The 288,358-nt window shown below is 35.9% G+C and overlaps 2 protein-coding genes across 2 annotated transcripts; both read left to right on the forward strand.

Moving 5' to 3' along the window:
* The first annotated feature begins 11,037 nt into the window (after positions 1-11,037).
* On the forward strand, positions 11,038-13,654 carry LOC138705934 (uncharacterized). Its single transcript, XM_069834729.1, has 2 exons — positions 11,038-11,221; positions 11,547-13,654. The coding sequence occupies exons 1-2, from the start codon at positions 11,174-11,176 to the stop codon at positions 12,552-12,554; spliced, it is 1,056 nt and encodes a 351-aa protein (XP_069690830.1). The 5' UTR covers positions 11,038-11,173; the 3' UTR covers positions 12,555-13,654.
* Positions 13,655-56,620: 42,966 nt separating this feature from the next.
* Positions 56,621-238,278, forward strand: LOC138705576 (uncharacterized). The gene is made up of 6 exons (XM_069834178.1): positions 56,621-57,265; positions 136,056-136,193; positions 165,136-165,234; positions 216,129-216,166; positions 232,341-232,443; positions 238,178-238,278. The coding sequence occupies exons 1-6, from the start codon at positions 57,238-57,240 to the stop codon at positions 238,276-238,278; spliced, it is 507 nt and encodes a 168-aa protein (XP_069690279.1). The 5' UTR covers positions 56,621-57,237.
* The last annotated feature ends 50,080 nt before the right edge of the window (positions 238,279-288,358 follow it).

The following is a 288,358-nucleotide window of genomic DNA, read 5'->3' on the forward strand; positions in this document are numbered from 1 at the left end:
TTACACTCTACTAATGAACAAGTCATACGCCTCAGCCAAGAAATAAAAGACAGTTTTAACAAGAAAGAAGATACCTTGGCAATATTTATTGACTCTCAATCAGCATATGACTCTGTTTGGAGTCCACACCTGTGAATTAATGGTCAGCGCATCTGGCCGCGAAACCAGGTGGCCCGGGTTCGAACCCTGGTCGGGGCAAGTTATCTGGTTGAGGTTTTTCCGGGGTTTTCCCTCAACCCAATACGAGCAAATGCTGGGTAACTTTCGGTGTTGGACCCCGGACTCATTTCACCGGCATTATCACCTTCATAATATCATTCAGACGCTAAATAACCTAGATGTTGATACAGCGTCTTAAAATAACCCAATAAAATAAAATAAAATAAAATAAATAAAAACTCTGTTTGGAGAAATAAATTATTACTAAAACTCCAGAAATTAGGTATCTCCAGCAATATGTTCAGATGGATATCAGAATTCCTTAGTCAAAGATTCATTGCTACTAAATTCGGCGCTGTCCACAGCACAACTTTATTCAATATTTATATAAATGACTTACCTCCCTATTAGAGGAATCAAACATGAAAACAGCACTATTTGCAGATGATATAGTTTTGTGGACTTCCGGATCTCACAGACATAGAGACAAAATTCAAAATTCTGCTCTTAAAGCTCTAAATCAACTACATGAATGGAATACATCAAATTTGATGACACTCAGTTTAAGCAAAAGTAACTACCAAATATTTTCACTTGGTAAAAAAGAAAGAGAATTCAATATCCAATACAATGGCCAACACCTTCCTAGGACTTATGAATCCAAATATCTTGAAGTTCTTTTCGATAGTAAGTTAACATGGAGCAACCTTTTGAAATATATTTCTGAAAAACCTCGTAAAAGATTCTCCCTTCTGAAAAGACTAGCAGGAAAGAAATGGGGATGCTCTAGAAATACTTTGAACACTACATACAAAATGTTTATACAGCCAGTGCTGACATACTGCGGAGAAATTTTCATTACGTCACCTTTCATAAACGAAATAGAACGTGTTCAAAACCAAGCTCACAGGCTCATTACTTGTGAAATCAAAACAACTCTAATAGATCCTATGAGATTTCTCACTAATATTAACAGCATCAAAATGACAATAGAAGAAAAAGCAGTGATCCAATATGAAAAACTTCTCAGATTACCAGGAAAAAATTGGCATTCATACAGTCCTCTCTGTAGATTAAAAGCTCAAAAAAGTTTCATAGCCATGGTTCAAGAATTAAAACAGAAAATCAACATCTCGAATTTAAAAGAAAACTTACAAATTAAACCAAACCCTTTAACTCTATTAAATATAGAGTATAATTTAAATTTAACATAAATACTGAAATCAGAAGTAAACATTGAAATAATGAAACAATTTTCTATAGAGACAATTAAAATTGAAATTCTTACAGGATCCAGTTGAGGAGAAGAGAGATAATTATTTCAATGAAAGACGGGAAGCAAGTCGTACACTTAGGAATAAAAAGAGAGATTACTTGAAGGAAAAACTGAATGAGGTAGAAACAAATAGTAAGAATAAAAACATTAGAGATTTATATAAGGGTATAAAGGAATTTAAGAACGGATATCAGCTTAGGGTAAATGTGATCAAGGATGAGAATGGTGACTTGCTTGCAGACTCTCCATCAATCCTAAACAGATGGAAAAACTATTTTGCGCAATTATTAAATGTATATAGGCCAAATAGAAATGATCGGGACGAAATTGAAATACAGACTGCTGAGCCATTTACACCTGCACCCACGCTTTCAGAAGTCGAAATTGCGATAGAAAATCTGAAAAAGTACAAGTCTCCAGGTATCGTTCAAATTCCAGCAGAATTATTACAAAGAGTGGAAGTGCATTATATAACGAAATTTATAAACTTGTACTTGCTATTTGGGAAAAGGAAATTGTACAGAACAATGGAAGGAGTCCATAATTGTACCTATTTTTAAGAAGGGGGACAAAACCAACTGTGGTAACTTTCGAGGAATATCACTTTTGTTGACGTCGTACAAAATTTTGTCCAATATTTTTTTGAGAAGATTAACTCCGTACGTAGATGAAATTATTGGGGATCATCAGTGTGGTTTTAGGCATAATAGATCGACTATTGATCAAATTTTTTGTATTCGACAGATAATGGAGAAAAAATGGGAGTATAAGGGTACAGTACATCAGTTATTCATAGATTTCAAAAAGGCTTATGACTCGGTTAAGAGGGAAGTATTATATGATATTCTTATTGAATTTGGTATTCCCAAGAAACTAGTTCGATTAATTAAAATATGTCTCAGTGAAACATACAGCAGAGTCCGTATAGGTCAGTTTCTATCTGATGCTTTTCCAATTCACTGCGGGCTAAAGCAGGGAGATGCACTATCACCTTTACTTTTTAACTTCGCTTTAGAATATGCCATTAGGAAAGTTCAGGATAACAGGCAGGGTTTGGAATTGCACGGGTTACATCAGCTTCTTGTCTATGCGGATGACGTGAATATGTTAGGAGAAAATCCAACGGAAATTTTACTTGAAGCAAGTAAAGTGATCGGTTTGGAAGTAAATCCCGAAAAGACGAAGTATATGATTATGTCTCGTGACCAGAATATTGTACGAAATGGAAATATAAAAATTGGAGATTTATCCTTCGAAGGGGTGGAAAAATTCAAATATCTTGGAGCAACAGTAACAAATATAAAGGACACTCGGGAGGAAATTAAACACAGAATAAATATGGGAAATGCGTGTTATTATTCGCTTGAGAAGCTTTTATCATCTAGTTTGCTGTCAAAAAATCTGAAAGTTAGAATTTATAAAACAGTTATATTACTGGTTGTTCTGTATGGTTGTGAAACTTGGACTCTCACTCTGAGAGAGGAACATAGGTTAAGTGTGTTTGAGAATAAGGCGCTTAGGAAAATATTTGGGGCTAAGAGGGATGAAGTTACAGGAGAATGGAGAAAGTTACACAATGCAGAACTGCACACATTGTATTCTTCACCTGACATAATTAGGAACATTAAATCCAGACGTTTGCGATGGCCAGGGCATGTAGCACGTATGGGTGAATCCAGGAATGCATATAGATTGTTAGTCGGGAGACCGGAGGGAAAAAGACCTTTGGGGAGGCCGAGACGTAGATGGGAGGATAATATTAAAATGGATTTGAGGGAGGTGGGATATGATGATAGGGACTGGATTAATCTTGCACAGGATAGGGACTGATGGCAGGCTTCTGTGAGGGCGGCAATGAATCTTCGGGTTCCTTAAAAGCCATTTGTAAGTAAGTAAGTAAGACAATTAAAATTAGGTACCCTGCAAAAAAACTGGCTTCATTTATACACCAACTGATCCTTGATCTCCAGGGAACAAGGTGCAGGTGCAGGTGTTATGTGCTGTCTCTTCTTACTTTATAGATCTCTTGGACATGGAACAACAAGTTTTGATGGTGAAATCATTGCAATAAGTGAAAGTCTCGGGAATCTTCTATGCCACATCAATAAATTTAAAAATGCAGTTATATTGTCAAACTCCAAAGCAGCTATTCTATCAATAGTCTCTATACACACACCTTCATCTCAAACAGGAGAAATAACTAAAATGCTCTCTCAATTAATAATACTCAATAAAAGAATTGTATTCCAATGGTTACCATCCTATTGTAGAACCCTAAGAAACGAAAATGTGGGTGCTTTAGCAAAGAAGGGCAGCACTGCTACTTACAGACCTGTTACTAAATCTACGTATTACTCTGTGAAAAGATTTATTAAATGTACATACTTAGACTTCAACAAATAAATTTTGATAACACAATCTCAAGGGAAGAAATGGAACTCTCTGCATCATAATCCACAGTTGATTCTCGATTTACCATGCAAATCGTCTGTAGCTGCATTTAGATTGGCAACAAGCCATGACTGTTTGGCCAAGCACCTGCATAGAATTGGAATATATCAGTCCCCTAACTATCCATTTTGCAATTCAACTCAAGAAATGGATTCGAAACACCTCAAAATCTGTGCATCAGTGGCTGACCATGACAATATCTTTGAAAAATATTGGAGTGCAAGGAATCAAATGACTTTATTGCCAAACACCTGGCATTAGAAAACAATATGATTTATGTTAATATAAATCTAAATTATTTGAATATATATTACTTATATAACAATATAGGCTATATATGTTAAATCTATTTATCAATAATTGATTATTTAAAATAGGACCATATATATATATATATATATATATACTAATATAAGAAAAATAATTAATGGTATGTAATTATTATTTGTAGTATTAAATCCTCATATTTAAATAATAGTAACAGTATAACTACAGATCTCATTTAATAAATTTAAAAAAAATGAGATCTGTAGTTATCATGTTACTATTACAGAGAAGAGATAATTTTATTGTACACTGGGGGTGAATGTTTCAGTTTTATTTATTTATTTATTTATTTATTTTTTTTTTGTTCTGTGATTTTTAATATTTATTTTAAGAGTTGAGTTGATAGTTGATGAAGAGTTGTGAGGTAAAGTTTGAGTTAAGTTGGTTAAAATGTATGGAGTAACTAGGTTTTTACTTTTTAGTTTTTTATTTAGATCCAATTTTAATTTTTAATTTATTTAATGAGTTTTATTCTTGCTTACTTATTTGCTCTTAAATTATTTTATATGTGCTCGTTGTTGTTGCAGCATGAAAAAGCTGCGTGAGGAGACAGCAGAGGCAGATGCTGGAAGCAGCTGGAAGAGGGCCCGCAGGCGGCGTTTGGCTACGGTGGCAAGTTCGGTGTGCAGACTGACAGGTGGGTGAGGGTCGATGGAAGGGTGGGCTCCTTGTGGCACACGTGTGCAACTGTGTTCTCTGTGCATGTAAGTTTTTACGTGATTTGTGATTATGTTTGTCTTAATGATTATTTAATTTGTTGTTCATTTGCAGTAATAAGTTTTGTAAATTTATGGAAGTTTGATTTGGTAATTTTGATTTATTATTGGTAAAATTTGTGCCAGCATCCGCGGTTATACAATGAATATAAGTGAATTTTTTGGTTAAAGTAGTTAAAAGTTTTATTGAGGTTATTTTACCGTTTTTGGGTGGAATCTTAATATTTATTATAACTTTATTATATTTGAGGCTGTAAGGTCTTTTGTTTTAAACTAGGATTAGATACCCTATTATTATAGATATAAATTATTTTTAACCTAGGTAGTATTAGTTAAGGTCTTGAAACTTAAAGAATTTGGCGGCATTTTAGTCTTTTTTTAGAGGAATCTGTCCCTCAATCGATAGTCCACATTGAACCTTACCAAGATTTATTGTATGTATACCACCGTTATAATGAAGATCCTTTTAGGGTTTAAACATTTTCTTAATTTAATTTTGATAAATTATTTCAGGTCAAGGTGCAGTTTATGTTCTGGTGGAGATGGATTACATTTATATTTATTATTGGATTATTAGTTGAAATTTTATTATGAAATTGGATTTAATTGTAATTTTTTGTAGATTATAATGATGATTTTGGCTCTAAAATATATACACATCACCCGTCGCTCTCATTATATTTATTACTTGAGATAAGTCGTAACATAGTGGCTGTACCGGAAGGTGTGGCTGGGAGGAAGCTATATAATACAGATTAAATCTTTATAGTTAAGAGTTTCATGTACACTGAAGAATTTTACCGTGCAATTCGGTATGATCTGAAATATTATATAAATTATTTTTGTTTATTTATTTTTTATTTATGTTAAAATTAATTTATTGTTTTTATATATGTTGTTGATTAAATTTTTAAAAATTATTGTTTATTTTTACTGTATGGGATATATTTATTACATTATAAAAGTAGATTTTTGTTGTAATTTATGTATCAGGGTTTATTAAATTATATTATATATTTTTTGTTTCCCGATTTTAAAGGATCTAGATAGTTATTTTAGTTACTGTTTTATAATTATTAATAATAGTTATTTAGTAGTGATATGTTATTCGGCTGTAATGGTTTCTGGTTTTTCAAGAAATGAATTTAATTAATATATTATTATTTATTTTTCTATCTTTTTAGTTTTTATTTTATTAATGTAAATGTTATGGGGGATAAGCTCTTTAATATATTTTTATAATTTTTATTAATTTTTGATTAGTGTTGGTTTTATAATTATCATTTTAAGTTTGTTAAAATTTTATTTTGTTAACTTTTGATTTATTAATATTTAATTATTTTATTGGAATTTTTTATTAAATTATTTTTTATTTTAATTATGATGAAATTAATAATTTATATATTTGAAAAGGTGCCTCTTAAAATGTTGCAACTGACAAAATTTCTGAAAAACGTTCCTTATGATCTACTGAATCATGTGCTACCCTCTGATGACATTATTTCGCACTTTTTCGTATCGTTTCGAATCTCCAAAGTAGACAATGCTCGATAAACGAAGTGTAGAAATTGCTTTCTATTAGAGAATATTTAATAATTAATGATATAAAGTGTTTTGCGTTTGAGTTTTTTGTGTTGAAAACGTTAAATAATAACTGTTTATTTAATTGAGTGTTTTATTTTTGTCTTATTTCGCTTTATTTGTTCATAAACTACGTAAATATGAACGATAGTGGGGCGTGCAATACCCCATTAGACTCTGTGTTACAATCAGAGAAAATAAATATTAGACAATATCCAAGTGCCAGAGGACGTGTGAAGGAAATGAATGAGGTATCTCAAATAATTACTGTTGTGAATAATGAGGCAACTTCCATGGAGTTTATAGACGATTTTTCTCATGAAGACAACATGACTTTAGAACGAACGATACATGAATCCCTTAGTCAACGCAGGAAAAGACAGGAAGAGGAATTTCAGAAAGCAAATAAGAAACACACAGCAAAAATTTCTCGAGCACCCTTCCCTCAGACACCATTAATAAGCATTACAAACAGATGTAAACCATTCACAGAAACTGAAACAATGAGTGTACAACATAGTACAACCACAATAGCAGACAATCAGGGTTCTACAAGCACGTTGCAAGTTGCACCTTCAGCTCCTATTATGACACCTGGCACTGTCCCAAGTAAGCAGAAGAAACCCAAACCCATTATTCTGATTACAAAAATCCAATATTTTCGATTACGTGAAGTATTTAAGCAATTAGTGTCAGAAATGCCTGTGTGTCAGTACTGTCCTAAAGGACTCAAAATCCAAGCAAGTACTGATGATGATGTACAGAAATTAATAATGTGTTACTTAAAAGATCAGCACATGGAGTTTTACACCTTTGTATCAGGACAACAAAAAACTATTAAGGTGGTAATGAGGGGTCTGCCAGTAGATACACCTACAGATGATATCGAGAGACAACTGCTAGAAATGAAGTACCCTATTGAAAGTGTCCGACAATTAAGACGAAAAGTGGAAAATGATGACACCGGTGCAAAGGAATGGAAGATGATACTGCTTTGGGTGATAACAGTGTATGATATTCATAATGCACCTGAAATAAGAAAACTCACAGGTTTGTACAACCTAAAAGTTTCTTTCTCAGAATATGTAAGTCAGGGAGGGCCTCAGCAGTGTTACCATTGTCAGGGCTTTGGCCATAAAGCAGCAGGCTGCTTTGTCTCAGCAAAATGTGTCAAGTGTGGGCAAAATCACAGTTCTAAGGAATGTCAAAAGAAACCCACTGAACCACCAACTTACGCTAATTGTAAACAATCTCATCCAGCCAATTATAGAAAATGTGAAAAATTTCTGGCTTACGCTAATGGCAGAAACAGATATTCTCATACTGAGAGCCGACAATATAGTGAAAATGTCAATGATAGAGATTTTCCCCCCTTGCCTAAAAGCACTTATTCAAATCAAGTTAGACAACCTTGGCATTCCAGTTCTCAAACAAATGATGAATCCTGTTCAATATTTAGTGAACTGAAGGAAATGATACAATTTATTAAACATATGTTTCTTAATTTAAGAACTATTTTCAATGCTATCAAGAAAGAGGCAGACCCAATTACTAGACTAATTATGTTAGGAGATGGTCTATGCAATGCTTTCCAATATGACTAACCAGTTCCAACATATTAATCACATTCACAGAAATTTCCACGTTGCATTTTGGAATGCAAATGGAATTCGATATGATAAGTATTTGGTTGGACATTTTTTTAGAAGAAAATGATATAGATATTTTACTTGTTAATGAAACTCACCTAAATCCACAGTGCAAATTAACTCTTCGTGGGTATGAAGTTTATAGAAGAGATGAAAGATCTTACGGAGGAATTGCTGTAATTATTAAATCTGGTATTTATCACAGGCTTATTGATTCACCATTATTTCACTATATTGAAGGGACTTTTGTTGAAGTTTCTTTTCCGACAGAATCCATAGTGTTTGGCGCAATCTACTGCTCACCCAGTAAACCATTAATGAAGGAGGACCTTGATTTACTGTCAACTGTTGGCGAACATTTTCTTCTAGGAGGAGATTATATCGCGAAAAATATTGCTTGGAATTCCAGAGTAACAACACTACGTGGAAGAAGATTAGAACTACATTCCCAGGAAAATAATTACCATATTTTAGCTTCTTCAACACCCACCTATTTTTCGTACAACCCACTAGTCCAACCGAATATTCTAGATATAGCATTGTATAAGGGGAATGCTCTACCAGCACAAATAATAACAACAGACGATTTTTCTTCTGATCACAAACCTGTCATCATCAATGCCAATGCAAGACCTGAAATAGTAAGTTCACACTACATAACGAACTGGGCACTTTTCAGAGACTACATTAACGAATCCTTACCAGGTAACTTTACAGTATCATCTACTGAAGAGTTAGATACTGAAACTGAAATTTTTATGAACACACTAACTACAGCCATGCAACTTTCGACAGCAAAAATTCCAGACACTAAGAAAGCTCTGCTTCCCTTTAATACCCGAGAAATGATCAAAGAAAAGAAGAGGGCTAGAAAAATGTGACATTTAACAAGAAATAGGGACCATAAAAAAGAATGCAACAGACTGAAAAATCAAGTGCATAAAGCTGTGTTCAATAACATGCTGGATAAATTAGATAAGGACATTGAAGACGCCAACAGTTCCTCCAACATCTGGAAAATTACACGTAGACTTACAAAGCCACGCAAAAATTGCAGAACACAGCCAGTCCATGGAATAAATGGTCCCCAATATACTGATAGTGGCAAAGCAAGAGTTCTAGCTGATGCTGTAGAATCTCACCTCCATCCGGCAGAAGAAAACAATGATCTAAGCGAGCATTTCAATAGTATTCGGCAAGAAGTTGGGACGTTCTTCAAAACACCTACTAAAAATTCCATTCGATTTACCACACTATCTGAAGTTAAGAAAATAGTTAAAAAGCTATCTGGCCGCAGAGCACCTGGCAAGGATGGGATTACAAATACTGCAATAAGAAACATACCTAAAAGGGCAGTAACTTTCATGATAAAATTATTCAATACCAATATGAAATTACAACATTTTCCTACACTATGGAAACTTGCAGTGATAGTGACAATACCCAAAGCAAACAAAAATCCCCAGTATCCTGAAAATAGGAGACCTATAAGTTTAATATCAACTATAGGCAAACTTTTGGAAAAAATTATCCTGAATAGGATTAAGGAGCTCAATTTAAAATGCATACCTGACCATCAAATGGCTTTCCAACCAGGATGTTCTACTACTCATCAGATTCTCCGTCTCATCGAATTGGCAACCAAGGGATACAACATGAAAGCTTATACACCTGCGATATTCCTTGATATTTCAAAAGCACACGACACAGAGTGGCATACAGGTCTTATATATAAATTAATGAAGAGTGACCTACCCGATGTCTTCGTTAAGTTCATTGCATCCTTTCTAAGCAGACGGAAGTTTCAAATAAAAGAAGGAGCAGCTCTATCTTCTGTCCATGAAGTAAAGGCTGGTCTCCCTCAAGGATCGGTCCTTGGGTCTCCACTTTACAACATTTATACAGCTGATATTCCTACCCACCCAGAAACTAACATCGCGCAATTTGCCGACGATATTGCTGTCTTCATAACTCATCAGAATCCCTTGTAGGCAGCCAGAACCCTGCAAGTTCACATATTTCTCTTGGAAAACTGGTTTCAAAAATGTCGCCTGACCTTAAATGCTGATAAAACACAGGCTGTTTCACGAAGTGCACGATGAAAAGAATCCCTAAACTTACCATATGCGATAAAGAGCTGGAGTATCAACCGACTGTCAAATATCTTGGAGTAACTCTCGACCAGAGGCTGTCCTGGCATCAGCATCTCCATCTGCTTAAAGGAAAAGCCATTGGACGCATAGTGCACATATTTCCGCTATTAAAATCAGGTGCCATAAGCATTAAATGGAAATTGCATCTCTATAAGGCTTTGGTACTGCCAATTATAACATATGCTGCACCTTCCTGGGGCTATATGAACAGCAATGCTTATAAATCATTACAGGTTGCACAAAACAAGGCTCTTAGACTGATTCATGGGTCTGACTGGTTTACTAGAACATCTCAGATACATGAAGATCTCAATATGCCATATATACAGGAAGTTCTTGTCAAAATTATAAGGAATTTCTACAGTCGACTTCAAAGAAGCCCAAATTACTTCATTAAAAGAATTGGAGACTATAATGTAGACGACTTCAGACTGTATAGAACGCCGAAAATGGCTATTTTCGATATTTGGTAAAAATCTAACTGGTGGTATTGTGATAGAGTGTAAGAAAGCACAAACAAATGTCCAAACCTTTTCAAGGACATCAACGTCTTCGAATTTGTTCGAAGAAGAGATTCTAAAGTAATAACACAAGGAATAAGAACATAAAAGTGCAGTCAGGGACCCAAGAAGTCCGATACTGCATCAAAATCAAAGAAGAATTAAAAAAAAAAAAAATCTTCTAAGTTCGCGGTTATTGTAGAAACGTTCCAACTGCAACGAAAATGGCGGACCCTTCAGTCAAGTCGCCTGCATCTCTGATTGTAAACAAGCTAAATAGAGGTAAAAAAAACGTAAAGTTAAGTACGAAGAATGGAAACAGGTGAAGAATAAGAGACTCAAGGATAGTGGATTAGCTTATATGGGCTCGAAAGGTGTCGCCAAATCAGCAAATAAGCCTGCAAATGCGGTGAGTGTAAAAACGTTACTTCTGTAGGCCTACTATGTAGTTTTGAGGTTAACAGAAGCGCGCTTGATACATTTGAATCGTCAAGTTTGTAATGTTTTTACTATTCTGCAACAAATTCTCTGTTATATGTCTTGATTAAACAACTTTTAACACTGTATCTCTAGTCAAATAGGTATTTACAAGCTTAGTTTAGATTTAACACGTGAAAGTGATTATCATAAATACATTCCTACATTCCCTATTACTGACATTGAATTACTTAACTTATGTAAACTGAAAATCTGCGAAGACATGGTAATATTTCTTATTGGACATTTTGTTATAGGATGATTTGTGTTCAGCGACTTGCACGTACGATGGCTGTTCACTGCTTAACGAAAATAATGCACAGAAGTTGTTCCTCTTCAACATATTTTACGGTTATTCCTACAACGAGCAGCAGCAATTCCTAAGTGAATGCTTCGATATTCGTGATCTCCAGCGTAGATCTCTCCCCGCGAATGTATCAACACGTCAGTGCACAGTGAAGTATACATTACCCACTTCCAGTAGATCTTCGAAATTGCAGGTATGTCAGAATCAAATTATAAACACTTTGGGTGTTACAAAAAGCCGATTACAGATACTAATTGAGAAAATTAAGTCTGGGAAAAGCATTTTAGATGGGAGAGGAAAACACAAAAACAGACCTCGTAACATACTGGACGCAGACAAAGAATTAGTTGAACACATTAAATCTTTTCCGTGTCAAGAGAGCCACTACTCTCGCCAATCCACCAAAACCACTTATCTGAGTCCCGATTTGAACGTTGTTGCAATGTTCAAACTCTTCAAGTCCAGATACCCAGAATCAAAAGTATTACTACACACGTACAGGTCTGTGTTTCGAGAAAAATTTAATCTGAAGTTTGGGTTACCACGTTCTGACACGTGCAAGACCTGTGATCTGTATTTTATTCAGATGGCAGCAGCACAGACTGAAGAGGATCTGACGAAACTTGAAGTAGATTCAGAAGTTCATCATCGGAAAGCTGAAAAAGGCTACAATACACTATCTAGTGATACACAGGTTTCCAAAGAAAATGCTAATATGATTGTCCTCTGTGTAGACCTCCAGCAGGTGATTTATACCCCTAATTTGAAACATTCTGACGTATATTATCAGAGACAGTTTTCAAACTACAATTTTTGTATCCATAATATGGGGAAAAATGAGGCCATGATGTGTATTTGGAATGAAAGTAATGGGAAAAGAGGCGCATCGGAAATTGTGTCATGCATATTACACTATGTTGTCACCAATTTCCAAAAACTTCTACCTCATGAGATCTGATCACTGGTTATATGGTCCGATCGTTACGCCGGACAAAATAACAACTGGAAAATGGTAGCACTATGTCATTACTTAGTTGCTCTGGAATATTTCACAGAAGTAAACCAGAAGTTCTTAGTAACGGGGCATAGTTTCCTCCTGTGTGATAGGGACTTCACTCTCATTGAGAGGAAAAAAAAAGACAGCAACCATACAGGTTCCAGATGACGTAACAAAGTTGATACAATCTACAAAAGATACAAATCCCTTCTTCATTCAGGTGATGGAAGGACAGTTTCTTGATTTTGCACCTATTGAAAGTCAAATTTTCAGACATCCTGACTTGAAAATCAATGAATGCAGGTTGATCCAATTTTCAAAAGACAGTCCGACAGAAATTCGCACCCGAAAATGCCACAACACTCTCGATGCCTGGAGGTGTATGAAATAATGAAGAAGAAGAGAGGGAAGACAACCGATATGAATACATTGTGCCGAAAAATTCATCCATCAGAGCTACAGAACCTTTACCCTAGGGGAAGCCTTCCTTTCAACTCTGCTAAGAAGACTGAACTCATCAAGATGCGTGAGTTCTTACCTCCAGAACACAGAGAATTTTACCTTTTGTTGTCGTGTGCAGTTTGAAAAATGAAACTAAGCTTCATAGGTACTGTATCTAATATTGAAATGATTATTATGTTGCCAACTGTTGTTAATATTATCATGGTGGTATCTATTTAAGTTTCTTCATTACAGTACTAGTGTAAACCTGAATTCTAAGTCATTCATAGCTTACTGAATTGTATAATTCGTAGGATATTAAAAGTCTGACAAGTGCAAAGACATTTTGTAAAAACATGTGCCTAATGTTAAGTAAGTAATGTTACCATGGTGTTAATGTTTTTATATTTTACTGTTTATTATTGAACAAGTTGTGTATTTTTATTTTTTTCCGTTTTTCAGATACATGAAGTAGACTAATACATGGTGGTGGTTAAGGAAAGTTAATTTTCTTGGAAATTAATGGACAGACCTAATGGTTCTAATTCAAAGACAAAATTCTTTTTTATTTTCTGGAGACTCATTTTCACTGTGTATTTCTCTTTCTGACGAATAAAAATTATTTGTATTACATAGCTGAACTCTTCACATAAGTTCCCCCATTTTCCTTTTGTTGTGATCTACATAGTTTCCTGTCCACCTGGAGCAGTGGTATGAGGAGAAGGAGGGTGAAAAGGTGCTAAGGAAAATATTTGGGTCTGAGAGAGATGAAGTTACAGGAGAAGAGGAAAAGAAAACCTACCCTAATATAACCTAATCCAAGTTACACAACGCAGAACTTCATGTATTGTATTCTTCACGTAACATAATTAGGAACATTGAATCCAGACGTTTGAAATGTGCATGGCATGTAGCACATATGGGCGAATCCAGAAATGCATATAGTGTTAGCTGGGAGACCTGAGGGAAAAGATTTTTGGAGAGGCCGAGATTTAGATGGAAGGATAATATTAAAATGGATTTGAGGGAGGTGGGATATGATGGTAGGGACTGGATTAATCTTGCTCAGCATAGACAACAATGACGGGCTTATGTGAGGGCGGCAATGAACTTCCGGATTCTCAAAAACCTATTTGTAAGTAAATATTACTGTCACATATCATTAAATTTATTTGCCTAATATACTTCTCTCCAACTTGCCTAAAACTGTTCTCCAACCAATGAAACAATAATATAAAAACGGTGCAAATGCACATTTGAATAACGGGAGGTTTCAGAATAAAAACGTTACATTTGTGCAAATGAAACGTTTTTACACTGAAACAAATTAAAAACTGACATTATTCAGGTCAATAAATTCAAATTTGAAGCAAAATCATCACCAACCATACACGAAGGGCTGAATAAAGGATTCTGACTATAAATGGCGAAAGAAAAAAGATTTAGGTTACGAACAAAACGTTTTTTCTTCTTCCTGAAAAGTTTCTAAAATGTGGTTTGGAACGTTTTTAGAGGCACCTCTTCATTTATATTTATGAAGTTTTTGTTGAAATTTTAAAAGGAACTAGGCAAGAGATAATTCTCGCATGTTTATCAAAAACATCCTTTCTTGTATTTAATACGAAATATGACCTGCCCACTGATTAATTTTAATGGGCCACGGTATTTTGACCGTGCAAAGGTAGCATAATCATTAGTCCTTTAATTGTGGACTGGAATGAACGGTTGGACGAGGAATAGACTGTTTCTTATTATTCTTGATGAATTTAATTTTTAAGTTAAAAAGCTTAAATTTATTTATGGGGCGAGAAGACCCTATAGAGTTTGTATATATTATTTTGTTTAGTATCTAATATATTTTGTTGGGGTTATGGAAAGAATTAATTAACTCCTTTTACGTATATACATTTATTTATGAATAGTTGATCCATTTTTGTTGATTATAAGATTAAATTACCTTAGAAATAACAGCGTAATCTTTTTTGAGAGTTATTGATAAATGGGTTTGCGACCTCGATGTTGGATTAAGATTTAATTTGGGTGTAGAATTTCAATTTGTTTATGTCTGTTCGACCTTTAAAATCTTATATGATCTGAGTTCAGACCGGCAAGAGCCAGGTTGATTTCTGTCTATAATTAATTTTATATCTTATTACGAGAGGCCCAGGTATTTGAATAATTTTTGTTTTATGATTATTATTAATTTACTGTTTTGGCAGAGAAGTGCGATGGATTTAGAATCTTTAAATATAGATTTTTCTATAGATAGTATTTATGCTTAAGGAGACTTTTGGTTTGTTTATTATTTTTATTTTGTTAGTTATTTTTGTTATAGTTAGGGTTGCTTTTTTAACTTTATTAGAACGTAAAGTTCTTGGATATGTTCACGTTCTTAAGGGTCCTAATAAGGTTGGTTTTATTGGTATTTTGCAGCCTTTTAGAACTTTATACTAGGGAGCAGACATTTCCTTTTTATCTAATTATTTATGTTATTATTTTGCACCTGTTTTTAGATTATTCTTGTCTTTATTGGTTTGGTTTATAATTCCTTATTTTACTGGTTTTATTTCTTTTGATTTGGGTTTATTGTTTTTCCTTTGTTGTACTAGCTTGGGTGCATATACTGTTATAATTGCTGGTTGGTCATCTAATTCTAATTATGTGTTGTTGGGTGGATTACGTGCTGTTTAAACAATTTCTTATGAAGTTAGAGTGGCTTTGATTTTATTGTCTTTTGTATTTTTAGTAGGTAATTATAATTTAATAAAGTTTTATGATTTTCAGGTTTATATATGAATAATTTTTTTTACATTTCCTTTATCAATAATTTGATTTACTTCTTGTTTAGCTGAGACTAATCATACTGCTTTTGATTTTGCTAAAGGTGAGTCAGAATTGGTTTCTGGTTTTAATGTTGAATATAGAAGTGGTAGTTTTGCATTAATTTTTTTGTCTGAGTATGCTAGTATTTTATTTATAAGAATATTATTTTGTATTTTTTTTTTTGGGTAGTGATATCAATTCTCTCTCTCTCTCTCTCTCTCTCTCTATATATATATATATATATATATATTTATTTATTTATTTTAGGCTTTCTTTTATTTCTTTTATATTTGTTTGAGGTCGTGGTACTATACCACGGTTTCGTTATGACAAGTTGATATATTTGGCTTGAAAAGGGTTTTTGCCCTTGTCATTAAATTATTTATTATATTTTTAGGCATTAAGATTTATATATATTTTTATTGTTGATTTAGGTGTATTAATTTAAGTAAAGTTAATAGAAGATTTTAACTTCTTTCTTATGCTTTCAAAACATACGCTTCCCTTGAAGCTTTTTAACTTTAATTATTTAAATTATCTCAAAATTTTATTGTTATTGGGTGGAAAGTATAATATTGTTAGGATTTGTCCAGTAATAATATATGGATCCTCTACTGGTCGTGCACCAATTCATGTTAATAAAATTACAATATTTGTTATTAATCAAAATATGATTTGATTAATAGGATAGAATCTTTTTTAGTAGGTTATTTTACGACGCTTTATCAACATCTTACATACTTAGACCTACAATACTATAAGAAACTTCGATGATCGAATCAGTGAATTACATGTAGATTTCTGGAATTGTTTCGAAAGTTCTGAAAGGTGTGTAAAGCTGCCAAAAATTTTCGGAACACTTGGAATTTAATTTAACACAGCTAGTGATAACCGGTGTAGCTGGAGTAGGGAAAGGGAGTTGTGTGCTGGGGATGTGAGTTTGATTACACTTCGTCTGATTGATTATAGCCCATGTGCGTATATTTTTTCTTTCCATGCTCTCGGAGGCAGTGCCGAAAATGCAGTACACAAAGCAACTTTCCACATTCGAATGTGGAAAGATAAAATGTATGCACGTTCATTTTCTTTCTGGTATCTTGTAAGTCTTATTCAACAAGGTCACTCAGCATCGACAGAATGGAATGGTGGTGGTATTAAGGCAAAATGAATCGATGATGAGCTACGAGACTATGTGATCCAAACAAGTGATCAGACCTAGTGGGCTACAAGCTGTTATGAGAGTCAATACATTTCAATTTCTATCAACGTTGAGACTACTTCGATAATAGGAGCACCAGTGGAGAAAGAGTTCATGTAAATTTAGCTGTTATTCGAGGGACCTGTGATCAGTTCGTGGCCACCTGTAAGATGGTTTCCGAACGTATTTCCGAATCCTGTTCTCTGAACAGTCTTATTTCCGAAATCAGACTATTCTGAATGGTCTTCATTCCGAATGCGTTGGTTCTGATACAGCAATATATATCCGAAACCAAATATTCTGGATTCCGAAATGGAAATCCCTACAATCGTATAAAGAATGTTTACTGAATCCATTGTTTTTCGGTACTTAGTAAAAAAATTCTTTAAAAATCGACAATAATTCTTTAAAATTTTTAATTACTTCAACAATTATAATGGAAGCGGGATCAAAAATAATTCCAGGAACCAAAGGAGGAAAGATGCTGTTGTTGAAAGGATATGTACATTATAAAAGCAAATGCAGATGTGCGGGGATGGAGTATTGGGAATGTAAGAGGATCCCGGTAAAAGAGTGCGCTTTTCGAATAGTCACTACTGCCGCTGGTGGAAATATTGATGTCACAAAAGGCCCTTCCGAGCACACGCACCCTCCCGATAGAGAAGAGTCGGAAGGTGAAATTGTGAAAGAAAGACTGAAGCAGAAAGCAGCAAAACATCCGTTCAGCTAAGTACTACGCACTGAACTGCTGCATGTTCCATCGGGAGTGCTGGCATTACTGCCAGAAAGAAGTAATTTAAAAAAGGTGATGAGAAGAGAAAGACAACGCCACCTCCCACCTAACCCTACTACATTGAACAACCGTGCAGAGATCCCAGAACCCTACACAAAGACATTGAATGGGGAACAGTCCCTGATGTATGATACATAAGTTGAGTTTGGGAATCAAAAGGATCGAATCTTAATATTCTGCTCAATAGAGAACCTCAAACTGCTGATGCAAAGTACTCACTCAAAGTGAGTCCATCCTTACTCACGCAAATCTTCACCATCGTGAGTATAGTAAGGAGGCCATCTCTCAGACAAGCAGAGCCGAAGCAACTTGCTTTGCCTCTTGTATATGCGCTCCTGACTAGTAAGGAAGACAGGCAGAATACGAAGGTTCTTGAAACAATCTTACAGTCGTTACAGAAGGCAGAAGCGTTAGGAATTCCAATAACATTATCAAATCATGTGGTGACTGACTTTGAACAAGCTATCATAAATAGTGTAACAACTGTTCTCCCCGATACCCCCATATCCGCGTGTTTCTTTCACTTGGGGCAGTCGTCTATCATCAAGTACAGGCAGATGGGCTGCAAAGGGCCTACAATAATGTTAATGACCGCCACGTGAAAATAGAGACACACATGCTATTGGCACCATCTTTTGTGCTCCCACAAGATGTTGTTCAGTGCTTCAGGGAATTTCGGGATGATGTTTCCGACATAATGATGCTAGTAGTGGACTACTTTGATGTAAATTACGTTTCCAGCAGAAGAGCACAAGGCAGGAAGCGTGCATTGACCCCAATTGAGACAGGGAGATCAAAAACCCACTAACTCCAATGTTTTTTAAAATTGATTTATGGGCTGGATGGTGCTTCTTAGTTTGTGCAATATGCGTGGAAGACAAGAATACACTAATTTCGACATTCATCTGCATTCTGGGGGCTGTTTTATAACTCGTGCACGTCAGAACTCTACTTACTCCTTGGAGTAACAGAGTTTTTGCATTCCAAGCTTAATTTCCCGGTAGGTGGCAACACTATTGCTCAGTCAGCTGAGTAAGTGATACGGTATTCAGAATCTCACAAAAATCTATAAAATCCATGTAAGTAAAACTATGAAAGGCACAATATGGAGTCGATTTAATTTCCAGAAACCCAATACAGATCCATGATTCCCCAGTCAACCAAAGTACAATTCAGCATTGCCATTGAAAGAAGAAAGCAAAAGGACTTGCAAAATTTAATGGTTTGTTTTCGAGGAAGTAGGATGTATTATCAAGCACAGGAAGAACATGAGAGTGAGAGAAAAAACAGAATTTGTAATATGAATCAGACTGTGTTAACATCTTTAATATTGTTTGTGGTTTTATTTGTGTATTTTGATGTGCTTTATGGTAATTTGTGATCTTCATCTTACAATGTTTGGTGACATACACGTCCGTTGATGTGACATATTAATGAATTTAAATACTATTATAGTCACAATCATGCCATGGTACGAAAGAAAAATTTCACAACCTCGAGCGGGAATCGAACCTGCGACTTCCTGTTCTCCTGTTCTTCGTCGTAAGATGAAGATTACATTTGTAGTTTCTTTCAACCCACAAGCAGTGCTGACTAGATCAGACGCTATGGACAGTACTCTATAACAGAGTCGCCAGTATGAAAGGATAATTCCAAGGCTTTGGTGTGAGACGAACTCGATAGCTCAGTGGTAGAGCGCCTGACCGGAGAACAGAAAGTCGCAGGTTCGATTCCCGTTCGAGGTTGTGAAATTTTTCTTTCATACCATGGCATGATTGTGACTATAATAGTATTTAAATTCAGTAATTTGTGATCTTCTGTCCCGTATATTTGAAATTAAAAAAAAAAAATGTAGCAATGTTAATCTTAATAATAAACTTCCATTTTCTCGTATATTCCAATGTTTCATAAGAGAATTATGATATGATTATCTTTTTTCTTCATATGGCTCATATTTATTCACTTTTCTTAATTCATACACTGTGGAAGTCAAAAAAAACTCCTAACTCCAGCAGTATTTATTTCAAATTGTAGCGTAATATAATGCAAAAATTTATGTTTTGAAGTATTTAATTGATGAAGAATGTAATTTTACACAATATTAATAGGTATGGTAGACTGGGTGAAAGTGGATCATGGGGGAAACCGTATCATTTTAACATTATCATGTCATCTGTTGGTGGTTCTTAAAATGTGCATGCTCACTTATGAGGTGCTGCAATCTTAGGTCTATAATTTGCACTAAATTGCAGTGTTCTGGAATGTTTTGTTTCTCCGGAAATACCGTCTAAATAATTCACTCTAATTCACTGTATGGCTGGCTGCCATATTGAAAGCATCTCTCTTATTTTTGTGTCTTAATATTAAACTTTTTTACATTAATTAGTGCCGTAGTGTGTTAATGTATTTTTATTATAATCTTTAGTAATTTTCTAGTGAGCTTACTGTTTGAAAGAACATTTCTATCTGTGTTGTGAAATATAAACTTATTTAATACTGCAGCTGTTTCTGGGTCAAATCGGATCACCTTTTCAAAGGTTTCCAACTATTGTTTAATCCTGCTTATAATAGCATACTAGTTTACTTTGTTCATTTCAGTTCTTTTAATTGAATCTCTGCCAACTAATATCAAATAAGCAGTTGTATATGATGATGTGTTCTTATTGTTTCGGTTACTGATTCATATCCCCGTGCTGTTATTTTATAAATTAATTTTGAAAGTAGTTTTCATCTCTTACAGTAGAAATATTATATTTAAATGTTTATGATGTCAATTAAATTGTCTCGAAATCTGTAATATTACAGTCGCATATTAAGAAATAATTATTGTACACTAATTTAAACATCAAATATTACTCTTTCATGATTTTCGTTTTGAGGCATATTTTCCTTACTTGGAAATTACTCTTTTTGTAGATGCCACGGACATATAAACGGAAAACTTCAAATAAATCTTGGTCTGAGACTGAAATGACAGAAGCTGTAACAGAGGGCAAAAGCGGAAGAATGAGCATAAGAAGTGCTGCCAACACATTTGGTGTACCTTACACCACTCTTCAGAGGAAAGTATCGGCTCCAGAAGGCACTGTGTTTGAGGGATTAGGAAGGAAACCAGTCCTTTCTAGAGACATAGAAGATGCACTTGCATCTAGATTAATAGATTTGTGTTAAAGGAGTTTCCGCATGACCCCAAAAAGCATTAGAAAATATTTTTACCAATATGCAGAGGAAAGGGATTTGCAGCATAATTTTAATAAAGAGAAGGAAATGGCTGGCGAATATTGGTTTAATTTATTTATGAAACGTCACCCTGAACTTTCAATCAGAAAACCAGAGGGATTATATAGAGCTCGAGCAACAGAGATGAACAAAGAAAAGGTGCAGTAATTTTATTTCTAACTAGAGAAACTAGTTAAAAAATGCAACCTTGAAGGAATGCCAGAGTGTATTTACAACCAAGATGAAACTGGCCTTCTGCTAAACAACTGTCCTCCTAATGTTATTGCTAAGAAAGGAGCATGGGATGTTCTTTCAAGGACATTAGTGGAGAGAGGCGAGAATGTCACCGTGTGTAAATACCACCCTTCGTTATTTTCAAGGGCATGAGGAAGAGGGACGACTTTCTGATAAATTTGTCTGCTGGGTCAGAGGTCTGTATGACTGAATTGGGTTGGATGAATGAGGAAGCATTTATGACCTAGTTGGGCCATTTCAATAGAAACAGAGTAGCAGGAAAAGTTATTTTGAATCTTGATGGTCACCATTCCCATACCAGCCTCAATGTTGCCGAAATGTGTAGCAAGAGTGGCATAGAATTGTTGTTACTGCCTCCACACACCACCCATGCCCTGCAACCACTAGACATGTCTGTCTTCAAGCCATTGAAAACGTTTTACCGCCAATATGCAACATCGTGGCAACATAATAATCCAGACAAGAACATCTCAAAAGTGGTTTTTGGAATATTTTTTAAAAAAGCTTGGAATGATGCAGCGACAGTGGGCAATGCAGTGACTAGATTCGAATCAACTGGAATCTACCCATTGAACCCAGAGGTTGTTCCTGAGATTAAATTTTTGTTATTCAAGACTGCGAGTAGCCAGCCAAACGAAACAGAAATTCCAACTGCAGACCAAGAACCTAGTGCTTCCACAGAAATAAGGACATTACTTCCCTCGCCTAAGAAGTCACAAATTCCTAAACGGCAAAGATCTCAGACGAATTGTCATGTTACATCACCGGAAAATTTAAACTTATTGAGGTAGAAACAGAAGTCCAAAAATCTTCCTGAAGGCAAATCTGCTGGAAATGCTAGGAAGCATACACGCTTGGCTACCTTCTCAACCGACACCACCACTGGCACTGCCTCCCCCAGCTCTACCACCACTGGCACCACCTCTACCAGCTCTACCACCTCCAGCACCGCCGTCTCTAGAGCCACAGCAACCTCCATCTCGACCACCACAGTCAACATCAGGACCACAACTGTGTTAGTGAGGCAGAAAGATGAAGACCTCTGTAATTTTTGTGGACTTCGATATTCGGATCCGAAAATTACCAAAATGGGAAGCTGGATACAGTGCCAAAAGCGTAATAAATGTACCACGAATGCTGTATGAACACCTATGGCAAAAAACACTTCATTTTTAGCTTGTGCCTTTGTAAGTGAACAAAAAGTATGCATGAGTCACATTACCCCGGTTATGATCTACATTACCCCGACCACTAAAAATAAGTCCAAAAGAACCAACAATATGTTAATATTTATTTAATTAGATTTATATATGATTAAGTGCTATGAATGCCTGTGATTAGATAGATAAAAGTGCCCACTTTCATTCTGAAAATAAAATGTTACATTTTAATTATTTTTTTAGTCCTTATGTGAAAGAATTTAAAAGTGATTCATTTTTCCCTGTCTACATAAATATATAATATTTAAAGTTAGTAAGACAGATGGTAAGTTTTTTCTCTCTCCTGTAAAATTTGGTTTATTGGAATTAGGGAGTTTTGATTTCCCTGTCTCAATTATTGTGGAACCAGCATGATGCCACAATAACCAACATCGAACCAACAACCTTAATGAGGGTTTCTGTAACCAATTTCAAGTGGTTGTTGGGAAAGAACACCTGACTTCCTATTAAGCCATACATCAACTCCAGAAGGAGTAAGGATACATGGAAACCATGGTTAGGGAGTTCCAAATGGGGCGGACTGTGCTGATACAACCAAAGAAGAAGTGGTTTCGCCTACATAAATCCAGTCGGAACATCGTCCTACAATATTCCACTTACAAGGAAGAAGGTCGCCTCTTGGAATATCAGCGAGCTTTAGGGCATCAGTGTATATATATATATATATATATATATATATATATATATATAATGTATTATTATAACAATTTCGTAAAAAATAAGTACGTATTTGTTTTCAGAAATACTGCTATATTGGAAGCAATGCTTTCGGAATCATTCGGATTACCGGTACTCTGATTTCGCAAATAACACTGTTTGGAAAACAGGATTCGGAAATACGTCTGGGAACACTGTAAGACCTAAGATATTGTGAGTTCGTAGTGTGGGTGTACTTGAGTGTTCTAGTGGGTGGGATGAATATGTTTCTTTTTAAAAGTTACAAATGTTTTGTATAATTAATTATTTGGTTTTATGATGGAAAGCTGTAGCTCATTTCTGCTTCTGCATTTGATCTATTTCAGTCATTTGTTTTCAGGGATAAATACGCAGAGAATCCAAATATGAAACTAATAAATATTACATTTCTTATTAGGTTTTAATAGTATTGATGATATTATGAATAATAAAATATAATAATTATTAATATTTATTTTGTAAAATTACACTTATATTATAGCACTTATTATTGGTGATGTTTAATGCTTTTATTGATTTTTATTTTCGTGACTTTGTATACATTTTGCAGTACGGTACTTATCCTTCAAATTTAAAATACAATTTACAATTCACAGAATTCGAAACTTTCAGAAGTGCTGCACTATACGATTTATTAATTTTTTGTATTCATTGATAAGGAAGGATGGTCATAAAACAATGTAATATATTAAAACCATAAAACCTTTTTGTCTTCAGTAATTTTTAAATTGCGTCGCTCGTTCAGTACTGTTTTTAAATGGTGCCTGTCCAGTCGAAGTTTACTTATTAGCTTCCAATATACTACACATTTATTCCTAGAATCGCCATAGATAAATTTTTTTACAAAAAAAAAGCCGCCCTAAATAAGAGTTTGAATAGATCGGCCTACTAATCAATTCATAAAGAATAATCATTAAAACCAATTGTGTGACAATTTGAAAGGAAAAAGAAAACATTAAGATAAATGATATGAAAACATAGGAAATCATTTGCAATAATTATAGCTAAGGATGATTTTAACACATGAGATGCTATGGCATCAATCGTTGCATCAGAAATTTTAAATTGTTTAAGTTGATTTAAAGTTTCTCGTAGGATCGTGCCACGGGCACCGAACATGGGTCCAGAAACTGTCCAATGTGTGATGTGGTATTGTGCTCCAAGATGCTGACAACAAGGCTCATATATGACTTGTTTTTCACGACACACCTCTTGTGGCTGTTGCTCATGCATCTCGAAACAGATTGTGGGATCAAGAATGACACCCTTATCCTTCTGCCGATCAATTATGATGATATCAGCACGTCTAATGGAGCCATCAGAAGAGACGCAACCAACCTCCTCATAAACCTCATAGGAAGTATTCTGACGGATTGAAGATGCGATGAGAGAACGAACCATATTATGTCTGTTGATTTTTGAATGAATCATCAGATGACTGAAAGCAAGTAATGGTCTCTTAAACCAAATTATAGTAATTTAGCAATTACTTCTGATGGGAAAATTTAGTTAAATAATAACATTATCTTGTCAAGATAAGAGCAATTCTCCATGATGGCAGAAACCCAAGACGTGAGGAAGCGTTTCTTGCTCGTCGCATCTTCTGCAACGGGTTGAGTCAAGAGTTCTACCAGGGAGAGTACGTACAGGTATTGTATTACAGTTCATCTTAATGGCTTGCGTCCACTGACTGCTCGAAAGCTGGTTGAAATCCACGAATTACCTTTCTTCCAGTGAGAATAGAAAACAATTCCCAAACCTTTACTTTTCAATTTGCTCCATTGATGAAAAGAATCTTCACGCAATGCTTTTCTTAGTTTTTGAGAAGAAATACGTTCAGAGCAATCCAAGGTAATTGGTAATTGTTTGATGCCATGTTCAATTTCGTTTGGAAGATTCCGAGTGGCTGCTACACGAGGGTTGTCAACATGTAAAAGTCTTTGACAAAAATTAAAAAAAAAAGCATCTTGAGTTTTGGAGGTATAGGCATAGCATTGAGGGTTTGTTCAATGTGTTGATGAGAGACGCCTTAGAAATGTCCAGAAAGACTACACAACAATCCTTTTTATTAACTTTTGAATCCTTATTAACTTTTGAATTCAATAGAGGAATGTAGGAAAACACCTGGACCAGACATAAAACCTCGTTGGTTAAGATTTAAATCAAGATAAGATCGTAACTTGATATCTAATACACGCTCAATAATTCTGCGCAGAACAGAATAGATCGTAATTGGATGCCAGTTCTTAATATCTGGATCACCATCCTTATAAATCAGGATTGTGCGTGGATGTCGAAGGCAGGGCGGAACATGTCCCCAATGGAGCATATATGTGGCACTCAATGAAAGAGGTTTATATAAATGAAGCTCTTTAATGACCTTCATTCTGACTCCATCTTCACCTGGTGCAGTGTCAACCCTGATACCCTTATATGCAAATGCAATTTCTTCAGGGGTGATGATAATATTGTCAGGATCTGAATAATCGGATACCGAAGATGACTGGTAGTTATCAAGTGTGCAATTGTTGGCGACACCATATAAATTGTTGTAATATTTGTATACCGAAGAAATGGGTAACTTACATTAGATAGGACCTTTAGAGGATAATACATGCTGCACTATTTTCCGATGTTGGAAGTAATAATTAAATTGTGCTAAATCATAAGCGTATTTGTTCTTCCTTCTCTCAGAATTCTTCTTACTTCTACTTTTAGGATTGTTTGACTGTTTATAAGTAATACCATCTGGATTATTTTTCCTAGCTTGCCGTTTTTTGTAATAAGTTATTGCAGGATGTTGGGGCCCTTTACATTGGGATACTGATTGTTTAAGGTAGTGACAATATTTTTCAACACATTTATCAAAGACGGCATTGTCTGAGACATCTAAACAAGCTAAGGTGTTGAATTGTGTATCCCAATACTTAAGATCAAAATTATCATGTAGGGAATCAGACGTAGGAGATGTAGAAGAAATGGGCTGAGACGAAGAATTTGTGAATTCATTGTTGAGTACAGGATCATTATATGTGTGATTGATGATATTTCTATGTACTTCATGATGGGCACGTACAACATGATTGTTAACGCTTTTAAAAAGACGGCCACATATTTCACATTTACGTAAATTCTTAGGTGATACATTTTTATCTGAATTTTGAGTACTGGTATTAAGAGTAGTTTCCTCATTAGAAACAGCTTGGGATAAAGAGTCGTTATTATGACATCGATTGATGTGAATATGAATTCCTCTGGTTGTGAACTGTTTATGACAGATTTTACAATTTACGAAGGATCTTGTATTGCACACACACAAATTCCACAATTTGGGACATCTACCATTAGGATCCAGAATACAAAGCAGAGGTTAAATTAAAAATACGATATGATTGCTGAGAGAATACTGAACAATGATAAATTTAAAAATAAAGTACAATTTGATTTCGGAGAAACATGAGATGAAAATACATTGAAGAGTAATGAAATGAAGTAAAAAAAAAATTACATAGTATTATACAAGTGATTGTGTAAAATGGATAATGTATCTCTCAATATCATTAGACAATACAGGGTACTATTTGAAGTTGTGGGAGTATCATCCATAATCACGCAAAACTATCACAAATTTCAGCCAAAGACATAAAATATTAAAATGAGGTCGATCAATAAGTCTTCAAAAATATATACACAATAATTTGTTTACCTAAATTAGAAACACGTATAGTCACAAGTTCAAACTTAATTAGAAAAAAAAAACTTAAATATTCACTAGAAATTGATAATATCTTCAAAAGTCATAAGAAATATAGCAGGAATTAAACTCTTGCATAACACAGTTGTCTACAAGACCACAATATTTCATTAGTTATATCCATAATACATTGTATGATTCTTGTCCATAGAAACCATGTCAACAAATAGGACCAAAAATAAATTTAAGATTTATCCATAATATAAAGAGTTAATTATGCTACTAACATTATCACTTGAAACACGTTTAAAAATAATAGTATCAGTTTATAATTCTGCGTTAGAAACTCTCAAATAAAATAATAAATTCCAATATAACAGTTCTTATAAGCAGATCATGGCTTTACCTCACTACAAAAAGTAAATGTTTTTACTCCCTACTTACTGTTGCAGTTTTGAACAGGAATCATGATATAACTTAGAAAGCTTACCTCAGTGGTTGTCCCGTGAGAATCGAACCGAGCTCCTCAATACACGTACTCTTCATAAAGCTCTATCTTTGCTTGCTTTAATTGAAAACAAAAATTATAATGGCGATCCAATATGTCATTTGCATTGTTGAAGAGGCATTGTTACACATTGAGCGATGAAAGCGAATTCCATAGAGAATGAAAATATGGATCTAGCGTCAGTGAGTAGAAACTAGTAGAAGCTGTAGATAAGAAAATTAATAGTACTGGTACTTGGTTTGAGAACTTTCGACATGATTTTAAATGTACTAAATTGAAATATTGTCGTTTTAATACTTCATATTTAAAATGTATTTTTAAGTTTTCTGAAGAAATTGGTATAAAGTACAATTCCCCAAAAAAGGAATGAGATAATTGAATATTTTTAAGTCTCAGATGTAAGACATTGTGCATGATCGGAAGCCAGAGCACTGATACATAAGATAACGAATATTTGAGTTACTTAAATTCAGGCAATTTGGTTTGTTGCTAGCATCATTCCGAAATTCACTTCAAACTGCAAAAAATATGGTAATATGACGTAAATAATAGATAAATATATACATAAATCGTGCAGTTAAATCGACATTTGAATCTTCATGACTAGGTCGACACTCCGCGCAGAAACAAAAGCTTTTGTGTCGTCTCAATAGCTCAGCCGCTAAGTCTCCTCCATATTGTGCAGGAGAGAGCGGATTCGATTCTTGGTCTGTATCAACTATTTTTTGTCTGAATAACGTTGAAATAGAGTTTAACAGAGTCCTGAGATTATGTTAATGATACAGACAATACAAAACTACAAAATATATTATAAACGTTAATCTAATGAATGTATTTACACCATATACATGGGTAGGCAACTCGTGCTCCCAAACTGTGAACAAACTCAGTCAGGTAGAACGAACTCTGTGCTAGCTGCAGTGTACGTGGGCCTTGCAAGACGAGTGGTTGTCGGTTCGCTTGCGTCTACAGGAGTGGCGGCTCGTCATGAGTGAATCACAGTGTAATCCTTTTAAATATTTTCCCTTTAGTGACGAATGGGAAAACAAGTACTTTTTTGTTAAGAAGGAAGGTAAAGCTATGTGTCTTATATGTTCGTCTACACTTTCTTATGCGTCACAAATTTCTTAAGAACATTGACAGTAATTATCATAATCTCATTCATTACACGGAAGTAAGATAGCTTAGCAGGGGTGCCATGTTATACAGGTTTTTCATGCTCAAGGAAGAAATAGATATTTTTGCGATAAGCGAAGGTATAGAAATTCCACAACAAACAGACCCACATGGATTTCTGATCTTGTTTTTTTTTTTTTTTTTTTGACGGACATTTGTACACATCTTAATGATCTGAACGTGCATGTACAAGGAAAAGATAACTTGATCATAAATATGATCGACCATCTGAGAGCATTTGTAGGTAAATTAAGGATGGCAGTATCAAGTAGAAAATAAACAACATTCATCACTTTCCTTCACTAGAAACTGTTTTCAAGAGTGATGAAGAAAGTCAGCTTATCAAATATAAAACCTTTCTTCAAGACCTCTCAACAGAATTCACTGGTAGATTTGGAGAGATAGCGACAATGGACAAGGAATGGAGATTATTCTGCAATCCCTTTGGGTTTCAGCAGATAAAAGCTCCTGAAAATTAGGAACTAGAATTGAAAATCTGCAGAACAGCACGTCGCTCAGAGTTTCGGTGAAATCAGGAATCGAACTATTCGTAATGCTGCCTAAGTCATAATTTTCAAATCTATGCTTGTTTGCCTCCCGCCTAGCAGCCATGTTTGGTTCCACATATGTGTGCGAGTAGTTTTTCACTATGATGACCAACAACAAAACTGTTTGGCGATCCAAACAATTTAGTGGCTGTTTTACGCTTATGTGTTTTCAAACTTGAGCCAGATTTTAAGACCCCGGTTTGAGGACGACATTATCTACCGTGTGAAATAATAGTCACTTGCCAAAGAAGGGGGAAAACATTAAATGTCTCAGTGAAATATACAGCAGAGTCCGTATAGGTCAATTTCTGTCAGATGCGTTTCCAATTCACTGTGAGCTAAAGCAAGGAGATGCACTATCACCTTTACTTTTTAACTTTGCTCTAGAGTATGTCATTAGAAAAGTCCAGGATAACAGAGAGGGTTTGGAATTGAATGGGTTACATCAGCTGCTTGTCTATGCGGATGACGTGAATATATAAGGAGAAAATCCACAAACGATTAGGGAAAGTACGGGAATTTTACTTGAAGCAAGTAAAGAGATAGGTTTGGAAGTAAATTCCGAAAAGACAAAGTATATGATTATGACTCGTGACGAGAATTTTGTACGAAATGGAAATATAAAAATTGGAAATTTATCTTTTGAAGAGGTGGAAAAGTTCAAATACCTGGGAACAACAGTAACAAATATAAATGATACTCGGGAGGAAATTAAACACAGAATAAATATGGGAAATGCCTGTTATTATTCGGTTGAGAAGCTTTTATCATCCAGTCTGCTGTAAAAAAATCTGAAAGTTAGAATTTATAAAACAGTTATATTACCTGTTGTTCTTTATGGTTGTGAAACTTGGACTCTCACTTTGAGAGAGGAACATGGGTTAAGGGTGTTTGAGAATAAGGTGCTTAGGAAAATATTTGGGGCTAAGAGGGATGAAGTTAGAGGAGAATGGAGAAAGTTACACATTGCAGAACTGTACGCATTGTATTCTTCACCTGACATAATTAGGAACATTAAGTCCAGACGTTTGAGATGGGCAAGGCATGTAGCACGTATGGGCGAATCCAGAAATGCATATAGAGTGTTAGTTGGGAGATCGGAGGGAAAAAGACCTTTGGGAAGGCCGAGACGTAAATAGGAAGATAATATTAAAATGGATTTGAAGGAGGTGGGATATGATGATAGAGACTGGATTAATCTTGCTCGGATAGGGACCAATGGCGGGCTTATGTGAGGGTGGCAATGAACCTCCGGGTTCCTTAAAAGCCAGTAAATAAGATCTTCAGATTTTATTGATGTTTATAATATATTTTTTTAGGAGGTAAAGACCATCTCATTTGGTCAAGATTTTCCATCTGCTGTTAAGTGAATCTGAATATGTGTAAAATCTTTTCTTGTAACACTGAACAACAAATGTTTACTTTTTGTCTTGCTCCGAAATAAAAATAGGTGAATATTACTAATATGTGCGCTCTAAATCTGATTTAAAATCCAAATTGCCCCATCACATACCATTTTCCAGGGAAAATAAGTCAATTTTTTATGCAAAAACTTCCATTATTTTAATTTTTCACTCCTACTGGTAAAATTACAACACATTAGGGATTCAAAATGCCTCATAATTCTTGAAAAATGTGTATTCAATGCAAAAATTATGTTACATAGTTTAAAAGACAACAACAATAAAAATATTTCATGCGTATAATAAGAAAAATCTTGGAATTTAAACTTACATTTAAAAGAATTTTCTGGATGACTTCTGTTTATAACTAAACCCGGGACTGTCTTTTACAAGGAACCAATAATAGTCTGCAAGCATACTGGATGATGATCTTCCTTTATATCGCCTTTCCATTTCAGATATTTCTTGATGAAATCTTTCCCCATGCTCGTTGCTTACTGCTTCAATGAGAATGTAAAAAGTGTATTTTGAGAGACATATTACACCCCATTTTCTCATATACAGTTACCATGGTTTCCACAACAAGTTCTATGTAGTTGTCTGTTCTAGAATTTCCAAGGAAATTAGAGCAAACATCTTTGAAAGCGCATCATGTCATTTTTCTTGTAACGGAAAGTTTTTCCTCAAACAAAGAGTCAGTTATAACTTTCTGAATTTATGGACCAATGAAAATGCCCTCTTTTAATTTGCCTCGACTCAAACTGGTAAGCTTTTCTTTCAAATATTTAAAACCACACCCTTGTTTGCTCATTGCATAGACCTAACTTTGAACTGTTAAGAAATTTACTCAATACAAATGACCAATATCTGTTTACTTATTAGAAGTACAAAAGAACATGCCAATAACCATATGAAACCGGAAATAAGTCATAAACTCATAAAATGCATTACCGTAGCTTTTGTTTTGGTGTACAAATTCTGACCTGCGCCAGATGTTTCATGGGAGAGCACTTATCCAAAAGTGAAGTCACAGTATATCTTAAAACCTTTACGTGATACGAAAAAAAGAGATGCATTTTCGGATTCAGTGCACACCAAACCATAAGGGACACAGTGTTTTAAGTCGGAGCAAAATTCTTGTTGTTCAGTGGAATCACTGATTGGAAAAGGGAAGTATGTCCATTCACCTATGTTTAGGAAAAACTATAAAAAACTTATTAACACTTACAATATTATTGTAATGTGTTACAAACTTGTAGAACCAAGTTACCTGTACAATATGGCGAGTCGTTTCAACACATTCGATAAATATTTTTTAATCTGTCCTCTTTTAAGTTAGTGAACATTCTTCCTTTTTCCAATAAAACATCCATTCCCATGGGTAATTTACAAATAAACTGAAATACACAGGCTTAATATGCTATTTATTGTTAGTCAAATTTCTATTGTATTAAACAAATAATTAACACATCAGATACTAATCATCTTAATCAGATTGGGCAGCATTCCTTTATGGGCCATTGAAGATTGTTATAAAAAGTCCTGATAGTCCGATGGAATATATTTAATTATTTTGTTAACATCTTGTAGCTTCTTGGAATTTACAGGAACTTTGGAGTCGTATGCCATATTTCTCAGAGCATAAAGTGTTTCTCTTTCCTTAATAAGTCTATTTATATCTTGATGTTCAATAATCTGATTTGAAAAGCATTCGTGTTTTTCTTGAATTCACTATCATCTCAACATATTGATTCATAGAGTAGATTCTGCCCTGTTTTTGTATCACTTTCTTTATTATGGCACAATCCCTATTGGATGGGAGGAACAGCATACGTACAGGAAAATAGTGCTGAATTACGTGAAACTTGGCAGTCATTGCTAGATTCGATTTGGTCCGCCACAAGAATCTCTAGAAACATTGTTGTAACAAATTAAAATGAGAGACAGACTTCCTACCTGACATTTGGTAGTGCTGCTTAGAATAGTGATTGGAAAAAAGAAGAAAGTCCGGACATTCTCCCTTATTCCACTATAGTTGAAAACTTTAACGGGCTTTTAGTTCATTGTTGTTGCTGGTAGATTCCTGCTTTTTTCACCAATCGATGAGCGGATGGCTCAAGAAGAAAATGTATATCTCAGCTTATATTTAAAAAAATTGGACTTTCTTCCTTTTTTCAATCAGTGATTTTTTGAGCTGTTTGCGAAAGAAATTTCTCATATCAAATGCAAAACACTTAAAAGTAGGTGCCATGATAACTGCAGAGCATCACCTATTATAGAACAATTAATTTACTTCCATGATCATGCCTTAATAATTATTATTATAATTTTAATAGTTGTATCATACATAATAATTGCAATAGTTTTCAATAAATACATTAATTGAGTCTTATTGGAAGGTCAAATAATTGAAACGTAATGAAAGTGAGCTACTACATAATAAGTATCATGTAATACAATATCAATTGATGAGTACTAATAATATAGAAATTATAATCCACGAAAACATTTATAATAAACAAAATGAAATTATAAACTCTTTAACAAAATTAATAATCAACCAACAAACTTAATTACGATTTGGTAAAACAATTAACATGAATATGATTAAATATATTTTGAAGATGCACAGTGATGAGCAGTGTGAATGTCGGGGAAGGGTAATTCCAATAAATGAAAGAAGTAATTACAAATTATTTAAAAGGTTGAAAATTATGTGACCAGAGTATACAGGTTTTATAAATACACATTTTGATAAATATCCAATCCTTAAAGTAAATTTCCACTGTGGTGAGACTGTTAAAGAGGAGAATGATATGATAAATTTTTGTAAACGAGTAATACATAAGACTTTCATGCAGTATGAATATCTAAAAACGAGTCCAAATTCATCAGAAAAACGGAGAGAATTGTGTAAAAAGTGGTGCTGTGATATTGATTATAAGAGTATGGATATGTATGATACTGAACAAGTTCTAGAGATCCTCTGTAGGTATTTATGTTTACATTTCGAGAAACCCAAAGTTTTTGTTCTTATAGACCAGTATGATTCACCCCTTATCAAAGCAGTGTAATGCTAAAATGAATCCTGATGAACTTTCTCTGATCTTAGAATTTTACATTGGTGTGCTAGGTTCACTTCTGAAAGACAACACCCATCTATTAGGCGCTGTTGTTACTAGCATATCTTACATTGCTGGTGTTGGTATTTTCTTCTGAACTTGGCACTCTTACCACTTATTTATTTTTAAATAATAGTTTTTTTTTGTTGAATATTATGGCTTCATAGATGAGGAGGTTGATAAATCTTGATAATCCATTTTGAATCTTGCGTACACTACTCATAGAGAGCTTAATGCTCATAGACAACAACACACCACAAGAATACATCGAAGAAATCATCGAAATCACAGACATCATAACAAAGCAAAACTATTTCACACACAACAACAAATACCTACTACACCCAAACAGAAGGATTGCCAATGGGATCACCCATATCCAGCATATTAGCAGAAATATTTTTACACAACATAGAACAAACATACATACTCAACAATGAACACAACAAATATGCAGACAACATAATATATTGGCACATACTCATACTATACAAAGGAAACAAAAGACAAATACACAAACTACACCATTCATTCATTCATTCATTTATTTTATTCCATAGATCTTACATGAGCAGTGAAGCTTTAAGATGTGGAACATGTCAACATTTTACAATATTACAATTACAATTTTTACTAATTTTTATAGTTTTACAATTTAGTAATTTTCTACAATTTTTACAATTTTGTACAATTTTTTTACATTTTGGCGAGATGTAGTGAGTTGAGATGAGGTCCGAGGATTCGCCAAAATATTACCCGGCATTTGCCTTTTCGGTGGGGGAAACCTCGGAAAAACCCAACCAGGTAATCAAATCAAAGGGGTTGATGCCAAGGACTCGCCATAGACCATCCGGCTTCAGTCCCACGGCTGGGGAAAACCTCCGAAGAAACCAAAGTCCAAAGGGGGATCCAACCCAAGCCCGAACGCAGCTCCGGATCAGCAGCCCAGTGAGTCTGCCGACTGAGCTACATCGATGGCTCTACTAAAAGTATACAATACATAGCCAATCAGATTATTAAATTTACAAATGCAAACGATCATTCATAAGTTGAGCTATATTATAATACAAAACAATTAAATTAAATTTAAGGCATAAACAATTCAACCAGTTGTGATATACAGAAATTGATAATACATATCATGCAAACTACTTCAAATTACAAACACAAACAATTTATCAGTAGAGCTATATAGATTACTATTCAATTTAAAGCATATACAATTCATCGGCCAAAACTATACAAATATATACAATACAAAGTAGCATACTTTCATTAAGCTATACAAATTTGTGCAATTAATATCAAGTAGATTAATTCAATTTATAATCATAAACAATTCATCAGTTGAGCTATACGTATTACCATTCAATTTACAGTAGGTCTATATACAATTCATCAGTAGAGCTACACAGACTAGTAATCATTTTAAGAACATATACAATTCATCAGCCAAACTATACAAACATATACAATCAAATTAGTTCAATTTACAAACTTATTTTCGTTAAGCTATACATAAATTACACCCAAAACTTCAATACACACTAGAACTTGAAAACAACAACTCCATAAATTTTCTAGACATCACCATAACAAAAATTGACAACAAACACACCTTCAAAATATACAGAAAACCAACCACCACCACCACCACCACACACATACACAACACATCTAACCACCCCATACAACACAAACATGCTGCATTCAGGACAATGGTACACAGATTACTCAACATACCCATGAGCCAACAACACTACAATGAAGAAGTGAACACAATCAAATACATAGCACAAGAAAACTGTTACAATCCAAACATAATAGACAACATCATAAGAAAACAAAACAAAAACTTAACAAGCACAAAAACACGCAAAACACAACACAAACACAAGAACACAAGAAATACATCACACTAACATATGAAAACAAAAGCACACATAAGATCGCATCTTCATTCAGAAAGCAGAAATACAACATAGCATACAGAACAGAAAACACACTACAAAGACATCTCAACACACAAACAAATAAATACGACCACACAGGTGTATACAAACTCACATGTAATAGTTGCGACAAGTTCTACATAGGACAGAGAGACAGATCATTCCAAACAGATCTTAACATCTGTCCTAAAGGCATACATTTTTTATTTTAGGCCAACAAACACACTAATAGGTATACCAGAAAATTCATCTTTAAATAAATCAGGTATCTTCTTTTTTGGCTTTAGGTATATCTATTTGAAAATCATTTGAATAGTCACTTGTGCCAAAGTATTTTATATCTTACTTCCTATCCTCATAAAATAAGGTGATTTAGTTTGTTATTGACCCTTTTTAGTTATTCTCCAGACCTTTTACATTCGGAGGTTACATTTGTTATTTTATATTTGATTTTACACAGCTGAAATTTCGGACCTTATACATCCGAATATTTTATAGAACTTTATTGTTTTTGAAATGTGATACACAATTTATCTCTGGTGGCCTTAGTCTTACTATTTTATTTGTTCGTTTTGAATACTACCTAGGGTCGTAGAACTGCTCACTTTTATGATTCTTTACAAATCACCTAGTGTATACTGCATTTGTGTACTTCATTTTACCGTGACAATGCTTTTTTAGTTCTTTTAGCACTCAGACTATTGTATTAATTGTGTCTTTGTTTTATGAAGAATTTTAGATAAGGGCGCAAATAGCCATAGTAGCTGACGCGCCCTTTTTAAACCCTACTACTACTACTACTAATAAAAGTCCTCAGTTTCCAAATATATAATGAATCAATATGTATCTGTTTGTTGAAGTTTAACTTTGTCACCATATTTATGTTTTAGATAGCCATAGTAATATCTGTACATGAGTAATTTTGATAATTTCAATAACCAAAATTCTCCAAATATTGATTTGTTCATATAAATTTATTTGTTTTTGCAATGTATAACAAAAATTTTTTCATTGATCAGTGGCGTATGCAGAATTTTGTCAAGTGGGGGGGAGGTTATTAAGTTGTCTCATTAAGTGTTCATTGTATCGGTGGCCATCCATACAATAAACTAGGGCAGGACCATCATTGCTACTGGAGACAATTACCTCGTCGGAGAAAATGATATTTCTCCAATCGAAGTTCTGTCGGAGAGTAGCATATGCTAGACGGTCCACGGCATGCTCCAGCATCAAATGTTCTCTCTTCATAGCTCGACGACACCGTATGCCATGCTCTCTAAAGCATCTCACGGTGTGTTGGGAACCTGGAAAGTTGGATGCTATCTTGAGTTGAGAGGCAGTTCTAAAGGGGTGGTTCTTAACTTCTCTAAATAACATGGCGTCCTCTTCCCTTGTAGAGATGCATGGCCGACCAGGAATGGGACGATTCACAATTTCACCATTCTCGATAAAAAAATTTAGCTCACCACTTAACAGTTGACAATGGGACTCCAATCTCTCTGGCTGCCATCGACGCAGAATAACCTACGCAAACCAGGGCAATGACTTGTTGACGGAGTTGTTGTTTCTCTGCCATCTTCAAGCATAATGACGAGAAAACATTTTATTAACAGACAGGGGTATTACTTAGAAAAGATAGGAAGGTTATTATTTATTAGAGTTTGGGCATATCCTAAGAGATGTCGTCACATAAATATACCTTTGCGAGACATATATGATGGCAAATTTGTAATTAATAAAAGAAGATTGTGGGAGATTCGAACCTTGAGTTACTACTATTAATAAAATTCGTTCAATAGACTAGTGCTACCAAGACTGTTAATATCGTTTTGGCATAATACGTGGTTTTCCTGTTCATATTTACTTCGGTTGATTTTGTATTTATCAATTTTATTATTATTTCACTCTTCAGAGGCCCTGATGTATCTAGAATAAATCCTCCATTCGATTTTATAACATATTTTAGACTCTTAAACAAAATACAGCAAATTTAAATGGTTTAATTATGTGTTACCTGGTGAACTAAGGCTTTGACGAGATGCGATAATTGCTTATCCAGACTTGTGTTTAGAAAACTAAATGTATTAATTAATCTAATATCAATATATAATTTCGGTTTGCTTTTTTATTGATAGTTACATTTTTACCACTGCTTTTACAACCCTTGCACTCTTTAAGTAGTTCTTTAAATTTACATTTACATATTCTACATTTCGTTTGGTCGTACTTTTGCTTATGTTCATCAACTTCAATTTTTAAAGAAATAGATTTATAGTTTTCACTAGTATCAGGAATAATTCTTAAATCATTTTCATTTTTTGCACAAGTTGACAATCCACTCTGTAAATATTTTACTGTTATATTTAAGATTGTGTAGAAATACCAGTACTGGTATGAATCTACACATTGATAAGAAAATATTACAGTTGTCATATGCTGCCCCCCCTATATTTACCAGTGACATGACAGTGATCGTATACCTTAGTATTGTCTTTTTAAACTCCTCCCCACATATATGGCATGATATTTCTGCTTTAAACTTGTTTATAGACTCTTTCGTTGTATATTGCTGGTTCATTTTTCTTCATAACATTGTGTAGTATTCTTTTGCTAAATTTACAATACCCTATCATTGTTAAAATGTTGCATAAGCTCACATTTGACACCACATTTTTTTTTAGAATACAATAACATTCTGGGTTCTGTCAATGAAAGGTGAGGCCCATATAAATGAATAACTGTTTGGTATATGTTCAGACGTGGTCTTTTTTTTTTTTTTACCAATTTTCTCATTTGATTCTTGTAAATAATGTTACTTGTCAAGACTTAGGCAATATGGGTGAAATAATTCTGTACCATTAGATTTATGTATTTGTATATTGTTTTCTTTTATTGGCATTTTTATATCTAATACACCACCATTATTAATTTCCCATTTTGAAATATGTTTGTTATAAGCTTCTTTCTTTTCAAACCTACTATGACATTTTGGACATATATGAAGATGTTGATTTCTATGATGATTTTTACCACTCATGAAATAACTGTAATTTTTTATTCCAACATAATGATACATACTTTATCTTGTAAAGCATTGTATGCAGTTAATGTTATAGTGTGAAGATCTATCAGATTTTTTGTGTTCAGAGTGGATTCGAGTTACTCTCCAAGGCATATTCAAAACAACACTGATTTTCCTTATTTATACATTTATACATTTAAATTTACCGTGTTTGTTTTTAAGTTTTTTACAGTGTTGTAGCACTGATTATTTTGTATCCTTTTTGGTAGTTCTATCCAAGTGCTTCCTCTTATTGGGTGATACACATTTCTACTAATAACAATAGCTTATATACCAGTAGTATTTTGTGAAATCTGTTCTTTGTATTTTTGTGTGTCCATGCCTAAAATTTTTGAATAATTTGGTTTCTTGGTGAATTGTATATAGCCTATCACCTAAGGCATTGCTGGCTGACCGCTGTATATTTAGTGTACCGGTATTGCACCTGAGTGTTTGTGTACTTGTTCCTGTGACCTACCCAGGTGCTGGATCTGTAACATGATAAATAAAGTACTGTATGTTGTCAGATAAATTAATAGATTTGGGCATTTGTTTAACTCCTTTTGAATATAATTGATAATAGGATTTTTAATCTGTGCAAAATGTTTAGGCCTACTAATATCGTCATTGTTGTCAAATACAAATGGAAAATCACTAATCATCCCACTATGAGCTCTTTTTGGTAGTGCTAGGTATTCCTTAATAAGTTGTCGCTTTTATTATCTTTCTTTATGAAAACATCATTGTCACCACTACTTATTTTAGAAAATGGTTAATTAAAATGCGGCAATGGCTTAAATACATCATCATCATTACTTACCTTAGTAAATGGTGGATTATAGTGTGGAATTAGTTCAAATACATCATCGTCATCTACATTAGAAAATGGAGTAAAATGTGGTTCCTCATCATGTAAGTTATTTTCTATAAGGTCTCTTAGCTATTTGCTGTTTCATTTCCATCTTAATGTTAGGTGCCGTTATTTCATTCTCACTTTGTTTGTAAAAAAAAAAGTATTTAGCAAAAAATCAGCAAACAATAATTGAATCGATCCCGATACCCTTCACTTAGTGCATGAATGCTTTACCGAATGAGCTACCCCAGGAACCATACGCAACACCGTTACAATTCTTCCCTTTATAACCACACAACTCAATTGGGCTGACAAGACGCCAGAAACCCAATTTTGAGTGCACACAATTCTATGTGTGTCCCGGGATCGATACCCAGCCCCGGAACAATTTTTCCCTTGAAATTATTCAAGCTTGCTTCGCAGGGAGCTTCTACCTGAAAGCCAGATTTGCATAATAATGCATCTCTTATTTCAGAAACCAGTCAAGTGCCAAATTTGCCAAGTTTGGGAAAATAAAAAAGACACTCTAGCATCAGACTAAATGCTTTGGTAGTGATTTTAATATTTTTTGCTGAAAGTAGTATATATTTCAATACTTTTATCAAAGGAAAATTATTTTGTGCGTTTTAGCTTTGCTGTAAAAAATACGAAAAAGTTTTCCACTTAACTGGTTTCTGCAATAAACGAGTGGTGCAAACGTATTTTTATGGCATATTCGAATTGTTTAGGATTTTATTATAAAATCCATACTTAAAAAAAAGTGTAATTGGATTTAGACTACATTGCTAATACAAAGATAATTTAATTAAAAGGATGAAATAATCAGCTATGCCTACTCATCATGATAGGAGCTAATCAATGCTCATAGACAAACTCCACAGAACATTCTACCTCTGTAGGAGGTCACTGAAAAATGCGGTCATAAAAGTGTTCATATCCCACCATATAAGATTTTAGGACATTTAGGTCTTGTAGCTTCTTGATATTGATGGGAACCTAAAACAATAACGAAGAAATTTAGGGCTCAGGCTGAAACACTAATGAATAGTGTCCAAAAATATATTTTATGGTAAATATAATATGTTAGATTTTTGGTAAGCTTTTAAATGAAAGAATATTGTTACACGTAAGCCTAAGTAATATTTTGGTAAGTATGCCTAATAAATGATATTTATAAACTTACTTTTTCTGAAGGATAGGGGTTGGTAAGTCAGCAGCAAGATCTGTTTTCAGCAGAGTGAAAGTTGATTGAATAATTCCATCAATATTTGGATTTACTATCACTTTTTCAAGAATGTTCTTGTTGTAACAAAACTGTTTGTATGTTGATATCTTGAAACTCTCCTTTTGGTCTTTAGGAACACCTCTACCAGAGGTTTCGTCTGAGTTAGTAAGCTTTTTGTATGAATGACGCGACCATGTTTTGAAACTTCTGATATCTTGGGAGGTAACTCTATGAATAGTAAAATGATTTGTATTACTGGCTTTCAGTATAAGCTCCATACATTCCTCTGGAGTGTAAATTCGATAACATTTTTTCAGCGGGTGCTTTATAGCCCCAAAATCTCTGTCACATGGTGAATACGAGTGACCACGAACAAGGAAGTTGTGTGTGATACTGTCAAATCTCCCTTTGTCATAGAGGTTCATCAAAAATCGAACAACTATGTGATTCTTGTTTTGTCCTGATGGACCATCACTAAAAAGGATCACTTTTGTTTTACCATATTGAGTATCTCAGTCTCTATGTAGTAATTAAATAAAAAATTACGCATCTCATCTGGAGACTCATTACCTTCTCCCTCATGATAAAGGTAGATTTTTGACTTATTGTTTGTCAAATCATGGATACTAAAAACGTTAACCCATAACTGTCTCAGGTAAAATACTTCCTGTACAGGAGTATTCGGGAGCGGAAAATTTTGCATATACCATAATCAAAACACAAAGCGGCAATTTCTTCATCGTCATTTTTAGATGCTTCTTGCATACTAGTATAAATCTTTTTGGCCCTCCTGTTATGTACAGTGAGCTCTGCTGCTGTAGGACGTTTAGCAATATCATTTAAGGTTTGATCCCTCAATTTTGATGTCAGGCTTTCACATTGACTACATATGTCAACCTGTGGCCAACCGAAGGAGTAGCCAAGCAAAAATGTACCCACAGTTTACTGCAGAAACCAGCCAGGTGGTGTCGCTTGACTGGTTTCTGACCTAAACACGAAATTAACGTAATGCCTGACGATTAAAGGGAAAATGGCGTTTCACTGTTTTCGGCACTAAAATGTATGTATACCCTCATAGGACATTATGCCGCCATTAACTTATAATCTCTTGTTTTGGTGCTTGACTGGTTTCTGAAATAAGCGACTCAATTTGAGTTGTTGTTGGTAGAGCATTTTTAAATTTTATTATTTCTTGATAAAATGCTCGTTGTGTTTAAATTTCCTGGTGATATGTACTGAACATATTGGATATTGTAATTACTCTGTTGTTTGTTCATAATCTTTTTAAAGTCACAGCATACATAGCCAATTCCATGCTTCATATTTTTATTCTTAACAAATTCACTGTGTGATTTAACAGTGTTACATATTGAACATTTTCTTACTAACAAAACATCATTTTTTTATTGCTCCATTATCTTGTCAGTAGCAATGATTTTTTTTATTGTTATATCATTAGCATTATTTTCCTCCATCTTTTTAATAGAATAAAAAATAAATAGTTTATTTTAAGCATTTTTTTTAAATGTCTTGTGTATGAGATTCTTTAAAAACTTTAAAATAAATAAAGTCTAATATAATATTAGCTAGTACAAGAACCAATATGCTTATGATATTTGTATGAACAATTTACATCAGCAATAGCTAGGCCTACCATATAAAACAGTAATTCGAATAATATAGTAGGTGCCAAATCTAGGAAATCGTGTAGGACCATTTTCAAAAAAACTACAAATAATGCCCATGGCTTGTCAGTATTATTGTAACATTCGGCCATAACTGACCGAGTATATAAGATCTCGCGCTCAGAGGGGTGGAGTTAAGGGTTTGAGATGGCCTACAAACCACAAGTCATGCTAAAGATATTGGTTTGTTAATTATTCAATATGGAGTATTGTGTACCGGTACTGGTACTACATAGAACTGTTACCTATTAAGTATACATTTACCCAAATACGTAATTAAGCAATAAAAATATGTACTGTTATGTTACTGAATAATTAATACTTAATATGTGCCGCGTGTATATTTGTAAAATTATTCCATCTCTGGCTTTCATTCTTTCATAAAAAACTCAACTCAAATCAGACATCAAATTTCAGTACGGCACTTCCAAATAGTAATGAATTTAACTGCAGTACATACAGCTAATATTATTAGTTTCGACAGTATATGAAGTTATTAAGTTTTCTGTGCGTAAGGTTCTGTTTAGTCCTACCTTATATGCATTTGTGCCCAGTCCTCGATCCACTCACGAGCTTCTGTAATGACATAAAGCCTACGTCCATCTATTCTAAAGGAATTACACTTTCCAATGATGACAGAAATATTTAAATCTATTAAATAGTTTCCTGAGATTGCCTCATACAAACACACAAACACTCTCTCTTTATAATATATTAATATTTAGTACGGTATATTATAAACATTATACCATATCATATCATCCGTATATTAATCCTATTGTTGTCCAATGACTCCAAGGCCACCATAAATAAACACAGAGTCATTTGTTTTATCTTTATTATTCTATGTGGCCATGATATAAAACTCATTGTTATTTTAAAACAGATTATCTCGCAATATGGTAATGCAGAATTCCTGCACGGAAATGTCATGTGCTTCGGTACATCATAGTAATATCAGTCCTATCAACATTTTGCATAGAATAAAACTTATCGGAAATTGTTTTTAAAGAAACTTTTGTTATGTAATATTTTTCATAAAAATCAATAATAAGCGAGATATTTCAATTTATTTAATTCAGGCCCCCTTATAATCCCACTTCTAAATAAAGTATTTTGGATGACATATAGCCTAAAATCTAAGTTACAACGAACATTCCAATTTTTATATAAATCGATTCAGCCATTATCGCGTGAAAAGGTAACAAACATCCAGGCAGACAGACATACAAACAAAAATTTCAAGAAAGCGATTTTCGGTGTCAGGATGGTTAATTATGCATGTTAACACCAATTATTTTTGGAAAAGCGAAAATTACCAGAAAAATTTTGGTTACAGATTTATTATTAGTATAGATTAAACTGTGACAAGTTCCATAATTAGTAATATATAGCCAAGATCAGAAGGATTGCCTGCTCTGTTAGGTAGTCAGGCATAATAGACCTAACAGATCTTGAATAATGTGACCTTGCAAGTATACTCGGTCCGTGGATTCTGTGAACTGATGCATGACGTCACTCGAGAGAAGGCTTAGCCTGCTGCTTTTCTTTCCCCAAGCTAGTTAGTGAGCGGGCGAGAGTTCATATAGCGTGTTCTATTCCTTCTGTAATGTTTCCTTCCTTTCGCGCCGTGACTACTCTTCGGACCAACTAGCTATGACATCAGTTGCGCAGAAGGCTTGTTATGTAACTGAGCGTATTCCGAATCTCACCGGTGAGCAATCCGATGGCATCACGGTGTTCCGAATTCCACCGATGACGTCATTGATGCTCCACCGGTGCCATCAACTTGCAGAGGTGGTGGCAGTCTCCATCAGCCGCCATCAGTGAATCTGATTGGTTCTTGTATAGGGCGGGAATTAGCAGACGAATAACATCGTGCACTGTTGTGTCATGGCGGTGTGTTCTGCTTTAGTTCTGCTGTATTGTTTGTAATGAGCACAACGTAAAAACAATATGTTAATGGCTTATGAGCGAACATGTCAACGTACCAGTTATTACTACCGGTTCAAGAAATAAATTGTTTATGCTATCTTTTCTTTGAACGAGATGGGAGTACGAAAATTTCGCAAAATTTTGCTAGCGTAGCACAGACAACAACTTGTACAGTCGCCATGACAGCATCGATCCTTCCAGCAGTTTTGTTCCTTATTTCGCTGCAACGTGACGTCATTGATGCCACCGGACTGGTGAGATTCGGAATACGCTGACTGACACTCTATATAGATTACATAGGCAGATTATAGTTCCGAAACTTTTGAGGTTGGAAATCCAAAATTATTCGTCTGGATTTAATCACAGTGAAGTTCATAAATTATTTCTTATAGTTCATATTAGCCGTCTTGATGGCTCACAGCTAGAGCGTGAGACTGCCATGCCAGCTAGCCCGGGTTCAAACCTCGACTCCAGTGAACATAACTTTCGTGTTGGATGAAGCCCATGTTACGAAGGTTTTTCTCGGAGTTGTCCCGTTTTCCTTTCATCAGTCCACTAACATTATTCGCAGTCCCCTTCATTATCATCTCCAGTTTGAAAATTCGGCATTTCTTTGTGTGTTGCCTGGTGCTGCCTTCTCTATCTTTATCGACATGGGCTTTCTCTTATATCCAAAGACGGATGTGACTTGTGACCGTTATAGGTGAGTTGGATATGCAATGAAATGGAATAATATCTTCTGGAGGCCTCGACGATTCAAAAAACTTAGATACGGGAGACCGTAGCTAAGGAATGGTATTGCAGGTAAGGAAAGCTGAGAGGAGTGCGTGATGCGGATGGTGAACCAGATGCACACAACTGGCATGCAACTCATTCCACAGGGATGTAGGCTATAATAAGTTTACTTAGGCTTCAGTACGTACGTCTCGCCTCGTAACGTTGTAAGTTATAAATCGTAAGTCAGTATTTGATTAAATTTCTAAGTGACAACAAAGCCATGGTGTATGATGATAAACATAGAGCTATTTCTCTTTGATTGTGGTGATATCTTAATGCAGATCTGGAGAACTTACTTCCAACCATATTTTTGCCCTTAGTTACCATCCGATGCCATATGATATCCTGCAATTAAAATTAAATTAATTTTATTTACGCATGGACCGAAATCGATTATCGATTTGATATTGTTCGTGCAACAAATGGCAAAGACGCGAAAACTATGTAAGAAAACTCTATCTTTTGTGAACTCTATGTCAGCTAGATTTTTAAAAACTGTTTAATAGTTGTAAATTCTCCTGGCTTAGTTGGTTCATGAATGATGGTGTCATTTATGAGGTTCAAACCTCTCTTCGGAGAGTTGACTGAACAACAAACAACAAAATGTAAAGTTATATCAGTTTAATTTTGTGACATTATTTTGTAGACACCCGGTATTTCAGATGTATCAGTTGTATTAAAGGACATGAAGAGTTTGCGGGAAAAACGATGAATGTCACAGTTTTGTTAAGGTTGATGTCATTATCTAATTCAATGGATCACTACGAAATTTAATGTTGTTCTTATGAAAAATGGTAAAAAGGAGAATTATTACCACGAATACAGTAATCCTTTCCTTTATTTTCTATAGAAACAGCACTACATCTTGCAGTTATAGACTCAATTAGATCATTATCTAATCCTTAACAGAATGTGACATTCATCGTTTTTCCCGCGAACTCTTCACATGACTGAAGCATTTGTGAATGATATCATCATATTCAAATGTATGTAACATGAAGTAGAATTCTAAAACTTATCTAAAATTAACTACGTAATGCAGCCAACACTATGGATTACACACGGGACTTGGAATGGAATTCACAGGAGGGGGGGGGGGAACTTCGGCCCAGCACTGCGAGCTGTTACGATCTATTGCGCTAACTCTCAAGCAAGATGCATTCCAAAACCCACACTGGCTGACTACACTAAAATTCGCTGTGCACCTAGGTTTCAAGCAGGCAATCCCCTCGTTCCTAGGCCAGCCTCCTCCGTGCGTCGCCAGCCGGCGATGGGGGAATGCTATGGAATGATGACTAAATGGAGAAATGTTGATGGAATGATGTAGGTGCCTAATATGGGGAAAACGAGAGAACCTCGAGAAAAACCCCAACTGAGGGCTTGTCCGTCACAAGTGTCACTATGGATTTTTCAATGAAAAATCCGAGACTTGACCGGGACTCGAACCCGGCCCGCCTGCGTGAGAGAGACACGAGACCAGCATCGAAGTATAATATTCAGTACTTTATGTAACATTCTTTTTCAACCACATAGGCAATTCAGAACCGATGGGGAGATGATACTCGTATATCAACACTATTGATATGACAATGATAGGAGAGACCAAAACATCATCATAGAAAGTCTGCAAAATATTCTATTATCTATTATATTAATACGATTAGATAATGTTATACTGTGTGACATAGAAGTCAGGTTGACAAATGGGAAACATTATTAATATTTTGTAAAACTGAAATAATTATTGTATAAAGTAACATAATGACGTATTCGCTCCAAGATGTCAGTAATCTGAGTGATTTTTTCATTTGTACTGTTAGGCTGGCAGTACATTTTCCTGTTTTGTACCGCTAGAATTCCCTAGTTTCTAGTTTCATCGTCGTCATCCTGACATTCCAGAATCATAAATGTACCAAATTATTGCATACATTTAAAACAATGTTCAGCATACTCGACAAGAAACGAATTGGTCGTCCCAAATCTGCTACTGACGAACAGCATTCAATAGACGTGATCTGCGAAGATGACAGCCAGCCCTAAAAGGTCAGTGCGCTATGTGGCTCGGGAAAGTGGTATCAATAGAGAAGCTGTTCGCAGAATATTTAAATCTGCACGTTTTCACCCCTATAATTTACAGCATTTACGCAAAATGCGAGAAGAGGATCCACTCAAGAGGCAAACATACTGCAACTGGATCACACAGCGTTTGCGTACTGATCGATCCTTCCTTCAGCGTGTTCTGTTCAGTAACGAATGCTTACTCTTTCTGGATGGGCACGCTCGTACACAAAACACACGATACTGGTCCAAAGAAAACACATTCTCGGTCACCGAAATTACCACTTCTATATCACCTAGTATTCCACACCACACCATAACTTTTGGAGCACCAGGGTTGTTAGCTTCACGCATTCATCTTGGAAATTTAAACCAACAAACATATAGGGAACGGCTGAGCAGCACTGTAATGGAGTTCCTGTATGATTTTCCATTGAGGAGATAAAATGAAAATGCAGATCTTCGCTTGTTTCTGTCGCTGTGGACTGAAACAACCCAGAACTCACTACTAGGAGGTGTTGCGTGTCGCATTCCGTCTTGTCCACCCAACACCCTTTCATGTGGAAAAATGCATTCAATATTCAATTTTTTTTTTACTATATTAAATTTGTATTTTACTATTTAGTTTGTGTCACCTGCCATTTGTATTGTAATACTGAGATTTTAACAGTTAGTAGTAGGGAAAGCTCACAATTGAGGGGTGCTCTGCAATAACAAGGTATGTGTGAGAAGTGAGTTTTTGGCAGTAAGTAAAAATAACATTGTTTTCATTAACAAAGAAAAGCCTTTGAAAATCTGCGTTTTTGAATTAGTATTATTAATAGTTTATTTGTATAAGTTTCATGTATTATTCGTCAAAATCTCGTTGTTGAATTTGTTATTTTAGTACTGTACATTAACAGTAAAGTACTCCGACTTACCTTATTATTGCAGTCATAAGATACAACTTGCCATGTTATTGCAGTCATACAATACAACTTGCCTTGTTATTGCAGTCATAAGATACAACTTGCCTTGTTATTGCAGTCATACAATACAACTTGCCTTGTTATTGCAGTCATACAATACAACTTGCCTTGTTATTGCAGTCATAAGATACAACTTGCCTTGTTATTGCAGTCATACAATACAACTTGCCTTGTTATTGCAGTCATACAATACAACTTGCCTTGTTATTGCAGTCATGATACAACTTGCCTTGTTATTGCAGTCATACAATACAACTTGCCTTGTTATTGCAGTCATACAATACAACTTGCCTTGTTATTGCAGTCATGATAAAACTTGCCTTGTTATTGCAGTCATGATACAACTTGCCTTGTTATTGCAGTCATGATAAAACTTGCCTTGTTATTGCAGTCATACAATACAACTTGCCTTGTTATTGCAGTCATACAATACAACTTGCCTTGTTATTGCAGTCATGATACAACTTGCCTTGTTATTGCAGTCATACAATACAACTTGCCTTGTTATTGCAGTCATGATACAACTTGCCTTGTTATTGCAGTCATACAATACAACTTGCCTTGTTATTGCAGTCATACAATACAACTTGCCTTGTTATTGCAGTCATGATACAACTTGCCTTGTTATTGCAGTCATACAATACAATTTGCCTTGTTGTTTCATATGCATGAGAACATTGCAGATTCTTTCTAAGATTGCTAAGTGTAATAAGGGTTAAAATGTAATACACGAACATAAAATAATTTAAGAGTTGAACTTTTATTTTCACAATACAAGTTAAGTATACAATACGTGATATAAGAAAATAGAACTTACTTATGTATTATCTTGTATATCCAAGTACTTTTAGGTAGTGAAGGAAAAATGTGACTTCTCAAAATCAAAATAAATCCAAAACAATGGCATCCCCTTATGAGTATTATTACAGTATTGCTTCCAAAACGTTTTCTTCACATTGATTTGATCACTTTACGAAGGAATATTTTATATCATCAGTCAGCGTTCACTAAAGGATATGCTACTGGAGCTAAATGACAGCTGTGAGCAGTATAGGATGAAGATAAATGCAAATAAGACGAAGAGCATAGTCATAGAAAAAAATATAGAAGATACAATTGCGGATTCTAAGTGAGGCAGTAGAGCAAGTGGACAGCTTCAAATAACCTACTTGGGTTGTACTATAAGCAGTAACATGAGCTGCTGCCAAGAAGTCAAAAGGAGAATAGCAATGGCCAAGGAAGCTTTTAATAGAAAAAGAAGCATCTTCTGCGGACCTCTGGAAAAATAACTAAGGAAGAGACTAGTGAAGTGCTTTGTATGGAGTGTATCATTTTATGGGACAGAAACATGGACATTACGACGAAGTGAAGAGAAGCGAATAGAAGCATTTGAAATGTGGATATGGAGAAGAATGGAATGCGAAGTAGACAAACAGAATAAGAAATGAAGCTGTGTTGGAAAGAGTGGGTGAAGAAAGAATGATGCTGAAACTGATCAGAAAGGGGAAAAGGAATTGGTTGGGTCACTGGCTGAGAAGGAACTCTACTGAAGGATGCATTGGAAGGAATGATGAACGGGAGAAGAGTTCAAGATAGAAGAAGGTATCAGATGATAGACGACATTAAGATATGTGGATCATATGAGGAAACAAAGAGAAAGGCAGAAAATATGAAAGATTGGAGAATGCTGGGTTTGCAGTGAAAGACCTGCCATTGGGCAGCACACTGAATGAATGAAAGTGAGTATTCCAGCTCGGATTCATCACATTCAGAATCTAGTGCTCCTGACCTATGTGCAGCTTCGAAAAGCGTCTGATAGTACTGTCTGCTCCCTTCAGTGACGTCTGAACGTTTGCACCGACAGTAGAGCTCTCTACGAAAGTCGTTTTTCGTAGGTTACTGTTAAGGGTACAGTAAATAACTACAATTCAAAATAAATCGATTTTAGTAAAAATACTGCATATAACCCTAGGAGAGTTTAATAACGATAACATTAGCCGATGATATTTTTCGCGGTATATTAATAATTAACACATCATGAACATATTCTCCATCAATGGCAGCTAATAATTAGGAGATTTATTAGGGAATTTGATTCGTACAATTAAATTGCGCGATCCTACATGGGCTACTGTTGCACGAAGACCGTGTGGAACATGGATAACATTATTTATCTACTTTCGATTGGAGGTCAATGATAGCGCTACACGTGGCCTTTGCAGACAACAAAGAAGAGGAAAACTGTTTAGAAATTGAACTGTTTATCTCTTGGAACTATGTGGAACGTTGAAGTGATCACTGGAGCAGTGTAACACCCTTTGGAACAGTTGGAACAGGTTATATCACGAAACAGTTTCAATTGTGAAACAGTTTCAAATAAACTGTTCCAGCTTTTTTTACCCATATATATTTCATACTCGCCACCAGTGTGATGGAACAGCAAGATAAGTGCATTTGCTTTGTATTTCCAATGGTGGCGACTATACCGAGGTACGTTATTGCAGAGCGCCCCTCAACTGGTGGCAGCCTGCTTCCTTTATGGACCATGCGACAATGTATACTGTATTCAGTGTATTGCAAACAACATTGCTAGACTTTGCCACTGGCACCTATACGTTCATGTATATCTGTGATCACACTATATTAATGGTGCATTTATTGTACATGTTCGTACACGTACAGCGAGAGGAACTGTCAGGTTCAATCTAACTGCTTTCCATTTAAAGCGCCGAGAATTATTAGGTTTTATTCCCTTTTGTCGATTTATTTATTCTTAAAGATGTTTTTGAGATGTTGATAAACCAATAAAAGTTATTGTTCATGTTATACATTGTTTTCAAGTTTCGAGAGTGCATTGTGGTGTTAGAATGATTCACATAAGGAACCAAAACTTTTTTAAAATCGCATATAGGTCGTAAAGTTATAAAAAAAACAGTGTAAACAAAATGCGCAATAGCAGTGGACAAGTCCATGAGTCTGAGTTAGGCCTATTAAGTTGGAGGGTGCACGGGCCAGTATTGTGTGATCTTTCACAGAGTGCGTATCGTGGAGTCTGTCTCCCTGAATCGTACAAACTGATCTGAAAACATGTACCGCCTTTGAAATGTTCCAAATTAAAAGCAAATTAAACAGAAAACTTTACACAGTCAAACTTGTGAAGTAATTTCGAACGTAGCCTATATCAGTTTATGCAGACAGAAGCAGAAATCGGAGTTCCAGTTAAATTGAAAACTGTCCAGGAAAGAACAACCGTAGAAACTAAAGTTTCACTAAGTTCAGTCCTCCCTCCAAATGAAGACCCAAACTGTCGAGGAATTCGTCACTAGATACTTTTTATGAAGATATTCATTGAACAGTTAATGAGATTTATGCAGGGTTGGCCGCGTAAATGATATATATATATATATATATATATATATATATATATATATATATATATTACGTAAATTACACGTAATTTAAGTTGCGTAGAAAACTAATATTTTACACAATTTTGTAAGTTATTTTTATGAAGTAAATTAATAAGTTACATACTCTGCTATGTACTTAAGGACTGTGTTGCTGTGTTTTTAAGTATGAAACCACAAATTGTACATCTTATGCAGTTTTTATTTTCAAGTTTTGTGAGAATGACACCAAGTTCGTCAGACATGCCGGCATACGACATGACGTCTTCAACTTCTATTTTTTAATGCGGAATCTTACTAACTTCAAAATCACTGATAATGAACTCTTACTGAACGTTTCTGAACTATGTTGTGAACTGAAGTTGATTTTGTCATTCCATCCTTTTAAAATTTCTAGACTTATAGATCACAATAATGATCACGAACAATCTAGAAGTGTGTAGTAAAATCAAAGGTGCCGCCCCTAAGCAAGTGTCCACAAAGAGTTCTGAAAAGTACAACAAATTTTACAAGTGTTCATCTTGGCCTGTCACTGGTCTACTGCTCGATTGCTTAAAGAACAACGCAGACTTGTGTGAGAGGGTAGTGTAGGGAAATGTAGTGAGGATTTAGAATTCTCAAAAACACAACTTTTTCAATTTCGAAAATGAAGGGAAAATGTATTTGAGAACATATTTATATCCTTATACAGTGTGTTCGAGAAAGTAATGATTATTATTTCTGTACTAATGTTTCAGAATATGGTATATAGCACTATGGTTGTCGTTCTGTTGATATTGGCGATTGATCTTATTCCTAAACTAGATTGAATGCTGTTAGAACGTTTTTAATGTTACTTAAGAAGATCTTGAAAGTTGATTTAAAAACTGCAAAGAGGAACTGCAGTATGTAGCTGCGCTTCAAACGAATTGCGAATCCGCTCATTTCACATTCGTCAATTCTGACATGCGAGTGAACTATTTATAATTGAGGTGAATTTCTACGTGCGGCTCGCGACAGGAACAGTTTAGTTGTGAGATGATAACTGTGCATGCGTGGAATGCGCGGACGGACTTTGTTAAAAACCTAAACTAACCAAACAAAACCTTCGTATATGCAAAATGTGTAACCGGAGCACGAAGGGAACTTATTGATTTCATCTGGAATGTGCACGCGAAAATAAATCCAGGTAAGAATCATGCTGGCACTGCTGCGCCACAGCCAAACTGTTCCTGTCGCGAACAACTCCTACATTTCTTAGCAAGGTTAATAATACTTACGTAATTATTGTATTATCGTCGCTTAGACGGACGATTTCTTCGTGTCTCAAGTTACTAGCGAGTCATTGAGGTCATCTTATGGTGAATTATCACATCGACGCATTTGATCTTGATTCAAATTGTGTTTTCTCTTTGTATTTAAAATATAATAATCATTACACCATTACGCTACGAGCTAGTGTGCTGCTGTAATGAAATTCGAATAGCAACTCGAATTGACTTACGCTAAATAAGTAATGAAAAGTGAATGAACTGTCAAAAAGCATCACGTTCTTTGTGTTATCTCTGTGGCTGTAAATTCACTGGCGAAGTACATCTCCTCATTCCTCTCTCCCTTTCTTCCGATGGGGTCAGGAATGTAATGGACTCCGAAATCCCAGTGCAAGAGTATACTCTGTCCTATTCTACGAGAGCCAGTAATAATAATAATAATAATAATAATAATAATAATAATAATAATAATAATAATAATAATAATAATAATAATAATTATTATTATTATTATTATTATTATTTTCGCTTGACGTTATCGTTTTCCGTATTTTGTCCCCTACGCTTCTTATCTTCTGAGAGAGTTCTTTTCTTCGGCTATTTAGTGCTCTACTTTCCGGTGAGATGGTTAGTCTGTTGCGAAAGATAACATCATGATGATATTGATTATGATATTGTAATTATTTCTGACGCTATACATACTATTTAAATTTACAAAAATTGTCATTTAAACGGTGTCAGTTTTAAAAATGGTTTTACTGGTTTTGTAATTCTAAGCATATTCCTTACCTTTAAAAATACCAGTATTTCCTTCAGCCATACCCTTATAACACTAATTCCTTATCGGGTTCAAACCCCATTTTAAGGACCATTGATTTTAAAGCGCGATAAAAATTCTCACTATATGAGGGGCTCACAACCAGAGTGGACCAAGTCCACCAAAGTTCCGTAACTCATTTATTTATTTATTTATTTATTTATTTATTTGTTACTCCACAGAGGGCAGCATTTCCTATGGAAGGTGAAGGTTGCTAAGCGTGAGCCAGGAACTTTAAGACTCAGTATCTCAGAACTATTCCAGATGGACTTGGTCCACTCTGGTTGTGAACCCCTCATATATTTCTCCGAGAGGGAAGTAAAATGTTGGTCCCGTGTTGTAAATTTACTGCAAGTAAAAGAGAGCACCAGACCAAGTGTGTCCGCCATTGCTTGCCCAAATTTAATTTCTACGCTGATTAATCTCTGTACTTGAAAGTTCTGCTGAATAAAGTACTGTCTACCTTTCAGTCTGTCTGTCTGCGTGCCTGCCGGTCTGTCTGCATGCGTGCCCTATCTGCCCATATATCTGCGTGCCTGTCTGTCTTCCTGTTGTATGCCTGTGTCTGCGTGCCTGCCTGCTTGCCCGCGTGCCTTTCTGTCTGCATACCTGTCTACCTTTCAGTCTGTCTGTCTGTCCATCCGTCCGTCCGTCCCACCGTATATATGTCACATTAACCTTTATTTCAAAGGTTCAAAAGTGTATTAAAACAACAAAAATATATCCAGGTGATACATAGGACGAACATCCCACCTACAATAAACGTCACTTCATAACTGCCCAAACGAAATAATAATTTATTATTGTGCTTCAAAATATATATCGGCATTTATCTCCTTTCTTTATCCCTGGCAACAGTGACTCCATAGTACTAATACTCTTTTATATAGTAGGCTACATGAAAGATCCCGATAGCATATCGTCGTTGTTCCTGCAATAACTCCTATGTGACATATTTATCGATTTTCAGATTTTTGCTCTATTAAATAACTTAAATAGTGATACAGCAAATAATAAAATCTCCTGTATGTAATTATATTTCTTTGTTTCGAAAATGTAAGAATTCACAGTCTCCTATGTACGGCTGCCATAGGATGAATAAATGTGTTTTTTCTTCCTACTGAAAAATTTTATATTTTGCACATAGGAGTTATTGCAGAAACAATGACAATATACACATACTTTAAAAAAATTTTTAATATGAAGGAAAAAGTACAGGAAAACAGTGCAATGTAAATTAATGTCTTTATTGTATCAGGAGAAACAAGCCAAAGAAGATGCACTATTCCAGTGGTCGTCAGCACTCGCTGAAATGTGCAAAGGGTAAACGGAGCCGTCCCATGTGCCCCGTCGTGCAGTAGGAAGAGGTACAGAGCATACCCGCTAGCAGCTACGAGTGCACTGTAGTGCACTGTGTTCTCCGCGGGTAAGCGACGCTAGGCCCAGGGTGCTCTGTGCTGACGACCGCTACACTATTCTATCAAAGTAAAATACAATTATTAAAATTCACAACAGAAATTAATATTTCATGTTTGTTTCTTAGTTCTTTAACGACGCTGTATCAGCTAATAGGTTATTTACTGTTGATGAAATTGGTGATAGCGAGATGATACTTGGCGAGATAAGACTGAAGATTCGCTGTGGGATTAGCTAACATTCGCATTATAGTTGAGAAAACCTTGGTAATCAGTCCAAGCGGGACCCGAAACCACGCCCGAGCGCAACTCCGGATCAGCTGGCCTACAGTAAGTAATGCCAGTGGTTATATGCTGTTGTCAAAATATTAAGTTGCGCTAACCCTCAAACTAGGTGCATTTCCAAACTCACACTGGCTGACTACACTAAGGTTCGTTGCGTACTCAAGTTTCGAGCAGGCAACTCCCCTCGTCCCTAGGTCAGCCATCTCCGTGAGTCGCTAGCCGGCGCGGCGATAGGGAATGCTATGGAATGATGACGAAAATAAGAAATGGTGACGGAATGATGTAGATGTCTAATATAGGGAGAACCCCGAGAAAACCTCAACTGCAACTTGTCCGTCGCAACTGTCACTTTGATCGGAACTCGAACCCGGGTCACTTGCGTGACGGGCTGGATTTCTGATCACTCAGCCACCGCAGGGGTTAAGATATTAAGTAAGTAGTGATAAAAAGACACTAAACTTAGCTTAATTTTCTTTAAAATTTCGTCGACCTCAGTAGCGCAGTTGGTATAGCGCTGGCCTTCTGTGCTCGAGGTTGCGTGTGCGATCCCGGCCCAGGTCGATGGCATTTAAGTGTGCTTAAATGCGACAGGCTCATGTCAGTAGATTTACTGGCATGTAAAAAACTCCTGCGGGACAAAATTCCGGCACACGACTACGCTGATATAACCTCGGCAGTTGCGAGCGTCATTAAATAAACCATAATTTTTTTTCTTAAAAATTTCGGGATTACTATTACATTTCGTAGAAAAAAATGCTATGAAAAACTGACAACATAATTTAACTGTAGTATCGTTTGGAATCAATACTCCTGTTATCATAGATCCACTGGAAGACACGATTCAAGTTCGCTGGAAGACAATACGGACATGGGATGCAAATATCGCTTACTATCATAGAGTCCGTCAATATATGATGAACTATGGGGTGTAAGTACTGCTTATTACGAGTATCAAATAATCGATGAAAGAATTAATAGCCTATAGTTTTGGTATAAGTTATATTTAATACCATATAGTTAATGTAAGGTTTAGTGTGGTTTAGAGTCACAGGTTCGTCTTATTAAAAGTCATTGTAAAATGTAATCTCATTTGAAAGACAACTACCTCGTATTACCGGAGTCGATGGAAAATGTAGTTTGATTTGGAGTTGAAGTACTTTCCCTTGGTCCATTTAATATAGAATATGGTTTGGATCCTATGTTCTGTAGTCACGGAAGATTCAGAGGTTCGCGAGTGGAGTAGCTGCTGGCAGGGACTGTACTTCACCTGGTCGGGTCCGGTTTGCATCTCCGTTACTCCGCTCAGTCGTCTGTCCATAGCTCACTGTGGAGGACCACGTGGAGGCGGGTTCGGTGTTCGGTGGTACTGTGTTGCTGTTTACACGTGCGACGGACGTGGTGACGTCACGGTTTTTGGTTTCCCCGTTCAACCCTCAACGTGTGTCAGGGAGCAGGAGGGTGATCCGGAAGCAGTGATGTACACTCATAATCCGACATGATATTTTGAAATATGTTCTTTCGTGTGTTTGTATAAAGTCTTGAGTGTCAATATTTAACGAACATATATCATTTGCTTTCATATATCACCTGGATGTAAAGTATTTAGTGTCTTCTGGTTGTTTAAATAAATTATAAAATCATAAGTGAATTGTAACTTAAATATATCGTGTGTGAAGTTGTGTGCTTCATTGTAAATTTGTGGTAACGACGTTGTATCAACTACTTAATATTATTCAAAGTTAGACTGTGACATTGTGAAGTGAACTGCTTTTCAAAGACTTTTTTGCGCGTTGCTGTAATCAAGAGGAGATTTCGGGGAAGAGAAGTCGGATCTGAAAAGATGAACTCCGAAAGATATGGATGAAGACGTTTAACAACGCTGTATCAAGTAAGTATGTGCAATGAATTGTTTAAATACTAAAAAAGGTACTCGAAGGAGTCATTGCCGATCCATTTTTTATTAATAATGTTCTTAACGAAATTCTATCAACGTGTTTGCCTAGTGTGTTTAAAATAATAGTAAAATAACAACAAAAAAACTGAATGTTGAGAATAGAGAGAATATAAACGCATTTATTAACAGGAAACGTTCAGCGTCGGTAAGCTTATAGGATGACAGGCTAAATATTGTCAGATATATTATGTTTGAAAAGATCTTCAGAGGAAATAAAATACCTAAATTAGAGATGATGGCTTCGGGTGTCTAATTTCAATTGTCAATAATACGGTGCCCTATTCCATCGTGCGCTTGAATTGTGTTCGATTGTGATCACTGGCGAATTATGATTTATATCATCGTCACAACTATCGTCACTAGCAAAATCCCACCAACACGTTGTCAGCACTACTATCGCCATCAGTACCACGACAGCTATTTCCATCACCATTATGACCACAAAAGTCAGCATCGCCTTCGCCGCCACCATTATTAGGGCTTACTACCGCCACCACCATCAATAAAAAATACCACACACCAACACTAACGTCACCACCAATTAGGTAATCAAATAACCACCACCACCACACCGGCGTAGCTTAGTCGGTTAAGGCACTTGCCTGCCGATCCAGAATTGCGCTCGGGCGCGGATTCGATTCTCGCTTGGACTGATTACCTGGTTGAGTTTTTTCCCGAGGTTTTCCCTAACCGTAAGGTGAATGTCAGGTAATCTGTGGCGAATCCTGGACCTCATTTCGCAAAGTACCATCACGCTATCACCAGTCCCATCGACGCTAAATATTCTAGTAGTTGATACGGCGTCGTTAAATAACCAACTAAAAATCACCACCAATAAAATCACCATCATCACCTACACCAATACTAACAGCACCACAACCATCCTATTATCACTAGCGGTTACCGGTATAGCTCAGGCGGTACGCGTTCATCTACTGATCCGGAGCCACGGAGTGAGTTCGATTTCAGCTAGGGCTGATTACCTGGTTGTGTTTAATTATTGTCGTTATTATTGTTTTTCATCCTTCACCTGATATAATTAGGAACATAAAATCCAGACGTTTGAGATGGGCAGGGCATGTTGCACGTATGGGCGAATCCAGAAATGCATATAGAGTGTTAGTTGGGAGGCCAGAGGGGAAAAGACCTTTGGGGAGGCCGAGACGTAGATGGAAGATAATATTAAAATGGATTTGAGGGAGGTGGGATATGATGGTAGGGACTGGATTAATCTTGCTCAGGATAGGGACCAATGGCGGGCTTATGTGAGGGCGGCAATGAACCTCCGGGTTCCTTAAAAGCCAGTAAGTAAGTAAGTAAGTAAGTAAGTAAGTAAGTAAGTAAGTAAGTAAGTAGTATTATTGTTTTTCATAACCTTTAGGGCTTGTGTTCTGTTCATACTATACATCGAATTATTAAAATTGATCTCTGTATTTTATCCTTGATCTTCTTTTCCCCTATCTTTCTACCCAGTTTTCTTTAAATCTGTTAGTTTCATATCTACATTGGCATTCTTTGTTATACTTCAGATCCTTCTATGGATCTTTACTATCGCATCTCTAAAGATTTAACTTAATTTTATGCCAAGTAAATCGTAGCCATTCAGAAGACAGATCAAACTGATAAAATTAAACAAAAGCACTTCCCCTTTTACGTAGTAACACGAGTTGGAATACTATTCGTGTAATTAAATTTTGCAGTTAATTTGTTAATATCGTGTTTCGTGTGTTTCTGTACCAAGTTTTGCCTCAAGTCCATGTTATCCTTTTTCAGCCTTATACTAAAGAAACAAATAGACTCTCTTAACACGACGCTAGACCTCACATTATGCCGTATACGGTATATCACAACCAAACTGCGTCTCAACTGGCATCGTTGAAATGTCGATGATTTTACATCTACAAGCGAAGCTTAACCTCTAGTCCGTATCTCTGGACTTCATCAACCTACACGATTGAGCTGCCGCGATTTCAGACAATGCAGAAAATGATATTTCCAAAGAACGAATCCACGCTTTAAGTGGTATTGTAATTCAGAACTGTAGTTTTCAAGCATCGTTAAACCTGCGTGCTTAACCAATTTATTGTGTACACTGCGGTCGGTTTGTCGTTGAAATTATTAGATTAGTAAATTATATATTTGTTCTATGGTAGTGTGCTAATTATAGGTATATGTACTGTACATTATAATTGAAGGTATCATACGCTAAAAGACAAGTTGTGAAGCTGTTTATTGATTGAGGCAAATAAATATAACTAGTTGCTTGCTTGTAGCAGCAACTGCTGTTTTACAGAGATTGAAAGCCACAATAAAATGCTGCTACTTAGGATGATGATGATGATGATGATGACAATAATAGTAATAATGGTAATAAATAAATAAATAAATAAATAAATAAATAAATAAATAACGCATGCACCTTGAATACGAAGTGACAACAGGCTCTAGCTTCTCTGAATTACAAATAATATTTCTACATAGTCGTTTATGAGTTCTTGATGCAGTTACATTTATAAAAATTCTACCAGGTTTTCTTGGTCGACCAGCTACACTCATAATCGTGAACTATTAAAGAACTAAATTCACAACGTAGTAACACTATTACTTTCTTAGTGACACCAGATAAAAAAACACACGTTTATTGAAACACGAAAAAAAATGCATGACAGTTGAAAGATGAACAAACAATTATTATCGAGACCTCGAAAAGTATATTGTGACGTCAACATCTCGCGTGTCACAGAAGGCTTCGTTAACTACGACGGCGGTGATAACTACATTTATTTTGTGATCATTTCAAGGAAACTCGATGTCTTGTTTGAAATTTCATTATTTGAACTATAACCTTCCCTATATACTAGTACAAAGCCCCATATTACTGAAACCATTCATGACCTTCAAAAAACCTAACACATCTGTATTGATAACTCAAATGAAGATAAAGTATATTTAAAGCCAGTATGTGAATCACGGCCCTCTGCACAACTCTATGAAATGAACTGCAAGATGCCCTATGGTATACGCTTTGCTGCGATGGACGCACATTTTTTTTTTTAAATTTAAAGCTTTTTATGAACTTCGCTACAAACATTTTGATTTTCCCGCAATATTAGGCCTAATATTATTAGCTTTCGATTGAGACACACACAACCTCACAGGATGTATAGTTTTCATAAAATTGTTCGCCACAGTTCAAATTAAAAATATATATAGATTGCCAGCATAGGTGGGCATATACATAGTGTAAGGAGTATAAGTGCCATTATTTTAACTGATGATTATTCATGTTATAAGGAAGGTAAAATATCTTCACAATTTTTTTGTAATTGCATATTTAACTAATTATTAAAGTTTACAATATTAGACGTTTTGCAACGTTTCTGGATAGGGAGGAGTGGGTTTATAAGTACACAGTACAGCTCAAGCGGGTACAGACATACCGGTACAGATGCTCTGTTCTAATGCAGGAGCGGACCATGATAATAGCTGCTGTTGTTTACAAAAAACGAGCAGCAAATACAAACTTTCAAACTCATTAATAGAACATTATTGTAAATTTATATTTTATGTAACAGTATTGCTCCATTTTTTATTGTATGTCTAAAAAATAAACAGCGGTTTTGTGCACAAAATCTCACGAAGTTTTTTCTAATGCAACATTTTAATCTTTCCAGCTTCCCTAAAGCAGTTTCATTTTTAAACAAATTTCTGGTTGTATGATTTTCGAAACGGGGTAAGAGCCTCCTAGTTTCTAACAATCGTTGAGAAACTGCTACAAATGTTCGCCGATTAGGTAACATTTGAGAAAAACGTTGACGGTATACCTTTCTTGTCTCACTTGAATTACGACGATTTTCTCCATAAATTAATAACACATGATATTCCTAAACTGTAAATGACATTGCAAGATGTTTATTGAATACCCTTACTGAACTGTCATCCGCTCGGCAGTATTCCTATGGACAGGAAGCTTAAAATCAGCTGAATCGTACTTACGTCTGTGCAGAGTACTGCCTGCTGAACACGTTGCCACGTCTCTCACGCCAGAATATTAACAAATTTAAGCATGCATTTTTATTTAATTTCACGAAAACGTAATATAACACACAAATATTTATTTAAACTAATATTAACACTTTGCTAGATATACCTATTGATGTAATTGTTTTCGTAATTTTACTAACGATATAAGCAGTATAACGCAAATAAAATAAGAAAATAAATATTTTTTTTTCTGAAAACTATTAAGTTTTGACCCTATGTTGTATGGATATTTTTTGATCCTGTAGACCGTCCCCGACGACTGTGAAAAGGACGGCACTTATACCCCTTACATCCTGTGTATTGAGAAAGTCGACATACATGAACATTTCAGGCAAGTACAATATTTCGGTAGTTTATTGTGAATCAATGTTGGCTTAAGTTATGAATGGCAGTCATATGTCAAGAAAGAAATTAATTTGAGTAGAATTTTAGTTAATTATTAGTATTTTCATATCATAATCTTAGTATTCGTATTTTTCTTCTTCACGGATTTGGTCTTCCGACATCATCTAGCTTCAACTTTACCTGCAGTCTCCACCTCACGGTAGGTCGTCCAGATTTCCATTTCCTTCCAGGATGTAGCTAATGACATTTGTAGGTATAATGTTGTTATGATATGCATTGTGGCTGCAAGATTTATTGATGTTTCTTCAATCTTGTTAATATCAAATACCTATTTTTTTTTCGTATTCCTTCGTTTCATTTTCTATAAGTAGATTCCTTCCTATTGTCATGTCTCATTTCTTCAGAATTTAATTTCTGCAGTCTCGATTTCTCTTTCATTACGTTGTCCGTGTCCAATATTTTGAGCAGTAAGGCAGAGATATTATTGGCAGCACTTCGCGAAAATTTCATCATTATCATCATACCACTACCACGCTCACAATAATAATAATAATAATAATAATAATAATAATAATAATAATAATAATAATAATAATAATAATAATAATAATCTTATTGTGTCTATATTTCAATTTCCTTATATATTAATATTTCACATTTTCTTTCATTATTATTAGCCTATTATTAAATTTACTCACTTTCGTCATTTGCTTCAAAGATTGGGCATCTGACTCCTTCGCCCTTGAAAACGTAAGAACAGAAAGAAACATCCAGCCCTTAAAAAAAGATGTCGAAATCTCCGCTTACTCAACGAAGTAGGTTGCTTGTTGTTGAAAACGTTAGTACTTGAGCCACAGGGGGTTACAGTATTAATTTCAATAGCAGTGTTAATCGCTTCATTCTCTATTTAAGGTTCCTAGAATTTTTCTACACAGTCCTCCTCCTCATGTGGTAATTATTAGGTTACGCATTTTTAGATTTTCCCTCTTGAAAATTCTTGTAAGTTTCTTCAAAGGAACAGTGAAAAACGGAGTGAGACAAATATCCAAACAGGCTTGGAGCTCACAGAAATTCTGCATCACAATCTCAAATTCCCTTTTAAGGACGCACGATGACGTATTTATTAATTATTTCTTCCCCCATTTCCCCTTGATTTATTGCGTGATTCCACACGGCCGTCTTGCTCCATTATCTAATTATTGGATAGGGTGTACTCATCCTGATTGTGGTAGTATTTAATCCTTGAATCCATCCTTACCTAACACAATAATGGAATACCAAGAATACGCAATCCTCTGTTACTTTTTTAATTTTCACCTTACCCACTATACAGGAACATGGTGAAGTCAGCAAGGCGCAAAACGTTCATCTGAGACTGTATACTAGTAAAATATCAGATTGTGAAATAAAAGTGCTTTAGATAGGACTCGAAATCACAAGTATGAAAAGTACAAATCTTAGCTGTTATGCACCGATATTTATTCTCCTTAAAGAAGGTAACAAACAATGTGCACGGTTTTGATGAATAGATCTAAAGGAGTGCACAAATTCATATCATACTATATTTAATTAGAGAGAAGAGAGGGAAACAGAAACACATACATAAAGATTTTTGTTAGTTTTCAAAAGTATAATACCACAAGTATCTATTGTGACATATTTTAATGTCTTGATGTACAATATTGAATCTTTCCAGAGATGTTATTAACAGCTTGATTTTTATACTATTACACATTCACCGACTTTCTGTTATTGACACATATCTTTAATTCAATTCGTCAACTTTAAATATTTGTTAAATTTGTTGGAATATTTCTTCTGAAGATTACTCCTCAGAGGTAGATCGTTATCGACCAAGAATTCGTATGTAATTCACTGTAATACCACAGTCTAGTATATACAGTCACGAAGCTCAATACGTAGTAAATATGGATCCATAGATAGTTGCTAACCACTAGGATCGCTAATATCGCCTTATTACATACAATGCGAAGTAGTACCGGCACAGTCTATTGTTCCTAGCACCCTCACAACTCAAGCTTCGTGACTGTATATACTAGACTGTGGTAATACCACGTAGAATTTGTTACAAGAAAACAAGAAATAACTCCACCAGTAATGTTTCCATTCCACTATATTTTGCACGTGTTCTTACCGATCACAGTTTCCGGTTTATTAGTGTAATAACGAAGCACAATTGTCAATTTTATATGCATGTATTGTTTTTACACATTTTGTTGAACAATTTTCTTTGAGTTTCTTTGAGTTGTCATTACCTTGGATATAGTCAACGGGTGCAAGCATGGAACACGCACTTAAAATGTGATCAGCAGAATTTGACAGTTACATATTCTACAGTTCAGAAGATACTTTTGCTTTTAAACCGTGTTTTGAAATACGGTTTCTCCAACGTTTCGTTTTCTTCATCCGGATCGTGTTGCCAAGAAGCCTCCTGCTAGCAAGCTAGTGAAGCATAATAGATCCGGAGAAGTAGGCATTGATGATAGGTATTGGGCTATATGATCCTCAGGATAAGAAGTACTTTAGAAATCTCTGATAATTCATGTCTTAAAAATAGTGAACAACAAATTCATTTTCTTTTCAATCCAGTGATCTGATAGCCTGAAACACCATTTTATGTTTTGTTATATATGAATTTGGAATAATTGTTGTGTTATTGTTATTATTGTTATTATTGATTAAATGGCGATCTTACTCGTGTTAATTATGTAAGCATGTGCGGCTTACAGCTGTTTCGGTGCTATTCGACACCATCCTCAGAGCCTACTAGATCTCGGCGCTATCTCAACTTCGCTGCCTGTTGTGTGGGTGCGTTCGTGTGATGAAGAGTTGTGTCAAAAAGTGTGTGTGTTCTAAAATTGATCTGTGTGTTGAGAATTTGACTGGGGTGTGTTTTAGTGTGTCTGTATATTTCATATTGTTATAGTGTGTTGAGTTTTTGTTTTTTTGGGTTGTATGTGTAGGATTTCCATGTCTGTATTTATGTTATTGCTTGTGTGGTTAGCATTAGTTATATGTTCGGCATATGTAGATGTATTGTGTCCTCTGGTTATTGCAGTACGAAAGATTCAACCTGGATTATTATTATTATTATTATTATTATTATTATTATTATTATTATTATTACCATCATTATCATTATCATTATTATCTGTTATGTTATCTCGAAGTTTCTTGATGAGATTTTCAGGACTTAAATGACACTCGAGAGGAAATTAAACGCAGAATAAATATGGGAAATACGTGCTATTATTCGGTTGAGAACCTTTTGCCATCTATTCTGCTTTCAAAAAAAACTGAAAGTTAGAATTTATAAAACAGTTATATTACCGGTTGTTCTCTATGGTTGTGAAACTTGGACTCTTACTTTTAGAGAGAAACAGAGGCTAAGGGTGTTTGAGAATAAGGTGCTTAGGAAAATATTTGGGACTAAGAGGGATGAAGTTACAGGAGAATGGAGAAAGTTACACAACGCAGAACTGCACGCATTGTATTCTTCACCTAACATAATTAGGAACATTAAATCCAAACGCCTACCCTATTATCTTCTGGCCTAGTTGCCTCATAAGTGGTGCCTTCTTGGTATCACTTGTGAGGTTGAGACCAGTCTTAGGCCAGTTGACTAAACAGCAACAACAAATTCAAACGCCTGAGATGGGCAGAGCATGTAGCACGTATGGGCGAATCCAGAAATGCATAGGTATAGAGTGTTAGTTGGAAGGCCGGAGGGAAAAAGGCATTTGGAGAGGCCGAGACGTAGATGGGAGGATAAAATTAAAATGGATGTGACGGAGGTGGGATATGATGGTAGGGACTGGATTAATCTTGCTCAGGATAAGGACCGATGGTGGGCTTATGTGAGGGCGGCAATGAGCCTCAGGGTTCACTAAAAGACCATTTGTAAATACGTAAATGAGCATTTTGTATATCTCAGTTCAGGATAATTTATCATTTACTTTGAATTCTGTATCTACTGTAAGTTCTTTGTAGTAAAAAAGAAATTCCACTCAAGGTCTTCAGAACATGAGCTAAATAAATTGTTCGAAAAGAGCTGCGAGGCATAGACTATTGAGAAATGTGATAAACAAAAATTCACGACGGCAGAAATGATTTTATGCTTTATAACCTCACCAATGCAATAAATGTGGCTTAGTTATTATAAAAATAGAATTCACCTAAATGAAATATCATTTCGATAATATGGAAAGCGATTTAATTTCAAAATAACTTATATTTTAACATACTGTATGTACCAAAGTGAAAAACGATCGTATAATGGTCCGAGAAATAATGGATTCAGATTTTGCAAGTTCACAAGGTCTAATACATTAAACAAAAAAAGAAAGAAGGATATGGATGGTGATGATGATGATGATGATGATGATTATCATCGTCATCGTCATCATCATCTAATACATAAGCCCTTCACCTGATTATCGGCATTTATGGTTGTAATTACAAGATTTTTTGTCCATTTACTTTCTCCGGTAAAATTTTCTCATCTACAGTATCTTCAAACTGGCCACACAACTGAATTTTTTCCGTCGGAAATATAATAATAATAATAATAATAATAATAATAATAATAATAATAATAATAATATTAATAATAATAATAATAATAATAATAATCCTTGGCGCTACAGCCCGTAAAGGATCTAGACCGACCAGCCGGCTGCTGGCCTCACGCTCACATGCCGAAGCAGAGGTGGACGATCATCCAACCAGAATGGAGGTATCGTGTGGTTAGCACGATGATCCCCCAAGCCGTTATAGCTGGCATTCGCAACCGAATTTCGCTACCTATCGTAGCTCCCCAAGTGCATCACGATGCTGGGTGGGCACCGGTCCCATACACTACCCGAAATTTCATGAGAAAATTTCTGCTCCCATGAGGATTCGAACCAGCGCGCATTCCATAGCGCGAGTCCTAAGCAGGATGCCTTAGACCACGACGCCACGGAGCGGGACAATAATAATAATAATAATAATACTAATAATAATATAATGATACTAATAATAATAATAATATTTTATTTAACAACAGATTCAGCAAAAGAGATTATTCAGCGCCAAAATTCAATAGAACGACAAATAGTCGACGTATCTCACCTTGAGTACTCTGTCAGCGACAGGGATCTTTCATTTACAAACAGATTTACTTTCCTCTCGGAAGAAGCCAGGCTAAGGATTTGATCATCTTCGGCCAGGTTTGAGCCGACAAAGCTTGGATTCAACGGCCAGCATGGCGGCCGCAGGACGGCCAAGGACAGTCTTATTAAATATATTATACCCTAGAAATTATATGTGAATGAACTGTCATGCTTTTATACTTAATTATTTATGTGTGCAAGTTTTGTATTGAAGCAAGAACTTGGTTACGTTCATTAATGCTTGTTATTGTCCTTAATATGTACCTACTTTCATTGCTTCTTATTTTGATCAGACACATGATCTCAACACAGATGAAGAGAAATGGAAATGCAATTATTTTAATCAATCGTGATTCCGAAAGCCGCCCATGCTGAGACCTGGGCTGCTTGTTTTCTTGTTCCTCGCTTTGAAGGCTGTGGCAACGTGTTTATCAAAATAGCTGGAGGACTAATTGCAAGTTGCGGTTACTATGGTGATGCTCAGTCAAACACTGACAGGCTCTACTTGCTGTGTAGAATGCGGCTTTGCAAACAACCACAGTGAAATCGTTTTCAGAACTCGATGATAATCTTCTGTCTCGGTGCGAGAGTAATAGTAGTCCGTAGTAGCACTTGCACATTCATCCACCAATACATGCTTGGGGGTTGGGGTGTTGGTCATTATTATAAATTATAATGTTCATTTGCTGAAGCATTATTTCTCTTTCCATTGTTCTGGTGTTCAATTTTCTCATATGTTTTAAGAATTTTAATCTCGTGATTAATATTTCTCCAGCTTGGGGTTTGTGCGAAGGGCTAACTACCCATCACCGTAAAAAACAGCTTGTTACGAGACCATACAATAAGACAACGCAGAACTGCACGCATTGTATTCTTCACCTAACATAATTAGGAACATTAAATCCAGACGTTTGAGATGGGCAGGACATGTAACACGTATGGGCTAATCCAGAAATGCATATAGAGTGTTAGTTGGGAGGCCGGAGGAAAAAAAGACCTCTGGGGAGGTCGAGACGTAGGTGGGAGGATAATATAAAATGGATTTGAGGGAGGTGGGATATGATGATAGAGACTGGATTAATCTTGCTCAGGAAAGGGACCGATGGCGGGCTTATGTGAGGGTGGCAATGAACCTGCGGGTTCCTTAAAACCCGTAAGTAAATAAGAAAGTAAGTAATTTCGTGATTGTCATCATCCTTGCCATAGTCGTCACTATATCATCATTAACAGAACCACTACCACTACCACCCTGTTCTTCAATTAAAGAAGTTGCTGTTTACTGTTAATTATGGCGCCATTGAAGCTTACAATGTCATTTATTGTAACTTCTTACGTAAACATTTTTATTGTAATGTAATTTTTAAGTGTGGATTAGGCCTACGTGTATTTAAATTTCCATAATTTTTATTTCACTATTATTGATTAGGAATACAATGTTGTTATTATAGCTGTATCAATATAAATGCGCTGTACAGTTTCTAGTTATGAACTTTTAAAAACAAAGCATTAAATTGAATTACGTAAATTGTAGCAACTATAGTAGCTGAGGATTATCGAGGTGGACTCGTAATTCAAAGCTGAAGTCGGTCGTAGGATCGAAGTCCGCTTGCGCTGATTACTTGGTTGAGTTTTTCCCGAGGTTGAAAGGCGAATGTCTGACAATCCAACTGAGAATCATCTGCCCCATCTCGTTAAACATCTTCTCGCTTTCGTAATTCCAGGTGGGCGCGGTAGCATCGCGGTTAAAATGTTACGATGCAAACTGGAAGGTCGCGGTTTTGATTTCCGTTAGGGTCATGGATTTTCTGCATTGATCTATTCCTTCTGACCGCACTATGGCCATGGATTTTACTCAGGCTCTAACAGAAATGAGTACTAGGAGTATTTGCTTGGAATCAAAGGTGGAGGGCGTGTAGAACTGGCATCCCTACTATCATTAATGGCGGTTGTCTGTATAAGTGCTAGCCTAAACTTCTATCTATTCTATAGGCCTTGATGGTCTATATTGGGGATATCTACTTTATCACCAAATCCATCGATGATACAGGATGAATACAGCATTTCGTCGTTCCTGCTATAACTTCTATGTGTAAAATATAACAATTTTCAGTAGGAAGAAAAACACATTTATTCATCCTATGGCAGCCGTACATAAGAGACAGTGAATTCTTACATTTTCGAAAGAAAGAAATATAATTACATATAGGGGATTTTATTATTTGCTGTATCACTATTTAAGTTATTTAATAGAGCAAAAATCTGAAAGTCAATAAATGTGTCACATAGGAGTTATTGCAGGAATAACGACTATTTGTTACAGTGTGAATAAATAACCGATTAAATAAAAGAATAAGTTGCATGGATATAATTTTTTTATTCCGAAAGTTCATCCGCTATTCACCCGCAGATACTATAGTCTGTTGACATATTGTGTTCGTCGTCATATATTATTTTCCTTTCTCTCAAGTCAGAGGCTCACTTCAGCGCCACGAGACATTATATTAAACAAATCTGCAGCCTTTTGAAACGTACCTGTAGGAACATGACAGCAAAACGAGGACACTGGTAAGCAAATGATAACTGCCTTATTAATTTCGTCTCAGTTAGGGTGAGGTTTGTTTCCTTTCTTTGCCTATTTTACCTCCTTGTATTACCGACTTGCAGCCCAGGACAGCATAATGAAAAGGGACATACACTCATTCCACGCTGAAAATCGAAGCATGGACTGTTTGGTTGGGAGGCGCATTTGCTACACGCTATCTATTTAGCCAAGGCGGCGGACTAGGGTTGTTTTACGGGTCATAAATTTGGCATATGAAATTTTCGTCTATATCTATCTGGTTTTTCTGAACCGGCGCACAGTGGTCTAAAATCCATATTTAGGAGGACAAATGCAGAAAAATGACATGTAAAAAAATGAAATTAAACCCTTAAATTATTTTTCCTATATAACTGAGTAACACTCAATTGATTGTCTTAATCAGCGGAGGTGGCTGCATAGCGAGATAAGAAGCCGGTAACATGCCACATTTCGCCACCCAGCATTCTTACTCAGCAAGCGCCGCGAGTCTGCCGTTTTCTTTGTGCTGTAACTCTGTTGTAAGTGGTCGATTCCATTCATATTTGGTACCAACGTGTCACGTAGTTCTTTAGGTATGTAACACTGTTTGTTTGTGTTACATTGAATGTTATTATAGTATGTAAAATTAGCATGAATGGACACGGGACAAAATATAAATATAACCATTGAGCGCAGACTTTGCTAAGGTAGAGAAAAAAAAACCCTTTGGTTCGTCCAAAAATGTTTTTTTTTTCACTTCCTCCACTATTTAACTCTATTTTAAATCTAGTCTTAAGGAGCGCAGATTTGCGGAAGTAATAATTTATGAGCACTATTCTTTCGAGGTGCAGTAGTGGCATTTTTCTCGGTTGCAGTTATTTCAATATCTGTGAACCGAATCTACTTCCGCAGTATAATTCAGGGAATTCAAGATGACAACTTGTTAATTAAGTACCAAATAAGCTTCCCGAGTATTCAAAAGGTGCCTAAAATGTTACATTTCCCCCCCATAAGATTTTGTCTAAATGCATCCCCCTGTAAGGGGCACTTCTGCTTATACCAACGTAAACAGAGTTTGTATACAAAACAAATGTACTAAGTGTAACTACTGTATAAAATTTCATAAAAATCTGTTAGATAGGATAAAAGTTACTAATTTTGTCTAATTGCGCCCCCCTATAAGGGGTAGTTACACTTAGACCAACGTAATGAGAGTTTCTATACAAAACATACATGCTACCTGTAACTACTTTGTAAAATTTCATACAAATCTGTTAAATGGGAGAAAAGTTACTAATTTTGTCTAATTGTGCCCCCTATAAGGGGTAGTTTTCCTTATACCAACGTAATCAGAGTTTGTATACAAAACATATATTTTCCTTGTAACTGTTTTGTAAAATTTCATACAAATATATCAAATAGGAGAAAAGTTACTAATTTTGTTTAATTGCACCCCCCTATAAGGAGTAGTTCCCCTTATACCAACGTAACGAGAACTTGTATACAAAACATACATGCTACATATAACTACTTTGTAAAATTTCATACAACTCTGTTAAATAGAAGAAAAGTTACTAATTTTGTCTAATTGCGCCCCCTATAAGGGGTAGTTCCCCTTATACCAACGTAATCAGAGCTTGTATACAAAACATATATGCTTCTTGTAACTGCTTTGTAAAATTTCAAAAAAATCTGTTAAATAGGAGAAAAGTTACTAATTTTGTCTAATTTCGCCCCCCTATAAGGGGTAGTTCCCCTTATACCAACGTAACGAGAGCTTGTATACAAAACGTATATGCTACCTGTAACTGCTGTGTAAAATTTCATAAAAATCTGTTAAATAGGAGAAAAGTTACTAATTTTGTCTAATTGCGCCTCCTATAAGGGGTAGTTCCCCTTATACGAACGTAATCAGAGCTTGTATACAAAACATATATGCTACTTGTAACTGTTTTGTAAAATTTCATAAAAATCTGTCAGATAGGAGAAAAGTTCCTAATTTTGTCTAAATGCGCCCCCCTATAAGGGACAGTTCCCCTTATACCAACGTAACGAGAGCTTGCATACAAAACATATATGCTATCTGTAACTACTGTGTAAAATTTCATAAAAATCTGTTCGGTAGCTGAAAAGTTATTAATATGTCCCGCTAAATTTGCATTCTAGACCACTGTGCGGCGCAAGCGAGGTGCGAGGTAAATCCGGACTATACGAGAGATAGTGAGTGGTTTCTATAGCTGCGATTGCGCAGACCTCGCGTCTTGCAGCTGTAGAAACTACTATCTCTCTTGTAGTCCGGATTTGTGTGAGGCGGGCCTCGCATCTCGCATGCGTCGGTTCAGAAAACCCAAGGCTTTAAAGGTCTTTATGATGTCTTGAAAATCCAGAGCCTTCGGCCATGTTTGAATTAGCTGACTTGGTTATAGTAGGAAGCATCATAATTACAGGATTACTGAGGACTACAAACAGGTAATTAATTTCCACCTTAAGCATTCAACAGTTTGAGCACTGAATTGGTAACGCTCATGGCGTGGTCCTTATGAGTACTGTCCATTTAGATCAGTCATGCACTGTGAAGCAAGACCTATTGCTTGTACAGTACTAAAAGTGTACTTGTTTAATGTTCCTCATTAAAGCAATTCCCTCTAAATCTGGCTCGAAAAGAGAACTCGACTGTTGGGAATGTAAAAGAAATACGAAGTAAATATAAAATGAAAATATTAACATCTAAAACAACGTAATGAAAAACTTCTATGTAAATTTGAAGTCCGAGGATAAGTAATAAAATCTATCATGATCTTTGACTATCTAGGAGTAATGGTAATAATACATACGGAAGTACAAACTCAAGCAAATAATAATTGAGGAGTTCTATGTAATAGGGTACTATGACAGGAAACCATATTTTGAGAAAAATAGGAATAAAGAATTCAACTGTGCATAACATTTTATTTATTGCTTTTTTTTACTCGTTCAACATTATACAAAAATTAATCTTTCATGTTTATTCTATCAAGTGCTAAGTAGGAACTAAGTTTTTCTTCAGTTTTCATATAGATGTTTATGTTCGAAGTGATACTTATATGGGTTCTTTTTAGGGAGAACAGCTGTTTATGATCCTTTTTTACATAGAAGTGTTACATTATTATGTTACACAGTGTGGTAATACAAAAATACAACTTAGGAGTAAACAGGACACAAAAACTATCTTAAACAGGTTTTAACAAAATGTACACATAAATCACTTTGTATGAAATTTGAAACATAAATGATTCTTTCTTAACACTAAGTGAAGTTAATCATTCAGATTTAGTTCGTCACTAGCGCCTTGTGCATTTTCACTTCTGGATTGCAGGAAAACTTCTTCGTACGAAGCAACATCATTCGGTTCCAGGAATTAAAATAAACTGCGCACACCTTTTTCTTTTGCTGGGTTCAGTTGCTCAGGGTGGCTTCCCAATAATCTAGTGTCAATATTCATATCAGTCATTTTTCTTGAAGTATTTCTTGTTTAGGCTCTGATGATGGTGTACAGTATACACCGAAACAGCTGTAAGCCACACGTGCTTATATAATTAACACTAGTAAGTTTGCCATTTAATCAATCATTTATATTTAAGTGTTAAAAGTAGTGTACGCAAGATTCAAAATGGCTTCTTGTTTTGTTACTGTACATTTTTAAAAACATTTATTTTTACACAATTGTGTAACTAGAAGAAACTGTTTGCTAGAAATAGCTTCTCCACTAACAGATGTATAGTTTTCGCAGGAATTCCTTTTAATCTTTTTCGCAGCACGATCTCTTCTTGACTGTTCCTTGCGTTTTATAGTTCCATCATTAACAGCTATCTCAGACATCTTCAAATAACATAATCAGTAACATAACTACAGTTCATACTCGTAATGGCTTGTCTCCCCTACAACAACTGATTTCAAAATGACTGCCATACGTTCATAAATCGAGATATTGCAATGAAACTTTACAGGCGTAACAATGTAACTATAGACACCCAGAAAATGCAATCTCCCTAAAAACGGCCCATGACGGTATGGGCACGAATTACATAGAACTCCTCAATTATAGCCGTAAGAATGACGGGATGCTTGAGTTAGAGCTGGAGAAATAAATATGTATCTCAAAGAAGAACCAAAACTAAGAATTTATAAATCCGTAATACATAAGACCAGTGTTAACATATTTAGCTGAAACACTACGAGATACTGCTAAAGCATGCCATTTTTGTCCATAACCATGTAATTGATATTTCAGAGGTACGATAAGCCGGCTGCAGTGTAACAACGGAATAGCACACTGCCTTGTCACTACGTGGAAACCATGTCTTTGGGTTCGAACTGCCGCGCCGGCCTGGGTGGCGCAAGCCGTAGAGGCACGGCATGTCTTTATCCCAAAAACATATTTTGCAAAGAATACTTTCCCCAATTTATTAACATTCCAATTGCAAAATGATTAAGGCTTTGAAAGACAAGTTGTAGCCTACTAATTTCAAGTGTGTTAATACAGGGACATCATTTCATTTTTACTTCAATTTTTATTGTAGGCCTACCTGAGTTTTTGAATGTACTTCACTCCCACCCCTTCTACTAATGAAGTTCCAGCTGTCCTCCACACAGAATGAAGGCCGCATATAGTAAACAGCACTGAGTTAGTGAGTATAGTACGTTTCAGAAATATGTTTGCGTTTTCCAGTGACGAAAGAGCTTTCAGTATTGAATCATATTTTCGCACAGGTACTATCCGTTTGCCTACGTCGCATCCCGATTTCTCCCACCTGCTTCTGCTGCGCCCCTCTGTAAAAGCTGTGATGTCTTAGCTCTTTTCTAAAAACATTAATTTCTGTAAGGAATTGGACGTTTACATAATATTATACAACTGTTTAAAATAACTTAAATAAAAGGGCCTCGTTAAGTAATTAACTGTCACGTGATTTCCTCCCTTTCTACGATCCTGCAGCATAATCACTTGGACGGACAGTAGATAGCATGTCTGAGTAATTTTATCTGTGAGGGTCGGGCAGAAGTGAAGATTGAATTTACAGTACGTAAGGTATTCTTTTATATAGTAGATAAAGAATTATTTCAACATGAGTTGCTAGTACGAAGGACGAAACTGGCAATTGAAATTAGATGCAATAGTCTATAATGCGATAATATGCACAAAAGAATTGAAGTCTGTTTCGAAATGAACGGCCACCATTTTAAAAAATGTGTTTAAATATTCATATTATGATTATTTTTCAATTTAACTTCTTTCTCTATATTGTACGCTAATGTGCTGTAGACAGTATAATATACATCGTATAATGAATACGTTCGCATGGATAACTCAGTTCGGGAGTCAAAACACTTATTCTTAATACAGTACTCTATTTTGACTAAACAAAAACCTAATGAAAATTATCGAACTCAAAATCGCGATATTTCTATTTTACGTAAATAATGAACTACTTTTCTTCCCTCCTATACCTAGTAAAGTGATTTGTTTGTGTTTTACGCCAGTATCATCGAACTACAGTCGTGGAAAGGGGTAGCAAACTGTGTTTCCGGTTCTCTAAAGGTATAGCCAGGTTAATATTAAAAATGTTAGTAAAAATAAAATGATGTCCCTGTATATCATCATTGCCCTTGAATTATTGGTATCTGGATATGAGTACAGTATTTCAAATATTTACTGCTTAAAACTTCGAAATTTTCATATCGTCAGTCCAAGTTCTAGTTATTTAGCATAGCCTCGGTATTCCCTTGTTCCTTCTGGAGCATGCTGGTGTTGTGACTGGTGTGGTCCCTTTAGTACGATAATATTTTCTCCTTTCGCTTTTCTTATGGCTCTCATTGTCAGTCTTCGGTTTACAGTTGCAATATGTTTTTTTCATTCTTTTCCGAATGTTTGTAATGAAGATTCCCATCGATATGAAGTAACAGTCCCCTGCCGGGAGTACTAATTAATTCCACCAGTATGTCACTGATTGTGAGAAAAAACTACCACAAATTTGGGTTTATGTTAATGAGGAAGAACTGCAACAAATTTGCCGGCAAACAGAAAATAAACACAAATGTTACTATGGAAACCAACATACACTATAAACAGTTCGTATCGTATTGGAGGAAAATATTATATCGGAAATTAAGTTTTGGAACCGGAGGAATAAGGAAAAAGCGATTGGGAAAAATAGAATGAGAATGCATGAATTGGGAATTATGTATTTTTGGGATTTTACAATTTGAAAAAAAAAAAAAAAAAAAAAAAAAAGAGTGAGAATATTGGACTGGGAAAAGTGTCCTACAACCACACTAGATGCAATGAATTTCTCAATGTTAAAATGTTTCCTGTGAATCAGAGTACGTATGAAAAAAAAAAAAAGAATATGATTGCTGTATTTAAATGTAATGCGCATGGAACATTTTGATTATGTAACTAATTTTCATAATTAAAATAAAATTAACTGCGAAACTAACAGTCCTATTGATACATCTTGATTACACAACTTTTAACACTGTATCACTTCGGAAAACGTATTATGTTTCTTTCTCGTGTTACATTTTATATTACCTCGTTAACATGTTTCAGTCTGTTATCGGCCATCTTCAGATTCAGTCCGATTGAACTGAAAATTTGTACACATCTTATTCTTAACGTACCCAACAAACAGTTAAAAATGGAAGAAATCGGAACGATAATAATTGGAAATTTATTATTACACTATATTGTTTGACTTCCGTTTGCTCTCGTGACTGTTGTTGCAGATAAGTATAACTAAGGTATGTGTAGCGATTTATATGCGTTTAATTTATGCTTAATCTAAACAGAGATCAGTTCAGAATGAACATTAGAGCACTAAAGCTACTTCTGAGTAAGTAGCACTCCGGAGACCCAGGATAAATTTCGGTATTGTTTGACGAAGACGGAGTTGGGAAGTTTTTGTGATTTGTCCATGCCTCCATAGTCATTTCAGAATTCTTCCGCTGCTGATTGCAGCAGGAACTATTAAACCTAATTATATGTCCAAAACGTTGTGGCAAGGTTACGAGATGGAATTCGTTTTATGTGATCAGTGCTCGGTTAAGGTAAGCGCGCATTAGGACGGACCGCATCGCATCGCATCGAAAAAGTCCGCACGGATCGCTGGCATGCATTTTGTATGAACTATCGCACTTCGTTGACGGGGCAGAACGGGCCGGAATGGGGCGCATAGCCGCATCGGTTGGCAGGTAGAGCAGTGTTTCTCAACTAGAGTCGTGCACAACCGGTTACGTAAAATAGAAATTATATATTGTTATTGAACGCCTGGCGCTATAGTCAGTATGCAAAGCTCTCCCGTCTCACGGAGAGTCTCAGGTTCGGTATATCGACTATTCGAGTTGTTTCTCATTCTTTGTGGGTGGACGGCAAAGGCACCCAACATTGAGCCATGCAGGAGTTATAAGAGTACTTGCAAGGACGCGTTTATCATCGCATAGGCATACCATTTAATTGATGATTCTTCCTCAGTACAATCATCGATCCATCCATCTCCATCCATCCATAGACTCATTGATTCATTAATCTATGGATTAATTGATTTATTCATTCATTGATTCACTGATTGATTCATTGATTGATTAATTCATTGATTCATTAGGTGATTCATTCATATATTTATTGATTGATTCATTCATCCAGTCCAAGTATTACAGTTGGGTACCTTCAAGGGCAACAACATGCTTCGTGAAGTACAAACATTTAAGCTTCACAGTACTTTTCTGTTTGTTAAGAACACTGTATCTTCTTAAAAATGATTTATTAATTAAATAATAATGCAGCTGTTTAGAGTAATTAAAAAACATTATATATTAACAACTACTGTTTAGAGGTAAGCATTTTGAGGTTAAAATGTAAATATAACACTAAAATATAGGCCTATGTACTTATTTGCTCTCCTCTTTAGTAAGTAATTTGTAATTTATTTTATTCGTATATTTCTTTACGCACCAGATTTCATATTCTGCATTACACTTATTTCCTTTGTTGTTACCAGCGTCCATTTGTTCATTTATGTATTAGTTATGCAGATAAGTATATTAAAGTGTCCAATCAATTTTAGACCTATATCAAGCAAACACATTTTTAATAAGACTAAGTAAATTTCCTTCAATTGCTACTCCGTTTGTGTATTCAGAAAATGTCGGTTTTACGTATGATGAAGTGCGCCTGGTGTTCTGTCTAGCCTGCAAAATATAAGAGGTAACCGGTTGAAAATCTAATATTCGGTCGGATGCCCAACCTTGACGAATGTTCTCTAACTGGTCGAATCTAAACCGGTTGTAAGCGCTATTTTGCAGCTCCCTATTCTCAACCGACGGGTCGCGGTCCGATACCGGACACTGGCATGAATTATGGTGGGCGCGAGACATTCTCCTTGAATTTGTCATTTTACTTTTCCAAGCATTTTCCACGAATAAATATTTTGTAGTGGAAATATTCTTAGCAGAATAATTTTCGTAAGTGTGTTTAAAAGCGCAGATCTAGTTCGTCTCTAAACTCTAAATTCTAAAATCTAACTAAATAACATTTGTGTAACAAATATCAGTGACTAAGTCACTAATTTTTTATTGATCGGGAATTTTTCAGATCTAGAAATCTTTCAACATATTTTTTCCACCACAAATCTTTGTGAAACTGCATTTTCTGCTATGACCGTCCTTAAAACGAAACTAAGGAACCACCTGCAACTTTATGACTGTCTCCATTTCCTTATCACTTGATTTCATCCCAGAATTAACAACAGAATTAAAATTGGGAGAGTCAAGAATTTTTATACATAAAATTACATACATTGCATATACAAACTTTTGGCGTGTGTATGTTTGATAAATGTTTTACCGAAATGTTGACACCCTTCTACTGCTTCCTCTGCTCAACTGACTTCTGTGGTGAGTTAGTGTATAATCATGCTTCCCATTACCATTTCTTCTTCAGACCAATATCATTAAAACAATTTCATCATACAGGTCTTTCATTAGTAACGAGTCTATCGCAAAATGAACTATTTTGGATAATTTTTTGAAATTATGTTCATCCTCACGAGAAAGAACCATTTCCGGTGCCGTACAGTCGATTTAGAAACAAACACCCCCTCCCCTCGCCGCCAGAGCTATTAAACGAAAGAATGGTTAATGTTTTAAACTTTTATTAAAATACATAAATGTAAAAACAGTTTCAATTATTGACAAATTATGGTGTACAATTTTCAAAAGTCCACACCTGTGGAGTAACGGTCAGCGCGTCTGACCGCGAAACCAGGTGGCCCGGGTTCGAATCCCGGTTAGAGCAAGTTACCAGGTTGAGGTTTTTTCCGGGGTTTTCCCTCAACCCAATACGAGCAAATGCTGGGTAACTTTCGGTGCTGGACCCCGGACTCATTTCACCGGCATTATCACCTTCATTTCATTCAGACGCTAAATAACCTAGATGCTGATACAGCGTCGTAAAGTAACCCAATACATTTTTTTTTTCAAAATGTCTTCCGTTCTGCTGAATGCACAAATGTAAGCAACGTATCATCTCTTTTCGTGGACTCTGATGAGCTGCGTGGCATTTTATCATTCCAGCCTATTACAACAATGTGTTGTAACTGGCGATCAGCATGTCTGTTTCCAAACCACTAAACGTAAAGAGTGCAACAAAACGAATATTTTTAGAGGAATGAGAAGAGAAATATTCTTTTATTGTGCACAGGAAAAAATGTGATGTTTGTTATGTTCTAAACTACTTAAAGGGTTTCAAATTACCATAATAAAGAAGCATTATATAGGCCTAAAACTCCATTATCACGTGTACTTTGCCGTAATATTAATACTATTAAGAAAAAAGCGTTGCCAAATATCATTTGTTGATATTATAAAATTTTTAAACTTTGCAGAGAAGCCAAAATAAGGGGAAATTACTCAGATTTTTAAATTTTCCGAAAATTCACTGTAATTCAAAATATCCACTCCTTAGGTCATTTTGTGCTAGGTTTATTTCAATGTTCTTCGGCTCGACATATATATGAACAATTTTTTATAAAAAAATGAAATATCGTTAAATGTAAAGCGCACTCCCGATTGACGAACCAACATTTATTTGAGCAATTACAAATTGCAATTTATGATGGAGAACCAGATTTCACTGTAGTTCGTTAATTATTCCCAGACTATACGGGCGAGGTTCAGTCCTCTCCTCCCCCCAGCCTACTGCTTTCTACCACCCCTCGTCTTGAAAGTCGGGCTGCGTTTCATATGACTTCACCTACGTTGACGTTCTGCCGACAAATGTTTTAGACTTTCTTCCGATCCAATTCGTTCACGAAATGTGGTGGTGTGTTTTTGCAAAATTTTAAGTAATTCAGAATATTTATCGTATGGAATTCTAAAATATTGGAACATTTTTTTCCTTACCTTTAAGCAAATCTTGAAAAAAAAAGTAGGTATATGGAATTCTCTAATAATTGTTTTTTTTTTTCTAAGCGGATATCATGACACGATGTACTACTATACATTTTGGTTTATTATATTTTTTGTTTCATTTCGTCGTCAAACAGCAGTTGAAATAAATAAAGCTCTTCATCCGAACTGTCCTTTTTAAACACGGTGCGGTCGCAGGCGGTGTCGGCCGAAAACTGGTAAGAAATCTTGTGTTGGAATGCGATGCGCTGCGGCCCGGCACCTCCCTAGTGTGCGCTAAAATATAGGCTATACTTTTTGCGAAGACATGCGACCCAATGCTCCTCTGCAATAGTGTGTACTAATGTCTGAATTATACAGAGAAGCAACACAAAATAAAATATTTTTATTTATTGCTATAACAAAAATAAAGGTTCTCCAGACAGTTTTGCGCATGAAAAGTAGGCCTTTTTGAACACCGTGAAAGAACTTACTTTCTCGTACGTGTGGTGCAATAGTAATATACGTTACAAGAGCGGTATGTTGACGTTTTCATGGTCGAGGAAAATATTGAAAAAGCGAAACGTAGTTGAGCTTTTTTAATTTCCGAGAACATACCTGAAAGACGAATTTCTAATTAGTTGCAATGAAATCTCCATGTTGGTTTCTGTTTAATGACGGCAACTTCGGAAAACCAAAATATCTTTCTTCAACATTGTTGCTATAAGATGTTTTCTGTGTTTACTATACTCCAGCAGGCCGTGATATACGTCTGTCTTTTTTCCCCCAGTCTAAAAATGCGAACTTAAAACAAACGGTAAGGTTACGTAATGATTTATTTTTCATTTTAATATTTTAACAATATTATTTATATAACATATTGCAGTAATAACATCGGCATCTGGAATCTTGTTGATTTTTTCACGGCTTCCTTAATGTTACTTGTATCAGGAATGCAATAAGTTTCGTGGAGTAGTAGACTTTACTTAATTTTTGCAAATATTTAAAAACAATAATTAACATTGCAATTTAGGTGAAATTGCAGTGGTAAGTTTCCAATTTATAATTATTACTATGTTAAACGTCTCTAAAAATAATATGTTAAAAGCCTAAAGCAGTAAAATGAATGTCGCGCTTAAGCGGTAAGAAGAGGGAAATTGTTATGTGTGTTACGTTGGGAATACTGAATGTGGTATTTCACACTTACCGCGTATTGGTTCTGTGCGGAAAACAAGCAAATACGCACGATCTCGCACAAAGTAACTTTACAGTATCCTACACTTCATGCATTTACGTAGGTACTGTATTGTAGAATTTAATAGTAGTCTAATACCATTTTATTTCTATTGTGAGAAGTCTCTTACTTATAGGAATAAAATAACATTATGTTTGTAAATTGTGTGTGACATGAATTTTTTGCGCTCATGTAATTTCAACACTCGCCTATGGCTCGTAGTAAGAAAATATTCCGAAGTTGCATAATAGTGTATTATGAAACAAATTCATAATGTTGTATTACGAGTCAATGTTTAGGGAACGAGCGAAATGAGTGACAGTATAACATCAAAAACATGTTTCATACGTTATTTTTTGTACAATAGCACTATAAAACAATAAAGAAATAACATATTAAACTGTAATGATAAGTAGTTTGATAACATGGCCTATCAACAAAAGGGTTGCTATGACAACAATGATGAATTAAGTATTATGGCACAGAAAATTATTTCATAATATTAAGTTTATGGCACAAATTATGCCATCATAATAGTCATGGCGTTTTAGTTGGCATGGTAATATTTTACGGAACTGGTACAGTAATGTGGCATATTATGACGATTTTCACTAACAATAAAGACTGTTTATAATGATGAAGTACAAAAAATTACCATTATCCGATACCACCTAAGAATATTCTTTTACTACGTTGGTATTAAATTTACCGTATAAAGTTGTCGCTCATTGCTACGACAACGAGTGAGTAAAGAGAAAATGACAGGGGATTTATGAAAACTTTTATTGCGTCATATATTTTTTGTATGCCATTTTTCGGTTAGATAAGGATGGATCTAATCATTAAATACTGTCATAGGCAGAATGAGTACACTCCATCCAATGTAATTAGATAATTGAACGGAACGGACTGTGTGGAATGACGCAATAAAGAAGGGAAAATATAATTATAATATACGCAAATGAGATATCGCCTAACATGCAGGATAGATGGTGTCTTCTAAAAATAGTGGTTGAAATATTTTTTGGATATCGGAATACTGTATTTTCTGCATATGAATCAAGATGAAGACATCTGGTGTTAAGAAAATGTATTACAATTTAATTTAGTGGATAAAATTTACTTTTACTCGTATTATAATAAATAAATGTTTTATGAAACGAGTATTCGTGGGTAAGAGTACTAAAAATAAATGCCAACAGTATGAGTAACAGAGAGCAAGGCAGGAAATAGGAAAGATTGAAGAATGTTGGGTTTGTGGTGAAAAACCTCCCTTGGGCAGAAAACTATGAATGAATATTAGTAATATAGCAAAATGGTTTTCAAGCAGGTCTGATGGTTAGAATTACAGAAACTTTTAAAATTAATGTCATCCTCAGAGGCCCGAATTCCCTTGGAAGGACGACGGTCAGGTTTGGAGACACTATCTGTAGTGCTTCATTTGGCTTCTGTCTTTTGTACGGAAAATAATCCAAAATAGCAACAGTAGATTTAAAATTGTATACGAGTATTAAATTGCCTTAATCTAGCTCTTAAAACTAACGAATATATTGTTTGCTGTGGAAGTGTGAGTGTTGAATGCATTATTGAATGCTAAATATGATTTGTAAGCGAAATTGAATACCAATGTTTTCTTTACATAATAAAATTACCTGCTTTTACAAGACGTCTTGAGAAACAGAAGTTCTTTGACTAAGTCCAGACCTTGACTTTTTGTTATGGTGAATCCAACACGTTCTTATTTTGACCTCATAACAAAGCTTTCCATGTTTCGTGGCTCTTGGATCAAACGTGTGCATTTACAAGACTAGACAGGCACACAGAAACACTTTGAATTATAAATGATATGGTTGTGAAACACGGTTTCTCACTTTGAAGGTATAATACAGGCTCTTTGCTAAAAGAATAAGGCTCTTGGGAAGATATTTGAGTGGAGATGGGATGCATGGGTCGGAGAAGGGAAAGGCCGGGTTCCTTCGTATCATCGTGCATTATTCTACTGGGTTGTTAATAAAGTATGCTCAGGGGGAGATACGATCGGAAAGTGGAGGAGACTAGGAAAAAGAAGGGAAAGATGGATAGAGAGCGAGAAGAAAATAGAATTAAAAGGGATAAACTGAAAAAAAAAAAAGAAGTTGAGTGTTAAATAGGTGTAGCGATTTTTTTCTTTTGTTTATTAAGGATGGGATTTAGTAAAGTGTTAGTATAGTGATTTTAAATAGGATAATAATAATAATAATCCGTGGCGCTACAGCCCGCGAAGGGCCAAGACCGACCAGCCGGCTGCTGGGCTCACGGCCACATGCCGAAGCAGAGGTGAACGATCATCCAACCAGAATGGAGGTATCGTGTGGTTAGCACGATGAGCCCCCCAGCCGTTATAGCTGGCTTTCGCAACCGGATTTCGCTACCTATCGTAGCTCCCCAAGTGCATCACGATGCTGGGTGAGCACCAGTCCCATACATTGGCCGAAATTTCATGAGAAAATTTCTTCCCCCATGAGGACTCGAACCAGCGCGCATTCCCTAATGCGAGTCCTAGGCAGGATGCCTTAGACCACGACGCCACGGCGCGGGACTTTAAATAGGATAGACAGTTAAAATTTAAGAATGATATTTTGAAAGAGTAATAATGAACAATAAAATAATACTTTGTCAAAATAGTAGATTATTGCAATGACTGGAAACGTATAAAATGTAAAAGGCTAAAGTAGGAAGAGTAAGATGGAATGTAGGAAGACCGGAATTAGCCTATAGATAAATTATGTTAGAAAGAATATAATGCAGGAGTGGAGTGTGATCTGACGTGAGAGTAGTAATAACAGATGGTGGATATTTAAGATCAGTAACAAGACTTGGATTGTTTGGAGTTAATTTAATGTCAAGATTATTGGAGTTATTAGTTAAACTGACTGTCGGAATTTCATATTAATTGCAGGAAAATGTAATAGGGAGTTATGGTGGAAACCGTACACAGAAATGTGGTGGTACATCAAAACTGTTAGAGATGTTGATGACAATAAATATTATCATTATCATTATCATTATCATTTGGTTAGTTATTTATTACAATCTCGAACTTCATTTTCAATTTATATTTAGTATGTTAACATCCATAAAATTTATAGCTGCAGTGATCAATGTTGTGAGGTTAAGATGGCATTTATTGTATTTGACATATTATTTTATTTTATTTTATGGGTTTTATTAGTTCTATTAGTTCGTTTTGTTAGTTTTGTTAGTTCGTTTTATTCGTGAAGTACTTCTGAAAGATACAACTTGTAATTTTGAACTCCTCTAGAATAATCCGTTGTAAAGTGGCTTGCGGATTTATCGATACGTTTAATATCACTCTTGGTATTACATTTTATAATCATACACCGTTATCTGACAGGCAATGAATAACTTATCTAGTTGACGGCGTAGATAAAAAAAAATGGGAGACAACTTTTACTTTAATGTAGGCTTAGGTCTATATTTTGCTGTACAAGAAAATAAAATATGAAAAACAATAAAATGTATAAACAAATAAACAAGAATAAATTAACAAGTGGTCAAAGTAAGAAACAAAGTGAAAATAAGAATAGAAAAAATGATTACAAGAAAAACGCAAATATAAGCAAGTGAATACAGTTCATAAGTAATAATATTAGTCAGCATGGTAGCTAATAGATACACTGTATTCATAAGGATGAAATCAAGATTTGTTTACGGGGAGCTAGACGACGAACGTTTTTTCACGAATATTTTAAAACGTATTCTTCCTTAGTTATTCACAGCGTTAAACCATGTTACTGTGCTGATTGCACAGTGAGCACAGTGGACGAGTGTTCCAGTCCGTTCCATAGAAAACTCAATCAGCTTTGAAATGGAAATTAAATCAGCATTTCTATCAAGCCTGGCTGATAAGTCTCAACACGAAAAGAAGCGACAAAAATTGGAAGAGAGAAAAAGAGAGAAAAAAGTTTTCAGTAGAATTGGAAAGCTCTACTGAATTAGCGGGCGAGGGGAGTGAAAGTGAGTGCACATGTGGTAAGTGTCTTCCACAGTTCTTCAACTGCTTTGTGTCACTATAATTAGTTTTCTTACAAACTGCGGACTGGGAGGTCATCCACCATTGCGTCTAGACATAATCTAAATCTAAGGAAAGTTCAGCTTGAGGCTTGGGCGGCTGGAGTAGGAGGGAACGTTGCATGCTGAGATGACAACAGCGTAGAAATTGGCCCGCGAGGAGCAAATTAAATAAGGAGAGAGACTCATTAGTGATTTAGATATAAAACAAGTGGTCTACATTTCAACAAGTTGCACAGTGAACTTGACATTTCTTTCGGGTTAAGGAAAAAAGTCTGGACATTCATTATTTCTCTAAATTATGTATATGTATGCAGAGACACATTGAATTGTGTATAAAATGAGTTTCATTTTTCGGATTTGTAGGAAAAGACGATTTGGCATCATTATTTGCCTTTATTCATTACATATTTCTCGGGATTCTAGTAGTTCTTCAGTTACGGAAATATTTACAATTATTCATTTCTCATACCAGATGGACCATTTAAGTTGATAATGTAGTTCTCAGTTACGGAAGATATTTCCACTTCAGCTCTCATACTAGATGGACCATTTAAGTTGATAATGTAGTTCTCAGTTACGGAAGATATTTTCATTTTATCTCTCACACCAGGTGGACCATTTAAGATGATAATGTAGTTCTCAGTTACGGAAGATATTTACACTTCATCTCTCACACCAGGTGGACCATTTAAGTTGATAATGTAGTTCTTCAGTTACGGAAGATATTTCCACTTCATCTATCATACCAGGTGAACTATTTAAGTTGATAATGTAGTTCTTCAGTTAGGAAGATATTTGCACTTCATCTCTCATACCAGGCGAACTATTTAATTTGATAATGTAGTTCCTCAGTTACGGAAGATATTTACACTTCATCTCTCATATCAGGTTGACTATTTAAGTTGATAATGTAATTCTTCAGTTACGGAAGATATTGCCACTTCATTTCTCATACCAGGTGGACCATTTAAGTTAATAAATGTAGTTCTCAGTTGCGGAAGATATTTCCACTTCATCTCTCATACCAGGTGGACTATTTAAGTTGATAATGTAGTTCTCAGTTACGAAAGATATTTCCAATTCATCTCTCATACCAGATGGACCATTTAAGTTGATAATGTAGTTCTCAGTTACTTCATCTCAGAGGACTGTAAGTCTCGAAACTTGTCTCCAGTTAGATCCCATGTTTCACTAAAATACCACAAGAATAGATCTGTCATTGTTTTGAAATTCAATTGAGTACCTTTCCTTGTTACCATTCTTTAAACATTCATGGATAATACTACTTATCTGAGTTTGTTTTCGTTAGTGCATCCATGTCTCTATTACAACTTCCTACAAAAACCCGCCGTCTTGGTAGCTCAGTTGCCAGAGTGCTGGTTTACGATGACCGTGCACTCGTGTTATAATCTCGATGATGGTGGAGTTAATTTATGGTATAGAGAGAGTCAAGATTTTAGAGATTTTTCTCAACTTCCTCCAAGTCATTCCACCAACATTCTCCATTGTCAATTATCATCTCCGTTTAGAAAAAAATAGGACATCACTTATGTTTGTGTGATGCCAAATCGATAGTCCGCCGTAGTGGGTTAATTCCTCGCGTTTTGTAGAAATAGCCTATTGGTAGATGGCAGCGGTGGTGGATTCTAGATGGCTTATAAATCTGCGAAAGAGACACTGGAAGCTCTCACGTTCTTGCATGCCTGACAGGAAAATAACGACACATATAAATGTCTGAGATATGGCAATCATCGCCAGATATATGGTATACTGGTTTGATGGCAGGATAGAAATGCGTAGTTTTGCGGACGGTGGAGCTGTCTAAGCCTAGCAGCACAATAGGCATGCAACTCATTTCATGACGTATACACAAAAAGCTTATTTGGGCTGAAGTGGTTAGGGATACTCTTGTCACGCCCGATAAGCGCCTCTATACTAAAGAACTGGATGTGAGAACATACTGTGTAATATACTTTTTTAAAACTCTGTTATTTAACGATGCTGTATCAAATACTAGGTTATTTAGCGACGATGAAATTGATAATAGCGAGTTGGTATTTGATGAGATCAGGCTGAAGATTTGTCATAGATTGCCTGACATTCGTCTTACAGTTGGGGAAAAGTTCCGAAAAAAAATCCAACCAGGTAATCAGCCCAAGCGGGAATCGAATACATTCCCGAACACAACTCCGGATCAAAAGGCAAACGAGTCAACCGTCTGACCTACGCTGGTGGCGTATGCTCTTAGAGGAATGGTTGTGATGGACATTATTTACTAAAATGTGCCATATAATAAATATTATGCCAATCAATTATTCTCTGAATTAAAACAATAAAATTTGGATATAAACCATTTTGAGATTTTCTTTGGTGTGAAATTTCTACATCCGTCCATGAGAATTGTTCTAAACAATCAGAATGTCCTTTGTAATGCCACGAGACTTCGTCGATATCCACACATTACAGAGACGGAGAAAAGTATAATTGCTAAATTTACAAAAGTATAAAGTGCTTAAATGAGTATGATTTTCGTCAAATTGCCATTGTAGTAAGGGGAATGATACTCTTTCAATAATTCTGAACTTCGAAAAGGGAAAATATATCAATATAAATATTATATTTTTATATAAACATAGAACTATCCATGTATAACATTTTCTTCCCAAAATATGCATTTATGTGCAGGATCGAACTAGACCTTTGTAAAATTACCATTTAATACATAATTATTGTCATAGGGTTACAATGTAACCAACTTAGTAGACATTAATAAAACTTCCAAGAAATTGAGCAGTCAGGATGAACCAAGCGACTTTGGAATGTGCTAAAAATGGGATTTTGTCTTGTCCATATACGTCAATTGTGAGTACTGACTCCACCGGTAAGAGTGGCCTCGTCTGTCTACAGTAGCATTCGAGATAACCATTTAGGTTCAAGACTGTAAATTTATTTTAAAGTTTTTCAATCATATGATTTATCGTGATTTGAACTGATTTATCTGAAAAATCAAAAATGAATTGTAAGATACATTTAGGTTCAGCTTATGGGGACATTTGAACTTAATTACACGTAATGAAAAGTTGTACCTATTTTCATAATGAATTTCTTTTAATTCATACATGAATTACAGTTTATAAGGATACATTTTCAGAAGTTTGCGTGAAATTTTGCAAAGAGTACAGGTACTGTATTGCTTCTGCATCAGATTAACAGTGTATTAGTATTTAATGTTTGTATCCATTTTGAGATAAAGTTGGTACCAATATTGAAGAAAAAAAAAACTTAATGTGTTGGCGGGGAAAAGTGACCATTAATGTTAAAGAACACGTGTCTTGAATTAATTGTTAAAAAATATATTGAATGGTAAAGAACATACCTGAATATACTTTTTATGGCACAGTTCATGTACTTTTACTAACATAATTAATTAAGTAGCATTAAACTGTTAATGTCTGTTGATTGCATAAAGGACTTAAGTCCAACAGTTTGAAAAATTAATAACACAAACTACGAGTGAAATTAGTTTCATTTAATATTTAATCCGTGAGCATATATGTATACTTTGGAGAAATAACAACTAAGTTATTTTAATGTGACCTAGAAAGTGCTAAACACCTTTTTTTCAGTTTTCTCAAAAGTATGTTTCTAAGCTTAATGGCCGTGTGCACCATTCTCGATCATCTAGCCCGTTTATCAGCAATCACGGAAACATGGTTAATTCTTGACAATGATCAAGTTACAGATGCGGTGCACCGATATTTTCCCTCGATCAACTCAGTACCGTCAGCTGACGGTACGCTCACTTGAGAAGAATCATCTGAGCGCTAGGTTACCGCGTATAAAACAGCGAAAGAACGCACTCTGTCAATTTTATCGCTTCGTTTTTGTTTGTCGGACTGTTTCAAACATCCTCGCAGTTTTCAAATAACAAGTTTCAATAATCATAGAAGGAAAAAAAAGAAAAGAAAAGAGCACCCAACTTCTCACAGTTCGAAGTGGGAATTCTTTTAGAACTCGTCAGCAATTCTGCATCCATATTAGAGAATAAAAGTAGGCCTATTGACGGAAGTTCTCTAAGAGAAAAGCAGGCTACCTGGTTGGATTTAACCTCACAATTCAACATGATTTATACGTGTTTACATAATTCCACATAATTTGTGACGTAATTTATACAGTGGTTATTTCATATTAACTTATTGATAATAATTGGGAAAATTTCAGTATACGGATACCTCACTGACAATTATCTTGAAATAGGCTACTAAAAAGAGCATATTTGTATATGTTTGTCGAATGCCCATAATCTTGCTTACGAAAATACACATTTCAGTGCCAGTAATTTAGTTGGGAAAATTTCAGTATACGGATACCTCGCTAACAATTATTATTAAAAAAAAAGCAATTCGTCTGTGTATGTCGAATACGCATCGTCATGCATACGAAAAGGAAGTTTTTAGTGCCAATTTATTTTGTGTGCACAAGGTTGGAATTTTGGAGTAAGAGGGAAAGGAAAGTATCCTTGTTCTGAATTTTATTCATTTATTTTATGTTCACAAGGTTGGAATTTTGGAGTAAGAGGGAAAGGAAGGTATCCGTGTAATTTCTCGTAATTCAAGCGTAAATAGCCTAATTGTCCAAAAGTCATGTAGGTCCTAATAGTTTTAAACGGCAAATCTATAGCTAATAAGTGATAATCTCGCATTCTACAAAATGGTCATTTAGTTTTAGGATTATTACCGGCATAGAATAACTACTTTATTACTATGTTAACAAAATTGGACAGTTAGGCGTAAATACTATTTTGTCCTCAAGTAAAGTCCTGATCTTCCAAAGCACAAACATATATAAAACATTAGTCTATTTTGAGAAAAAAAAAACATTTTTATTATTCATCTACAAACTTACTCTTTCTACAATAACACCAATTCTGTTATTTCCGCAGTGATTTGCGTGTTCAAGATACTTCATTTCATCTTCAATTCCATCAAGTAGCTACGTCAAATCGTGCCGCCATTTTGGTTTTCTCGACTTGACCATGTTCAATTCAAGATAATCGGTCCCACACCCGTGATCAAGTTTGATCATCATCAACTCGCTTGTTTAACTTTGATCGAGATTGATACTCCGCAAATTGGCGTTGAAGATGATCAAGTGCCGACTTAACCATCGTCAAATTTTAATCGAGAATGGTGCACACGGGCATTAGTCTTTTCTGTAATCGTCTATTCATGTGTAAATAAACATGCCAAATTGCTAACAAACTGTTCATTTTTCAACGCTTAATTGTCGCATCATAACAATGAAAGCTTTAATTTTCACGCGGAATAACTAAATGCTGTCTTTGACACATTCCATAGCCCCTAATTTATCTTTATTGCTCAATTTGTTTAGAAATTATATTAATTTCAACTATGTTAGTTACTTTATAATAATCCCATACGAGCATATTTTGTGAAGAACGTAGCAGTCAAACATGAGTTGACCTTGTTTCGTATTCTATATCTAGAAGTTCTTCTGTATTTCCAGATACAATTACTAATATTTCTGCTACTGGAAGTTCTCTGTACCTCCACATATTATGATCTTTATCCCTTGAGGCGAAATAAATTCTACAACTTTAATTATGCGGTACACTTAATGTTGCTAATGTGTTTGAAAATTATTTGAAGTATTGTAGGAAAAAAAAAACTTGAAATCGTGGCAGACTTCTTTAAATCACAGGTTTCAAATGCCGCATTGAATTTTTAATTTTGGTACCTCTTCATTATGCAATTAAATGTGATATTGAACTGTTAACTTTATATCTTTTTATTACTGCAATTAGTTACAGTACAGTAATGTGGGACGTTCAATAACTTGTTAGTTTTTTGTCTGTCCTCTTCTAACTAGCGGTGTCGAGGTTCTTTTTGTATTTAACTTGATAGCAGACGGACGTGACATGGGGTCAGTCTCCACCTAAAACAACGCAAGAAAACACAATGACAAAGGACAAGCAACCGTAAGTTGACATTCGTACCCGCCATTGACTTCTACATAAAGGTACAACTAAGCGTCTTAGCCATTTCATACAGAATTATTATAATTTTCTCTTTCGTAAATCTAATCAAAATGCTTTAAAATACGTACTTATCTTAAATGTTAGTAGTGGTAAATGCTCGTGATCTTTGGATTATCACCATTCGCCTTCTAGTCTGAAAGTAAAACTGTGAAATGTCCATTGTAGGTCTCACATCCCGTAGATTTTCAAATTCTTTAAGACAGCGTTTCTCGGACCACCTGTGGTCCTCGAGGTCTGCCCTTGTGGTCCTTCAAAAAAGACAAAAGGAAAAATAAAATTCAAACGAATTGCTTATCACACTATACCTGAAAATCTCAGAGTTTGGAAATGACACATGGCAATCGCCTTTCACTTTTTCTCCCAGTACTGACATATTTTAATGAAATTTATTATCCTACCTGTCTACCGACTTCCCACTCTACTCTCAAAAATAAAAGAGAGATTTAAAGCACTATGAATGTGATGTTTCTTATCATCTTTTCCCTGCACATCTGTCGCCTGTAACCCAGCCAGGGATCACCCGAATTCATAACAGAGGACCAAAGTACCGAACCTTTTCATGTATTTATGACTTTCTTAATAGTTTTGCCGACACCCAGCCTACACATTGAAATGGTCACGTACTGTACGTCGTACACCAATAATATAACTCTGAGGTCACAATTTGAAACTTATTTTCAGAGTAAATATGACGAATTTTCATGGGTTCGTGATCACTTTCATTGCGATATTGAAACTAACAAACTTTCGTTGAGTGAAAGAGAACGGTTAATTGCACTCTGGAATGAGACCGGACTTAAAATGAAATTCCAAGCGGAAGGTATGGATAATTTTTGGACCGCATCACAAGTGAAAAGAGAATATAGTGAACTGTACAATGGTGCTTTAGGACCATATTCATAGACATTCTAAGCGCGGGCTTCCGGTGGATGATCAGTGAACTAACGTTTTTCATATTCATAAACCAGTGTTAGCGATATGATATTATATGAATCCTGTACAAGTAATCAGTCGATAGCCGGGGTTAGTTTAGCACGCTCGTAGCGCGGGCTAGCGAAATGTCTATGCATAGCACCCTTAGAGATTATAATTCAGTTTACTTCTACGTATCTGTGCGAGAAAGGTTTTTCATCACTAACTCTAATAAAAACAAAGTAGGCTACCGAAATCGACTCGATGTATGTGACGATCTCCGACTTAAGCTTACCAGCATACGTCCAAGTATAGAACAACTCTGCAAGAATCGGCAGTCTTATCCATCTCATTAATGTGAGTACTAACGTTTATTAATTTTTTTTAGTTAATTAGTTAAAGGTTATCCGAACAGTAATGCCTTGAATTATTAAAAAGACGAAAATGAATTTTCTTCTATTGACATAAACTTAAATAGTTAATACTAATATAAAATTAATTTTAATTAATTAATTCTATTTTAAAATATAAGTATACTGGTATTCAAATATGCTACAAAAATTATAAATTTGCTTTCGAAGGGAACAAGAGTAAGGTGGTCCGCGGAACTGTTCTGACTTAAAAAAAGTGGTCCCCACTTCAAAAAAGTTTGAGAAACGCTGCTTTAAGATATTCAGAATTCATCACCGTACTAGGTTTCTAGTATAAAATGCACTCCTCTGTTGGGGCGATGTTTAATTTATACATATGTGCCCCAAGATAATCATGATCAGTAGTCATTCTAAATTTTGCTCCGACTTCACTTCTTGGGGAATTAAGAACTCTGGTTTTCTTTTGTTAATAATTTGGATCAGGATTTCTTTACACTATTTACATTTGATCTGGAAATATTTTCCTTGGTTATCTGGTGTCTCAAACTTCGTACGGAATGAAATGGTAGTAGGTTGTTACAGGTTTGAATAATTTCTGTAGTTCTCTAGTAGCTCAGCGCTCTCCTTCACTTACATCGCAGTGAGATGGAATCCACTGAAAACTATTGTGTTGTGCATATTTTGGATGTTACTGACGTACTTCTGAACTTCTTCAATAATTTTTCTCTATACATTTTTTAAGGTAACTGCATGTATTGCAGATTTGGAATCACATAATATAACTACTTTATTATCATAATTATGACTTTCGTCTTCTACTCACAAGCTCCAAAAGGTTGAAAAATGTTTCCCTTTGTCTTAACATTTTCATGAGTCAAAGTATTCTTTTATTTCTTTCGACAAATTAATGTGGAAATTCTATCGATATACTTAATTTATTACAGAGTTGTCGTGTACGGTAAGTCAGGATTTGATGATGATATACTACTGTTACTGTTACTGCTGCTGTTGCTGCTGCTGCTAATTTATTTATTGATTGATATTTATGTGCTGGTCAACACCCGTCGGCCAATTAAAGTTCAACACAGTAATACAATAAAAACAGTAATATACAAATAAATACAGTGTAAACAGTACAACAGCGTTACAGCTTTCTAAACAATGATATGATAATAAATAAAAAATAAAGAAGAACAAGGTTAACTACTGTTTATGATAAATAAAAGTAACGTATATTAGTATTAATGAAATAGTATGGTATAAAATTATATAAGAAATCACAAAATATTTTATAATTACAGGTTACAAAACAATTTAAAACACATATCGTTATGCTACTACTATACATTGAATAGATCGAAATCACATCCCTGCACGTTAGCAAGTTTTATGCATTTGGAGGCTGGAGAAAGATATTTAGACTTTCAAGTGTATAAAAGTTTATGAACAGTAAAATAATAATTAATATTAAAATTATAAATAGAAAATGATAAGCAACTTATTCTCAGTATTTAATCCACCAACAAACATAAGCTATCACTTTTGAAAGATTCACAGATAATGTTCCCTTTTATGACCTTACGAAAGAATAAGTAATCCAGTTCATGTCATCTAGCATATAAGTTTCGACATCATTTAAAGTATTCACTTTTTAACTCATAGTTATACCCGGTAGTGGGTAGAAATCTGTATGCACATAGGGATATAAATTTTCTTTGAATATTTTTCAATTTGGCCGAATCAGTAGTTGTAATAGAGTTCCAAACTACAGATGCATATTCAAGTTTTGATCTCACTTAATGTATAGTACAGGGTGGCGCAGGGAAGCGGGAAATTTTGAATTAACGTAAATGGCACGAATAAAAACAGTACAAACATTATTTATTGATGGAAGTGCATGTACATAATATGCCATTTATGCTGCCATTATTACACAATCATGTTACTTCTTGAAGATGACATCGGAAAGATGTGCTCCATTTCGGCGTACACATTCTGATAGCCTGGTGTGGAAACTATGTATAATAAGAGGTTTATTATCGCAAAGATTTTGATTCCCAAATATTCTATTCTTAATCTTTCTAGGAGGGATACTAGTCAAATTTATTTAGGTCACAAGATTAGCATCAAATGCTTGGTATATCATGTCTCGAGGAATGCCAGTGATTTCATCTTCAATCCTCTGTTTTAGTTCAGTGATGGTTGCAGGACGTGTGCGGTACACATTGCTTTTAAGAAACCACATGTTTTCGATGTTAAGATCGTGCAGTCTCGGTGCAAAGAATGTTTCAAGCATAGCAACATACTGCTAGACAATCGATGGAATCCGTTCGCCAATTGTTTGCAAGGCGCGTCATGTCACGTGACGGTGACATTCCATGGCCTGCGAGATGCCCTGATCTCAGTGTTTGCAATTTATTCCTGTGGGGACATCTTAAAAGCAATGCGTACCGCACACGTCCTGCAACCATCGCTGAACTAAAACAGATGATTGAAGACGAAGTCACTGGCATTCCTTGAGACATGATACAGCGAGCATTCCAGAGTTTCCACACCAGGCTATCAGAATGTGTACGCCGAAATGGGGCACATCTTTCTGATGTCATCTTCAAGAAGTAACATGACAAGTGACATTGTGTAATAATGGCAACATAAATGGCAAATTATGTACATGCACTGCTATCAATAAATAATGTTTGTACTGGTTTATTCGTTCCATTTACGTTAATTCAAAATTTCCCGTTTCCCAGCGCCAGTCTGTATAACATTAAAAGAGTCAAGTGTAGAGAAATAATACTAATAATAATAATAATAGTAATAATAATAGTAATAGTAATAATAATGATAGTGGTAATAATAATAATAATAATAATAATAATAATAATAATAATAATAATAAATTCATTCTGTGTTCTGCCCAAGGGCAGGTCTTTCTGCAAACCCAGCTTTCTCCAATCTTTCCTATTTTCTGCCTTCCTCTTTGTTTCCTCATATGATCCATATATCTTGATGTCGTGTATGATCTGATATCTTCTTCTACTCCGAACTCTTCTCCCGTTCACCATTCCTTCCAGTGTATCCTTAAGTAGGCCAGGCAGTTACCCAACCAATTCATTTTCTTTCTCCTGATATAATAATAATAATGATGATAATGATGATGATAATAATAATAAAGGTAAAGGTAAAGGTATCCCCGTAACATGCCATGAAGGCACTTGGGGGGCATGGAGGTAGAGCCCCATGCTTTCCATGACCTCGGCACTAGAATGAGGTGGTGTGGTCGGCACCACGCTCTGACCGCCTTTTACCCCCCGGGAAAGACCCGGTACTCAATTTTATAGGAGGCTGAGTGAACCTCGGGGCCGTTCTGAAAGTTTGGCAACGAGAAAAAATCCTGTCACCACCTGGGATCGAACCCCGGACCTTCCAGTCCGTAGCCAGCTGCTCTATTAATAATAATAATAATAATAATAATAATAATAATAATGTCTAGTGATCTTTATTACAAATTAGGCTATATTAACGTCATCATCATCATCATCATCATCATAATCATCATCATCTTTGGTATACTACAGCCTTTTCTGCCACCTTTTTCTGTTAGTGAGACTTTTTAACATGGATCTGCCTCATTTGCTGTGTAATTAATATTAAAATACCGTATCAGAATTCTTAGTTGATCTCTTCACCTCCAATATTCGATCCCCGTTATCGATTATCTTGAATTACTTTTTCTATTATTTCTTCCCATAAAGCGACGCACGACAGCGGAATTGCACTGCAAGCCAGAAGGTGGCGAATTTGATTCTCGATGAGGTCATGGAGCTGCTCCATTAATCTAACTCTCCCACTCGGACTATCACCGTAGGATTCAGTAGCCTGCAACGGAAATGTGTACTAAGGATGTTTCCTCAGGAGTAGGCCTAAAGGTATCAAGCACGTAGGACTGACATCTCTAATGCTAATGCCGATTGGCTGTAAAGGTAAGAGACAATCTCAGTCTACACTGGGGGCCTCCATGGCCAAGTAATAGGGGAAAAAAATTTGTTTTTCCTTTCCTCAAGAAAATAGTGTGATCTTAAAATAATCCTGATCTCCTCCTTGAACACGACTTTCAGTAAGAATTTTGCATACACCACAACTCTCAAAGAGTATTCGGCATCTTCCCAATACCCACATAATTCCAATGGCGCAGATTTATGTTTTACTCTCTGTTTAATATACACCAGAAATAATGCTACTGGTATATGTGGCCTCCGGCGTGGTTTGAGAATAGCGAGCGGGACTCGTGCTTTGAGGATGTGTTCTAGCGTGGGTTCGAATTCCTCTTGGACTTATATATTATATAATCTTATTGGTTTCTTCCGAGATTTTTTGCGATTATAAGGCCAATGTTAGGAAATTCTATGACAGCTTCTCGGATTTACCTTGCTAAAATATCGGCTTGCCATCATCAATTCCATCGACGACTCTAGATAACGTCTGCTCACGGCTGTGCGTTTCGTAACAATAACATACTGCATATTAGACTGATTGTGAAGACTGTATTAGCGCACTGTGTTAATTGTAAAACCTGATTAAATATATACTTCTACAAGCTAACGTGGCTACTATCTGTCCAGAAAGGAACTCAGCGAGGGTGGAAAGTTCCTGTGTGCATGTGCACAATGCTCTATGTCTTTCTTTAATATACTTTCTCTTTCGCACAGTAACGGACATTGAGTACAGAGTTACAGCAGCAGATCTATACGTACTACTTACCGCAGTATTTATTTACGATATTACCACAAGTTTTTAATTCTTCAGCGTTTCATGGGAGCCAACTTTGTAAGTTCGAATAGGAAATTGAGCATTGATAACTGGCTATAAGTTACAGAAGTCTTACTGTGTACCTGTTGGACGTAGAATAATAAAGGCCAAAATGTGAAAGGTACCAGTATGTCAGTTCTTCAGTATAGAGAGTCTTCTATTTCCATATTAGACGTATTATAAAGAAAAACTAATGCGATAATACACAAATGAACAGATTTCAATATTTATTTTTGTTTTTTATAACGCCTATAAGATTGTTTCAATATGCTGTCTGTATACAGACTTTTTTCTCATCTATCAGTGAATTTTATTGATATTCGATGCCTACGAAACACTTTATCTGAAATACAGTGGAGTTCCTTCGTTGTTCATAAATGGGTCCGCCCATACCTCGGCAGCATAAACACACAAGACAGGCTCGTCGTGACTAATCGAACTCGACTGATCTGTGGCAAATTGTTTAAATAGATCATGTTGGTCTTAGTCAGTGAGGAAAATCTTCTTGTAAATAATGTGGTTTGTAAGTCTGAGCAAAACAAAAGAGAAGATCACTGGTTGCCATGGTGGCTGACAAAAGAGAGCAGCTCGTGATGTCACAACGGGGTCATGCACCATCGTCGTTCATGCGATTCTGCTTCATGCTCCTGTCTTTAGCTTCATGGTGATAGAATCATTTTATTTCAATCGAATTGCAAGCTTACATTTTTTTGCGGTTTCAGATCGATTTATAAAATGTCACTTATTCAAAATTTGGTTCATTCCTAACCATTCACAGGATACTGTGGTTAAATAACATTTAAATATTTAGAACTTGAACTTATTTCGAAGTTAGAATATTCAAGAGAAAGACTAATAAACACAAATCACCACCATCATTACTGGCTATTTCAAGGATCCGACATCTATAAGTAGTTACTAAGCTAGACATTAGACCCAAGGTTCACGGGTTCAAACCCAAACTTTGGTAAAGTAAAGTAAATTCACGACCCATAAAGTCCTATTCTTTTTCCCTCCAACGTTGAATTTTAATGATAGGATACCTATGTAGTTGAAAGTGTAGTTAAATAAAATATTACTACTACTACCAATACCGTTTACAACCACTTTGACTTGACGTGGTTTGGGTTTTCGCGAGTCGGGACCTGGGATATAGCCTTGAGCTTAGGCTTACAGGGGCCCATTGTGCGTTCTATACAGTATATGCTGTAATTGTCAAAGTCCGACAGGAGTCCTGAATCTGATGTGGACAAGCGGGCCACTCTGTCTCAGTCCTGACAGAGCCCTTCTATAGACGAATATCTTATAAGCTCCAGGACCCGGATCGCCAAGCCCTTCCCATATCAGTGAGTAATAGGAATTCCATACTACCCCCAAAAGCTTTACCCCACCTATTTTTAATTATTGCAGGTGGCAGATAAAATGAAAGAAAGTTAGTGGATTGACAGAGAAAAACGAAAGTACCTGGAGATAATCCCAGACAACTTCTGTTTTTTCACCAGAAATTCCATTACAATCTAACCGAGCACTGAATTCAGGATGGAAGACAATTTTTACCTCTGGTTTCAGTTGATGTTGAGCGGTCATTTTCTGTTTATAAAGGCATTCTGCATTCAAAGAGGCAGAATCATATTGAAACATATTGAAATGCTGAATGTGATCAAATACAACACTTATGTTGTGAAGCGATAAATATAAACTTGTGTGTGCTATGTGTATCATTGAGTGTGCTGAAGTGTGTTTTCAATTAAAATAGCACCCTTTTGAGGGAGTAATATAGTACTTTTTGAAATCCTTTTTTTAAAAGGACTATATTAAATACAACACTTTCCTTATGTTGTGAAGAGATAAATGTAAGATTGTGTGTGCCATGTATATCCATGAATGTGCTGAAGTGTGTTTTGGGAGTAATATAGTCCTTTTTTAAGTCTTTTTTTTTTTTGGCTATAACTTTCCCTTTTTTGTTCTTTTTTGATGAACATTTTTCTCTTTAAAATCTGATCTCTAGTAATTATTATTTCTGTTTTAATAATTTTGTTCACATTTTAAAAAGAATTAAGCAAATAGTGTTCTCGCATAGCCTATTTATAAAAAAATATCTCTTGTTTTAAAAATATGATCAGATGACATCAGTTTGAGGAGACGCAGTACGTTGTAAGGTAGGGAGGGATGAGCACTATGTTCTCCCGCGGGCACTGTATACACCACCCCTTCATTTCTCCCTCCACAAAAATATTCTACCTGTCTGCTTGTACGTACAGCAAGCAGAGGCTACTCGGTACGATACCGTTCTAATGAGGAGTGGAGTGTGTAAAGTGGTGGAATATGGCGAATAAATTGTAGGTTTATTTTATTTCCAAGAAACATGGGAACAAGATTATATTGTTATTATGAATAAAGATAAAATTCAATGCCTCAGCTGTTCAGTTGAGATTTATTAAAACATTATACCAGATGGCACTTCGATCTTGATCATAAGAAGGGTTTTGGCGAACATAAACTTACAGGTAAGAATTTAAACAGGATTGTTAAAAATGGTTTATATTACTGAAATAGTTGTAACATGCGATAAAGAAATATGTTATTTTATGTAATTTGTTGTGCAGGTTGAAACAGTGAGAAAGTTTTCAAGAACCTACAAGAATAATTTGTTAATGGAAAAGCCAACCTACAATCACTAGTGATTTCAAATGCCAGGTAAAACCAGCGAAGAACTGTATGAATTATTACCTAATGACAGGTCTCCTAACTTACGTAATTTCGTAACTAAGATGGTGACAATCTTTGGAACCACGTATGTCTGCGAACATTTTTTTTTCTAAAATGAACCTGATGAAAAATGTTACGCGTTTACGTCTAACAGCCTATCATCTTGTAACTGTTTTACATTTATGTAGTAATAGTATTCATTCTAATATAGACAGACTCGTCGTGACCAAACAATATAAGCGATCTAGAGCTTATAAGTGATTAAAAGTGTTAGTGCAGTGGTAGACATTTGATACCTTTAGTCGTTCTACAGTGATCGCAGCAAACTCATCTAGCTCATTCACCTTGTACGCTAGATTGTCTCAAACCCTCCTCGATACTACTCAGTGGTGGCTCGTATACAACAGTACAAACTGATTGCTATCTTTAAGGAAAATAGAACTAGTTTAATTTATATTCAAGGGCAATAGGAATTAAAAATTCAAATTTATGCAAACAAAAAGTATTTTTTTTTAATAAGGAGCTAACCAGAAACTTTAACAAATTTTTATCTTGATGATGATCTTTTTCAATATTTGCCTTTTATTGAAAACATACACGTTGAGACATTTTTAAAATACATTTTCCATCTGTATACGAGTTTTTGCTTTAGAAATTTCTCATCCGACTTCATAGTTCGTTTAAAGAATGTTTTTTCCTCGTGAATTCCGGCCCGGTTGTTATATTTGGTTCAATTCTACACTATAAAACTTGCGTTTTAGTTCTACCTGTTGTTTAACACACTCAGGACCTGCTAGTTGGATAAAGTGTGTACATATAGTAACATATTATCGTGATGGTGATTTTTTTTGTCGGAATTAGTATGGATATAATTATACGTATATATATATATATATATATATATATATATATATATATTCATTTATAATTAAAAAAGTAAAAAGCTGCAAGTTTCAGGAAAAGATCATTTATGCGTACAATGCATATTTTCATAATGCCGCTGCAAATTTCTTATTTTAACAAGGTAGCAACGCTTTTTAGCACAGCAAACATCTAATGTTCTCCCCTTCCTCACAAAAAATATTGTTCTTTCCATCTGCTACAGAAATAATATTTCCTTGACTTCTTCGATTTACATAGGCCTACTTCCTTTGAAAGATATATTCTTCCTTAACAAGTCGCCGCTGCGCTGGTAACTACACGAGTGAGTACATTAAAGCATGTCAACAAATCCTGCAGGCACAGGTAAACTAGAGGCTGTGGATTGACAAATCATATAGTACGAATCCTAAATTTAGGCTACTACATTTTCCGACCGCTGTGTTAGGGAATACTGAAAAAAAAAAAAAATCTACAGCACTGTTGATTACGAACTGTGTGAAATAAAACTTAATATGAGAGAAACTTTTCCCGGATGATGTATGACTCTGACGGGACATTTTGCAACAAACAACTTTGTCAGCAAAGGGAATCGTCGGTTCGAACCCCGGGTGTAAAATTTCGTCAACATCCCGGTGACCTGGATGTGTAGCGTGTCGAAAAGAAGAGTATCCTACAAGAAATCTGTTGTTGTTCCACTCGGCTGGCCGAGGTTACCCCAAACACGAGCCCAACTTTCCCCGTTGTGGTAACCATGGCAGCAATTTCACTGCCACTGAGATCGTTACAACACCGCTCCTCTGTTTTTAATTAAAACTGGAACGATCAACAGTAAACTAGTTCGCTAATGGTGAATTTGTTAAAAAGGTATTATAGCGCATTCTGAGGGCAACCAAGTTCATAATACTCCGCGGAACTTCTAAATACTAAAGAGTGCGCTCTGAAGAAAGCACATTACACAAAATGTATTAGTTTGTTGCGAGCTTCAATTGAAGTTTCAAATAATTCTCATTTATCTTTTTCCTTTGAGATTTTCCGTACTTATAAAGGAATTTCATTTAAACTGATGTTTTCACCCCTTCGAACACAGGCTGTAGACCAGGGATGGGGAATAGAGTGAGAGTCAAGAAAGCTTGTGTTACTCCTACTCCACATCTCTGGTAGTAGCTGTAGCTTCACTCCCTTCTTTTCGTTTGTTTTCATACAGAGTCGTAATTTTATTTTTACTAACTTTCGTAATATTAACCTGCTTATACCTTTGGATTAACTGTTGAGAAACGGAAACACCGTTTGCTACCCCGTTCCACTACTGGAGTTCGATGATACTGGCGAAAATAAAAACAAATCACTTTACTAGGTGTAGAAGGGAAGAAAAGTAGTTCATCCATTTACGTGTCCACGCCTGTGGAGTAACGGTTAGCACGTCTAGCCGCGAAACCAGGTGGCCCGGGTTCGATTCCCGGTCGGGATAAGTTACCTGGTTGAGGTTTTTTCCGGGGTTTTCCCTCAACCCAACATGAGCAAATGCTGGGTAACTTACGGTGTTGGACCCCGGACTCATTTCACCGGCATTATCACCTTCATCTCATTCAGACGCTAAATAACCAAAGCTGTTGATAAAGCGTCGTAAAATAACCTACTAAAAAATCCATTTACGTAAACTAGGAAATATCGCAATTTTGAGTTTGATAATTTTCATTAGGTTTCTGTTTAATCAAAATACAGTACTGTATTAACTATAAGTGTTTTTACTCACGAACTGAGTTATCCATGCGAACGTATTCATTATGCAGTGTATATTATACTGTCTACAGCACTTCAGCGTACAATATAGAGAATGAAGTTAAATTGAAAAATAATCATAATATGGATATTTAAACACATTTTTGAAAATGTTGGCCGTTAATTTCGATACAGGCTTAAGTTCTTGTGTGCATATTATCGCACTTTAGACTATTGCATCTAATTCCAGTTACCAGTTTCGTCCTTCATACTAGTAACTCATGTTGAAATAATTCTGTACCTACTCTATAAAAGAGTACCTTACGTACTGTAAATTCAATCTTCACTTCTGCTCGACCGCACAAATAAAATTACTCAGACATGCCATCTACTGTCCGTCCAAGTGGTTATGTCACAGGATCGTAGAAAGGGGGTAAATCACGTGACAGTTAATTACTTAACGAGGCCCTTTTATTTAACTTATTTTAAACAGTTGGATAATATTACGTAGACGTTCAATTTCTAACAAATTAAAGTTTTCAGAAAAGAGCTAAGACAGCCCAGCCACTAGCCTTTACAGAGGGGCGAGCAGAAGCAGGTGGGGGAAATCGGGATGCGACGTAGGCAAACGGACGACAATACCTGTGCGAATATAGGATTGAATATTGAAAACTCTTTCGTCACTGGAAAACGCGAACATATTTCCGGAACGTATTATACTCACTCAGTACTGTTTACTATGAACGTAAGGCGACTTTGACTGCATACGCTGCCTTGGTTCTGTGTGGAGAACGATTGGAAGTTTACTACTAGACGGGGTGGGAGTGAAGTACATTCAAAAACTCAGGTACAATACAAATTGGAGTAAAAATAAAATGATGTCTCTGTACAAGACAGTATAAACAGCGATCATCAGAACACTGCACTCTCGGGTTAGCGTCTTTTACCCACGGACAAGACATTGTCCTAGCGTGCATTCGTGGCTGCTGGCGGGTATGCTGTCTCTCTATCCCTTGTACACGACGGAGCATATTTCCTTACCCTCCATGCACTCTATACATCAGCGAGTGCTGACGACCACTGATATAAGGACACTATCGTAGAGGAATGCAGTATGTGCATAATTACAGTATATTACTATTCTCGTAAACTAATAAGATGCTTAAACAAGCTTGCAGCAAAAAAAGTTAACATTTTTGTTTTAGTAGATAAAGCTATAGGCCTATGTAACCAAAATAATCTTCTGTTTACATCAGATAAAATAATCAGCCCGTAGCACGAACAGCCCATGAAGGCCGACAAGCCAGCTGATGGCCTCACGCCCACATGCATCAGCAGAGGTGAACGATCATCCAACCACAACGGAGATATCGTATGGTCAGCACCGTCCCTGAGTTCCCAGCCTTCCGCAATCTCTCTGCCACGATTAATTCATTACTTAAGATCACTTCCAAGGGCGCTTCGACATCTTGGAAGGCCCGTTGGAATGGATCGTATGCTTCTTGGTCACCTTGGGGGTGTAAATTTAGAGCGGGGGAGGGTAGGAGGCTCGCATTGAGTGAGTGGATGAGGAGTCACATGCAGTCGGTGGGCTGGTACACCCTCATCCTCATTCATTCCATACACTTCGGGGTGCACAATAGGCCTTAGTATGGCCGACGTGCAAAGAGTCGTCCTAATCCGCCCGTAGCCACCGTGACTTAACTAACCTAACCTAACCTAAAGGAAGGAGTCTCAGTTTAGTGGTGGTGGTGGTCATATTTTATTTACTGGCGTTTTCATTTACAGAGGTTATTCAACGTCGAAATAATTCAATGTAGGCGACAAATTTCATCCGAAACTCTGTCAGGGACGGGATTTATTGCCCTATTTTTTTCCCCCGTTATAGGCCTACTATTATCTTCCAGTTGAAAGTAATTCAGTTGTCCTGTTTTGATTTCCATTTTCAATTTCGTAATATACACATAGCCAAAATTTATCTAAGAAATCCTTATTTTACATTCTTCTTAAATATTTTCTTGTTTTGTAATTGGTTGTTTTACGACGTTTTATCAACTTCTATGGTTATCTAGCGTCTGAGTGAGATGAAAGTGATAATGCTAACGAAATGAGTCCCAGCCCCAGAAGTTAACCAACATTCACTCTTAATGGGTTGAGAGAGAACGCCGGTAAAGACCTCAACCAGGTAACTTGTTCCAACCAGGATTTGAACTCGGACCCACTTATTTCACGGTCGGACATGCTAACCGTTACTACACAGCGGCGGATTTATTCTCTTGTTAACTTACAAGTGTCTGAACCATATATCATTGAGAGATTTGCATAAATTCATACTGTTTAGTATTTGTGCCTAATCTGACTTTCCTGTGAACGTAATGTTATCGTTTTTACCATGTAAGCTACCTAAACGTGGATAGTTAATTTATAATGTCTGTAGATAAATAAGTATCGAATATTGAAGACCAACTGACAAAATACTTGTTCTGATATACGATATCTTTGTTTACGTAATTCTTGGGAAGGTTGTACATCCATAAACCTATTTATAAAATACAAGTTATAATAATTAACATTTTGAAAGTTTAATGATCCCTACAGTAGGCTATAAAACGTTTGCTTCTAATCATTAAATATATAGGCCTATTTTTTACGTTCCTATAAACGTAAAATCAAAACATCAATTCCATTTCCTTTGCGTTATTCCTTATGTACGTAGTATAAATCGCGAATTTTCCATATTTTATAGCAAAGACTATTCTATCTACGTTCCGTGTTACGATACTTAAACAAACATCACATTAAAAGTTCCTGTAACGCTGAGAGTTTCTTAGTGGGGGAATCCGTACTATCTCTGCGGTGCAGAGAAGACGTTGTAACTACTTCAATTAAACTTTTTTCCTCCGCGAGTCTAAATTTATTAGCTAATATAGGAAACATCTTTATGAACGTAACAATTTATGGCATTCAACTGAATCGGATGAGGAGAACTTCCTTCTTTTTGTTGCTTTGCTTTAACTTTTGTTGTTGCTTGTGCTCTGTATGTGTATAGGCCCTATACTGTTTATTCCTTTATTTGCTCTGATAAAATTTGATTCAGAATTCTCAACCGTTTTCTTATTTTAATACACATACCTTTTGCTTAAATTTAGAAACAAGCTCATCTCTCGCAACTGAATTCATAAACTGTGACTTCTTTTTGAACTCACTGTTTAAGTGTACAGTTCTTATACTAACGTCTAAGAGGAACTGATTTCTGGGCAGATACTGTGAGGTTTTCGGCGGGCAAAACGTCTGTGGAAAATTTCTCTACAGGTACGTCCGTTTCTAGTGACGTTCCCATTTAGGCATTGCGTTTCAGCCTATGTCATGTCGTCATCTCACAGCCTTCGAATATCCATTGCTGTTGGAAGAAGACTTGAAATAAAATAACTGATTACTGTTTTAAGTGCAATATAGCTATAACAGGCGTTCTCAACCTGGTGCTCGCGAACATCATGGTGCTCTTTCAATTACATTTGGTGCTCTCGTCATACTAGTAAAAACGTGCTCGCGAGCACGAACGCTCCTTTTTCAATTCAAGCTTTGTTGTACGAAGAGGAACAAATAGCGTTCCTATCCATCCAATATAATTAGGGACCGGATTTCTATGTAATTACATATTATATTCCTTTCAACCTAACCATATATAAATAACAAATCTTTGCGAATCTTGTAATTACCATTAATATATTAAAATTTGATACTACATATTTTTACATATTTACCCCAAATATTACATATTATGGCTTGATATTACATAAATCTACATATTTAGGAGTTTTATTCATTTTTACTTCTCTAAAAGGGGGGGGGGAACTTCTGCTGGGAAACCTTACAATTTGAAATACACATATTAAAAGTCTTTTTACCTACCCAAGAAAGGCTAGATTTCGGGACGAAACATAACGTCCTTAGTTCAGGAAGTAATAGAGGCACTCATCCCATACCGCCCACTATAAATATGAGTGAACAAAAGACACCTTTCTTATACAATTACCTTGTATTGCAAAAATCACTCAGAAAGTAGCGTTGTCTTCTTGCGGTGGAGTGGGACGAGGATGACATGTTTGGTCTCGAGCTATAATTGTTCTGCACACGCCTTAACAAGCCGTTCCCATGCAATTTGCAACCTTACCCACCCTCTTCCTAATCCTTCCAGGGAAAACTCGTGACAAGTTTGACATGAGCCGCATTAAAGTAGCCGACTTTCGAAAAGAAGCTGGAGTACAAACTGGAAAGATGTTGAAAGATTTAAATAAATAGCTTTTCAGGTTATTGCTTGACCTCTTTACTTTAAATTTAGTAGACCTATACGGAAATTAGATTTTCCGAGGAATTAGATAGTATGGTTCTCGGCTGGAATAATCCTATCTTTCTGAATGAGACAGGAATGTCACTTTTCAAACAAGAGTTTGTAAATGCCTATAGTTTGAAGTTTTAGTAGGTACAGTACTTTGTTTTTTACAGGGAGCAGCTAAAATGCATGTGTCCCACATCTCCTTTCATTTTATCCTAATCCAGTAAAGCGAAACAGCGCTTGCAGTACTGTTATGTTATTCATTTCACTCAGTTCTCTAGTTTTAGTATACTTACAGTATAAAGTGCAAGTGAGTTTATCTACTGCTTTTAACTAACTATAATGGCCCCTGGATCTTCAACCCTAACGATAAAAATAAAATCATGGATTGCGATGGATGAAACTTTCACTACAGATGGAAAAATATCAATGTGTCATGTGTGCGGTACAAAATTCGGGTGCTCTATGAAATCACAACTAGAGAGTCTTACCTATCCTATACCTGCCAGATATTGATATTAAATATTTTCATGATTTTTACATATTTTGGTACATATTCAGCTTATTTTTCTTACATAAATATGTACATATTTCACACCTTAATATTACATAAAAATCCGGTCCCTAATTATAATATCTTAGAGACCTAATAGGCCTTCTCGTACTTCACATCATTAATTAATTAATTCATTCATTCATTCATTCATTTCTATATTAGAAGATCACAACGCATATCATTCATTTATAGCTTTCTGCTCAATGGTAGGTCTTTCACTGCAAACCCAGCATTCTCCAATCTTTCCTATTTTCTGCCCACAACACATATTAAAACGAATGTAACACATAAACTATTAAATACAGTGTCCAAAAATAAGATTCAAAAAAGGAACATCGGAAATGCAATCCGTTTATAGATGAAATAATATTGCTCTGGTATCCGCAGCATGTTTCCATAGTTTAAAAATTAAGCAATAGGTTCTGCCCTTCGGAGCCACCATAGAAATACAGAATTTAGAAGTGAATGTGAGCGGAATAACATCATTGAAATTTAATTTTATCTCTGTTGCTGAATATAATACAAAGATTTAAAATTTTTTTCGAGAATAGAATCCGTTTGTAGATGAAATGATGTGATATTAGCAGCATGCCTGCATAATTCAAAAGTTAAACTACTCGTCCTGCCTTTTTGACCCATAACAGAAATACAGATCGCTTACATTCTGAATAATTATAGAATCGGAATACTTCAATAATTCTATCAATCAGTGGAAGAGACTTAATTGTTTTCTCTGTTTCTAAATATGGCATGGAGATTAAAAATTTAATTCAGTATCTTCAGAAATATAGCAGAAGTTTGTCAAGAAAAAAAAAACATTATTGTAGCATACAAATTGAATATTGCTATTGCAACACCTTTACTGTTATTAGAAGATGCATTCTCCAACCACTTCCTACTAATGAATTCCACAGTAGCGAACCGTGGGTCGTAGTCAGTCTCTGGTCTTCCTGGGAGTGGATCTCGTTTTTGCACTCGTCTCGCACGCAAATTAGTTTGTTCCTGGAACCATCCAATATCCTATGTTGATTAGGCAGTGCAGCAACACCAGACAGGTTCAGAAGTACCGTTACACGGCGCGCACATTCCAGAATCGAACCCAGGACTCGTTCGGGTGCTTGTCGAAGACGGAATAAGCATGATCTATCTCTTTCCTAACCTTACAGTCTACGGCTCAATGCTTGTTCGCTCTCGAGGTCGTTTTATAGTATGCTAGGTTATGGTGTAGGTTAGAGGCGCTAGTGGCCGATTGATTGAGCTCAGTTTCTTGTGTAGCGGTATGTATTAAAATATCTTGTTACAAGTGAAATCTGTGCTAAGCAAGGAGTTATTCTCTAGAGACTATCATTGTTATCTCATTATTAAGGAGCGGATTCCTATGTAATTAAATATTCTTTTTGCTGTGATAAAACACAATTAACAAAGTTAAGAATTCCGAACATGAAGTTTCAAGTTTAAAACCCGAATTTTATTTCACATAAAAACACACATTTTCACAAAAAATTACGTAAATACATATTTTCAGGAAATCTATTATAAACACATAAATCCTGGAGTTTTTTTACTTAAATAATTTTTTTACAAGAGCTTTTAAATATTTTAAAACTAAATCAATTATATCACTCAGAAATACATTATCTTTTTTAAGAATTCTTGGTTGCTTCGTGTTTCTAAGCGCTGTGTGGTGTATCCGTGATCCATTTTCGTAATAGTATCGCCTCAAGCTCTGAGAACTGCTAGGCAGCATATCATTGTTATTATTAGAGAATAAATTAACATGGACAAGGAAGAGAGATCTTGTAACACAAAATTAGTAATGTTTATTGTTGCTGAAGATGATTTCATTCCACGTTTTATTTGTGAAACACAACAGATAAGAGCTGGGTATGAGAATTATTTAATTTAAAGAAATCTCTCGCCTCTCGCTCATGTCTATCAAGTAAGGCAATATATCTTATTGTGATTCCCTGTTATCGGGCTTCGTCAATCGATATCCTTCAAGATACACTGAAAGATGGTTATTTAAAAAACGATTTGGCTTTCCTATTAGCAAATTTAAGCTTTTTGTGTGACACCATAAAAAAACTCGTAACATCCAAAAACCTGTTGTCTGAAACACGGAAGTGCGTGCCGTGGAAATTAAACTAGACTCGCTACCAGGTTCAGAAGCACAATTACTAAGGGAAAAATTCCAGAATGTGTTTGGGAAAAACAGTGGATATAAAAAATGTGTAAAGTTGCTCAAGTATTGGAGGGTGAGCCTGTAGGTGAAATTGACGGTGTATGTGTTTGTGACATTCCTCTCTTTAAATATGCACGTCTGACGTCCTGTGACGTGGAAAGATCGTTTTCACAGTATAAGTCGTTGTTCGGAGATAATCGGCATGCATTTGTGATGGAGAATTTGGAGATGACCTTTGTTGTTCACTGCAATTCTCGGCCAACTACTAGCACTCAAGTGTGATTGGTGCGTACCTAGTAACATTTTTTTTTTTCAAGATAAGTAAGGTATTTTTGTCATATTAAAAAAAATATATATATATTTTTTATTTTTAGAGAATATTTTCGTACTTTTCAGCACATAAAAAATGAATATATTTAAACTTTTTAGCACATAAAAATCCGCTCCCTATTCTTTATCTTACATCTACACGTTGAAGGAGAGCCTACTTTTGCCTGCTGTCACAACATAAATCTGCATAATATAGAAAGGGATTCGCATTTAACAAGACAGTTGATCTGAATAAAAATTGATATATATATATATATATATATATATATAGAGAGAGAGAGAGAGAGAGAGAGAGAGAAGGAGGGAGAGGGAGAGAGAGAGAGAGAGAGAGCGACAAAATAAATCTTCGAATTCCCGTGACTTCTGCATCGCCCATATTTTGTATTAGCGTGAATAATGCTCACACAGCAGTAAAATGTAATGATAATAATAATAATAATAATAATAATAATAATAGGCCCCTAATAATTTGGTTAGCAATTATTAATACTTATAAAGATCTGGATAAATGGTACAGTAGAACCTCAGTCTAGTATATACAGTCACGAAGCTCAATACTTAGTAAATATGCATCCATAGATAGTTGCTAACCACTAGGATCGCTACTATCGCCTCATCACACAGAATGCGAAATAGTACCTACACAGTCTATTGTTCCTAGCACCCTCATAAACTCAAGCTTCGTGACTGCATATACTAGACTGTGGTAGAACCCCGATTATCTGTCACCCTATTAACCCATCAACGGATTATCGGACTGCCTTTCTCTCACTCCTTTCTATCCTTGCTGTGGAAAAAAAGTTTCTAGTGCTATTCCTTGTATTAGAACCTATTCTTTTCTAGATTCTATTAACCTATAAAATTAAAACAATGTTTTCGTAATGCATGTTTCAATGATTATTAAAATTTTACTTAATTAAACGATTTACAGAGGAAAGAGCACGTAATTTAATAATATACAGCTAGAAGAATAATTGTAGGCCTAATCCTTCGCCGTGGCGTCGTGGTCTAAGGCATCCTGGCTAGCGTTACGGAATGCACCCTGGTTTGAGTCCTCGTGGGGGAAGGAATTTTCTCATGACATTTTAGCCAGTGTATGGGACCGGTACCTATCCAGCATCATGATGGACTTGGGGAGCTACGATGGGTAGCAAAATTCGATTATGAAAGCCAGCTATAACGTCTGGGGAGATTATCGTGCTAACCACATGGTACTTCCATTTCGGTTAGATGGTCATTCAACTGTGCTTCGGCATGTGGAAGTAAGGCCAGCAGCTGGCTGGTCGGTCTGGGCCCTGTAGCGACGGATTATTATTATTATTATTATTATTATTATTATTATTATTATTATTATTATTATTATTACGGCTTTTAAGGAACCCGGAGGTTCATTGCCGCCCTTCACATAAGCCCTCCATCGGTCCCTATCCTGAGCAAGGTTATTACTATTGTTAATATTATGATTATTATCATTATTATTATTAACATTATTATTATTATTATTATTATTATTATTATTATTACTTACGGCTTTTAAGGAACCCCGAGGTTCATTGCCGCCCTTCACATAAGCCCGCCATCGGTCCCTATCCTGAGCAAGATTATTACTATTGTTATTATCATTATTATTATCATTATTATTATTATTGTTATTATTATTATTATCATTATTATTATTATTGTTATTATTATTATTATTGTTATTATTATTATTATTATTATTATTATTATTACATGCATAATATTAGCAACACACGCGCACACACACACACACTCACACACTCGCACGCACACACACACACACACACACACACACACACGAAAGGCAAACGAAAATCAATATCGCTAGCCCCTTAGACCAATTGTAAGCGACATATCCAAACTATCGCTGGTCTCTCAGATCAATTATTGTAAGGGATTTTTTTTTCTCAATATGGGATTAATATTTTCAGAAAGCCAACGACTGCATTCCAAATTCACCAGTAGACAAAAATAATTTCGAAAATCTGAAAGTGCAAATTAACAAGGGAACTGTCCCAGGTCGTGGTGCTTGAATTTAATGAAAATGCGTATTTAAGCTAATTTTCATTCGTTAAGAAACGTGGTGTTGGTCGCTCGTTTCGGTTTTTCCGCGTTTATGAAATATAATGACTTTAAAATCGATGCTACTTATGCCGCTTCTTGCGCGCACTCGGATCATCGTAGTTCCAAGACACCGTATTACAGCTTCCGCATTAATGTTCTAGTCTATTTTCTTTTGTTTTTAATTCACACTAATACAGTATTCTTGCTGAAATACGAATTCAATTTGAATTTAAAATACGCATTAATTGAATTGAAAGAGGAAAGAGGAGAATTGGGAGGACAAATTTATAAGGTACGCAAAACGCGTCCTTGCAAGGGGTTCGGGGCTGTAAGAAACTAAATATGTGAGCTCCAAGCCTGTTGGCCACTAGTCTCACTCCGGGTTACGCTGCTTCACTATATGTATTAACTTCGTGACTCATCTTAAATATGATAGTGTGGATTCGAAATAAAGTGCTTGGAGCAAAAAGCCATTGAACAGTACAAACATTTTATAGGCTGGTTTTTCACATTATTCTGTAAAAAAACACACGCACGCGCGCACACACACACACAGTTTTCAAAATGCAAGAACATTATCAAACTTTCTCGCATGTTTATCCTCGCCATGCGTATATTAACATGTCTTTGAGGACAGGTGAATGAAACTGGTAGTGCACAACAGAATGTAATGTTAATTATGAAGCCCCTATCGTGTAATGTGTCTGGAATGTTTTCACAGATATTTTGTCTGAAATACTCTTCTAGCCTTAGAATTAAATTTTACAGTGTCTAAAAAATACGTATCCGTTGATTACAGAAATCTTGTAGTTTTTGGAGGGATAATTTGTGTTTTACTTGTCTTGCCATGTAAAATATTGTTTCCTTCTTCAGTAACCTAACCTAACCTAACCTAACCTAACCTAACCTAACCTAACCTAACCTAACAATACCATCCCATCGCACCTCCTCATACTCATCCTCTTTCACAATAGCCCTGCCAAGACTCTGGAATTCGTTACCTGCTAGCATCAGGGACTGTCGAAATAAAACTCAATTCAAACGCAAACTTACTAGGCAATTGGTTACTAATTGAGACTCGTTCAGACATGGTTTCTTGTAAATAGTTCTCTTAATATATCACAAAATATTTCAATATCCGGTAATTTCATCACTATAGAATTTTGTTATTCTAGGTTTATTTTGTAATTCAGTAAATATAAAAATATTCTTTGTTCTTAACTTCTATGATAAAATGTCTGGCTTTCATTAATCAGGTAATCTTGTCGTACTTTAATTTTTATTGTAATTGTAATTGTAAATTTAATATTAATTCTAATTTTATCCCCTGGTAGAGGGGCAGAGAAGGCCTGACGGTCTTATCTCTACCAGGTTAAATAAATAAACACTACTAAATACTCAAATAAATATGTCATCTATCTGACCACTCCAGGAATCCAGAAGTAGTAGTGTGTCTTTCTTAACATCCGGGAGAAATACATCCCTTAACCATCTTCTCACGGTTTTTTTTTTTTTTTTTTTTTTACCGAAACTACTTGCATCGACCACAACATGAAATGGCTTATCTTTGTCTACACGTTGTTTTACTTTAGGTCCAAATTCCTCTTTCGGTTCTTGAATGCATATGTACAGTCGTCTTCTTAGACTTCCAGCTGCATAACTATGGATTTGGAAATGTGCACCGCGGTGTACGAATGAGTGACAGATGCCATGGATTACACTACTACTATGTAAATGTGAGATATGAGAAGGGAGGGGTGGAAGACTAGAGTATTAATGCGAGAGCTGTGATACAGTGACGCGGAACTTTGAGGATCGGAATGCGCGCAAGAAGCGACGATTTTCTAGTCAATATATTTCGTAAACGAGGAAAAAACGAAACGAACGACTACCACCACGTTTCTTAACAAAAGAAAATTGTCTTACATACGCATTTCCATTAAATTCAAGCACCACGACCTGAAACGTTTCCCTTATAAGAGGAGGAATCGTAAAAATGTATTATCGCCGCGCTCTCATGGTTAACATGTCGGCATCATACAATAGCATGCGGTGTGCTTTTAAAACATAATTTGCCGACCGATTGTTGCTCTGTAGGTTTCACTCTAAGCGTCACGTTGTCACGTCTACTTCCTCGATAAGAATAAGCACTAGTTTGTTATATTGTTAAATCTCAGCACAAGACATTGCAATCTCGGTTTTAATCCACGTGGATTAGACAAGTAGGTGTTATTTAATAATGGAAGCAGCTTATTGGTTGCAATATTGAAATTGAGGCGAGTGATTGGAGCGGCGACATAAGAAATTGAAAACAATAATGCAATTAAATTTCAAAGACCTGCCGAATGTTATGCACGAGGCCGCTCAAAGACCTGCCGAATGTTAACCATGAGAGCGCGGCGATAATATGCGGACGATTATTTTAAGACCTAAAACGCGGACACATAAATGCGGATGTATGATAGTCCTAATCATAGCTCCCCAAATTCACCACAATGCTAATGAAGAATTTAGATCAAACTTTACAGGTATATTGCAGAAAGAAATAATCAATAGAATTTATAGTATAGTCAGTTTTTTTTTCTGCCCTCGATTGAAATACCTTTCTCTTCTGCCGATTAATGATAGCATATTTATTTAAAAGATGAGAAATTAAAGGTTATGACGATAATTCTGGTGATGGTGATAGTGATGATGAAGATAGTAGCAGTAGCAGCAGCAGCATGACATTGATGTTTGTCTTGATCACGGATGTGCGATCAGTGTGAAGTATGCAGCTCACTTTCTATTAAACGTTTTAAGTCCTTGTATCCACGTTGTTTGTTTTTAAACAAACAATTTTCCCTTTTGTAACCGCACTTGGTGAAATGCATATAAACGGTAGGCCAGGCGAGGATTTCTACTGTCGACCACAGCACCGCCCCACAATCCGGATTGGAAACAAGTGCGATCGAATTGAGGCTGAAGGCGATTTTCATTTCACTTGAGGTTACGGCGAAATCTAACAGATGTCACTGTGTCTCAGTCTCCTTCTATATTACCGATATATAGCCTAAGTTTATTTTCATGTCCTGCAGAGTCACTTACTTTCGATACTGAAAACTGGAGCTTTTTTTTCTTCTTTTATTCCAGTAATCTGTCAAAGTATGTTAGTCAGTTTAATTAATAGCTGCACAATGAAACAATGTTACTGAACACAATTATATATTATAAATTATAATATAGTAGCTGTATTTGCAGCAAACTTCAAGTTATCTTTAGAAAAGCGCAAAGACTTCAACATTAGGGATTTTTCAGTTTAGTATTTATTTTCGCATTTACTCGGTCTAAATTATTAATCTGCTTGTAGCCTTCTGTGTTCTGGTGTTAGATCAACCTGTATAATTCCTAATTCATTGGAATCGTAACCGTCATCATTAACATCATCGTCGCTATTGTCATCATCTTCATAAGTAATTGTCGTCGTCATCATCATAATCATCATCATCATAATCACAGTCATCGTTGTCACACCATCGCCTTCATCTTTTCCATCATTACTACCATCAACATTAACGTCGTTAACATTATCACCACCATTGTTGTCTTCACCATCAACCTCGCCATTGACATCATTGTCATTACCATCGTAATCGTCATCGTCGTCATGATCATCGTCAGTATCGTCGTTCTCGTCACCAGCATCGTACTCGTCGTTGTCATCGTCACCATCGTCGTCCTTGTCATCGTCACCATTGTCGTCCTTGTCATCGTCACCATCGTTGTCCTTGTTGTCATCGTCACCATCCCGTCCTTGTTCTTTTTTCATCGTGTTCTTGTCGTCATCGTCACCATCGTTGTCCTTGTTGCCATCGTCACAATCATCATCATCGTCGTTGTCATCGTCACCATCGTCATGCTTGTCATCGTCACCATCGTCGTCCTTGTTTTTTCATCGTCGTTCTTGTCGTCATCGTCACCATCGTCGTCCTTGTTGCCATCGTCACCATCATCCTCGTCGTTGTCATCGTCACCATCGTCGTCCTTGTCATCGTCACCATCGTCGTTCTCGTTGTTGTCATAGTCACCATCGCTGTCCTTGTCGTTATCATCGTTACCATCCCGTCCTTGTCGTTTTTATCGTCACCATCGTCGTCCTTGTCACCATTGTCGTCCTCGCCTATGTCATTCTCACCATCGTCGTCCTCGTCGTTGTCATCTTCACCATTCCCGTTGTCATCGTCGCCATTCCGTCCTTGCCGTTTTCATCGTTACCATTGTCGTCCTCGTCTTTGTAATCACCACCATAGTCGTCCTCATCGTTGTTATCGTCACCATCGTCGTTGTCATCGTCACCATCGTCGTTGTAATCGTCACCATTGTCGTCATCGTCATTATCGTCGTTCTCTTCGTTAACATAATCATCAACATCCTCGTCGTTGTCATCGTTGTCAAAATCATTATCATCATCGTCGTCGACACACATTTCTTTTATGAATTGCATCCATCGCTGCTTGATTTTTTTTACCAATAGCAGATATTCATATTGCACAGAAATTTACAATACCAGTCATGTGAACAGCATGGCGGAAGACCATGGACAAGGAACACGCTATGAAAAAAAGAGAGAAATTTCTACTTCCTTGTTGGGAAAGTATTGCTGATTGTCTGTGTATGTAGTTGAACATAATGCATTAATGATTTACATTAATGTATTACAGAAAAGAATAAGAAAATATAATGCATGTCTTTTCAAATTGTGTGCATATGATGAATACTTAGTTTCTTAGAAATAATTTGTGTGTACTTAAGTGCGAAATGTCTGAATGGTATATGTTTAATTATACAGATAACGGCATTTTCATATACACAGCTATACACACTCGCACAAGTATGCTGCAGTCGTTTCAATGTGAAGAGTACAAAATGTACTGCAGCAGCAGCCAGCATTACAATTTCGGAGAACACAGGGAAATGAATACTTACATCTTGTCTCAATGAAGGTTTATTTTTAGCGAGAGGTTCTGCTGTTATAAAACAAACTGTAGATTCCGTCGGCATAAAGTAGTGACTCCGTATCAGCCACTGAAGTTGAAAACTGATTAACAGACAAATAAAACTAGGAAGAAATCTGTCTGCCAATATTAGGAACTTAATGCACTCATTCGAAGAAGAAAAAGGCAATGGATGATTCAGAAGCCATTTAGAACAAATAGAACGAAGGTGGTTTCGCACGCAGTTATCCATGTGCGTATTAGTTTTTTTAAACACAAGTTCTGTTGATCGAGAATAAAGGAATAAAGATAACTTCGCTATCCAGCAAGTAGATAAAATGATGTGTAATACAGATTTAAACATAACGTACTATTACAGTCTAGTATATACAGTCACGAAGCTTAATACGTAGGGAATATGCATCCATAGATAGTTGCTAACCACTAGGATCGCTACTATCGCCACATCAGAGAGAATGCGAATAGTACCGGCACAGTTTATTGTTCCTAGCACCCTCAACAACTCAAGCTTCGTGACTGTATATACTAGACTGTAGTACTAACTTATATATATTATCTGAAAGATAGTCATTTAAGTGTGATTAATATATTTCTTATTTTTTTTCCTTCCTCGTTTAATATCTGTCTTTCTCTGTTGTTCAGTTCTTTTGTTTCTTTTAGCCTTACTCCCTTTCTTTAACCTTTCGTTTTTCCTTACCTCCCATGCTTTCTCTGTGTTGTTCTGTTTATCTTCCTATTCCCCATTATTGCTTCTTTTTATTTTTGTATCAGTCCTTTCTTTATTTCTTTTTTCTTTCTTCCTTTCTTTTTTTTCTATTTTAATTTCTGTGTCTGTTTCTTTCTTTCTTTTTTCTTTCTTTCTTTCTTTCTGTTTTAATTTCTGTGTCTATTTCTTTCTTTCTTTCTTTCTTTCTTTCTTTCTTTCTTTCTTTCTTTCTTTCTATCTGTTTTAATTTCTGTGTCTGTTTCTTTCTTTCTTTCTTTCTGTTTTAATTTCTGTGTCTCTTTGTTTCTTTCTTTCTATTTTTTCTTTCTTTCTGTTTTAATTTCTGTATCTGTTTCTTTCTTTCTTTCTTTCTTTCTGTTTTAATTTCTGTATCTGTTTCTTTCTTTCTTTCCTTCTTCCTTTCTTTCTTTCTTTCTTTCTTTCTTGCTGTTTTAATTTCTGTGTCTATTTCTTTCTTTCTTTCTTTCTATCTGTTTTAATTTCTGTGTCTGTTTCTTTCTTTCTGTTTTAATTTCTGTGTCTCTTTGTTTCTTTCTTTCTATTTTTTTCTTTATTTCTGTTTTAATTTCTGTATCTATTTCTTTCTTTCTTTCTTTCTTTCTGTTTTAATTTCTGTATCTGTTTCTTTCTTTCTTTCTGTTTTAATTTCTGTGTCTGTTTCTTTCTTTCTTTCTTTCTGTTTTAATTTCTGTCTCTCTTTCTATCTTTCTTTCTTTCTTTCTTTCTTTCTTTCTGTTTTAATTTCTGTGTCTGTTTCTTTCTTTCTTTCTTTCTTTCTTTCTGTTTTAATTTCTGTGTCTGTTTCTTTCTTTCTTTCTTTCTTTCTTTCTTTCTGTTTTAATTTCTGTGCCCATTTCTTTCTTTCTTTCTTTCTTTCTTTCTTCTTTATTTCTTTCCTTCGTTTCCTCCGCTCCTTTTCTTCCAGTATTTCTATTTGTCTTCTTTCCTTTTACATTTCTTCCATTCTTTTCTCTCTATTATGATCACGAATTCTGTCGTATAGAGTACGCCTCTCAGTCTTTATTTCCTACGCGGGACGTGATGCAGTGCCCCTTATCCTTCGATACGGACGACCGCATTGGCACAGCTGCAGCTACCCACGCGGCCAGTTTATTTGGAGGCACCCTATGGCGTGTCACGATTTCGGCACCCGAAGTCACGGGTCAGTCGGCAGGGTCAGGCTACGTGTGACATAGCGAGTTCTGTCCGCAAGGTCTTGGTGTCAGTGGCCGTTCTGTTCACACCTGCCAAGGGGGTGAAGAAGTCAGGGCGAGTCAAGTGTGACGCTTGAGAAATACCGTATATACATACAGGTACATCTACAGATCACACACGTCTCTTCCCCCAACAAGGACTATGCTGTGGTAGAAATCGGGTACCTTCGTGTGTATAATAATAGTAGTAATAATAATAATAATAATAATAATAATAATAATAATAATAATGATAATAATAATGATAACATAGGCTTATTCGTAAAAATTAAGTTCCTCTCTGTATGTTCTTTTTACACTGGCACCATGCTGCTCCTAGTAAATGAGTACTAAAATAAAAGGAAAAGTTTTTCCGAACTATACAAACAAATAATCTAATTTTATCGTCTTAATTTTATCTTGTGTTCGAAATTCATTTCAGTAATGTTTTGTAATTTAGTGCATAGTTAATTATAAAATTGGACTAAAAGTCTGCGTAGTTTGGCAACAGCGCATCGCCGGCTGCAAAAACACAGACGCACTCGTTCTGAATACCAGCGTTCCATCCTTTGTCACCGCAATAGGGTTGTGTGGCAGGAAATAACGATACGTGTTAATATTTTTACTTATTTAATTAACAAGGAAACCATTCATGTTACTTAAAAACTGTAAAAGTGATAAATCATTCCTTATCACTTTCTGTAATGACTGGAGTAAAAATCAGAATCGTATGGAGAACACTTATCGAGTAAACCAGCGTTAACATTTAGAGGAAAAATATTCATTTGGGACTAATGTGATTTTAGATTTTTGTTGCACTCTATCCAAGGAATAAGATGTTAAAATCCGCAGAGTTACTGTAGGCCTATGTTACTTCAATTTATTATTATTAATTTTATACTAACGCATTCTGTTATTATTACGTAATATAATACCAGACAGAGAAGGAGGAAAAGATCCTCGCCTCATGTATAGATCACGATTTACGAGTGTAACGCGTAGTATCTATTTGTTTTTATGTAATACATTCTGCTGCGGAAATTCATTCTTTTAGAATATAAGTGATGAGTGGGAAGAAGTTGGATTGTAGCATTATTTTAATAGTCGTTAAATCTTACTGAATTTTACTAGTTTTGCTGTATGAAGAATTCCATTTCCCATTTTCTCCAATGTTAGGATGATAGGCGCGAATAATGAATAACAAAATTGAATTTATCGTGGACGGGAAATGAATCGTATATAACTCTATACGCTTACTACGTAGAGCCTACAATGTAAAAGCGAAGTGAAATATCCCACACTTGAGATTTTGTGTGCATTTCAGCAAAACGAAAGTTTCGGTGCTTAGTAGACGATGTCATTTTGGTAAGTTTTTGGAATAATACTCGTATTTCAAGGAAATGTACTATTAACGCTAGGCCTAACATCATTCGCGACATGATACGTTATTTGGATTCCTGCGAAACACGTAAACGCATATTAATAAATTGTATAATATTGTTAATTATTATCATCTACAACTCTGAAATGTATTTTAAAATATGAATTACATAATATGTTAATTATTATCCTGGAATTAAATTCAGCGAACTTAGGCCTAACAATAATTTTAATGTTGAGATTGAAGGAAATCCACGCAAATATATTTTATCCATTTAAAATGTATGAGAGTATAAAGCTCTTTTGGCACTCCTTGAATTAATATTTATTTATTTATTTATTTATTTACTTATTTATTTATTTATTTATTTATTTATTTCATCAATCTTTGTTCACGTCATGGCGGATTAGATGTACCTTGAATTAATATTTATAGATGCATATCTACATCATAAATGGAGAACTCTGAAACAAAACCAGTTTAGTCCACGACCAATCACAACTGAGTTTTGAACGGATCCCTATTATAATTATTATAATAGAATATATTGTTAATAAAATTATTTATCTTGTTTATACAAACTTTTTGATTGGAAGTCAAATATACTAATTATATTAGATAAATTATATTATTATCTTCCTCATCAATAAATAGAAATATATAAGAATAATCATACAACATCTACGAAATGTCAATATCAAGCTGCCTTCCTTCACATTACAAACACCATTTTTCTTAACCCAGTTACTCCTTCCAATGGAGCATGTAGTTGATGTAATAACCTTTAGAGAGTATACATTTATTTCAGAAAATGTTACAATTGGCGATGGACTTAACTGAATTTTAGAGCATCTCAAATGATCAGAGATTGTAATTCTGACGCAGTGGTTGTACAGAGTAGGAGTTAAGGTGCGCAGATGTGAGAAATTTTGAAAGAAATTCGATTGCATGTTTAAGTCACCCTTCAGTGAGAGAATTTTAAACTTCCTTTAGGTTTTCAGTCCATTATTTGGATCATCCACAATTCAGAAGTTCTTTACCGTAAGGTTGTCCACCGCTGTGGAGTAACGGTTAGTATCCCTGACCGTGAAACGAGCGAGCCCGGGTTCAGATCATGGTTGGGGCAAGTTACCTAGTTGAGGTTTTTTCCGGGGTTTTTTCTCAATGCTGTGTAACTTTCGACGCTGGACCCTGAACTCATTTCGCTAGCATTACCACCTTCATCTCATTCAGACGCTAAATAACCATAGCAGTTGATAAAGCGTAGTAAAATCAATTAAAAACCCATAAGGGTATATGGCAGTCTGCCAGAGAATTTGAAACTATTCGTTAAAATAAATTTTTTTATACAAATCATCCGTCCTCAAGTGAGGTTGACCACTGGGATCCGGAATTAACAAACGTAAAAGATAAAGGGAAATGAAACGAGCAAAATAATGATTCGATTTGTACATTAAAACAAAAATTTACGTGTCTGTATCGTCTCACCAACGACGAATTAACTCTGCTATTAAAAGTAATTTTAAAACTATAGAGAAACTTACTTACGTGCAGTAGCCTACCCATGCCTGCAATAAATACAACATCGAATCTGTACTGTCTATTGTAATTGGGGCTTTGCCCTTTTATAGACATAAATAAATAAATAAATAAATAAATAAATAAATAAATAAATAAATAAATAAATAAATAATTACATATACATACATATATACATACAGTCGGCCTCGGTAGCGAAGTTGGTATAGTGCTGACCTTCTATGCTCGAAGTTGCGGGTTCGATCCCCGCCCAGGTTGATGACATTTAAGTGTGTTTAAATGCGATAGGCTCATGTCAGTAGATCTACTGGCATGTAAAAGAACTTCTGCGGAACAAAATTTCGGCACACCGGTGACGCTGATATAACCTCTGCAGTTGCGAGGGACGTTAAATAAACCATAATTTAATTTAATTTTTACATGCATACATACGTACATACATACACATACATACATACATACATACATACATACATACATACATACATACATACATACATACATACATACATACATACTGCACCTTTGAATACATTTTGTACATTCATACTTACAAACAAATGTGCATTGATGTATACATGTTACGAACATACACACGTGCATAGCTTGTGCGAGGTGAGACACATGTATACCTGTCTGCAGACGTGCAGCATAGCGTATGATGCGGCGATGTTTATTTTATGCTCAGAGTGCCCACGCAATTAACATAGCGAGCGCGCTGTGAAGCGGCAGCTGTGTGGATCGTCTTCCCGTTAACCTTTGGTGTCGGTCCAAGCAGGCCGCGCGCACCACACAGGGTGCCTCGACACAGAGAGACCGCGTGGCTGCGGGGTCAGGGTTCGACTCCGTGGGTCACTGCGTCTGTGATGTATGTAGCAGTACACTGCATTGCTTTGACGCGTTGCAAATTATGTTCCACGTTACCTTACCGAGATGGGAAATTCTCGCAATTAAAACATATTTTTTTTGCGTAGTGATTCACTTTTGAGATTTACTTAACAATGCTTAGTTATATAATCAAATTATAAATTTTATTTAACAAAATATTGCGGCAGTTTGAAATTAAACTATTACATCTCATCTTCAAAACTGCATACAAATACACTAAAATCATTGTAGATATAGTATAAGAGAGTAAAATTAGTTTTTATGTGCGAGTAGAAATTTTGTCGCTCGAGGCGAAGCAGAGAGTGATAATTTCCACGAGAGCATAAAATCGGTTTACTCTAGTGTGCTACACAATATTTTATCCATTACTGGTATCTAAATTTCATTATTGATATCTGAATTCAATTTTAAATTGTACGCCTTTTCTTTGTAATGTGTTGTTTGTGAAGAAGTTATAAATGAATGAACGTATGTATGGATTTTATGGTTGCTAATGTGTTGGTTGTCATGGAAAAAGTGTTTAATTCACAGCAGTGATTTAAAAACTTTTAATTCACTGCTGTGAATAAAGTCATTGTTTAGGTTGCTAAGGACGGTGAAATAAAGACCAGTTTAGATACCAGTCATGGATAAAGACGTTTTTTGTACTCCAGCATTATAAACAGTCTTTATTGTTAGTGAAAATCGTGCATAATGTGTCGCATTATTGTACCAGAGCCGTAAAATATTATCATACCAACTAAAACATCTTGACTTCTATTATGACGGCATAACTTATTCCATAAAGTTCACATTATGAAACGATTTTCCATGCTATAATATTAATACATCATTGTTGTCATAGCAACCTCTTTCTCCATTGACCATGATATCAAACTAAACAATCTCATGTTATTTGTTTAATAATAATTGTTTTATAATGTCGTACAAAAAATAACGGGCACGCTTACGTCCAGGGGCAGCGGCATTTATTTAAGGTTAGAGTCCAGTTTAGGTATATGTCGTATAAACATGCGTCCTATTCTCAATATTTTCTAGTCCCTTAATTTACGATTTATACACACACACCTAAACTAGCTCTAACCTTAGAGCAATGCCGCTGCGTCTGTACGGAAGCGCGTCCAAAGTAACGCATGAAACACGTTTATAATAAACAATTATTGCACTCGTCAAAATCAAAATTATTAAACTCGCTTCGTTCGTTCACTAAAAATTGAGTCGTGCCATAACGTATAACATTATGAACTTGTTTCATAACATATTGTTTTAGTTGTAACGAATTCCTGTTTTGCTAAACGAGGTAGATATATTCTACAAGAAAGGAATTTCGCAACATTTACCAAATGATACGTTTTCGGCAATCTGATGTAGACAAGTCATTTGGTGAGTGAATACCGTCTACCCATTCGTTTGCGTACTTTTTTTAATCCCAAACACTGGACGAAGTTTGTTTATGTTCAAGACCTACAAATCAGTTCGTTCAGAAAGCGTATCATATCAGATATAATTTTTACTCCAATAACAACATTAGATTTTTTCCTTACACGTTAAATAACCTTAAACATAACTATATATTTTTATATCCTCAGACGTGTTTTTTTTTTTCAAAGTTCATTTATTCGCAGTACCTAGTACTGATTATTTATTATTAGACAGGGTGCTCGGAAATTCGAGATTGCCACATCAGCAGACTTGAGAAATGGAGCGAGTGGTGTGTCCTATTCTACAAAATTAAGGTATAATACATTAAAAATAAATTCACCTTAATTTGTACAAATTATTAGAAATTTGTTCCACAAGTATGGTGTACAACTTATTGTACGAGTATTTTACTACTCCATATTTACAAATTACAAGTGAAATTGCCATTGTTATGTTCTATAAAAGTATTAGTACTAGTTCATATGTCATGAAATTGTACAGTTTTTTCTACCAATGAAAGGAAACTAACATTGCTGAAACAAGAGTAGGCCTATCTTTAAACAATTTTATTAGTGAATAGGTCTCATCTATTCTATCCGCTATGAGAATTTTAAACCAATATTAGACATCGAAAATTAGCGGAACTCCCTGATCATGTGGTGAGCATTGCGTAACGCCCACTCTTCGAGATATGACATACACACCATCCGTATAGAACAGGAAACCTGGAAAGAAAGAAAACCGTCCAAAAATTAAATCTTTGGAATAAAATCCAGCTGAAAAGGTAGTCCGTGAATGTCTAGTCTCCTGTCGAAAATTTAATCCAAATCAGCTGATTTTGTAACTAGATCTCTACCATATGATCTATAGTGGAGAACGTTTACATTGGCTCTTTTTCTACTACCGCGTATTAAGAACATACGTGTAAGTTTTTAAAGTCTGTTTTCCTTATTTTGCTCAATAGTTTATTTTTTTATTTTAGTAAGTTATTTTACGACGCTTTATCAACATCTTAGGTTATTTAGCGTCTGAATGAGATGGTGATAATGCCGATGAAATGAGTCCGGGGTCCAACACCGAAAGTTACCCAGCATTTGCTCAGATTGGGTTGAGGGAAAACCCCGGAAAAAACCTCAACCAGGTAACTTGCCCAGATCGGGAATCGTACCCGGGCCACCTGGTTTCGCGGCTAGATGCGTCAATAATTTGTTTTCATTTTCCTGGAAACCTCCTTATAAAGGAATAGAGTATAGCAAAAAGTTGATATATTTTCTTTAATGTCGTCTCAATCGCATATAAGCCAATGAGTTCCAAGGCTTGTTTCCTGACAGATGTGAGATTTATGGTGAGGAGAGCGACTGTGGCTCAGCTTCTCACGAAACACTTCGAACGTTCGGCTCAGGTCTGAGCCGATAAAGCTCAAGCATGCATGCATGGCGAGCGGCGCGCGTCGCAGAGTGACAGTTTCGTTCTGTAACCTTCCGCATAGTTCAACGTATGTAACTTTTATAAATAATATGCGCATAATCATATTTCAATTTCATAATGAATACTAACACGTGTTCCAGAAGTACTCAAAGTGACGTTCAACTGCATTTAAACATTCTTGATATTGTTAGGTGAAATTATAACTGATTTGCAAAAGCTCTCTTTCGTAATTATAATAATTTCTGTTCTTATGTTGTCTTTAAGTTCGTCTGTAGTGAGGAGATTATTCATGTGGAGTCTTTTTTTTGATTTTCCACAAATAATAATCATCGCACAGGTTATATCTGGGAAACGTGCGGATCATTACTCTGTAGAAACTCACCAAAGCATCCTTTATGAGCTAATACCAAAGAATCATTGGCAGTACGAGCTGTGACAGAGCCTTGTGTCAATTGAAAAACCGGCGCGAGTGTGCTATACCTTTTTGAATTAAAATGCGCGACATGCACCCGCATTACGTGGCCTAGAGGTGGCGTGACATCAGCCAACTGCGATTCGGCCCGCTCTCTCGGCCCAGATACGAAGCGAATGCTCTGTATTATTTGTAGTTAGTTTCTCCTTATCTCCTTGAAGTCATGAAGTTTTGTGAAGCTGCAAATAGATTTTCATCGAACACATAGATTTTTCTTGTTTATATTTTCCTGAACGTGTCTAAACCGTGGAATCGGACAGTTCTGTGAGATTATTATAAATAAACAGTGTAGGTCTACTGCCTCTCCAAATATCTCTATTTATTTTGTTCTTTAGTATATATATATATATACATATACAGGGACATCACTTTATTTTTACCAACATTTTTAACATTAACCTGGCTATACTCGGAAACACTGTTGCCCCCTTCCATTACAGGAGTTTGATGTTACTAGTGCAATATGTAAACAAATCATTTTACTAGGTATAGGAGGAGAGAAAAGTAGTGTATCTATTTATGTTGTAGGGAAATACGATATTACGATTTTCAGTTTGATTATCACTTTTACGGAATTTATCAAAATACAGTAGAGTAGTAACATTTTTTTTTCTAAAAACTCAACTTTTCAGTCGGCTATGTTCGTTGTGTATTGTCTACTTTATTTAGCATTTTAATTATTGATCTTAACATACAATATAGAGAGTGCATTTAAATTGAGGGGGTCATAAGTAAAGGGCTGTAAGTGCACTTAAGTTACTTTTGAGAAAATGGGGATTAAATATTTAAGCTTTCGTAAAACCGGTGAAATTTTATTTACATTTGAATGTGTGATGCGATTAAAATATCCCTTTGCCACTAAAATTTTAGATACTTTAGCTTACACTGGATGCACTTAACTAATGTTATTACAAATGTCACTAGCATTCCTTTGCTTCTAGCCACCTCAATTCAAAATAAGCTAATATGAATTTTTAAACAAGTTGCTGAAAATGGTTGCCGTTCATTACAATGCAGGCTTCAATTCTTTACGCATATTATTAAAAACATTTTGAATCATATCCTCTGAAATTGAATTTATCGTTTCTTCAATATAATTTTTAGTACGATATTATTAATATAGGTTCTTTCTTCTATAGAAAACGCAACCATATTTCTGAAATACACTATACAATGCAGTGTTTACTTCACTGCTTGAAGACTTCGAACGCAACAGCGGCCGTAAGTTTGTGTGTCTGATGGGAGCAAGGACATTAGTGAAGGAGTAGGAGTGAAGTACATTCAGAAATGCAGGTACAATAAAAATGCAAGTAAAAATAAAATGATGTCCCTGTGTATATATATATATATATATATATATATATATATATATATATATATATATATATATATTCGCATGATTGCCACGTCGTTTTACGATTCTGAATAACTACTCCAAGTGTAGAGAGAACGCTGACCAAGTTCAAACATACAGTACGATAAGCCAGTGATAGAACCCACTTCGCTTGGTAAAAATCGTTATCCATCCTAGTTAACGCAGGATTACGCCTATATATTTCACGAAGTTCTTTGACTGACGCCTCTAATCACTTCCTGAGAAAAATTAGAAAAGGCATTGTTTATAGGTGTGGGAGATAGTCATTAGCTGCAAAGGCGTGCAAACCGTGACATAATTTGTTTCCTTTTTACAGGTTTTGTTCTGCGTTATAGTGGCGTTACTTTAGAAGGAAAACCGCGTTCTGCGGTCCCCATAACAAGTATAAACACGTGTTATTGTTACCGGTGCAGCGGCTCGGATAATGTGTGTCTTTTGTCACCCTTCATCGAACACGTGCTGCCGTGTGTTTCACGAGGAATATGCGGAAGAGCCCGACAATGGATGTGGGCATTGTTTTGTTCTGCAGTGCAACTCCCCGCAGAGTCACTCTCTGTACTGTTAGTCAGTGGACATACTTGAGCAAACATTTATTGACTATAACAGTTGTGGCTGCATTTGTTCGGCTGTTGGCACGTTGTGGTGCTGTCAAGCGAAAGGATTGACTAGGGGTGATCAAACTGCAGGCACGACGTACGTAGGCCTATGTGATACCTGAAATAGTGTGCAATAATGGACAGATATGGACTCTCATTTTGAGAGAGGAATAGAGGCTAAGGGTGTAAGAGAATAAGGTGCTTATGAAAATATTTGGGGCTAAGAGGGGTGAAGTTACAGCAGAATTGAGAAAGTTACACAACGTAGAACTGCACGCATTGTATTCTTCACCTGTCATAAAAATTAGGAATATTAAATCCAGACGTTTGAGATGGTCAGGGCATGTAGCACGTATGGGCGAATCCAGAAATGCATATAGAGTGTTAGCTGGGAGGCTGAGGGAAAATACCTTTGGAGAGGCCGAGACGTAGATGGGTGGATAATATTAAAATGGATTGATGATAGGGACTGGATTAATCTTGCTCAGGATAGGGACCGGTGGCGGGCTTATGTGAAGGCGGCAATGAACCTCCGAGTTCTCTAAAAGCCATTTGGAAGTACGTTTAAAACAAATGTATATAGGTAAATAATTACTTATTCATGGATTTCATTAATCAAAGGATCATGAATTGTGTAAGTAAGAAATAAGGCACAAAAATAAACAATCTCTAGATGCTTATATTATATTGTTTGGAATAACAGATACCTTGACTCACTCACTCACTCACTCACTCACTCACTCACTCACTCACTCACTCACTCACTCACTCACTCACTCACTCACTCACTCACTCACTCACAATAAGCATCACCGAACTAGTACTAACATGGAAAGAAGCGATGGCATTGCGAGGAGCAAACCTACAACAGAGGAAACACATTAAAATGAAAGATTTGACTCCACAAAGCGAGGTAAAACAAAGGGGAAGAATGTACTATGTGAGTGCCAATGCAGCCAATAAATGCTTTAGAACTAGAATGGAAAAGGCAGTGGAGCGAGAGTGTATGCAGTATTAGTGAAAACAGATTAAAAATAGCTGGAGAGAGGATACTCGAAGGCAAAAAACCTTGAACGACCAGTAAAACGATGGAGGGATTCTATTTAATTTTGAAGAACAACATGAAAACCCTACCGTAATGAAGGAAAATATTTTTAATTTGGTAACTTATTCATAAACTCTGACCGCTGTGATCTTGGAGAAAACATGGATGATAATTTATTTTTTATCTACCATTTTTAAAAATTAGGTGATATTTTCAGCTTTTATGTCATTATTATGCCTCTTGTTGCTTAGAATAATTGTTTTGTCATGTTTTAATATTTTAAGATTAAGTTTGAAATTGCTGCGTTGCAATTTTCAGCTTACATTTGTCAGAAGGAGTAACGAAGTGCTACTCATAGTGCTCCAATCGCCCTCTACTATCACACAGCATCGTTTCGCAGCAATGCAAGTATTATTTAAGACAAATAGATAACAAGGATAGCTACATTTTATAGAAATAACTCGATATCTGTTACACTCTATCAGATAGGAAACCTATTAATCGATGGATTTGTATTGTCTCGCCTATTATTCATACGATCTTATTAAAAACCGTGTTTAATTTTTATACGAGACTTATACAGAGTTGGGATAGAAAACGTTACTAATAAACCATGCATAAGCTATAGATGTATAGACAGCCTGTAGCTATACATGCAAATTGCTTTGCAGTAGTTATATACACGAAACCCCTTGTTTAAGTGTTGTATACAGAAAAAAATGGCCGCCCCTCTAACAAGTGTTCTTATCGATTGTCATTTTATGATGATGGTTGCCTTGTGACCACAGAAGAACAAACCAAAGAGCACAGAATAATTAGAATAATATTGTTGTACAGTAGCTGTACTCTTTGATCAGAATATAGCGTGACAATCGACCAGGCCCAGTTGTACTACCGATACTTAGCTCTGCACACTAGCGTGCACTATAGGATGCAATAGGGTTATTGCATTACCTTTCGTAATAATGTAATGACGAAATTATGACATAGTTGTGTAACAGTTGTACTGTTATACACGACGTATGTACAGTAGTGATTATTAGTAAGGAATTTGCACACGACTTATAAACGAGCTATTCGTTGTGTAAGTATAAGACAGTTAAACGTCTGTATGAGTTTTTATTAGTAAGCCCAATCTGCATATAAGATTGGAGACAACTACGATTTTGAACTGAGGAATCGTGACAGTATACCAATCATATAAGACGTAGATTGAATTCACATATTGTTTTTATGTGTCGATGGTAAGGTATTCTTGGTAACCCTGAAGATGGCCTACAATTTTATCATTACTTTGGAAAATGTATTGTATATCTTTCTCGTGTTAAATTTTATGTTACCTTGTTAACATGTTTCGGCCTGCTATTTAACACGTGAAAGATATATAATACGTTTTCCAAAGTGATATAGTGTTAAAAGTTGTGTCATCAAGATGTATAATTATCTCACATAATCTTCATTAGGGCCTAAATATAAAACGTGGTATGGATATTTCACTAGACAAAATGAAGTGTTTGTCTTCAAAGGGAAGAAATCCAAATCCAGAAAAATATGCCTAAACAAATAATTTACACGTGTCCTTAACATTCCCAATAAAATTATTACATTTATAAAAACCTTAAGCTCTCTAAACGCCTCTGGGAAAGTAATGACTTAAGTAACTATGTGGAATTTGGCATACCACCACCAGAGATATAATATTATACTGATTTGAAGGCTGGAGAGAGGAATGTGTAGCGTGGCAGATGATAGAGTACAGCACAATCGGCACGCATTTCAACCCATCCCTGGTACAAAAATCCTATTTTGACTGAATGATTAGGGATGCTCCATGTCCCGCTCCATATGTAGTCTACATCTAGCTCTAACATATCTCTATTGAGAACATTTAACATTAATGTGGGCAAATAAAATCATTTATGGGTTTCGAAAGTCAGGGGTGGTAATTTGCTTTCGTACTCTATTTCTAGGTAGCTGTACAACTGCATTCTTAGTGGTTAATTATCTTAACTTTGACCTCATAATTGTAGAGTGTAACAGTAGGAGTAATGTGAAAAGTTGTGGAATAAAAAGGATTGCGTGTTAGAATACGTCCGCTATTGAGAAAATTTTATACCATTGCATGTATATTTAAGCGTCTGCATCCGTTACTGAGAACGTTCGTCATTGAGAAGTTACGTTTACGTAAGAGAACGTGTAAATCTGCCGGGAATTTTAAATTGTCCGTTAATAAGTGGTATCCGCTTTTGAGGAGTTTCCGTTAAGTGAAATTTCACTGTATTTCAAAACTTAGATACAACGTCTACAAATGTAATTGGCTTGGCTTGGCTTGTGGAGTATAGCACACCAGCGATGTGTGTTGAAATTGAGCGATAGACTATTTAATATATTTCTGCGGTCTGCTGAAAAGTTGGAAATTAGAACGCTTGCAGATTTAGTGGAATATTGAAGAAGGCAAAACGTATGCAGAGATTAATGAAAATAAAAATGAATTCTTCGTGTACTTCGTTCTCTAATCAATGAATAACAGCATACTTACTAATTTAGAGTTGTGTGTTATGAAGGTACTCGTCCACGGTTTGACTTAAATTGCACAATTAAATTGAAGCTGTGAAATCAATAATCATTCAAGTCCAAATTTACATAAGTTTCGAGAAAAATGCAAAAACTTTTTTTTTTTATTTCTTACCTAATTATTATTCTTGCATGTAATATTTATAGTTCTTTTAGAGATCAAGACATAGTAGTATACCAATTTTTAAAGTCGTAACACTTGTGAAAATATCCAGAATTTAATTTCAAATTTTCAAAAAATGAATGGCCAAAAGTGGACTTGAATGGTTATTGATCTCACCGCTTCAATTTTCTTATGATAGAAAAGTTGAGTTGCACAATGTAAACAACCGTACTACTTGAAAAACTGCATATTTCACTCGCATCTTGAACAAGTTTTAAGTTGCATGCAATTTCAAAAGTAGCATCGTCCACACTGCAAGAAGGACAGAACTGCGCCAGCTGACAGTGGCTTGAAAGGTTTAGATAAATTTTTGTTCATTATAGCAATGTGCTTGGATATTATACTACACATGTTTAGTTAATGGAAGGAGTCTGATCCAGCCTATTATGATTATTTTATTTTTAACAAGATGACGTTTTAAATCTATTATGTCTTCAGTAATTACAAACAATAAAATGTGTTATTCATGGGTTATATATTATGACCAAGAAAACACATTGGACTCGGAATATTATCAGTCTTAGGACCGATTTCACTTTAATTGTTACGTAAAGTATTTTTAATTGACAATTAAAGGGTCATTGCGTTTCACGAACACAAATTGGGCTTTAAGCTCTCATTAAACTACATTTAAGTTAATTGATCAATATTTGTTCATTTAAATAATTAATTCTGCATTAACGACAATAATTTTTATCGTGGCGAGGAGAATGATGGACTTGATATTTGAAAATGATTTATTACCAAGACGGGCGAGGATAATTTTCGAAAGAGAAGATTATTTTAATACACAGGACGAAAAAGATTTGCAAATGCGTTTAGGCTAAGCAAAACATAAACATTTATATTTTGAATAGTACGGAAGGTGATTCAGAATTTGTAACTGGTAGTTAAGTACTTCATAATAATATTATGACTTAGTATATTTATTGATATGACGTCACTAGTAGTGATTCATTGGTAATGTACAACACACTTTAATTCTTTCATGGAACAGAAAGATACAAATTCATACTTTACAACAACTTTCATCAATAATTTTTTATGTACAACACAATATCTTTGTGGAATGGGCTCCTGTACCGTTCTGGTAGAAAATTAACTTCATATTTAAAGCGAAACTCTAAACAAGAAGTTCGCTGTTGTCTATTTTAATTTTGATCTATTTTTTTGTTGTGAAAATTCTTCCCCATAGCTTAAGTGATAGCATTTTCAGCTACAATTCAGGGAACCTGGGTTCGAAGTGGTTTTATTTTCCTCCTACAGAATATAGATATGTAGCCTATACCTCGCCCTGTGCTTTCTCTATGTTTTAAGCGGTGGCTTGGCACTATACTGACAATATAACTAGAAAGTACCGCTACTTGTAAATGTCTAGTGTTGGTTTATGATCTTCATGAAGAAGACTGGAAGAAACCAACTAAAACGTACGAATTCTTGAAATTAGATGATGATTTTTGAGTAATTGGTAAATAAAAAGTGTATTTCGATTATTCGTCAAAGAAGGCAAGCCATACTAGTTAGTCATACATGGAAATTTGTATAAGTAGGGGGACAGACCGACAGGCAGAGAGATAAATGGCTATATAAATAGGCACATACTGTATACCCCATGAACTCATTAATTTCTTATATGAGTTGTGCATTATGAAATGGAATATGATTCAGGTATTAATATCTAAATGCACACTTATTCTGATATGATGATGTGTATTTGTGAAAAATGCAGTAGGGCCTACATATATTTCTGTATTTTATAAATCATTGTCTTTTTAATTACCTGTATAATTTTACTAATGTTAGCACCCTTGTGAGTAGTCCATTGGCGGTACCGAGTCAGTCACTCAAGCGCTCATACCAGGCGGACCGAGTTCAATCCGCGACCAGTTCATGATGGAATTTGAGGTGCACATAGCAGACTCTGTAGGGGGATTCTCACGGGGTACTCCCATTTTCCTGTATCATTCCACCAACATTCTCCACTTTCCCTTCATTTCAGCTATCTTATACAGAGCTATCGGAGCAATAGTAACAATAACAGGCATAATTAAATGATTTCACCAATATAATCAAGAACTATTAATAATTGGTATAACTATTATATTATTAACAATAATTCAATGATGACGAGATATTGTACGAGAAGGTACTTACCAAGGATTACATACTAAGATAGTAACAAAAGGTTTACGATTAGTTAAAAATAGGCCTGCACAAAATATTGCTGTTTTCCTAAAATATTACAGTATATTAAATGGAACAGATCTCAAAGAGACTATACGCATAAAGTTTCTTGGCTTAGAGTTGGATAATCAGTTGAAATGGAGACACACATATAGAATATTCATTGATTCATTAATAGTTTTCTGCCCAAGGGCAGGTCTTTCACTGCAAAACCCAGCATTTTTCAATCTTTATTTTATGCCTTCTTAGTCTTCTCAAATGATCCATATATCTTCTTCTATTATCTGATGTCTTAGTTACCGGCGTGCCTCAGTCAGTTAAGGCGTTTGCCTGCCGGTCTGAAGTTGAGCTCGGGCGCAGGTGCGATTCCCACTTGGGCTGATTATCTGGTTGGGATTTTTCCGAGGTTTTCTCCAACCGTAATGTGAATGTCAGGTAATCTCTGGCGAATCCTCGGCCTCAGCTCGCCAAATACCATCTCGCTATCATCTATCTCATCGACGCTAAATAACCTAGTAGTTAATACAGCGTCGTTAAATAACCAACTTAATAAAATCAGATACAGTATCTTCTTCTGCTCCGAACTTTTCTCCTGTTCACCATTCTTTCCAGTGTATCCTTCAATAGGCAGTTTCTTCTCAGCCAGTGACACAACCAATTCCTTTTTCTCTTCTGATCAGTTTCTGCATAATTCTTTCTTCACCCACTCTATCCAACATACCTTTATTTTTTATTCTGTCTGTCCACTTCACACTTTCCATTCTTCTCCATATTCACATTTCAAATGCTTCTAATAGCCTCTCTTCGCTTCATTGTAATGTCCATGTTTCTGCCCCATACAATGCCACACTCTACACAAAGCACTTCATTGGTCTCTTTCTTAGTTCTTTTTTCCACAAGTCTGCAGAAGATGTTCCTTTTTCTACTCGTATTAAAAGCTTTTTTGCCATTACTATACTCCTTTTGACTTCCTGACATAGCTCATGTTACAACGCAAGTATATGAAGCTTGCTCTACTGCCTCCTTCAGAATTTGCACATTTATCTTCTTACATAGAATATATTACTCCTAAATTGAGCTCTGCCTGTTATGCATTAAGATCCTTGTCTTTTATTCGAGTCACGAATATCTTTAAAATGTCATATGTTGTATACTTAAATTCTATAATGAAATATGGATTAATATTCTGGGACAATTCTTCTGAAGCTCATCTGAACACATTTTTGTTTTACAAAAGAAAGCTATAAGGATAATGGCTGATGTGCATAAGAAGGACAATATGTGAAAAGTTTTTCCAAAATTTAGAAATTTTGACCTTACTAAGTGAGTAATGACATTCTTTCCCTAATGATGTTTTACATTAAAAACCAAGATACATTTTGTACCAATCAAGACATTCAAAATTTTATTACAAAACTCAAATCAGATTTCCATCTACTGTCTGTTATAGTCCCGTCGCTCTAATTTCCGGCAGCCAATCACTTTGCAGGTCGGTTACATTTAAACGTGTGCGTCTTGTGATTCGCTGATGAAGACGTTATGCATTTTCTAAGGCTGGGTAAATACTTAATATAATCGCCCGCCATTTTGGCTCTTTCGTTGGCGTTCGCAGAAAGCACATGAATACGTTATTTTCCGCTCAATTATTTGCTGAATTACAGTGCGTTTGATTTATTATCATAGGAGCTACGACATGATAATGTTTAACGGTGTGACAAATAGATTCCTCGTCTGGTAGCTCGGCAACGAAAGAACAAAATTGGCGAACGATACTACCTACCTAGACTTTATAGAGCCTTCACTTCCTAAGACATAAGCAAAGAGTAGGAGTCACGCCGGGAATAACAACGTCGCGACTATAGTTAAGCTGTTATAAAAAAGTGTTCACACTCTTGCATTATTGCAGGTGAAAATAAATAATGGACGTCCTTCTCTTTGTTGCAGGCATGAAGGAAGATAACTTGTGGTACTTGCCGTGGGTGGTACGTCCCGACCTACTGCATGGTACTCAATATATAGTGTCGCCATCTCTCGGTGTTATCAGACGACGGAGACGCCCTCCGTTATCCACTGCAGTCTCTGGTAAGTATTGAGACTATTGAATTTGTTCAGCTCTACTTCCAAATCTCATAGGCAATTGCTCATTAACACCTAAGTAAATTATGGAAGGTTTCTAAAAACATTGTGTAAATTGTCTGAGAAACACTGCAGATTCACCTCTTGGATTAGAAGTGTAACTCTTGATTATGTAGCGATTTGAATCACGTGAAGTGGTGAGTCTTAGCCTGAGAAAAAGCTTGCTGGATTTCCGGACAGAAAATTATTTCAGTAACTTAGAGAAGATTCTTGAAATGATGGCCTTTCCTTGGATACGTTCCTCTATCTAGGATAAAAGTAGGCCTATGACGAGTAACACGTCCCAATTCTTGTCTGGTAATGTTAGAAATTTCAACGCGGATTTTTCTCTGAATTTAAGAGTAATTATTGTGCACACAACATATCTGTATTATATATCTTTGACTTTTTCTACATAAATAGGAATCGCTAGGATTTAAGTCTGAAGATCGAGGTGGTCAGTATCGCCAACTGATAATCCCTTCATCATTTATGTCCGATAAACCTCGTTCATTGAGAATTACATTGTCACGCATGGCAGACACGATTTTTTCTTCTTCTGTGAATTCAGTAAAGAACAGAGTCTATATGCTATCTTTAACAGGTCCTTCAATGTGTAGATCTACTGTCTGATCAAGAAATATCAACCTGATATTCTCGTCACAAATTAAAGTCCTATTTTGAAGGAATGTTGGGAATATTAGCTAGTTATCTGTAAATCGTAGTTTCTTTTGGTGTTGTATAGTATAATTCGAATGTTATCATATAGCATCTTGTACTCTGTGTTGTATAAAATTGTTTTTCTGTCTATGGTTACGCCTTGTTCATTTGGATTTTCTTTAAAAGTAACTGAAGACTACTCGCTTACAAATAGAAGCCCAGATTAAATTCAGTATGTCAAGTCTTATCACGCGGTTTAGATTTCATGCATTATCCTTGTCTAGATAATAGCTACACTGTAGCTGTATTTAACACACATTCATTAAAAACGAAAAAAAAAAAAAAAAAAAAAAAACTTGCAGCCCTCAAATTAACACTTTTAAGTTATCAGTGAAATGTTGAATTCTCCGTATTTTGAGTTCACTAATGTAATCAGAACACCTGTAATGTAATAACAATTGTTATTGTATCAGCTTATCAGTCCTCATCATGCCTTTCAAACCTGTAATGTAGCCTACTTGGATATATAACAAATTCAAGTGAAAAAAACTCAGAATATGAAATTCGCTATAAAACGACGCATTAGTAATAATTCGCGAATGTGTTGATATTTCGCTATTAAAACTCTATTTCGCGTTTTTTAATCCGCATATTAATAATAATCAGAATCACTTAATTCGTAAAGATTAGCAAAAATCTATTGCATATCTATTATGCGATCTCCATAAATACCGGGCCCTGAATATAATGTATAAAGGAATCAATATTGATTCATGAAACAACAATAATAACATGCATAGCAAGGGAAAATATATATAGGTTAAAGGTAAATTGAAATGCGAATGAAGTTTTGCTGTCATATTTTCCAGACCTCAAAATCGCGGGATCAACTCTGCACAGTAGACTTCTGTCTGTGCAAATTAGAGTTAGCCTAAAAGGAACATTATGCAAATTAGTCGGCTCTGAAAGCACTTTAGTGCCTGTATTGACTTGGAAGTTCTAAAAACCATGGAATATAATTTCTTCCCGAAGGCCGATGAAACTTACATGGGTTCCAAGTCATTTCAGAACTATAGGCAATGGTGATAGATGTTGCATCCCCATTTGTCGGACAAGAAGTCATTGGTATAGATCTGCCTTCAAAAATATTTAAGTAGAAGGATAAGTCAGTGGTTACACATCTAGTTTATTAGCCAAATGTTACTGAATGACATCAGGCACACTGATTCAAGCAACTAATACTGATCTGGATAAAAAGCGGTATCGTTCAACAGGAAGAAACTTGTGGTAGTGGTAGTTGATATGTTAACCGATCACAGCAATCTTGATAACATCAATACGGTGATGGGTCTCACTGGAGACAATGTATAGGAAATGCAAGCAACAGCAGGAGAGTTCAGCAGCCTATGTATCGTCCCGATGTAATGACCAGGGCAAACTAAAGTTGCAGCTCCTGGGATCAACGGAAACCACGACGTATCAAATGGATTGAGCTGAAGACCAACTGCTTTATGGACAAATCTGGTCTTCTCGAGTAAATATCTGGTGATAAAGGACAACTCACTCACTCACTCACTCACTCACTCACTCACTCACTCACTCACTCACTCACTCACTCACTCACTCACTCACTCACTCACCCACCCACCCACCCACCCACCCACCCACCCACTCACTCACTCACTCACTCACTCACTCACTCACTCACTCACTCACTCACTCACCTTAGCCAGACCTTAACATAGTTTTCTGCAGAAGGGAAATAAATGTTGGTGATTTTAGTCGTAAGCTTATGACCTGTCTTCGAATGTAAGTGTTGTATCTAGGCAAAATTTATCGATCATTTATCATTAGTGTCAAAGTTAAACTTACATAATCATCATTCTTATCTATAATCCTCTCCTTGGAAGGAAATGATTTCGCCTTTTCGGTGCCCTCAATACAGAAATAGAATTTTTGTCATTCACCGAGAAACATTTTTCAGGGATATTTTAACCGATCATTTAATTTATTTGGGTGTGTTAGCAACCAGCTAGCCTATCAGCTGATTTCGAGAGTGTAAGAGCTTGGATGTGGATAGTCTGTCAATATTGATAACCAATATTGGTTAGAAGAATGGACAGAATTATTTTATTCTGTGGTTAATTTGAAAATTCATGTGCAATTGATTTCTAATATGGAAAACAAGTTTATTACTTTGTATTTAACGACAGAGTGATTAATAAACTCGTGTAAATTCTTAAATGTGCAAGTTTTGTGTTATGTAACTTATAATCGTAGTGCAATCAGCATACGGGGTTTCACCGAAGAAAAGAATTCCAGAAAGGAAAATCCTATCGATAAAATTCTCTAAGATATATAGGAATAATCTTAGAACGTTGGTAAATATGCTTATAGTCTAATAAATATCAACAGTAATAAGATATGATATGATGTATTTATTCATCCATCACATATCTGTAAGACAGACCTGTTACAATTCTATATTACCCCAGATCTGCCTTACTTTACAATTTTAATCACCTATGCCAAGTCGTACAGACCTTAAAAAAAAGAAAAAAAAAACTAAAAAAACACACAGAGCCTACACATTACAAGATCAATTTAATACACCATTAATTTTAACTTTCTCTTCCCATTTTAGCTTCACTATCATTAAAAGTTCGCCTAATTTAAGTCTCTTATATTAGTTGTACTACATATTTCCTTATTTGCTATGTATCTATTCATACTCAAAAATTTTTTTATCTAACCATTTTTTTCCTTGTATTTTCTGTTTCTTGACATTTTAATGCTATAGGGAACGCGTCTTCTCCCATGCCATAAAGGAGAAAGATATTCTTCTCTACGGTACCCCTCCTATTTTTCAATTTCCATGTTCCTAGCCTCCACCAAGCTAAGCCCATCCTCATTTCCCTATTGTTTATTCTTACATCATAATCTTGTTCCCATGACGTTTTAATGTCCTTATAGTTACTCAGTGTTCTCATTTCCTTGAGATTTTGATATAATTCTTGTCTCGTAATTTCATTACACCTTCCTTTTACGATTTTACAAATTGCATTTAAATTCATTACTCAAATTTCATTCCATAACTAACTTAGACCTAATCTACTCACCTTGTTCTTTAAATCTTCTAGCCAATTGGGTTTCAAATTCGTGTCCCGAAGAAAATGCAAACACTTCTTTACAACGGTACTATCTTCCTTCTCCATAATATGACATAAGGATTTTATTTTCCTTACTAGTATCGTTCCCATAGTACTGTCTACTCCCATTTCGAATCTAGCAGCTTGGTTAGAAGCGTTCCACGGGATTCCTAGAGAATTTAAATCTAATTCTATCAATAAGCTGACTAGATAAATCATTATCCCAAATTTCTATAATATACAATATTTTCGATTCTACAATAGCTCTATAAATATTAAACAGGTTTTTTTAATCTCTATATTCTGCCATTTATTCAAGCACTTATCAGCAGTAATAATGACACTGACACAAGGAACAATTGAGAGGAAGAAAAAAATATACGGGTGATTTCTCGTCTAGCCATGTGAACATTCGTTCTGTTAGCCACTTCTTTTTATAGCAAGGTATGCCACTGATGAGAATCGGATAATGTTGGAAAGTAGAAAGCCTGAAATAGGACATAATCTACTGTAATATGCATAGCTGGATACTAACAAATCATTAAACTTCATCATTAATGAATTAGCAGCCCTGAAACAAAACCTGTTAAGTTTATCTCCAAACTTAACAGAATTTGAAATAGCTCCATGATTAAAAATTTCATTCGCTTGTAACTCATTTGTATTAAATGTATATATTCCCCTTAGAATGAAGTTTGTAGCCCGATGTAGAACCGTTTCACAGTCAGTTACGATTGGAAGTATACCTAACGGATTTTGCTTCAAAACTCCTCAAATTTTGCCTAAACATATTTATGAACTTTCCCGAATTTAAGTCTTACTACTCATACATGACTTACGGAGTTTTGAGGTGAGAGACTACATTAAAGAGGAACTTTCAAAGTTTATATTTATTTGACACCTGATTAAAAGATTGTCATTAGATAGACTTACAACTAAACACGTCAATATGTCAAAATGGTGGAGCAAGCTCTGTGTTCTGAAGTTTCAAGTGGAAACATCTGTTGTCACAGAGCAGCGAGAGTTTCCTTCAAGCAAACCGCAAATTCGTGCTTGTTATGAGCGTTTTGTAATGGCAGTGTGTGTAAACATTGAAGTGCCAGAAGAATTCTCGTGAGTGAAGTGTGTATTTAAGTTATTTAACAGTCGTTTGTGGCAAGCCCGCAAAAGCCTGTGCAGATCGGGGACATACCGACAACAGGTGTCTGACAGTTCTTCGGAAAGGTCATTTTCTTCCGTTTGAAGTACAGACGTTGTAAGAAATTAAATTCGCGGAGTTCTTTTGCAGCTTTCTGCAAAACTGATGAAGAGACGATTATGATCAAGTTGGTCTTTCAACAAGAGACGATCTTCCTCCTATGTGGACTAGTAAACATTACAATTTAAGCTTCTGGGGAAATTGAATGCCTGGCAGTTTGTTGAACACCAAAAGAACATCCAAAATTTAATGTTTTTGTGACGTGTTTCAAAGAAAACATTCATAAAGGAACGCAAGGAAATAGAGGACACTGTCGCAAGTGGTAAAATTAATCCAGAACGTGAGATCGAATCGCGCTTGGGCTGATTACCTGGTTGGATTTTTTTCTAACTTTACGGCGAATGTCAGGTAATGTCATAGCGAATTCTCGGCGTCATCTCACTATCACCAATTCCATCGATGGTAAATAACCTAGTTGTTAATACAGCGTCGTTAAATAACCGATTTAAGTAAAAGGGACTTCAAATGCGAAGTCATCGAGACACACTGTCTGTCGTACAACGTACATGCATAATGGAACTCTGTTCCGTCAGCAGTTCACGATCCACCGCCCTTTGAAGAATAACAATAATGAAAAATTCTCACCTGAAGCAATTCAATGTCTGTTGCGGTTTGTATAATATATTTAATAAAATGTATTCATGACTATTACGTTACCATAGCGATCACGATTCGCCGAAACAAAGCACTGCCCACGTGAAATAGAGCATTGTGGTAATGCGAGTATAGACACCGCTACAGTGCTCGACTACATCGTGTTCAATCTGATTGTTAGGAAGGGAATTACAGTATGTTCTTCTTTTGATGTTTCTTGGCTTCATTCAAATTGGAAGTAAAATGAAGGGAAACCACAAAATTACTTCGCTTTTTTCTGTTCTTGCTGTACGAAAAATAGAGAATCATTTCTTTTACTTATAATACGAAATATCTTGGCTACAGATAAGTTTTGTGTTTTTGGAAAATCGATGTTGAAATGTTTACTAAATGTACGTTGCATGCTGTGTATCTTTCAATCTGTGTGTCCGTTCATCTGTATACAGTGATTTCTTCTAAACCTAACCTATTCAGTTATTTTGTTTATATCTACGAGTCAATACAACGGGGAATGATGCACATGATATACTGAGTGTTTAAATAAAAGTATGGCATATTTTCACAGCAGGAAGTATTGGTCAAAACAAGACATAACATAATCCGGAAACATTTTATGTTGGGACATAGGTCGTTTTTAATGTGGCTTAAAATCGTTTAAAAACACAAAACAAGTATTTTGAGAGTGAGCAGCATTCCTCAGAATAAGTAAACGGATATACAATATGAAGAGGAATTTCATTCATAACATGGTGAAAGAAATGAATTTTTGCTAAGCACGTGTAAAGAGAAAATATACAGCATATTCATGATGCTGATTGTTATTTATTTGGAAGGCTCTTACGTTATTCTGCTCCAATTCATTTAATTGTCTTATTGTACATGCTTTATGATTTTAGTTTCGTTACCTATTCTTTGTCCACGAAACTCGTGTTCTGAAATCTGCATCCTCAACTTTTGCGACGTTGGTCCGCACAGACTTGTATGGATCTTCAATGAAAAAAGCCTGATGTGACGAAGAACGGCTGGCTTGCCTCCAGATATTTAAATCAGAAACGGGGATTCTTTATCTTGCTGTAAATCCAAGATACGAAATCCCCTGGAGTTACTTCCTTTTCTAAGACAGTCATGCTTATAAGAAATAATTTCCTGTCCTTAATCCGATTTGATCCCGCGGACATAAAATGCAGTGGCAAGCATGGTAATTAAGCAACTGATGACAAGAATTGTAGTAATTCAAATATATTTCAGCATCTATTATGCAGAATGCCATCTATCTGTCCGTTATTTCGATCTTGTATTTTTTGCTTTTTTTGGGTTTTCATCCTCGGTCGAGAGAAAAAATCCTGAATTCATATTTAATGTTTTTCAGTCTGACTATGGACGGATATTCAATGGAAATCTGATGCTCTGGAAATGGAACAAATGATCTAGCCACTTGTGTAAGATCTGAAAGGAATTCTCATTAATAGTACCAAACATTCATGCCTTGACGGATTTCGAACTGATGACAGCAGTTTCCACGAAGAGTCAAAGATGAATCTTAGTCATTGGATCACAGCTTGAGGTTCCAATCTGCTATTTACTATGTTATTTATACAAGAATTAATATGTGAATATACAACAATTTTAAAATTCTGCTTGACAGTCACGAGCTTTCCAGACCCTTTGGAATTATGCATCATATGGGAAGAATGGTACAAAAAGACAGTGAGGTAGGAATAAACTTTTATTTGAATCTTTAACTGAGTGGTTTCTTACATAATGAATGTTAACTCTACATTATATTAAGCATACAGACAAAGCTAACAATAAATTTCTATTTTCTCTTGATTCCTTTGTATTCTCTTCTTTTAAAAATTGTTCAGAATGTTTTCGCATTTTGTCAAAATATTTTAACTGTAGTTTTCAAATACGAAACCAGCTAATAAATTACCTTCATAGTCGCCCTATCGGCAGTAGCGTTTGAATTTGCAATCTAGAGGCCAAAACATTTTCCACTCTCCACACAATTTGGTGATAAGGTATTTGAACCTGATTAAATGAATATCTTCAGTTGCTACATAATTGCATTATGTATCAACTTCAGTACTTATTTTGCAGTCACAGTGTAGATATTAATTTGTCAAAAGGCGGTCACATGAAAGAAAATGATCATGGCGAATCGGTTCTTTTGTTTCCATCATTAACCTCCATCTGTCTGCATAGCTATGTCTGCCTGCATGTTTGCAAGTCTGTTTTGTTTAATTTATTTAATTTTTTTCTGTGTCATTCTATCAGATTTCCTGTCTGAATATCTGTTTGTCGCATTGCCTTTCTCTTTCTCCATTAGATTGTTTTTTGTGTCTTACTGCCACTATGTTCTTTTGTCTTTTTCCTCCATGTGTGTATCTCTGTTTATCTATCTTTATGTTTGCCTGCCTGCCTGACTGACTGATTGACTGTCTGTCTGTCTGTCTGTCTACCTACTAATACTTACATACTTGTCGTCTATCACCTTCTTTCCGACTTACTTTCCTGTCCATGTATCTGCTAATCTCCCTGCATAACTCACCTGACTATCTGCCCGTCTGTCTATCTGTCTGCCTGCCTGCCTGCCTGTATTTATATCTACCTATCTGCCTGCTTGCTTGCCTTTCTACATACTTACCAGCCTGCTTGCTTATCTACCTACTGTACCTGTCTGCTGACCTGCGTGTATTTCTATTTCCCTTCTTGTCTTTCTAGTTATATATTTGCGTATAATATAGGGGAGAGTCGGGTAGTATCGGACAGTGCGTTTCTTTCATCTACCACCATATGGTAGTACCTGAATGACGTGGTTACGTTTCTCTATGCGACATCACAGAAACGTAACCGTGTAAATCAAGTACTATCATCGTGTGGTAGATGAAAGAAATTCACTGTCCGATATTACCCGATGTCCGATACTACCCGACTCTCCCCTATACCTGCCCGTCTGTATGTCTTTATGCCTGTCTGACTGTTAGTCTTTCTATTTATCTATCTGCCTATCTGTATGCTTGCGGTGAGATCTGATCGTCCAAACTTCGTCCGTCTGTTTGCCACTTCTTTCTTTATGATAGACATTCAATCTGTTCTCTTTCCGTTGCTCTTTATGTCTGTCTGCCTGATGTTCTTTTGCATCTATCTGTCTATCTGTAAAGTCAGATTTATGTAATGTCACATGTCCGCTTCAAAGTCTCATACAGTCGTGCGGGAGGAAGTTTGTAAATTGCCAGATGCGTTGGCACATGTGTGCACGTGCCCACGGAGCGTGAAATTGCGGAACTTGAGTCTCACACACGGAAGTGAAAATATCTCACTCTGAGTAATGAATCCATAGCGAAACCCATCACACGTGAATTACATCATGTTCACGTGAGCATAGTAACACAGAGACCTCTTAGAAATAGCAGCCAGACCTACTATGAATGTTCTATATTTGGTTTTTCAGAATACGGAAATTTTGAGAGATGTTCGTGAACTGAAACAGAATTATGTATAACCAGTAAAATGAATGAATACAGCCAGACCTACTATGAATGTTCTATATTTGGTTTTTCAGAATACGGAAATTTTGAGAGATGTTCGTGAACTGAAACAGAATTATGTATAACCAGTAAAATGAATGAATACAGCCAGACCTACTATGAATGTTCTATATTTGGTTTTTTCAGAATACGGAAATTTTGAGAGATGTTCGTGAATTGAAACGGAATTATGTATAACCAGTAAAATGAATGATTACAGCCAGACCTACCATGAATGTTCTATATTTGGTTTTTTCAGAATACGGAAATTTTGAGAGATGTTCGTGAATTGAAACGGAATTATGTATAACTAGTAAAATGAATGAATACAGCCAGACCTACTATGAATGTTCTATGTTTGGTTTTTTCAGAATACGGAAATTTTGAGAGATGCTCGTGAATTGAAACGGAATTATGTATAACCAGTAAAATGAATGAATAGGCCTACAACTAAATACGTAAATAAGTACAACTAAATACATAAATAAATACCACAAATAAATATACATAAGTACGACAAGCAAATACGTAAATAAGTACCACAAGTGAACACATAAATAAATAAGACAATTAAATGCATAAGTAAACACAAGTAAATAAATAAACACAAATAAATATATAAGTAAAGGCGACAAGTAAATACATAAATGAATATTACAAGTAACCGCATAAATAAATAAGACAAGTAAATACATACATAAATACAAGTGAATACATAAATAAAGGCGAAAAGTATATTACATAAAAAAGATAAGTAAATGCATAATTAAAGACGACAAGTAAATACATACATAAAGACGACAAGTTAATGTATAAATAAAGACAAGTAAATGCATAAGTAAAGACCACAAGTAAGTGTACATAAATAAAGACGACAAATAAACACGACAAGTAAATGCATAAAGAGAGACTACAACTAAGTATATAAATAAAGGCGACAAGTAAGTACATAAATACAGACAAGTAAATGCATAAGTAAATACCAGAAGTACATAAAGACAAGTAAATGCATAAATAAATACCACAAGTACAAGTACATAAATAAAGACAAGTAAATGCATAAATAAAGACTACAAGTAAATGCATAAATAAAGACTACAAGTAAATACATAAATAAAGACGACTAGTTAATGTATAAATAAAGACAAGTAAATGCATAAGTAAAGACCACAACTAAGTATACATAAATAAAGACGACAAATAAACACGACAAGTAAATGCATAAAGAGAGACCACAACTAAGTATATAAGTAAAGGCGACAAGTAAGTACATAAATACAGACAAGTAAATGCATAAGTAAATACCATAAGTAAGTACATAAAGACAAGTAAAAGCATAAATAAATACCACAAGTAAGTACATAAATAAAGACAAGTAAATGCATAAATATATACCACAAGTAAGCTACAGTAGCAAGAAAATACATATCAGTAAATAATTTGGTTTGAAAATTATAAACCATTCCATATTTACACCGACTCTATGTAACAATTTCAATTTCAAAAACAAATTCAGAATTTTACTGATACTAATAATATTGGAGAGGTTCACCAAGACCTAACACTGCGACCTTGCATATATTTTGTGCTAACCTTCCAAATGGACACATTTTCAACTGAACCAGCTGACCGCGCATCGCCATCCGCGGTCGGGAAACGCTACAGAATAGAACTCGGACAAAATGATGTTGATGTTTAACGTGGGGAAAAGAGGAGAACCTTGAGAATAACTTCAACTGAGACTTTTTCCGTCATAAGTGTTTCTAGGGGTTGTCTGATGAAAAGTCTCAGGCCTGACTGGGACACGAATCCAGACGAATACGATTCTACGGAATAATAAGGGTGTAATAATTGATGTTTTGTTATTTGAAGTGTTGTATCAGTGAAGAAGTGTGTTGTGTCATTGAAGTGTGTTTCTGTCAATGAAGTTTTGTAGTTTATAGTGGTAGTGCAAATTATTTTAACAGTGAAATAGTTTTCAAGTGTTAGTGAAATCAGGATAGTGTCAGTGAAATGTGTCGTAGTTCCAGTGCATTGAGTGAGTTGATAGCGAAATGAGTGTAGTGCTGAAAGGTACTTCTGCTTGTATGAACATATCATATATACTCGTGGGTTTAAGTTCGAACCTAGGGTTAAGATACAAATTAGATTTACTTTAAATGTTATTTTAAGTGATCGTGCTTCATTTAATTTAGGATGCTCCTTGTTGTTGTTGTTATTATTATTATTATTATTATTATTATTATTATTATTATTATTGAGTGTAATTAGTTACCACTGCCACCGGGTATTTACCCATTTACAGTGTGAATAAATACATAAATATTCCCATTACTCTGAGAATCTGTTTACTAACATTCATAGTTGTTATGTTTAGGATTACATAATTGTTTTATCTTTTGAACTGGCGCCATACTGCGTGAAATGTCATTCATCATTTTATGAGAGGTACAGGAATCAACACTAAAACTGAAAGTCACAGACCATGACAACTGCAAAACGTCTGTGTGCCGAGTCTGCTGCGAGATGCCACCCTGCAGCCCCTGCTGGTCACTTTGTTTGCACGCCACAGCTTTCACTTTTGCAGTGATTTCGCTGTTTGTTTTGCACTATTTTGCATACCCGACTTCTTGAAGATCTCCATGCTTCATTGTTTAGATACGGTGTAGCTGGGAATTTTTGTATCTGTAAGTGATCCAATATGATGCAGTAGATAAATTAATGGTCTGTATTAATTCGAATTACTGTAGATTACCGTACATGAATATTCCTAAATCTCGATACATCACATTCAAGTCTTGATGCAGGAGTTCTGCAAGTCTAATTATGAGGTCAAAGCGATGGAATATTTAATTCAAAACGTTAGAAAATTATTCCGAGAAAAAAACGTTGCATGTCTCTGTGGCTGGGATAGACCAGGTAATTATCTCCTCTGTGTTAATTTTATGATATTGCAGGAGAAATAGATCTGTAAAAGCACGATTGTGAATAGTTTAACAGAACTTGACTCCGGTAAGTTATACTGTATATAACGAGAAAGTTTATATAATTTAGTGATACACATAACTTTGCACTTAATGTCTCTCTTAAATACAGAAGCCATTCAGAATTGAAATGATACCATCGTGCTAATTAACAACCATAGAGTGATTATTGTATGTGAAACAGAAGTTGTAAGCTTAACGTTTGCTTAGGCCTAACATTAGACACAGATCCTCTGGGATCAACTTTAATTGCTTTACTATAGAAAATCATTTAACTGAAGGGCCATGTAAAATACGATGGTAATACATACTTACAAAAAAAGTATCAAGAAGATGACACATACTTCCTCATACATTTTACACCGTTTTTAACAATTAAGTTCATATTTACTATACATCGAAATAAGCAGAGCGCTTTCGTTTTCTAGATCATATTCAGGGTGTTTCCGAGGTGGTGTTACAAACTTTCAGGGATGATGGGGGAGGGCACATGTAGGCTATCAATTTGAGATAAGGAATCCTGGTCCGGAAATGACAGAGTCGAAAGTTACAAGCAAAAATAATTCTGTGGAAATGAAATAATTTTATTCCTCTGTACATCTTATTTATGAGTATTTATCTGTACATCTTACACATACTGTATTCATCTGACGTTTACGTTGTCTACTTACAGTATTCCATTCAGTTCGCTGTCTGAGGGATGGGGACAGGAAACTACACTAAAGCAATGCAGATAGCGTAATGTGTAACGGACATGGTCGGTCCTGATATGCACGTCTGTAGACAGCAATGTATGTGTACAAGCTGCAGTGTCCAGTCGATCAGTCCTAGTGAAATGGAGAGTACTCGAGAGTGGAATAAGCAGACCTGATTTTCGAATGCGGATGAGCCAATGGGAACTCTAGACAAGCTCACAGATTGTATCGGGACAAGTACCCACGTAGGAGACATCCGGCCCATACCATTTTTCCAAACTGTTCCAAAAGTTAAGGGAAGGAGGGCACGTGGTGCCAAATTACAATTTCATTTCCACACAACTATATTTGCTTATAACTTTCGACTCAGTCATTTCCGGACCAGAGTTCCTTATCTCAAATTGATACATGTGTCCTTCGCCATCACCCCTGAAAGTTTGTAACACCACCTCGGAAACATCCTGTATAAAAGACAATCTTTATAATCTTAAAAGCAATGTATCCATTCATTAGTTCGTTCGTTCGTTCATTCATTCATTCATTCATTGTGTTCTGCCCAAGGGCATGTCTTTCACTGCAATTCCAGCAGTATCCAATCTTTCCTATTTTCCGCCGCATACGATCCATGTATCTTAATGTTGCCTGTCACCTGATATTTTCTTCTGCCCCGAACTTTTCTTCTGTTCACCATTCCTTCCAGTGACTTTTTAAAATAAATTGTACGACTTAAATATGTATTATGTAATTTTGTGCACATTTACATAGAAAAACAATAATGGAAAACAACGTATCTAAATGCAAATGCGGGAGTTAACATTGTTAGATGCAAACCTTTATCTCTCAATATTAATAAGACAGCGGTTATACCTCTTTCTTTATATAAAGCAGGACTTCCCCCCCCCCCCCAGCGAAAATGATTTAGCTATATATCGGAAATTGTTCAAATATTAATCCTTGCCTATGTCCTAAAATTCTTACATGTGAACCGGTGAAATATAATTTCCTTGATAATATTTAGATATCCCTATAAAACTTCAGTCTTCAATGTTTATTTGGAGGAGAGAACCGTGAATACATTACCGTACTTTGTTTGCATGCACATGCGCGTGGATTCTCAACTTCATAATTAAAATGGCAGACACAAATTCTTTTTGTGTTGAGAAGAGGTTGGTTGCAAGTGATTGGATACACAAACGTCTTTACACAAGGCAGACAATTACCAACGTACAAGTACAGTTTCAGAAACTGTTTAATAAGGCTTCACCGACGGAAAAACACATTGTTTTCCTAGAAAAGAAAGACGTGCATGGCCGGAAATGGAGGTTGGGGATATATACAAATATGTTCTGTTCTTCCGGAACCAACTTAATAAGAGAATAGTTAAAAAATAGTTTAAATAAGCATTTCGATTATCCAACAAATCTCATATATACAAATTAAAAAATGTTAGACGTTAAAGATAATTACGAACCTATATTCATAACATATTATCAAAAAACAAAATCAAGTAAGTACTCGTCAAATTATCATGCTTGTTCTACAAGAATTAATTGAACCTAAACGTAATACCAAACCTGGTCTGATGCATTGCTGTAATTTTGGTCCAAGACTATACAATTATTTTAATAATAATAATAATAATAATAATAATAATAATAATAATAATAATAATAATAATAATACACACCTAATATTAATGATTACTTTCAGTCTAAAAAAGGAAGTGTATGGGTTATTTTTGCTAGCTTTTCTCTAACGGAATAAAGAGTTTTGAAGAATATTGCCTTATTATCTTAATGTATATTTTTACTTTTGCCTTTTAAAGAACGCTCCCGAGCACAAGTTTTGGCTTTTTCAGGAGTGAGCTAATTGTAAATTATATGATTTTAAATTTTTATAAAACAGTTCAATAAATTATTTTATTATTATTATTATTATTATTATTATTATTATTATTATTATTATTATTATTATTATTATATTGAACTGATTTCAAAGAAGGTATGAGCACAAAGTTTCTTGGTTTGGAATTGAATAATCACTTGACCTGGAAACACATAGAATATTCATTCATTAAATCATTCATAGTATTGTATTGTATTGTATTTATTTACATTTCATGGTATTCGTACATCCCTTCACAGCTACAATGTGGAACATTTCAAAAATATCTTAATATTACTAGAAAGTCTTATTTATAGTCACAGTCTAGTTGAAATATACGAGTATACAGAAGAGTTTTACAATATACTAGTACAACACAGGAGGTTACATCGATACTTAATACGAGACAAAAATATCCATGCAGCGTTGTTGAATGTCATAAATTCACCTACAGAAGCTCGATCTTTAAATGTGCAGCAATTTAATCCGAACAAATGTAACTTTTCGTTCTGCAAGGAATTTTTCAGTGTTACATTTGTTGGGATCAAATTTCTACACATTTAAAGGACAGAACTAAAATTCTTTCAATTATTTATTATAATACACTACTCTATTAAATTGACTGAGCATATTGGGAATTCAGTCAAGGGCTTTCCCAAAACACACTATAAATATTTCATCTAAAACAATTTTTATCTCTAAAAGGAAGCAAAAATGAGCAAAATTGTATTCAACTTTTTTGTGTGAAATATCTCAAAGAACAACGCCCAGAAATTATTGACATTACTGTACTTACGGTTCACTCTGTATATCCTTTTTTAAATTTATTCCGCATCTTAGGTAAAGCTACAGTGTGGTGTAAGATCTATGGAATATAATGAATGAAATGAAATTACATGACAAATTCATTTCTCTTACAAAAGCACTAAGCATAGTAACTCACCCGTCACATTTGTCAATTTATTATACGTTATTATCATGCTTAAAAAATTCTCTAAGAAAATCTTCTAGTGAAGTTCAGCAGCATTATGCATTTTTTATTTCATTACATTTTTACTTATATTAAATTATGTAATGTGTATCATTTCCAGATAAAGTGACTCGTAGATACTACATATGAACAAAATTCGACCAGTAATTCAGAAGAAAGGACACAGATTGACAGACGCACCGGTTGCACGACCAAATTCACATTTAGGCATCAAGAATAGTAAAAACTTAAATATATCCACGAAAATCTATGAATAGATATTTGCAACATTTCAGTACTTTCGCTCTGTATTTCCTATAATGAAAAGTGGAAACACGTTCTGAATATCTTTAATACCGTGAAAGTTGCTTTTACATTTCTTTTATCTGTGCTTCACATAAATACATTTGTAATTGACTGCTTTTATTCTAATTCAGTAGTAGCGAATTAACCTGTACGTTGGTAATATCGCATAAAGATTTTAATGAAAAGTATTATAAGAGCTTTTAGAAATCTTAAAGGGAAGAATAATGGAAATATATTTTTACAAAATCAGTTCGAGAGATATATTGTTTTGAATAGGGTTGTATAAATCGTCGTCGTTGGTCTTTGCTTTTTCTTTGTAATTGAGAGTTATTTTCAAAATTGCACTATGACGGCATTCTGAACATGTGTATCTACAGACATATCGAAACAACTCAAAATTTAAAGTTTTGAGAAACCTGAATTTTGAAGATTGATATTGCTGTGAAAAATCCAATTTAACATACGGCTACTCCATTTGAAACTCATAGTATATAATATAATATAAAACATTATTAATAGAATTTGGAGTAATTTCAACGATCCTTTGATTTTTCACAACAACATAAAGTTTTAAAATGTAGGTTTCTCAAAATTTTAAATTTTCAGTTTTTTCCCCTTTGAACTGGGGCGTCGATATACCCACTAAGCAGAATAAATTCAGGTCTATTGGCATATCTGATATTTCTTCGGATCTATTCTCATAGTCTGAAATTTTTATTGTAGTTAGAGCAGTAAGTGTTTAATTTCAAAATATGCACATAATTAGAGTTAGGTATTCAAACTACTTTCTTCAATGAAGCGTTGACTGCTAGATAGAAATAGGATTTGATGGACTTAAGTTACATCAGTTAAAATACTCTATTGATTTCCCTTGTGTTGTCTCTTAAAATTACAATTTTGGCCATGTTTTTAACACACAATTTCCAACAGACAAACGTAGTTACTTAGAAATTGCAAAATTCTGCAAAATTTCGATGTGCGAATAATTCAATTCAGAACCACTTAATTGCACTTGAAATTATATTAAAATTTACACAGAAAAATGAAAAGCGTAGCTGACAGATATTAAATTCCATAGTATACTTAATTGTTTGGAATTCCATGAAGGTTATTGTTTCCATCGTAAAGAAACAGTAATCACTGGATTTCTTGACTGAATTCCTTCCAAGAACGCAACGGGTCTCGTCTAGTAACGTGCTATGGAATCAGCTGAACGGGTTGCTGACGTCACACAAAGGCTGTCCATGTGATTAACCTTCCGGAGTAATCCCGGCATGGACTACTTACGTTACCATAGTGATGCTGCTGAGGAGACGTGACTCACATTTTTGCTTCAAGATGGCACTAGTGACACAGATGTGCTGCTAATTCGCCGAGGATATCAACAGATGTCGTTCAAGTTGCGGGATGCGGGCGTATGTTTTTATTATATAATGAAATTGAATTCCTTTCCATGCATTTGTTCAGAGTGCAGAGTACAGTTAGAGCACAAAGTTCGGAACACACTACTTATCGGAAAGTTTTTATGAAACACGAGTGTATAAAATAACAATTAGAGGGTCATATATGTTGACATATTATTAAGGTTGCCTATATCGTACGAATTTTCACATAAAGATCCTAAGTCTCAAACCATGGAATTTATGTCAAAGTTTTTTTTTTTTTTTTTTTTTTTTTTGCATTCTAAGATACTGTAATATTTTATCCTTAAGTATTTTTTTGTAGTTTTTGAGCATCAACTTCATTTTCAAAATGAGGAAGTTTGATATAGGCCTATAAGCGGGGCAATTATGTCTCATAAATCTCACCACAGATTTATTTATTTATTTATTTATTTATTTATTTATTTATTTATGTCTATAACAGGGCAAATCCCCAATTACAATAGACAATACAAATATTTGCTTAGAACATAAAATTGGAGATAACATGAAAAAAGAGTATACCATATTCGTTCTCAGAGTTCTTTTAAGCAGTTTTTATTACTGCCCAAATTGGCACCAAAATTACGGAGATTAAATTATTATAATTACAGTATATTATTATTACTACATTAGTGAACGTGTGAAGTGGGCAGACAGAATAAGAAATGAAGCTGTGTTGGAAAGAGTGGGTGAAAAAAGAATGATGCTGAAACTGATCAGGAAGAGGAAAAGGAATTGGCTGGATCACTGATTGAGAAGAAACTGCCATGTGAAAGATGCACTGGAAGGAATGGTGAACGGGAGAACAGTTCGGGACAGAAGAAGATCTGGGATGATAGAAGACCTTAGGATATATGGATCATTTAAGATTAAGAGGAAGGCAGAAAGTAGGAAAGATTTGGAGAATGCTGAGTTTACAGTGAAAGACCTGCCCATGGGTAGAACACTTATGTAGGCCTATGTATGTATGTATGTATGTATGTATGTATGTATGTATGTATGTATGTATGTATGTATTGTTGTTGAACTCGCGGATGATACGTCACTGTCTGACGTCAGACTCCGGAAGTAATAGCGGCATCAATCGACGACAATCGTTAAATTTGAGCAGGGTAGTGGGTATATATCTCTTACTTAAAATCAAGTGGACAGCGAGCGCAGGCAGAGGTGTTTCTTCTCTTATTGGCAGCAAGACTTTTGCTGAGCAAGTGAAGTGATTTTATTCGTGAATCGACAAAAATAAGTAATAATAATAATATAATAATAATAATATTTATTTGTTGTCCACTTCTCTCCCATGTTGAATTTCAACGCTCTCTGCAGTTAGAAATATTATTATATAAAATTGACTCCTACTACCATGTCTACATATACTACTGTTCGTCTGTGTATAATACCGTTGGTGCAGTTTCGCATGCGGTCAGTAACCAAACGCTTCTTCGATTTTTTATTTATATAGGTCGTGTCAATTGGCGGGGATGGAGGTTCCTGTAAAACAATTTTTCCTTACCAAGTAGTTCAAATTGTCGACGGAGTCCGATGCAACATCCCGTTTTACAAGATAATGATGCAGTTTCAAATAGTTCCGAAATACCATCTAGGCCTACAACTCAAACTGAAACTAGTGAAACCGCAACTGATTCATCCATCAAACCGAAATGCTTATCCATATTACACCAAAACAAGGCTGGTGAAGATTCAGTAGTTCCTGAGAGTGAGAAAGCATTAGTGCATTTTCACAGGAAGGGCCGAAATTTTGTCAGGTGTACGCCATGCTTTATTCCTCGGAAATATTTAAAAGTCATGTTTGCATGCAGAGGTCAAATTCTTGGCTTTGCCGAACAGAAAAGAACCTTGAATCGTAATGCCGTTATTTCTGAACATCTTAAGAGCAAAGCACTTGTAGAAGCATTGAAAGCTTATAGGCTGTCTTCCCTGCCCCAAGTTGAAGCACTACAGTCCAGTTTGTTGGGGAAGGCTATCAGCTTTCAAATAAAACAGGATTCTTGATGATTTATGTATATTGCGATGCAAAGAAGCTCATTCTGGGTGCAAACATGTATCCCGCACGTATTGTTACAAGCAATATTGCTCATAATATTTCTTTCAATTATGCATTTAAGTCTTACGACTGTACTGATGTAAATTATCTGCATGTGAAACCGAATGGGCACAGAGAACTGTTGAAAAGTATCGTTGAGTGCTTCAGGTGAAACAATTTTGCAATAACACTCTGGAAATATCATTACGGTGCAACGGTTCCGTTCATAATGTCAGATTGATAAAAATTATACGATGCCAAAAATATCTGACACAGAGGAAGAGATGTTCTGAGGTGCCCAGAAGTCTTCCATGCGGGAAGCGAAGGGCGTGTTGTCATCAATGAGTGACGAAATGAAGAGTGTTGTAGGAGAGAAGGCAACCAATTTCATTTTACAGAATATGCCATCGATCATCACAGATGGAGCGTCCTTAAATACATTTCACAGCGTGTTTTGGGAAAGCCATTGATTTAATACCCAATATGCTCATTCATTTTGAGAGAGCAGTTATCATGATAATAAATAAAATTACTGAAATAATTTTAGTTTTGTCCTTTAAGTGTGTAGAAATCTGAGCCGAACAAAACTTCTTTGTAATATGAAAAGTTATGTATGAATTAATGATATGGGATTATTTTTAAATAACTTCGTTTGGTTGAGCGTAGATTCTTTATCAGGATCAATAGGCTCAAGACCAGGTCAGTATATTCTCATAAGCCATGCAATTTTAAATGTTAATACACAGTAATATTTATTTAACAACACTTTAATACGTTCCTACATACAGCTATGTTTGGTACATGACTTACTAATCTAACGGATATTGCGCATCTGTTGAAACTCGTTGAGAAAATTTGTGGACATACATTATATGGTGGTTCAGATTTGTTTTCGGATAATAAATTGAGGAGAATCCTTGCCAGAAGAAAGTAACTTACATTTTCAGACTGTTTCAAATAGAGATGCAAAAGTCTGCTACAATTGTGGCACACGTCACACGTGACTCATCCCTTCCTTTCACCCCCACACGTCGTTGGATTGGATATGGAAATATGTATTCAGTGTGCCTGCGGACGTCACAGATACGTAATTCAAGGCCGGGGATTGTGGACGGGGAACAAACTCTCTCTCCCCATCCTTCTACCCCTCTCTTCCCCAGTTCTGCATCCCTGGTTTAAAATTTCTTTTTAGAAGCCAGTAATTTGTAATAATTCCTCATAGGATGTGAAGAGGATAAGCTATGCATTGATTGCAAACTCAAAATCTTAATAAAACAGGAAATGTCTAATGATATGTGGAGGGCAAATGGACTCTTCAGTGGTCATGAGAAACAGTACGCACTCTGTGGGAATAGATGGGCTAAAGCGGAAGAAGGAATCCTAAAACTGTAGCGGCTAACAAATGAGGTTATCAGAGATAGGACGGACACAGCAGAAGTTGGTAACAGCATCAATACTATAGACACGTTCGGAAGGAAGATGACCAAAAAGCCTTTCAGATCAGTCTACTTCAGGAAGAAAACAAAAAGTGATATACGCTGTCAACGGCATGGTGGGGTGGAGTCCTAAGCACCATCCAGGAGATAAATTTGCAAGGAAAGATTGAGTACACATATATATACTGTAGAAGCCATTAATAACTGCATGTCTTCTTCTTTTTCATAGTTTCAGCTTTTTCTTTACCTTCTGTTTATTCTCCACTTTTCTCCATCTCCGACTTCGTCTTTATCTTCGCATTATTCTTTGTTTCGCTTTCTTTACATTTCCTTACCTCGCCTTGTTTGTTTCCTTCACTGTGTTTTCATTTCCCCTCCATCATTTTTGTTTCGCCTTCTTCGTCTCAGTCTTCTCTTTCGCTTTCTTAAACTTTGACTTTGTCTTCTTTAACTTCGCTTTTGTCGTCTCTTTCGACTTCTTATTCTCCATTGACTTCTTTCAGTTCGTCTTAGTTTCTTTCTATTCGTCTTCGATTTTTTCTACTTGTCTTTGGCTTCTTTGCATTCGTCTTCGGTTTCTTCCTATTCACCTTCGGATCCTTCAACTTATTTCTATTCGCCTCCGACTAATTTATATTGGTCTTCGACTAATTTCTATTCGTCTTCGACTAATTTCTATTTGCCTTCGACTTATTTCTATTCGCCTTCGATCTGTTTCCATTCGCCTTTGACTTATTTATATTTGCGTTTGACTTATTATATTCGCCTTTGACTTTTTTATAGTCAACTTCGACATATTTGTATTCGCCTTCAACTTATTTCTATTAGCTTTCGAATTGTTTTTATTCGCCTTCGACTTATTTCTATTCATCTTCGAATTATTTTCTATCGTAGACTTTTTCTTCTTCGTGAGTAATTTTTCAAGCTGGACCTCTTATTAATCCTTTTATTTTCAAACTTAATTTTATGATTGATCATCGATTTTTTTTCCCCATTTACTTTTTTGCCTACTTATGCTGCTTTTTCTAAGTTGCAGGATTAGGTGTCAGTAGACTGTTTGAATTTTATAATTTTATTAATGGCTATTTCTTACAAGTTGTCTTTAAAAATGTCTTTATCTAGTATTCGCTCTGTAAAATTAAGCTTGCCGTATCCTGAACGTACAGGTACGGGAATAAAATTTAGAGCTCTCTTATTGTATAAGTTTCGCTTACAACACACTGCGCAAGAGCCTCTTGTATATATGCTACTTGTGGATAGTCGTGCGAAATTGTTGCCTAAATACAGGTGGACTCCCAAGACTCGCTCAGAATTTTAATTCCGTATCTGTACATTCTGAACTCATACACCTTTCTTTGTTATGTTGTACCCTTCCACTTCTTCTACTACGTCACTTACTCCTTTTTCAATTTTTTATTGTAGCATTTATAAATTTCTCTCTGTCTCTTGGTCATTCTTTGTGGATATCCCATAATAATTATTGGAGCAGATATGATCTTTTTGAGCCACCGGCGTGGCTCATTCGGTTAAGGCGCTTGCCTGTCGGTCTGAAGTTGCGCTCGGGAGCGGGTTCGATCCCCGCTTGGGCTGATTACTGCTTGGGTTTTTTCCGAGGTTTTCCCCAGCCATAAGGTGAATGCCAGGTAATCTATGGCGAATCCTCGGCCTCATCTCGCCAAATACCATCTAACTATCACCAATCTCATCGACGCTAAATAACCTCGTAGTTGATACAGCGTCGTTAAATAACCAACTAGAAAAATATATTTTTTTCATGTGATCTTCAAATTATTGTTCACTCATATGCTAGAGGATTTACTTTTACACTGTATAACACATGTTTTCCCTCTAAAGTTAATTGTAGACTTTTCTATTAGTTTTTAATAATTCCTGCAGTGCCAATGCAGGAATATTGTAATTCTATAATCGGAATGAGGTTTCGATTCAATGTTCAGAAAGTGTAGATCACTATGTGCGAAGATTTGTTTTTGGGGATATAATAATAATAATAATTATTATTATTATTATTATTATAATAAAGAATAATTTCTTAGTTATGAACGTAGAGTATGTAAAATCGTTATTGATTCGCAGTCGAAAATAAGAATCAACAAATGAAAATGTCCCACATTACAGTGAGTTATGTATAGTTCATTATGAGTCAGAAGTTCCAATTCGTATTTCAAAGATGAAGTGTGATATCTTACAGGCTAGACTATTCCGAGTGCCGTTTTATGCCATTCCAATTCCTCCGTACGAAAGAAAGATTTTGCCCATATATAGGCTTACTGTATTTATCAAACAACTTCATTATCTCAATACCCTTATTCACTGTGTATAATGTAGCACTTAATACTGACAAATGGTAAACCACGAATCTTCTGCTACCTGGTTTCAGTCTACTTCCGAACTTCCATTTGAGTGGTTCAGAGGAAGAAAGAAGTAGCCCGGCCCGATATTAATGGTGTATTTCCTCGGACTATTGATAAGAGTATACTTCCTTTTCATTTTTCATTATCAACACATCATCATCGTAGTCTAGTATCTAATCTCAACCAAAGTGATTAATATAAACATTTCCTATATTTATAGTAACTAAAACTAAATTGTTCATTATTCAAAACGTCATTAGTAGATATGAGAATTCCATACAAATGCATGTTTTTATAGGAACATAGGACATAGTTCAAACTTAGTACTTATCTATTTCATTACTTTCCGGTTCCAAATATGTATACTTTGTCCGTGCATATTTGCATGTTTTGGTCTTTTTGGGGATAAAACATGCATAATGCATATTTAAGCAATATTGTTAGCTTAATAATGCATATAATATACATTATATTCAGTTTAAAAGCACGTTTTAGTGGTTTTGAGTGGACACCCCAGTTTCTCGATTTTAATGACTCTCATTTTACCTTCATAAATCAGGATTGAAAAAGGAAAATAAAAAAATAAAAAACTAAATAACAGAAAACGGTTCGTTCAAGTTTGCACCCATAAATTCTTGAGTTGTAGAGGGGTCATTCTTTGCCTACAAAAACATATTGACTGGCAAGCACAGGAACCTTACAGAAACCAATTTAGAAATTCTGTTAATTGTTAAATATGCCAAAAAAAAAGTGAAGTGAAGTGAAATATGAAATTTGGAACAAAAATGAAAGTGCATGTTTTAATGTATTTTTCGCTTAATCGTGCATGTTCCGTAGTTTGATAGTGCATGAATGCATGCATAGTTTGGGAATTTATAGTGCATGAAATTCTCGTCTCTAGTCTTTAGACTGCCAGGATGTTACGACTCCCATATCACGAGGCAATCGGCAATGTGCAGCAGTATGGATTAGCGTCGTGCAGTTCAAGTTTGCAGAATCTCTGAAGAACCAAAGTTCATTTCGCGGAAGCAGATATGTGATGTTCGTTAGAACTTCACCATTCGAATTCATTGACCATCCTCTCCTCTCCTCTCCTCTCCTCTCCTCTCCTCTCCTCTCCTCTCCTCTCCTCTCCTCTCCTCTCCTCTCCTCTCCTCTCCTCTCCTCTCCTCTCCTCTCCTCTCCTCTCCTCTCCTCTCCGGAACATGGGGACATGGAGAGAGAGAGATTCATGGATTCTTTGATCTCGGGACTAGAATGAAGTGGTATTGTGTATAATTGTACATACAGAATATTTTATATCATGAGGACATGATCGAACAAATATGATATGCCTTCTCCTCCAGAACGAACATTGACATATACCGAACTTTACCATATTCGACAAAATGAACGGATACTGTATTTAAAGGATTAATTTTGTTTTATGCATAATTTTTTATTCTACTGTATTATTGATAAAATTGCCTTAAAATGTAATGAAAACTACGTGTTTGTTCGTACTAAATTTAGTGCTGAAACGATAAAATAACGAGCGTTTCATCATAGATAACGAATAACATAGTTCATGTAATTAACATGTTACCATTACATAAATTTTGATTTAGCTGCATTCTTAACAGATGTTTTTGTTTACAAAACGGTATGTGTGTACATCCTCTCAAAGCCCCTGCCAAGTAGATGATTGGAGCGGCATTCAGTATACTGGGATGCAATGATCTCGCCAAGTAAAGACTGCAACTGTCTATAACGTTGCAACATTCGTTTTCTCGAAATATTACAAAAAACTATTGGTCGTATGAAAAAATATTATGTGACACAACGTTCCCAAATGACATGCTCTGTTATGTGTGTGAAGATTGTAAAAGGCTACCTTCCACTCTGTATGTTCAACGCAGACAAAGTAACCAAGTCTTCTTTTTAGTTTATATTAGTTTTATGTACCGAAGTACATATGATATTTCCATGCAGATATTCTGCGTCATCATACGATGAAAGAGTAATGGAACGGAGAAAAATTCTCTCCGGCGCCGGGATTTGAACCCGGGTTTTCAGCTCTACGTGCTGATGCTTTATCCACTAAGCCACACCGGATGCCACCCCGGCGTCGGACTAGAATTGTCTCTGAGTTCCAACTCTTGGGTTCCCTCTAGTGGCCGCCCTCTGCACTACGTCATAGATGTCTATGAACATAGGACCGAAGTCCACACATGTGCTGAGGTGCACTCGTTATGAGTGACTAGTGGCCGGGATCCGACGGAATAAGCGCCGTCTTAAATCATATACGCCGGGGTGGTATCCGGTGTGGCTTAGTGGATAAAGCATCAGCACGTAGAGCTGAAAACCCGGGTTCAAATCCCGGCTCCGGAGAGAATTTTTCTCCGTTCCATTACTCTTTCATCGCACAAGTCTTCTTTGTCTCTTGTTTCTCTTCTCCTCTTATTCACTCCAGAGAATAACAAAGGCACAGTGACTATAAAAACAACAGTTATAAAGGGGTGAACTGTTATTGACATCAGATCGATATTGTTTCGATAAGTAGAAGTGTTTTATAGGTCAGCGCGGTCAATCAGCATCAACGGTGAAATCAGACATTGTTGTGAGAGTGGGTTTATGTCAGTGTCATCCCGTCATCAAATTGAAATTGGAATTGCGAAGCCACATGCGTGTTTAATTTAAGTTACAATGCATCGATTTGCTGCGTACTGTACCCGAAATAACTCACGATCCAAGAAAAAACTACAAAGATACAGTCGGATACAAACATTAGTATCTCAATTTCTCGTCTTATTATTTGTGCTTCTTATTAGAGCACGTGAAATCGCTCGTATGACTTCCGGTCGAGGATTTTAATACCCTGTCCGAGTTCATCTGAAGCCCATTTTAGAACCTTGAAACGTAACAGCAAAATACACACGCTGGAGTCAGCCTGCCTCTATAAAAGACAAACCAGACGTTTTATTGCTAACGGTAAAACATAATCCTTTGTAGGACTTAAATACATGATTGTGACTTCAATCCATCATCAGAACTTACACCAAAAGCTGCTTAAGGAACAAACAAGCTCGCTTACCCAACCAACTAATTATTATTATTATTATTATTATTATTATTATTATTATTATTATTATTATTGCTGTTATTACTATTATTATTATTATTGCTATTATTATTATTATTATTATTATTATTATTATTATTATTATTGTTGTTGTTGTTGTTGTTGTTATTGTAGCCTACGCCTGGAAACAGGTTTCGCTTAGTACGGCGCTATTCAAAAAGTTATTTGCTCAAGTTACAGCCTGCTTAGCGGTGATCAACGTGTTAGCTTTCGGCAATAAAGTCTCGCGACTTAAACATTATATAATTTAATGGTTTACCTTATAATGAGCATTGAAACTGTCGACTCAGAAAATACAGCATGACACACTATATACTATTTCTTCATAATCTGTACGTATCATAAATGAAGATCCGCTGTTTTATACTGCATTGCCACGAAATAGCACTGAACTGCACTGAATGGCTGTATACTAATGTCCTTACCTTGACGTCCTTTTAGTCTGTGACACCATGCAGTGAATCATGCGCTTGAAAGAAGCGATCCTAAGGACTTCAATAATCATCCCAACATAAGGAGGTTGCCCAATAAGCCTAAGGCTGCAGTGGTTGCCTGCGGATCTTCCTCCGAAAGAAAAAAAGGTTCATTTCTCATTAATCATGGTTATGTTAAGCCAAGAACGATGGTGTAATGATTATCATTCCCACCTTTCATTCGGGAGGTCCGGGGTTCGATCATAGGGACTGGCTATCCTGACTTGCATCTTTAGTGGTTTCCAAGTCCCTCCAATTAGTACCAATTTCAAAAACTTCGATCCAACTGCTTCCCAGCCCTCATTATCCCTTTATCATTACTTCTAATCTATCATCCTTACACCTCCACGCTATAGGCCTGCTACATGTCCGACGGAATAGCGCACTCGGCAAAACTGTGCTCAAAAGGTACGATAAAAAGCCACTGTAACGTGAAAAACGCAGGCAAAAAAGTTCGTTATTGTTATAAAGAGCTTCATGATAAGTGTGTTCAAAAGTAGATTTTATGACCGACATGCACAACCTTCGCTTTTGAAGTAGTTATAAATAGGCTTCGCATTTTTGTCGCAAGAGCTATATTGGATGGAGTAGTTCCTCCTGGTACATTAATGACGTCAGTCAAAGGTGCAAGCAGGTTACAAGACCTCTATGAGTTCTGACTTGTGTTACGTAGAAGCGCACGTTGTTTCGTATGTTTGTATGTCGATGAGTTCATTGTGATGCCGTCCAGTCATACAGAAGGCGCACCAGGAGACAAGTGCCTCCACCAATATCTACACCGCAGTTGTTTATTTCGGAATTTGGAAATGTAAATGTGAATGAATATATTTGTCTTTAAGCAATATACCTTTTGGTGAGGCGGCACTTCACATTATTAGTATACAGTGCCGTCTCCCCGTTTTACAACGCCTCTCGTACAAGTCATTTAGGACATTACTTATTTTTCAACGCCTCTGCTACACGTTATTATCCCCTGACTTGCACAAAGCGAATCGACTTCCTCTGAAATTCGCTTAAGACTGAATTTGGAAATGATTATTTTTATGTAAGGAATGGTAACATATTCTTAGAATGTATATTTTTTGTCATTGTAATAGTAGTTTTTTCAATAAATAGGTGTAAAATTATTGTATGTATGTATGTATGTATGTATGTATGTATGTATGTATGTATGTTATGTTATGTTATGTTATGTTATGTTATGTTATGTATGTATGTATGTATGTATGTATGTATGTATGTATGTATGTATGTATGTATGTATGTATAATACTTCTGTTGTATATTTATTATCAGATTATTAATTTTGAAATTCAATTATAATCAATGACATGGCAAACATATTTTTTCAAAAAGTTTCGATTGTGTATACCATTAAAATTAAGTTGCAGTATTATCATGATATGCTCTATTATATTTTACATTCACCGTAGGTGCGGCTCTCGGTAGCGGAGTTGGTATAGCGCTGGCCTTCTATGCTCAAGGTTACGGGTTCGATCCCGGTCGAGGTCGATTACATTTAAGTATGTCTAAATGCTACAGGCTCATGTCAGTAGATTTGCTAGCATGTAAAAGAACTTCTGCGGGACAAAATTCCGGCACACCGGCGACGCTGATATAACCTCTGCAGTTGCTAGCGTCTTTAAATAAACTAATTTAATTTTTTTTTTCACCGTAGGCCTACTGTATGCAGTGAGCACCAGACATTTGAACTCCCTAGTACAAGGCTATATTCCTCGATAAATTCAGCGTGACAAAAATGCGAAGCCTGGTTATAAACACCAGAATGTCTTAACGACACTATGGATAGAAATTTGGCGCTCTATGGAGTGGAGTTGGATCAGTGTATTTATAGCCCAACGTTTTTAATAGTAGCCTATGAAGCTAGAAGAACGTGGCATGGTGATGAGGGGTGCTGGAACAAGACTTCAGTTTGATTGCGTTTACATTAAGGGTTAGGTTACAGACCTTCTAGATATCTCGATATTGAAACGCATTATTTTTTATTTCAGCAGTTCCTCGATGTGACTATCCGCATATACCAGAATACGAACACAGGCCTCCTGATTTCACCCACCACCACCATCATCATGTCAGGTGGCGTTGCTGTGGTAAGTTTACATTTCATACTTCACAATAATTTTAAGAAAAATGGTGTGAAATTTTCAAAATGTGATTAATACTTTAAATTTTAATACAAGAGTTTAATTATTACCCTGTGTTTCTTCGTTGTGCTAATATAAAAAAATCAATATTTAAGTATAAATGTTTTTGGAAAACAACCGTGAATAACCCTGTACCATAAAAGAAACATTGTACAAATATAAATAATCTCTATAATAATCTTTCTCGCTATACACAGAGTTTATAATCCACATTAATAGTCACGGACTGTAGTATTGGTAATCTGTACTAATAATAAATCTGTAGCCGAAATTTTTCTGGTAATTTTCGATTTTCCAAAAATAATTGGTCCTAACATATATAATTAACCACCCTGAAACCGAAAATCGCTTTTTTGAAATTTTTGTTTATATGTCTGTCTGTATGTTTGTTACCTTTTCACGCGATAATGGCTGAACGGATTTCGATGAAAATTGGAATATAAATTAAGTTTGTTGTAACTTAGATTTTAGGCTATATGGCATTCAAAATACATTATTTAAAAGGGGGGTTATAAGGAGGCCTGAATTAAATAAATCGAAATATCTCGCTTATTATTGATTTTTGTGAAAAATGTTACATAACAAAAGTTTCTTTAAAAATAATTTTCAATAAGTTTTATTCCTTGAAAAATTTTATTAGGACTGATATTTAATTAGATAAATGAGTTTTAAAATTAAAATAACTGCCATCTAAGGCCGTGTAATGAATTAAAAAACAAATGACTTCGTCTATAAGGGGCCTTGGACAGCAACAATCGAAAGCTATGAAAGATAGCCTACAGAGAATGTTTCTGTGTTTGTATGAAGTAATAACGGAAGCTAAATTAACCGATTTGTATAATTAATTATTATTTCACCATTGGAAAGTGTAGTTTCTCTAGATGGACATAATGCTATAATGTTATTACAGTAACTTCTGATATAATATAATATAATATAATATAATATAATATAATATAATATAATATAATATAATGTAATGTAATGTAATGTAATGTAATGTAATGTAATGTAATGTAATGTAATATAATATAATATAATATAATATAATATAATATAATATAATAATGTAATGTAATGTAATGTAATATAATATAATATAATATAATATAATATAATATAATATAATATAATATAATATAATATAATATAATATAATATAATATAATATAATATAATATAATATAATATAATATAATATAATATAATATAATATAATATAATATAATATAATATGTAATATTATATAATATAATTTAAGTTATTTGCAGATTTCAGAACCATAGTGGACCAAGCGCCATTTACTGAATACGTAGAAAACAAGGGTTTAAATTAAGTTATTACCATAATTCAATGGAAACCTATAACAAGTAAAATAAAATATACACATTAAATCTAAATGATGTCAATCTTCATTAAACTATGGTTGCATGTAATAAAAATTAAGAATCATGTTAAAGGAATTGTCATTGCACCAAATGAGTGTCTCTGGACCAAAATGATCGCATTTTAATTATTTAGATGCAATTTAAATTAAGTAACATATTAAACGATTTATCCTTCTATCAAACACGAATGTTCTCTGGGTCAAATGTCCTATTTTAATTATGTAATTACTTCATATTTATTTCTAACGGGTGCAGCGGAGCGCACGGGTACGGCTAGTGAATTACTATAATTAGGAACAATTGCTTCTCTCCTGCTATTAGGTTATGAATAGTTCAATGTAGTCAGAAAAAAGAATATTGCAATTTATTGCATCCAATTCTCCTCTACACAAACGCAAGAAGAAAACATAACCCGTGCGTTCCATGTACAAATAAACTACGAACCAATAAAGGAAATTGTTTCCAAATCAAAACTAATGCCTACTGCTGCACGCCCTCCTGACCTCAGCCATTCTTACTCCACACGGCGGAGAGGGTTAACAGAGATAGAATGGACTATGGAGAGCAAGAAAAATTGATTGTAGTAGTCTAACAGCGAAATATTCGAGTTAATTCCTACAGTCGTTGCTGTAGGGTTTAGAGTTAAGAGATTCAGAAGGGATTTTAGTAGGATCTATCAGAAGTATGTTGTTTGTCCAATCTGCAATTAGAGTTTGGCTGCTACTGTTTGATGGAATATACTGTCGTGCGCACCTCTCGCTAGCAGTAACCTGTCAAAATTCTGTATCACTTTGTCGTCTTAGATGTTGCCAATTTTGCGCCATAATGGTGATCAAAGATGAGAAACTGCCGATCTTCATAGCGATATGCAATACCATCAAACCGTCTAGAGTCGACCGCTTTTTTTCGTATTTTTAACGCTACTTCACAGACAATGCGATCTACTATTTCACTGAAAATGTTATGTTATAGCGCACAACTCAGGGATTGTTTTCTGTTATTTTTATTTTATGGACTTCCACGGTCACTGAGGAAAACAAATTTTAAGCGCCGGTCGACTCAACCCAGTACATGGTGTTAAGTCGACCACCATATTAAAAATACATGTAAATGAACGTTTGCTCTCATTCCGGTCGATATCGACCTCCTTTTGGATGCTTTTATTATTATTTACTTTTCTATTTTTTATTTTTTATTTATTTGGGATAGAAAAATGCGAACTTTAATACAGTTATTTTAATGTGCATACATTAAATACGTTAAGGCTCATAAATTTAATAGAAAATATTTAATTAATTAGCAGACATAAAATTACGTCAAACTACACACAACATTATCATATTATTAATGTATTAATTAATAAAATAGTTCTGAAAAATACAGAAAATACAGTCTCCATCTCCTAATTAATATCATAACCCTGAAAATCAACACCAAATTTTAAGAATTCCTTTTCCTCCATAGGAACAGGAGCATTTAGTTTTCTTGCTACCCGAACATAGTCAATAAGACTCACATCCTCCACCTCAGGATATTTGAACTGGAATCCATTACAATTTCTAACAAAACGAAGTTCAAGTCCTTCTCCTGGAATCAGTTCCTCAATGCAACCGACATAAAATTTAATTGTCTTTTTAGTTGGTAACTTCACTAAAAGCTGATCCCCTGATTTAGGGTCATCGAAATTGTCATTATCATTGTTATCTTCCTCTTCAACCCACTCATCTGACGAATCTTTAGTGAAATGTCGTCTGTCTTCATCATTATCAGTGGACTCCTGGTATCCTCTCTGTTTTCTTTTCTTGGTGGTTTTCTTGGCTTCTCTTTTTCTGGTCTCCTCAGTTGAGACAGGATGAGAGATTTCTTCATTTGACTGAGATGTTCCGCCTTCAGTAGGCCTACTGATACAATATTTTTTCCTGGTTCAATTTCAATTTTCCTTTTCCTTTTCTTGGCAGCTAATTATTTTTCATATCTCATGCCCTGGAGCACTTTGATGACCGCTTCTCCCACCAGTGCCGGTGTGTACTGAGATTCTGGAGACTCTGTCATACCAGATTGTGGTAGTTTATTAAGGAAGCTTTGTGGCTGGAATGGATTAATTCCACAGGCCTGCATGGTCGACTCTGTACTGGAATATAACTTCAACTTCTGACATCTCTCAATAATATGGAAAAATATTTTTTGTTGTAATATGTTATTAAGCTTAAAATTCTGATTACAGAAATGCAGTTATTTTGTATTGCATTACAGTTAAACAAGGCTAAATTGTTAAAAGTTAGACAGAGTACTTTTTTGTTACTATTTTTGCTATTGGCAACAATGAATTTCACATAATCAAGAACGCAAAATACGTTTGGCACTACCTTGCGAGATTGAAAGGGGAAGTGTTATCAGTCAGCTGGAAGCAAGCAGTGGCGGCTAGTAGGAAATTCTATTGGAATAAACACGTGAAATTTGTACACAGTGGTCGAATCTAGACCCCCAGGTCGACTCTAGACGGTTCCACGGTAATTCCCCTTCAACTTCATTAGAGCGGAGTTTAACAAATCATCAATATTTTGTTCTAATACTGTACTTCATTGTAATGGTAGTGTTACATTCTGGTTGAAATAAGTGCTCCTTCTTTTCAGTTCCACAAGAAATGGGAAGATGAATATTTTTTGTTTATGTACTGTACAGTATACGCACATTGCCAGGGCAAGACTTCATCACTACGGCACATAAACAATCGGTGTAAAGAAATAATGAAACAGCGTTAAGGAGAATTTTTTAATTTAAATCCGTGATGATATTTAACGAAACTCTGTTTTTCAACTTGGCAGAAGCTCCGGAATCTTTATAGTTGGAACTAATACAGTTCAATTCCGGTTATGCCTGAAATATCCACAGTAATACTTTTGGCCTACGAGGTCGCAGATGGAATTTTTCTCGAGGTTTTCCCTTTCCCCACGTTAGGAGCAACATCATTCCATCCGATCTTCATACCATTATCACTCTATAGCATTTCCCGATCGCCGGCTGGCAACGAACGAATGGGGATGGTCTAGGGACGAATGGAGGTAGGTGCTCAGAATCTGAATAGTCAACGAACCTAAGTGTAGTCAGCTGGTGTGGGTTGGGAAGCGACTAGCTGGAGGGTATTACTCAACCGAGGCGAGTGGAGACGCGGGCGTAATGTGAACCATCGCGATAACGCTATACGAATGCAGGAGAAGTACAAGTGGCGCTCCGGCTGCAGGACTCCACTGACCTCGGTCGAGTAATAAACGTAACAGGTCTACTTAAGACTCTGCATTACTGGGTATAATCGTACGACATTTTGGTTCTTTCGTTGTCGCATGCAGCTAGGAGACGAGGACGGGTTTTCCCGCTCCGTTAACAGTTATCATGTCGTATATATTGTGATAGTCAATCAATCTCGCTATATTTTTTTTTATTGATAGCTCAGTTTGTAAGGAAAGTATAAATAAAAAAAATCAAACTCAAAATGTTTTTTGAAAATCCATAAACAAAATACCAACTTCGAAGTGATCTGTTCAGAATAGAAATTTACACCTTCGAAAGTTGATAAGCGGCAAACTTTTTTATTTTTCACTTTGTGGGGGGTCAAAGCGAGAGGAATGTACAGGAAGAATGGAAATTACTCCTAAAAGTGGTCCCTACTAAAAATCATTACTGGTTTCCAAGTTACAGCGAGTTAAACGAGCGTTTTCGCTTGGCAAGGACTCACAATTCAACCTTTTGTTTTTTGAAAGATAAATAACTTACTGTGGGCGCTTCTTATAGAAATCTTCGCAGTGATTTCAAATTTGTTTACAAAGTATTTCCAACGTCCAAGGTTTTTTTAGTTAATCGTAAGTTTTGAAATGTATAATTAAAATATTTATATTACATAAGTAACATCTGTGCTGATTAAATGTTTTGTATGTTAAAAATAAGGAAAGAAGGGCTAGAAATAGACTTTAGTGTATTGAATTTGTCGTGGAACTTAATATTTCCAACGTTACTGAACTACATACAGGTACCATCGTCAGGGCTGATAGTCACAATGACATTGACTGACAACAGAAACACGCATAGACGACTGACAAAATCTTGACTTTATTAGTATCTTTTAAGTCACTGTCTTTATCCGTATCTTTTCTGTTACGGTCAGTGTCGGTATCTTGTGAGTCCTAGTCTTAGTATCTTAGTCAGTCAGTCAGTCAGTCAGTCAGTATCTCTTCACCTTATTTTCGTTATCAAAATCTTATTTCCTATTGTCGGTTTAAGTATCTTCAGCAGATATTATTAGCGTTGGTGTATTGTCAGTTATTATTATTATAAGTAGTAGTAGTAGTAGTAGTAGTAGTTAGTAGTTAGTAGTTAGTAGTTAGTAGTTAGTAGTTAGTAGTAGTCATCGATCTTAATTAAGGTTATTATCTTGCTGGTCGTTGTCTATTGGCGTCTTATTAGTCACAAACTTAAAGCATTTGACAATATTTTAGTATGTTTAGAGTTGCCTGTCTCTTATTTTATAATATAACCTCCATTGAATCTTACTGATTCTTTATAAATCGGCATAGATAGTAGAATCGGTTGACTAGTCAATCAGTGATTAGAAATGCTTGAACATAAATTTAATTTCTTTGTATGTATGTGTAGTTAATTTAATTATACGTAAGTTTATTTTCGCCGAAAAACGTTAATGAAGAATTCTACGGCTCTATCACGAGGCTTTCATGACATTGTGCGGTCACTGGGGGTTAATAATTGTACAAATTGACAACATTTAGGAGTGGTTAATCGATCGGACGTGCCCTATTTACGCGTTATTCGATCTCCTCTCTCGACCGCCGATGTGCCCTAATAACGAGGTTATGCTTTTTTTTTCACTAGTTCAAGAGCACACATGTTGCACTACCCATAATCCTTTGCACGGGGTACAGTTGAACGTTATGTCAATAATTACAAAAGTTATCATGTATTTAACGTGTGTGATATTCAACTGTTTTGTTTCTCTCATCGTAATCCGCAATGCAAGGGGATTATATTGTACAAATTGATACATTAGCAGTGAAACGTAAAAATTGCTTTGTGTTGCAAACTGTGGCGCTTTGTGCTGATGCAGGAATGAAATAAATACATTTCACGCACTGCCTGAACTGCTGTCGTGGTAGTGTGACTCCGTAACAAATATTACCGCAAAATGACCTCATTCTTTGTCGCTACCTTAAGTACTTATCATCAGAATCTGTTCTCCGATAATTAACGCTGAGCTGCCACGCTGGTCTAGTGGCTAGAGCGCTGGACTTGTAATCCTGTGGACCCGGGTTCGATCTCCGGCGTACCCCGATTTATAACTTGTATTGGGAAAGCCCGTGGTCCAGGTAACATAGGGATTTTCTCCGATTTCCCTTTCTCATCTCATCTCATCTCATCTCATCTCATCTCATCTCATCTCATCTCATCTCATCTCATCTCATCTCATCTCATCTCCTCGCGGGTGTAACGTAGACCAGCGTCCTATGAACGCACCTTGGGCAACGAAACAGATCTCTGGAGGAACTCCGCAAAAATTTCAATAAGAGACAGATTAAGGAACAGTATAATAATTAAATAAAAGTTGAACGCTCAAAATTCAATAATAAGTTTTCATAACAAACAAATAGCTAGAATGGTATCGACACTTGAAAAGGATGAGAGAGGATAGATTACTTACTTACTTACAAATGGCTTTTAAGGAACCCGAAGGTTCATTGCCGCCCTCACATAAGCCCGCCATCGGTCCCTATCCTGTGCAAGATTAATCCAGTCTCTATCATCATATCCCACCTCCCTCAAATCCATTTTAATATTATCCTCCCATCTACGTCTCGGCCTCCCTAAAGGTCTTTTTCCCTCCGGTCTCCCAACTAACACTCTATATGCATTTCTGGATTCGCCCATACGTGCTAATGCCCTGCCCATCTCAAACGTCTGGATTTAATGTTCCTAATTATGTCAGGTGAAGAATACAATGCGTGCAGTTCTGCATTGTGTAAAACTCTCCATTCTCCTGTAACTTCATCCCTCTTAGCCCCAAATATTTTCCTAAGCACCTTATTCTCAAACACCCTTAACCTATGTTCCTCTCTCAGAGTGAGAGTCCAAGTTTCACAACCATACAGAACAACCGGTAATATAACTGTTTTATAAATTCTAACTTTCAGATTTTTTGACAGCAGACTAGATGATAAAAGCTTCTCAACCGAATAATAACACGCATTTCCCATATTTATTCTGCGTTTAATTTCCTCCCGAGTGTCATTTATATTTGTTACTGTTGCTCCAAGATATTTGAATTTTTCCACCCCTTCGAAGGATAAATCTCCAATTTTTATATTTCCATTTCGTACAATATTCTGGTCACGAGACATAATCATATACTTTGTCTTTTCGGGATTTACTTCCAAACCGATCGCTTTACTTGCTTCAAGTAAAATTTCCGTGTTTTCCCTAATCGTTTGTGTATTTTCTCCTAACATATTCACGTCATCCGCATAGACAAGAAGCTGATGTAACCCGTTCAATTCCAAACCCTGCCTTTTACCCTGAACTTTCCTAATGGCATATTCTAAAGCGAAGTTAAAAAGTAAAGGTAGATTGCCAAAGAAAATACTGGAATAGTTTCCACCTTGTTGGAAAGGAAGGGGACGACCGAAGAAGAAATTTTCAGCAGCATGCAGGGGAAAGAAGTGGAGCATGTAAACTGGAATGACAGGAAACGTTGGAGAAAAACGACAGAACATTAATGGGCGCAGAGAGATGTTGGTATTATTGTAATACCTGCTTAATAATAATAATAATAATAATAATAATAATAATAATAATAATATATAATCTTGTGTCATCCAACCTTAATATAAATGTTATAACAAGTTTGTTTCTACATAATTGCATTCTTTTTAAGTTTCGTTCTCTCAACTTACGGTTTTGAATGATATTATGTGAAAAAATAGATAAAAATTATCGTACACTGAAGTACTTCGAGTGTTACGTGAAAACATAAAATTTCCTATCTTGTCAATGCTGTTCTGCCATCGTACTGAAGGACGACACACTGTATGTATCTCCAACATACCAGATGGTCGCTCAGTACAAATACAGCCCGACACGGATGTACTAAAAACGATAAATGAGATATCTCCGAGCGTGTTTTGTTTTGACGAGCATGCCGCTATTAAGCGTTAATTTATTCAGAAAGCTCTGAGCGAGCGGGTTGCCATGGCTGCTGTTTTAATCCTGTTTGTTGGACAAACATTTGAGCTGTTGCGTGGCGACAATGACCCACAGCGCTTTAACTTGCGACAACATCGCCACATCATATCTGATCAGTTTAACACTTCGGGATTTTTTTAATTCACACGTAAGCGACATACATGTTAGTAGTCCTTACGTAAATGGTTGATATTCGTGCTGGTAACCTCGTCTAGAATTAATTTTTGTACGATTTATGAAATGAAAAATAAAGAGTAGGTAGGTAGTTTAAAGAAAGAAATCAGTTGGAAGCTGAAGCCACCACAAATAAAAATGTTAAAGCAAGTTAATGTTATTAATTTTCCTAATTATTAAACTGTATAATTTCTTTCTTGCATTCCAGTGATATGGAAAATAAACTTCAAAATTTTTCTACCTGGTTGGCATAATAAAAAATAACTCTGTTTATTAAAGTATTTTATGCTCGACCATGCCGAAATGTACTAATTATACATCTGGTAGCAGTCCTTTAATGCATGTCATTAAAGTATACCTACTCATTAAAGTACAGGGCTTCAGCCGATGATAACTCAGCTTACATGTGTTCAGCCAATGTCAAGTCAGCTTTGTACCGTTATAAAACCGCAAGTATCGATTATTCTCGGATATGCAATCGAAAGAAAATTAGCGAAAAGTCACGGAGGCTGGAAATCCAATACTGTCGCAGAAGTTTATGTTCTGTTACTATAATAATTAGCGTTAATTGTAAATAATATTCAAATAAATTCATTTTGTCATCTCGTTTTTCAATGTCGAATTCAATAATCAAGGTTATAATATGATAATATTATCAAGTTTAACGGGACTACGTCAAGGTCAATGACATTATTGTTCCTCGGAAAAAATCAATACTTTCGCGTCTGCGCACATCTCACAATTCACGACCTAGAACAAGGTCACTTCCGATCTTGTCAGTTACAAATAAAATGTATACATCTGAATACCGGTAATTTCAAGTTAGAAATATGGTCGAGCATGAAAAGTCGTATGAAACTCGCCTATAATGGTAATTAAGAAGCTCGTATGAAAATTATGAAACTCGCTTGCGCTCGTTTCATAAATATCCATACTCGATTCTTAATTACTATCATTATAGGCTCGTTGCATAATGTACTATTATAACTACAGCGCACCATAGGAGCGTCGTTAAAGGCCCCATGTCTTGCACTAGCAATACAGATTACTCGCTGGTTCAAGCTCTCATGAGGGAAGAAATTGTATCATGAAATTTGGGCCAGTGTATGGGACCAGTGCTCGCCCAGGATCATACTGAATTTGAAGTTCTATAGTGAGTAATGAAATTAGGTTTCCTAAACCAGCTGAGATACAATCATGCTGACCACACATCACCCCTATACAAGTTTGATGATCGTTCAACTCTGTTGAAGCATGTGGACGTGAGGCCAACACTCATGTGGTCGACCTTGGCTCTCTATGGGCTGTCGCTCCACAAATTTAATTTAATATAATAATAATAATAATAATAATAATAGCCCATGAAATCCCATTAGGACAAGGTTCTCCTGTAACGCCTGCTACAGGGCTAGCTCAATTAGTCTCAATTGGCGAGCCAATCCAATTGAGATTTTTGCCTGCTTTCCTTGCCTTCCTCTGGTTGATCTCTTGTGTCTTCAGTTTTTATACTACTTATATTAAAAATATACGCAATACATAGATATACAGCGTGAACCGTAAGCAAAGTTATTAATATCAGATTGTAATTCTTTGAGATATTTCAGACAAAAAAGTTAAATACAATTTAGCTTTCTTTTTGAGATAAAAATTACTTTATATGAAACTTTTCATAGCGTGTCTTGGGACAGACATTGATTTCATTCCCAATATGCTCACTGAATTTAAGAGAGCATTGTATTACGCTAATAAATTATTAAAATAATTTTAGTTTGTCCTTTAAATATGCAGAAATTTGATTAGAACAAATGTAACATTGTAAAATTCCTTTGCGGAACGAAAAGCTACATTCATTCGAATCACATTTCGGGACATTTAAAGAACAAAATCAAAATTATTTAAATAATTTGTTATCATAATACATTAGGTTGGTGTATAAGTTCGTAGCGTTTTTTCATAAGTTTATTAAACACATCAGATACACACAATAGAGAAGTTAATCATCAACAATATATTCTTCTTCACTATTTACAACAGTTTGCACACGCTGGAGTAGTTTTTCGGTTCCACGTCTGTAGAAATCGCATGGTTTTGAGTTAAAGATGTCATCAAGCCATGTTCCGAGAGCATTTTCATCCGTGAAGGAAGTTCCTTGAAGATTGTTTGATAGAGAGCGGAAAAGGTGAAAATCTGAGGGCGCAAGATCAGGTGAATAAGGTGTGTGCGGAATGACTTCCCAACCCAACTCCTGGATAGTGTTTTGTGTTAGGTTAGCAGAGTGTGGACGGGCATTATCGTGGAGTAGCATCACTTCACGCAGTCTTATTGATCGTTTTTCTTGGATTGCGTATGCAAGACGTCTCAGTTGGTAGCAATAAATGTCATCAGTGATGGTTTTACCTCGGGGAAGCAATTCGTAGTACAGCACACCCTCGCAGTTCCACCAGATGCATAACATTATCTTTTGTGAATGCGCGCTGGCCTTTGTACGGGAAGTTGCTTTCTTGTTCGTGCGCACCATTCCTTTCTTCTCCTTATGTTAGCATAAAGACACCATTAACGATATTGGATAAGAATGTTCGATATTGTTCACGAACCAATTGATGACCAGTAAGCAAATATGCACCACCCGCTGATTTTTATGGTTTTGACTTGGAGCATACGGTACCCATACACGATTTTTAAACCTTGCCCATTGAATGCAAAAGTCCACACCTATGGAGTAACGGTTAGTGCGTCTGGCCGCTAGGCCAGGTGGCCCGGGTTCGATTCCCGGTCGGGGCAAGTTACCTGGTTGAGGTTTTTCCGGGGTTTTCTCTCAACCTAATATGAGCAAATGCTGGGTAACTTTCGGTGCTGGACCCCGGACTCATTTCACCGGCATTATCACCTTCATCTCTTTCAGACGCTAAATAACCTAAGATGTTGATAAAGCGTCGTAAAATAACCTACTAAAATAAAAAAAATTGAATGCAAATGTCGCACGATGTTGAAATGGTCAAAGTTCATCACATTTGCTAGTTCTCGGGTACGCTGACATGGATCATTGTTGATTCATGTGTTTAAATGGTCTTCATCGAACCCCGAAAGTTTTCCTGAACGTGGAGTGTCATTAATGTTAAAACGACCCTCCTTAAATCGAGAAAACCATTTTCTTGCTGTGCTCTCTCCGATAGCATTGCCACCATACATGGCGCAAATGTTTCTGGCCGTCTGGCTGCTTTCGCCCCTCTATTGAACTCAAAAAGAAGAATATGTCGGAAATATTCCACTTTCTCCACTTCACACTCAATTTTCTAGCGTTCACGGCTACACTCACTATCTGCAAAAATGAAAACTTCAATATGTAAACTCAAGCACAACAATTGAACTTCAAATAAAAAATGACAATCGATAAATAAACCTATAGTAACTGGAGTATCAACACGCGAAAAAAAACGCTACGAACTTATGCACCAACTTAATACGAAGCTCTCTTAAATTCAGTGAGCATATTGAGAATTCATTTAATGGCTTTCCCAAAACACGCTCTGAAATGTTTATTATAAAACATTTTTTATGTCGAAAAGGAAGCAAAAACGATGAAAATTGTATTAAACTTTTTTGTATGAAATACCTAAAAGAATAACTTCCTGAAATTAGTGACATTACTTACAATTCACTCTGTAGTCATGTCCATTCACATGCTTTATTTATATAAAGCTCAGAGCAATCCAAGTGCTGATCGATTCGAAATTTAGTAGCCTCTTTTGAGTTGTTTGCTCGGTCATTCATATTTACGTCGTTACGGTTGAAGCGCTCTTCTTTCCAGACGTCTTCAGACTTTACGGTTTGTTCCTGTTCTGGTCCGTACTGCTCCTACTGTTTCTCTGAACAGGTCATACCTACGCCGCCTCGGTCTGCCCTGCCTTTCTTCCCTATTCTCGGGTCCCATGCAGTCGATGTATAGGCCTCTCTTGACTAGTTGAACCTCAGCACGTGACCGCCACATCTCCACTTCAGTTGGACCGCTATATCCTTCATGCTTGTCCGTGTCATCACTTCTTGGTTGCTGATTCTATCCCTCCAGGTGATGTGTAGTATTTTCCTACCCATCTTGCGTTGGCTTATTCTTAGCGTCTTTATTTGGGAATTTCTCAGCGACCAGATTTGACTTCTATATAGCATGACTGGAAAGACGCAGATCTCCAAACATCGATTCTTAGCCGGCGACTTAAAAATCTGTCAAGGAGGATGAATTTTAGAGACTAGAATAAATAATAAATGACTGGTAATTGTCTCTTAGAGTCTTGAAGAATGTGTGATAATGTAAATTTGTATAACAAATAAGTATGGAAATTACTCCCAGCACACAATATCCAAGAGGAGAAAAAATTATCTTATAAATGAAAACAGAGAAAAATTCAAACAAGTTTTAACAAAACCACTTTAACTCGATGTTGACAAAAGACGGATCACACATTTTCGTCCTCTCAGAGAATAGTTACAAAAACTATAAAAATCCTAACCTTCTCAGTAGCTCTACTAAATAAAGGCTTATTTTAGAGCTACTGCTATGGCAGAAGGGAAAGTAATACTTGACAAAAATACAGTACAGTAAGAGGAATTATGGCTGAGTCAAACACAAGAGGCTGGATGAAGCTTACAGAGAGACGGGCTGAAAACGACAAAAACAGTGAAACACGAGACCTGCAATTGGAACGAGGAATTATAAAAGGAGTTGATACATACCGATAATATGTCGATGTTACAATTGGTAGTACTGGATTCATTGAAGTATATATTTTTTATTTTATTGGGTTATTTTACGACGCTGTATCAATATCTAGGTTATTTAGCGTCTGAATGATATGAAGGTGATAATGCCGGTGAAATGAGTCCGGGGTCCAGCACCGAAAGTTCCCCAGCATTTGCTCGTATTGGGTTGAGGGAAAACCCCGGAAAAAACCTCAACCAGATAACTTTCCCCGACCGGGATTCGAACCAGGGTCACCTGGTTTCGCAGCCAGACGCGCTGACCGTTACTCCACAGGTGTGGACAGTATAAATATGAAAACGTATTGCACAAGAAACAAACAACAAAATTCTGTTCTATATAATACATAAACAATGCAAAACAACAAGATGAGAATGTATAAAATTATTGTAGGGATACTTTTTGCATTTTTCATTCGAAATTTATCATTCAGTGGAACGATCACAAGCGACCAATCGGCTTGGAGCTTATTCAATTTCTCTTACATAGCTCAGAATCCCCTCGCAAGGATGCGTGTTGGTGTATCTTTTAATAGCTTTTTTCCTTTTTATCTTCTTATGATTTATTCATTCGTAAAGTTACATAAGGAGCTGAAGTTCAGGTGACAGAAATTATGAGGAAGCAGTTAGTCAGTAGAAGTAGAATATTGGAGACCCTGTTGTCGGCTGACACTTAGGGATAGAATTAAGAAACTCGAATCAACGTACTGATACCTATTATTGATAGCGTTCAAACAAAAGGATTAAATGATAAGATCATTTGCGCTGTTTGGAGGAAAGACTCTAGCCTAAGAAGACCAAGAAGAGCATGGAATGATGACGTCAGAGAAGATATGATAGAAAGACATCTTAAACAGGACGATTGACAAATTTGAGAGCTTTGAAAACTAAGCTACGATAATCGACAATAAAGTTGTATTTGATTGACAATATGGAAACGTTAGGATTGGAAATGATTGCTACTTTCATAGCGATACTTTTCGGGCGAAAATGTAGTATCTCTAAGCAATGTAGTCCAAGTAGGCTGTTGTTCACCCTTGATGGAATGAGTTGCGTGGCGACTGTGTTGCCCGGCTACACCACCTGGCAGACTACGCATTGTTCTCCAGCCATCAAATCCGTTTACGATAACTCTCATAGTGTTCTGCCGTACTTTAAAAGTCTATATGAGATATCATGCTACTTTCAGGAAGGAATGTAGGAACTTGAAGTGCTCCGACGTCTTTTATGCAGATCTGAGTCGTTTAGAATTCGTCACTACTACCATCTACCAGTCTCTGGATAAACCATGAGGAAGACCCACCACGGCGTACGATCGATTCTGCATCACGAAGAAACAAGTGGTGCTCTATTTTTCCAGACGAAGATGTATTCTTGATGTAGTTGTAATCTTCTGGTAGAGGAGAAGAGAATGCCTGATGACCTTACCTCTACTAGGTTAAATAAATAATAAACACTAAATAAATATTAATAATAATAAGGAAAGGGAAGTTAGAGTATGAGTGGAATGACAAGATGAAGATGGGATAAATCCGAGAAAACCCTTAATAAATTTGGTGTTGTCCACTCCAAATGCAGTTCCTTCATCGCTCAGATTTGATCTCGTGTACGCGGCCGCCTTACACCAACTGAGCTACCGAGGCTGCACGTTTGTGCCTTCATGGAAACACCATCACCATCTACCATGAAGAATTTAATTGGATTTTTTATACTTTGCATATTCATTACTGTGAGGATTTTCAACCAGCAATATTATATATTAATTATTATTGAGAAGACCCGAAATGTTTGAAAGTTCTCAAACTTTGTTGAGAAATAAGTTTATTGAAAAATAGTAATACAGTTTTGTTCATAAAATAATGGAATTTATTCAGGTATAAAACGATATCAAAACATTTCGACATGGTCTCCATTTTTCTCTTCTATTGTTAGTAGTCTCTCCACTAGGGAAATTTCCGAAAATGTTTTACGAGCTTCCACAATGACGACAATTTACAGAGTCCATACATCAATACACTTAGAGTTCTGAATCTTCTCACTGCGCTGGAACAATTTCTATTAATGCATAGTAGCACTGAATAAGACCAATTCGCAGTGCGTTTTTGTCTCCTGAAACGAACGATTTTCCCATTTGTAAGTCATGCACTAACAAACTTATGTTTCGTTGCATAGGACCATGAAACTTTTATAGACATGTGTGCAGACACATGAATTTAACATTTTTTTTAAGGAATTAGAAGAATCTGTTGGAATTTGTAAATTTTATAGATGTTTCATCCACGAAAATCTCGCAAAAACTAAAATTTTACAAATTTATTCTTTGCGTCGGATATTGTAGAGGTAAACTCGCTATATCCTGATATGAATTTGCAAAAAGAGACAAATTAACTCAAGAATAACTTAAGAATAGCTGTATATTTAATTTTTCATCGTAACAATGGAGGGTAGCTGCGAATATATTGAATAAGCAGTCGCGGACAGTCGATAAGGGGGTGGTCCTCTAGCTTGGGGGTTGGGCGAAGGGCTAACAACCATCGCCGTAAAAAGAGCTTGTTACGAAATCCCAACATTATATATATATATATATATATATATATATATATATATATATGCATATAGAGTGTTAGTTGGGGGACCTGAAGGGAAAACACCTTTGGGGAGGCCGAGACTTAGATGAAAGGAGTCCATATCTGTGGAGTAACGGTTAGCGCGTCTGGCCGCGAAACCAGGTGGCCCGGGTTCGATTCCCGGTCGGGGAAAGTTACCTGGTTGAGGTTTTTCCCGGGGTTTTCCCTCAACCCAATATGAGCAAATACTGGGTAACTTTCGGTGCTGGACCCCGGACTCATTTCACCGGCATTATCACCTTCATCTCATTCAGACGCTAAATAACCTAAGCTGTTGATAAAGCGTCGTAAAATAACTTACTAAAATAAAATAAAGCGTCGTAAAATAACCTACTAAAATAAAAGTAAAATAAATAGATTAAAGAATAATATTAAAATGGATTTGAGGGAGGTAGGTTATGATGATAGAGGCTGGATTAATCTTGCTCACGATATGGACCAATGGGAGGCTTATGTGAGGGCGGCAATGAACCTCCGAGTTCTTCGTAAGAAAGTAAAAATGGTGAAACAATTGGAATAGAAGTTTCTGTGAAAATAAACGTCATTCTATTATAAACAGAAGTACACTTATTTTTCCATAAACTTACTTCTTAACAAAGTTACAGGATATTCAAACCTTTACTGACTTTTGAATAAATCTATACATTTATAATTAGTGAAACTTCTTTATTTTAGGCACCACTTAAAAGAACACAGGAAAAACACAAGACAAAAGACTAGTTCTAGTAAGAAGAAATTAATTTTTAATTTTTCTGCCGGGAATAGAAGCTATGTTCACTTCATTAGTAACTGAAAACCCTACTACTCACTTATGTACAGAACTGAATTGTGTAGAGGCGGACCTCATAGTAAGCTCATAATTAACATTTATTTATAGATATCTCGAGGGGACAACAAAGTCTACATTGGAATACAGGAATATAACCTAATTCCCAATTCACCTTATCATGCACATTAATCTACAAGTTAAACACAATAATCGATTAATACAGAAGATGAATGTTGGAAAACTCGTATAATTAATTACTTTGAAATACTCGTAAGAGTGACAGCCCGACACGACATTACACTCAACTTGTGTTTCGCTCTGCGGCCCTGTTTACACGTTACAAGACAATGCTACGTTCACAACACTAACTTTCTACTTTTCGTAACTCGCAGGGTAAAAATTAAAAGTAACAACTCTTAGGGTGCCATTCATAGACATTTCGCAGCACGCGCTACGAGCGTACTAAGCTAGCCCCGGTTATCCACTGGTTACTTGTACAGAATTCAAATCATATCCTATCACTAACACTGGTTTATGAATACGAAAAACGCTGATCATTCACCGGAAGCCCGCGCTAAAAATGTCTATGAATACGGCCCTAAAAGTCTAATACATAATGAGTAACAGACTAAACACTTATCTAGGGTGACCAGATTCACATCGATAAAAAAGAGGACACAAAGCTTAAAAAAGGACATTGTTCGAAAAAAGAGGACAGAAAATAATACACACTTAGATTTAGGCTTAGGCCTATATTATATACTTAAAATTATGTCAATATCTATTTTATTACAAAATATTTACAGTACAGATTTAGACTTATAATCATACTTAAAGTATGTTAATATCTACAGTATTTTATTACAAAATAATTATGATAAAAATAAACTATAATTATTAGAGAGGACAGAAAATCGCTGTTTAGATTTAGGCTTAGACCTATATTATACTTAAAATTATGTCAATATCTATTTTATTACAGCATACTTATGGTATAACTTAATAACATACAATCATTTTACAGTTAACTACATGAAAGCCAAGGGAACTATAATTATTATCAAAATACTTAACATTGCGGCACAAAATGTGAATTTAATATCATTTTGTAATGTGTTTTAGATGTATAAATTTAAAGTAGATAAAAGAAGACATATATAGGGGTTACCGTTATATTTCCCCATACCCTCCATATTTAATCCTGTTGCAGATAATTTTCTGAAGACCCAATTTATTGCAGTAACTTTGGTTTGCTCAGACGTTATTTGTAAAATGACACACAAGAAAATTTCTTCAAATTATACTGAACCATCGATTTACTAGCTACCTGTGAGCAACGACCATAACAAGGAAGAGCAAAGTGAGTTATGATCGTTGACAAAGAGTATATTCCGTCGATGCTGCTGCCACCTACACACAAGCCGTCAAATCAGATAATTTCATAGTATCAGACATACAAGTTACGAAACGGAGGACATTTCTTGATTTTTCAAAAATCCGCCCGGACCCCGGACAAAGGTCTGAAAAGGAGGACATGTCCGGACAAAAGAGGACGTCTGGTCACCCTACATTTATAAAAAAATGAGTACCATTCGAATTCTGATTGTATTTTCCGTTTTCCATCATCATTCCACCGTCACTCTCAGTTTATTCATAATAATTTCAATAGAATGTACTAAAAACGTGCGGCGTGATGTAGTACTGTAATTGGTTTACAGATGGTATCAGCCTGAGAACTCTACTCGGGTGGAAGGGCACTCTAGCGAGACATCATCGGACCATGAGTTTACATGGCTGAATCAACAGATGGCATTACGTAGCTGAGTCACATTATAGAAAGAAAGCGACCTTTTGGACTCAGCAATAGGAGTGGTGAGGCACAATGAGCCCGTTCGGAGCTGCGGTAGTGCCAGTCCTGCTTAAAAAAAAAAGATAAAAAAATGTGTGCTTAATTCTAGCGGAAACGTGTGTAGTTAAGAATTGCAGCTAATACACTGTACGCTACTACAACCTATTTAATTGGCATTCGTATGTAGAGAATCATGTCATTGATCTTTTGAATATTTTCAATAGAATTCCCTAGATCGAAACGGTTTGCCATGCATTCTCACAGTAGCTTTCCTTCCAAACTAGAAACATGGGATAGTACAAATATTTATCCTAATTCGTTTTACTCTTAATCTTCAAAACACAAGGTGTTAACGCCTGTGTATTACTGCATGACTCTGTAAGAAATGACATTCATTACATCGCCCTTATTATGTAGATAACTAGATATCTATCTAGTATCTATTAATTAAAACAATCAGACAAATTAATGCAGTTTATCATAGGTCAGACGTAGACATTTTTGTACCTTTAGCCGTTCTGCAGTGATCGCAGCAAACCCATCTAGCTCATTCACCTGGTAGCTAGATTGTCTCAAACACAACTTGCTACTGCTCAGTGGTGGCTCGTGTAGTACTGTATGTATAATATTACAAACTCATTGTTACCCTTAATGAAAACAGAACTATATAGTTTATTTATTACAAACAATAGGAATTAAAAGCTCAAATGTTTGCAAACAAAAAACTGTTTTTTAAATCATGAGCCCAACAGAAAATTTAACGTATCATTTACCGTGACGATGATTACCTTGATCAAAATCCGCCCATTGTGCTATTTTATTGAGACACTTTTTAATAAAGTCTCTTTTCTTATACGATTTTTTACTTTCCCACGCAAATTCATAGCGGGTCTAAAGAATATTTTACCTCATGAATTTCAGCCAAGTCGTTGTATTTGGTTAATTGTTGGTTGTATTTTATTTATTTTTACCATAAAGCTTGCTTTAAGTTCTACTAGTTGCTCAGCATCATCAACACCTGCAAATGGATAAAGTTTTTAAATATAGTAACTTAGATTATCGTGATAATTGAGCCGCCACGGTGGTCTAGTGCAGTGGTCGTCAGCATTCGCTGAAATGTGCAAAGGGTACGCTGTGCTGTCCCCTATGCACTGTCGTGCAGAAGGGAGAGATAGAGAGCATACCAGCTAGCAGCTACGGAGTGCACCATAGTGCACTGCGTTTTCCGCGGTAAGAAACTCTAGCCCCAGCGTGCTCTGTGCTGATGATCCCTGTCTAGTGGATACACCGCTGAACTTATAATCCTGTGAAAACGGGTTCGATTTATAACCTGTGTTGGTCAGTCCCGTAGTCTAGATAACACAGGGATTTTCTGTGGGAGCTTCGGTTCCCCTCTGGCATCCCAAAAAACCTCTATCATTTCATCTCATCGAGGGTGTAGCATGGACCAGCTTCCTATGGCGCACCTCTGTCTACACAACAGGCGTCATAAGGGTAAGTGACAAAAGTCAAGTACCCGTCATTAATAATAATAATAATAATAATAATAATAATAATAATATAATAATAATAATAAATATGTATATATATATATATCTTGATAATGAATTTTATGTCGAAAATGTCAAAATTAATATGTATGTACGTACGTACGTAGGGTACGTATGTACAGGGTGAACCGTAAGTAATATAATTAATTTCAGGAGATTATTCTTTGAGATAATTCAAACAAAAGAGTTTAATACAGTTTTGCTAGTTTTTGCTTCCTTTTCGAGATAAAAATTGTTTTATATGAAACATTTCATAACGTTATCTTCGCCGGCCACTGACATACAGGTTCACAAAATGAAAAGAACCTGCGCTACAGACCACTTAGTGGTACAGCGCAGAATGCAGTGATGAGTATCAGTTGTGTTCTATAATCGACATTAAAAATATTTAGCTGCCAAAGTTCCACAGATCTTAACGAAGCGACTGATTTGTCACGATTTCGATTTAAGAACTGTATCTGACCTTGAGACTTGGCTACAGCTGACATAGCTTACATAGAGAGAGAAAAGTATTTCGTCTGTATTATCTATATTATGTAACAACCATTCCTTCAAATTATGAATTGAATATAAAGAATATACTGAAATGAAACGCAATTGAAGGAAGATCATTAAGAAATGAACAATAAATTGTTTAACATTTTTCATAAATACGCTTCTTTTAATTTACAAGACGTTGCGCTTGCAACTATATTTCTTATATCTTCTCCTGATCGGTCAGCCATATTTGCTTTGTAGGATACTGCACTTTGATATGTGTTATGACTGCAATTTGATTGATGGTTATTACTGAATCTACAAGAGAAAAACTGCTGATTGGGTGTGATAATTTGTATGCGATATTTTGTATAATTATGATAATTTTACTTTATTCTCTGCTATTCTGATTGGTTGAAATTTAACGAATTCTTACACAGCAGTGGTGAATGCTTGTAAAGAGTGAAATAAGTAAGAGTGAAATAAGATAATTCATATCATTTCAGTATTACCTCTAAAGGACTTTATTTTCTTAGTTCAAGTTGAGATTTTTTGTCTTCACAGTCGACTAACACACGGTGAGACTCCCCTTCTGCTGCGTCAACACTACGCCGAGTTTTCATCAAAAGCAACGGGATAAGTTCTAGGCTATAGGGACATCAATTTATTTTTACTTCAATTTTTATTGTACCTCAGTTTTTGAATGTACTTCACTCCCACCCCCTCTAGTAGCAAACTTCCAACCGTCCTCCACACAGTCCTTCATAATAAACAGTACTGAGTTAGAGAGTATAGTACGTTCCAGAAATATGTTCGAAAGAGCTTTCAATATTGAATTGTATTTTCGCACAGGTACTGTCGTCCGTTTGCCTACGTTGCATCCCGGTTTCCCCCACCCGCTTCTGATTGTCCCCCTGTAAAGGCTAGTGGCTGGGCTGTCTTAGTTCTTTACTGAAAACATTAATATAACTAGGAATTGGAAGTCTACGTAATATTATACAACTGTTTAAAATTAAAATGACTTAAATAAAAGGGCCTCGTTAAGTAATTGTCACGTGATTTCCTCCCTTTCTAAGATCCTGCGGCAAAATTACTTAGATGGACAGTAGATAGCATGTCTGAACAATTTTATCTTTTCGGATCGGGCAGAAGTGAAGATTAAATTTACAGTACGTAGGGTACTCTTTTATAGACTAGGTAGCCGCGAAACCAGGTGGACCGGGTTCGATTCCCGGTCGGGGCAAGTTACCTAGTTGAGGTTTTATCCGGGGTTTTCCCTCAACCCAGTAACTTTCGGTGTTGGACCCCGGACTCATTTCACCGGCATTATCACCTTCATCTCATTCAGACGCTAAAATTACCAAATATGTTGATAAAGCGTCGTAAAATAACCTACTAAAAAAATAGACTAGGTACACAATTATTTCAACATGAGTTACTAATACGAAGGACGAAACTGCTAATTGGAATTAGGTAAAATAGTCTATAGTGCGATAATATGCACAAAAGAAGTGAAGTCTGTATCGAAATGAACGGCCACGATTTTAAAAAATGTGTTTAAATATCCATATTATGATTATTTTCTAATTTAACTTCATTCTCTATATTGTACGTTAATGTGCTTTAGACAGTATAATATACGTCCGAATGGATAGCTCAGTTCGTGAGTAAAAACACTTATTGTTAATACAGAACTGTATTTTGATTAAAAAAAAATCTAATGAAAATTATTAAACTAAAAATTGCGATATTTCCTACTTTACGTAAATGGATGAACTACTTTTCTTCCCTCCTATACCTAGTAAAGTGATTTGTTTGTATTTTACAATACTACTACTACTACTACTACTAATAATAATAATAATAATAATAATAATAATAATAATAATAATAATAATAGGTAATAATAATTTATTTAACCTGGCAGAGTTAAGGCCATACGGCCTTCTCTAACACCCAACCAGGAGTATGAATTTTACGCCAGTATCATCGAACTCCAGTCGTGGAAGGGAGTAGCAAACGGTGTTTCCGGTTCTCAACCATTAATTCAGAGGTATAGCCATGTTAATATTAGAAAAGTTAGTAAAAATAAAATGATGTCCCTGTACATTGATAATGGACAAATGTCTTTCGGAGGCTTACACACCACTTCATATAAAAATGCGTGCCTTCATTATTGTGTACACCTGGAACGGTTCGCCCTTTTACGAAATATAAATACCGTACTAATGTGTGTCTTCGCATGTTTTCATAACTTTATATTTTATAATGCTGTGTGAAAGGAGCCGCGATGTTTGCCTCGCGACTCCATGGAAACGAAACAACACTAGATAACGATCCCAACACAATTACACTTTAAATGCGACAAAACATCTGTACTAAACGTCGCTGAGAAGTGAGCAAAAGTGGCACAAGTATCTCAATCGATGAGATTTTGCAGTCTGCTTTCTCGCACTTTAATTTATTTGGTACAAGACCTTCATGTACAGTATATGATTTTTTCTAAAAATTCGCGATGAAATATAAATATATTGAATAACTGAATGGCTGTCTTTAAAGCGTTACGATCCTATATAATATAATATAATATAATATAATATAATATAATATAATATAATATAATATAATATAATATAATATAATATAATATAATATAATATAATATAATACGATACGATACGATACGATACGATACGATACGATACGATACGATACGATACGATACGATACGATACGATACAATATAATATAATATAATATAATATAATATAATATAATATAATATAATATAATATAATATAATATAATATAATATAATATAATATAATATAATATAATATAATATAATATAATATAATATACTATACTATAATATGTAACGTAATGTGAATCATTTTAAAATGTTAAAGGAACAACAACATAGATGATGATGATGATGATAATAATAATAATAATGATAATAATAATAATGTAATAATGAGAGAATGGTGGGTATTTATTTATTGCTATTGTGCAGGTGTTCCATTGAATTTTAGAAAGATAAGGACAGTACAATTAAAGTATATTATGAAAATAGTTTATAATGTTAGTATCTAGTGCATGAATTAATATTTAGGGTAACTCGTCTCCTAATTTTGACGAATGCAATAACTGTGTGTTGTGTATATCAATTCTCGATGCCCGTGCGTCCTACTTTAAACGGTTCAAACCTACCCGCGCAAACTAGAGTCGCTGCTTTCTCTCTCTCAGAAAGCAGGTTGGCTCGCTTTTTTTTTTTCCCTCTTGTGAGGGAGAAAGCAAAGATCGCGCGGCGACAAGTCACGTTGGCAATAGAAATACCCCCAGGCACTGTGACGTCAATGGCGTCCTCAACCACCATTGTTCCGAGGGGTATAAATATAACGCATCCCCGCGACTTCAGCCACTCGTTCGTCAGATGGCAAAGAGGTAGCTCTAGCGCGACCTCCGTCACTGGCAGCAGTCTCCCAACCAGGCCTACGCTATGGTTGTCTTTTGTTCGGACGTGTCTGCACACGGCCACCACTCCGGGAACAGGGAGCCAAGCTGCGCCCCTGTCTCCTGTATTCTTTCCTACACTAGCCTCACTTCTTACGTATTCTAAACTTATTTTATTCTGGTCTCGCTACAAGTCTCATCACCACCTCCAACCCGCACACTTCTCTCCCCTGATCACCCTTATCTCTCACCATCCTGACTTCGACTCCCAGCTCTTATCCCGGCTTGTTCGATTAAACACAACCATCTCCTCAGCCCCCCCCCCTCTAGAGTCGGTAAGTCGCGAGTGCGCTCTGTTGATCCGTCGATGATAGAGGTAACCCTTCCCCGCTCCTGAAGTCGGTAAGTCGCACAGTACGCTGTGTTGATCCTCCGATGCCAGGAGCTTGTTCTCGAAGTCGGTAAGTCGCACAGCACGCTGTGTTGATCCTTCGAACTAGAGAACTAACCTTCTACCTCATTCCATCTCTCTCGTTATCCTGCCCCCCCCACAACACACCTGAGAGCAAGCCGATTTTCCCCAGGCACTCCCGTTACCCCTACCTTCCTCTCACTCAAGTCGCACTTTACTATCACCTATCATAACTCTCCCCGCATCGAAGCCTCAGGACGAATTTCTAAACCATCAATTTCTATCACGACTCCCCCGTTACCCCTACCACAGAACTAGGAGGGAACCATAGTTACACTTTCACTGTTATTTCTGTAATAAACAATGTTACTTTAAAAACAGTCTTTCCTTTAAACTTCACCACAGTTTCGTATCACCCCACCCACAAACCACAGCCATCTTGTCACGTCACTCCCGTTTCCCCTCCCCACCTCGACAACACGTCGGAGAGCGAAACGACCAGGAGTCCGGCGTACGACAATTGGCGCCCAACGTGGGGCCTTATCTCAGTTGGTACTGAGACGAATCCACATACACCCCATAGCTCTTCACTCTTCCGAGAGGAGTAATTTTCTCGGTGGCGCCCAACCATGTTTACACGCACCAGAGACCAGTGCTGCCAACGGGGTTGCCCCGGACGCGGGCAATACTATGTCGACTGCGGCACCTGCCCCACCTTCTACCACGCAGTGTGCCTCGGGCTCGAGGACGAGCCCCAGCTCCGAGAAAGCAACCCGTTCATTTGCGACTGGTGTCGCAAGAAGAAGGATGAAGATAAGATGGAACTCGAGATGCTGCGGAGACTCATGCACAGTCTTCGCCCCGCCGAGGTTCCACAACCACTTGTGCTCCCCGAGTTCCATGGATTGGAGCACGAGGATCCGGCCGGCTTCATCTCCAGATGCCGCGATATACTTACCGAGGCGCACATAGACCCCTCCCAGTGGTCACGCCTCGTTCAACAGCAGCTGAAGGGACCAGCCAGGGACTGGCTACTGCTCTTCAGAGGCATTCCTTTCTCCTGGGAGGAACTGCAACAAGGACTGACTCACCGCTTCGACAGCCCGGCTGTAAGGGCTACTCTCCAAGCTTCTCTCTACGGGAAGCACCAGCGAGAAAACGAGGCTGCTGATCAGTTCATCACGGGAAAAAGTTTCCTTTATCGGCGACTTTTTCCTAATGCCGATCCCAACACGATCATTCCAGTGATCATCGAGCTTCTGCGGCCACAAATTCGGCCGTTTCTCAGACATCCGGTTCCGACAACTACAATGGAACTGATACATCGTGCTGTTCCTCTGGAGGGCGACATCAAGCACACCGCTGCCAAGCATCATTCCACTTCATCATCAAACGCTCCACGGTGCCACTACTGCCCGGGGTACCACTACAATCGGGACTGTCCGGTCCGACAGCAGAGACGCACCGATCCTGCTCGCCACATCCCGATCTCCAGCCCCGTCGCGCAGATGGCCCTAGCTCCCGATGAAGAGGAAACGGTCCCGAGGATTGACATCCGAATGGGAACCCTCGCAGCCACAGCGGTCGTCGACAGTGCCGCCTCCAGAAACATCATCAATGCTGCGAAAGTTCCAAATGGCAGCACCATACGAGCCCGACAGGATGTCATTCATCTTGCCCAACGCGAGCAGACAATGGCAACCCAGGGCGAAGCAGAGATACCCGTCACACTTGCGGGAACAACGAAGCCCATCAACTTCCTCGTCGCACCAGAGCTGCGTGCTGATGCGATTTTAGGGAATACATGGTTGCGAGACATGTCAGCGCAACTAGATTATCGACAAGGACAGCTGAGGTTGGGAAACGGTGCAGTGGTACCGTTGATCAACAATCCCAGAACCGGAGAGGGTACCAAGCCAGAACCACAAAGGGACGCCGCTCCTGGCGGAAGGCAACAGCCACCGCCACCTGTCAAGCCTGTACCCGGAGATCCCGCTAAGGAGGAACGGTACCAGCATCTCTCCGGCCATGTCAGTGGCCCTCCCTCACAGAGCGGACGCAAGGAGGATCCTTTAGCGTCTAGGCCACTAGAGCTCCACATGTTGGAGATAGGAGTCACGAGCGACAGCCACGCCCCCACTGCAGCTGAGGGGATCTGTTGCTCTGAGGAGGTACCACAGGTGGAGGACCCACTTGAAAAGGGAGACCCTGGCGGGTCCCAGACAGTTGTCCAAGACGTCGCTGACACCAGGCACAAAGTTACTCCTCCTACTGCTACAGAAGGGATGCCGGATCCACTCCGAGGCGGCAACCCGACATCAGATGGCCCATATTCCGAGGTCACAAGCAACACCGACATCCCTCGGTACATCCGGTCTCCCGAGACCACAGGGACGACCAACGAGCTCAGCGGTCCAGGATGTTGGCGCGCTGTGACCACCTGCAAGGAGGCGAAACCTTCCCCGCCTAATCCAGACCGACCTGCGGACACACCAACACCATACCAGACGACGCCGGAGGCTGCTAGGTGCGACGCTGCAGCACCATTGCCGGTGTTGCCTCCACAAAGAAGAAAACGCAGTGGCCAACCTGATCAGATCGCCGTGTGCGCGCTCGCGATGTGTGATCAAACCGAACGAGCTATTGATGCGAGTGTAGTGGTGCCGCAAGGCAAACGAAACAAGATTGTTGACACGCGATCGGCGTTCACAAACCATGATCCAAACATACAGACCAAATATGATAAGCACAGATTGGGGCCGAGACCTCCATAGCTTAAGAGACACGGACTCTCGGACTAGGCAACCTTAGCCTTTCAATTTATTGTATTCATTCATTGTATTTTCTCATGTTCAGTGTATTTTTTTGTTTTGTGATACTCCACTTCTGTTCATTGTATTTAATTGTCTTGTTGTAAGGGTTATTTTACATAACTTACTAGTAGTACCGCACGGGCAAAAACAGGAGGGGCGATTGTTGTGTATATCAATTCTCGATGCCCGTGCGTCCTACTTTAAACGGTTCAAACCTACCCGCGCAAACTAGAGTCGCTGCTTTCTCTCTCTCAGAAAGCAGGTTGGCTCGCTTTTTTTTTCCCTCTTGTGAGGGAGAAAGCAAAGATCGCGCGGCGACAAGTCACGTTGGCAATAGAAATACCCCCAGGCACTGTGACGTCAATGGCGTCCTCAACCACCATTGTTCCGAGGGGTATAAATATAACGCATCCCCGCGGCTTCAGCCACTCGTTCGTCAGATGGCAAAGAGGTAGCTCTAGCGCGACCTCCGTCACTGGCAGCAGTCTCCCAACCAGGCCTACGCTATGGTTGTCTTTTGTTCGGACGTGTCTGCACACGGCCACCACTCCGGGAACAGGGAGCCAAGCTGCGCCCCTGTCTCCTGTATTCTTTCCTACACTAGCCTCACTTCTTACGTATTCTAAACTTATTTTATTCTGGTCTCGCTACAAGTCTCATCACCACCTCCAACCCGCACACTTCTCTCCCCTGATCACCCTTATCTCTCACCATCCTGACTTCGACTCCCAGCTCTTATCCCGGCTTGTTCGATTAAACACAACCATCTCCTCAGCCCCCCCCCCCCTCTAGAGTCGGTAAGTCGCGAGTGCGCTCTGTTGATCCGTCGATGATAGAGGTAACCCTTCCCCGCTCCTGAAGTCGGTAAGTCGCACAGTACGCTGTGTTGATCCTCCGATGCCAGGAGCTTGTTCTCGAAGTCGGTAAGTCGCACAGCACGCTGTGTTGATCCTTCGAACTAGAGAACTAACCTTCTACCTCATTCCATCTCTCTCGTTATCCTGCCCCCCCCACAACACACCTGAGAGCAAGCCGATTTTCCCCAGGCACTCCCGTTACCCCTACCTTCCTCTCACTCAAGTCGCACTTTACTATCACCTATCATAACTCTCCCCGCATCGAAGCCTCAGGACGAAATTCTAAACCATCAATTTCTATCACGACTCCCCCGTTACCCCTACCACAGAACTAGGAGGGAACCATAGTTACACTTTCACTGTTATTTCTGTAATAAACAATGTTACTTTAAAAACAGTCTTTCCTTTAAACTTCACCACAGTTTCGTATCACCCCACCCACAAACCACAGCCATCTTGTCACGTCACTCCCGTTTCCCCTCCCCACCTCGACAACACGTCGGAGAGCGAAACGACCAGGAGTCCGGCGTACGACATGTGTAACATAAACGTTTTTCAAACACTATTTTTACACCAACACTATAAAACAACTAATAAAGAAGTAATAGCTATATCAGATTTGTAGTGACCTTTAGGGAGGCCGAGATGTAGATGGGAAGGTAATATTAAAATGGATTTGAGGGAGGTGGGATATGATGATAGAGAATGGATTAATCTTGCTCAGGATAGGGACCAATGGCAGGCTTATATGAGGGCGGCAATGAACCTCCGGGTCCTTAAAAGCCAGGAAGTAAGTAATGATGATAGTTTGATATCGTGGTATATGAAGAGTGGATTGATATGACAGCAGTAAAATGTATTAAATATTACTACATAGCATTCCACATTAAGGAAAAAACATTGGTCTTAAGGCCTTGCCAAGAACATTGTAGAAACTATGTAGTAGATAGGCGTTTCTGTGGCAACTGGTCTTTTGATGAATAGCCCCATACGCTCAATGCTTTTTTCTTAACGTGGAATCTTCATGGCAAATCCGTTTCGTGACATTAACTTTGGGGTACAATTTATGCCTCCCTAATAGAAGTCATTGCGTTTTACTTGGCATGGTAATATTTTACGGCACGGGTACAATAATAGGGCATAGGCTATTGTGCATGAGTTTGACTAATGATAAATACTGTTTATAATTATGTTGTACAAAAAACTGTGATTATGAAAATCAACTTAAATTTCGAATTTAAATATAATACAGTAACTTTATTTCAGAATAAATTAAAATGTCTTTATGTTTGTAAGAAGGTGAAAATATGTGCCGGTTTTAAATTCAGATTGTATTTTTCTAGTACATTGACATAAATGTATTCACTTAATTGGAGATGTCTTTGTGTTAAATGTCAGCATTACTTCGCGCACTACAATTTTATTTTCTATTTCATTGGTGTAAATAATTCAAATATAAATATTTAAGTAACAACTTGTGAGGACAGAATTTCAATTTTATTTTAGGGGAAATGAAAATTAATGTGTTGTAAATAAAGACAGTTTTGAGTCGTTCGCATGATGTGATTTAAAACAGCCGCAAGCATATTATGAACTACTTAATGTGCTGCTTGTGTCGGACATGCATGCAGAACCAAACTGTAATCCATAAAAACATGTGTGCTTTTGTTTTCGGCTTTCATTTTCATTGTTGATGTTTAAAGTCTTATCTATATTAATGATGAATTCCCATAGCGAGCTTAACGAAAAATGTGCCTTCCATTCATTATTCTTTTTATAGCTTTCTCGTAATATTGATACTTCATGAAGGGAGATAAGTGTGCACATTTTGAGCGATTTTTCAGCTAAAAATACTCAGTAGTAGTCAAATACACATACACGCACACACAGATACATTTATAATTTAAAATTCATGAATGGAAATTAGAGAATTGATGTTTATGTTTGAATTGACTTTCGGCTTCAGTTCGTTCAATATTGACAGTAGTTGTCGGTATTTATTCTTTCACTTTAATTGTGAAAAAAGAATCATAATTGAACGTTCTATTCTTATATAAAATGTCATAAAGTTTCTCGCGAAAGACTCATGACCACATTCACCAACGTCGGTTAGTAGGTTCATGACCACCGATTAACATTTCTATTTAACTAATAGTTTAAGGATTTTTACTGTGCATCGACTCGGTTAGTACTTTTTTCCTCAAATGTGTAGTCTTTATTGCTAATTTACCTTTATTACTAATTTACACTTTGTAAATATAAAATTAATTTAAACAGGAGATTAACCACTGTAATTTTCAGTTAGCCGTATTCGAGCAGTTAAGGAAGAAAAGCATAGCGAATTAATGGTGTCTAGATTCACAGCTGATTACTTCAAAGGCGAATTATTATAGATGGATTACTTTTATTGGGATGATGGTGAGCACTGTGATAATGAAGAGAAGAAATCCTTTTGAGGAATTATGTGACAGATAATTTCGGGAGAGTTTTCGTTTATCAAGCCTATTTTGAATCTAGCGCTGAGCAATCAGATGACATCACGGTGTTCCGAATTTCAGCGATGACGTCATTGATGCTCCAGCGCTGTAGTAGCGCTTCCATAAACGTTCAGAAGGGACGTCATCGATGAGCGTATTCCGAATCTCAGCGCTGAGCAATCTGATGGCATCACGGTGTTCTGAATTTCGACGATGACGTACTGATGCTCCACCGGTGTTGCACCGGTTCCATCAGCTTGCAGAGGTGGTGGCAGTGTCCATCAGCCGCCATCAGTGAATCTGATTGGTTCTTATAAAGGGTGAGAATTAGCAGAGAAATGACATCGTGCACTGTTGTGTCATGGCGGTGTGTTCTGCTGTGTTGTTTGTAATGAGCACAACGTAAAAAAATATGTTAATGGCTTATGAGCGAACATGTCAACGGACCAGTTATTACTACCGGTTCAAGAAATAAATTGTTTATGCTTTCTTTTCTTTGAACGAAATGACAGTACGGAAATTTCGCAAAATCTTGCTAGCGTAGCACAGACAACAACTTGTACAGCCGCTATCATAGCCATTGAACCTTCCAGCAGTTTTGTTCCTATGTTGCTGCAGCGTGACGTCATTGATGTCCACCGGTCTGGTGAGTTTCGGAATACGCTGAATGAATCAGATTGGTTCTTGTAAAGGGCGGGAATTAGCAGACGAATGACATCTTGCACTGTTGTGTGTTTTGCTGTGTTGTTTGCAATGAGCAAAATATAAAAAATACGGAAGTTAATGGCTTATGAACGAACATGTCAACGGACCAGTTATTACTACTGGATCAAGAAATGAATATTATTTGTACTCTTTTTTTTTTTTCTTTGAGCGACTGTATGAAAATGTCACAAAATCTTGCTAGCGTAGCACATACAACAACTTGCACAGCAGCCATCGGTCGGGTGAGATTCGGAATACGCTGATGGTTTCTAAGTCCTTCACACAGTTTTATGCACTTCAGCAAGAGTTGTGAACTTTTCTGTTGTTGGTAATGATCGATGTTTCAACACTAACCCTATCGCTTACTCAATATTAGTGTCAATGGGTTAAATTGACGGATGGTTAACTTTTTTTTTGCACGATTGTGTTTTTTTTCTGTATTTACAGCTATTGTTGTTATGCCTTGAAAGTTATAATTCCCATACAGAAACTTGTTGCTAGGGAAACCATTCTTCATAACATAAAACTATACTGAAATATAGCCATTACATTATACTTATTGTTACTTAGTTACCATTACAGTGCAGTTTTGCGAAGGCTTTAAAATAATATTGCTCTAAATTTTCAATGCAAAATATATTGTATTTGCAATTTTAAAAATATGATCCTGCAAAGAAGTTGTACAATACATGTTTCGCACTGCTCGTTTCTAAAACTTTTCCTTTTGTAAAAAGCACCTGCAAACCTTGTGTCTCAATATACTAGTGCAATACCGGCTTTAAGTAGAATCACAATATTATGAAAATTTATCTTCAACCACGACTAGAATTTTATACCTTATCCGTTGTTGTGTTGATTTGTCTTTAGTGGTAGTCCTGTACTATGCTGATTTCTGAAACGAGGATTTTCTCTACTTCTGATCGTTCATATTTCATACACGACTGAAAATAGGACAGTTCAGAATGCCCAGTTCTTGAAGATGTTGCTGCTGCTGATGATGATGATGATGTACACATATTTAATTCTCCTCCATTTTACAGATACTTAATTGTAAATATGAAAAGTTGGAGCAAATTTTTAAATGACAAGATCAGAAATACCGTGAGAAAATGTATAAGAAGGGAAGAGAATAATAGAGAATCGTTTTCGTGCTATAGGCACAAACAAAGAGATTAGTGTTCAATTTCATCGAGAAGCGATTTACGTTCTTTATGTTAGAGAATTCCCATCAGGCAACCCGATCTCAAAGGCGTACTTTTCAACGCAGCACACAAGAGCCCTGATCCCGTTTCATATTCGTAACAAGCTGGCTGCTAAATTAACAAGTTCCATTGGAAAGAATTCCCTCATTGTATTCTGCTGAATACAGTCACAGCCTGATGTTGTGAGTCCAATTGGCAGACTTCTTCCTCTCTCTGCACCTGTGTAAACTTGTTCAATAAATGTTGGAATATCACTCTAACACTTTAAAGTTGCAACTGCTATCAACATTATGAATCACTTTTAACGTCTTCGTCTTCTTCTTCCTTCTCCTACTTCGACAACTTTCGATGTGATACGTCTCTATACAGCCTACAAGAAGACAAGAATAAATTTTAACGTTTTGACACGGAAGGTCTGCTCTGACGCCACTCGTGGTATCATGGAAAAAAGTGTAAGATCAACTTCATGCCTGGTAGTTTTTTACAAGGTTCGTCTCCTCCTATTCTCTCTTTAATGAGCATGGAGTCATCTCACAATCAATTCATTATTGGCTAATCTTCTAAATTGAAACAAATTACCTGCCTGTGGGTTTTCATAAGACGCTAATGTCGAGATGAGTCCTACAAGAAATGGGCCATAAACTTACACCTCCTTCCTTACACAAATTTAGGCATTTTTCCAAAGTAGTCTCTTCTGAAATTTTTCAATGTCGTTGCCCAGGGTGCGCCATAGGAGGCTGGTCTACGCTACACCCATGATGAGATATGATGATGATTGAAATTTGTTGCGATGTCACAAGGGAACCGGAGTTACCTGGACCTCGGGCTTGCACAACACAAGTTATAAATCGGGTTACACAGGGGATCGAACCCAGATCCACAAGATTATAAGTCCAGAACTCTACCACTGGACCACTGTGACGGCTTCCTTCTGAAATCTGAACCTTGGCTTTATCTGTCTTCGGTACTCTGGGGCGAGTTTACTCGAGCGACAATTGTACAGTGTAAGGGCTCGGTTCCCTTCTCTCGCGAGGAATTCGGCGCCCACACTTCAGCTTCAAATGCAGGCTTCTAATATCTTCGTCGATCCTGGTCTGTTACTTTTCTATATGCTTCTTCCCCCTCTTCTTATGGTAGTTGTTAGATTACGTCTGTTTCTGGTTTTCCCCTTCTAATGTTCCTTTAATGGAACGACGAAAATCGGAGTGAGACCGGTGGCCAATACTCATCATATTCTTATCAAGAATAAATTTTTGGCCTGCTGTATATCTGCATAAATAGAATTCTCTTAAATTGTTGAAGTATCTTATTTTATATTTAGTATCTATTGTCAAGGAAGAAATTACTTATGTTTACTAATATGGTGGACACTTATTAAATACACTGCTCAAAAAAATTCGGGGAACACTTATAAAAAAATGTATAGGTTATTATCTTTTGAAGCTGTGATGGTGAAAATTGATAAACATATAAATTGACACATAAATTTCATCTCTGGATAAGAATTTAAAATAAGAGATAACCGGAAAAAACTACACGTGCTCTCTCTGCCGTATCAAATCTTACACACATGTTGTCCAGGTTACTTGCAATGAGGATTTCAGAATCTCTCATTTCTTCACAACTTTGCCACCTAATTTCAACAAGAAAACTATTCTTTTACACCTAAGCACATGCCCTTATCTCAGTCTTCCTACATCCACACCTCTCGAATCTGGAATCTTCTTTCTGCCGATATAAGAAACACCTAAGCACAGAACATGCCGTTGTTATAAATTTTGAAACATCTACATTTCTCGAAACTGCAATCTTCTTTCTGCCGTCTTTCAAAATTAAGTTTCACAATTTTTATCAGAATCAACAGGCAAAGTAAATGACATTTGCGCGTAAATATGAAACTCGTAAGCGATGTTTCACAATTTCATCTTTGTTTTCAGACTAGTCTACTGAATAGATTTTATTTTAATATGTTAAACATGATTGTATTAAATACCTAATTAATTTTAATTCCTTAACAATAAAGTCATAAGTAAATATCTTTATATTTCTAATGTAGGCCTATTGAGATAAACTTGTACTTTAGATAAATTTAAATAATAATCTTAATAGTCCTTTACTACTGTCCGTTCGAGTGGTTATGTCGCATCCCTATCCCCCCCCCCGTTTCTGCTAGTCCCTCTGTAAAGGCTTGTGGCTGGACTGTCTTAGCTATTTTCTGAAAGCATTTGCTCTTCGAAATTGGACTTCTACCTAATATTATACAACTGTATAAAATAACATACAGGAAAGTAACTAACTATCACGTGATTTCCCCCCGTTTCGATGACCCTGCGACATAACCATTCGGACGGACAGCAGGCCTACGTATCTGGTATTAGTATTATTATAACGTACTTATGTAGACTATTTGTGTCATCAAATTGTAGACCTGGTTGAGTGGAAAAGATAGTAATCCGCCATGACGAAGCTTTGAATAGTTATAATGATCAACTTCTTCCTTAAGAATTAGGAAAATTGCCTGTTTTGACATTGGCTTGCCGTTACTGTCGAAGACTACAGATGAGTCTTTTTCGTCCTTGTACGAGAACACTTTATTTATGCATTTTTGTTTAGTTGAATTGCCTATTGTGTTCTGTATTCCTTTTCGTATCTATTATTTTCTGTTTATTTCCTGATTATCCGATCAACCTTGGACTCACATTAAATGTTTTCTATTGGCCTTTAACATCTTTCTCTTCAGTGTTCACACTTCACATCTGCAAAGTATGACTATGAAAGCAACGTTTGATAAATTTTAGACGTATTTGTTTCTATATAATTATGTTTCAGATCTTTCCTTAGCTAACCACAAATGTCCTTACATTTTTGGATATGGACGAGTGACAAACATGTTGGATTCCATTCCGGAAAACCACATTCAAATTACCGTCAAATCTAAATTAAATTTGTGGTAGACGAATATGTGCTTAGGAAATGTACTCGGAACGGCATTTGCACTGCTGATGTAATTCCACAATTGCTAGATTAATATAATTATATCATTCTGGTGGAATGTAAATATTCGTCCCAGTAATACACTGTGAACAATGTTTGAAGTGACTACGGCGTTGTCTCTGAATGCTTTGGTAAGATGCCCAATCAAGTATCAACCACTTTAGGTAATAAATTATTCGGTAACTCTGTTTATTCGTATTTGTATCGTTGTCGCATGTAACATCGCAGATGTTTAAAAGATTTTACTTGTTCTAAAATGAGGTCATATATCATTATTTACACATAGCAGGAATTTCAATGTTTGACACATCACACTGTTTACATATTTTTCCATAGTAAACTCTAAATATAAATAACACTCTTGTTACGATCGGATAACGTGTGTCAAGTTCTAAAAACCAACGACTTTTCAATGCAAATGTGACCAAGTTTGGTGGTTGTCGTGTTTGTTAATTCTACTGAGTGTACAAACATCTGAATAATTCAACAGTTCAATTATAATTGAGCGAGAATTCGATGAGCTTTGCTCTATCGCTCCCATTCAATTCTTTCTGTGAAGGAGGGCGATACGAGGGCTGAGTATGGAGGGCGGTGAGTGGAGGGACCGTCTCAGAGTACAGTGAGGGAAAGAAGAGGTGCACCGCATGGTGTATAATTGAAATACTGTACTTAACATCTCATCCACTACTACTATTACCAATATTACTGTGTTACTATTAATAATGATTCTAGGCTACTTCTATTGCTATTGATGTTTAGGCCTATAGGTACCAGTGATTCTCAACCGAGGGCAAGCGACCCTTTGGGGCTCCGAAGTTAATGGAGTATCGCGAACAAAATAATAATAATAATAATAATAATAATAATAATAATAATAATAATAATAATTACTGTTAAATGTAATTTTTGTTTGATGATAAGCATAAGTATAAAATGTAGTAGTCTATATGGGTAAAGGAAGATCGATTTTTTTTTCCGTTAACATGTTAAGGGAATGTTCGTGGAGAAGTTTCTACACAAAACCGGTCCTTCTCTCGTTCAGTAAAATTGTAAAAATTTCTCGAAAAGAACTATCATAATATTATTAGTGTCACATTGTTACCAAACTTTACCCTATGTATATACTGTATCGTTGTATTACAAAACAATACTATTTTAGTTATTTAATAATTTATTAACATATTTATCGTGTAGGCTTATAATTTATTGTGCCAATTCTCCGGGGATTTTTGAGACAAACACAAATAAAAAAAGTATGAAGACTCGCCTAGTTAATACTGCTTCATCCATGATTTTAAACATGTGAGTGCATTCGCATGCCCCGAATTAAGTGCCACTCTACGTTTAGTGACAATGTTTTCTGCATCACGAAACATGATTTCTTTTCTGTCAAGAACTTCTCCACGATCATTCCATTTAAAACCAAACGTTTCACCGAATTTACCTCTCAAATTCTCATAGGCCTATGGCATAATGGAGTTTTCACTTTTTTCACAGACCATAGAAATCAGATTTTTTTTTTCCTTCAGCAAAATATAACATACACAAGCTTCAGCTAGAAACTAAGTAAAGAAAATGCAATAGAACAGCAGACTGGCCCCTATTGTACACAAAATTTCAGAAAGAGAAGAATATAGTTACTCTCTTACTTGCACACAGTGCAGCCATGGCTAAGGAATGAGGGGCCTGAGCTATATCGGTGGCAAGAGAAGGTCATTAGAACTCAACGCTACGAGTTAGTAGATTGCGATCTATTGCGCTTACCCTCCAGCAAGGCTCATTCCAACCCGCACCGGCTGACTACACTAAGAACCCTGGACCTGCCTCCTCCATTATGTCGCCAGTGGGCATTCAGAAAAAGATATGGAATGATAATGGACTGGAGATCGGACGGAATATTGTTTATGCCTAACGTGAGAAAACGGGAAAACTCCGAGGAAAACCCAACTGAAATCTTATCCGCCAAGAGAAAAATCCCATGCTTGAGATTCGAATCCGGTCCGCCTGCCCTCTGCTTACGTTCTCATTTTGTTGTTAGTTGTTACTTAAGTAAAGAATAAGTTTTTAGCGCTCTTGTTTCTTTGGACGTTGTGGTTAGAAATTGTGGCGCTCGTTACTAACTGCCAGCAAACCGGAAAGTCTCGAGTTCGATTCCCGATCGCGTCATATATTTTGTCCATTGATATAATCCTTTTGACCAGATTCTGACTTTGTGTTACACCCGACTTGCAATAGAAATGAGTACCGGGGGGTATTTTTCTTGGGAGTAAAGGGGCCAAGCACATAGAACTGACTCCCTACTGCTACTAAATCTGATGTCTGCAAAAGTGGAAAATATTCTCCTATTACCCTGGTAGGTCTTCATGGCTTTGTATAGGGATAACTTTACTCAGTTACGTCCGGCCGTATGACTACGCGGACCAAGGCGCGCTCCTCTTAGGCGGAGCGATCCAAAGGTTGATGTGTTCGAATCCCACCTCGAGCATGGAAGTCCTTCGTGTTAATATTCTAGCCTGTGTGTGTTTCAGCGGAGGCCCCTACGTTCTGCTGACCTTAGGCTAGAGGAGGCCCACATATATTTCGGTGTCTGTGGGTAGTGTCGGCTATAATATAGTGCTCAACTAATCCCTCCGCAGGTTAAATGTAGTTCTAAAGGTTTATGTTCGCTTGTCCGCACTGAGTCTAGTCTTGTCCTGCAAGATTACGGATAGAAAAAAGAGAAAGGTGTATCATCTTTACAATCAGGGAGTGCATTGCATAAGGAATAGTTGAACGAACCGTAGTAACAATAGTAACATTGTCCATATAATTGTCTCCTCTCATGCAGGCATTGTTGTGTAAGTCCTACAACAGGAGGAGGTTAAACGAAAAAATAAAGTGGCATGTTAAAAATCATTCCTTCATTCATCCATTCATTCCCTTCATTCATTCATTCATTCATTCATTCATTCATAGTGTTCTGCACAAGGACTGGTCTCTCACTGCAAACCCAGCATTCTCCAGTCTTTCACATTTTCTTTCTTCCTCTTTGTCTCCTCATATGATCCATATAGACCTATCTTAATGTCGTCTATCATCTGATATCTTCTTCTGGCCCGAACTCTTCTCCCGTTCACCATTCCTTCCCGTGGAAAGACTCATCATGCCATGTTTGCAGTTTTTCTGGGAAAAGGTAAATGCGATAGCTTCCCGTTGCTTTCCGCACACCACTCTCTCTTTCCCAGGGGGCCCCAGCGTGGAGGTGAAGAGAGTGAATTTGACTAATTAGGCCCTTCGGACTTCATTGAAATTCACCGCAAGAGTTTTTGTCTCGATCAAAAGACCGGGAAATTCCAATTAGCCTTTGCCCTCACCTTACAATATTGTTTGCTAATTTTTGTGCTAGTGTTAAAAATGATTGTGAAATACTGTAGACAGAAAAGTTGAATGATGGCAGGAACACTTGGAATAATATGAAAAAAAAACGTGTTTTCACATTGTCCTTGTCCACTTGAACTTCCAGATATTTGAACCTGAGAACTAGGCTCATATACAATTTCGTTCTGCTAATGGTGCGCTATGATTCGTTTTTTGTTCTACGTTCTTTTCTCCAGCACCTATTTCCTTTCGTACCCTCTTCAAACTCGTTATTAATTTATAGACGATGCGATTCTGAATCTGCTGCTGGCGCGCTCTATAGGTCTTCCGTCTAATTACATTACGTGCTGTTCAAACTGCCTAATCACAAAATAGAAGTCGTTTGCGCAATATTTTATTAACTTTTCTTCTGCCGTATTTTTGGTAGAGCATGCTGATTCCATAAAACGACTAAAACTGAATTTAGGGGAAGTAAAATATTTTTAAGTACCGGTTAGTGGAAAACTCTTAGTTGTTGAGAATGACACCCGCCTATAAACCTATACATGTTTCACGTAGATATATTCAAAATTACTATTAAGTCGGGATCAGGACAGAATACGAAGTGGTTCCCAAAATATTAAAAATATTCCGGTCGGTTTCAAACGTTGCGGCCGAGGTGGTTCCCAGTCAGTTTCGAGCGTTACATTCCGAGATGGTCCCATAATCCGGACCTGAACCACAAACAATAATCTCCTCCGTTTCGTATAGACTTAGGACTTCATGCTTTATGTCAATATTTTTAAAAGTACTGTTTTTAGATAGCCATTGCTGAAAGTAAATCCATTAACTCTAGGTAAGTGCGTTAAAAATTCAGTATTATGCGAAAGTGTGCGGAAAGTACTTTTAACGTAGGATTTAAACCTTTTGCGCTGATTGTCTATTGTTCCCCCACCAAAAGTTACATGGCAGCAATCAGAACCGATTAATGAAAAGGTTCAAAGTTGTTTACTTTTAAAATTGACTGGTTTTTTGGTTATGAAACGTACACAAATTAAATAAGTTACTTCAACCATTATTTTATTGATATTTGTAATTCTTTTATAATGGTGACACACTAGCCAGAATTTAGAGAAGTAAAAACAAGAGTTTGAAACATCGCCTGAATGAGTGGGAGAAATCTCTTCTTTATACTCACTTAGATATTCTTTATCTTGCACCATTCCATAAACCAGTTCGATGATATATCATATTGCTTCCTTGATTTTGCTGGTTTAACAACCCTATAACGTTGAACAAGAATTTGTCTCCGAGTATGTCTGCCATATCTACTTGGGACATATTGTTTCATTCTCTTATATGAGAGAAAAAGAGATAAGGAGAAGAATAAATCGGCATGGAAAAAATTTTGGAGTTTGAAATTCTTCCTACAGGACAAAAGCATTAACACCAAACTAAAATTCGAAATTTTTGCAACCTGAGTGAGTCCAGTATTGTTGTACAGATGCAAAGTTTGGTCTCTGACAGAGCAACGGAAGAACCTGTTTCGTGTGTGTCAGAGGAAAATGAAAAGGAAAGTCCTACAGCTGAGACTGCAAGACAGGATAAGGAACACCGACATCAGAAGAAGAAGAAGAAGAAGATGAAGATGAAGATGAAGATGAAGATGAAGATGAAGATGAAGATGAAGATGAAGATGAAGATGAAGATGAAGATGAAGATGAAGATGAAGATGAAGAATGAAGAATGAAGAATGAAGAATGGTGATGACGAAGAAGTGATATGCAGAATAGTGATGCTGGCGCAACGACTCTAATGGAAATGGGTCTATCTCTCGACCATGTGGGACCAGCGAATTGGAAAAAGAAGAAGCATACATCCAAGGAGCAGGCGGTCGTATATTTTCCGGAGGGAGACGGGAGCGCAGTGGACGAGGACAGCGAGGGACAGGCAGGCATGGAAAACACTAGAAAGAACCATTATGTTATGAACACTATGTAAACTGTATATATAGTGTATGTGTAAGAGGATACTGCGTTTAGTTTGTAAGTGTATAGTGTAGCTAAGCTCTGCTGGTTTGGCTCCCCAAGTGTAGTAGACTTTAGAGTTCATTCTAAATGACTGTAGGATATCGTTGCCCTTATGGGATTTCAGGCCGCTCGTACTCGTATCCGTAATTCCAATGTAACTCTGTAGTTTCTTCGATTTCTTCCGGTTCTCTCTCAGAATTACCGGTATTAATTTTCGAACGGTACTTTGAAATTCTAGACATAATGTTCCATAGATTTACCGCCAGATGACATTCAATGCCATACCTGTCATGTCGATCAATACTCTGAGGAACGTTCATGAGTAATAAAGATAGGCCTATATGGGTGAACAAACGTTAGTAAAGCTCTGTAGCTTGAAAATCATTTTTCTGAGAGTTCCGAAAAAAGCAATGAAGAATTATTTTGTCTATATACATAACTTCAATTACAGAAACACCTGTCCTTACCTCCACGAGGGGATATTCACTTTTGTTACTGAAACTCTATCTTTGCACAGACAGATGTAAGATTCTTTTCAGAGAGTAACTTGAATGCTTTAGCAAAATGTGTTATGTCTCTGCCGTGTACGAATAGAGCAGACGTCTTCCATTTATGTTTCTAAAATTTCTTTTTCGATTACGAATGTGTATGTGCACGGAAATTACATCCAAGCCGAGCGGACTTCAAAGAAAACACTGGACTGCAGTATGTTCTGACGCGCTTGGAGTTGTCATATCGAATGAAGACGGATATTACATCGAGTAGATTTGTTTCCAGATTGTCTTCTTATTTCGTTATTTGTAGTTACAAGAATAAATTCCAGAAAAGAATTCCGAGTAGGTGCGTTTTAAAGCAGCAGTGTGACTGTTTGCAGTAATATACAGGATGATTCAAAACTTATGTTACAGAAGAATACAGTTAGATAGAGGGTAATAAAACAAACATTTCTCATTAAGCTGTGGGTTTCCTACCTCTCACCGGTACGGGGTTACACTTGTTTCATTGTTGTGGCTGGTAGGCAATCATTCATTCAAGGGCCAGTGGCTTGACTCTTTGAGCTAGGATTCGTATGTAGTAAAATCTAATATTTTTAGTCGGTATAGTTTATAAACATGCAACCCATGCTCTCCACTCCTCATACTTGCTATTCTTGTCATTCAGTACTTCCATTAGTTAGCGCTAAGGGTCTTTAATCCTCTTAACCACCACTTACAAAACAGCGAGGGGTTTAAAAACTGCATTGTCTAGTCCTTGTGACTTTTCCTGCATTTCGAGTCTTGTCAACCAGACTTAAAACCTTCTTAACCGGCACCACATCGACTCAACTATACTCGGCGTCATTCTTAACTCATACTACATATAAATCCTAGCTTTCAATGTAAAACAACAGACGATGACGCTTGACAACCTGTGCATTAGAGAAGAGCTTAGAACTGACGCCTGCTTTCTTGTAAACTATACTGGCATGGTCGAAGTATTGACTGCCGCACCTGTTCAAATATGTCAGGTGTAGTATGTTTGGTGTTACAGGTGTTGACAATCCGCGGAAGATCATCGACATGGTCTACAGGTGTGGCATACACCAAGGCAGCCGTGGCGAAAATGTGACTCACGAGCACATTGTGGCTCGCAATGATAGCTATGCGCTTCCTACCTCCCCCAACCCCCACCCTCTCACTCACTGGAGTCAAACTCCGTTCCATTTGTATTTGTCTCTGACCTGCGAGTGGCGTATCGTCGCATGTCTCTCTCGAAACCATGTACCTCTACAAAAACGAAAGTTTGTTTCAAGTAGGATGGGAGGACGTATTTTTTGCTGCCAATATGAGGAGAATATTAAATGTATGATTTGTTCACAAGTATTACGAGGAAAACGGTTGTATAAGATAAAACGGCATTATACTACATGTTACTGATGAAACATTAAAAGGTTTATTGTTGTTATTATTATTATTATTATTATTATTATTATTATCATCATTATCATTATCATCATCATCATCTCTGTACGTCGATCCTTTTTCAGCAGATGTATGAATAATGCGGTTAGATCTTCAATTTAAAGTCACAGATTTACAATGTGATGTTAAATGAAAGCTAGATGTAAGGACTTGACAAATGTTGAACTTTTCAAATCTTTGCCAAAAAATAAATATCCGAAGCTTCGTTCTTTCGCTTGCTCTTTTGAAGCCATGTTCGCTACAATTTACGTTTGTGAAAAATTATTTTCAAGAATGAAAATAGTAAAAACCAAATTTAAATCACGACTGACAAATACCTTCGTGATCAACTACGACTGGCAGTAAGTGACATAATTCCTGAAACTCTGTCGCAGAGACATTCTGAAGAGAGTTAATTTTAGCTTGTGATAACGTGTCCCATGTTTTCTTGTTTATTTCTTTCTTTGTTACACATACTAAACATTAGTTTGTAATCTTGTACTGTATAAAATTACATTTAAGTGCTTGACGTAAGGAAAATGAAAATCCGATAATAAGTCAGGCAGTTGCTTCACTTCCGCTTCGGGTGTCCGCCTCCCTCCATAGGTGCTATGCACGTTGCAGGTTACACAGTGGCTCGGCGACGATCGCATTTTCGCCACGGCTGCACTAAGGTCTTCAGATGTCCTCACCATAAGTCAAGTGGATTAAGATTGGTGATGTTACTGGCCTTGGGACGGGACCTGGAATATTCGTTTATTTTCGTAGATGCAATGTAGAAAATTTCTGTTTCATACAGTCGGTCTTTCAGATCTGAAATCATACTTTCTATAACGGAGCAATATTTTACACCATCGCTATTATTAAATAAATTTTCTCAGTATAAGAATTTCATTTAGCCTTATAGCAACTATGATTATATAGAGTGTCTACATACTCTGTGCAGTCCCCTACTCTGGAAAACAATGTCATTCTAGTGACGTCAGAGGACAACGTTCCATGATACCACACACAAACCCGATGCGTTCCGCTGTGGTGGCAATGAAAGGCCCAGGATTATCTTTCTGCACTGATCCTCAGCGTGCCTGCAATCTACCAATACGTGTGCCTAATTATGCATTAACACCAGGTACATCGCTAGAAATCTCATTATTGCTTATAACTGTAGGAGAGGGAACAGGGTCCTCTAATTACCCTGAAATAATGGACAGAAATTACTTTCAACATCTTTCTTTATACTTACTTACTGAGTTTTAAGGAACCCGGAGGTTCATTGCCGCCCTCACATAAGCCCGCCATTGGTCCCTATCCTGAGAAAGATTAATCCAGTCTCTACCATCATATCCCATTTCCCTCAAATCCATTTTAATATTATCTTCCCATCTACGTCTCGGCCTCCCAAAAGGTCTTTTTCCCTCCGGCCTCCCAACTAACACTCTATATGCATTTCTGGATTCGCCCATACGTGCTACATGTCCTGCCCATCTCAAACGTCTGGATTTTATGTTCCTAATTATGTCAGGTGAAGAATACAATGCGTGCAGCTCTGCGTTGTGTAACTTTCTCCATTCTCCTGTAACTTCATCCCTCTTAGCCCCAAATATTTTCCTAAGAACCTTATTCTCAAACACCCTTAATCTCTGTTTCTCTCTCAAAGTGAGAGTCCAAGTTTCACAACCATACAGAACAACCGGTAATATAACTGTTTTATAAATTCTAACTTTCAGATTTTTGGACAGCAGACTAGATGACAAAAGCTTCTGAACCGAATAATAACGCATTTCCCATATTTATTCTGCGTTTAATTTCCTCCCGAGTGTCATTTATATTTGTTACTGTTGCTCCAAGATATTTGAATTTTTTCACCTCTTCGAAAGATAAATCTCCAATTTTTATAACATCTTTCTTCACACTCCTAATAATATAGATACAATTTTTTCTTTTTCGTTTTTCAGTTCACTTAGATTACATCGAAGGACCATAATGTTATGTTATGCAGTTTTTCTCTCTTCCTATATGTGTGCCTATATCCCTGCCTACTTCTCGTCTCTCTGAATATTTGCTTGCCTGTTTTCTGTTTTATGTCAGTCTGTCTATCTGATCGGTATAGCCTACTTCTTCATTTGTTTTATTTTTTTTTATTTTATTAGGTTATTTTACGACGCTGTATCAACATCTCAGGTTATTTAGCGTCTGAATGAGATGAAGGTGATAATGCCGGTGAAATGAGTCCGGGGTCCAGCACCGAAAGTTACCCACCATTTGCTCGTATTGGGTTGAGGGAAAACCCCGGAAAAACCTCAACCAGGTAACTTGCCCCGACCGGGATTCGAACCCGGGCCACCTGGTTTCGCGGCCAGACGCGCTGACCGTTACTCCACAGGTGTGGATCTCTTCATTTGTCTTCCTGTATATATGTATATGAATAATTTCCCTTATATTTATTTCCTTTTGATTGTGTATTTTTTATTTATCTGTGTATGCTTTTATTTATTTATTTATTTATTTATTTATTTATTTATTCATTCATTTACCTTTTCCGAAAATAAATATTTCAAACAGTTACACGAATGCTACGAATTTCCAGTCACTTTTTAATTTGTTCTTTTATTTAATCTTCCCTCCTCTTCTGTTTTTAATTTTGTACATATTACATTAACAAAATAACTTGCGTATCGTGGTTGGTTGGATACATTACGTTGACTCGACGCCTGAGTTGGTCTCTCACAATTCCGGTCTGTCTGTAGCAGCATAAACTTTGGGCAGTTGTTCCTGGAAGTTGAACAGAAGTTCACAAGTGAGAGGGGAGTTCACACGAAGAGTGCGTCAACTCTGATACGCATCTTCATCGAGTTCTGAGTAAGGATGAAGCAGATTCTTGGCGGGGGTGGAGAGCGTGGGGTCTGAAGTGAAGAGCTTTGTCTATCGAGAACAAAAGGTACTGATTATACAAGAAATTGTATGAATAGCATCTGGAATTAAAAACCGCTTTTCTTTTCTAACTAAAGACTTCCAGCCAACTAATACCACGCATTTCGTGTTCGCCATTTATTCGTTTTTTTTCTTTCACTTTAACGGTTTTGCTTGATTGATTCAGACTTCTGTGCGAGTGGGTTTTAACATCTCTTTTATTTTTTCTTAGAAGTTCCCGTAACTTGATTTAACTTCAGTGGCGGTTTAAATAAGTCAAGTAAATCAGTATCTCTTGTCCAATAGTTTTTAATAAAAACTTAGTCATTACAGATTCTGTTCAACTAATATTGGAAATTTTATTCAGCAAAGATGAAGTATCTGAAGCATGTGCACTGTTTAATATGGTTATGAAAGAGGCACAAGATGAGGTAGTCATGCATTCTTACCAGGAAAATATTAATGTAAGTGGCGTAAATAGAAAGAGGAATAATGTGGTACGCTGTTGGGAACATCTCTTGCATGGAACACTTGTCTTGCTGCTGCCTCTTTCCAATATTCGGTTACTGAACTTCATTATATAATGATTAACTCAAAGATCTCGATCCTTTGTTCTTTGAAAGGAAGCAACATACGACGCTTTTGAATACAAAAAGGACTTCATTAAAGTGTTACAAAATATTTGCTCTTCAGAATGGAGCATAAATGTGATTATGAAATTATGACGAGAATAAAATTGAATACATCCATATGGGATAGGATATTTATTTATTTATTTATTTATTTATTTATTTATTTATTTATTATTTAAATATACAGAATACAGAATAGAATTACAACAATAGAAATAGAAATAAAATAATACAATCCATATGAAAAAGAGGATACAGTAATACTAACAAAATTTGAGGATCGAATGAGCAGCGCTCGTGTTCGGTCGCAGTTCAGATATATTATTAATGTAAGAGGAATATAGAAAATAAAATAAAATATTAACTGAAATTAAAATTACAGCTACGTTGAAATTATATAGGATAATATATTAATATAAGAGGAATATAGAAAATAAAATAAAATATTAACTGAAATTAAAATTACAGCTACGTTGAAATTATATAATATAATATAATATATTAATATAAGAGGAATATAGAAAATAAAATAAAATATTAACTGAAATTAAAATTACAGCTACGTTGAAATTATATAATATAATATATTAATATAAGAGGAATATAGAAAATAAAATAAAATATTAACTAAAATTAGAATTACAGCTACGTTGAAATTATATAATATAATATATTAATATAAGAGGAATACAGAAAATAAAATAAAATAAAATAGGAACTAAAATAAAAATTACAGCTACAGTGAAATTATATATTAACATAGAGAAGAATAATATCGTACGTGAATAAAGTAGAACAATTTATGAAAAAATCTATTTTCCGAAATTATAGAATACAAATATAATATAAGCTGATTAATTTATAAGATAAAGTACCCAAATAAGAGACACTTTTTTTAACTGCTTACAATTGAGGATGGGAATAGACATTTTTAATCTGAATGAATGGAATACATACAGCCTTTCGTCTATTTTTAGAATTGAAAGTATAAATTTTAGTCAGTTTTTATTATTTTATTACACTAAATTATAAAAAAAAGTAAAACTGGGAAATACTGATGTTTTGGAAAGGGGTTACAAATAAGAGATACGTGTGTTATATAAGTTTATTTTTTAACATTGTACAAAAATTATCATTTGGCTGAAAATTGAAGCAATATATAACATTGTGAAATCATATAGATTCTTTAATAAATTCAGGAACATTTTTTTTAAATTGAAGGGGTCGGTGCAACAGTGGTCTAACTCCTCTCAACAGAAATTCTGTTTATTTGGCATTTTTCCAAGTGAAATTAAGATGGTTTACGAAAAGAACACAAAGTCTGTCAAATCTGATATGAATGTACTAATCTTATTTCGTTTATTATTGCTAACGTTAATATTTTGCTAGAGAAAGAAAAGTGATAGAATATTAAATTTAGATCTCCATATTTTAATTTTAAGGTGATCGCACTTATTTCGCCGACCCCTTTAATTGACACAATTCTTATCTCGGTGTACTGAGCAAGTTGGACAAATGAAAGATTCCTCATTAGTGATCCAGTCTTCGTGTACGCAACGACGACATTTTGAAAAATGAAGCTATTTCTCTCCCCTGGGACCTGGTGTCCTCTGAAAAAAATTCGGTGCAAAACAAGCACTCTCCATCATCATAATGTTCTCCATATTCCGAGTCACTAGAGTTAATTAATTCCATTTCCACATCGGATTCTTCCTAACTGGACGAACTCAAGCAGTGTTTCTTGGACTGAGTTTTTCTGTGGTTTTTGTTGTTTTTCGAACAACTTCTTGCGAGTTCCATCTTTTCTTTGTTTTTCCTTATCTAAACTCTCTCTCTCATTTGTTTCTGATTAGAATTTATATTATGTAGCTCCTTTTCCTGCCTTGGATGACTTTACAGGCGATTACCCTCTGGTTGAAGCTTACGGCTCTTGAGGTGATGGTTATTGTTGCTTGTCTTAAACTGAAAAGTGATTTACTTATTACACAGTTCCTCTTAAAATAAATTAAGTACATGCTTCTTCTATGTTTATTTCTATTATAATTATTAGAGACTGTTTAAAAGGGTTGAACAAGTGAACGGATGTCACTGCTATCACCTCAATCACTCCTGCTGCACAGTTGATGTCTAAGCGATAGAACTGAACTAGCGAGCAAACTGTGCCTGCACCATAGTGCACTGAGATGACGACTCCTGATTTAAATATTCTATTATATTATATTAGAATGCATGCTGGAACGAGCGTTTCCATTATGCTCGTTGTTTCTTATATGTTGTAGTTTAGTCAACTGTCCGAAGACAGATCTAAACCTGTGAAGCGAAACCAACAAAGCACCAGTTATGAGGCAACTAAGCCAGGAGATAATGGGGTAGAGTGACCAGTTACTTCCCCCCTAAAGATATTTTATTGTAACTAATAATTTGATATATCACTCCATGTATTTTTATTTTTATGTATACAACTTAGTAACACGTACAGCGGACAAGATCGTAATTTTCGGTTTACTAGCAGTCTTCCGTTTCTCCGTATTAGGTATTGTCGGACCATCGGATCTGTGCCCCTTCAGCGCTGTCGTCGTTCTTGGAAAAGTTAACGCCTGTACTCACTCCATTCCACCCACTTTCCTCCCACCACGTTAAACATCAGACCACGAACCTTGCCGAATAGGGATGTTGCCAAACTTCCGTCAAACGGGGTCATAAATAACTGGTCCTCCATGCTACAATATTATTCCTTTCAATAAAAATACATCTTGTATTTCTACATTTTTTAAACCTAAATTCCATGTCTCGAATCACTTTCCGTAGTTTTTCTCTCCAACCTTGGAAATTATTGCTTCTCTCGCAAGCTTCAGTAATTTCTTCAATGTTGAAACTTCTTTCTGAACGGTATAAAATTCTTGTATCTTTCTTCTTAAAATACATCGGTTCATATCATCTACAATAATTAAAAGTTCCTTTGGTCTGTTCTTCTCTGGTGATTTTAGCTTTTCATCTCCTGCACAGATTCCCTCTCCTGATTTTCTTTTATTAGAAGTTCTCACCTGTCTATATAAATTACATAAAATGTTGTATTATTAGTATTAGTTAAGTAAGTAATTTTAATACATAATCAATTGAAATAAAATAAGCCTCACCTGTGATATCAGTTGCTCTTTTCGTTGCCTGATTTATAGGAAAGAGATATTGACCTGTTTGTTTCTCTTCATCGAAAAATGCTATTACGTACTTGCTTAATAATATTTCTTTCGCCACTCCGTGCTACAGTATTCATGTTGAGTTGACAACACTGGACTGTAAGTGCAAATATTGTAAACTGTCCCGCAAGAAGGCCAAAATTGTGAGTAGTGGGGGACAGAAAGGGAGAGAGATAGAAAAGAGACAGATAGGAATGCAGGGAGAGAAATGAATTACCGAGGCTGAGAAGGCATTAGGGTTCAGTTCGCATATCTTACAGGGGCACACAGATCCGATGGTCCGCACCATTCCGTCCGAGTTCCACTCCATTATGATTCCATAACATTTCCGACCGCCCGCTGTACGCGGAGGTAACTGATGTAAGGACAAGCTTGGTTGCCTGCTTCGAAATCTAGATACACAGCTAACCTTTGCATTGTCAGCTGGTGTGGATTGGGATTGTGCCTCGCTGGAGGTTCGAGCACAAATATACACGACATCGCAGTAGTGGCTCTTCTCTAATAGTATGAATATGTCTCAGTAAGCCTCCAGTATTAAGGATACGATCCACTAGCAATTTAGGTAAACGTTACGTCACCCTTTGTGCAAGACTTCCTCAATGGTCAATGCGCTTGTAGCAGAAACTACCTATTTCAGATACGTCTTCTGTGAGATATATTACTTTCGTTAAGCATGTAAGAGAGTCATGTTATCACTGATTGAGAACCAGCTTTTAGTTCCAGCTTTAGACATTTTATTGACTTAAAATTTCGTCTTGAACCGCGTTTTGGAGGTATTGAATGAGGCACTAGATGCAAGAAAGTTCCAACAATGCCTAGTTTCTTATTTATTGCAGAGCATGTAATGTTTCTTTATGGCCATTTAAGTGATTAATGGAGTTCCATACACCCTTGTTGCTCTCCCACAGGTCCGTTTCGCTCCGCAAGTGCCGCGGAGACTCATTTAACGATTTAAATGAGATGAGTTGAGTATCGCGTAATTCTCGTGCAGTTTCTCATAATTGGAGCAATTTATTTGCCTTCTAACGCTGATGTGTTTTTCTCTCGACAGATGGCAGCTCTGCGCGGCATCACGAGGCCAGTTACAGAGTGAGTACCTTCTCTTGCTTGTTTAAGTATCAGTCAGGGCTGTACATAATCCGCTTTGTTTTATACATAATGATTTTGATTTTTTTAGTCTTGCATTTCACTGCATGCGACTTTATTTTAGCTTATACAACATTGCTACGGCCAGTGAAGTCTTAATATTGTTTTCGTATATTTTTCTTAAAATTAAATAACAGATCCATCATAAAAATTGCACATGTCTGTTGAATTGTCTCTCATACAGACTAGAAAATCCGTTAACGAACTCTCATGATTTGTGGAGTTTACATTTCTTGTTGCTTTCTACTTGTTCTAACGTTGTAAGTCAGTCTATACTTTCTTCAGTTAAAATTTGTACGTAATAGACTATAAGAAGTCATTTTCTTTCTGCTTGTGATAAATTCCTTTATACTTTCTTAATTAGAATGTTTATTTTACATAGCTTACTCACTTTTCACTCAATTTAGGTAAATAAGCATACAGCTTCCAATTAAAATCTTGTGTAAAAGTCATTTTATTTGTACTTAACGCTAAATAACTATATAATATAACATTTAAACCTTACATTTCAATTAGAATTTTAAATTTGTATTGAATGCCAGGTACTTTCAGCTTGTCGTAAATTAGTGATTGTTTTTATAATTATTTTTACTTTATATTGGGCGTCACTTCCTCCCTACTTGGTGTAAAATTTTGCTTCATGTAGACGTCACCCAGTCCTGCTTGGTGTAATTCAGTCTATGATCTTGTTTATTTTTGTATCATGTACGGCGATGCTTAAATTCCTCCTATAAATCTGCCATCAATTTTATTATACCAGCCAACACATTTACTGTTTGTGGAAGTTGTGTATAGTGTTCTATCATCCAACGGGGATTCTCTTTAGCCCAGTAATGGCAGTAGTGACGATTTACATTACCGTTTAGACAGATAGTAGCTTCATCGGAGAATATGAATTTTTTTTCACGAAGTTAGGGTTCTGGTTCAGCATGTCATTGAGGGTTTCAGCAAACTGAGTGCGTCTATGAAAGTAATCTTCATTGAGTTCTTGCAGCAGATGTACCCTTCATGGGTGCCATTTTACTGCCTTCATTAAGTTACATATGGATTTTTGGCTGACATCATGGTCAACTTCAAGCTGTCGAGTCGATAAATGTGGGTTTTCTTCTACTGGTAATATAATATCAAGAGCTTTTTTACCATTTGTAATTTGTTTTGGCCTTCCAGTTTCTTTCTGGGTGCATTTCATTAAATAAGACACAAACCTCTTCTTGGATCCTCCTATCACCATAGCCGATCATCATTAGTATTTCAATTCGTTGTCTTTCTGTAAGATTTTCCATGATTAATTACATTCAGGATTATATTGGAATAAAATAACCATTATTTTTCAATTGTTTTATTAGCTTCATTCACTTGTTTCTATTAGCTTTTGTTTGTAATTAAATACTATTCAACATTTCTTAAGTGTTTCATATGTAATTCCACATAGAAAACAAGACTTTCTAATGATTATTGCCAATTTATCATACAAATAATTTATCAGCATATCAATAACAACCTCATAAAATTACTTACAAAAACACTCCCAAAAATAATATACACTTATGAAAAATAAATAAATAAATAATTATTATTTGTAATTGTTTAATCCGAAGCCTTCTCAAATTGATACACTGAAGCATTAAAATTTATCTTTGTTCAGTAGGTACACATATTGTCATAAAAAGAGGTAATTTTTACAAAACAATAGTTAATAAATGGCAAAAAAATTGTACGTATTGAGACCTGAAGAATAAAAAAATGGCGAAATAAGTACATGGTTCCATTTAAAAAACCAGACTCATTGGCACATTCTTTACAAATGAAAAGGATAGTATTTAAAGACATGTTCAAAATATTCCTTCTTTGATATCCTATAAATTCTGTATAAAATAGCTTCTTCATAAAATTAGAAATAAGAAAGTTACAAGCATTGTTCCATACTTCTTACTCACCCTGGATATTCAGTTGCAGAAACAAGAAACTACAGTTAATGTAGGCCTAATTCTTGCCATTGCTAATGAGAGGGGAATGTGCAGACAATTAAATTAAGACTTTAATATTTATTATATAAACTCATTAGTGCATAATAAACTTAAAGTCGAACCACACACTTCTGTTATATGGATCAGTCCACTTCGATAATCTGGGATTCTGAGGTAGTTAGAGACGAACAATATATCTCTGTCAGCTCTTTTGTGGGAACGATTTTCTCTCGGGATCGAAGCGTCTCGGCGTGGAATCTGCTGAGGGAAGATGAATTATGTGTTGAAAGTCCATCAAGGCTCGACGTCATTTTGTGTAACCTTTCCCACATAATACCAAGAGTTTATATGGATTCATTTGTTTGTTACCTGGCGTACGGGCTACGCTTAATGCTAGATAGGCATAAGATCATTTTCCGAGGGATTATCTGACTCTATTCACGATGAAGAGAATATCGAAAAGAGGAAAAAGCGACAAATATGAGTTCTGTTTGCCAATTTGTTGTTGTGATGCATGAGAGATGAACTAATTTGCATGATTTTCAACTACTTACTCTCCTGAGAACATTAATTAACTAGTCTGAACTCATATGCAGAATGCAAATTAACCACTGGCGTTGCTTGGGGATGACGAGCTACATTTCATATACAAGGCTACCTCGGAGATGAGTTCGAATCTCGGTTAAATTAATTACCTGACTGAGGATTTCGTCAGAAGTTTTCGCCAACTGTAAGGAGTATGTTTGGAATTCTCATGGCGAATCCTAGGGTTCTTCTCGCCAAATACCATCTTGCGATCACAAATTATACCTACGTTACAATAACCCAGCAGTAGACAGAGCTTTGGTAAGGAACCTATAAAAATGCAAATTACATTTAACATTCTGCAACAAAGTTTATAGTGATGTCACTGAAAATTGTGCGTTGATCGATGATTTGGTACGAATTTATTGTAAATGCATGTGTTAATAATAAATTTATTGCTAGTATATTTCATTTGTGTAAGAGAATGCGTAACTTAAATTATTTAATGGCGATAGCTACACTGTAAGATAGTGTGGATGTGGTGTATGATCATCCTCTCCTCCTCTGCCTCTTCTTATAGCAGCTGTTATTCGCTAGATGTATGGTACATTGGATGATTGGATGTGCGCAGTGGAAGACTTTTAGAAATAAATAGTGTGAATTTGTATAACAGATATAATTAACAAATAATGGATAAGAATATTACACGAATAATAAATGAAATAACATATAGATATGAAATTAAGTGAATGAAAATATTACAAGTTAATCTGAATAAGCAGTGAACCAATGACTGAATCGTGGAGACTTTAACTACACTAGACGAACATATTTACAACTCATAATACAATCTAATACACTCATTTCTCAATAATCAGTTCCCGGCCTATTAAGCATTTAGTCGTTGAAACATTCTCTCAATATATATATCCAACTAGATATAAAGCTCAACATGAACGCCCAGTCAGTATGCTAACTCATAACACATGCCCCATTCAATTAGAGATAACATAACATTCGATTAACCAAATTCAACGTACACATGAAGTCAGTGTTTGACAAAGAATTTACCCAATACAAACTGTCACACGACTGATCACTATATAAATACCAATTCCACATACTTCTCACATAAACTGTGTAGATAGCACAAATAATAATCTCTGTACCTTACAATCAAACAATGCCCAAGATATATATATATATATATATATATATATATATATATATATATATATATACGATATATAATAAGTAACCGACGATAATTTCAAATACAAATGATCGTTCGAATAGGAACTGAAACTCAATGCACTCGATTCCTGAATACCGGCGTGGAAACCAATGATAACCAAAATGAAGTAGCAAGTACTAGAAAAGATAACGAGGCCCATACTATTCTAGTTCATTACACCGTCTATTACGATGTAAGCCAAGAAATCGTAATCACTACGCTATCACCAAAGCCGTCTTGGAACTTCAATACTACCTCACATATCAAAGTTATATCTCATCACGTAATCCCCCAATACAATACAACCTCACATATCACAATTACATCACTTCACGTAATCCCAATTACTTAACCCAAGACGTATCATCAGCGAGTGATTTCCATACGCGATCGACCACAATATCTCTAACACATACTACCAAAAATAACAATGATATCACAACCCAAATTTGCCTACTCCATTAATAACAAATCTGACACAACTTATTGCCGCACTAAATCCCACGATATATTTCAAACAAGGTTTCATATGGTCCGTAAATTCTCAAGTGAAAATATAATGATACACTATTCTCGAACAATCTAACACGATGAACTTAAGTTACAAGTGTAGAATACAATTCGAGCTCTATTTCCTGAGTGCACGTCGATTAGACTGAATGAAGTTGTCGATACGGGCTCCGGCTCCTGAGTAATGTTGTATGTAACTGGCGTAGCCAAGTAAGCTCGCTTTCCCTCTCTCTTCATCTGACGTAACCAACCGGCCAATAGGATAATTTGGATAAGAAAATGAAGGAAATCGTAGCGCTATCTATAACATATCGTCTGAGGGCACTCTGTCGGGCAAAGTGACGTACTAAATGGAGAACTACGATGTCGAGTACGGCTCAATAGGTAATAGTTTTATTACGCCACCTGATAAGTTTTTTTTCCTATAACTTAAGGTCATTTCATACAAATCTAATCGTCGCCGTTTAGAGACAACCCCAAATTGGTTAAGGTGACTGTAAACTGTGAACTTAGAAACAGTACGACTTGCAACAATTCACGGCTTCTAGTTAACGGCTGCTCTTCCAGTTTGGTGGATATAGCCTCATTCTCTGGAGTAAGAGATGTTTCTCAGTGAGGTTTAAGGGGTTAGGTACAGCTTACAGCAGTAAAATTTTGGAAATATTCAACTTTTGTTTCGTCCATTACTGTATCTTGTACAATAATGAAAATTAGTGTGTGTAAAACACTGTCCTTCTGCTATAAGAAAAAATATTTTTACGATTAAAAAAAAATTATTTACATTTTTTTTTCAAAATTCAGTTCACTGTGCTGTGATGATGCGTTTCCCACATAATTAAAAAACTATCCAACATTCTGTGATGAAATGTTTTGTGTATATGTATGCAAGTCATATCTACAATATGATGCAAGATCACTTGTCTACCTTTGATTGATTGACTGATAAAAAATAAATTCATTTAGAAAAGGGTCAAATATCAGTATTTTCTACTACAAAAAAATAAACAAAAATATTCTTTATTAAGGAATGTAGTTGAAAGAGCATGATATTGTAGAATGAGTTTAAGCAATAAAATAAAAGAGAGAGAACATGAAAAAGTTAACAAGTTTTTAGTTATCAGAGAAATGTTTCATCACTGCAACTGCCAGCATTTTGAATTTAAAAAATATATATATTTATATTTTTTTAAATCGTAAAAAGATTTTTTCATATAGCAGAAGGACAGTGTTTTATACATACCAATTTTTATTCTTGTACAAGATACAGTAATGGAGGAAAAAAAATGTTGAATATTTCCAAACATTTTACTGTTGTAAGCTACACCTAACTCCTTAACTTGAAGGCTTAGATTGCCATAATTTAAATACTTAAAGCAATTGGATGCTGTCCTACTACTGACCACCCTCTACCTTTAACTTCATATATTTCTTCAGCTGCTGGTTTTTTAGTCATACTTCAAAAAACGCCGAAGCATTGGAATTGCGATTGTGTAGTCGCACGTATCCGACCAGAAATTAGATATAATATGCACTATATATCACACATAGGTACTTAGTTTGCTTCTTGAAATATGTTTCAGAGTAATACCAGCAACAGATATAAACAAATCGACCATTTCCTAGCAACTCAAAGACGAATGAGTAGAACATTAGCACAGTCTCGTGTATATATATATATATATATATATATATATATATATATATATATATATATATATATATATATATATAGGCACGCAGTTTGAGTTGTTGGGGTACTAGGAACAATAAACTGTGCCGGTACTATTTCGCATTGTTTGTGTTGAGGCGATAGTAGCGATCCTAGTGGTTAGCAACTGTCTATGGATGCATATTCCCTACGTATATTATACTAGACTGTGACATTAGCCTGCAAGGAACGACTTTTGAGACAATCTTCTTATGTAAATTCTGAATCCCTAGTCTTTTCCGTTTCTATAGTGGTAAGGTCTTTGATATGTGAAAGTCATTTCACCACATAAGTCGTTTCTAATCGATAAACATAATTTTCGCGAAGAAAAACATCATACTGACTCATTTACTTAGTCACATAGTACAACACAAAGAATAAACAGATGTCCTTAGTATGATGCTTATTTTATTGCTCAGAGAATTACAATAATTTATGAACTGTATCCTTAATTAAATTCATAGGAATAATTTCTTACGAATTCGGTATTTATTTTTCATGTGTAGGTAACCGTCTGGATTTATAACCTTACATTGAGTGCTAATGTTTTAGTTGAAAATTAAAGTTAGATATTTGTATTAACCTTTAACTTCATATCTTATATCTGCAAAAAATAATTTTAGAAAATATAATTAATATTAATAGTAAGTAATCATTAATATAAGTAAACGTGCCATATTTTGGAAAATCTTTGAGCCGTTTCCAAAACAAAACAGAAGAAATAAAAGAACAATTTAATATCTCAGGCTTTTTGCTTCATGCCATTACTATAAAAACGCATGTTTTCATTCAAATACGCACTGATCTATACGAACATTTGAAATTGACAGCAGTGTAATGAAACATTTAATCAGTGCTTACTATAATAAAATGCACGTAATAAGACGTGTTTTAATATTACGTTGCATTTTAAATTAGTTTGTTTTTATTTTACTTTATTCCCATAGTCTGACTGAGTCACTTCGAGGCATTTTTATAAACTCAACATTGTGCGTCTTACCGAATGCTAGGACTAAATTTCGCGTGTCTGAAAATCAATGAGAGATAAGTAGGGAATATTCCTTTAATACGAGTTAATTATTTTTTTCCATAACGTCGTCGCCAGAATGGTGTTCGAAGAACAATGTTAAATGATAATAGGCCTGTATACATTTAAAACACAAGGCATGTCATGTCTTAATATCAAAATAGCCCATATTCTTGTAGCATGATTGCGAGCAATTTGTTGCATTCGTGTTTGTATTGGAAGCTATATATTTATTGCAGGCGTCACGCTAGACAATCATTCACAACTTGTATACGCTAGGTGAACAGATCGTTTGTACTTCATGTAACTGAGACACTGTGATATATAGTAGCGGCAGAATACTGATGTAGCTGTGTATGTATTAATGCAGTTGTTCTGAACTCGTGGTCCGTAATCCAGCGCAGGTAAGCTAGAAATTACTAGACTACTTTTCTTTATCTGTTAACTTTAATATTTTTTTACTTGGTTATTTAACGGCGCCCTATCAACTACTAGGTTATTTAACGTCGATGGGGGTGGTAATAGCGAAATGAGGCAGAAGATTCTCTATAGATTACCTGACATTCGCATTACGGTTGGGTAAAACTTCGGAGAAAACCCAATCAGGTAATCAGCTCAAGTGGGGATCGAACCCACGCCCGAGCTCAACTGCGGATCGGCAGGCAAGCGCCTTAGCCGACAGAGCTACGCCGGTGGCCTTACTTTCATGTTAAAGAAAGTATTTTGTAGTTGAAGGAAGTAATTTCTAGATGTCCGCAGAAATTAATATTTCCACATCTTAAATATATATACAGAACGATAAAAAAAGTATCCAATATCTTAGGAGGTGCTAGTATGCATCAAAACAAGAAAATAATGTGTAATAAACATGGGTCTTACAACGCATACTTTCTGAGATCTGAACACGTGTTCATAGGAGGTGTTCAGTGTAATGTCCGTTCATGGCAATGCATTCCTCTGCCCTTCGGCGTAAGGAATCACGCACTCTTTGAAATTTGTTTTAATACGTTAATAATAAAGTGCTGATAACGATCCCCAGTTAATCTCTGTGGTAGCACGTATGGCCTTATTAATCTATCACCAAGAACGCCTGTCCATAAGTTGATTGAGAATCGATGCTTATGACTTGTTTCTTCAATTGCATTGGGGATTTTCATCAGCCTACACATGATGATTACGAAAATTCACAACACTATCTCTGCTGAACCCCGCTCATATCCGCAACCAAACTTTTGTTTTCAGTATTCCTTCCGACGTATCATTATTCCATGCCAGGATGTCAACTACGGTATGATTATCTGGTAGTCTGCTGTATTGTAGGGTAGTTATGCGAAGGCTTTGGAATAATATTGCTCTAAATTTTCAACGCAATATATATATATATATATATATATATATATATGAAAGCATGGGGCTCTACCTCAGTGCCCCCCCCCCCAAGCGCCTTCATGGCATGTTACGAAGATACCTTTACTTTTTTATATATAGTATTTGCAATTTTAAAAATATGATAGTGCAAAAAAAATTGTACGATACACGTTCGTGAAGTGCATTAAAAATAATGTAAATTTATTCGATATTTAAAAAGCATATTCCAACCTTGTATCGTAATACACTAATATCGGATGGTCCGATTCCACGAACAAATAATTACCTGTGAATTGCTTTAGAACTCTTCCTAATTTTCTTTTTCTTGTCGATCAAGTAAAATTGTGTGGAGGTTATGTGTATTCACTCACTCACTCACTCACTCACTCACTCACTCACTCACTCACTCACTCACTCACTCACTCACGTAATATGTTGTTTTCCATGTCTGTGATTTAATTGTTACTACGCTAGTATATCGGGTTCCATTCTCTGGTAGATCATGATAGGTTTTATGGTGAAAATAGCAGACATTGCAAAGTGCATTTTTCAGGGTATTTCCGTTTCCCTCTATCATTTCACCAACACTCTCTACTTCCCCTATTTTAGTCTATCATTTGCAGCAGTAAAAATTGGCTGGATTGAAGTCTTGGGATTATTATGGGTTTCCCTTGCTCTTACAGAAAGAGCTTGTAGCTTATTGTTATTAGGTAGTCGTCTGAAGATGGGATCTGGCTTTGTCAGGACTGAGGTAGGATATCCCATCTGTCGGCATCGGATTTATGATTGCTTGTATAGGCCGCACAGTAAGTAAATATAAGGCTAAGTGTAAGGATTCGTCCCTTGTCCGGCCCTGGAAAACCCAAGTCAAGCCAAAATTATGTCGCATTCATGTTTTAAATTTACTGATTTTGTTGAAAATGAGTGTGATTTCTATTTTGTATAGCTTCCTTGAATGTACTAAAATTTCCATTACGTAATTTATTCTACATAAATGTTTTTCGTTGTGGTCAATAATAGATTATCTACACATTTATCATTAGAACTAATATTCTTACTACATTAAGAGAGACAAATCTTGGAAACTAGGCTAAGTAAATTCTGTGATGAAATTCCTTAATGGGCCACAATGTAACATACGACGCCTGCAACATCGAATGCATGCAACACGCAGTAGTCATGTGTCGGTTAAGTTGCCACATCAACACGGCGCGTCATTCGTACTTTTATCCTTCATTCATGCATGAAACTCGGAAAGATTATAGACATGAGACAGGCGATGATGCGAGATTGGACACAAAGAATACAGACAGTAGAACGGTCCTTTTGTGCAAAAAGGAGTTAAGAAAAAGATGTTTATATATGAGGGGAGCATGGCAATGGCAGACTTGATAATAAAGGGATGAGGTATCAAGGAAGAGAGATGTTGAGAGGTTGCCGAGGCTTTGTGTGGATATCTTCATTGTCATGGTGAAGATGCAGCCAGCATCTTCAGGAAATTTAGCGACTTCAATTTTGAGGGTTTCTGTGCTTAGGAATAGAGATGAAGAAAAGGCTAGTGGAACCAAGAAATCCTGATCTAAACCAATGTTGACCGGGTTCATTCCTATGTATTTGGGTTCAAGTTCATTTTATGCCCTCTCGAAATAAAGTTGCATCGTGGATCAAGGAGAGGGAATATAAATAGGGATTGTGACAGCCGCATGAAGGAGGCTGAAAGGCAGATCGCGAGGTGGTATAATATTTACTGTTAGCTTTCATTCCCGGAGTCAACTATTCTGAATTAAACTCTTAATTTTTCTTTACCCCTCTCAAACGTTTTGACAGATAATATAGGAGATCAGTACGGGTTCTTTGTCAGTCTTTTATGTTCGGCAGATTATACAGGGTGACCGGGTAGAAGGCATACATAATAGCAGCGAGAATTGTACATTATAATTTTGTAACGTAAAACATAATCGATAGGAAGACTCTCCGAGATTTGTTGGAGAGATTTGTTCTGTCACAATTGCACGGTCGGAATGAGGACATATGATATATTAGTCGATTCTTTGTCAGTCAAGATGTAGACGCAACAGCGTAAAGTGCAGTGAGTGCAGATTTTCATCACTATTTGCGAATCATCTCAGTGCCAAAATCAGCCCTTTTGTGGCAATCGTCTGTTTTAAGATGATGAAGTTGGAGTTTGTAAGCATGCAGACGTAGACGCTTGTGATGGATGTCAACTGTTGAACGGGGAAATTGTAACTCTGTATTAGGCTGTCCAATAAAATTGACTTATCTGGGCTTCTAGCGAATAACTGACGTACATGATGCATAGTCTCTTCGGCCACATGCATTTTAGGATGTGTTCTTGTTTTTAAAATCATGCTTCCTGTCCTCATTCCGTTTCTACGGCAGATGACGCAACAATGCTTTTGAAAGTGTGACACAAATCTCCGAGAGATTTTCTAATGGTTGCGCTTTACGTTACAAAATTGTAATGCTTTCCTTTTTTTAAAATTATGGTTTATTTAACGACGCTCGCAACTGCAGAGGTTATCAGCGTCGCCGGTGTGCCGGAATTTTGTCCCGTAGGAGTTCCTTTACATGCTAGTAGATCTAGTGACATGAGCCTGTCGCATTAAAACACACTTAAATGCCATCGACCTGGGCCGGGATCGAACCCGTAACCTCGAGCACAGAGGGCCAACGCTATACTGACTACGCTAATGAGGCCGACTTGTAATGTGTAATTCTCGCATTGTAAGCTGTTATTTATGTATATCTTTTTCCAGGCCACTCTGTGTATTATAGGTTAGCCAAAAAGTTGTAAAAGATAAAAAGATGTGTAATAAAAGATTTAGGAGGAAATTCAGAATTTGAGAATGCTTAGTTTTTCAAATATTTTATAAAATTATCGTACATTTTATTAAAATATGTTGTTTTTTCTAGTGTAATGAGAAAGTTAGAGTAATTTTCATTGGACACGATATTCATTAATGTAACTAAGCTAAGTTAATCTATAATTATTCTTATATGTAGTTGTATACGAAAATAATATTCAACATCGTCATTGTCATCATCATATCATTATCATAATCGATATAACAATTATGACTGACACCTTCTCAGTATTTTTTTCATTTCTAAAAAAATGTTTCACACATTTTCTTCTGTTCTTCAAATGATATTACGCCTGTTGGATTGTAATTCCCAATGTAATCGCATGTCTGTCAACCAATATCCTCAAAACATGACCCTTTCACTTACTTGTACTTTGATAATCTCTTTTGCGCGGCAGATATTGAGTTTCATTCGGTATCATATAGGATGTTCATTTCTTGCTAACCGGTAGAGTTGGACCCGTAATCCCTGGCTGAGCTGGGAATGGGTTCGTATCTCTCTTGGACTGATTAGCTCTGATTCAATAATTTTTTCTGAGATGTTTTGCAACTATAAGACGAATATCAGAGATTATCTCATGGCCAAATAGCCTACCACCAATTTCAGCTCGAAGTTGACTGTGTCAATATTCATTTATATTATTCTGCAATACCTTCTATTCTCAAAATTCCGGATAGATCATTTGATACTAGCTTGAAAGAGTTCTGATTTTTTAATTAGTTATTTCACGACTCTATATTAACTACCATGTTATTTAGCGTCGATGGAATTCGTAATAATGAGATTATATTTGGCGAGATGAGACGAACGGATTACCTCACATTCGTCTTGAAGTTGACGAAAACCTCGGAAAAAATCAGACAATCAACCCAAAGTGATGATCGAATTTACACCTAAGTGCAGCCACGAATTAAGAAGGAAAACGCGCTATCGCCTGAGCTGCACTAGTAGTCCGGGATCCGGGTTCCGGTTTCTGATTCAATCCTAGTGGTAGTGAAAAGTTTCTCGTTGTCGAACTTCTCAGGACGGCGCCGACTTCTACTCAGCTCTCTCTGTTTGAGTACCAGGTCGGGTAAATAGGCAGTAGGAGTGTTGTGCTGACTATACCATCTCATTCTAGTGCCGAGTCATGAAAATACGGAGTCCTGCCTTCATGCCCACTATATGCCTTCACGGCATCTAAATGAGGAAGCGTTTAACATCTCAACATTATAGACTAATAGTTGTCGTTTGTAACCTCTCTAATTATATTTAATTTGATATTTCATTTTTCAATTCTATAGTGTTCACAGTTGGCCAAGCAATATTTGTTAATTCAGAAGATGATTTACAGAAGACAACATTTAAATTATACAGTAGTGCAAAAAATATTATTTTAAATTTCTGTAGATAAAACAAAAGTATGGGCTTTATAGGCACCTCACATATTATAAGAAAAAAAAAATGTAATAGAAGGAAGAAATAGTTGAACCTGTCTGTACTTTTAATTATTTACGATGCAAAGTATCGTTAAGTAGAAAGTAAATTAAATAAATGTAGGTAATTAATAGGAAATATCTAACGAACATTATTTAAAAAATGTATGACTTGAACTAATTTTGTAATTTTATAAAGCTATAGTTAACATTATGGATCTGAAATGTCGACACTTACTGTGAAACAAATTCAACAGTGACGAACTCATTTAAATACTTAGGAATAACGCTTTTCAGATAACGGGGACCATATTCAGGATACATGCGAAAGAGAAAGTCACAATGGCCATAAGAGCCATAAACGACATAAACCATATACAGCAAATCTCACTCGAAACTGCAATGAAACTCTTCGGAGCAAAATTCGTCCCAATTCTGACGTATGGTATACATCTAATATGGCAAAATCTAAAGAAGAAAGACCTGAAAGAGTGGGGAAAAAGTAAAGGCAACGTACCTTAAAAGAGTAATAGGAGTGTCGAAATATACCCCATCCAGATACTTACATTTAAATATATTTATTTTAACATTATTTCCGTTCTCGTTCTCGTTTCCGTTCCCGGTTTATTGTGAACCAGCCTTCAGTGTCGCAGTTTCAGAAGTGACTCCTGATCTACTGGCTCGTGTGTGACAAGATAATAACTTTAGGTTGATGTCCGTCATCACAAACGGTAGTTACTTCGAACCAAAATAACTGCGTGGTAGAAACTTGATATGTTTTGCTTTAAAATGACACCTTAACCATTTCCGTAAGATGTGGATAAATTTCTACAAGCTAATAAAGTTGTAAAGTCCTTTTTCATACACGGTGTACATAAGTAAATTGAAGACGTGAAGTAAATAAGTATCTAAGTGTGATTTTCGTGAAAATTGTGTTCTTACTGGAATAACAATTTATGTATCTAATCCTACAATATATGTAAATAAAAGTACAGATTTGTTCCTTTTAGGCGTTGATGGATGGCGGGACGTGTATGTGCTAATAGGTTCCACGTATATTATGTCTCATTCTCCTCGAAAATTTGAAATTTATACTTATATATTCATTTTCTACAAGTCTTTAATTATTAACCTATTAAAAAACGAAATATTGACAAACTTACGAAATGATGGAGAAAACAACTTTGAAATGAAACAAATATTGGTGAAAACGGAACAGGCCAGAAGACTTCTTCTGTGTGATGATGATGATGATGATGATGATGATCTGCTGATGCTGTTGCTGATTATGATTTCCATATGGATGGAAGATTATATTTCAGAAACGTTTTCTTTATAAAATTCATACTCCTAGTGATTTTCTAATTGTGCTATAGAAATATGTGAAACTACTCATATTCTCTTCTATATATGTATTTATGTACTGTAAGAGTTCATAATCTATATTTATTGGTTTGAATTAAGTTACTTACTGTATTTAGTGAACTGTCCTCGTAAATTTTATGTTATATGGCTAAGACCACACCGTACACGAGCCTGGCTTTTACGGTAGTGGCTAGAAGCATTTTTGTTTCATAATTTTAATTTGCATTCGCTAGCTAGTTAAATAAATAAAAAATAAATTAAATAAATGTATTTACAAAATGGAGATCACTTCTATTACTTGGACACACTTCACGATTTTTGCTCAAATTTCTTGGGCCTCTCTAAAAGTGGTCAATTTTGTCCTGTTTGAGATTTATGACATTCAAGAACTTTCAAATAAAATTCATTAGACGTATGTATATTTATGTCTTGACACTAGTGTCACTAAATATGTCTGTGAGTTTAGTGGCGAGCTGTTCTACTGCAGATTGAGTGTTTGCGATTATGATCGCTTTCTCGCTACCTTGTTGTTTGGATATGCAGGGGGGGGGGAGTTTTCCAGCTATACTGAATGGTCTCCACCGCCTATTACAACGTACGTGAGAATACAAAAGCATCCCATCAAGAGGGATTTCATCCTGTATCCAGGCAACACGTGGTGCAGCTGCAGAGTCAATACCTCTTTTCCACTGTTCTGATGACGTCATGAGAATTTTGGACGTTCGAGAGGATCGCAATCCCGTTAGTTGCTTCAGTTGCTGAGCCAACAGCGTATCCATCTCGCTCGTACACTCCGTGAAGTGCACAACTTCAGGTTCTAGCTATTTAGTATTACGTCCGGGTTTGGACCTATGTGATGTAATTCGCAACAGACTTCGTAATGCTTCTGAAAATAACGATAAAATTTAGCATTTATTCGCTGTTTCCAAATACAGCCAAACAAAACTGCTTATAATACTTCATATTTATATGACGTTACTATACCTGGTAAGGTTTAACTTGTCTCAGTAGCAATAAAACAAAGTCCCTTCAAATGAGGGTGGAGATTATAGGAGGGTTGTAAATTTTCAGTATTCCTTTCAAAACCTTGTTATTGTACAGGCTACCGGAACTCAGTTTCTTGAAAGACAAGCTCAGTAACGGAACTATACAGTAAGAAGAGAGAAATTTTGTTACTTTATTTTGCGCTACAGAATGTATCAACTAGTCCCTTCCGCCACTGGCATCGCTTCACTCCCCCCATCGCAATAACAACACAGACGAGGTAAGACATATCTTCTTTCTCTCTCTTTTTACAGTGAGACAAGATTCATCACACAGACTCTACAAACCGTTTGTACCGGTATATAGGCCTACGAACGTTAATGAAATACCAATATAATATGGATAATAATCTTCTAAAGTGATTGAAGCACGTGTACTTGTCATTTAATCAGTGACAAAGTATAGTAATTACTCTTATATGTCAAGGTAACATTTCTGAACCACTGTTCGTTATTCGCTTAGGCCTTTAATGGGGCTGACTGCGGCGACGTATACATTACCTGATATTCTGTTGTATTGTTACATGGTGACTGCATATATTAACCTTCAATCAGGCTGTAGGCGTATTCTTCAGATCCCGCTTTGTGGTGTGGTTATATAGAAGAATTAAAAATCACGCATATACACATCCATGTTTGTAATAAAGAACTGCATAATTTTTCCTCATCGCAAGAATTTGCTCAGTGGCATTACAGTAGTACCTCTATTATCCGTGGTAATGAAGGGGGTGGACTGGACAGTTAATCGAAAAAATCGTGTAATCCATACCATAAAGTATTTTCATAAATTAAATGTATAGGTAAAGTTGCCTAATTCCGTGATACTCCTAATCCCGTGATACAGTTTTTTTTTAAATTGAATGTCATTCGAAGCTTTGCCGTTCGTCCATAGCGCCAGACATCTTTCTCGAAAAAGTCCATATTTCGCCTACTTTTGAGACATCGGTGAACTTCCTAGCAGGATACTCAATCCCGGGACATTTAGTTAAAAAACGTATCACGGAATTAGGTAACTTTATCCTATTACAGTTTTGTAATTCCCTCTATGGTTTTGTATTTAACATGCTAGGTAGTGGACCAGAAGTTCACTAATTTAAGACTGGTTGTCAATGATGGGTTTACAAGTGCCAAGGAAATTCCTTGTGATGTTTGTTCGCGGAAAGATAGGAATAGTAGGTCTCATGTTGTAGATTTACATACTTTATACACTTTATCCTTGTTTTTCCTTTAATCGCGCACAGTTTTAACGCCAATCTCTTATTCTGATGTGAAATGGGCCGCGGTTTCTCTTTTTCCAAAACTCTCAATTATTTGCAGTTTTATTTCGATGATTAGCAAAACACTTCTGACACCGGTGGAAAATACTCGTATTTTGCGTTTAAAATACATATAAAGTACGGACACTTGAACAGTAGGACAAGGACTGAATGCTGCACGGGTTTGCTATGGGGTAAACATTGGTAATTTCGTGGCAGTGGTTATTTCGTGATACTTTTTCTTTGCTCTTTTGTGAACTAACCAATGGTGTTACGAGATCCAAATTTCCGCCAAGGGATTGCATATGTTGTCCAGTTTCCAGAAACACACAGCTAAGCTTTGTGCGACTATTGTAGTTGCTTCAGTGAGCTTTTATGTTTTGAGAGAGCAAGTTTGCGTCGACTTCTCAGGCATACAAATTTTGTGGATGTTTGTAATTACATTACAGGCTTATTACTAAAGGTAAGCATATGATATTTGGTACAAATATTTATTGTATCTTCGTGAAATTTTAGGAAATATTTTTGGAATTTTAGATACATCTGTAGTCGCCATATAGGCTTAGCTTTACTGATAGAAATCTTAGCTGTTTGAGGCGAAATTTTGTTGAGCATTAAGTGTTACAATTTTTAAAATAGTATAAAATGTATTACAATAGGAATTTTAGAAATCTGAAGACAAGATGTGATAACAAAAAAGAAAACGGAGACGCAATGAGTTCAGTGTAGCTTCTGTTTGATTTGTTATCATGCTAAGTGTCAATGATAAGTGCTAGATGACTTACTTGCAAGAATTGTGACAGAAGATGGAACATGGCTCCACCATTTTGGACCGGAGACAGAGGCAGACAATGGAGTGGCATCATGCAAATTCACCAAAGAAATAAAAATTCAAAAGTACACCTTCGGCAGGAAACGTTATGCCTACTGTGTTTTTCGATTCGGAAGGACTCTTGCTTGTGGACATCATGCCACAAGAAACCACCATTAATTCTAACGGGTATGTTGCAACTCTCAAGAAACTTCAAGTTCGACTGAGTCGTGTTCGACGACATCGGGAGAAGCAGGATGTTCTGCTATTGCACGACAACGCACAGCCTTATGTCAGTCACAAGACCACAGACCAGATCAGAAAATTCGGATAGACAACACTGAAACATCCGCCTTACAGTCCTGAATTGGCACCGTGCGATTACCATCTCTTTGGTGAACTGAAGGAGGTTAGAAGATGACTCCCTTGTGCACGCTGCTAAAGAGTGGCTCAAACGTGTTGGTCCAGACTTTTACCGTGCTGGTCTACAGGTCCTCGTTCCTAGGTTACGTAAGGCAGTTGAAAGGGACAGGGATTATGTGGAAAAGTGACATTTTGTTCCTTAAGGATGCATCTACATTCTGTGAAAATAGCAAAGCTGTAGGATAAAAATATAATTTTTAAACAAACGTTATGCATTACTTTGGGAGTTACCCTAGTAATATAGGCTATAGTAAAGTCCGTAATAAAAGTGTTCACCCTTTCAGGGCAAAGAAGATCCCTTTCCAATTTCAATTTTTACTTTGATTTCATTCTTATTATGTGTTGATATGTATTTCTATGTTTTCTTGCTATGAATATTAGACGGAATTACTATGTTTGAAGTCTTGTAACAATAAATGAGAATTTCATTTGACTTTAATGAATTTTTTCACAATTCTTCTACCTCTCACGAAATTATCAATGCAATATCACAAAATTACCAAGGTTATCACGAAATAACCAAACTTTCAGCTTAAGTTGTAAAAGTGGTTTTTGACACATATTTAAGAACGTATCCAATCTTTTATGTCTTCAGATTTGTACAGCAAGTTATCATCTTTTAGATGATAAAATCGGAATAAGGATATATTTACACATTTGCATTTTAAATTAGTTTTCATGAAATTATCACGAAATTACCAATGTTTACCCTAAATTGTGCGAAAGTTCTCGGAACTGTTTCTTTTAAGACAGATAGTGATTATTTTACAATTTGAGAGAAACACCTTCAAGTAACTGTTCTTATTCCCGGTAGTAGTACTACGTGAAGGTAAAGACTTATAATAATACACTCTAGAAAAAATAAGTAATATAAGGTATAGTACTACATTTTTTTTCCGCAGGAAAGAAAGAAAAGAGCGAGAGAAAGACAGTTGGATAATCCGCCGATCGGTTAATAGGGAGATGGATAATCGGGGTTCTACTGTATTTTCTTTTTTATCCGTTTAACCTCCTTTCTGGATCTTCCAAGCAAGTGCCCGTAGAGGAGGGATAATTCTTTCAATCAAACCTATGAAACATATGGATAATGAAGGAATTCCCTGATGAGAGATCAGCTCGACGCAGGGACACCTCCTAAAGACACACGAACACATAATATGTAGAAAACGGGGTAGGTGGAAATAAATCCCAATCAAGCACTCGGCATCCAAACTGAGATTGGCCGGTCTCGGGACTTAAACCTGTGCCGTCTCGACCACCCCGCTTGGTGCAGTGGCATTATAAGTTGTTATATCGTTAAATCAGAGTTTGTAATTTTCAATAAAGTTTGTTTTCTTCCTATTACTTTATAAAGCTTTCTTACAACAATCCGAAACTAGTCATTAAGTACTTATTTGTAATTCCTATTTGGCCCTCAGCCTTTATCAATATACAGGGTGGGTTAAAAGTCGCTTTCTCCAAACACTTCCTTACATTTAATCCATTCAGTTTACATTTGACTAAACATTTCTATACAGATTTTGTTCAAAATGGAGGCCCTGTTTTTCGATACACAATTCACAACGTTTGGACACTGATTTACAGATGTCAGAATATAACTCACAATTTTCATCAATCTTCACTAATAACTGTTCGATCATCTGTCGCAACTGATGCACATCAGGAAACCTTGTCTCAAAGTTTGCTATCACCAATGCTTTGTTCTTTACTATTCTTCCACCAACGTTGTAGCACAGAAACACGTTGTTCTGTGGTTAATTTGCGATACATTGCAAGAAACTAGCAGTTATTGCATATAGACGCAATCCAACAAAATAAAACAAAACAACAGCAACAAAACATGACAATGGAAAAACAGTTGATGTACGAACATGGTTGTCAATCCACCACTTATTACACCCGCTATTCGTTTATTGAAGTTATTACATCTGTATATGTGTACAAGTATGAAACCTAAGAACAAATAATGGGGAAAGTGACTTTTGACGCACCTTGTATAACCTATAAGTACCGGTAAAATACCGATGCCAGACAATTTTACAGCTACCAATAGAGGTATTTAATCATAACAGTCGTATAAAGGTAAATGTATATGAGAAATCGATGTTATGCCCAATTCTAAATTATTTCAGTAGGTACTCCATATTTGGTTCGCAAGAGGCCCCAGCTGTTAGTAACTGACTACTTCTCATTGATGGCATCGAGATTCTTTGAGACTTGTCATAGACTGACGAGTGAGTGAAGTAAACTCTCTTAGGAAGCTAAGCCTAAATACTGCAAATGCATAATTTCTGTGTGATAGAAGGTCATGGGCCTACATATGTGTAGTTCGCAAGAAGTTGAAGTTTCATGACAATATTAGAAAGAGTTGAAGCTGTCGGAATCCTCATCAGCTGGCTTAATGAAAAACTGAGCTCCGATAAAATTAACTGCCCTCTATTATAGTCACAAGAACTTTGTGAAATAGACATAAATTTTGTGTGACAGAAAATGTTAAGCAACGAAGCACCCAAAATACCAGGAGCTTTATCTGAAACACACATTCGAGAAATGAAGAAGAAATTGACAGAGAATTTAAGGAAATTTCAATGATTGTGTGAAACGTCTATACTCAAATTAAAGTAATAAAATACCATAATACATTATGTACTTTCTTTAACAAGTAGTCTTTTTTACTTTATATTTTTACATATTCATAACCCACTTATCTAGAGTGACCAGATTCACATCGATAAGAAAGAGGACACAAATCTTCAAAAAGGAGGACATTATTCGAAAAAAGAGGACAGAAAATATGTACTTAGATTTAGACTTAGGTCTATATTATACTTTAAATTACTGTACGTCAGAATCTATTTTATTACAAAATATTTACAATACACATTTAGGCTTATATTCTACTTAAAAGTAAGGTAATATATATTTTATTACAAAATAATTAGCTTCTTCCTTCTATTCCTCCCTATTAAGAGCCTTGCCCTCCCAGTTCCTTTCTCCAATCAGTTTAACGTCTTGGCAGATATTGTTCTCGCATCTCAATTTAGGTCTGGTTTTGTTTTAAAAATACTTCCTGCAATTCTGTCATTATTCATTCGTATTATGTGTCCTGCCCATTCGAGTCTATTAAGTTTAATGAACTTAATTATATCTTATCCTTTGTACAATATAAAAAGGTATTAGAAACAAAATAATAATTTTCACGTTGATGTAAATTATGCCCTGCTTTCGTGACCTTCAAGGTAAAATGTACCATGTGACGGGATAACGTAGGGAATACAAGTAGGCTAAAGTGAAAATGATCATGAATAATTTCGAGGGAAAAATTGTTCCGGGGCCGGGTATCTAACCTGGGACCTTTGGTTAAACGTACCAACGCTGTACCAACTGAGCTACCCGGGAACTCTACCAGACACTGATCTAATTTTCTCTTCTATATCCACAGACCTCAAAGTGGGCTGACAACCGTCAAGCAACCAACATTGAGTGCACACTAACTCTGTGTGACTTAAATTGTGGTTTTCTGTTAACGAACAGTGACGTGTATTATGCGAATCAAGCTTTCAGGTAAAGTTGATTTGCATGAAAATTATCAGGATTATTTTTAATCTGTTTTTAACGACGCTGTATCAACTGTTAGGTTATGTGACGTTAGTGGAATTGGTGATAGAAAATTGTTTATGTGACATAAAACTGTGGTTTCACCATTCTATTACCTGACATTTTCCGTACAGTAAGAGAAAATCTCGGAAAAACCCAACCCAGATGAAATCCAAACCTACGTCTGAGCGTTTATTGGTAACACGAATCCAACCCATTACCCCTGAGGTATGTCAGTGGCTACATTATTATTATTATTATTATTATTATTATTATTATTATTATTATTAATATTATTATTATTAATATTATTTATTATTATTATTCATTATTATTATTATTATTATTATTATTATTATTAATATTTTATGAGTGAGACAGTATTTATATGTTGCCAACGATTCTTACGTAATTACCTTTAATCCCTGAAGCTATAGTGCTAATTTAGGTAATTTAAATCCTCCTCTACACTTCACGTGTTTTGGATTCGAGGAATGAGGAACTTCACTAAGTTAATCTGTTGTAACGATCCAACGTGATTCAGTTTCGGACTGAAATTAATGAAACGCTATAAAACACTTGAAAAGGAGTTGGCTGGACATGCAACGGTATGCAGTGATAAACACGCCCTTCATGAGTTCGGGATAACAAACCTATTTTGGTAAATCTAACTTCGCAGAAAAAAGAAGAGATTTTATCACAAATTCTGCAGCAGATGGCAGCACGTACTTGAAGATTTGAGTGACAGTCGCTTTCCATCTCGCGTGACTTTTTTTCTTTCTAAACTTCTTTCTCTACTTGTTATCTTGTAATTTGCAGAGTTTGATGGAGAAGGGAAATGTTTTGTTGTTATGTTGGTAGTGATCACGCTACTGAGGATGTTCCTGGCACGCGAGCCTCGCGTGACTGACCCACTCTGACCTATAGGCACACAGACACATACACACTAATTTCCCCCCTTCCCTTAGACTTCGAAATTAACCCAGACTGTTCCGCTTGTAGTAAGCAAACTTTCGAGCTTTTGTCGCGAATTTGTCGACTAAGTACGTCAAAATAAACACAGATTCTGTCAACGTTTGTATGACTAGAAAGTAACTAGGTTATGGCCAACGAAGTTTATGGAAGTTACTCTCGCTAAGTAGGGACGAAAGATACGTAGTCTTTGTTAATGTTTCAAGTATCGTGACGAGACGTATGATTACAAATTAAATGAGACTTTCTCCCATTGTATGGCGGAATACTGTATTTAACACGTTGGTACTTCCACAGTTTACTCAATAGGACCTACCTGGAAAAAATATGATTCATGGTTATTGTAAATATACACGGACCTTTTGAAAAATTCGTGGACTAGCCTCAATTATAATTGAAAACTAAGGGCCGTATTCATAGAAATTCTTAGCGCGGGCTTTCGGTGGATGATCAGCGAACTAACGTTTTTCGTATTCATAAACCAGTGTTAGCGATATGATATGATATGAATCCTGCTTACCACGCTCGTAGCGCTGGCTAGCGAAATGTCTATGAATAGCACCCTAAAACATTAAAATGTTGAGATAGTACGTGTATTTACATTCTTACTGTTATACTGTTCTGTCCTTCGATTGAGCATATATTTATGGAGCGCAAATTTTGCATTATTGAATTCTGTGTTGTGATTGGAAAAAGTTCAGAAACTGTTTGTCTCTTTATTTACGCTTACGGTTAATATTCACTGAAAGAATCTGCGGGGGAAATACTGTAACGATAGCAAAACAGTTGTCGAGGATGAGTCTCGTAACAGTAGGCCTAACTTATGAGTAGTAACAGATAAGAATATGAAGAGAAAAGAAGCGAGAGAGAGAGAGAGAGAGAGAGAGAGAGAGAGGGAACGAGCGTAAGAGTTACTGTTTTAATATGTAAAATTGTTACTACGAGAACTTTGTCCTACAGAGCGTAAGAGGAAAGGACTCGTCGTGTTGAAATACTTAAAATCCGCCATTTGCATGAATCATATTTACAAATAACCAAAAATCTCTCAACAGCAATATCACATAATGAAAATTGGATGAACAATTTGAATCATGAATTGAGAAACAAGTCTACAGTATGAACATATTCGCGTATTCCTCCGTGTAAAAGAATTGACCTTAGTATTGCTTAGGAATAATATATATAGGGTATATACTGTATATATATAATTTATTTATTTGTTTGTTTGCTTCTTGCTTGCTTAGTTGTTTGGTTGTTTTGCTTGCTTGGTTGCTTGTTTGTTTGTATTGGGAGAGTTAAGGCCATAGGACCTTCTCTTACACAAAATACACAAGAAGTAAAATTCAACAAAAAAAGTCATGAGGCTTCAATAGCCTATCACTGATGGTTTCGTGAGTGATAAGAAAACAAGAGATAAATATATTCTCCTTAAATATCATAAACTGCATAAAAATAGGTGCAAATACTTTGGGAAACTTCATGTTGACTCCTGACTAAGGAGAATGCCCTTAGAAGATTAAAATACATCGTCTATAAAGAAGTCCACTGAACTGGCGACAATGGCAGTAACAGACGCATTGACATAATCGCTATTAGTGGATCCCTGTCTCAAGAGTATGATCGTTGTCCCCACTAGCAGGTTTGAAACCATATAAAGGACAGCCTGAAGACGTACGAGAGGAGAAACGAGCAATCTACGTTCCAACCATCCCGTGTTATAAAGATAAATACCAACTTCACTATATCAGTGTCACGGGATTGATGTTTGGTGCAAGAGGAACAATACCTAACTTCTATTCTCAATTCTGCAAGACCATAGGGCTGCACAAATCTTTTCTAAATGCACTGGGCCGCCTCATAATTAAAGAGTCAGTCAAACTCTTACGAAACCACCTATATGGACTCTAATTCAGTGTATTGAAAAAACTGACGCACGATTATCATTTTTCTTTTTCTTGTTAGCTTTCATTGTTTCTTTATTTGTTTGTAACTTTTATTATTCTGTTAACTGCCATTATTTGTTTTTGTTTGTTTTTATGTTTGTTTGTTTGTCAATTTTCCTACTCTGTTAACTTCCATTGTTTGTTTGTTTGTTTGTTTGTTTGTTTGTTTATTTTTCATTTTTCTTACTCTGTCATCTTTCATTGTCTATTTGTTCTTTTTTTGTTTCGTATGCTTTGTCTAACGGCAGCATCTAATTTGAGAAAGCTATGGTAAATAAATCAAACATATTTAAGTTTGTGTTTACCGTTGGTTTGCTTATTTAATTCTTAATGATGTAAAAATGAATTAACTTCGTAGGTCTACAGTAAGTAGGACTCTCTTCTCTTGCATTACATGATAGCAAGAGCAAGAAGGTTGACAATTATTTCACATGTTAACTCTACCTGACGCCGGTTTTAATCACCTCGTCTGTAGTGAGTTTCAGCTTTGCGTGTGGTCGGCGCATCCTGCAATCACTTCATTTCTGACTTTTGCCACAACAAGTAACGTAATTTATGGCGCTACAGTAGTCGAGGGCTATGATTGATGTAGTATGTTCAACAGAGTGTTCTCGTTTCTCTTTGATGCTCAGGTGCTTACTGGCCTTCTAGTTTTGGATTCAGTTTGATCTTTTGATGGGATTAAGATATGATGCTACGAACTACATGCTCTTGATATTCGAGGAACGTTATTTTAACATACATCTAATCGTAGATAAGTCACATTCATGGCGAATTTTCAGTAAAATAAATATTTTAATTTTGGTTAAAATCAGGCTTAGGATCCGGGACACTTTAGCAACCAATGTACGCATAATTTGACTATAGAGTTCCTTGAACATAGTAGACAGACATACTGTTAATGTAAACAACGACGTCAATATGCTGCTTTATATTTTACTGTTAATAGTACAATCTAGTGACGGTGGAAAATGAAGTAGGATACAATAATCTCAACTGGGACATGCAAATCACAGAAACTTGTAGAAAAGTATATTCTATTATCCATGTGCTAAAAAGGATAAATGTGCATCTTCCCTCTTGCTTAAAAAAGTCCCTTGTGCAGACGCTTATATTTCCCTATTTTGACTATGCTGACATTTTACTGACTGACCTTTCTAGCGACAACAAAACGAAACTTCAACGTGCTCATAATTTGTGTGTGCCTTTTGTAAGCAATGTTCGTAAATATGATCATATTACCACATCCCTGTAAGAAATAGGTTGGCTTAAACTAGATAAGAAAAGAAATTTACTTTCACTTCTCTTTCTCTTTGAAATCTTGAACTCTTCTATTCCTTCCTACCTGTCGTCTCGCTTCACTTACCTTTCTTCCCACCATAGTCTGAACACACGCTCTCGCCATGAAACAATACTAACAATACCATCCCATCGCACTTCCTCATAGTCATCCTTTTTCACAATAGTCCTGCCAAGACTCTGGAATTCTCTACCTGCTAGCATCAAGGACTGTTGAAATAAAATTCAATTCAAACGCAAACTTACTAGGCTCTTGATCAGTAATTGAGACTCGTTCAGACATGGTTTCTTGTAAATAGTTCTCTTAATCTGTCACAAAATATTTCAGCATCCGGTAATTTCATCACTATACAGTTTTGTTATTCTAGGTTTAATTAGTAATTCAGTAAATACAAAAAAAAATTCTTAACTTCTATGATAAATTGTCTAGCTTTCATTAATCAGGTAGGCTAATCTTTACGTACTTTGATTTTTATTGTAATTGTAAATTTAATACTAATTGTAATTTTATTCTTCATATTATAGTTGTAATCCCCTGGTAGAGGGGCAGAGAAGGCCTCACGGCCTTATCTCTACCAGGTTAAATAAATACTACTACTACTGCTGCATCTGCTGCTGCTGCTGCTGCACAAGTTTTCATGTTCCTCGGCGACGTTGAAGGCGTTAACGTTACAAAGAACAATTATGTACATACTTGAAACTAGTTTGAAAAAACTGTTCGTTATGAATTGAAAATGCACTGTGATGGCCTGAGTTCGTTTATTAGGGAGAGACGGAAGAATACTGTACATCTGATCACGAACCGGATTGTACTCTAACACACAGGCAAACAAAACTCACCGCGCCACCTCACTCCATCTATACTCCGTTGCACTCTTCACTCCATTCTTAAGTTGTCTCGGATCCTAAACCTGGTTGTAACCAAATACTAAGTATATTGAACAAAACTGTTTTCTCCCATAAATTAGATATCAATCGTTATTGTTATTCAAACACTGATGCTTTATTACCATATCACGAATTCCAAATAACTTACACAGTTAAAATAAAAAAACACTTTATACACGGGCAGTTCAGTTTTAGAGCAACTGACTAAGGACTAGAAGATCCCGAGTTCAATCTTGGGTAGTGACGGGACTATCCTCATTGCCAAAATTCCTAAAGCAGCCCTGTGGTCCACTCAGTCTCCTGTCTAATTGAGTACCGGTTCTTCCCACGTGTAAATGTCAGTCGGAGCGTTGTGCTGACTGTACGATTTCATTCTAGTGCTGAGCTCATGAAAGCATGGAACTCTGCATTCATGCATCCTTGCACCTTCATGGTGTGTAGAGCAACTGGCTACATTTACCTTTTAAATCTAGACACGAAATGTACGCCGTCTTACAACGAAAATACTTTGTTTTTAAGCGGAATATCTGATTGCAATTCTGCAGTTCCCAAGTAGATCTGGCATATTTGACATGTGAACACTGATATGTTGTATGTGATTTTGTTCGTATTCAGTATCTACGAATAAATTCATCAAGGAACGATGCACATGAAATGAGATACGAATTTTTAGAAAATGAATCGGTCTTTATCTAAAATTAAAAGTACAAAATGACAAAGAATAATTCGAAATCAGCCCGAAGCAGATATTTTAAAATTTTATTTCTTACGTGAGATGATGAGATTAGTGAAATGAATTTTACACAAAGTCCTCAGGCCCCAAGTTTCCGAGAATTTTTTTTACATTTCTTTGTGAATTTTATGGAAGTCCCGAAATTTCACAAGCCACAGCACGTCAAACCAGGTGGTCATTGCCCTCACTGATGAGCGCCTTATTTTTATAGGATTAATATCCACTGTTACAATCACATTTGTTACGTGTCAATGAGCCATTTGTTTTATATGTATTCCATAAAACGAAAAATCACTTTATGCATATTAAGATATTATTGAAGAACCATAGAATTCCGAGATAACAAGGTTATGGGGGACATCATTTACCGCTTCCCCCACCCCCCGTTATAGCTTGACCATGATACAGTATATCGGAATATGACCATTTTAATAAAGATATTTTCGGGGGGGGGCATGTTTCTTACAGTGTTACATCCATATCTGTGATGTTTCGGACCGAGTTGTATAGGGCTTGAACTGCAAGTCTACTGCAAATTATAATAGAGCATAACTTAAAACAATATCCCTCTTTTTCTTTCTCATATACAAACACATATATATACATACATCAATAAAACTACGTAACAGTGCTAACAGAAACTTTTTATATAAAGCTTAACCTTCCTGAAGATTATCATATGAAATGTAAATTCAAATTATTTTATTTAATCTCGTCTTTAAGTTTAACGTTACACCGGGATCACTTTTCTTTTTCTGCATTGTTATGCAGTATGTTATTCATATTTCTCCAAGTGGCGGTCTGAACACCTGCAGACTTGTAACACATGAGTACAAGCTGTTACAAAAGAAACATTACTGTGCTTCCATTCTTCAATTGAGATATAGAAATTCTTAAACATTCAGAAATTTAAAATAAATATATTAGTCAAGACATATTGTTCTGCTGACATTAATTCGTTAATTTAAGCACATAAATTTGATCATAAACAAAAGCAAGAAAATATTTTTAATTAAATATTTTCTAATGTTAATAGAAAAAAAAAAAGAGTTCAGACAACTCCGCCTATGAGTAAGAAGCATGTATATATTTTGATTTCAACAATTTATTCTTTTCTGAATTCTAACATTTCATTTAAAACGAATTTAAACTAAAAATAGCTGCTCATAAACTGTTTGTGGGAGTGGGTGGAGGGCGACAAATTTTAGCACTGCCTAGGGGCGACACTATACCTATATCCGGCCCTGTGCATGTAATTGTGTTTGTTCAGTTTTGTACTGCTCCAACATTACCACCGACTATCTACCCATTAATAAATGATTAATTCATAAACAAATGAACATACCATAAAATAGTATGCTCAAAGAATAACATGACGTAAATAACGCAATAATTGGTTTCAGAATGTGGACGGCCTAGAGAAAACAACAATACTCAATTAACACTTTAGAAACAGAAGTTAAAAGCATATAAGAATACGAAGGAAGAGTAGAAAAATTAGCCGCCAATCTGAAATATAATAGCAGACTCCTTGCTCGTGAAACCAGAGTGGCTCAAAACCAACACAACAGTATAAGACAAGGGACACTCTTTCCTACAGAAATAAGAAGAATCACCATCTTCCTGCTGAGATTCGAGCCCTTCCTCGTTGAAACTGTAATTGAAAAACTCTGCTGGTTATAATCTCCATCTGAACCACAAATTAAAGGAATTATAAAGAAAAAAAGGGATTAGAGTAAGTCCAAAGATTACTCGTGAGGAAAATGACTTTCGAGATGAAGCCTCGTGGTGCAAAAGGTTGTTACGAGTTATATACTAATATGTGGAAAATACAGGGTGAGTCAGGAGGAAAGGTACATGTTGTGAGAGGTGATAATATTGGTGATCCTGAACAAAAAAGTTTATATGAACATATGTCCGGTTTTTAACAGTATCTGACATACAGGTGTTTGAATATCACGGGCGTCAGTCTCATGTTCTTCATCAGCACTCACATGCGAACGTAACCAAAACGACATTAGATTGTAATAGGATTAATGAAACTTATCCTGGGCGTTGGCTCGGTCACGGTGAAGTCATTTCTTGGCCACCGAGGTCACCCGATCTTACTGTATTGGATTACCGTATGTGGGATTGGCTTAAGAGCGAAGTCTACAAGCGCAAAGTGGAAGCAAGGGAGGAACTTCTCGCTCGCATTTTACATGCTTGTGCTCAAGTAAAGGAATGTCCGATTCGGCTCGGATCAGCAACACAGCAGCTGTGTACAAGAGCTGCAAAGAGCATTGAAGTTGACGGTGGACTTTTTGAACATGTTCTGTAAAGAAAAGTACACAATTAAGCAGAACATAAGGAACGATGTATTAATTTACTATCACCTGTACTTTTTCCGTTTCTCATTGTTTCCATTAGTTTTCTCCAAAACCGTTAAGAAGAGGACATATGTTCATGTAAACGTTTTTCATCAGAATCATCAATATTATCATCCTTCAAACATGTACCTTTCCTCCTGACTCACCCGGTACGTGTTATTCAGAACCGAATGATAGTAGTAAATAATGACAATTGTTGACCTTAAAAGAATGTGTCATGATCACGGCTGCAGCGGTCAGGAACTTAGACATATACATCTTTTTAAACATTAAAATAGGTTGCCTTCGTATTCATTCTTTGTATATAATAATTTGTAAAACGTAAGAAGAGATCAATCATATTCAATTATTTGCGCATGAATTAGGGTTATTCAAAAGTCAAGAAAGTTTTGAAAGTGCTCATCTTTTTTAAAAATTAGTTTATATAAAAATAATGTTATTTTTTTTTTTTTTAGAAAACAATGGGTTTTATTAGGGTTTAAATCAATCTCAAAGCATTCAGATATTCCCCGCGTTTATCTCCTCTATATTCAGTACCCTTCCTTTTAGTGAATGAACAGCATTCAGAAGAAATTCTTGCGGAATATCTTCAAGCTCCACAATGACGACAAATTGCAGGTTCATATATCAATCCGAATATTCTGTGCGCTGGAACAATCGTATCACATTCATAGTAACGGAGAACAAAGCGAATTCGCGTTTGTGTAGACAAGACCATTATTTTCTGGTAAAGCACACATTAACGCACTCAAGATTAGCTTGAATTCCTTTTAATTTATTGCATTTCCTATAGCAGCAGTGAAGCAATTGAAACAGAATTTTCTGTGAAATTAAAATGATCTTTCATGGCTTTTGAGTAATCCTATATAGTAACAAGTATTAAACATTAGGTTAAAAATTTAAGCTGTCAATACCACAATTAATTAATAAGAACAAAAATGAATTGCAAAATATGTGGAATATACTAAATAAAATGTTATCAACAAAATTTACCGAATTTCTTCTGTTTTTAGAAATAACCAACTACGTATTAAATGTTCTGAAGTCTATAAATACAAAAATTGTACTAAACGATCAATAGCCATACGACATACATGTATGAAAAAATAGTGAAATTAATGCAAGAATATTAGACGTAGGCCTATTAGAAGAAAAAAAATGTTTCTTAAATCATTTATACCACTATGAAGTAGATTATTGGAAATTCATACTTTATTCCTATATAGTTAACTGGTTTCAACGTGTTCATGAAACAAGATGATCAAGGTTCTATTCCTGGTAAGGAAATCGTCATAACTACAGACCGATTATTTAATCCTGACAGCTTTGAGACGCGAAAGAGGGGAAGTAATAGGAGTAGTGGGGAGGACTCCAGAGTAGAGACAAGAGCGAGCGGTCAGTAAAGAAATGCAGTACAGCTTAACTGTACTGTAAACACATAACTCTATCGATCGCACGGAATGCAAGCGACTGACTAACCCGAACATCCCTTGGCGTAACTAAATGGACTCGCCTGTCGGCGACTGTCAGGACTAAATAATCGTACTGTATTTTCCAACGAAATGCGAGTTTCTTCAGGCTGTATCCACGATGGTCAGACGGAGTGTAACTTCTGCCATGCTCTAAATTATTCTAGGGAAATATCTTCAGTCTCAATCGAAACTTTAACTCGCAGATACATATGTCCACAAAGTAAGGGACTTTGCGAAGCTAAGGACATTTCGTCGATAGCTTTGTGTCTCAGGTTTCTAGTTCACTCTATTTCTATTGAGTCATATGTAACAGTTTTCCAAGCAAAACTGTATTAGCAATTCCACAGAAAAATCATAATGATCACAAAGCAATGTCGATTTCTATATTTTTCTTTATGACAGGCTGACTGTTTTTGATACCCTAAAATCATTTAGAGTCACTTGCAGGCTAGTTAAAGATTACTCTCAGGCTAGTTGAAGAATGCAGAAGCAGCCCACTCAAACTGGCAAGGAACAGTAATACGGTGTGCACATTTTTGTGAGTTTCTGGACACGCTCATCCTACAGAAACGAAAAGCTGATGCTTTGGCTGAAAAGAGGACTGTAAATTCCTCTTTTAAACCAGAGCAATCTATCGACATTTACTTAAATACACACTGAACTCGGTGAACTGAAAGGGAATCTACTGAAGCGATTCGAAAAGGCTTAATTAGTTAGCAGTTATGAGACAAGGAGTTAAATTTCTTATGGAGGATCCACAGTCTGACTTCAGTAAATATTTCTGTTGCTAAATACAGTAGAAAGGGTATAGATGTGATTAGGGATAATTAAAGATCGCTGTCAAATCGTAAGCACAACCGATGAATTTAAGTGTAAGCAATGTGGGAAGTAAGAGGAATTCCACACATACTTTCTGAATGAAATGGAATCGTAGTTTAGTGACTCTCCTTTAACTTCTGAGAATATGAAAGAGATCAAACCAGTGGAATTATACAAATATAGACTTGCATCTGGATTAACTGATTCATTTTGTGGATGGGATTCACAGTGAAGCATAGGCTAATAATAAATGAACAGTCCACTGCAAGAATGATGGATGTCATTTGGAATACATTTTGCAGGAGAAGCAATTGAAAGTTTGAAATGCTTAGCGCTCAAAGCTTAACTGTGATTTTCCGATCATTACTGGACAATGCTATCAGTGTTAATGCCATATAACTCTCTATGTACATTCTGTATGTCTTAAGCTATGCATTGACAGTCTTGGTACATTTTCGACAAGAATGTGACATCTATTATTCTTGCAGTGGACTCTTCAAATGTAAGTGCTTCTGACTAATTGGGTCGTCGTAAATAAAATGGTGAGACGACGGAAATCATGACAGAAAGAGGAGTACAAAGAATGAGTGAGAATACAAAAGATGTGAGAAATGATCACATTAGCCGCACAACAGCTCGCTGTGAAGTATTTGTAATGAATATTAAGTTATCTGTTATTCTATTATAAAGTTCCGCCATCATTACTACATCATCACCATTATCATCATAATCATAATCATCATCATCATCACCATATTTATTCATAATTTTTTGCCCAAGGGCAGGTCTTTCACTGCAAAACCAGCATTCTTCAATCTCTCCTATTTTCTGCCTTCCTCTTAGTCTCCACATATGATCCACATATTTTACTGTCGTTTATCATAAGATATTTTCTTCGGCCCGGAACTTTTCTCCCGTTCTTTCCAGTGCATCCTTCAGTAGGCAGTTTCTTCTCAGCCAGTGACCCAACCAATTCCTTTTTGTCTTCCTGATCAGCTTCAGCATATTATTGTTTCTTCACCCACTCTTTCCAGCACAGGGTTAAATAGTTTCGTTCAAACATAAATTATCTTGAAAAGTTTTAGAACAGGCCATATAGAGTACATCCATCCTTCGTCCCCAAATAACTTATTTTCTGTTCAGTCTTGATAGACCGTTCGTAAAAATTATCACAGCTTCGAACTATACTGTGGCAAATATAATCATCTTTCTCAATGCACAGATCTTAAGACACTCCTTAGCTATAATACATATCATTTCTGCAGTGTCTGGGAAAAGTGACATAAGTCAGTTTTCACAAACCTTATTTGATAATTTATTGACAACTTACGGAACATCTGCTCGCTTGGAAAAAAAAGACATAAGTATTTCTCCCATTACAATAATTCATATAGAAAAAAATCAAATCGACATAAACCAGTGTAAGTTGTCAATAAATTATCAAAAAAGGTTTGTGGAAACTGACTTATGTCACTTTTCTCAGGCACTGCAGATTTATAATCTTAAAAATTAAAATGGAATGACTTTTTGCAAGTGATAGCTGCCCACTCAAACTTACATAAACAATACGAAAACAGTTATTATACTATTGCATTAAATCTATTAGCATTCATAAATTAAAATATTAGGCCTATCTAGTTTGGAATGATCAGTAAGCTGTATCTTTATGATAACCCTTAGAAAAGGCAGGTATAACGTTTCGTATCTCTCTCATGAGTAAAATTTACCGTACATATGTTTTTTTTTAAGTACGCGCCTGTTTTATATACTAGTATTGAGTCTTGTCTTATTTCCAATATAGTTTTTATAGTATAGGACGTAGTAATTTATTTATGTATTGATCTAACTGAGGAAGAAAGAAATGGTGAATTGCTTCGAAAATATGAGGATTGGATTTTATCAATTGCTGTTGATGAATAAAGAAAATTCTAACGTTTCGAATATTGACTCTGTCTTCTTTTTCTTCTTCTTGTTCTTCTTCTGGGTTGAAAAGGGTTCAGTGAAGCACCTTTAACTATCTGCAACGATCCCTACTGAAGGCAAAGCGGGAAGAACGCTTCATGTCGTATGTCTGTGGTGTTGAATTAATCTCAGTATTAGACCTACATAGACATGAAACATTTCTTTTCCTATCTTAGCCAACTTTCAAAGTGACTTTTCGTAAGTCTCAGATTGTTCCCTCGTTTCGTGCTTTAGTGTTCATGCTAAGTCAGTAGATGACATTATGTTCATTTGCACCGGAAGTGGACATGGAACGTCTTTTTTATCTTGGACTCCAATTTGTAGGAAATTCTTCTCACTTCAATTTTTTGTTCATGTGAAGAAGAATATAAAGCTAATCTCCAAAAGTTTTGATTTCTTTTTTCGTTAGGGACAAAAGAAAAGTTTAATGCATACTCTTATAAATCTAATTATAATTTATCATTAGTGTTAATCTAATGATTTGCTGCATTTAGAGTAGTAGGCCTATGTAGCGAAATTTCATTCCATCCTCCATGCATACTGCTGACAATTTCTCATGTTGCGAAGTTAACAGCATTTCGTCTTATAAAACTACTCAAATCATATTTCTATATGTGACTCTCGTAGATTCATAACTGGAAAATTCAAACTTCGGTTAAGTAGAATTGTGTATCGTAAATCATAAAAAGTGTTATACTTTTCAGGTAATAATTCGTTAAGATTTTATACCCGATTGGGAGAGGAATGAGCCAATTTTAAATCTGAAATTGAGCATTGTTTCAGAGTCGTACAAATTAGTGAACAATTTACTTTTATCACAAAATCGTAACTAGAATTGCTCTGCTTTAAAAACTCTTGCCACATATTGATTATAATGTTTGGATAACACATACATAATTTTAATGAAACATTATTAACGAAGAGATAACATTTGTGAGATTTTGTTTTATAGTCTATCTGCAAATATTTCCAGAAGAGAAGTCTGCTTTAAATTAATTTCGCGAGTCACCCTTGTAGCGCGGTCAATTCTTGTCCTGTCTTCATCTGATGCTGTTTGTACAGTATAAAACGAAGAAGAATATCGGATTGGAGACGCTGAGTGATTCCCTTGTTGCCCGAAAGAGTGTTCTCATGTCGTTCAACGTCATAACCTGGATCTGCAGGGGAGCCAACATAATATAATTTTATTTCCCCTTCCTTAAGAAATGAGTGATGTGTTTGCCCCAGTCCCTCATTGCATGCGACTGAAGTGTTCCTTCCCATCAACCCGTGACCTTTGGGACGTCATTTTAGGTTAATGGAGACGTCGGCACACCTTGAAATTGATTACGTAGCTGATATACTGCCCTCTCGCGTCCCATTTCTGAACTTCTGGTCCTGCTGGTAATCATTCATTGGTGCTGGAAATTTATTCCAAGTCGCGAAACGAGAGCTGCAACACTCGAGTCTTATGAGTAGGTGTTATTTTGAGAGATTTCGGCCATTACATAACTATTAAATTACTGTATAAAATGTGAATCCCGCTTCGGGGCGTAAGATATCATGCATAGGAATCGCGTTACGGAATGCGCATTTGTTCGAGTCCTCATGGAGAAGAAAGTTTCTCATTAAATTTCGGCCAGTGTTTGAGACAGGTACCCACTCAGTGTCAAGAGGCATTTGGAGAGCTACAATAGGTAGCGAAATCCGGTTACGAAAGCCGACTGTAACGTCTGCGGAAGTCATCGTGTTAATCACACAAAACCTCCAATCTGGTTGGATGATCGTCCACCTCTGGTTCGACATGTGGCCTTTAGGTCAGCAGCCGGCTGATCGGTCTGGGCCCTTATATGACTGTAGAGCAACGGATGATGATGATGATGATGATTATTATTATTATTATTATTATTATTATTATTATTATTATTATTATTAGAAACTTAGTATAGCGACTTAAATTAGATTTTCTACTCTTATATTTTCTACCTTATTTCGTGCTTGTCTATCATAGGTCTCCACTGTCTCATGAGATTTGCAGAAAGGTCTGCAGTGTCACAAGATGTGCTGGAGATACATCTGCAGTCCCATGTGACGTTCTGCAGAGACATTCATTTCATTCATTTAGTTTTTTGCCCAAGGGAAGTTCTTTCACTGCAAACCCAGCTTTCTTCAGTCATTCCTGTTTTCTGCCCTCCTCTTTGTTTCCTTATATGATCCATATATTTTAATGTCGTCTATCATCTGATATGTTCTTCTATCCCGAACTTTCCTCCCGTTAACCATTCCTTTTAGTGCATCCTTCAGTAGGCAGTTTCTTCTCAGCCAGTGACCCAACCAATTCCTTTTCCTCTTCCTGATCAGTTTCAGCATCATTCTTTCTTCACCCACTTTTTCCAACACAGCTTCGTTTCTTATTCTGTCTGTCTGTCCACTTCACACGATCCATTCTTCTCCATAGCCATATTTCAAATGCTTCTATTCGCTTCTCTTCACTTCGTCGTAATGTCCATGTTTCTGCCCCATAAAATGCCACACTCCATACAAAGCACTTCACTAGTTTCTTCCTTAGTTCTCTTTCCAGAGGTCCGCAGAAAATGCTCCTTTTTCTATTAAAAGCTTCCTTGGCCATTGCTATCCCCCTTTTGACTTGTTGTCAGCAGCTCATGTTACTGCTTATGGTACGCCCAAAGTATTTGAAACTGTCCGCTCTGCAGAGACATTTGAAGTCTTCATTGAGGTCGGCCGGAAGTGATATCTGTTCATAAAGTAGGGACTTCAGTCATGCGGCAAACAGATGATCGCAAAATTTTGTCTGACACCTTATAAATCAAGGACAGTTGTCTGTTATATGTCATAGATGCGTGACAAGACTTGAAAGTGTGTAATATTACGTATAGCTTTGAAGAATACTAGTTCATCGTCATCTTCACGATTTAAACACCACGTTTGTTCCGTCTCTAGATTTATTTGTTCTTTCCATCTTTGTCTGGACCATTCCCTATTTCTGTTTCCTCCTGCACTGCGTTATCTTAAGTGAGATGCGATCATTATTTTATTTGTTTCACATGTTGATATCAATCCTTCTTCTATTTGGTTATGTTATCGATCGTATTTTTCATGTTACTGTCGAATATATTCATTCCTCTGATGGTCGAGCAATGTGTATGCTGGTCGCGACAATCATATCAGTGCAGCTTCAATTTTCGTTGTTTACCCTACTTTGAAGTTAAGACCGATAGCTGTGATCCACATGTAAACCTAGGCGCTGCTATAGCTTTATTAAGTTTTAAAATCGTTTCCTATCTGACCCTTTTCATAATTAACCTCATCAGACTTCTAAAAAGTTTGTTAAATTAATGTAGTTTAGTTTATTAAATTAATTTAGTTTTTATTCCACAGTCATAGATCCAAAGAGAGAACTGAGACATCTTAAATAATTGAAGACATTATTAGAAAAACAACCCTTGTCAAAATTGCTATTTTTCAAGAGAACAATAAAAATAAATAGAACAACACATGTCAGCTGTTTCCGTACAACTGGTGTTTATCCTTGTGGCTATCGCACCTGATATGTGTCATTTTTGGAGTCTATAAACATTTGAAATAGTAGCAAATGTGTCCTTAACTCAATTTCATTAAACATGACTAGTGCTGTTTTTGTAATAATGTCTTCAATTGTATGGGCTTATTTGTTCTTGGTATTTATTATTATCTTTGCTCCGCTATTGTTAGCTCCCTTAAAAGCGAGCGCTTTTGTCATTTCATTGAGATATTTAGATTATAACTCTTTGCAGCCACTTACAGTTGCTGGATAGAATGTTGAGGTTATTCTCATTATCAGCAAGCAGAACCTGGCCAAGTGCGAACGTTAACGTGTTAAAGAGTTTTTTATTTATGTAATAATTATAAGGCATTAAATTATTTTTTAGTAATTTCATCAATACAAAAGTTTAGAACAGCGGGTGAGAGAGAATACCTGAGTCCAATCCATCGCGTTATTTGCTTTATATCTTCACTTACTCTTGTGCGAGATCGTGCATATTTGCTTGTTTTCCGCACAGAACCAATACGCGGTAAGTGTGAAATACCACATTCAGTATTCCCAACGTAACACACATAACAATTTCCCTCTTCTTACCGCTTATGCGCGACATTCATTTTACTGCTTTAGGCTTTTAACATATTATTTTTAGAGACGTTTAACATAGTAATAATTATAAATTGGAAACTTACCACTGCAATTTCACCTAAATTGCAATGTTAATTATTGTTTTTAAATATTTTAAAAAATTAAGTAAAGTCTACTACTCCACGAAACTTATTGCATTCCTGATACAAGTAACATTAAGGAAGCCGTGAAAAAATCAACGAGATTCCAGATGCCGATGTTATTACTGTAATATGTTATATAAATAATATTGTTAAAATATTAAAATGAAAAATAAATCATTACATAACCTTACCGTTTGTTTTAAGTTCTCATTTATAGACTAGGGGAAAAAAAAGACAGACGTATATCACGGCCTGCTGGAGTATAGTAAACACAGAAAACATTTTACAGCAACAATGTTGAAGAAAGATATTTTGGTGTTCCGAAGTTGGCGTCATTAAACAGAAACCAACATGGAGATTTCATTGCAACTAATTAGAAATTCGTCTTTCAGGCATGTAATAAACGATCTTCGCACAAAATAATGTACGATACACGAGCGGTATTTTTATTTTCATGTTCTCGGAAATTAAAAAAGCTCAACTACGTTTCGCTTTTTCAATCTTTTCCTCGAACATGAAAACGTCAACATACCGCTCTTGTAACATATATTACTATTATATAGCTTCTGACAATGTTCTAGAGATGGTTTGCGATTTTTGCACATGAAAGAAAACCTCAAAGAGGAGGATATTAATTAAAAATGCATTTAGTTGCCAACATTTTATTAATAATTTAGGCGATTAATGTAGGGGACCTTCGATTCCCTTATTTTCTTAAGAAACCTATGTTAAGTTCTTTTCTTGTATTTTAAAAATCAATCCCTTCCGGCTGTGTTTGAAACCGCTGACTATGGATCTAAAGGGAAACATGGTAATCAATTATAACTATGTTGATAATACGAGTATATCAAAGGAGTATTCTCTTGTTACAGGACAATGCGAGACATAGTATCGCTCGGATAATCACTGAAAAATTTCAGGAATTTGGAGGAATCTAACTGCTACCACCCTGCCTATATCCGTGATCTTGAGCATTCAGATTACCATCTGTTTCGATCCGTGGCCCACTTCCTACGTGGAAGAAAATTCCAAAACTTGGAAGCCGTTGAAACAGGTATCATCGAATTCTTTGAATCAAAGCCAGAAACTAACATTGTCACAGGATAAGAAACTTCGCTGAAAGTTGTCTCAAGACCATAAACTCTAGTGGCCTTTACTTTGAAGATTAGATTAATTTCTTGTCATAACATATTCTAACTAAAGTTTGCTCCAAAACAGACATTACTTATGAGACAGTATCTGTAAAATCTAGGAAAGTACCAAAAAATATGAAAGTCACCATAACAATATACTTAAAAGAAAATAAACTCCGAACCTGACCTCAAAAGATGAAGGATGGGTAGAACGGAGAAAAATTCTCTCCGGCACCGGGACTCGAAGCCAGGTTTTCAGCTCTATGTGCTGAAGCTTTATTCACTAAGCCACACAGGATTCTAGCTCCGATGTCGGATTGAATCCTCAGTTTAAGTTCTACCTCTCAGTTCCCCTTTAGTGTTCTATCCTCATGTACTGTGTCTCAGAATATGTGATAGTGGCAACAATTTCCAAAACACTTTGTACAGAAGTGCACTCATTGCGAGTGACTAAGTGGCCGGGATCCGACGGAAAAATTGCCGTCTTGAATCACTAAGTGATTACTTACGCGTATCATATTACTATGATGTACCGAAGTACATAATTATGATATTTCCGTGCAGAAATTCTGCGTTACCATATGATGAAGAATGGGTAGAACGGAGAAAAATCTTAAACTGAGAAGGATTCAATCCGGCATTGGAGCTAGAATCCGGCGTGGCTTAGTGGATTAAGCGACAGCACGTAGAGCTGAAAACCCTGGCGGTATCGGAGATAATTTTTCTCCGTTCTACTCATCCTTTACCGTATGGTAACGCAGAATTCCTGCACTGAAATATCATATGTTCTTCGGTACATCATAGTAATCTGGCCACAAAAGTCAAGCGACGCCTCAGGTTAACTTCTGCTAATGTAACATGTTACCATTGCGTTCTAGAGTTTCTGTTATAACAAGATTTAACAATTTCATATACAGGTGCAGAAAATACAAGTAATTAGGAATTAGTTACTCCGCAATATATTGAGGATCACGTAACAGTAGCTCTTAAAAGGCTAATAACTTGACCGTCTCATCAGTGTTGCCAACTAATACCAGATATCACCAAACAGGGTAAAATCGAAATGCTAAGTATTGAAATAATAATAATAATAATAATAATAATAATAATAATAATAATAATAATAATAAAATTGTAATATTATTATAGTATTAATAATAACAATGTCTTGCTTATTTATTTATTTATTTATTTACTTACCACATATCTCATCTTTATGTTGGGAGGTGTTTTCTAAATGGTTCAATAATTTATGACATAATATGTTTTCTCCTAGACTTCTGGCGTATTAGGCTATGTTGATAATTAGAATTAGTATATCTAATATTAAAATGTATTTGCCTGGCAACATGAAATTCCTTGCTATGACTTAACAGTTTACGATTCATGAGACCTAATCTAAAAATGTATTCAGTTTGATCATGTGAAATGATTAGTATACGAATTCCGAAAATAGAATACCACTTTGAAATGTATAGCCTATCGGTACACTCGTAATAATGTTGCTATTCTCGTTATAATTGCCGTCTCTGTGTTAATAATTTCTTTTTTTAACGTCTCATTTCTTCCGTACATTATAACCTCGTGAAGTTTAAGTACTTTGAATGGCAAGCACTTTCTTGGAATATTCTTTTGAATATTTAATAAAAATCTAAACACGAAAGTAATTTATTAAAATGTCCATTAGCCACATGCATGTTTCATGCCAAGTAGATCTGTAAACTGTATCATTACACTTAGCATCTGAATATACCTTAATATGGAATTGAATTGGAATCAGAACACAACGGAACTGAATTGTGTATTCATATTAATACTGATTGATTAGGCCTATTAATTCACAAGCTTAGTTACTTTCATTTTCATCAGTTTCTTTCTACAGCAAACCGAAATTATTGCTGCAAATATAACAGAAAATAACTGCCAGTAGCAGTATTTGTTAGTTTCCGAAATTCGAATCAAAGTTGATAAAAGAAAATTTAACGTGATATAAAGTAATTTCATGTTGTATGAATTATCCGATAAGCAGTGTTCCACAAATTGATGGATAATTGCAGCAGAAAAACAAATTTTAAAAGTTAGTAATAAGTATGTGTTTTTAATTTTTAATCATTAATCATCTACAAACAGATTGTTTTATATGTGACATGAAATCACCAGGGTACACATTATATGTTTCATTCACACAGCTCATGTGCACCTATTTGAACATGTAATTAGGCAAATTTTCATACATTTGAAAATGGCACACTAGTGCCGAAAACGTTTATGTTATAATTAATCATATAATACTAGATAAGTATAGACGGTATATTTCAATTTTAACATTGTGATTTAAAGTAATGTACACTCCTAATAATGTTGCTATTCTCGTTATAATTGTCGTCTCTGTGTTAATAAAATGGTTAGGTTTCACCCCTAGGCTATTAAGTAAGCTTATTCGAACTATAGAAGTGGAAAAGAGAATACAACCTGTTAATCCCAAGCTTCCAGATTTAATTTCATTGCTCTTCTATAACAAAATAAAGCTTATCTTGTAATTTGTAACCATATAGTACCCTCTCGCGCCCTTTGGCATCACATGACTCAAACAAACTACAACCTTTGTTTTTCAAGCCAAATGATAATGAATCGATATGTGTGTGACATCGAAACAGTTCATAGCGATAATGGAATGACAGACTACTGGGAAAACATGTCAGAAAATACTGTTATTACCCCGGGTTTACGGACGGATTGCAGTATCGGACTCGCTTCTGGTCTTACACCCGGAGCGTGTGCTGATGTATGTACGTTTGATGCGAGATTCTGCTGTAAACTGATTTGCCTGAACAAACATAATTCGCACTGCGTACGTGACGTTTTGCCGGTTGCCTACTGCACAGGGTGTGTTGTGACTTCAAAGTACTGGCCTGGGTATTCCATATCGGGTACCTTGGGCAAACTGGGGTTCTGCAATCTTGTGCTTCAGTCAGTTCTATTACGGGGAGTATATTTGAGTAACTTAAATCTACTATGTTGATAATACCTATTTGTTACAAGGTAGACAGAGCTTTTTTAACTACCGGCAAAGTTTCTTTTGATGCGTCAGTATCTACGCTCTGTAAGTAAGAAAGAAGTAAGTAAGTAAGTAGGTTAAGTAAGTAAGTATGTACCTATGTAAGTGAGAAAGATAAATAAATAAACAAAAATAAGTAAATAAATAAACAAATAAATAAGTAAATAAATAAATAAGTAATAAATAAATAAGTAAATAAATAAATAAAATGAATATATAAATAAATTAATTAAATAAATAAACAAACAACAAATAATGCATGGACGGATGAATAAATAAATACATAAATAGACCTCTGTATACATATGCCTACATAAATAGAGAAATAAAGAAAGAAATAAAGGTAAAGAAATAAATAAAGATAAGGAAATAAAGAATGAATGAAAGAAAGAAAGAAAGAAAGAAAGAAAGAAAGAAAGAAAGAAAGAAGTGAATAATTGAATAAAGAAAAAATAATATAAATAAATAAATAAGCAAATAAGTGAGGAAATAATTAAACAAGAAAACAAAACAAAGCACATGTTCAACCTGGTTGATTTCAGAAATGTACTTTCAGGTACTCCATCTTGTACTGGAACTTGAAATCTCATTTTGTATAATATTACGGTGTTTCTCCTTCCAATATATGCTGATGATATACGTTGCTGTCGAAATTATTGTGATCAGAAGTAGATTGTTGGGTATTCTTGTAAATTAAAATTTCCTTTTTTATAATACAAAATGAGGCAATGTAGGGGAACAATTTTTAACTTTGGAATTAATCTGTAATGAATACAATGGCGAAAATGGTGAAGGAAGCAACAACGTCTTCATTGTTTTGGATTGAGTTTGAAATAGAATGTTATTACATAGAATGATCCAGACTAACAACTTCTAATTGGTAATGAAACCAGTTTTTATTATTTGAGCTTGCTTAAAGAAACAGAACCACAGATATTGCTCAGCTTGAACTCCATGAAAAGCCCATGACATAAACAAGATTAGAATTACCGTTAAACTTCTCTTACTAAATCGGTTTAAGTAATGCAGCATCACCGGAATAATTTAATCGGTATAAAATATAAAAAAATAAATCAGTACTTAGGATGCTACATAAAGCCTGAATTATATTTATTGTTTAATAAGATATTTGCTAATGGAATTAATCTAAAAACGTGTGTCATGTGTGATAGTTTCTTTACAGCATTTAATATAAAGTCATTTTCAAAATTCAAAGAATTATAGGAATTATTGTAATATTTGAGATTAATAAAAACAAAACATATTTGTATCAGGTAAACTTTTGGGTTTATTTTGCAACTAGCCGTACCCGTGCGCTCCGCTGCACCCGTTAGAAATAAATATAAAGTAATTACATAATTAAAATAGGACACTTGACCCAGAGAACATTCGTGCTTGATAGGATTAATCGTTTAATATGTTACTTAATTTAAATTCTATTTAAATAATAAAATGCGATCATTTTGGTCCAGAGAGCAATCATTTGGTGCAATGACAATTCCTTTAACATGTTTCTTAATTGTTATTACATGCAACCATAGTCTAATGAACATTGACATCATTTAGATTTAATGTGTATACTTTATTTTACTTGTTACATGTTTCCATTGAATTATGGTAATAACTTAATTTTAACCCTTGTTTTCTACGTATTCAGTAAATGGCGCTTGCCCCACTATGGTTCTGAACCCTTGAAATAACTTAAATTATATTATATATTATATTATATTATATTATATTATATTATATTATATTATATTATATATTATATTATATATTATATTATATTATATTATATTATATTATATTATATTATATTATATTATATTATATTATATTTTAAATAAAATCTTTTTTATCAGTATAATTTAGTCATCTTCTAAGATTTTATTTTACAATTGATAATCAATGGTGCTTAATTATTACACTTTATTTTTATAACACTATTCATATTTAATTAATTGTATTTGTTTGCTATTCATTTCCGGATCCTCGTGGTCATCCTTAATTAAGGCCGGATGAGTTTTTCTCTCTCTATATATATATTATATTATATTATATAAAAAGTGTGTTGATGACGGGTGTACTCCGATAAGTAAGTTTTTAATTTGTTATGGGGGCTCTTGAATCTCAGGAGGAACAAATTTTATTTTACAACAGCGCAACATAATCTGCTTGGCTCATTGCCCAATTTTTTTTTGCATTGCATTTAATGCATATGTATTTTATGTATTTTAACACGATTAAATTGAGCATAGTTAAAATTTGGATTATAATATAATGGGATGTTAAGCTAATATATTATTACTGCATACTAAATGAATACACTCTCGTTGTTCGTTAATTCTCTGAGATAAACATTATTTTAAGAAATACAGGAAACGAATATACAGAATAGCCTATCAAGTTTCCTGTGCATAAGAAGCTATTTTAATCTTATCTGCCCTTAAATCACTCAGAAGTTACTGTAATAACATAGCATTATAACCATATAGAGAAACTACACTTTCCAATGGTGAAATAATAATTAATTACACAAATCGGTTAATTTAGCTTCCGATATTACTTCATACAAACACAGAAACATTCTCTGTAGGCTATGATTCATAGCTTTCGATTGTTGTTGACCAAGGCCCCTTATAGACGAAGTCATTTGTTCTTTATTTCATTACACCGCCTTAGATGGCAGTTATTTCAATTTTAAAACTCATTTAACTATTACATATCAGTCGTATCAAAATTTTTCAAAGAATGAAACTTATCGGAAATGATTTTTAAAGAATTTTTTTTATATAACATTTTTCACAAAAATCAATAATAAGCGAGATATTTCGATTTATTTAATTCAGGCCCCCTTATAACCCCCTTTTAAATAATGTATTTTGAATGCCATATAGCCTAAAATCTAAGTTACAACGAACTTAATTTATATTCCAATTTTCATCGAAATCCGTTCAGCCATTATCGCGTGAAAAGGTAACAAACATACAGACAGACATACAAACAAAAATTACAAAAAAGAGATTTTCGGTTTCAGGGTGGTTAATTATATATGTTAGGACCAATTATTTTTCGAAAATCGAAAATTACCAGAAGAATTTCGTCTACAGATTTATTATTAGTATAGATGTTATCTTATTCATATATTCTTTTCCTTAGTTACCGTTTTGTAAATTAAAACATGATGAATGATTTTGTACTTAGAACCAGTAAAATAAGTCTTAAGTTCTAAGCCGTGAGCCTACCATTAAATGTTACGATACGGCTTATTCAATATTGTTATGGGAGCAGCAGGAGCCTTTCCCAAGGTCTAACAAGAAAATTTACAAGTCGTAACAGTTTAAGGGGAGGTCCAAGTTCCAGTTTCAATTATTATGGGGAGTTTAATCAACGGTTTTAAGGAAATTGGTTCTGTTGCTGATAATAATGAGAAATCTGTAAGACTAAAGGAAATCAATAATGTAGTTTCTGCTGAGGTGCTTCAGACATCTAATGAAATAAGTAGAAATAAATTATGGAATTACTAGTGCCAATTCAGTGTTCAAACGTTTTAAGATAAGCTATAAGCCCATCGCAGTTTGCAGTATTTTAAGAAAATATCTTAGTTTGTATTCATATAAACTAAACAAGTGTCTGGACTCAAATTAAGTGACAAAGAGTTAGAATTATGATTTTTTATTTGTTCCAGCATAGATTCAAATTAATAGGCTTATTCATTGGATAAACAAAGTTTTTGGACAGACTAAGTTCACCTTCTTCGTACTAATATTCCGGGACACATTCTGTATATTTAGAGTATAACGCCGTAGAAAGGATATTGATTGTGGGGCAAGAGATCGGAAGACATATTCACAATGTTTTGTAATTGTAAAATAAACTGTAAAGTCTACCTAATACAGTGATGTTTTTGTTTCTTTCCTCTCTAAAATGTTATAACTTTTAAAACTGATTTTTGAATAACCTTATACTCTGGCACTTGCTACTGCATTAGAGCGCTAATAGATACAATTTATAGCATTAAAAGAGTCTTTCTCCCTCAGTGGTGAGAGTATTTAACCCGCAATTCCGTGCGCTATAGTCGTAATTCACAATGTGGTCGATTATTCGACCGAGCAACTAATCGATATATCGCTGCTCTGACTATGATGAATGCACACGCCACAACCTTAATCCATTGACAGCGTCTGTCTTACGTAGCGAAGCCTGAAGCTTAAAGTCTGAAGCTTAAATATTTCAATTGTGTAAGCGCTTGTAATTTAGTGTGTTCCTTTGATGATATGTTTGTGGGCAGTAAATCACCAGCACTTTGCATGAGCTGGGATCACGAACCCCGCCTGTACGGGAACTAAACTATCTTGTCTAATCACGATATACTAGCTACAGTGTGATGCAAATAACTTGCCCTTCCTCTTTCTTATCAGATGTGGAATAAGGGAAACAAATTAGAGATAGGAGTTTTATCGGAGTTCGAACCACTGTTATTACATCATTACTCAGAAATATTGATTACACTTAGACTAAACTAGTTATGGATGTGATCTAGCCTATCTTCTTTCTTAGGCAATTATATTTGGAGCATTAATGTTCCGTGAAAACATGGCCGTGTGTTCGAAATTATCCTAAAGCTTATTTGTATTATGTTTTCTGCGTTGTCACTGTTATGTCTGTTCTGTCTTAGGTGAAGTCCAGCGTTGTGCTATTTAAAAATTATAAGAATCTATACATTTTCACATATGAAGGGTTCAGAGCCATTTAGTAAAAACGGAGAAAGTAAGGGTTACAATTAAATGAATATCATAGTTTAATGAAGATTGACATATAATAATTTAGTTTTAATGTGCATACTTTATATTACTAGCTATATATTTCATTAAATTATGGTAATCATTTAATTTTAATAAAGAGAAAGATCTAGATAATAAATTATCAAAGTTCCAGCATATATGCGGAACAATTCAAAGAACCTTGCGTAATAAAAACAGGAAAGAGACAATGATGAGATTCTATAAGGTTTTGGCAGTCCCACTTCTAACATATGGAAGTGAAAACTGGACATCAAATAGATCTGGAAAAAGGAAGATCGAAACGGCAGAAATGCGCTTCTTAAGAAGGATAACAGGATAGGGTAAAATAGGGTCTGTTGAACAGTCGGGCATATTGGACACTTAGTACTTTAAAGTGTTACCTCGCCACTTGTGGGCACCACATTCTGCTAGAAGTCAATGACGGAAGTAGCCACGAGTGGGGCTATTTCCGTCATTGACTTCTAGCAGAATATGGTGCCCACAAGTGGCGAGGTAACACTTTAAAGTACAAAGTGTCCAACATGCCCGACTGTCAGACAGACCCTAATTTACCCTATACTCTAAGGGGCGATATTCGCAATACCGATGTTAGAGAACAATTACAAATATATGAATTAGTAAATAAATTGACAGACAACAAATTAAAATCGTTTCAACATATAGACCGAATGGAAACATCTCGACTATCAAAATAGGCGTTACAATATAGACCTAGAGGCAGATGTTCCGTTGGACGCCCCATGACTAGGTGGAGGGATATGCTTTGAGTTGGCACAGGCTTATAGCCTAGCCTTGAAGTAGAAGAAGAATATTTAATTTTAACCCTTGTTTTCTCCATTTTTAATAAATGGCGCTTGGCCCACTATGGCTCTGAACCTTTCATATAAAAGCCAACGAAATTGGAGTGAAGTTATAAGCCCAAAACTAAATATACGATATCCTTCTATGTATTAAGGACTCTTTGAAAAGTTTATGGAGTGTCTACAGTTTTTAAAATAGAAGATTGGCTTTTGAAGTATGTCATAGGAAAATGTTACACTTCTCCTCTTACGACTCTCTATCCAGTCCTGAAGCACATGTTAAACAGGACAGTGAAATAGTCTATTATCAGCTCTTCAAAGCTTGGAAACCTTTAGCCTCGCAACTCTTTATTCTCTTCATATTAAAATTGTCAAACGTTTGTGGCAATTCGAACCCTGTGGCCTTACGATATCTTGAAACATATCTCAGAAAAAGACATCTTTCTCATATGAAGAATCCACTGCAAGAATGATGGATGTCATTTCAAATTTCAAATTCAAATTTATTTACAATTTACATTTGAATTGAATACATATGAATAGATACCCGAAATTTGGAATACATTTTGCAGGAGAAGCAATTGAAAGTTTGAAATGCTTAGCACTCAAAGCTTAACTGTGATTTTCCGATCATTACTGGACAGTGACTATCACTGTTAATGCCATATAACTCTCTATGTACATTCTATATGTTTTAAGCTATGCATTGACAGTCTTGGTTAATTTTCGACAAGAAAGTGACATCCATCATTCTTGCAGTAGACTCTTCATATCTCTCCAAAGGTGAGTAACAAAATTGTATATTGTCATTTCGTCACTGGAGTTTATGTAAATTCTTTGCATGGCGTGTTGTCATGCTGCAAATTACTGAAAAATTCTCCTTCGTTTCATAGGATACTAAAGACCTAATTATATGTTCTAATACTGTTGACAAATTGTAGATTAATCCGTAGTTGTGTTGTGTGGTAACGACAGATTTCAACTCTTTTTCCTTTTGATCTTCAGCGGGATGTGGTACCCATCTTGCACAAACGCATCTCATTTAAAATGTTTGTTCATAATGCGACTAGCCCTTTCTCCTATCACTTCTAAGGTCACAAGTTTATTCTATTTTCAGTATCAATTGTAACTGCTTACTCGTAAGTGATTTATCCTTCATATTTGATATACCGTCGTTATATACAGGCTGTTGCACAATTACATGCTCCACATGGCGTCCGTCATTGTTCACTAAGTACTCTTGCGGTCAATAATCTTTGCAAACATGGCAGCACTGATATAAACTTAAGATACACACAAAGTGTTCATTTCAGTTACCTTTTATTTGAAACATCTTGTAGTTCCCATCATTTGAAAGTCGTATATCCTTTCAGTGAATTTTCACTGTAAGCTTGATTAATGAGATTGAAGAGTTTCAGCAAAACAAATGATTCACCAGCGTAATGTTGGCGTTGCCCTGATGGAATGTGTAATTGCTCTGCCTTTATAGAATGATTATATCATTATATTGGTAATAACCCAATTTGGAAGATGGGAAACCTAATGATAATTCCGATGTAAGTACACGTGCTACTCTATTTTAAGGAATACTAACGTTTTAGTTCTTTATCCCACACGCTAGCCTCGTAGTCAAAGTACGAATTTTCTAAATGATGCAGGTGCCTATATGCTCTGTTTTTCTCTATAGTAGTAATTATAGGCTATGACATTCTCTTCGCACTGCGGAATATTTTTTACATTTCGCTTAACCTAATATGAAATCTACATTTCGGGATAAAATTTGTATGAAAATTGCCGTCGCTTTTGATACCAACTTTTGATAAAGTGTTAGCTGAGCTGATAAGAGGAGGAAATATAATAAAGGAGTAACGGCAAGAGAAAAAGAAACAAAGTGAAAGAGCGAAGGAAAAGGAAGAAGTGGAAGAGAAGAGAGAGAAGGAGATAAATGAGGGAGATGATAGGGGGAAAGAGGGGGAGAAATGGAAACAAAAAAGAAGAGGAATTGAAGCTATAAAGAGTTATTACAGAAGGAGGGCTTGGTCTCCAAAGACAGAGAGTTGTTCAGATCGGTACTAAAAAAGGGGAACTCTAGGAAGAGGGAGGCTGTAGCAAGAGTGGAGATGAGAAAAGGTGGGAGCTATATAAAGAGATGCGACATTAGAGGAAGATGGAACTATAGAAGGATAAGACGAATTTAGGCACAGAGAGAATTATAGAAAGAGTTGGGTAATAGAAGGATGACATATTGAGTGAAAGATTGTAGAGAAACCTCAACGCGGTAATCCGACTCTCTGCCGACTCGCTCGCAGGCTCCGATTATGTTTTCTTTAATATGCAGCACAGTATTGACAATTCTACACACCACAAACTATTATTGTAAAACGTCAATAATGCCAATGGATCTTTTCCCCTCGGTCAATAATTTAAAATTGCCTTTGGAAATCTGTCCTTGCTCATTCTGTTGACGTGATTTTTCTAGTTTTCTTGATATCGCCAAATGTATTTCATCACTGGTTCAGCCTTGATTTCCTTCATGATAACCTCAAACAAAAACAAGAAACGAGATGCTGAAATTCTTGTCTGTTTCAAACATTTACTTTATCTGTTTAAGAAGTAACATTCACTCCCTGCCGGTCTTGCTAAGAAATAGAGATAATTTTCTCCCGATGCTATTTTTCAGTTCTTCGGGGGATGTAAATTATATTTGGTCCCGTTTTCGATTCCTTAACCTATTCCCATCCAATATTTATCTCTGGAAAGCTCTTAAAATATTTACAATATTATGAAGAATAAATAAATTAATTAATTAAAACAGACATTTGTCTATAGTGCATAAATGTCTGTTAAAAGCTTATAATAGACGTGATGAACTATGTTAAGAGATGAGAGAGGGGGGAAAAGAGAACTAGAGAAGTATTATACACTATATCAGACCGATTTCTGTTTCCAGATATTTTTGTTCGTGTGCGTCGCTTTTGCTCTATTTCTATTACGTCAATTTTTTAATTCACTCGTGTAGACATCTTTATGCCCTATAAGCTTTTTCCTAATCGCCCTACACGGACAGTAAACGGTGTGCTCCAAGCCAATATTTTAGTGTCAGGGATGCTGAGAACGGGTATTTACGCGAAAGTCGTGCAATGGATTATTTACGGCATTACAAATACAATCTTTTTATAGTTCACATGCAGCTGTTATGGTCTCTTGAGAAACATTTGGAAAAATAAAATCTTCTCAAAAACACAAAATTCAGAATACCTAAAAGCAATGTTAAAAAGCTGTGTTATTTTATAAATCTGAAACATAGTAAATATCATAATTAATTGAAGCTGAAAACATTTATGAATCTATGTTTATGCGGAATATTTAATATTCGTTGGCCTGCGACTGTAAGTAATTACCTAATCTGGGAAGAAACTGGGAAAGAGCCATCAATTAGGAAATTGAAGTGTCGATGGATTGGTAGACCCTTAGGAAAATCCCTACCGCTATTGAAAAACGTGATCTTGATTGTGATGGACACTTGGAAAAGAACTGCCTATCATGAGACTAAGAGCATTGGGAGATTATGGAATGAAGTGAAAGCATTGCAGGAAATCGTGTCCGATGGAAGGCTCTTATGGATGCCCTTTGGTCTTCTTCCTTCTCTGTGAGAGTGTAGGCTGACTACTGAAGCACTTGTGCACCCAATAAACTAAAAATCAATTCAGAAGACCACAGTGGGTGACTAGCTTTGCGATGCTGCTGGGTTTTAATTCCAGAAATTCTTCTGAAGACAACATGTGTTTCCCGAGGTATCGATGCCTGAAGTGGCTTAGACCTGGACAATCCAACAAATTGTAAGGTGATGACTCAACATCCAGCACATATTTTCTGTGAGCTGGATAATCAGTGAGCCCAATGTTATGTAGATGATTATTCAGATCACAAATCCAGCTACCCATCTTCTATCCTTTAGTCCCAATTCAGGGAAGTGCACGGACTGGGATTGTCCTCGCACGGAGGCTACTCGAGTGGGCCCATTATACTACTGGGGGTGGAAAATAGTATGAATAAGACCCCACGCGCTACAGATTCCCCTGCGCGCCTCCTCTGAACTCCCCTACACCCACTACATGACCCCAATACATTTCCATGTAGGCCTCACCGCGGTCCCTCATGCCCGATCCCACGAGCTCAGTGGAGAGCCCACGGTACATTGCACTACCACCAGCAACGAATTACCACATTTTCACGAGATCCAAGTTCGGTGGCGACTCACAGCCGACTCTATATCGAGCAGGTCCGAAATATAGGAAGAAAACGTAAATGATGATAATAATGAAGATGGAGGGGAAGTTTCATTATGATGGCGAAATGAATTCGAGGTGCAACGAATAGGATGAGAGAAAACCTCAGAAAAATCTCAACCGGGTAACAAGTATTTGAACCCGGGCTCGCTCGTTTCACGGCCAAACGTGGTAACCGTTACTCCATAGCTGTGGACGGTTACCCATCTTAAGGTTATTGGCCTGTCTAATGACTGATATAGATCTCCAGGCTCCTAGTTAATCTTTCATCAGGATCTCCTTCAGATCCTGTTTGCTTATATACATACTTACAAGTAAACCTTCTCAGGTCGTGATGCTTGAATTTGATGAAAACACATATTTAAGCTAATTTTAATTCGTCAAAAAAACGTGGTGATAGTCTTTCGTTTAGCTTTTTCCTGGTTTACGAAATATATTGAATTGAAAATCGTTGCTACTTACACGGTTTCTGGGATCCTCATAGCTCCGCGGCACCATATCACAGCTCTTGCATTAATGCTCCAGTCAATTTTTCTCTTAACTCACATTAATACAGTAGTAGTACAATCCATGGCATCTTTCACTCATTCGTACACCGTCCAAATCCATAGGTAGGCAGCTGTAAGTCTAAGAACACGACTGTACATTCTATGCTTTCAAGAACGAAAAGGGGAATTTGGACCTAAAGTAAAACAACGTGTAGACAAAGATAAACCATTTAATGTCATGGTCGATGCAAGTAGTTCCGTAAATTGACGAAAATCACGTGAGAAGATGTTTAATAGATGTATTTCTCTCAGATGTTAAGAAAGACACACTATTACTTCTGGATTCCTGGAGTGGTCAGATAGATGACATTATATTTACTTGGTAAGGCAATTAAAGCACAAATTATCCCTCCAAAAACTACAAGATTTGTGCAACCTTTGGATGTGTATTTTTTTAGACAATATAAAGTTGTAATTCGAAGGCTAGAAGAGTATTTCAGACATAAAATGATCTGTGAAAACATTCCAGACACATTGCACGATAGGGGCTTCATAATGATATTACATTATGTTGCGTATCAACAGTTTCATTCACCTGTCCTCAAATACATACTAATTTACGCATGGCGGAGGTGTAGATATGTGACGGAGAAACATGTGAGAATGTTTGATAACCTTCTTGCAACAATGTTGCATGTTGGAAACGGTGTGTGTGTGTTACAGAAGAGAGTGAAAAACAGCCCATATAAAATGTTCCGACCACTTCATTTCGAATTCACATTACTCATATTTAAGATGAGTCACAAAGTTAATACATATTATAAATTAAAATTTAATTTGTATTTCTGCAAGAAAACACTATTAATATGAGTTAAGAGGAAAAGAAAATAACTAGAGCAGCGTTTCTCAAACTTTTTTGAAGTGGGGACCACTTTTTAAAGTCAGAACAGTTCCGTGGACCACCTTACTCATGTTCCCTTCGAAAGCAAATTTATAATTTTCGTAGCATATTTTAATACCAGTATACTTATATTTTAAAATTGAATTAAGGTTCGGTACTTTGGTCCTCTGTTATCAATTCGGGTGGTCCCTGGCTGGGTTACAGGCGCGGCGCCAGATGTGCAGGGAAAAGATGGCGAGAAACACCACGTATATAGTGCTTTAAATCTCTCTTTTGTTGCTGATAGAAGAGTGGGAAGTCGATAGACGGGTAGGGTAATAAATTTCATAAAATGTCAGTACTGGGAGAAAAAGTGAAATTCGATTGCCATGTTCATTTCCAAACTCTGAGATTTTAAGCTATAATGTGATACGGAATTCGTTTGAATTTTATGTTTTATTCTGTCTTTTTTTTAAGCACCACAAGGGGAGACCTCGAGGACCACAGATGGTCCGCGGACCATAGTTTGAGAAACGCTGGACTAGAGCATTAATGCGGGAGCTGTGATACGGTGTTGAGGAACAATGAGAATCCGAGTGCACGCAAGAAGCGGCATAAGTAGCATCAATTTTCAAGTCATTATATTTCGTAAACGAGGAAAAAGCGAAAGGAACGACTATCACTACGTTTCTTAACGAACGAAAATTAGCTTAAATATGCATTTGTATTAAAATGAAGCGCCATGACCTGGGACAATTCCTTTGTTAGAGTTGCCAATACAAGGTTCCTGGTCATAGCATTGTATGGTAGTTCATTGCTTAGCCACTAGGTCGGTTTCAAAACAAGTATATTCGAAAGAAAAGGAAACTGTGTCAAGGAAGGTGAGGTGAAATTAATGAAATCAATGAATAGATTAATTGATAAATGAATTATTACCATCAGTGAAAACCTTTGACACTCAATCGCACACATAAATAGAGAATCCTTATAGAATGAAAGCGAAAGCAAACATTTATTCATTTCATTGCAGCTGTTTTAGTTTTAGAACATCGTTTGAAGTCTTTTAATTTGACGATCAAATATGTAAACATTTCTACCTTGATATGTTCCGGTACATTGAACTAACCGAAATTATTGTTGAAGCCAATAAATCAATAAATCGAGAAGTTAATAAAACATCAGACAGGCAATTTTGGAATGTTAGAAGGAGGGGAGGATGTTACCTTTCACATCAAAAAGCGAGCGTCACTCAATAACTTTTTACAACATTCGCATACATCTTCAGGGCTATTAAAATTTCTCACTGGTCAGATGTGACATACAGTACGTGTAATTGTGTCTTTGTGATTCGAAGTGTTTGATATTATATCTTTGTAAAGGCTTGCTTTACAGTGTATATAACATTTAGTATTATTATTATTATTATTATTATTATTATTATTATTATTATGATTCTGCCCAGAGTTTTTCTTACCTTCACCATTCCTTCCAGTGCATTCTTTAGTAGGCAGTTTCTTCTTAGCCAGTAACCAGTCAAATCCTTTTCTCTTCCTGATCAATTTCAGCATTATTCTTTCTTCACCCACTCTTTCTAGCACAGTTTCACTTCATATTCTGCCTGTCTATTTCACACGCTCCGTTCTTGTCCATATCCACATTTCAAATGGAAGTCGTTTCAATAATAATAATAACAATAATAATAATAAATGTTCTATACTTCAATTCTTTCTGTTATTCTGTTCGCAGCTAACACATAACCTACACGCAACAAGCATATTACAGGGGACACATGCATGCAGTTCTAATAGAAGTAAGATTAATTTCGACTTCCCTGATAATCTTTGAAATGTTTGTATTTCATACATTTATAAGTTTCATAAAATAGGCCTGTGTAATTAAATCCAGAGAACTCATGACAGTAAATAATATTAGCAACTCAAAATTGTAAAAACTTTAGGCCGTACCTCTTCTTACATGTCGATATGTAATTCGGCAAAAAATCATCCTGGCGAAGTAATAAGAAATTACTCAAATGACGATTTTACGAAGTGTTTCTGACTGAAATTGCTTGAACTTAAAATTTACAATTTCAATGAGTGGGTATAAGAACATACAAACAAGCCTGGCATTTGAATGGCAGTAGGCTACCGAAATATAAAAATTAAAATAATAATAATAATAATATAATATAACACAATGTGGTATATAATATAATATATGGCATCGACGTATCTCAGTCGCTGAGGCGCTTGTCTGTCGATCCAGAGTTGCTCTCGGGCGCGGGTTCGATCCCCAGTTGGGCTGATTATCTGGTTGGGTTTTTCCGAGGTTTTTCCCAATCGTAAGGAGAATGTCAGGTAATCTTCGGACGTTAGTGTTTATTTTTTCTGTATTTGTTTGCATCCATCTCAGAAATATTTTTCCTATTTTTATTGTGAATATATTCCTCATTTGAAGACTTGAAAGCATCATATCGTCCTACAAGTCGATTGCTGGTCGAAGAGCAGTAACTCCAGTATTAGTGTTACTAACTTCAGCCTCTGAACAGGCATCAGAGACTTATGAAGATGAATTACAGTACTTGATACATAACGGGAGTCTTGTAGCAACAAATTACTAATGAGTGTAAACTGCCAGTGACAAGTAAAATTTGCACTGCAAATTTCATACAGGAACAAGTCATTCCTCTAAATACGTATTCTGCGCTTCTAGGGTTGGATTAAATAGGCATTTGGACATTATAAACACACTTAGCAGAAGGAAAAAAACACAGTCATTATCAGTGTCTATATTTGACCATTATAATACAAGAAAGTTTAGGCTTACTCAGAGACCACAACACGCAGTGTTGCCATCTAGCGTATAAACTTCAGTGTAGTTTTTTATGATTTTTCTTGAGATATTATGAATTAAAGTTGTGAGAGTGTAGAAAATAAAATCAGAGAACAAATATTTATTTTTAATATTTCCATCTCGTATTTAGGTCATATTCTAATATACCAAGAAGACTATGATATATCAAACAAAATCTGAAAAACACTGAGCAATAAGCACTTTAGGTTCTATAGTCTGTATATCCGGTCTTAACTTTCCATGGAACGTGTAGTCCTATCTATAGCTCTCTGTGCGAAAATGTACTTAGAAAGGAAAAGGTTTGCTTATGAAGAACAGGGTATTTACTGGCACCTAAATTCTTTACCTTTGTTTTTGCGTTTAAATTCTCTATATGCATATATTTTTCTTCATATTTGACAGTCTTCACGTTTAGGTTTTTTGTAGTCTTCTCGATGCATTCCTAATCCTTCTAGCATTAGATCAATGCACTCAGGCGATTTTCTTGAAGGAATCAGTCCATCTGCTTCTTGGTCTGCCGCGATTCCTCTTACCGATGCGAGGATCCCAAATGGTAGAAATCTTTGCCCACCTGCTGTCTTGAAGTCTTGTCACGTAATCTCCCCATTTCCATTTTAAGTTCGTGGCACTTTGAACAGTGTCTTCAGAACTTGCCGTCTTTCTTATCCTTACAGTAGGAACTCACACTCCTTTGAGGGCCACTCCTTTATATTTTTTGTTAAATTTTTTTTTTCTGGCACACTTGTATGGTTTTCTGTTGAGTTTTCGTCAAACACCAGGTTTTACAGTCATAGTAATGTTGAACAAATGCAGGTTTCTAATGTTTGAAATTTTATTTTGTGGTTTAAAATATTGTCTAGCGGAATGAATTTTAAGGCCCAGGATGCTTCTATTGCTAGGACAATTATTATTTTTAGTTTTTTGCTAATGGCATGCTAGATAGTATAGAGCAATTCCACGTGTAACTGACTGACATTTACAGTACACTTTGACAGCAAAATGCCTGCCTAAATTGTATAATGGGTTGAAATTAGACTGTGTCACCGCAGGATTTGATAGATGAAAGTGTACACTTAAGATACATATAAAAATAAACGCCTTTAATAGAAAAAGTATAATATTTATTTACGTCCAAAGTGTGTGTGTAACTGACTGACATAAATGTCAACTTTCTCTTCGGGTGAACATGGTTCTCCACAGATTTCTCTGAATTGTCATTCCTGATACAATTTTGCAAAATATAGTTCGGAAAGGAAATTTTAATCTTCAATTTAAGTTGAAAACGACCTCCAAACCACGATTAGTAATGGAGTTATGGCCGAAAAAATTATGTGTAACTGACTGATCTCATTCTGTAACTGACTGACATCTCTGAATTTTAAAATAAAGTTGCACTTACGGAACCGTAAATTAGTACAAAATAATATGAAACTTGATAAGTAGTAAATTAACATAACGATTAATTTAAATGAATAATATGTTTTCCAGAATACAAAAATTAGTTTGCTTAACCATGCATCTTAAACGACACAAATTAATGCAGATACAAGTATTACATAGGCCTACTTAATAACATATATAGTTCTTTCTCTGTGATTAAATAGTGTATGTACAAGCCATATACATTGGTGTTTAATTTTAGGACTATAAGAGTGTCACAACAATCTTGACAGCGCTTATCATTCTATATGGCATCAACTCCCCAGCGTAAGACAGTATGTTATGTTATTCAAGTGCGTTCCTAATAATCTGGCACTGACCTCCTTATCGATTACGATAAGGTGACGCAGATCACAGTTTATATTTCCCATGCCTATGGCTGTTATATATTATGTTCATAATAATAGATTAGAATGTTGAGTTCTACTTAGATTGAATTTGAACCATTGGAATTAAACACGTAGAAGCACTCCACGGCACTCGTTGACTCACTTATTTAGTCTAACAAGTATGTACGGCAGGAACACTGTCAATGTCACTTGTTATTTGAACTTTAGTTTCTTTTCACATAAGGAACCTGTGGATCTTTCGGACTGATTGTTCACAAGACAGTTGTCCATATTCTATGACATAGGGATCTAGCACTTTCACGTAATGAATTCCATGAGTTGCCGGAATAGGTGCAAGATGTTCAAAACGTTTTTCGAGATACTTCTTTCCTTCGTCTATCTCAATCTGTACAACCTCCTGAACAATAATTTGGATGTTTTTATTGCTCACAATGTTACAAAATTCTGTAGCTTTGTATCTTCTTCCCCGATTTCGCAGCCACCCATGCCATCCTTTTTACTTGGCCTCCAACCACATCCACGATATGACTGAAAGAAGTTCTATTCTATGTTAAATCCAAATACGCGAGCAAGCAATGTCACATTGCTCAATGTATACTTCTGTTTAAATGACACGCTGCTCCATCTGAAAATATTTTTACCACCTCAATGTTCGGAAGAATCGCCAAAATTTCCGAAAACACTTATCGTAGACAAACATACACTGCATAGCCTATTTGTCATGTGCTACATAATCTGACACTAATGCAGAGGATTTCTTCTGAACTTTCCTGTCGCCTTCCTGTTTAAACCAGGCAACAGTAGTAAATATTGAGACCTGCTTATTGCTCCAATGAGCTGCCTGAATCTCATTTTGCTCTTTTCAGGTGTAATTACTGCACATTTAACACCAGTTCACGTGTAACTTCACCAAGGTCTTCCAAGCAACTAAGTACGCTGTGAGAATGAACAGCATAACAGCTGAGAGCGTGACATGTCAGTCACTCACAATGCCGCTGCGGGAAACGAAATCACTTTAGAAGAAAATGTTCTAATACTTTTTTATTGGTCATGTAGTAATAACGCAGAATACCAAAGGAAATTTTAATCTGTCAAATATTGTGCTATGTGAAAGAGTTTTTGTATGTTTCTTGTGACGGACTGACCGTAACTTACAGTACAAATAATTATACTGATTTTAACTTAAGCCCGGTTCAGACGGTGCGTGTTTCTGTGATGGATTCCAAGGTGGCTGCGCGGATGGGTCGCCTGCGTGGTCACTCACCGTTAATAATGCGCTCTGGTGGCTCCGTGGATGGCTAGCTTGCTGGATTTCGAGGGTAGGTTCCTTGCTATTTTTCCTGCGTGCTTGTGTGCTGGTTCAGTGTTACCAAAATAGTTGTTCTCCAACTAAATCTTTTTTTTTTTTCAATGTATTTCTTAGTTTCTAAGGATATAATAATCAAATATAGACCTTTAGTTGTTTTAAACTTCTTGTTTAATTGCTTTGTTGCAATATTTACTATTGTTACTGTAGAATTTTAGTTGTTTTCCACTTATGGTTAGTTTCTTATTTATCATGAGTGTTATCTAGACTGTTCCGGGACCTTGGGAGCGAGAAAACAACAGTGTGGGTCAACCTCGGGAAGGTTGCAGAAGCTACTATATTAAGGGGAGAGGATGGTATTTTTGATTAAAAATTACTAAATTAAAAAAAAAATCTTTAAAATACTCTGTGATATGTGTGGATCGCCATTTTTAAACTTCCTGCATTATGGATTTTTAAATCACTCGCCCACTTTTATTGTTGTTTCCGGTAAATTAAATTTAAAAAAAATGTTTTTTTTTTCTTTAAAATACCCTTTGATATGTGTGGAATACATTGCATAACATTTTGTGGGTATTTGTGCCCTTATCGGATGTTGGACCTCATTTTTAAACTTCCTGCGCTATGGATTTTTAAATTACACGCCCGCTTTTATTAGTTTCCAGTAACTTATTTTTTTTTGCTACATTGCCAGACAAAATGAATATAATTTCTGAACTATTAAAGTTACATGCATGATATTTAGAGCACACATTCTTTAGACTATTAGGAAACTTTTCTCTGTAACAGAATTTTGTTAATTGATCTCATTTTAAAAATACGTGCGTTTGTTCGCAAGAAAGGAAATCAGAAAATTGTTATTAAATTTTAATTGTTTATTTTACCAACGTAGGGACTAATATCAAAATTCTGTTACAGACAGTTTGTAGAACATACTTTTGCAAATACATTGCAAAAACTGTTTGAATCTATCTTTAAAAACGATTTAGATATATCGGTTTTAGTACAATCCTGCATTGGGTATATATTTTTTTTTTCAAATTTGGGCCCCCAAATAATTTTTTTTTTCAAAATATTTTTATTTTGTTGAGTTGCCACAGCTATGAGCTCTCTACATACAAACAATTAATAATTTACATCAAATAGGAAAAAAGTTTTGAAAAATACCATCCTCTCCCCTTAAGAGAGCAAGTCGAAAATTGTGATTATGAATTCCTACGGTTGGACCAAAGATCAAGTCAGAACTTTAATTGAGGAGTACAGAGAAGAAACATGTTTATATGCTATACAAACAGCATTGTTAAGACATCTTGGCCCGTATTTCTACGCAGTAACCATTTATTTTCGGCTCCACATTCTACTCTTTTTAATTTGATCCGTCTCCTCAGCGTTCAAAGCTAGCAAAACAGCAAAGGCTGCTAAACGTCTTCTTCGTACAGCTTCACATACAGTTTCCATATTTGATGTTTACAAATCCTACCGCGCCAGCATCTCCAACTTCCAAACTGGGATCCAGCCAAAGAGTTTGTAATACTTCAAACTCTTTGGATCCAGCATGCAAGGCAGCTCGCTCCGTGTGAACGAAAACCATCACCGCAGCCACCACGGAACCCAGCACCGTAGCCACCACGGAACCGAGCTTGCTAGCGACCTTGGAATCCATCACAGAAACACGCACCGTCTGAACCAGGCTTTATTTAGGATCTTAGGATACTTCAACTGATTTCATATTTACTTCAAGGAAATACCAAAATATAGTATACAAAAAAGACTGCTCGAAATAAAACAAATTTACATGTCCAAATTGTGACACGGAACATAAGTAGGCTATCTATGCGTGTTTTTTTAAGTGTTTGGAATATGACAAGATCTGCAGCACGTTATAGACTAAAAGAAAGAGTATTTGAAATAAGGCAATTTAAAGTATAAATAAACATATTTCTTCAACAAAAATAGTCCTACATCAATTTCAAGAAGTTCACCTCAGTATGACATTTTCGTGGAATTGCTCTATATTACTACATTCCAATACTAATTTCCTTAAAGGCACCCAACAATCACACGGTATCTAAATTTGTGATGTTCATTCCACAGTGAAACGCGCTACATGCGTAACTGAATAATTTTGCTGTCATGCTATAGTGTACATAAAATTGATTGATATTACAATTCCACAAAAATAGAATTATGGTATTCAAAGCAGGAGTATAAGTCCATTAATCTGTCATTGTTTTGCCAGAATTATATTGTCAGCTTTTTGCGTATGGATACAAATGGCCAAAAATTACAATATTGATTTCAATTCCTGTGCACAACCGCAAATAAAATGATATTGTACAGTTTTGATAATATGCTACTTTATTACCAATATAGGCTACTGTTAACGTTTAACATAATGAGGTTCTGTTTATTCCACAACAATCGATAATCACCGGCGTAGCTCTGTCGGCTAAAGCGGTTGCCTACCGATCTGGAGTTGCGCTTGGGCGCGGGTTCGATTCCCGCTTGGGCTGATTACCGGATTGGATTTTTTCCGAGGTTTTCCCCGACCGTCAGGCAAATATCAGGTAATCTATGGCGAATTCTCGGTCTCATCTCGCCAAATATGATCTCACTATAACCAATCTCATCGACGCTAAATAGTTGATACAGCGTCGTTAAATAATTGAGTTAAAAATCGATACGACGTCAGGTGCCTTTTTTTCACTTCTGACATTACAGTTTGTTTTATGAAAGGGACACAGCGTTTACGTAGCAAAAATCGTCTGTCTAAAGTAATCTTGCTTGTAGGCTAATTGTTTACTAATAAATGTTTTGAAACTCCTCATAGGAAGTACATGGACTGAAATTTCATAGAACCGCAGAAAATTCTTGGGGATTGTTACATCTTTTCCACAGTTTTACTGCAACTTTCTTCGGTTGAAAATTTGCATTTTTTAAGTTTGGTGTTTTGCAGAATTTTAATGATTTTTTTAGTTGAGCAACACAATTTACAGTACGCTATGGTTATTAGGTAATTACTATTAGGTATTGTATTCGTATTGAGAGCATATGAATGTTCTTCCTCAGCTGTACTGTGAGGGACTGGAATTGTCTATCTGCAGACTTAGTAAAGAATGACCAATAACCACAAATATTAAAAAAAAAAAAAAAAATAGAAAGCTCGAGACCATAGAAACGTAGATTAACTTCTTGTCACAACACACTGCAACTAAAAGTTAGCTCCGAAACCTATATTACTTATGAGATAATCTGTATTTGAACCTTTTGTAATAGTAAGTTTGAAATTATTGCAAAACAACATATTTCAGGGGTAAAATTCACTTCAAATGAGTGTCACGCAAGAGAAATATTATTTGGAAGCATATCGTCGTTGTTCCTGCAAGAACTCGTATGTGACACATTTATCGATTTTCAGATTTTTGCTCTATTAAATAACTTAAATAGTGATACAGCAAATAATAAAATCTTCTATATATAATTATATTTCTTTCTTTCGAAAATGTAAGAATTCACAATCTCCTATACATCGCTGCCATAGAATGGATAAATGTGTCTTTTCTTCCTATAGAAAAATTTTATATTTTGCACGTAGAAGTTATTGCAGGAAAAACGACGATATGTATGTCATAACAGATACGAAAGTCAGAATTTACTATTTAAATCAGTAACAAGTCCTGTCCTCACACACATATCTGAAACAAGTGTTGTTTTAAAAAGTACTATACAAATATTGTGAACCCAAAAAATGGCGATACTTAGAAAAACAATAAGCAGAAAATACTTGATAAAGTACGAAATGAACAGATTCGACAGCTACGCAATATTCAGTCATTGTATTACTGAGTTACTACTAGTAGATGGAATGGAACAACCATGTATGAAAAATGAGTGAAAACAACTTTGGAATCCGCGAGGGATAACATCTAAGCAGGCAAAAGATTCCTGACAAAACCCAAAAAATAATGGGACGACCATAACCTAACAAGTCTGAAAAAGTCTCAATAATAGAAAAAGAAAAAGAATTTGACTGTTTCGACAACTGATAGGAGGCCAGATTTATACTCGAATAGATAAATGTTAATAAATCAAAGATAACAGCTTTATGGAGAAATGAAATATATTTTGCTTTGTGTGTCGTAAAGTATCTAGAAAACAATATTTTAGTTTCACGACATTGCAATTGTTACGTTACATTTTTATGTGCTTATTGTGAATGCGATTTTAGGATTTGATCGCCAATGCTGTGGATTTCCTAAGAGTGAGTAAATCTTAGGGTTTCCTATGCATTTGAAGTAATGGTAAAAATAAGCCACCGGCGTAGCTCAGTCAATAGGCACGTTTCGCTGCTAATCCGGAGATACACTTGGGCGTGAGATCTATTCTTACTTAGGCTGATTACGTGGTTGGAGTTTTCGAAGTCTTCCCATCTGAAATGTAATCTAATGGCTAATGTTCAGTCTTGCCAAATAGCATTATTCTTTGTCACCAATTCATCCACACTGACGGAATTATAAAAAATTGTAATAACGAAAAAATGAATGAAAAAACTATCGCCTAGAATTTACCTACTGTTCGCTCCTGAGCGATTGAAGAAAAATCCTCAACTTCTCTACCGATATTTGAACCTGTATTGTATTTTCGAGTTTCGTAGTTACAAGTAGGCCTAATGTTTCAAAGCTCTGACAGTTATTATTGTGTGTGATAAACATCAATTTCCAAATTAAGTAAGTTTAATAATATTTCTTATTAATTTTGTAACTCTAGATAAAGTTATTCCTACTTATTTTTTAATTTGCACTAAAACTCATTTTGTTCAATATCAGACTTAGAATACTCAAATAAAAAACTTACGATTCTAATATTTGAAATCTCACATCTCGGTACTGTAAGTCCTTCTATACTGAGACAGTAGTATCTTCAACTCAAGTATAATATATAAGTTATTATAGTATGTTAGTGTAGAGCAGCTGTTCCCTCTTCCCCCCCCACCTCGGTCTCTCTATGTGCGGTAACACACCAATTTCAACGAAAATCACTATTTTCATTTGTCGAAAGTGCACATTCTTTTTGTCACTGTTGTAGTCTGTACAACCCTGCTGTGGATCAACCATGGCGGTAAATATTGACCGTTCGCCGCCATCGAACGTTTCCATATATTCAATCCCACCTCTTTATAAAGCAGTTAAACACCGAACTTCCCATTAATGGAATCCGGCCCTTCCACTGAGCTAGTCAAAATTTGGGCGCGTTTGGACAATGGCTGGTCACATAACCCTCTACATTTTGGAAACGACGGCTAATGCACAATTCCAGCACTTCATCTATGTTCCAACAGTTTCAATATTGCTTGCAACCGTTGCTTGAGTGTTACAACGGCCCAAGTCAATTGGTCGAGCTTTTACATAATCACCGGCCGTGATAGGGTTGTCTGAACACGTCTTTATTTTCATGCCAAGGTTGCTTCCGATATGGAAAACTTACTATTCTTTTAAGGGAATTCTTAACTAATTCATACAGAGCTGTCAAAAGTTTCAGATTATATTTTGACAGTATTGATAGAACTTTGAAACAAAATGTAAGAATAGCAAGAAGAATGAAATTTGATAAAACGATAGCTGTACCTTTGTTTTTGTAGGTATAGTAATGAAACCTGGATATTGAGTAACAAAGATAAAAATTGAATACAGTTTACAGGAATTAAAGAAGAAAGAAAAATAACAAAATTGGGTCGTATAAAACTGAAAATATTATAAATTATTTACATATACATTCAATATATGATAAAGTTCAACAGTACACCATCTATAGGGATACCACTTTGTAAATGCAGTTGCAATGCGCATGCGCTAATCTCCCCTCCCATAGTTCTTGTTCATGGCGAACGCTGAGTTCGTAGGGAGTACAGTTGCGCCAAAGTGTAGTATAACATAAATAAATGAATAATAGTAATAGTGTTGTGTGTTTAAGTTATAACTAGAGTATTGGCATGTCTTTACGTGAGAAATATTGTTTGATCATCAACTCATGGATGAATATTCCCTGCGAAAAATGGTGAAATTATGTGAGCATGTGTGGAAAATATACGACAAATATTTTGACCAGAAGTGTACGGTTGAATCGGAAGTAAACAACGTAATCCAATGAGAGTCACGATAATAGAGGCCTAGTACCACCAACTTCGGTTAAGACACAGATTCTGATTTGTGATCGACGTCGGGGAATGCACAGAGGGGAACACGCAGTGAATGTGGGAGAAGGAAATGATTCAGGTTTCCGCCATAGCTGCAATTTTTCTAAGTGGTCTAGCTATAATTGGAAATAACATGTGTATATACGCAAGCCTATATATATATATTACATGTACACAAAATAGTTCCAGTGTTTTTTTTTGCCTTAAGATTAAGTTAAATGGAGAAGAACTACCACAAGACACTCATGTGAAATACCTAGGACTACACTTAAATGAACGTCTGACCTGAAAACAACATATTATAGCTAAAAGGAAGGAAGGAAGCCAAACTGAAATTATTGCAACTTAATTGGCTGTTAAACAAGCAATCTCCACACACTCTGGAAAATAAAATTCTAGTATGTAAATCAGTCATCCGAACACCAATCTGGACATATGGAATACAGTTGTGGGGCTCTGTCAGCAGCTCCAAATTGATATTCTTACAAGATTTCAATCGAAATCTATTCGCAGTATAGCCAACGCACCATGGTTTATATCCAACTTCACGTTGCATCGATATTTATTTCTTCGGATGAGAGCTCGCTTGCACTCGCCTCAGTCTTAGACTTTCTGTGCAACTCCTTATGTTGGGATAATTGTTGAAGTCCATTTAGAATTGTTCCTCCAGCGCATGATCATTGCATGGTGCCATCTGACTGGAGACCGTTCCTCCGTCTGCCTGTGATGTTTTTCTGCAGCCTCCCCAGATCGATGGCAATTCATGTGCCTGAATTTGCAGCATCCTCAACCAGAAAGCTATGCCGCCGTCGATTATACGAGTCTATCCCAGGAGGGAGCCACACTCTTCCGAGCTGACCGCAGTCCGCTTATTGAAGCCCCTGTAGCTTCTCTGGATATGTGCAGCTCCCGCAGACAGACGCCATCTGTAGGCGGATAGTGGAATCAGTTCGCTATGTTCTCCTAGTCAACCTGTGACTATTAAGGTGATTGATGAAGTGATACTAATGAAGGCGAAATGAATCCAAGGTCCAGCGTCGAAAGTTGTCTAGCAATTCTGCTTCGAATAGTTGAGGGAAAACCTCCGAAAAATTCCAACCTGGTAACTTTTCCCGACCAGGATTTGAACCCGGACCCGCTCGTTTCACGGTCAGGAAGGCTAACCATTATTCCACAGCGGTGGACCCACCGAGACTTACAAATTCCCAACATCAAAGAAGAAATCTCCTCTTACAGTAAACGTTATCAACAACGATTATACAATCATCAAAATCCTTCAGCCATCAACTTATTGGATAACAGCTACTCAACACATCCACTTCATCGCCATCGTATCTTAGACTTAATATCGCTTCCAGTAATAGAAGAGTTATGTTTTAGCTCTTAATTTATGTTACTTACATTTCTTCATATTTATTGTTGTTACAAGAACAGATTGTAAATAAACGGCTATATAAACAGTATATACAAAAATAATACATCTGATTTATGTGTTTGATTTTCTGTTACTGGTCCACATATAACCATACTGTGTAATTGAACTTCATTTGGAAACAAGGCAATGGCTTATCCAGAACACAGAAGGACTCGTAAAATTCCTGCACGTAATATTTTTGTTTTCATATTGAAAGACGGTGTCCGAGATATAAATTACAGTCTGTTAGTTTTCGATATGGTACGTTTTATTGTCTCAAGTTAAGATTTAGCACCTTGCTGATTCTATATCATGGGAACCCACCGTGTGTTTCAGTGTCAGGTAAGAAGATTGTTCGCATATTGATCTATACAAAGGTCAATCATGATGTAAATGAGATATCCATATTGTTTCAGGTAAAAGTATGGCATGAGACGGAGTCCATATCACTGGATATAAATGATGTGTTCTACCGAGTGGTTAGTCTCTCTGCCTTCCACCGTAGTGACCAGGGTTCTATCTCCGTCTGCATCATGAAGGAATTTGTGGTGGTGCGCGAGGGGTTTTTGTCGCGTTTCCCATTTTCTCTCAGCATTATTACCACCATTCCACCAATACTCCATAATCACCCTCACTCTGCGAGTAAGCTCTCCAGAAAAAAAAAATGAAAAAAAAAATGGCTGAAAGTTCTAACATACAAAATTCATTCATTTATTCGTAGTGTCCTGCCTAAGGGTAGTTCTTTCAATGCAAACCCAGTATTCTCCAGTCTTTCCTATTTTCTTCCTTCCTCTTTGTCTCCTAATATGATCCGTATATCTTAATGTCGTCTATCATCTGATATTTTCTTCTGTCCCAAACTCTTCTCCCGTTCACCATGCCTTCCAGTGCATCCATCAGTAGGAAGTTTCTTCTCAACCAGTGACCCGCCAATTCCTTTTCCTCTTTCTGATCAGTTTCAGCATCATTCTTTCTTAATGTTTAGGTGAGGGGTTTGGACTTTTTCCATTGCTGGTTGTCACAATCAAAAAATTAAGAAACAACGTCTCGAAGGGTGGTTCTCCCTTCGTCTTCAGGTGGAAGATGAAGGGAGAACCACCCTTCGAAACGTTGTCTTAATTTTTTGATTGTGACAACCAGCAATGGAAAAAGTCCAAACCTCTCACCTAAACATTAACAATCCACCATTGCTTTCCAACCGCTCATTTAGATCATCATTCTTTCTTCATCCACTCTTTCCAACACAGCTTCGTTTCTTACTCTATCTGTCCATTTCACATGTTCCATCCTTCTTCGTATCCACATTTCAAATGCTTATAGTACACCCCAAGTATTTGAAGCTGTCCACTTGCTCTACTGCATTATTTATAATTCGTAAGTTTACCTTATTTACTTTTCTTCCTATGATCATGATCTTCGTCTTGTTGGCATTTATCTTCATTCCATACTGCTCACAGCTGTCATTTAGCTCCAGTAGCATATCCCTTAGTATCATCTTCTCTTTTGCTAACAACGCCATATCATCAGTAAATCTTACCTACACAATGTGTTTAATAAATACTATTGTTAATTATGTGTCGTGTTAGTATGGACGAAATGGTTTTTGTCAATATTTATATTATTTAAATTGGACTGTTTGATCCTGTTTGATATAGATCAAGAACAAAATTTCGTATTTTGCCAAGGTTCATACCAGATTGTTGAGATGAGAAATAAAAAAAAGAAGATAATTGCACAGTGTTCTTGCATGTGTGTACATTGCTTCAGTTACATTTTGCACAAGTGTACTGTAGCATGATGTCATGCAACGCAGTGTCGGAGAATGAATTTTTTCTTTTGCACTTCCGTCACGCAGCGCATTGACTTTATTTAAGGAGATTGTTGGTTAGTTTTTGTATGAATCTTGTATCGTCCAAACTGTATATAACAGCATTTAACCATGCTGAATAAGTATAAAAAATATATATAGGCTTCGAATTTACGAATGTTACAAATTTATTCGAATGTTATCTCATAAAGAAACAGCTTTGTAATTTACATATGAGTGGACCAGAAAAGGAACAAACGTGGCTTGTTTTAACTAAATGGTGACATCAGCTGAAAGATACTGTACGCTTTGCGGTGTTGTACTCGTACAAAGCAAATATTTTACGTATTAGGTATTGAGGGAATGAGTTGCTGGAGGCCACGTGATATAATAATAATAATAATAATAATAATAATAATAATAATAATAATAATAATAATTAGGGACCGTACTTTGTCCCTCGAGGTTACTACAAGTTTGAGTATTAGTGGAGTATTTAAGTGAACGACGCGCGTGCATTTAGCAAGCGAAGTACTTGACTGATTGCTCACGCTACTCTTGGTTCGTCAAGTTGAGCAGAACAAAACATGGACCACTTTAACAATTACACTAATATTTACATTTAAATTATTTACACTTGGTACAATAGAATACCCAATTTTTACCCTTTACAATATCATAAAGAATGTAGGACTAGAATGATCAAACATTATTTACACTATTATGCACAGTGTTGTGTATTATAATCCAAGGTGTTTTATTTCATAATACTATTGCCTACTTATTTTGTAAAGAGTGTATAATAGCGTAAATATGTTTGATCAGTGTAAGCCTACATTCTTTGATAATGTAAGTAGTGAAAATAGCGCATTCTAGTGCACATAGTGCAAAGGGGCTGTCAGACAGTGACTACTTTCAAAACTCGATTGTGAAAAAGACTACATTTTTTCTCTAGGATATAATCTTTCTTTAAATATAACTTTTGTAGAATCTAGATTTCATTTTTAATATATCAATTCCTTTATTATGTTAATCATTTCCTTGGTTCAAATTATCATAATTAACACTAAATCGTAATTGTATAACTCTTATAATTACATGTAATTAAACATATCTACATTTTCTCTTATTATTATTATTATTATTATTATTATTATTATTATTATTATTATTATTATTATTATAATTATTATTATTAGTATTATTATTATTCCATTGTTTTCTGTATTGTTGTTATTTATATTTGCTATGTATTTTGTATGCTCTCACTTTGAGAGAGGAACATAGGTTAAGGGTGTTTGAGATTAAGGTGCTTAGGAAAATATTTGGGGCTAAGAGGGATGAAGTTACAGGAGAATGGAGAAAGTTACACAACGCAGAACTTTACGCTTTGTATTCTTCACCTGACATAATTAGGGACATTAAATCCAGACGTTTGAGATGGGCAGAGCATGTAGCACGTATGGGCGAATCCAGAAATGCATATAGAGTGTTAGTTGGGAGGCCGGAGGGAAAAAGACCTTTGGGGAGGCCGAGACGTAGATGGGGGATAATATTAAAATGGATTTGAGGGAGGTGGGATATGATGATAGAGACTGGATTAATCTTGCTCAGAGAGATCCATGGCGGGCTTATGTGAGGGCGGCAATGAACCTCCGGGTTCCTTAAAAGCAAGTAAGTAAGTATGTATTTTGATAGGCCTACTAGTTGAAATGAAGAGAAGGCCTCTGGCCGTAAGTCTGCTAGTAAAAATAAATAAATGTATGAATAAATAATTTAAGTTGTAAGAAAAATCATCGTAATATCAGTCTTTATCGCTATAGTGCATTGTGAATAGTATGCGGGGTCTAGTTTTTACTCATGAATAGAACGTCAACTGCAGCATAAACGAGATGCATGCGTTCCTTAATAGTACCTGTGACACGCGCCAGACATGACGTCACGTCAATATAGTCCATGCACAACTAAACTTATCTCCGTACACCCTGGATTATAATTTTTACTTGGTTATTTAACCCCTGACGTAATTAGGAACATAAAATCCAGACGTTTGAGATGGGCAAGGCATATAGCACGTATGGACGAATCCAGAAATGCATATAGAGTGTTAGTTGGGAGGCCGGAAGGAAAAAGACGTTTGGGGAGGCCGAGACGTAGGTGGGAAGATAATATTAAAATGGATTTCAGGGAGGTGGGATATGATGATAGAGACTGGATTAATCTTGCTCAGGATAGGGACCGATGGCGGTCTTATGTGAGGGCGGCAATGAACCTCCGGGTTCCTTAAAAGCCAGTAAGTAAGTAAGTAAGTAAATTACTATGTATTTTGATAGACCTACTAGTTGAAATGAAGAGAAGGCCTTCTGGCCTTAACTCTGCTAATGAAAATAAATAAATGTATGAATAAATAATTTAAATTGTAAGAAAAATCATCGTAATATCAGTCTTTATCGTTATAGTGCATTGTGAACAGTCTGCGGGGTCTAGTTTTTACTCATGAATAGAACGTCAACTGCAGCATAAACGAGATGCATGCGTTCCCTGATAGTACCTGTGACACGCGTCAGACATGACGTCACGTCAATGTAGTCTATGCACAACTAACCTTATCTCCGTACACCTTGGATTATTTTTTTACTTTGTTATTTAACGACGCTATATCAACTATGCGGTTATTTAGCGTCGATGGGATTGATGATAGCGAGATGGTACAGTATTTGGTGAGATGAGGCCGAGGATTCGCCATAGATTACCTGAAATTTTGCCTTACGGTTGAGGGAAACCTTGGAAAAAACACAACCAGGTGATCTGCCCAAGCTGTAATCGAACCCGCGCCCGAACGCATCTCCGGATCGACAGGCAAGCGTCTTAGCCGACAGAGCTACGCCGTTATTCAACGACTCTGTATCAACTACTGGGTTATTTAGCGTCGATGAGATAGGTGATACCGAGGATTCGGTATAGATTACCTTGCATTCACATTACAGTTGGGGAAAACCTCGGAAAAAAACCCAACCAGGTAATACGCCCAAGCTGGGATCGAACCCGCGCCCGAACGCAACTTCAGACCGGCAGGCAAGCGCCTTCATCGACTGAGCCACGCCGTGGCGGATTAGGATACGGTCCCTAGTAATAATAATAATAAAATAATATAAATAATAATAAATTATTGGCAAATGATTTGTAAGTATTAGATAGTGCTCTCACATACTCGTTTCTTGGTTTATTTATGTACCGGTATTTAAATATTCAGGTTTCCTTGATATTTATTTATTTCTGAAGGTAGAATAATAGTTCTCATAAGCGAAATTGTGGTGTTTTGTTTCACGACTGCTCTTTCAATCGCAAGTCATAATTACAACAAATGTCGATACCGAACTTGTTCTCTTCTGTAATTTGTTTTATTTCGTTTCTTATACGTCTACAATAATCGTAACGCAGTTTTCGCTAATAAATATTTATGTTTTATTTTCACG

The sequence above is a fragment of the Periplaneta americana genome, chromosome 9 (assembly GCF_040183065.1).
Source record: "Periplaneta americana isolate PAMFEO1 chromosome 9, P.americana_PAMFEO1_priV1, whole genome shotgun sequence".
Lineage (NCBI taxonomy): Eukaryota > Metazoa > Arthropoda > Insecta > Blattodea > Blattidae > Periplaneta > Periplaneta americana.

What these genes read in the sequence shown, in the direction of transcription:
- LOC138705934 (XM_069834729.1), top strand. Translation starts at nt 11,174, where the DNA reads ATGGGCTCGAAAGGTGTCGCCAAATCAGCAAATAAGCCTGCAAATGCG. An exon ending in CAAATAAGCCTGCAAATGCG is followed by an intron (nt 11,222 to 11,546) that starts GTGAGTGTAAAA and finishes ATTTTGTTATAG; the next exon opens with GATGATTTGTGTTCAGCGAC.
- LOC138705576 (XM_069834178.1), top strand. Translation starts at nt 57,238, where the DNA reads ATGAAGACGTTTAACAACGCTGTATCAA. An exon ending in TGTCAGGTGGCGTTGCTGTG is followed by an intron (nt 165,235 to 216,128) that starts GTAAGTTTACAT and finishes TTCTCTCGACAG; the next exon opens with ATGGCAGCTCTGCGCGGCAT. An exon ending in ATCACGAGGCCAGTTACAGA is followed by an intron (nt 216,167 to 232,340) that starts GTGAGTACCTTC and finishes TTAACATGCTAG; the next exon opens with GTAGTGGACCAGAAGTTCAC.